The following is a 288,358-nucleotide window of genomic DNA, read 5'->3' on the forward strand; positions in this document are numbered from 1 at the left end:
AGAGGGTCACTTTTATGACAGATAATAACACTGAGTTCATTTTGGAAATCATTTTTTAAAAAAAATTTTTATTGTGCTTTAAGTGAAAGTTTACAAATCAAGTCAGTCTCTCATACAAAAACTTATATACACCTAGTTTTTTATATATACTCCTAGTTGCTCTCCCCCCAATGAGACAGCACATTCCTTCTCTCCACCCTGTTTCTGTGTCCATTCAGCCAGTTTCTGTCCCCCTCAGCCTTCACATCTCCCCTCCAGACAGGAGCTGCCCAGATGATCTCATGTATTTACTTGAGCCAACAAGCCCACTCCTCACCAGTGTCATTTTCTGTCTTGTAGTCCAGTCCATCCCTGTCTGAAGAGTTGGCTTCAAGAATGGTTCCTGTCTTGAGCTAACAGAAGGTCTGGGGACCATGACCTCTGGGGTTCCTCTGGTCTCAGTCAGACTATTATGTGTGGTCTTTTTACTAGAATTTGGGGTCTGCCTCAATCTGTTCTCCTGCTCCTTCAGGGATTCTCTGTTGTGCTCCATGTCATGGCAGCCATTAGTTGTAGCTGGGCACCATCCAGTTCTTCTGGCCTCAGGCTGGTGTAGTCTTTAATTTATGTGGCCCATTCTGACTCTTGGGCTCATACTTACCTTGTGTCTTTGGTGTTCTTCATTTGCTCCAGGTGGGTTGAGACCAATTGTTGCATCTTAGATGGCTGCTTGCTAGTACTTAAGACCCCAGACGCCACTCTACAAAATGGGATGCAGAATGTTTTCTCAATAGTTTTTATTATGACAATTGACCTAGATGTCCCCTGAAACCATGGTCCCCAAACCCCCGCCCCTGCTACTCTGGCCTTCGAAGCATTTGGTTTATTCAAGAAACTTCTTTGCTTTTGGTATAGTCCAGTTGTGCTAAAATCTACTGTATTGTGTTTTGTCCATCCCTTCACCTAAATTAGTTCCTCTCTACTATCTAAATAGCGAATCCCCCTCTCCCTTCCCCCTCTGGTAACCACCAAAGAATATTTTCTTCTGTCTTTAAACTATTTCTTGAGTTCTTAGTGGTCTCATGCAATATTTGTCCTTTTGCAACTGACTAATTTCACTCAGCATAATGCCTTCCAGTTTCCTCCATGTTATGAAACTTTTCACAGATTCATTGTTGATCTTTACTGATGCATAGTATTCCACTGTGTGAATATATCGCAATTTATTTATCCATTCATCCCTTTATAGGCACCTTGGTTGCTTCCATCTTTTTGCTATTCTAAACAGTGCTGCAATGAACATGGGTGTGCGTGCATATATCTGTTTGTGTAAAGGCTCTTACTTCTCTAGGATATATTCTGAGGAGTGGGATTGCTGGATCATATGGTAGTTCTATTTCTAGCTTTTGAAGGAAGTGCCAAACCGATTTCCAAAGTGGTTGTAACATTTTATATCCCCACCAGCAGTGTGAAAACGTTCCAGTCTCTCCACAACCTCTCCAACATTTATTATTCTGTGTTTTTTGGATTAATGTCAGCCTTTTTGGAGTGAGATGGAATCTCATTGTAGTTTTGATTTACATTTCTCTAATGACTAATGAATGTTTGAGCATTTCCTCATGTATCTGTTAGCTACCTGAATGTCTTCTTTATTGTAGTGTCAGTTCATATCCTTTGCCCAATTTTTAATTGGTTTATTTGTCTTTTTGTTGTTGAGTTTTTGCAGTAACATGTAGACTTCAGAGATCAGATGGTGATCAGAGGAGATGCCATAGCTAAAACCTTTTTCCCAGTCTGTAGGTAATCTTTTTGCTCTTTTGGTGAAGTCTTTGGATGAGCATAGGTTTTGAATTTTAGGAGCTCCCAGTTATCTAATTTCTGTTTTGCTGTTTTTGCAGTTCTAGTAATGTTTTGTACGCTGTTTATGCCATGCATTAGGGCTCCTAGTGTTGTTCCTATTTTTTCTTCCATGAACTTTATCATTTTAGATTTTATTTTTAGGCCATTAATCCATTTTGAGTTGGTTTTTTTGCATGGTGTGAGGTATGGGTCTTATTTCATTTTTTTGCAGATGGATATCCAGTTATGCCAACACCATTTATTAAAGAGACTGTGTTTTCCCCAATTAACAGACTTTGGGCCTTTGTCAAATATCTGTTGCTCATATGTGGATGGATTTATGTCTGGATTCTCAGTTCTGTTCCATCGGTCTATGTATCTGTTGTTGTACCAGTACCAGGCTGTTTTGACTACCATGGAGGTATAATACATTCTAAAGTCAGGTAGTGTGATACCCCTCACTTTGTTCTTCTTTTTCAGTAATGCTTTATTTATCCGGGGCCTCCTTCCTTTCCATATGAAGTTGGTGATTTGTTTCTCCATCTCATTAAAAAATGTTGCTGGAATTTGGGTTGGGATTGCATTTTAGCTATAGATCACTTTGGGCAGAACAGATACTTTTACAATGTTGAGTCTTCCTATCCACGAGCAAAGTATGTTTTTCCACTTATGGAGGTCTCTTTTGGCTTCTTGTTTTCTTTGTATAGGTCTTTTACATCTCTGGTTAGATTTATTCCTAAGTATGTACTTAGGGGCTATTGTAAATGGTATTGATTTGGTGATTTCCTCTTCATCACTCTCTTTGTTGTTGTGGAGGAATCCAACTGGTTTATGTATGTTTATCTTGTGTCCTGAAACTCTGCTGAACTCTTCTATTAGTTTCAGTAGTTTTCTTAAAGATTATTTAGGTTTTTCTGTGTATAAGATCATGTCATCTGCAAACAGAGGTATTTTTACTTCTTCTTTGCCAATTTGGATGTCCTTTATTTCTTTCTCTAACCTTATAGTTCAGGCTAGGACCTCCAGCACAATGTTGAATAACAGTGGTGACAAAGGGCATCCTTGTCTGGTCCCCAGTCTCAAAGGAAATGCTTTCGGGCTCTCTCCATTTAGAATGATGTTGGCTGTTGGCTTCGTATAAATGCTGTTTATAATGTTAAGGAATTTTCCTTCTTTTCCTATTTTACTGAGAGTTTTTATCATGAATGGGTGTTGGACTTTCTCAAATGCCTTTTCTTCATCAATTGATAAGGTCATGTGGTTCTTGTCTTTTGTTCTATTTACTTGATGGATTACACTGATTGTTTTTGTAATGTTGAAGCACCCCCTGCATAGCAGGTATGAATCCCTCTATGTGGTGGTGAATTATTTTTTTGATATGTTATTGGATTCTATCGGCTAGAATTTTGTTGAAGATTTTTGTGTCTAAGTTCCTGAGGGACATTGGCCTGTAATTTTCTTTTTTGGTGGAGTCTTTACCTGGTTTTGGTATCAGAGTTATGCTGGCTTCATAGAATGAGTTTGGGAGTGTTTCTTCCTTTTCTGTGTTCTGAAATACCTTTAGTTATAGTGGTGTTAACTCTTCTCTGAAAGTTTGGTAGAATTCTCCAGTGAAGTTGTCAGGGCCAGGGTTTTTCTTCATTGGGAGTTTTTTGATTATTGTTTCAATCTCTTCTTTTGTTACAGGTTTGTTTAGTTGTGCTCTCTCTGTGTTAGTTTAGGTAGGTAGTGTTTTCTAGAAATTTGTCCACTTCCTTTAGGTTTTCAAATTTGTTAGAGTATGACTTTTCATAATACTCTGTTATGATTCTTCTAATTTCAGTTGGGTCTGTTGTGATGTCACCCATGTCATTACTTATTCAGGTTATTTGCTTCGTCTCCTGTGTCTCTTGTTTTTCTTTTGTCGGTCTGGTCAATGGTTTGTCGATTTTGTTAATCTTTTCAAAGAACCAGCTTTTGGTCTTGTTAACTCTTTCAGTTGTTTTTCTGTTTTCTATTTCATTTAATTCTGCTTTTATTTTTATTATTTGCTTTCTTCTGGTGCCTGAAAGCTTCTTTTGTTGCTCTCTATTTGTTCAAGTTGTAGGGATAATTCTTTGATTTTGGCCTTTTCTTCTTTTTGTATGTGTGTATTTATCGAGATAAATTGACCTCTGAGCACTGTTTTCTCTATGTCCCAAAGGTTCTGATAGGAAGTGTTTTCATTCTCATTGGATTCTATGAATTTCTTTATTCCATCCTTGATGTCTTCTATAACCCAGTCAGTTTTGAGCATAAGCTCAGTTTCCAAGTGTCTGATTTCTTTTCCCTGCTTTTTCTGTTATTGGCTTCTACTTTTATGGCCTTATGGGCAGAGAAGATGCTTTGTAATATTTCAGTGTTTTGGATTCTGTTAAGGCTTGCTTTATGGCCTAATATGTGGTCTCTACTAGAGAATGTTCCATGTGAATTGGAAAAGAAAGTATACTTGGATGCCTTGGGTGGAATGTTCTATGTATGTCTATGAAGTCAAGTTGGTTAATTTAACGTTTAGGTCTTCCGTGTCTTTATTGAGCTTCTTTCTGGATGTTCTATCCTTCACTGAAAGTGGTGTGTTGAAGTCTCCTACTATTCTTGTGGAGCTGTCTATCTCACTTTTCAATGCTGTTAGAGTTTGTTTTATGTGTCCTGAAGCCCTGTCATTGGGTGCATAAATATTTAATATGTTAATATCCTCCTGGTATATTGTCCTTTAATCATTATATAGTGTCCTTCCTTATCCTTTGTGGTAGATTTAAGTTTGAAGTCTGTTTTGTCAGAAATTAGTACAGCCTCTCTTGCTCTTTTTTGATTGTTGTTTGCTTGATATATATTTTTCCACCCTTTGAATTTTAGTTTGTTTCTTTAAGGTGCATCTTTTGTAGGCAGCATATAGCCAGATGTTTTTTGTTTTTTTTTTTAAATACATCCTACAACTCTGTCTTTTTATTGGTGCATTTAGTCCATTTACATTCAGCTTGATTATAGATAGGTATGAGTTTAGTGCTGTCATTTTGATGCCTTTTTTTGTGTTGTTGACAGTTTCATTTTTCCTCTTAATTTTTTGTGCCAAGAAGGTTTTCCTTTTAAATTTTGTGTTCCTCTTTTTCATTGCGGTTGTATTTGTTTTTGCTGAGTCTTTACATTTATCTTGTTTTTTATTTTGAAGTGTAGGATTATTAGTCTTCTTTGTGGTTACCTTGGTATTTACCCCTATTTTTCTATGTTTAAACCTAGCTTGTATCTCCCTATATTGCCTTGATTTCCTTTCCATATGGAAGATCTATGCCTACTTTATTTAATGCCTCTTTATTGATTACTGTCATCTTTTACATAATGACATCACTGATTCTCTATTTTGAGAATTTTTTAGTTTTTTAATCTTGATTTATTTTTGTTATTTCCCTATCTGAGTTGATGCCTGGTTGCTCTGTTCTATGTTCTAGTGTTGGGTTGATATCTGATACTATTGATTTTCTAATCAGAGAATTCCCTTTAGTATTTCTTGTAGTTTTGATTTGGTTTTTGCAAATTCACTAAGCTTCTGTTTATCTGTAAATGTCTTAATTTCACCTTCATATTTGAGAGACAGTTTTGCTGGATATATGATTCTTGGCTGGCAATTTTTCTCCTTTAATGCCTTATATATGTCATCCCATTGCCTACTTGGCTGCATGGTTTCTGCTGAGTAATCTGCTGAGTAGTCTGAACTTATTGATTTTGCTTTGTAGGTGACATTTTGCTTATCTCTGGTTGTTCTTAAAATTTTCTCTTTATCTTTGGTTTTGGCAAGTTTGATGATAATATGTCTTGGTGACTTTCTTTTGGGATCTACCTTGTATGGGGTTTGATGAACATCTTGAATAGATGCCCTTTCACCTTTCACTATATCAGGGAAGTTTTCTACCAACAAACCTTCAACAATTCTCTCTGTATTCTCTGTTACACCTCCCTGTTCTGGTATTCCAATCACTCGCAAGCTATTCTTCTTGATAGAGTCCCACATGATTCTTAGGGTTTCTTCATTTAAAATTTTTTTTTGTCTGTTCTTTCCTCAAATATGTTGGTGCTAAGTGCCTTATCTTCAATCTCACCAATTCTGCATTCCAGTTCCTCAATTCTGCTCCTCTGACTTTCTACTGAGTTGTCTAATTCTGTAATTTTATTGTTAATCTTCTGAATTTCTGAATGTTGTCTCTCTATTGATTCTTGCAGTTTATTAAACTTTTTATTATGCTCTTGAATATTTTTTTAAATTTCTTCAACTGCTTAATCTGTGTTCTTTGGCTTTTTCTGTTTGTTGCCTGATCTCGTTCCTGAGGTCTTGAAGAGTTCTGTATATTAATCTTTTGTATTCTACATCTGGTAATTCCAGGAATACATCTTCATCTGGGAGAGTCCTTGATTCTCTGTTTTGGGAGTTTGTTGAAGTAATCATGGTCTGCTTCTGTATGTGATTTGATATCGACTGTTGTCTATGAGCCATGCATAAGTTATTGCACTAATTTATTTTATGTTTACTCACTGTGTTCTAGTTTATTGCTTTGTCTTGTTTTGATATAGCCAAATACACTACTATAGTGAGCTAACTTGGTTATTGGAATCGTTGAAGCGCTAATGTCCTTTTACCAGATGGCTAGAGCTGTTTTCAGGTGTATGAGCCTAGGAGTCCATTCACTATTCTTGTATAGATTCAGCTGAGGTATGGTGATAGTCAGTCACCTAGTGTATGGTGTAGGCTCTCACCTACTATCTTAGAGGAGCAGTGGTGATGGGTGTATGCACTGGTTTGTGGTAGTGGTAGGGGGTCACACTCTGTGGAAGGAAGGGGTCTGACAGCCCCACCCCAAGTGTCAGTGAGGAAGGAGCATCTCTGTTCTTTAGAGCACTCTGGTGGGCAGGCTCTGCAGCTGTGCCTTATGCACCCAATGCTTATACCTGTAAGGACTGGTAGGCACCACTATCCTTTGGAGGGTGGCTAGGTGGCCTGGATGGAGCCTCCAGTCCTCAGCCCCTACTGTGGGTAGGTGAAGGCCCTGTTTAATAGGCAGAGTGGTATCAGACCTCCAAAACCTGCCTCTGCACTGCACAGCTGAAACAGTTGCAGTTTGACCTCAAACAGATTTGCCCTTCCAATATAATAGCCACCTGGCTCCATGTAGGGGTAGGAGACAAAGCCTATGGATCACTCATGCCTGGACTGGAGCCGCTTCTGCTCTGAGCTTTCAAATTAGGGGAGTCGTGAGAATATTTTTCCCCTGTTTGTTAATTTGTTCCTTCTCCCAGGCCAGGAGAATGGCTCAGGAAGCACAGCAGGTTCTGTCTCAGGCCCAGAGAAATCAATTATTAATGAAGCTGATGGGGCAGAGGGGGGAGGGATCAGATAGATAGGAGAGAGTTCTTTCAAAAGAAGAAGCTATTAGATCTGTGTGGTAAATTAGACAAAATCACTTATCTCGTGTCTAGAGGACTGTTTTATCTCAGATCCCAGAGGCAAGTGTAGCCTGTGTGCCCTGGTTGAGTCCCCGCCGAGATTGCCCCAGGGGGTTAGGACTGCATCCCATGCTTGCCTTCTTCTGCTGAAGCAAGCTGTGACCTAAACTCCACAGCCAGTCCCCCCCTGCCAGCTATCATGTTAGGGAGTTGGGATGTTGGCACTTCAGTTGCCTTCTTTTGCTTAAGTAGCCACTTCCTAAAAGCCGCAGCCAGCCCCACTATAGACATGCTACAGGCTCAGAGATGTCCCACTCTGCTTGCCTTCTTTTGCTGAAGGTGCCATGTCTCAGAGGGCTACCATCAACCCCACTTCAGTTGTGCCAAAGAACAGCGCCAAGGAATCAGAGCTAAGGATCTGCGAGGGCTTGGCATCTCCTCGCTGCTTCTGTGCCGTCTCTCCTTTCCCCATTGCTCAGGCCAATTCCTTAATTTTGCCTTTGATGCTCAGGGTTTCTAGCTTGTCATATATATAATCGATTCACTTGTTTTTTGGGGGTCTTTGTTGTAAGAGGGATCAGAGGAAGCTTCTGGCTAGTTCACCATCTTGGCCCCCCAGGAATCATTTTTATTATTATTAAATAATTTCAGGCAATGCCAATCAGATCATTAGTTGCCATTAGTGCCAACTAATTCTAAGGCAGAAAACGTTTTTTTAAAGTGATAAAAACCACCAGGAAAAAATGCATTTAATAATTAGCTTTGAAAATACTGTTATGGCATTTCTCCTTGGGATGGATTTAGACATAGGATCTTCCTAGAAGCAATGAAATGATTATAGAATATTAGCTCCAATGTGAAATGTCATGATGTGGTTTATTTTGCTTCATTCTTCTTTACAGTTACAATATGCCATCCTTTCTGTGAACAACTACCTAATCAACCCCAGGCTGAAGAGAATTTGCCTTCCTCTGTGTATTAATATCAATGCTAATTCATGACATTATGTTTTACAATTTATGTGGAGCTCTCACCATATTACCTTTTTAACCTTAAAACCATTCTTTGAGGTAAACAATGTTACTATTTTCATTTTAAAAAGTGACTCAACCTGGCCAAGATTTTAGGGCTGAAAATGAAAGAACCAAGGCTTAAACCAGGTATCCTGAATCCAAATTCTAAGCTCTTTTGACTTTATTTCCTAGTACGTGCTTTCTTATTTCCTTACTTTTTACATAGCTCAGCTCCCAAACTGAACTGTAATTTACCATGGTATTTAGCAAATTACCCTGCACAGGGCTTTCCACTGTGGAGACATAGAAAGATCTGGGTTTTGAGTTTCACCTCTGCTACTTCTTTGCTGAGTTATGCTAGGCAAGTTATTTAATCTTTCTAAAACTTGGTTTCTTCATCTATAAAATGGTGACAAAAATGATGTCCACATTATAGGGCTCCAAGGAGAATTAAATGAAATAATCTCTGTAAAGTTCTTAGCAGAGCATTATTCTATGGTTTTGGTCCAGGCTAAGGCTTCCTAACTGGGGGCCAAGCCCTGCCTAGGTTTTTTGCTTTCTACTGACCAAGAATGACCAGGAGAGGCTCAGAGGTTCCACATGAACAGAGCTTTATTAGTGGCAGAAAGAAAGTCCCGTGATTGGGGACAGAGAGGGACCAGGCAACACTAGCCTCTGTTCCCAGAACAAAGGTTTTTCTGGGGCTTATATGGGTTTGGAGAGGATAATAGAGTAATGAATATTTAGTAGGTTTCTTTCAAGGGGCAGCTACTTCTTGAAAATAGCCATGTATGCTAAACTAGGTTGCACTCGCATCTGGAATCCAAGATGGAACCTGTAGCAAAGGCTCCTGACACTGGGGAACAGGACTTATTATGAAGTATCCCACCTGCACAGTCCTTTCCTTGATGCCAGTTTGATTCCTGTTGTGGGTACTTGCATCAAGAGGAAGTCATCTGTCAGTCACCTTATGGATGTCTACGCATTCTCCAGGGACCAGATTGGTTATTCCTTCTGAAAAACAACTCACAAGAAAGTACATTTTTCTTTCCTTGTTACACATTCCAGGATGTGGGTTTTGAGTCATTAGCCAAGCACATAATTTTTGTAAGTAAGTTGCAAGTAGCAGGTGTGGTAGAGTTCCTTGCCTAGGGGCTCAGTCCCTTTTTCTTCCCTATCTCAGTTTTATTATATTATACAATTTACAAGTGGTGAGGACTTGGACAAGATACTCAATCTTACTTTAGTTTCCTCATCAGTAAGAACATTGGGAAAATATTAAGTATCTTCCAGGAATATTACGAGGTTTTAATACAATAACAGTTGTGAAAGTGCCTGACACACAGTGTCTGGTAAATACTAAAAGAACTCGATATTTGTTCATTTCCAATCTACTTACTTTCCCTCTTTCTTCAAAGAGGCAATTAATAAATGTTTACTGGAATCCCCGTGAATCCTTTCATTCAGTGATTTTTATGACTATTTTTTAGTGGTTCTATACATGGCTTCATGTATAGAACCTCTTGGAAGCCCTATAATGCAGTTGTACGTTGTCAAATAGGGTCACTATGAGTCAGAATTGACTCTTTGGCAGTGGGTTTGGTTTTTGGATTTATACATGGCTGCAAGTGTTCGACATCAAGGTGACTTTGACAAACTATGCTAAAGCTCCAAGTGGAATAGAATGCAGTGTTCTCTCAGAGAAGCACATAAAGGAATTTGGTAACCTAGTTCAGAGTAATTGCCCAGTAAGTGGCTCCCTAGTGAAAGCCCCGCTGACAGCCAACAGGCCCACATGTGACTTGGAACACAGACACTAGATCTGTTAAAACAAAAAGGGGCTTGAAAGTGATTAGCTGTTGAGAAGCTCCATTAGAATTTGCATAAACAGATTAAATTTAAGAAGTTTTTTAAGTGCTGGTTCTCCATATTCAAGGCAGTGGATCCAAAGTGTCTACTGATGAAATAGTCACAGTGGCCTTTTGCAAATGAGTAGGAATATTTATGTCAATAATTAGGGTTTTCTTAATTTTACATTCTACTCCCATGCATTTTTTCATGTGGCTACCACTGCTTTCTTAGACTAGAATTTAATGTATGATGGTAAGCAATTTATTGCAAAATTATATTTGTAGTTATTTTAAGGTATTATTATTTCATAAATTTTTCACGTTCAAATATTTGACTAGCCTGAGGAACACGGTTTATGAATATATAGTTTTGCTACTTTAAATGTTGTTCAGTAGCTAAAAAATAAAAGCTAACACTGTGTTGCCTAAGAGTTAAAAGGGAACCTGTTTCTCAAAAGGTAGGATTAATTTGAAACGAACATTTACTTTGTATGTATCTCTTCTCATTAGTGTATGAGCAACAGTGGGAACAAAGATGTACCTCATCCATTTTCACTTTTCCAGTGCCAGGAACAGTGTCTGGAATAGAGTAGACATGTTTGCATATGCAATAGAGATGGTATGTATAAAGATAAATGCTGTGTTTCAAAAGTACTCGAATAGTTTGTTCTGTTAAGTGTTTTTAAGATAGAATCTCAAATTTTGTATCCTTCATTACTTTTCTTTTTTCAAGGGTTTCTGCCTCATTTCTGACTATGCCACTGATTCACAGGAACCTTCTCTGACAAGTGAAGGCTGCAGGTGAATTTCCCATTTGAAGAAAAGCCTGACGATCTACATCTGAAAATTAGCCAGTGAAAACCCTATGGATCAAAATGGTCCAGTCCCCAACAGATCATGGGGATGACACAGGACTGGGCAGCATTTCCTTCCATTGTGTGTGGGGTCCCCATGAGTTGAGGGCTGACCCAAAGGCAGCTAACAAGAACTACAACGTCTTATAAACTAGCACACATATAATAAACCCTGTAGTTTATACAAAGGAGACCTGATAGCACAATGGTTAAGTGCTCGACTGTTAGCCAAAGGGTCAGTGGTTTGAACCCATCAGCCACTCTGTGGGAGAAAAGACATGGCTATCTGCTGCTGTAAAGGTTACACCCTAGGAAAGCCTATGGGGCAGTTCTGCTCTGTCACATGGAGTTACTATGAGTCAGAATTGACTGGATGGCACACAACAACAACAACAACAGTTTATACAAAGACCTGTGTTGGGCAATGTAAGGCTACAGGAATGGTAAAATATCATCTCTGTTCTTAGGGAGTTAATCTAGTGGGAGAGAGTGATACACAGACAGCTAATTATATTACAAGGCAGAAAGAAAAAGTGCTGTGATTAAAGTATAAACAAAGTGCTGTGGCTGCAGATTGGAAGGAGTAATTAATTCTAACTGGGAGGATCAAGAGCAAGAAGGGAAAGAAGCTAATGTTTTTGGTGGTTTGCAGTGTTCCAAAGGCAGGAATGGTGCTTTTGCTCATGATCTAGGAGGAGGCTACATTTAAACTGAGCCATGGGGTGTTCAGTCTCTGGAGCCAAGTTGGGAAGCCTTGGGGTCAAAGCAAGGAGACCGTGGGAAGACATCTTTCTCCTGGCCCTAAGAGCAGGGGACTGGGACACGAAGCAGTCCCCAAGCCTCTACTTGAAATGGTTTGGTGGGAAATGGGATTGGTAAGGAAAACCTGGTTTCAGTTAAAGTGAGGAAGTGGAGGGAGGATTCTTAGCAAAGATTAAGAATGTTAGTAAGAATTGAGGCCAGTGGGTAGGGAGGGCAAACAAAAGGAAAAAGGGAGGCAGAATTAGAATAAAGGGGCCACCAGCATTTAGCTTTGTGAATATAAGTTCTGGGGGTGAGGAGAGAACAGGGATTGGGTATGGACTGGTGTGGTGACGCTCATGGGAGTTCAGAAGGGAGAATTATCCAGGGCTAAAGTTCCAAATGAAGCAAAGACCAGTATATGTATTAGTTTACTCCGTCTTCTGAGTGCCAGCCAGTTCCCACAGGAGAGGGGAGCAAGTGTCAGTTTGTTAGCCTTCTCTCCCGACTAAACTGCCAAGCCCTTAAGAGCATGGACTGTCTTCATCATTGCTACAGTCTGCATAAAGCCTAGACTCAAACTGGGCACTTGGTAGTCAAGGAATCATAATTGATTCATGGCAAGCAAGAAGATAAATTTCAGTGGAGTCAAGAGGCTAGTTATGGGTTTTACGGTGCTGCAGAAATTTAACCTGAAAAATAACCACACAGTTACAAAGAAGGTTAAAGCCATTTAAGACTTTATGATCAAGAATTATTCATAATGCTTTGATTTTACAGACAGAAAACTATGTCAATGGGTTAACTTTCGCAGTGATTTGTTAGCTGCTCGTTACACGATCCCGTTGGACTAATGGAGACTTTTAGAGGTGTACCTTTACGGAAGCTAAGTAGGCCAAGCAGCTTGACTGTCTGAAAATAATTAGAGCATGTTGCGTCGTCAGCCAGTGGGATACTTCCCCCTCCTGGAGCAGCTTCACGGAATGCTTATTCTACTTCCTCTTCCTTCTCTCATTAGTGTCTGTTACTGAACAAAGCCTGATTCTCCAAAATATCATTATAAAACATTTTGCAAACATTTATGGGGCTTGTCTATCTAAACTATTATTAACTTTCTAACTAGGATGGTAAGAAGACAAATTTTGTCCTCAGATAATAAAATGACTTAGGAGAATTTATTTTAGGGTTTAAAAATGTTTTCCTAACTTACATGAAGGGCTAAATCAGGAAAGGCAAATTTGTGGTAAATATGCCTCCCTCTTCCCTTCCGTGCCCGTGATATGTATCTCTAATTTATAATGCTATTCTTTTCCTCTGATTCTAGATAGAACTTCAGAATTCTTCTTAACACAACACTGTAAACAGCAAGAGGTTGCAATTGGCACAGAAGATGAACTAGGCTTCTACTAGGCTATAAATTCCTCAGTGGTAGGCTCCAGGTACAATTCAGGGCCTAACATATAATGGGTTCTTAATAAATGGATTTGGATGAAAGAATAGGTGAACAGATGTATGAGTGAATAGATGCATGAATGAAATTTCATTTTACTCTATATTGGTAGGATACTTGCTTCTCTCTCTTGTAGGGGACACACTGCATGTTACCATGTAGCTTGTGAACATCAGCTCATAGAATGTTAGAGCTGGAAGAGACCTTGGAGATTATCTAGTGCCAAGTCTTCAGCTTACAGAGTTGAAAATAAGGCTCAGAGAGAGGCTATGGTGCTGGCTGTGAAGCTCGGGAGCCATTCTGATATATTCCACCTCTTACTAAGGATGTGGCTTTTGACATTTTCTTTGCCTTCATCATCTGTACAATGAGGATAATGATAGTATCTGTCTCATTGGGTTGTTGTGAAGCTTAAACAAAATAATGAATGTAAAGTGCTTAGTGTAGTGCACATGATAAGTACTCAAAAAAATTTAACTTTTTTTCATTATTATTAGCTGAAACAGTGACAACATTGTAATTTTATCACAGAGTTTATCATATTAATGCTGCACCCCCCCCATGTTTTTAATAAGTTGAAAGCTTTATTAAACCACCATCAGTGGCTTGATCCCACCCAGAGGCACCTCAGATGACAGGCCTCGTGATCTGCTTCTGAAAGGTCACACCCTTGAAAACCCCATGGAGCTGGGGACACATGGGGTCACTATGACTCAGAATCAACTCAATAGCAATTAACAACAACAACAACATAAGGCAGACAGCCTGCAATTGTGGATGCTAAGATCACACTTACGTATGCAATACTGGGAGAAGACAACAACTGAATGAACCATACCCATTTTATGCACACAGAAACTAAGGCAAAAGAATATAAGAAAGGAATTCTTGTTAAATAAGAATAAAATATTTCCTGTGTGTAAAACATAAAAATTCCAGAATGCCATTCTGTTTCTGTGGCTAATCATATCATTTTATAATGCATACCATGATTCATAGAAAATATATTTATGAAAGTTGTCTTTAAGTAATACGGTAATGCAGTTTAATAAACAATAAATAGGCCAAATTGTCCTTTAAAAAAAAAAAAAAAGACCTCAACATTTACCATATATATTCAGAGCTTCAGTTCAGTCATTTGTTGGGGAAAGGAAGAAGGAAAAGTTTCAGCTGGGTTAATGTCGGTTGCCAGGAAACATACAAAGACACCAGGACTAGAGGAAGCAAACAACTCCACACTGCTGGGAAGGTGGCCATTAGAGGACAGCGCTTTGTTGGGAAGGAAACCTTGCAGCTGTGTCATCTCAGGCCTCCAGATGTGACAATGGAGTTTAAAGACAAGCAAGGTTAGCCAGAGAGTTTGAGAAGTTCATTTTCTAATGCATCTAAAATGAGGATTAGAAGCTGCCTTCTGTGTCAGTTGTTATAAACATGGGGGAAGCTTTACCCATGTTTAATCAAGCCAGGTTAAACAGTAAGTAAGGTGGGAGGTGTCTTTACATTATTCCACTGTGGATTTTGAAAAACAGACTGTGAAATTAAAGAAGCGTGGAGGTCCACGAGGGCTTTTATTTCCTCCACTCGACATTTTGCCTCCTAATTGTATGCCTTGAAATGTTTGCACTTTCATTTTGGAATTGTATGGTTAAATTGGGTTTCTTTCAAAGGCACCTGCTGAAGAAGAAGAAGAAAAAAAAAGCCACATAGAAATAGTTAAAGGCTGCTAAAAAGCAGTGAAACAACCATGAATTACCAGAATGCAACATTGGAGTTAAATGTGGGGTCACAGCCTGGGCCAAAGAACGCTCAGAGAGCAGAAGGTGGCACTGAACATGGAGACTATGGGCCAGCCCTGCTTGAAAACCAGCTCAGTGTGGGCGACTTTGTCAAAATACAGAGTGCATTTGAGGTAAGTGATAATATGATTTACTGTAGAGTTTGAGCTGTTTATGAAGGAGACTAGGATGAAAGAGAGAAAGAGTTTTTGTTTTGCTTTGTTTAATTGTGTATATCTAACGGTTCAAACAGGGAATTGCAAAGCATTGGTCAGGCCTGGATCTAACTATGTGCTTGGTAAATTTATTCCTCAGTTCTTTGGACCAAATTGTATTATTTAGATTGAAATTGGTGCTTTTGAATATCATTGCTATCAGTGAGGTATCATGGCAGTGGGGGTGTTGTTCTTAGCTGCAGTGAAGTTGCAACAATCTCATGGCAACCCCTGTCCCGCACCATCCCCATGATCGGTTGTGGATCTGATCTTGGAGCAAACTGTTGTGATCCAAGGGTTTTTGTTGGCTGATCTTTGGAAATAAATAGCCAGGCCTTTCTTCCATTATGGAGGTAGAACTCTGGAAATGCAAACACTGTATACACAGGTCCAGTTTGCAAAAATTCCATCCTGCCACACCCTCAGTGGCACACTCTCCAAAGCTGATTTTGGCCCTTCGATGTCCCAAGATCCTATGTGAGGGACCAGTCTCCCATTCTTTTTGTAAATATTGGGTCAATGCCAATAAAAACAAACTTTGAAGTTTTCATTTAAATTCCACATGAGAAATAAAACTTTAGGAATTTAACTATAAACAAATGTTCTCCTCTCAATCTTAATTAGCTTGAAATTCTGCAGCTATGCATAATGAACAGCACTCACTGACATGATTTTTAGTTTCACGTTGGGGTAGGAAGAAGTGCTCTTGATTGCTGTCGAGTTTGGGTAGACATGAGTCTCCATCCATTCTACTTCATTATGTTTGCTAAAATATGATCTCAGGGCTTCGAAAGCTCCTCTGGCGGTGCTTGGGAGTGTAAGTACTAATTTGAAACAGACATGCGATATTTTGGAACACCACCTCGAAATTAATAAAACATGTTGAAATCTAACAATTGCATTGGTGTGTGTGCAATTGGCACAAAATTTAATCCTCAACAGTCCAAAGGGGTGCTAACCACTGACAAACTCTGCTATTCCCTGTTTTGTATTATAAGCTAGGATTTATCGGTATTGATAAATTCATGTCCCAATAACATCAAATAAGTTTTATAACAGAATCTATCAGATTTAGCAGCAAGCATGCTCTGTCCTACACTTATTCATTTTAATCTTCATGTATTTGCTATTTATCCAACCCCATTTGTCTGAAACGCTTTCAGCGCTGCTCATGCCCAATGCACCAAATGAGTTTGGCATATTTGGATAGACATAGCAAACATTGGGACAGCTTGAGGACATTCAGAAAAACCTAACAGCAGATTATGACAGCTTTGACTCTGGAATGATGAGAAATGTGGCAGTTTTGTCCTGAATCTGAGTACACAAAGAATTAGAATGCTAAGGTCTGTCAGGGAGCCCACACTGTAAAGTAGATGTGTGAGACAGTACAACAGCTACAGCAGGTGGGTGGGGTGGCAGGGTGTCCTTTTCAAACTGCAAACTAGTCTTGAGTGAACTCAAGCGAAACTGGACAATTCAACCTCAGTTTTTTATTTTTCTTTTCACTTTAAGCATTTTGAAGACTGGATCACTTATTTTGAAATTATCCTTTGAAAAATCAGGTTCTGATGGTCCGAAGGGGAGAAGAGATTGCAATTCAGAGCTTGCATGAAAGTGAAAAATCTAATGACAGTTTTTAAACAATAAATTGGGCTTTTTCAGGTGTACGCCCAAGAAAATAAAGTCCACCCGTTTTTAACAGACTCGACAGACACAGAACTGTACAATCCAATGGCAAATGTGCAACCTGTACTAAAAATTAGGTCCCTGAGCCAACATGGTTTCCAAACACAGCATGGACTCTGAAAGAAGGATGATACACTAGATGGTTCAAATGGAGCCTAGTCCATCTGTCATGAGCATTGGGCCCGCAGGCCACAGGTGTAGATTGTTGTAAAAAAAAAAAATGCCTTCGGCAGTTGTCCTGCAATATAGAACTCCACAAGCAGTGAATTTGTGGCCCAATCACTAAATACATGTTCTTGGAAATGCCAAAATTCTGGCCCAGATACCTCTCTCTCTTCTTTTGGCTTTTTATGCAGATTGCTTATTCGGGGCTGAAGACTTGTCAGATATTAGGTGTCATCCATTGCCTTAAATAGCATTGGCAATGCTTAATTAAAAAATAATAAGTTGGGTCTTTGAATTGTTTTGTGAATGTTTCACATATATTTTTGAACGAAATATCACATATTGTATACAGCTTAGCCGTAGTATTTTAGCAATAAAGGAAGTAATACTTTCTTTCCTTATGTGATGGTATAAGTGAGCTAGAATCACTTAGTGTTTAAGAGCCAGGAGTCAGACTTCCTGGATTAGAATCCCAATTTTGCCACTTACAATGTGACTTTGCAAATCACTTAAGAAATAAGTGATTTACCTCAGTTTCCTTATTTCTAACATAGGGAGAATAGTGCCTACCTACGAGGTTGTTGTAAGGGTTAAATGAGGAATTATCTGGAAAGTACTGGAAAAGTGCCCTTGCACAGAGTAAGTGTTCAATTAACGTTCAATATTATTTGTGTTCAGTGAGTAGAGGTTGACCACTACCTCTAACCTTGTTTTGATTCTAATTCATGCATTTCCTAAAGGAAATTAAACTTCTAATAATGCTTGCTACTTTATTTCTACGTTTACTTCACTTATGGCAGGAAGTAGTAGCAACAAGAGTTGCAAAGAAGAGTCAAACAGCATCATCATCCCACTTCTTATTTCATATTTTTTAGCCTGAGAAAGATTTCAATTGGTATCTTAATCCTCTTTTTTTGGAACAAAGAAGTTACCTGGGTAGAAGGGCTAGAAAAGTAACTTATGGATCTCATTTTGTTTCAAGTGTCGGTGTCAAAAAGCCATATATGAGCCTGAAGGGAAACTTGTATTATGCATAGAATTATAAAGTGATTGTTACTCAAAATTTTTCTTTAGCACTTGCAACACTTAGAGAAATCACATGGTCTCTGGATATTTGTATTATTTTAATGCCAATAGTGTTTTGCATTTTCTTAGAAACTTCAAAAGTCAGCTAATGTGTGAAGAAGAGTGGCTGTGGTTTGCTAATTTCATAGGAATGGTGAGAAGGGAAATCCAAGGGAAATAGACTTTTGAGAAGGCCCCTATTGAGGCCTGATATATATTGAGTCTCTTTCAAGAGTCTGGCTATGTAGCTGTCTGAATATTTCCTTCTTTGAGTTCTCCATTGTTGACCTCTCCATGTCAGGCCATTTTGCTCTTTGACCCTGGATCTCCTGCTGCCTGTGTGAACGGGAACCGGAGTGTGCCTTGCCCCGCTGCACTCACTGGGCTGGGGCCTGAACTGCCTCTGTCAGTAAATGTGTCTCTTATCATCTCCTGGAGCATCTGTGTGATCTGTCGCAGGTTATGGGCCCAAGCTGGCCCTACCCTTTTCACTCTATTCTACCATTTCCTTGCCTAATTCCTGCTAAATCTTTAGATTCAACTAGACCTAAAAATGAAATCTCCTAAATCCTGCATGAAACATGAGGTATTTATGCTCAGAGTTTGAAGAGCTGAAACAGTCTTAGTTTGAGAAAGGACTGGTAGTAATCCTAGTAAGAAATGTTCCAGAGACTGTCTGTCCAGTGAGGGTTCTCAGAATAAACCTGTCTTGAAGGGTGCATGAAATTTAAACACAATGCACTAGTACTAATCTTATCTCAAAAGAACTGAGAAGTTCAGGAGGCAGTTTTGCCGGTCCTAAAACTGTGCTTGAGGGGTAACAAAATATTCAATCCACAGAATTCATGACAACCTCTCGTGATTTTCTTTAAAAAATTTCCAGGATGCCTGTAGGTGGACTCTAGAGCATGTCCAATGAATGATGCTTCCTTGCTCCAACAGGATGAAGCTGAGAGGTAGGCTACCCTGACAGGCACTAAGGAAATACGGAAGTCTAAATTCCGTACCTCCCTTTCTACCTTTCCTGCATTTGTCCTTCTTTCCCAGTTGTCCTTCTTTCCCAGCTTTTTTTTGCAATTCATAAGGACTCAGTCTTCTCTCAGCCTTTCATTGCCCCTTATTTCTTTGCTCGTAAGTTGCCTAAATGGACAGGTCTGCCTAGACGTGTCTCGTGTTTCAGAGCTATTCATATCTCTTACTTCTTCCTTGTCTACCCAGGCACTATCATCCCGAGCACATCAATACAATTAGCCATTTTTGTTTCATTCCCCGACCTTGGGAACTTTAGATTTTGCTTATCTCTGATAAAATATGAGACTGTCCATGAAGATATAGTTATTTATTTTCTTAGCTAAAACTGATAGTTCAAAACTCTGTATGCTATCCAATAACTTTCCAGATAAGAAAATATTTTTTAAGGTGTGGGCCGACTGCATAAAATATATAATAACTCAAATATGATAGAGGTTTGCTTCTTGCTCACATGAAGTTGAAAGCAAGTTTTCTAATTGGCGGGCACTCCAAAGAGAGAGGAGAGATTCAGGTACCCAGACTTCTTCCTTCCTGTACCTTCCAAGATTGCCTGTAGTAGAGGAGAGCATGAAGATACATACGGGGAATTTTTTTATGGGTTAGGCTCACATCTCTTTCACTAGAACTCAATCACATGGCTACACCTAACTGCATGGGAAGCTGTGAAGTGTAAATTAGCTGTGTGCCCGGGAAAACAATCTCACCTATGATTCCTCTAGAGTTTTGTTGTTGTTAGGTACCATCGAGTAGGTTCTGACTCTTCGCGACCCTATTTACGTAGAATAGAATGAAAGACTGCCCGGTCCTGTGCCATCCTCACAATTGTTGTTATGCTTGAGGCCATTGTTGCAGCCACTGTCAATCTATCTCGTTGAGGGTCTCCCTCTTTTTCTCTAACCCTCTTCTTTACCACAGGTTCTGATTATTAATGGATGCTTGTAGCTATTTCTTCTTACTTTGAGTCATGCTACATCAGCAAATGAAGGTCTCAAGACCTTGACTCCATCCATATCATTAAGGTCGACTCTGCTTAGAGGAGGCAGCCTTTCCTCAGTCATCTTTTGAATGCCTTCCAGTCTGAGGGGCTCATCTTCTGGCACTATATCAGGCAGTGTTCCGCTGGTATTCGTAAAATTTTCACTGGTTAATTCTTTTCAGAATTTTTTATTAATTCTTTTCAGAAGTAGGTCACCGAGTTCTTCTTCCTAGTCTGTCTTAGTCTGGTAGCTCAGCTGAAACCTGTCAGCCACTGGTGACCCTGCTGGTATTTGAATAACTGGCATAGCTTCCACCATCACAGCAACACGCGAGCTCTCACAGCATGACAAACTGACAGATGCATAGGGTTTAGAGTTTAGCGGTAGGAAAACTTTCATCTTGCCTACTGAGCCAGAATGCTTCATTTTGTAGATTAAGGAGAGCCATGTGCCTAATTGTGTATTGTGTTTTTCCTTAGGTGCTAGGAACTTCAAAGCTAAATTTAGTACTCAATTGATACAACTATTCTTAACTTAGTCTTTCTGGGACAATTGTCTGCTATTTTCATTTTGTGACTCTTGTTCTTTTATCTTTGCTTTAATGGTTCTATTGTTTATATACCTTCTGTTGTAATGAAACTAAAACTCTTTCTGGAAATATCAGTGGAGGTAAAAATGATGAATAAAAATTTAATTCCTTTCAAGTGTGGTGAGATTTCATGAAGCACTTTGGTAGACATCATGTTCTTTGATCTGCTTACCAGCATGAAAGCCAGGGAGGACAGACATTTTTACTTCCCCTTTACACATAAGGAGAATAAGGCTTAACAATATTTAATCGAATTCATTCATGGGGTAGAGCCAGGGCTCAGGAGTAGATTGTCCACTTCCCAGCCCATTGTATGACATGACTTCCAAGACCACACCGCAAACTCCCTTTGGGATGCTGCACTAAGGCAAAGGAATCCAATGGATAAAGACTTCATTAACAAAATGAGCATGTTAATAGCATGCAAGTTCTGTGCCCTGGTAACTGGGAGTTAGTGCATAATCAGCAACTAATCAACAACTTCTACAATCAAATCAGTATAGAGAAAGAGTTAAAGAGTAAAAGGAAAAGATAAAATTAACTTGTTGCTTTATTATTATTATTTCCTTTCTAAAGATTTTTTTTTTTTTTAAAGATATCTCAGTGGAGGCTTGTGAACAAGTAAACAGGTAAAGCTTAATCTATAACTCTTACATAGTGCAGAGCGCTTTCAGCAGTCACAGTCATTTCATCACCTGCTGAACGAAGGCAGCAGGTCAGAGCGTTACTCACCCCAATTCCCTTAGAGGAATTGAAAAATCTATTTTTGATGGCAGCAGAAAATCAGTAAAGCTCTGCTGGTCCCCCTCCTCAGCATTAAGGTAATAGCATGAAGACAAATTTGCATCTGGCAAAATTGGAGTTCTTTGATAGTTTTTGTCAGACTTGCTAGATTTCATGGGTTATGTTAGCTAACAATGTCAACAAGGAGATGAAGTCGGGTGTTAAGACAAATGAAAAATTCGTGTTCCAGGACGCTTCTGTCCTCATGCTGAATTTCATGACAAGTTCATGCCTTTTCCAATTTCTCTGTGTGCTTTTGTAAAAGGTGTTTATAAAAGTTAATCTGAATGGGAGAAGTTGATGAATAGTATTTTTGGTGAACACACGTTTTAACCTTGAATTTAGCCAGAACTGGCTCAGAGAAGGCATGCAAGAAGTCTGTTATAAAGGAGGAAGAATTTGAAAGAAAAAAAAAAGATGCCTCTTACTATTCATTTGCAGTGCAGCAACTTAGCCAGACCTGTAGTTCCAAGGTTCTGCCTCACACTTGCTCAAGTAGAAGTCCGTTGAGTCCTTCAGCCCCTCATCGTGTCTTACCACTATTGTATGGAGATGACTGTCATGAATTTCTGACTCTCTGGGCATCAACGGTCTTTACTGAGGACTATCAGGGACACCAAATTCTTCTATTCCTTCCCCTCCACATGTGCACATGTCCTTTCCTAATTCTCTCTTTACACCCAAGGCAAGGTTGTCATTCTGGTCTGGCCCCAGACCTACACTGTCCAATATGGTGGCATTGGGCCACTTGTGGCTAAACCCATTGCCATCGAGTCAATTCTAACTCATAGCAACACTATATGACAGAGTAGAATTGCCCCATAGGGCTTTCAAGGAGTAGCTGGTGGATTCGAACTGCCCAACTTTTGTTTAACAAACATAGTTCTTAACTATTGCACCACCAGGGCTCTTATTTAAGTACAGTTAAATAAAATTAGAACTTAATAAAATTACAAATACAGTTTTTTACAACATCGGCTACATTTCAAGTACTCAGTAACCACATCCAGCTCGTGGCAACTATATTGGACAGCACGGATTATAGAACATTTCTACCATTGCAGAAAGTTCTATTGGCTAGTGCTCCTTCACACCCTTCTCACTGTTTCCTATTGACTTGTTCCTCTTCCTCACTCTGGCCTCCTTTATATGCCCAGGGTTGTTCTCAGCCTCTCTACCCCCCTGGAAAAACCCCAGGCCACTAAGGCCTCATAGCGAAGAGGCCTCAGAGGGAGCAGGAAATATTTTCCCCTGCCACAGTTTAAGAAATGTTTCTCCAAATGTTTAGTTACTTCTCTAGGACTGTGAAGAGTGGGAATATCCATTCCTTCTAGGGGAGCTCCACCCTCCCAACCGTTCAGTGTGCACCCATGGTCTCAACAAGTTAGTCCATGATTATCTGACACTAGAACATCACATCGATGTGTTTCAGTCGTACTGGCCATATTTTAGTTACTTGAACACTTTAACAGGCTTCCTGTTTTAGGGCTGGCCAATTGCTGGTGCTTCAGCTTGGCCAGCTCCCACTTCCCCCACCAGTTTGCTGGTTAACTGCTGTTCATACTTCATGTTTAAACACCATTTCCTCAGGAAAGTCTTCATTCACCATCAAGATTGGATTAACACCTTACTTCTTACCCCTCATAGTTCCTGTACTTTCCCTTTGTTGCTCTCATCACAAAAGCTCCGGTTAAGTGTTGTTGTTCATTGCCATAGAGGCTCTGACTCATGGCAATCTTGTGTATAACAGAACAAAACATTGCCAAGTCTTGCATCATTTACATGGTCATTGGGATGTTTGAGTCTACTGTTGTGGCTAATATGTTAATCCATTTCAATGAGGGTTTCCTTCATTTTTTTGCTGACCATCTACTTTATCAAACATGATATTCTTTTTCAGCAATTGGTTTTTCCTGAGGACATGTCCAAATTAAGTGAGCTGAAGTCTCACCATTCTCACTTCTAAGGAGCATTCTGTTTGCATTTCTCCTAAGACTGATTTGTTCATTCTTCCAAGAGTCCATGGTATATTTAATACTGTTTGCCAGCACCACAATTTGAACACATCAATTCTTCTTCTGTCTTCCTTTTTTATTGTCTTTGGGTGGTGCAAATAGTTAACATGCTTAGCTGCTAACCAAAGAGTTGGAAGTTTGAGTCCATCCAGAGGCATCCCCAAAGAAAAGCCTACAGATCTACTTCTGAAGTATCAGCCACTGAAAACCCTATGGAGCACAGTTCTACTCTGACACACATGGAGTCTCCATGAGTTAGAATCGACATGACAGCCACTGGTCTGAAAGTGAAGTATGAATAGCAGTTAGCCAGGAAACTGGTGGAGGAGGTGGGAGCTGTCCATGCTGAGTTAAGTACAATCCCAGGTTTTGTTTAAAGCCAGGTAGAAGGGTCAGGCAGGCTATGAGAGAGAAGTCATCTTGGTGAGAGGATCTCAACATAGATCCGAGAGGGTGGAGACTATAGGTGCAAATGAGATATCTGGTGGAGAGAGCACAGAGTCTAAGACCAGGCTTTAGAGAAATTCTCCAAGGAGGTGGAGGAACAACTGAAATTGTTTCAGGAATTATAGAAGCAGGGTTATTTCCTGGAAAAAGAAGGAGAAGCAAACAAACAAAGACTAGCTAGCATTATGAAGTTCCATTCATTTTTATGATCTCTATTTATTTAATAGTCCCTTTTTTTATTATTATTAAAAGAATTAGAATACAGCAGATTTATTCTCATTTATACAAGTTATACATGAAGCTCCCTTTTACCATCTCCACCTCCAGCCACTGTGCTCTCTAGGGTAACTACTCTTAACGTTATATCCTTCCAGTATATTTTAAATTCATTTTCATATGAGTACATTTACATATCACATACAGCTTTGTTTTACATATGATATATTTACATATATTATCACAGTCTGTATTCAGAGGAAAGTATCAGAAAAATAGCCAATAATTATGTGAAAAGATACTCAAACACACTAGGAATTTGATTTGAAATTCTAATAAAAAAAGAAGACTTCCTTTTTCATTTATCAGATAGCCCAAGATGAAATGAATTAATAATATTCACTGTTGGCAAGATATCAGAGAAATGAGCACTAAGATTATAAATTGGAAAAGCTTTTTTGGAAGGCAATTTGTCAGTATATATCAAATAAAAACCTCTGTGTACCCTTTCAAACAGCAATTCCAGTTCTACACACTATCCTAAATGAAATCTGACATGTGCAGAAAAAAAGAACACACAAAATATTCACTGTAATATTGTCTATAAACTGGAATATGAAAACAACCCAAATGTTAATCAATAGCTAAAAGAATAAATAAATTTTGGTAAACTCATACTAAAAAAAAAAAAAAAGAATACGATAGACTTATATAAGATTGCCAAGATTTACTGTTGACTGAGAAAAAGAAAATCACAGAACAGTGCATAATTATATTCTAAAATGAAAAAATATGTGTTTATGTGTGTGTAGAAGTTTCAGTTATGGAAAAATACAGCTGAACTTGTAGCAGTGTAATTTACAGCGAATGGCGCTGGGGTACTTTATCTACACCATAATTCGGTGCCAAGATAATGTTCTTAAAATGCCACTATATCTCAACAACCTAAACACTATGTGGTGCTATTTTTAAATATGTAGCTGACAGTGCTGAATTTAAACAATGCTAAATTTAAAAGCAGTGCTTTTAATAGATACTTTGTCTTATTAAGCCATATTTCTTCACCACCTTCCTTCCATTGAGTTTTAGCATTGGGAAAGAGACCGTAAGAGAGCCATTCCATTGCCTTCATCTTACAGGTGACTAAACAATCCTCCCACCGCCATCAAGTCAATTCCAACTCATAGCGACCCTATAGGACAGAGTAGAGCTGCCCCCATAGAGTTTCCAAGGAGCACCTGGTGGATTTGAACTGCCAACCTTTTGGTTAGCAGCCCTAACTCTTAACCACTGCACCACCAGTGTTTCCTAGAGAAGAGTCCCTGTGAGTCTGAATCAACTCTATGGCAACAGGTTTGGGTTTTTTTTTTTTTTTTTGGTAAACAAACCTCCAGGAAGGAGAGATTTGCCAAGATGCATATGAGAAATTGTTGTCAGAGGCAAAGTTTAGCCCAAAGTGGTCTAATGTCCAGTTTCTGTTTTTCCGTCTACATTTCTGTCCTTTTAATGAACAACCCTGAATTTGCTCTACTGAGTGTATCTCTAATTTTCCAAAGTTATTTTACACATTGTTAGTCTATAATCTTGGCCATGTTCATTTCTCTGACCCTCTCCCCAAACATGCTATTATCAATAAAACAAATAAGCATCTCTTGTACAATATAGAAGAGGATATTAAGAGTGTAGGAATTCATTTACTCATTTTTACAAAGGATAGTTACTGAATGGCTACCCTGAGACAGTTGGAAATCACTTAGACTCAGGCCTGAGGGCAAGGAGGGGTATACTGACAAATTAACTCATATTTACTTTGTAATTGCTTGGTACTTTGAGAGGAGAACAGGGTGTGGAGGAAACATGTGTCTCATGGGGGAAGGGGTCTCCGGGAAGGCTTCCTGGAGGAAGTAACACCTAGGCTGCCATCTGAGGGAAAGGCATCATTCAGATGGTGAATGGAGGTTGGAGGAGTAGTGCTCCAGAGAAAGGAAACAAAGTGCAAAGTTTGGTTGGGTAGAAATAACTTGGGACATTCAGGCATTCGTTTGCAGGAATCAGAGAACTCATCTGCCAAGGGGGAAGGAATGAAAGATGAGGCTGGAGCATCAAACCAGAACTGTATTGTGAGCTATGTTAAAGAGACTGACATTTATACTGGGGGCTGTGGGGATTGAAATGTTGTAATCCTGGAGTGACATGATAAGATTGGCATTTTGGAAATGATCACTAAGTCTGTATTTTTAAGAATGCTTTTGGGGTGCAAGTGGGAGCAGGAAGGAAAGGAGTCAGGGAGACAGCTTAGGAGGCTGGTGCGATGATCTGCCAGTGCTGAGAGGCACACTATAGAGATTCAAGTGATATTCAGGAGCTAGGATGTACAGGACTTATTGACGGATTTGGTATAGGTCAGGGAACATGAGAGGAGGAATGAGTTTCACTTTTTTCCACTTAACTTTTTATTTTGAAAAATGTCAAATCTAAAAAGTTGAAGGTGAAGAGTATATTGAACACCCAAACACCTTCCATCTAGATTAACTGTTAACATTTTGTCGTATTTATTCTTTATATATACATGATTTTTTCTCAACCATTTAAAAGTAAGTTGCAGGCACCATGCTATTATCCCTACGTAGCTTAATATGTACCTCCTAGGAAGAAGGACATTCTTCTAGATAAGTACAATGCCATTATCACATACAGGAAATTTAAGTTTATATAGTACACTGTTTAATAAAATGTGCCTATTCCCAAGAAAGGTGATCCAACTGAATGCAGAAATTATCGAACAATATCATTAATATCACGCACAAGTAAAATTTTGCTGAAGATCATTCAAAGGTGGCTGTAGCAGTATATCAAAAGGGAACTGTCAGAAATTCAAGCCGGATTCAGAAGAGGATGTGGAAATACGGATATCATTGCTGATGTCAGATGGACCCTGGCTGAAAGCAGAGAATACCAGAAAGATGTTTACCGTGTTTTATTGACTATGAAAAAGCATTCAACTGTGTGGATCATAACAAATTATGGATACCATTGTGAAGAATGGGAATTCCAGAACACTAAATTGTGCTCATAAGGAACCTTTTCGTAGATCAAGAGGCAGTTGTTCAGGCAGAACAAGGGGATACTGATTGGTTTAAAGTCAGGAAAGGAGTGCGTCAGGGTTTTCTTTCACCATACCCATTCAATCTTTCACCATACCTATTCAATCTGTATGCTGAGCTGTTAATCCAAGAGGCTGGACTATATGAAGAAGAATGGGGCATCAGGATTGGAGAAAGACTCGTTAACAACCTGCGTTAGGCAGATGACACAACCTTGCTTGCTGAAAGTGAAGAGGACTTGAAGCACTTACTGATGAAGATCAAAGACCACAGCCTTCAGTATGGATTACACCTCAACATAAAGACACAAAAATCCTCACAACTGGGCCAATAAGCCACATCACAATAAACAGAGAAAAGATTGAAGTTGTCAAGGAATAAGCCACATCACAATAAACAGAGAAAAGATTGAAGTTGTCAAGGATTTCATTTTACTTGGATCCACAATCAACGGCCATGGAAGCAGCAGTCAAGAAATCAAAAGAAGCATTGCCCTGGGCAAATCTGCTGCAAAGGACCTCTTTAAAGTGTTGAAAAGCAAAGATGTCGCCTTGAAGACTAAGGTGTGCCTGACCCAATTCATGGTGTTTTCATTTTCATCATATGCATGTGAAAGCTGGACAATGAATAAGGAAGACCGAAGAAAAACTGACGCCTTTGAATTGTGGTGTTGGTGAAGAAAATTGAATATACCACGGACTGCCAAAAGAACGAATAAATCTGTCTTGGAAGAAGTACAACCAGAATGTTCCTTAGAAGCGAGGATGGTGAGGCTTCGTCTCACAAACTTTGGACATGTTGTCAGAAGGGATCAGTCCCTGGAGAAGGACATCATACTTGGTAAACAGGGAGCCAGTGAAAAGAAGAAAGACCCTCAATGAAATGGATTGACATAGTGGCTGCAACAATGGGCTCAAGTATAAAAGGATTGTGAGGATGACCCAGGACTGGGCAGTGTTTCATTCTGTTGTTCATAGGGTTGTTATTAGTTGGAACCACTTGACAACACCTAACAATAACAACAACACTTATCTCAATAATGTCTTTTTAGTTATTTAAAAAAAATTACAGATCCAATCCAGGATCACACATTAACTTCAATTGGCATGTCTCTTTAGTTTCCTTCAATCTAGAGGAGTTTCTTCGCTTTTTCTCATCTTTCATGACAGACATTTTTGAAGAGTCTATGTCAGCTGTTCAGAACTACCACTGTCTGGATTTTCTGACTGCCTCTTCACAATTGGATTCAGGTTTACCATATTTGGCAAGGGTATCGCATAAAGGGATGCTATGTCTTCACTCTTGCATAACTTCAGAAGGCACATCATCATGTCAGCTTGTCCCAGTATTGGGGATGCTATAAGTTGGATCCCTTGATTGAAGTGAGTCCACTAGAGTTATCCATTGTAAAGGTCCCTGGGGGATGATACTTATGAGTATCCTTTGACAAGCTTTCACCCATTGGTTTGATCATCAGTTGTTGATGTTTACCTGAAACAATTAATACATTGGCGGTTATAGATTGAGTTGTGTACCCACAAACAATGTGTGTCAACTTGGCTAGTCTATGATTCCCAGTATTGTGTGATTGTCCATTATTTTGTCATCTGATGTGATTTTCCTATGTGTTATAAATCCTACCTCTGTGGGATTAATTACGTTAATAAGACAGGACTCAATCTACAAGGTTAGGTTGAGTCTTAAATCAGTCTCTCTCTTTTTTTTTTTTTTATTAACAAAAGTCCCTACTTTATTCAGATTTCTTTAGTTTTTATCTAATGTCCTTTTTCTGTCCTAGGACCCTACCCAGGACCCCATGTCGTATTTGGTCATGTATTCTTAGATTCCTTTGGGCTACGGTGGTGTCTTAGTCATCTAGTGCTGCTATCACAGAAATACCACAGGTGGATGGCTATAACAGAGAAATTTATTCTCTCACAGTCTGTTGTTGCTGTTGTTGTTAGGTGCCATCAACTAGGTTCCAACTGGTAGCAACCCGACATACAACAGAACAAAACACTGCCTGGTCCTGCTTCATCCTCACAGTTGTTCTATGCTTGAGCTCATTGTTGTAGTCACTGTGTCAATTCATCTTGTTGAGGATCTTCCTCTTTTTTGCTGACCCTCTACTTTTTATTTTATTTTTTTTCTACTTTACCAAGCCTGATATCCTTCTCCCGGGACTGATCCCTCCTGACAATATGTCCAAAGTACATGAAATAAAGTCTCTCCATCCTTGCTTCTAAAGAACATTCTGGCTGTACTTCTTCCAAGACAAATTCGTTCCTTCTCTCTCAGTCTAGAAGGCTGGAAGTACAATTTCAGGGTGCCATCTCCAGGGAAAGGCTTTTTTTGTCTCTGTCATCTCTAGGGGAAGGTCGTTGTCATAAGCCCTTCACTGATCTAGGAGCTTCTCAGCGCAGGGACCCAGAGTTCAAAGGACACACTCTGCTCCTGGCTCTTCTTGCTTGGTGGTGATGAGCTCCTCCATCTTTCTGCTCCATTCTCTCTTTTATATCTCAAAAGAGATTGACTTAATATACAATATAATCTTACAGATTTGAGTCCTGCCTCATTAACATAACTGCCTCCAGTCCTGACTCATTAACATCATTAACACCACATCGGATGACAAAATGGTGGACAATCACATAATACTGGGAATCATGACCTAGCCAAGTTGACACATCTTTGGGAGGACACAGTTCAATCCATGACAGGTGGTTTCTCAGATTTTCCTTATTTTTAATGACCTTGACAGTTTTTAGGAGCAATGCTCAGTTATTTGTAGAATGTCCCTCAGTTGGGATGTATCTGATGGTTTTCTCATGATTAGACTGGGGTGATAGATTTTGGGGAGGAAGGCGGAGGTGAAGCGCTACCTGTCAAGGACACGTGCTACCATGATGTGTCACTGTTGGTGTGGCCTTAATCACAGGACTAAGGCAGCGTTTACCAGGTTTCTCCATTGTGAAGTTACTCTTTTTTTTTTTTAAATTTTTCTTGTGCTTTAAGTGAAAGTTTGCAAACCAAGTCAGTCTCTCACAAAAAAAATGTATATACACCTTCCTACATACTCCCAATTGCTCTCACCCTAATGAGACAACCCGCTCCCTCCCTCCACTCTCTCTTTTAGTGTCCATTTCCAGCTTCTAACCCCCTCTACTCTCTCATCTCCCCTCCAAGCAGCAGATGCCAACATAGTCTCAAGTGTCCACCTGATCCAAGAAGCTCACTCCTCACCAGCATCCCTCTCCATCCCATGGTCCAGCCCAATCCCTGTCTGAAGAGTTGGCTTTGGGAATGGTTCCTGTCCTGGGCCAACAGAAGGTCTGGGGGCAATGACCACCGGGGTTCTTCCAGTCTCAATCAGACCATTAAGTGTGGTCTTTTTATGAGAATTTGGGGTCTGCATCCCACTGCTCTACTGCTCCCTCAGGGATTCTCTGTTCTGTTCCCTGTCAGGGCAGTCATCAGTTGTAGCCGGGCACCATCTAGTTCTTCTGGTCTCAGGCTGATGTAGTCTCTGGTTTATGTGGCCCTTTCTGTCTCTTGGGCTCATAATTACCTTGTGTCCTTGGTGTTCTTCATTATCCTTTGTTCCAGGCGGGTTGAGACCAATTGATGCATCTTAGATGGCTGCTTGCTAGCGCTTAAGACCCCAGACGCCACTCTTCAAAGTGGGATGCAGAATGTTTTCTTAGTAGATTTTATTATGCCAATTGACTTAGTTGTCCCCTGAAACCATGGTCCCCAAACTCCCGCCCCTGCTACACTGGCCTTCGAAGCATTCAGTTTATTCAGGAAACTTCCTTGCTTTTGGCTTAGTCTAGTTGTGCTGACCTTGCTTGTACTGTGTGTTGTCTTTCCCGTCACCTAAAGTAATTCTTATCTACTATCTAACTAGTGAATACCCCTCTCCCACCCTCCCTCCCTTTCCCCTCTTGTAACCACCAAAGAATATTTTCTTCTCTGTTTAAACTATTTCATGAGTTCCTATAATAGTGGTCTTATACAATATTTGTCCTGTTGCAACTGACTAATTTTACTCATCATAATGCCTTCCAGATTCCTCTATGTTATGAATGTTTCACAGAGTAATTACTGTTTTTTATCCATGAGTAGTATTCCATTGTGCGAATATACCATAATTTATTTATCTATTCATCTGTGGATGGGCACCTCGGTTGCTTCCATCTTTTTGCTGTTGTAAACAGTGCTGCAATGAACATGGGTGTGCATATATCTGTTCATGTACCCACTGCCCACTACCACTGCTGCTGAGTCGATTCCTACTCACATATAAAGGCTCTTATTTCTCTAGGATATATTCCAAGGAGTGGGATTGCTGGATCGTATGGTAGTTCTATTTCTAGCTTTTTAAGGAAGCGCCAAATTGATTTCCAAAGGGGTTGTACCATTTGACATTCCCACCAGCAGTGTAGAAGTGTTCCAATCTCTCCACAGCCTCTCCAACATTTATTATTTTGTGTTTTTTGGATTAATGGCAACCATGTTGGAGTGAGATGGGATCTCATTGTAGTTTTGATTTGCATTTCTCTAATGGCTAATGGTCTTGAGCATTTCCTCATGTGTCAGCTACCTGAACATCTTCTTTAGTGAAGTGTCTATTCATCTTTTGCTCATTTTTTAATTGGGTTATTTGTCTTTTTGCAGATGAGTTTTTGCAGTATCATGTAGATTTTAGAGATCAGGCACTGATCAGAAATGTCATAGCTAAAAACTTTTTCCCAGTCTGTAGGTCATCTTCTTACTCTTTCGGTGATGTCTTTGGATGAGCATAGGTGTTTGATTTTTAGGAACTCTCATTTATCTAGTTTTTCTTCTGCATTGTTAGTAATGTTTTGTATACTGTTTATCCCAGGTATTAGGGCTCCTAATGCTGTCCCTATTTTCTCTTCCATGATCTTTATCATTTTAGATTTTATATTTAGGTCTTCGATCTATTTTGAGCTCATTTTTGTGCATGGGGTGAGGTAAGGGTCTTGTTTCATTTTTTTGCAGATGGGTATCTGGTTATGCCAGCACCATTTGTTAAAAAGACAGTCTTTTCCCCATTTAACTGCTTTGCGGCCTTTGTCAAATATCAACTGCTCATATGTGGATGGATTTTTGTCTGGATTCTCAATTCTGTTCCATTGGTCTATGTATCTGTTGTTGTACCAGTACCAGGCTGTTTTGACTACTGTGGTGGTGTAATAGGTTCTAAAATTAGGTAGAGTAAGGCCTCGCACTTTGTTCTTCTTTTTCAGTAATGCTTTACTTCTCTGGGGCCTCTTTTCCTTCCATATGAAGTTGGTGATTTGTTTCTCCATCTCATTAAAAAATGTCCTTGGAATTTTGATTGGAATTACATTAAATTTTAGATTGCTTTTGGTGGAGCAGACACTTTTATAATGTTAAGTCTTCCTATCCATGGGCAAGGTATATTTTTCCACTTATGTAGGTTTCTTGCAGAGGTGTTTTGTAGTTTTCTTTGTATAAGTCTTTTACAACTCTGGTAAGATTTATTCCTAAGTATTTTATCTTCTTGGGGGCTACTGTTAATGCCATTGATTTGGTGATTTCCTCCTTGATGTTCTTTTTGTTCGTGTAGAGGAATCCAACTGATTTTTGTGTGTTTATCTTGTATCCCAATACTCTGCTGAACTCTTCTATTAGTTTCGGTAATTTTCTTGAGGATTCTTTAGGGTTTTCTGTGTATAAGATTATGTCATCTGCAAATAGAGATACTTTTACTTCTTCCTTGCTAATCTGGATGCCCTTTATTTCTTTATCTAGCCTAATTGCTCTGGCTAGGACTTCCAGCACAACGTTGAATAAGAGTGGTGATAAAGGGCATCCTTGCCTGGTTCCTGATCTCAGAGGGAATGCTTTCAGGCTCTCTCCATTTAGGATGATGTTGTCTATTGGCTTTGTATAAATGTCCTTTATTATGTTGAGGAATTTCCCTTCTATTCCTATTTTGCTGAGAGTTTTTATCATGAATGGGTGTTGAACTTTGTCAAATGCCTTTTCTGCATCAGTTGATAAAATCATGTGATTCTTGTCTTTTGTTTTATTTATATGATGGATTACATTAATTGTTTTTCTAATGTTGAACCATCCCTGCATACCTGGTATGAATTCCCCTTTGTCGTGGTGAATTATTTTTTTGATATGTTGTTTTTGAATTCTATTGGCTAGAATTTTGTTGAGGATTTTTGCATCTAAGTTCATGAGGGATATAATTCTGTAACTTTCTTTTTTTGTCGTGTCTTTACCTGGTTTTGGTATCATGGACGTGCTGGCTTCATAGAATGAGTTTGGAAGTATTCCTTCCTTTCCTATGCTCAGAAATACCTTTAGTAGTAGTGGTGTTACCTCTTCTCTGAAAGTTTGGTAGAACTCTGCAGCGAAGCTGTCTAGGCCAGGGATTTTTTTTGTTGTTGAGAGTTTTTTTTTTATTACATTTGCAATCTCTTCTTTTGTTATGGGCCTATTAAGTTGTTCTACATCTGTTTGTGTTAGTTTAGGTAGGTAGTGTGTTTCCAGGAATTCATCCATTTCTTCTAGGTTCTCAAATTTGTTAGAGTACAATTTTTCATAGTAATCTGATATGATTCTTTTCATTTCAGTTGTGCCTGTTGTAATATCACCCATCTCATTTCTTATTTGGGTTATTTGCTTCCTTTCCTGTTTTTCTTTTGTCAGTTAGGCCAATGGTTTATCAATTTTGTTGATTTTTTTCAAAGAACCAGCTTTTGGTCTTGTTAATTCTTTCAATTGTTTTCCTGCTTTCTATTTTATTTAGTTCTGCTTTAATTTTTACTGTTCGTGTTCTTCTGGTTCCTGAGGGTTTCTTTTGTTGCTCCCTTTCTATTTGTTCAAGTTGTAGGGATAATTCTTTGATTTTGGCCCTTTCTTCTTTTTGTATGTGTGCATTTATTTGTATAAATTGACCTCTGAGCACTGTTTTCGCTGTGTCCCAAAGGTTCTGACAAGAAGTGTTTTCATTCTCATTGGATTCTATGAATATCTTTATTCCATCCTTAATGTCTTCTATAATCCAGTCTTTTTTGAACAGGGTATTGTTCAGTTTCCAAGTGTCTGATTTCTTTTCCCTGCTTTTCCTGTTATTGATTTCCACTTTTATGTTTTATGGCTTTATGGTCAGAGAATATGTTTTGTAATATTTCAATGTTCCAGATTCTGCTAAGGCTTGCTTTATGACCTAATATGTGGTCTATTCTAGAGAATGTTCCCTGTGCACTAGGAAAGAAAGTATAGTTGGTTGCTGTTGGGTGGAGTGTTCTGTACATGTCTACGAGGTCAAGTTGGTTGACTGTGGCATTTAGATCTTCTGTGTCTTTATTGAGCTTCTTTCTGTATGTCCTGTCCACCGAAAGTGGTGTGTTGAAGTCTCCTACTATTATTGTGGAGCTGTCTATCTCACTTTTCAATGCTGATAGAGTTTGTTTTATGTATCTTGCAGCCCTGTCATTGGGTGCATAAATATTTAATATGGTTATATCTTCTTGGTGTATTGTCCCTTTAATCATTATATAGTGTCCTTCCTTATCCTTTCTGATGGATTTAACTTTAAAGTCTATTTTGTCAGAAATTAATATTGCCACTCCTGCTCTTTTTTAATTGTTGTTTGCTTGATATATTTTTTTCCATCTTTTGAGTTTTAGTTTGTTTTTGTCTCTAAGTCTAAGGGGTGTCTCTTTTAGGCAGCATATAGATGGAACGTGTTTTTTAATCCATCCTGCCACTCTCTGTCTCTTTATTGGGGCATTTAGTCCATTTACATTCAGCGTAATTATGGATAGGTATATATTTAGTGCTATCATTTTGATGTCTTTTTTTGTGTGTTGTTGACAATTTCTTTTTCCCATTTCATTTTACGTGCTGAGTAGATTATCTTTGTATATTGTCCTTTCCTCATATTTTTTGTTGTTGATTTTGTTTCTGCTGTGTCTGTATTTTTTTCTGTATTTTATTTTGATGTGTAGGATAGTTCGTCTCCTTTGTGGTTACCTTATTATTTACCCCTATTTTTCTAAATTTAAACCTAACTTTTATGTATTTTTATCGCCTTGTCTTCCTCTCCATATGGAAATCTCTGACTAGATTTCTTAGTCCGTCTTTATTGTTTTAATGTTGTCTTCTTTTACATAGTAACATCGTTGTTTCCCTGTTTTGAGTTTTTTTTTTAATCTTGATTTATTTTTTTGATTTCCCTGTCTGTGCTGACTTCTGATAGCTTTGCCCAGTATTCTAGTCTTGGGTCGATACCTGATATTACTGATTTTCTAACCAAAGAACTCTGTTTAGTATTTCTTGTAGTTTTGGTTTGGTTTTTATGAATTCCTTAAACTTCTGTTTATCTGGAAATGCCCTAATTTCACCTTCATATTTGAGAGACAGTTTTGCTGGATACATGATTCTTGGCTGGCAATCTTTTTCCATCAATTTTTTAAAATAAGTCATCCTATTGCCTTCTTACCTGTGTGGTTCCTGCTGAGTAGTCCAAGCTTATTCTTATTGACTATCCTTTGTAGGTGACTTTTCATTTATCCCTAGCTGCTCCTAAAATTCTCTCTTTATCTTTGGTTTTGGAAAATTTGATTATAATATATCTTGGTGACTTGCTTTTAAAATCTACCTTATGTGGAGTTTGATGAGCATCTTGGATAGATATTTTCTCATCTTTCACGATATAATGGAAGTTTTCTGCCGATAAATTTTCGACAATTCTCTCTGTAGATTCTGTTATGCCTCCTTGTTCTGGTACTCCAGTCACTCGTAGGTTATTTCTCTTGATAGAGTCCCATATGATTCTTAAGGTTTCTTCATTTTTAAAATTTTTTTTATCTGATTTTCCCTCAAATATATTAGTGCCAAGTGCTTTATCTTCAAGTTCAGAAATTCTGCCCCTTTTTTTTACTCGCTCGCTTTCACTCCTCTGACTTTCTTTTGAGTTGTCTACTTCTGTAATTTTATTGTTAATCTTCTGAATTTCTGATTGCTGTCTATGGATTTTTCCAGCTTATTAAATTTTTCATTATGTTCCTGAAGAATCTTTTTAATTCCTTCAATTGCTTTATTTGTGTGTTCCTTGTCTTGTTCTGCATATTGCCTCATTTCCTTCCTGATGTCTTGAAGGGTTCTGTATATTAATCTTATGTATTCTGCGTCTGATAATTCCAGGAAGGCACTTTTACTAGAAGATCCCTTGACTCTTTGTTTTGAGAGCTTGTTGAGGCTATCATGGTCTGTTTCTTTATGTGACTTGATATTGACTGTTGTCTCCAAGCCATCTATAAGTTATTGTATTAGTGTATTTTATGTTTGCTTATTGTGTCATAGTTTCTTGTTTTGTTTTGTTTTGATGTGCCCAAATGGGTTGCTTGAGTAAGGTAGCTTGATTATTTTTTCCTTTGGAGCTATTACGTCTGTCCCCAGATGGCTAGAGCTGTTATCAGGTATATCAGTCTAGGAGTCCATTCACTTCTCTTGTATGAGTTCAGCTCAGGTGTCCAGGTAGCTGATCATCAAATGTGTTGTACAGGCTCTTTCCTACAGTCTTAGAGGGACAGGTGTAATTGGTGTCGGTACCGGTATCTGGTTGCAGCAGGGGGTCACACTCTGAACAAGGCAGGGGGCCGAGAATTGTCCCCCAGATGTCTCTGAGGAAAGCATGTCCCTGTTCTGTAGAGCATACGGGGGGGGGGTGGGTTCTGAAGATGGACCATGGGTACCCAGCATTTTTTTGTTGTAAGGACTGGGAAGTACCAGTTTTCCTTGGACCCCTGCCGTGGGTGGCTGGGTGATCCAAGTGGAGCCACCAGTGCTTAGGCCCCTGTTATGAGTAGGTGAGGACCTTGTTTAATAGGCAAAGCAATGTCAAACATCAAACACTCAACTCTTCGCCACATAGCTGAAACAGTTGTAGTCTGCCAACAAGGGCCTATTCTCCTGAAATAGGCCCACACAGGTCCATGAAGAGGGGAAAGGTACTCAAAGTTCACGGACCATTTATGCCTGGACAGGAGCCGCTTCTGTCCTGAGCTCCCCTGGTTAGTGGAGCTGGCAAATGATCTTTTCCTGCAATTGCAAATTTACCACTTTTCCAAGGCTGGGAGGGTGGCTCTAGGTGCTCAAAAGTCCTATCACAGGCCCAAGGAAGTCAGTCACTGAAGCTGGCTTCGGGAGCGGGCAGGGCGCAGTAAAATATATGCAAGTACTTAGCTTTTGCCGAGAGCACCATTCTTCTCTGGTTCTGGAGGTGTGAGTAGGCTGGGTGGCTGGCTGCTTCTCCCTGAGGAAACTGCAGCTGAACACTTGTACCTGCCACAGCTCCAGGGAGTGGTGCCTGAGGGCTCACAGCGATTCAGGTCCGGTAATTCCTCTCCGATTCTGAACGGTCTCTTCCTCCCCCTGCCCCTCAGTGCATTTTCTAAGCTTGCCTTTGGTGTTCAGGGCTCCTAGCTTGTCATAAATATACTCATTTCACTTGTTTTCTCGAGTCTTTTTTGCAAGAGGGCTTGCCAGAAGCATGTCTATTCTGCCTTCTTGGCTCTGTCTCCAAATCAGTCTCTTCTGAGATATAAAAGAAAGAAGTAAACGGGAAGACGTAGGGACCTCATAGCACCAAGAATGCAATGCTGGGATCACAGCGTGCCCTTTGGACCCGAGGTTCCTGTGCTTAGAAGCTCCTGAACTAGGGGAAGATTGATGACAAGGACCTTCCTCCAGATCTGACTAAGAAAGCCTTCCCCTGGAGCTGATGCCCTCAATTTGAACTCCTAGCCTACTAGACTGTGAGAGAATAAACTTTTGTTTTTTGAAGCCATCCATTTGTGGTATTTCTGTTATAGCAGTGCTAAACAGCTACGACAGTGATGGAAAATATGGTAATGTTAAAAATTCTACAGATGCTGATTTATTTTCAAGATGGCATTCAGCTGTAAGAAAGAGGCTTCTTTTTTCTCACCCCTTTTTCCTCTTTTTTGTATTTTCTACCTTATCTATTGAATTTTAATACATACACATGGATTCAGTTATTCTGTTCAATGTGTTATTGCCTATTACCATCATTCTTTCTGATACTCAGATTTGCCCAAATTCGGCTAGCGGGAGCCCCTTTAAACCCATTTCTGTGCTCTTTTGGCGTGTTTCTATTAGTCTTTTATAATTTCCTTGCTTCCTAACACAACATAATGTTCTTGCCCCAGGCCTGGAAAAGGCCATTTGTCTAAGGATTCTCAGTTCCTTTTACTGGAAAAAGATTTTTAGAAAAACAGGGTCTGGGTAGTAGTGTGTTCATTGCTATTGGAGTGTCATTCTTCCAGACCTTTTTAGTTGACAGTGCTAGAATATATATCAATAGCTATCTCTATACATACTAAATAATAAATTTATACTAATACCTCCATTTCAAATTCAATACCACAGGGTTCTTCCCCACTCACTGCCATTTCATACTTGTGTCATTTATATTTCCATTCTCTCACGTATTACATTTTTATTCCAGCAGCATCAATATATTCATTCATATGCTCTATTTTATAGTGCATATAAAATAACTTCAGAATTACTACATCAATACCACTGTAAGGAAAAAGTTAAGTTCAAGATTTCCTGCAGATTTTTTTTTTTGTCATTACTTTATATGAAGGATACATAGTTTGAGAATTGTGTTTAAAGTTTACTAGAATTAATTTCTTTTACTGTGCTTATATTATTAGCTTTTGCATAGATTAGGATGTACTTCATTTTAGAGTTTTTAAAATAATGCTTTAATTTCATTTTGTTGACTATATAAAACAGTTACCTAATTTAAAATTCAAAAGTATATAAAAAGGTATACTTGAAAAAGTTTTACTCTCATTTCTCTCCTTTTCTCCCTACCCCTCATCCTGTATAGGCAGCCATTTCCATTAGTTTCTGTTGTCTTTGGATTGTGACTGTCTTACCCTTGTTTGTATGCCTCTGTGTTTATGCTGCTCCTTATATCACTCCTGGTGACTCGATGGTTAAAGTTTGGCTGCAAACCAAATGGTTGGCAGTTCAAATCCACCGCCTGCTCATTTGAAGCCCTATGAGGCAGTTCTACTCTGTCCTATGGGGTCACTGTGAGTAGGAATTGACTGGTTGCAAAAGGTTTGGTTTTTGTTTGATCACACAGCAATGATTAGGTTTAGGACATACCTACACTAAGAAGATCTCATTAACATAACAAATAAAACTCTATTTGCAAGTAGGATTACATCCACATACAGAGAAATTATGATTCTAATGCATATTTTGGGGGGTGGGCACAATTCAATCCATAATAGCATACGATTGATAAACGTTCTCTTCCTTCTCGTAATCCTTGTCCTTTTTCTTATGAATTAGGATGAACTTCTCTACTAGGAATGAATAGTGAAATGATGAAGTTGAACTTTGAGGAAAGTGGAGAATAAGAGTAATAGTTTAGTAAGGTAACGTGGAAGGATTCCCAGTAGCATACAGGGACCTTTCGAGGTTGTGGATCACGTATTCTATTGTTGTGGCAGTATTCTGTCCATTTGTGCGATCTTTGAAGATCAACGTTCATCAATCAGCATGAGGGCACACATAGAGATGCTTCACCAGGGCTGATATTTTTGCCAGATACCTGGAATGAAAGGATGGTAGAATAAAGAAATGAGGATAATGACTAGAGGTTTGTTGAAGTGTTGGATCATTGGTTTGAGAAAGATGCAAAAACTGATAACTTGGAAACTTTCTGACATTTTAATCATTTCATGCTTACTTTGATGACTCAGCATTCACATGTAAAATATCAGTATATCATTATAAAGCTTTAGGGTTCTAAATGAATAGCTTTTATCAAAAAACAGTATGACATCATTTGGGTATATACATGCCAAACCCAAATCCATTGCTGTCAAGTTGGTTCTGACTCATAGCCAAACTACAGGACAGAGTAGAACTGTCCCATAGGGTTTCCAAGGGTCTAATTTTTATGGAAGCAGGCTGCCACATCCTTCTCCTGCAGAGTGGCTGGTGGTTTCGAATTGCTGACCTATCGCAGTGGTTAAGCAGCTGAGTGCTTAACCATTGTGCAACCAGGGCTTCTTTGGGTATATATATATATATATATATATATATATATATACACCAAGCCCATATTTTTCTGTTTTTTTTTTTTGATGTATGTGTTATCTTGGAGAGAATGAGAGGTTTTGTTGTAATCAATGTATTTGTGGTGTGGTGAAAAGAGATTAGGAATTGGAAATCCTCAGATCCTGGCCTGCCTCTGCCAACAGTGAACTCTGTGACATCAGAGAAGACTTTTTTTTTTTAATTTTCTGGGCCTCAGTTTCTTCCTTTGAAATGAAGAGTTTGGTGTATATTTGCTAATTTCTTTCCAACTTTAACATGCCATTATTTTATAACCCTATGAATGCATGAAAATCTTTGGCTCAATCTTACGGATTCCAACAAAGGGAAAGCAACTATTTTAAAAGTGTACGCTTATCTATATTATAGTGAAATTTCCAACTGAGGACCAGTGAAGCTCACTTGTCTTTTGGCTGTACCATTCCACCAGTCAGGTTCGTTCTCTGAGTTTCTAGCTTAGACAAAACAGATGATACCTGTAAATATCATCTCAGTTCTGGAGCAGGGAATTGAAGGCTTCCATAGACTGAGGGAAAAATTATAGGGACAATTGCATTTCTCAGGGATTATGAATTCCATTGCTTAAAAGATTGATTGATTGATTCCCTCCCCTCCCCAAATTTGCAGCTCCAATTCATTTCTAATTTACCAGCTGGATAGGAAATTTAACTGTTGAATTTTTGGTTTGGGAGAGCTTGGTCCCAAACCTTTAGTCTAGGGATTTCAAGGCCTGTGTCTTTGTGAGTCACAAAACTAACTCCATTTAAATTGGTGAACTCTTAAATTATTGATATCAGAGTATAAATGAAAATAAAAATCAACTTAAATCCAGTGAAACAGGGGAAAAAAAGAGTGATATGAACCTTGGCTGGCAGATTAGCCTCTCCTGTTCTGTTGCTCGGTCTCTTGTGAATGTTCTTTGGTAGGTGAAAATTGCAGGGGATGAGATAAAGTGATGCATCTGTTTTGAAATAACATATCTAATCTTCTGCTTCAGAAGATGCTTACAGAATTTGACAGAAAACCTTTATACATATTCATAACCCATATGCTTTGTAACCAAGGGAAATTGAGGCAGATATAGCAGAATGAAGCGTGAGAAAGCAGCATGTTAATTTTAAATTTAATTGTGAGATGAAGGAATGGATGTACTTTCATATTGTATACTCATTCAGCTGTCACAGAACATTACCCAAAAATCATGTCAAATATTTGACAGAAGAAGTATTATTTTTGGTGAAGTGTTTGATAAAACTAGCAGGTTCTGGAGAAAACAAGATTCTGAGGTCCTATTAGAAATGGTTTTTCATGTAGAGAGAAAGAAGCATTGCAGAATTCTAATGATCTGAGGTAAAAGCAAAAAGAAAGCTTTCAGACTAAGGAAAGGTTTATGGCTCATATAAAATTTCTGTTTAGGGAATGTTTTCAACATAGTTAAAGGCTAATTTCAGTTTACAATTAGGAAAAACAATAATTTGTGTAATACTTGTGGTCTTTTTACTTTTGGGGTCCTAGAACTATGCATTATTTATTGTGCCCTAGGCACTAAAGTCTAAGTATTTGAAGAGAATAAAACTTGTGGCTGCTAACCAAGAGGTCGGCAGTTAAAATCCGCCAGGCGCTCCTTAGAAACTCTATGGGGCAGTTCTACTCTGTCCTATAGGGTCGCTATGAGTTGGAATCGACTCGACGGCAGTGGTTTGGTTTGGTTTTGGTTTATCTTGCTTAAAACTGATGCCGAACACTTAGAACAGTGTTTGGCATGGAACAGGCACTTAATATTTATTGAATAAATGAATAGTTAAATTTAACACCTACTTTCATGCCGCCTTGTGTGGTGTTCATGCTCAATATGTATTTATTCATAAATAGCTCAGTGGATGGATTGATGGATGAATGGCCGAATGAATGAAAATATTTTTCCTTGTGGCTTACAACTCGCCCTTTGACATTAACCTTCGGAGTCTGGAAGCAAGTGCTTGCCAATGGATGAGGGCAGTGACCCTTGCATCAGTGACATTCATCACTGCCAGGCTTCGACAGAGGAAAGAGACAACAATACCAGGATTTGTGACAGTCAGATTGTGCTCTTTCCATAGTTTTAAACTGAGACTCGTAATCTTGTCTTGGGCAAATTCTTATTCACAGGGTAGGAGAAAAGAAGAAAGTTTTTTGTCCCTCATTCCATTATTAAATATTGCAATAGGAAAGAGTTAGGGAAGAACCAAACCACATAAACAGCATCTCTAAAGGTTGGCACATTTTTGAAAGCTAGAGTTAAGCGTCTGCTTTGAGGAATGCATTGCTCTTATTTTGCCAGCATGTATGAACTATGTTTTAGCAGCCAATTAGTAAACTTTAAGAAGAATAATCCCCCAGCTTGGGGAGGGTTTGGGTCTGGGCAATCTCACACTTTGCTGATGGGAATGTAAATTGGTTCAGCCTGGTAGATGAGGATTTGAAAAAATCAATCAAAAAACTTTAAGAATGCACAAATTCCCTAATTCAGCAATTCTGCTTCTAGGAAATTTCCCTCAGGAAATAATTAGACAACTGAGCAAAGATGTAGGTATAGGAATGTTTATTACAGGACTATTTATATAAGACTAACAAAGCATTGGGAACAATTGGTGAAAATTTTAATAATAGGAGACTATAAGTAATTGCATGTTCTCTCCATAGCATATTATTAGCCATTAAAAATGATGATAAAAACCAATATGTATTGTAATAGTATAGCCTCATGGTATGATGTAAACTGCAGCATACAAAAGATGTGTCTATCATGGCACCATTTGGTAAATAATACATGGTGATAGCTATTTCTGCCTAGAAAAAATATCTGAAGGGCTCATGGCATTAGCAATGATTTTAATTTTTGGTTTATCTGTATTTTATACTTTTCTATAAACCCATTGTCGTTGAGTCAATTCTGACTTATAGTGGAAAAGGCATGAATTATTTTGTGCAAAAATAAAAAATTTTTTAAAGTGTGTCAGCACACTAACAACTTGTTAATTGATAGCACATTATGCCTTTTTAATGACAGAAGGCTTTCAAGTTTCTTACAAGGGGTGTATGTTAGGAATTTTTCACTTAGGTTTAGCTCTCAGAGTGCATATAAGTTTTCAGTGAAATCTGAATATTACAAAACTCAGGGGCTGAGGGGATTTTACAGAATTTATGCTTTTTTTGAAAGACAGTTCACTAGAACTGATGGTAGCTGTAGAAAATGCTTTCGAGGCAAAAGAAAGTCATTTTTAGAATATTTTTTGAAAGGAATTTGAGAAGATAGGAAGCTTTGCCTATAGAGATAATCAACCAGACGTTCTGAGTACATTAGCTTTTTGGTTCTTGCAAGAACAATTGGAGGCAATTAATGGTTACTTTCTTATGTAATCATTCAAATGTTGTTGTCAGGTGCTTAGCGACTCCATGTGACAGTGTAGAACTGCCCCATAGGATTTTCTAGGCTGCAGTCTTTACGGAAGCAGATGCCCAGGTCTTTTCTTCTGTGGAGATGCTGGGTGGGAACCCCTAAAGTTTTGCTTAGCAGCAGAGCGCTTAACAGTTGCACCACCAGAGTCTCTATAGGTCAAATACACATGGTAAAATAAATCTGGGAAACCCTGGTTGCATAATGGTTAATGGATGAATGAGATTATGTTTTCTAATGGCTCATACATTTTTCACCTTTATTATAAGAGGCAGTCTTTCTTATAGGGGTGGTAGTGCCAATTTTTACCTCAAAAAGTCCAGACAGAGAATCTTAACTAATTGGAGTAAAGAATATATCTTTAATATTTGGTAGTTTTTATTTGGAAGGACTACATTCAAATTGGAACAAACTCTACTGGAAGGAAGGTTTTATTGAAGTCTTTGTAATTATGCTTGAAGTTAGTGAGAATTATTTTATGCTGTACGTTTTATAATGAAATAAAATTTCCTAAATTCATGTTTTCTTATCTATACTGAATGTATGTTAGTGAATTTAGCTTCGTGTGGATGTGGCTTCAGCAGCGATGGCTTACTTTTGAATGTTGTTGTTAGGTGCGGTCAAGTTGACTTTGACTCATAGCAACCCCATGCAACAGAGTAGAACTGCCCCATAGGGCTTCCTAGGCTATAATCTTAATGAGAGAAGATCTCCAGGTCTTTCCTCCTGCAGAGCCATTGGGTGGGTCTGAACTGCCAAGCTCTTGGTTAACAGCTGAGTGCTTACCTATTGCACAACATTCGAATAGAGTCATTTAATTTAAAGATGGCCTTTTGTACAAATTATCTTATTGTAGATCCACACAAACCCTGAGATGTTATGATTCAACTAAAGTCACACAAAGAGTATGTGGCAAATTTGGATATAAAAGCCAGATTCTAAATAAATTAGTACTAATTAAAAATATAAATATTGATTCATAAAAATATCAACAATAGAAAAATATGATGTATATCTAAATATGACTCAAAATTAAATCATTTTTTATTAATACTGAATTTAATACAGACTGAAAATTTGTAACAACTAAAACATGGTATGCAAATTCAATTTTAGCTTTTTTTCTGTGAAGTTACCCTTTGCCAAGAAGTTCAGGACAAGGACCTCTGGCTCAACTAATTTTCTCAGAGTAGTGCTAAAGCGGCTCAGGACAAGACGGAAACTCCAGTTAATCCCACTGATGTCAGGCCAGTGTTGTACATATGAAATGGCCTTGGTTTCTGGGAACAGGTAAACTTTACTCTCACCGGGCTTACTTAGGCCAGTTTTCCATTCGTGCCTCTGATGAAGAGCATATCAGTGTGCACAGTTGCTGTCACATTTTAAGCCCCAAGCTAGCATCTGCTATTATGATGGTAATGGTCTTAGAAGCTGAGGAATCCCAAATAATCCTGTTGGTAGAGGCCCCTACACACATTTTTCTGACCCCTCTGAGAAGTCTCTTGGAACTGCTCCATTAGCAACTAGTCATTCCTGATGTTGTTGTTGCTGTTAGGTGCCGTCAAGTTGGTTCAAACTCATAGGGACCCTATGTACAGCGCAACAAAACACTGCCCGGTCCTGCGCCGCTCTCACAATCGTTGTTTTGCTTGAGCCCATTGTTGTAGCCACTGTGCCAATCCATCTCTTGAGGGTCTTTCTCTTTCTCTACTTTACCAAGCATGAGTTCCTTCTCCAGGGACTGATCCAACCTGATAAGATGTCCAAAGTATCAGCCATTTCTGATAGGTAAGATCAATTTACTGAAATTAATAGTTGTGTATACCTCCAAAGCCCCTCCCACAAATTAATTTAGCTAAATCTTCAGAGAACAACCATTGTCTGTGTGATGGCTCAATCTGTAGTCCTTGTAGTCTTTAATCCTTTTAGCAGGAAATTAACATTTATTAAGTATAAATGTGCTATACACACATTAAATTATCCCATGTGCTATATGCACATTAACTTATCAGTTAATTTTTTTTTATTAACTTTTATTGAGCTTCAAGTGAACGTTTACAAATCAAGTCAGTCTGTCACATATAAGTTAATATACATCTTACTCCTTACTCCCACTTGCTCTCCCCCTAATGAGTCAGCCCTTCCAGTCTCTCCTTTTGTGACAATTTTGCCAGCTTCCAACTCTCTCTATCCTCCCATCCCCCCTCCAGACAGGAAATGCCAACACAGTCTCAAGTGTCCACCTGATATAATTAGCTCACTCTTCATCAGCATCTCTCTCCCACCCACTGTCCAGTCCCTTTCATGTCTGATGAATTGTCTTCGGGGATGGTTCCTGTCCTGGGCCAACAGAAGGTTTGGGGACCATGACCGCCGGGATTCCTCTAGTCTCTTCCAGACCATTAAGTATAGTCTTTTTATGAGAATTTGGGGTCTGCATCCCACTGATCTCCTGCTCCCTCAGGGGTTCTCTATTGTGCTCCCTGTGAGGGCAGTCATTGATTGTGGCCGGGCACCAACTAGTTCTTCTGGTCTCAGGATAATGTAGGTCTCTGGCTCATGTGGCCCTCTCTGTCTCTTGGGCTCCTAGTTGTCGTGTGACCTTGGTGTTCTTCATTCTCCTTTGCTCCAGGTGGGTTGAGACCAATTGATGCATCTTAGATGGCCGCTTGTTAGCTTTTAAGACCCCAGATGCCACATTTCAAAGTGGGATGCAGAATGTTTTCATAATAGAATTATTTTGCCAATTGACTTAGAAGTCCCCTTAAACCATGGTTCCCAAACCCCCGCCCTTGCTCCGTTGACCTTTGAAGTATTCAGTTTATCCCGGAAACTTCTTTGCTTTTGGTCCAGTCCAATTGAGCTGACCTTCCATGTATTGAGTGTTGTCCTTCCCTTCACCTAAAGCAGTTCTTTTCAGCTAATTAATCAGTAAAAAACCCTCTCCCTCCCTCCCTCCCCGCCTCGTAACCACAAAAGTATGTGTTCTTCTCAGTTTATACTATTTCTCAAGATCTTATAATAGTGGTCTTATACAATATTTGTCCTTTTGCCTCTGACTGATTTCGCTCAGCATAATGCCTTCCAGGTTCCTCCATGTTATGAAATGTTTGACAGATTCGTCACTGTTCTTTATCGATGCATAGTATTCCATTGTGTGAATATACCACAATTTATTTAACCATTCATCCATAGATGGACACCTTGGTTGCTTCCAGCTTTTTGCTATTGTAAACAGAGCTGCAATAAACATGGGTGTGCATATATCTGTTTGTGTGAAGGCTCTTCTATCTCTAGGGTATATTCCGAGGAGTGGGATTTCTGGGTTGTATGGTAGTTCTATTTCTAACTGTTTAAGATATCGCCAGATAGATTTCCAAAGTGGTTGTACCATTTTACATTCCCACCAGCAGTGTATAAGAGTTCCAATCTCTCCGCAGCCTCTCCAACATTGATTATTTTGTGTTTTTTGGATTAACGCCAGCCTTGTTGGAGTGAGATGGAATCTCATCGTAGTTTTAATCTGCATTTGTCTAATGGCTAATGATCGAGAGCATTTTCTCATGTATCTGTTAGCTACCTGAATATCTTCTTTAGTGAAGTGTGTGTTCATATCCTTTGCCCACTTCTTGATTGGGTTGTTTGTCTTTTTGTGGTTGAGTTTTGACAGAATCATGTAGATTTTAGAGATCAGGAGGTGGTCGGAGATGTCATAGCTGAAAATTCTTTCCCAGTCTGTAGGTGGTCTTTTTACCCTTTTGGTGAAGTCTTTAGATGAGCATAGGTGTTTGATTTGTAGGAGCTCCCAGTTACCTGGTTTCTCTTCGTCATTTTTGGTAATCTTTTGTATTCTGTTTATGCCTTGTATTAGGGCTCCTAATGTTGTCCCTATTTTTTCTTCCATGATCTTTATCGTTTTAGTCTTTATGTTTAGGTCTTTGATCCACTTGGAGTTAGTTTTTGTGCATGGTGTGAGGTATGGGTCCTGTTTCATTGTTTTGCAAATGGATATCCAGTTATGCCAGCACCATTTGTTAAAAAGACTGTCTTTTCCCAATTAACTTACACTGGGACTTGGTCAAATATCAGCTGCTCATACATGGATGGATTTATATCTGGGTTCTCAATTCTGTTCCATTGGTCTATTTGCCTGTTGTTGTACCAGTACCAGGCTGTTTTGACTACTGTGGCTGTATAATAGGTTCTGAAATCAGGTGGAGTGAGGCCTCCCACTTTCTTCTTCTTTTTCAGTAATGCTTTACTTATACAGGACTTCTTTCCCTTCCATATCAAGTTGGTGATTTGTTTCTCCATCACATTAAAAAATGAAATTGGAATTTGGATCGGAAGTGCATTGTATGTATAGATGGCTTTTGGTAGAATAGACATTTTTACTATGTTAAGTCTTCCTATCCATGAGCAAGGTATGTTTTTCCACTTAAGTATGTCCTTTTGAATTTCTTGTAGTAGAGCTTTGTAGTTTTCTTTGTATAGGTCTTTTACGTCCTTGGTAAGATTTATTCCTAAGTATTTTATCTTCTTGGGGGCTACTGTGAATGGTATTGATTTGGTTATTTCCTCTTCGGTGTTCTTTTTGTTGATGTAGAGGAATCCAAGTGATTTTTGTATGTTTATCTTATAACCTGAGACTCTGCCAAACTCTTCTATTAGTTTCAGTAGTTTTCTGGAGGATTCCTTAGGGTTTTCCGTGTATACGATCATGTCATCTGCAAATAGTGATAGCTTTACTTCCTCCTTGCCAATCTGGATACCCTTTATTTCTTTGTCTAGCCTAATTGCCCTGGCTAGGACTTCAAGTACGATGTTGAATAAGAGCAGTGATAAAGGGCATCCTTGTCTGGTTCCCGTTCTCAAGGGAAATGCTTTCAGGTTCTCTCCATTTAGAGTGATATTGGCTGTTGGCTTTAAGGGCATCCTTGTCTGGTTCCCGTTCTCAAGGGAAATGCTTTCAGGTTCTCTCCATTTAGAGTGATATTGGCTGTTGGCTTTGCATAGATGCCCTTTATTATGTTGAGGAATTTTCCTTCAATTCCTATTTTGGTGAGAGTTTTTGTCATAAATGGGTGTTGGACTTTGTCAAATGCCTTTTCTGCATCAATTGATAAGATCATGTGGTTTTTGTCTTTTGTTTTATTTATGTGGTGGATTACATTAATGGTTTTTCTGATATTAAACCAGCCTTGCATACCTGGTATAAATCCCACTTGATCAGGGTGAATTATTTTTTTGATATGTTGTTGGATTCTATTGGCTAGAATTTGGTTGAGGATTTTTGCACCTATGTTCATGAGGGATACAGGTCTATAATTTTCTTTTTTTGTAATGTCTTTACCTGGTTTTGGTATCAGGGAGATGGTGGCTTCATAGAATGAGTTGGGTAGTATTCCGTCATTTTCTATGCTTTGAAATACCTTTAGTAGTAGTGGTGTTAACTCTTCTCTGAAAGTTTGGTAGAACTCTGCAGTGAAGCCGTCCGGGCCAGGGCTTTTTTTGTTTGGAGTTTTTTGATTACCGTTTCAATCTCTTTTTTTGTTATGGGTCTATTTAGTTGTTCTACTTCTGAATGTGTTAGTTTAGATAGGTAGTGTTTTTCCAGGAATTCATCCATTTCTTCTGCTTTTGCAAATTTGTTAGAGTACAATTTTTCATAATAATCTAATATGATTCTTTTAATTTCATTTGGTTCTGTTGTGATGTGGTCCTTCTCGTTTCTTATTCGGGTTATTTGTTTCCTTTCCTGTATTTCTTTACAGGAAAGGAAACAAATATGGTTTACCAATTTTGTTAATTTTTTCAGAGAACCAGCTTTTGGCTTTGTTAATTCTTTCAATTGTTTTTCTGTTCTCTAATTCATTTAGTTCAGCTCTAATTTTTATTATTTGTTTTCTTCTGGTGCCTGATGAATTCTTTTGTTGCTCACTTTCTATTTGTTCAAGTTGTAGGGACAGTTCTCTGATTTTGGCTCTTTCTTCTTTTTGTATGTGTGCATTTATCGATATAAATTGGCCTCTGAGCACTGCTTTTGCTGTGTCCCAGAGGTTTTGATAGGAAGTATTTTCATTCTCGTTGCATTCTATGAATTTCCTTATTCCCTCCTTGATGTCTTCTATAACCCAGTCTTTTTTCAGGAGGGTATTGTTCATTTTCCAAGTATTTGACTTGTTTTCCCTAGTTTTTCTGTTATTGATTTCTAGTTTTATTGCCTTGTGGTCTGAGAAGATGCTTTGTAATATTTCGATGTTTTGGATTCTGCAAAGGTTTCTTTTATGACCTAATATGTGGTCTATTCTAGAGAATGTTCCATGTGCGCTAGAAAAAAAAGTATACTTTGTAGCAGTTGGGTGGAGAGTTCTGTATAAGTCAATGAGGTCAAGTTGGTTGATTGTTGTAATTAGGTCTTCCGTGTCTCTATTGAGCTTCTTACTGGATGTCCTGTCCTTCTCCAAAAGTGGTGTGTTGAAGTCTCCTACTATAATTGTGGAGGTGTCTATCTCACTTTTCAGTTCTGTTAAAATTTGATTTATGTATCTTGCAGCCCTGTCATTGGGTGCATAAATATTTAATATGGTTATGTCTTCCTGATCAATTGTCCCTTTTATCATTATGTAGTGTCCTTCTTTATCATTTGTGGTGGATTTAAGTCTAAAATCTATTTTGTCAGAAATTAATATTGCTACTCCTCTTCTTTTTTGCTTATTGTTTGCTTGATATATTTTTTTCCATCCTTTGAGTTTTAGTTTGTTTGTGTCTCTAAGTCTAAGGTGTGTCTCTTGTAGGCAGCATATAGACGGATCGTGTTTCTTTATCCAGTCCGTGACTCTCTCTCTTTATTGGTGCATTTAGTCCATTTACATTCAGCGTAATTATAGATAAATAAGTGTTTAGTGTTGTCATTTTGATGCCTTTTTACGTGTGTTGTTGACAATTTCATTTTTCCACATACTTTTTTCTGCTGAGACGTTTTTCTTAGTAAATTGTGAGATCCTCATTTTCGTAGTGTTTGACTTTATGTTTGTTGAGTCGTTATGTTTTTCTTGGCTTTTATCTTGAGTTATGGAGTTGTTATACCTCTTTGTGGTTACCTTATTATTTACCCCTATTTTTCTAAGTAAAAACCCAACTTGTATTGTTCTATATCGCCTTGTATCCCTCTCCATATGGCAGTTCTATGCCACCTGTATTTAGTCCCTCTTTTTGATTATTGTGATCTTTTACATATTGACTTCAGTGATTCCCAGTTATGAGCATTTTTTTTAATTAATCTTAATTTGTTTTTGTGATTTCCCTATTTGAGTTGATATCCGGATGTTCTGTTTTGTGACCTTGTGTTGTGCTGGTATCTGATATTATTGGTTTTCTGACCAAACAATATCCTTTAGTATTTCTTGGAGCTTTGGTTTGGTTTTTGCAAATTCTCTAAACTTGTGTTTGTCTGTAAATATCTTAATTTCGCCTTCATATTTCAGAGAGAGTTTTGCTGGATATATGATCCTTGGCTGGCAGTTTTTCTCCTTCAGTGCTCTGTATATGTCGTCCCATTTCCTTCTTGCCTGCATGGTTTCTGCTGAGCAGTCTGAACTTATTGATTCTCCCTTGAAGGAAACCTTTCTTTTCTCCCTGGCTGCTTTTAAATTTTTCTCTTTATCTTTGGTTTTGGCAAGTTTGATGATAATATGTCTTGGTGTTTTTCTTTTTGGATCAATCTTAAATGGGGTTCGATGAGCATCTTGGATAGATATCCTTTCGTCTTTCATGATGTCAGGGAAGTTTTCTGTCAGGAGTTCTTCAACTATTTTCTCTATGTTTTCTGTCCTCCCTCCCTGTTCTGGGACTCCAATCACACGCAAGTTTTCCTTCCTGGTAGAGTCCCACATGATTCTTAGGGTTTCTTCATTTTTTTTAATTCTTTTATCTGATTTTTTTTCAGCTATGTTGGTATTAATTCCCTGGTCCTCCAGATGTCCCAGTCTGCATTCTAAATGCTCGAGTCTGCTCCTCTGACTTCCTATTGCGTTTTCTAATTCTGTAATTTATTGTTAATCTTTTGGATTTCTACATGCTGTCTCTCTATGGATTCTTGCAACTTATTAATTTTTCCAGTATGTTCTTGAATAATCTTTTTGAGTTCTTCAACAGTTTTATCAGTGTGTTCCTTGGCTTTTTCTGCAGTTTGCCTTATTTCGTTTGTGATGTCTGGAAGCATTCTGTAAATTAGTTTTTTATATTCTGTATCTGATAATTCCAGGATTGTATCTTCATTTGGGAAAGATTTTGATTCTTTTGTTTGGGGGGTTGTAGGAGCTGTCATGGTCTGCTTCTTTATGTGGTTTGATATGGAATGCTGTCTCCGGGCCATCACTGGGAAACTAGTTTTTCCAGAAAATCTGCTAAAAAACAAACGCAGTCAGATCCCTATCAGAACTGCCTTTGGATTATAACCGCCACCTTGTTCCCTGTAAGGATGAAAGTCTGAGATTTGGATCATATATGCTTGGCTGTAGCTGGTTCTGTGTTTTTAGTCCAATTAGGGGGTGGATTTTTGGTCCCTGGGTTTTTTTTTTTTTTTTTTTGGTTCCTTCTCTCAGGCCGGAAGAGTGGGTTAGGAAAAGACCAAAAGGAAAAAAAAAAGGGGGTAAAGGCAAAGCCGCCGCAGAGCTGGAGCCGTTCTCCCTCTGGCTCAGGCAATTCCAATGTTAATGAAGCCGCCTGGGGAGGGTGGGGGAGGGGTCAGAGAGATAGGAGAGTAGCACCTCAGAATATAGCCAGATTTGCTTGTCTTGCTTGGGATGACTATTTTATCTGAGATTCCTGAGGGGCGTGTTGCCTATGTGTGCTGGCTGTGTGGAGATTGCCCCCTGGGATCTGGCCCACTGAAGCCGCGGTCAGATCCTCCGCTGCCAGTCCCACGCCCAGCGTCAAGGTTCCCCTGCTGGGACGGTGCACTCCTGACTCCAAAATCAGTCGCTGCCTCCTGGGGACTTCTCGTCCTGCCAGCTGCGTTGCCAAGCTGCCCCCGCAAACTGGCTGGGCCCCCTCCCGGGGTTAGTTCAGGGGAATGGAGCAGCTCCCCGTGCTTGTCCTGTGACAGCGCCCAGTCAAATGCCCAGCGGCATGATTCCCCAGCTGGGAAGCTGCTCTCCCAGCTCCAAGACCAGTCACTGCCTCCCGGGGACTTCTCCCACCAGCTGCATCGCCGCTCTGCCCGCATGAACCGGCTGGGTCCCCTCCCGGGGTGAGTTCAGTGGGGTAGGGCTGCGCCCCTTGTTTGCTCCATCAGCTCCCCTGGGCCCTGACCTAAACCGGGGCGCCAAGGTTACCTGACTGGGATGCTGGCTCCAGGCTCAGAAAACAGTTGCTGCCTCCCCGTATTTGTTCGTTTTCCGTCTCTAAATCTGTGTTTGTTGTTCAGGGTTCGTAGATTGTTATGTATGTAATCGATTCACTTGTTTTTCCGAGTCTTTGTTGCAAGAGCGATCCGAGGTAGCGTCTACCTAGTCTGCCATCTTGGCCCCGCCTCCTTATCAGTTAATTTTGATAACAGCCCTGAAATATAGGTTTTATTATTCCTATTTGGAGGTGAAATAACTGAGATTGTGGCTTAGCGTTACATCTACACTACCACACAATCTCTCTACCACAGTGTTCAATATGTATAGAGTGATGAATTAACTCTAGGGAAAATGGAAGTCCTGATAAAGTGAGAATTCATTTTGTGGTAAAAGCAATTGTCCTTTTAAGCTTGTGTACAAAATCACATACTTGAATTGTATATTTAACTAATTTATTCCAGCTGGCAAGTAATAGAATTAATAAATTCCATATTATCAAGGCATAATGCTTCTTGAAATGAGTTTGGATTTTTAAGTCAGGGCAAAACTCCAAAGTTTTAATAGAAGGTATAGCAAAAATATGGTTTTGTTCTCAAACTTAACCAGAAAAGATTATGAGTAAGCCATCAGTAATGGAACTGTCAGGCATATCATACAATTGCACTTTTTGGTCAAATTCCATAAATTGGGTAGATTCCTCATTTCTTCTGCCAGTAAATATTGGCATTATGAATGTGCAGAAAACTCTTTGCAGTTAATTGTTTAAATTACTATAAGAGAAGGAAATTTGCTATTAAGGTCTATTTGCAATCTCACGTTCTCGAATGTAAAAAATAATTTTTTTAAGTGCTGTTCAGTCAGAGCAGTTTCTTGTTCTTATGAAATAAAAAGAAAATACATTGAGATTCTATTCTAAAATGTTGTTTTATTAATGGGATGATAATATATAGAATAAGAAATTGATAGATGTCATGTCTGTAATAGTTTAAAAGAATATTGACTTAATTTTCAGAAACACTTTGCAGTTTTGGCTCAAGTGAAGAATATGTCTTTATATAAACTTAAAATCTGGGTCACTGAAAAATTTCCATCTATCTAATCATTTTAGACTAAAAATAGTTTAACAAAGATAAGAATGATGGGACTTCTGAGTAGTTCAAAGGCCTAGATATCAATTATTTCTTGGAAAGTTAATTAATTAAAAAGCAGGGCCTAACATCTATTAAGCATCTAACACAAATCCTTGCTTACGTGATACCTCAGTTCATCTTCATAACAATCTTCTTACTACTGATATTGCTATACCTGTTTTACAGATGGAGAAATCAAGACTCAGCGATACAGTAACTTGCCAATAGTTTCCACAACTATTGGTGGAGTCAAGATTAAATCTACATTTGCTTATCCTCCTCTACAGTTTTCTGCCTCTCATTGTGTACTGTCAGTCCTAACTCTTCACTCCAAGATAGTAGGAAAAGTTCATCTGTCATCATGAATCTCACTGAACTACACAGTTGATCAAAATAAGCTGTGGACTTACTTGATATATATGATTTTTGTATTGTGTAAACAACAGTAGATGACTTGACCTTGGATTAAAGTTTCAGTTGGTGTAATTTTATTGGCTGTGCCAAACCCTCTTTAGGCATCACCCATTTTCTATAAATCACTATATTATTTTCCATTTGGTGTTATAGCAAATTGCCACAAATCCAGTGGTTTAAAACAATACAAGTTTATTATCTTACAATTCTGGAGGTCAGAAGTCTGAAATGAGTCTCCCAGGGCTAAAATCCAGGCATGGCTGGGCCGTGTTACTTCTGGAGGCTCTAGGGGCAAATTTGCGTCCTTGCCTTTTTAGAGCTTCTAGAGGTCACCTGCATGTCTTTGCTTGTGGCCCTGTATCACTCTTTTTTTTTTTTTCTAAATATTTTTTTTTTATTGAACTTTAGATGAAGGTTTGCAAAACAAACTAGCTTCTCATCAAACAGTGCACACATTGTCGTATGACATTGGTTGGCAACCCCACCACATGTCAACAATCTCCCTTCCCACCCCTGGGTTCCGTGTTACCAGCTTTCCTGTTCCCTCCTGCCTTCCAGTCCCTGCCCCAGGGCTAGTGTGCCCCTTTAGTCATGTTTTGTTCCAGGGGCCTGTTCAAACTTTGACTGAAGAGTGAACCTCAGGAGTGGCCTTGTCACTGAGCTGTAAGGGTGTCTGGGGGCCATATGCTCAGGATTTCTCTAGTCTCTGTCAGGCAATTAAGGCTGGTCTTTCTTTTTGAGTTGGAATTTTCTTCTACATTTTTCTCCAGCTCTGTCCGGGACCCTCTACTGTGATCCCTGTCAGAGCAGTCAGTGGTAGCCAGGCACCATCTAGTTGTACTGGACTCAAGAACCACTCTTACTTCTGCTTCAGTTTTCATATCTTCTCTGACTCTGACTCTCCTGCCCCCCTCTTTCCCTTATAAGGACCCTTGTGATTACATTGGGCCCCCTTGACAATCCAGGATAATCTCCCGTCTCTGGATCTTTAATTTAATCACATTTTACCATTTTATCATACAAATCCATTGCTGTTGAGTTGATTCCAACTCATAGTAATGCTATAGGACAGAGTAGAAGTGCCCCATAAGGATTCCAAGGAGCAGCTGGTGGATTCAAACTGCAAACCTTCTGGTTAGCAGCCAAGCACCACCAGGGCTTTTTTTTACCATACAAGGTAACATATTCACAGGCTCTGAGTGTTATGATGTGGACTTCTTTGGGGAGGGGAGAACGTTATTCTGCTTTCTACAACCACCATGAAACTCACATTGTTCTTTTGTGCAATGGTCTCTAGGAGCCAGTTTGAGCCTCTCTGTGGCTTTTAAAGCATCTATGTCCTAATTTGAGGATTATTCTGCTTACTGGTGACAAAATTTGAGGATGTTGACATCTAGTACTGTCAATTTTCATTGCTACCCAGCCTCAATTCCCTTACACATAATGCTGATAGAGAGTAAAAGACATTTTTCTTTGCGTTTTGAAAGAGTTGCCAGTTACAGCCACCTTGGAGAGTAGCACAATGCTCTTGTGCATGTGCTTCTTTTATTGTTGTCTGATTTTTTATTCTTGTTTGAAGTCCCCAGAGCCAAGACAAACCATCTCTATGTCCAGAGAAGAGTTCGTGCAGAAGATGAAAGAGGTTATTGGTTGGGGCACAGAGAAAGAGTATCAGGAGCTCTTTGACAAAGTGGATGTGGCCCGAGATGGCTTCATTAATTGGGATAAGCTGACTTCATTTATGCTGTTAGCGCTCTATGAAAAAGACGAACGAGCAAAGGCAACCGTGGTTCCCCAGTGGAAGGCCCTTGAATTCCTTCCAGCGAAACACAAGGACATCATCCAAAAAGTAATTTTCTTAAAAAGCTCAAGCCGTTATCTGACTCTCAGTAAAGAAGGTTTATTAGGAATCTGGGGAGAGAATTTAAAGCTTCAAGAAACACTTCCTATCACTACAGATGTCACCAAGCTCAAACACCTGTGGGTGACAAGTCTGGTTTCTCTGGAAAACGTAAACAAGGTACAAAGTCTACACAAATATATTTACTGCTTGTAAAAGGAGATAAAATGATGGGGTGGGGCTCCTGATCAATACACAAGGTTAGCACTAGCAATAAAAGAGCACTGCGTCATTCTTTCTGTGCTTCTCGTCTGACCCAGAGGGAATGCAAGTAGAGCCAAGTGAGCTACTCAGTTTTCCAAGCTGTTCTTCTGGTGTCTTTAAATGACTCTGCTGATAATGACTCAGATCCTTGGCTCTGTCCCAAGCGTGGCCATGCTGCATTACTAGCTGATAAGACCTTTACTACTCTATAGTTTGCAGCAGGATCGTGAATCTGTATGCCGAGCTAAGAGGCTATAATAGTACATAGCATAGCTCGATGCAATGAAGGGACTCTATCTGATTCTGATCACTGCATTAATCAGGTTCTTAATTCTGATAGGTAGGGCCTACTCTGTTCAAATATTTTCATATAACTGTACCTTTTTTTTTTTTTTTTTTGTACCTATGAGAGCAATAACATACTGAAAGGAAAATAATTTTGGGGGGAAAGGTTGCAGTTTAAGAATCCTTATTGTTAAAATTTCATATTAGGCAGATGGTAAATTTTTGCTATGAAAAAATTTCAAACACATGCAAACCTCATTGCTGCCAACTCAATTCTGTCTCATAGTGACCCTATAGGACAGAGTAGAACTGCCACATAGGATTTCCACAGGGCAGCAGGTGGATTTGAGCTGCTGACCATTTGGTTTTGATATTATTCTTACTAAGTGTTTGTCTTATAGAGTTTTTCACAGTCTGGATTTTACAGATTGTGTGTACATGGGTTGTTTAACATGTTCCTTTGTTCCCTGTATTTCAGGTAAACGGTAGTCAAGTCTAAATCCTTGACCAAGTTCAAGTTTTTTTCGTTTTCTTTTGAATAGGTGGATTCTGTGTTCTTCAATCAGGAGGTTTAAAATACTTGGTTCTCTCTCATTTGAGGTGTTAGCATTTATAGCTGATTATTCCTAGATCCATTAATTCATTACGGGTTGCATGATGATGACACTGTAATTTCTTCATTCCTCTTCCTTTATAAAGTGGAATTGCTCTGTAAAAAGAAATGTCTCCTTCCTAAACATTTAATTATACTCAGGTACAAAGTATATTACAAGGGCAAGATGAATGTCAATTTATTTACCAGTTTTCAAAATAATGAGCTGGTAACTAATCTCCTCTAAAGATGAACCAAACCAAAACCAAACTCATTGCTGTCAAGCCAATGATGACTCATAGCAACCGTATACGACAGAGTAGTACTGCCCCATAGAGCTTCCAAGGAGCGGCTGTTGGATTTGAACTGCCAACCTTTTGGTTAGCAGCCAACAGTTTAACCACTGTGCCACAAGGGCTTCAAAAATGAATAGTGAGTGCTATTATTATTATTGTTATCATTACAAACTCATGGATTTAAACATATTTGATTTGTTTCAATCCGTTGAGTTATTATCCCATCCCCAAAATTGCCCCATGAAGTCGGCTTGAGTCTTTTTGACACAACCTTAATAGTCTTTGAAAGCTTCTTTTCTTCCTGGTATGACAAGATTTCCCAGGATTAGCTTGTGTATTTCCTAGGCCAGACCTAGAATCTGCCATTTCTCTAAAGAATGAACTTCTTTTTAGTGGGAAGTATTATGCTTTACTGGCTGAAACCGTAAATAATAATTATTATCATTAGCTTCATATGTGACACACCTTGCTCTATTAATCCTCCAAGTATCCCCATGAAGTAGATATTATTCCCAATTTAAAAATGAGGAGACTGGGCAAGGAGAAGTTGAATAATTTGCCCTGGATCACATAGAACGTAATCACTGGTGCCAGGATTTGTATACTGAGGCAGTTTGACTTAAGAATCTGTCCTTGAGAATTTTGGATCCTCCACAATGGCTGTTTATATCATTTCCAGTGCCTTCTTTTTTTTTTTTTTTTTTCTCGCTAAGGATTTGGTGCTAATGCTTAACTTGTATAGATAAGACAGTTGTCATCTTTTTTTTTAATTTTCATGTTTACTGTGCTGTTATTATCATGTGATATTTGTGGTGCTGTTCTGTAATGTTTGTGTTGCCTCTCTGTTTCTTCTTTGCAGGACTGAGGACTAAGTCTTAGCCATTCCATTGCACTTACTCAACATAGAATCTTAAGGAATGTTGCTGTTTTTTCTTTTTTCAAACAGCTTCATCGAGTATAGTTGACAAAATAAGATGCACATGTTTAAATCACTCAATTTGATGATTTTGATGCATGTATATATATATTAAAAAAAGCCACAATCAAGATAATAAATATATTCATCACCCTCAAAAGTTTCCTTGCGCCCTTTTGTAATCTCTTGCCCCGTCCCTCTCTTTATCCCTCCTCAGGCAACTGCTTTCCGTCACTGTAAACCAGTTTGTGTATTCTAGAACCACTTTTCTCCACAGAGTTTATATAGTTGGCATCATACAACATATACTCCTTTGTCTGGCTTCTTTAACTTAGCGTAATTATTTTGAGATTCAGTCATGTCGTTGGGTATATCAGTAGTTCATTTCCAAATTGCTATGCAGTATTTTATTTTTTTTTAATTTTATTGTATGGATATAGCACATCCTCAACAACACTTGGTACGATTATTTTCTACCTTAACTTTGTTTTATTTTGTCTTAATTTTAAACATTTTAACAAGAGTATATTGGTATCTTACTGTGGATTTAATTTGCATTTCACTAATGTCTTTTCACTGCTGACTTGCCACACCTATTTATCTCCTTTAGTATGATGTTCATTCAACTTTTTGTCTATTTTTTAATACATTCTGTACACAAATATTTATCAGATGGTTACTTTACAAATATTGTGTCCCAGTCAATGGCTTGTCTTTTCATTCTCCTGAGAGTGCCTTTCATAATTTCATTTTCAAATTGTTCATTGCGAGTATATAGAAATAATTTTTTTTTGGTATAATTGTCTTGTATAATGATCTGCTTTCTCCTCACTTAAGGAATTTATTAGTTTACTGTTTTTTTGTGCATTCATTAGCATTCTCTATATACAATATCATGGTATCTGTGAATAGAGATAATTTTACTTGTTCCTTTCTAATCAGGATGCCTTTTATTTCTTTTGCTTACATAATTACCCTGGCTAGAATCCCCAACACAATGTTGAATAGATGTGGCGAGAGCAGACCTCCTTGTCTTGTTCCTAACCTTAGGGTCAAAACATACAGCCTTGTGTTTTTTATCATGACAGGCATTGGATTTTGTCAATGCTTTTTTGCATTTATTGAGATGATCATACGATTTTTGTCTTTATTCTATTGATATGATGTATTACATTAATTGATTTTCAAATGTTGAATCAGTCTTTCAGTGCTGGAATAAATCCCAGGTGGTCATGTTATACAATTCTTTTTTATAAGTTGCTGGATTTGCTTTGCTAGTATTTGGTATGTCTTTTTGTTTGTTTTCATCCATCTCAAAGTATTTTCTAATTTCCCTTGAGATTTTTCCTTGACCCATTGGTTATTTTATTTGACCCGCTGGTTAAGTTCCATGTATTTGTGAATTTTCAAAATTTCCTTCTGTTATTGACGTATAATTTCATTCCATTGTGCTCAGAGAGCATAAGGATTCAATTATTTATTTAGTAAATAGGAAAATACGTTAAATGCATTTTATTAATACATTTATCAATTTATTAAGCAATTAAAATGATTGACTTAATTAATTACTTTAGTACTTTTGAATTTGTTGAAATTTGTTTTATCACCTAACATATGGTCTTTCCTGAGGAACGTTGCATGTGCACTTGAGAGGAAAGCGCATTCTGCTGTTGTCGGACAGAGTGTTCTATCTACACACGTCTCTTAAATCTAGGTTTGTAGCATGATTCAAACCTTCTATTTCCTTACTGATCTTCAGCCTAGTTTTTCTATTCATTATTGAGGATGGACTGTTGAAGTCCCCAGCTATTGTTGTTGAATTGTTTATTTCTCTTTTTAATTCTTTCAGTTTTGCTTCATGTATTTTGGGCTCTGTTGCTGGAAAAATGGCAAATCCTACATTATCAGTAATAACATTAAATATAAGTGGGTTTAACACTTGAATCAAAAGGCAGAGATTGGCAGAATTTTTTTTATAATTTCTATATTTTTATTGCTCTTCTCTCTTTGCTGAGACATTATATTCATACTTCCCTTATTTCTTTAGACATGATTTCCTTTAATTCTTTCAATCTATTTATAATATCTTAGTTAAAGTCTCCATTTAACAAATCCAATGTCTGTACTTCCTCAGATATTTTTTATTGAGAGAATCACTCCTCCCACCCCCCACACCCCAGTGTATGAGATATTTTCAGTGTCTTTGTATGTCTCATAATTTTTTGTTGAACACAGGACATTTGAAATAATATGTAGAAAATTTGGAATCAAATTCTTCCCCTCTCCAGGTGTTATTGGTGTTTATTTTTTTCATTTTCTAATACAACTGTTTAAACCCACTGCCGTTGAGTCGATTCTGACTCATAGCGACCCTACAGGACAGAGTAGAACTGCCCCATAGAGTTTCCAAGGAGCTCCTGGTGGATTTGAACTGTTTAGTGGTACAAAATTGCCTTTAAGTGTTACATTATTGGCATCCCACAACTTTGATATATTGTGGTTTCATTTTTGTTCATTAAATACTTTTTAGTTTCCCTTCTGCTTTCTTCTTTGACTCATGGGTTATTTAAAATTATGTTATTTAGTTTTCAAATATTTGGAGAGATAGTTCAGATATCTCACATTTATTGATTTCTAATTTAATTCTATTGTGGTCACAGATATGACTTGAATATTAAGTTTACTGAACTAGTTTTATGGTGTCTTTTTTAAAATTTGTTTTTCTTTTACTGTTTTTGTGTACACCATTAATACATAGATGCACCATGTGCAAATTTTTCAAATTGTTCTGACATATATAGTATAAAAAACTTACTCTTTCCCACTCCTACTCTTCTCTGCTAAGATAAACATTATTTTTGCATCTTTGTTTTGGTATCTATCCATACCCTTTTCTATACTTTGACATACTATGTATATAGATATACAGTTTACATGTAAATAGTATACACATATCTCAATTGTGTGCTTTTTTTTCCAGATAATTACCTTAGATATTTCTTATATACAGATATATGTATGTATATATTCAGTATTTTTATCCTTTATTTTACTTCATAAAATTTAACTATAGCAAATATTATAAAATAAGACTTGTCATGCATTTAATCATTTTCTAACATATTAACATACTAGGTGCTTCCATTTCTATTCTATGATCAACATTGATGAAATGCACATCCTTGTCATAAGTGCCTTTCATATTTTTGCACATATATGTGCATACTTATCAAGAATAAATATCTACACTTGGAATTATTAAGTCAAAGTGTATGCATTTTTTTTTTTAATTTTGAGAAATATACAAATAGAGTTCCAAAAAGTTTTAATGATTTTTTATGTGTGTTCCTTCCAAACTTTTGGTAAAACTAAATATTGTCAGTGTTTAAATTTTCTGTCAATATGATGTGTGAAATATGTCTTTATTATGCTAATATGCATTTCCTTCATCACTTACTATATTAAGCAGCTTTTTACATGGTAGTTAGCTATTTACACTTTCTGTGCATTGCCCGTCGTATTCTTTGTACATTTATTATTTGAACGTTTTAGTTTTCCCTGCTTATTAGAGTGAAGTCTTTATATAGCTAGATAATAACTGTCTGCCTATTACATATGTGGAGACTTTGTGGCACAGTGGCTAAAGAGCTTTGCTGCTAACCAGAAGGTCAGCAGTTCGAATCTGCCAGCTGCTCCTTGGAAACGCTATGGGGCAGTTCTACTCTGTGCTATAGGGTCTCTATGAGTTGGAACCAACTTGACAGCAATGGGTTTGGTTTGGTTTTGGTATTATATATGCATGTAATATTTTTGCCTTTTCATTACTGTTTTTTTAAGTCTGTGCATGATAACTTTTCCAAAAAAGATTTTTATGTTGTTAAATCATTTATTCTTTTTTATAGCTTCTAGGACTTGTCTGTTTAGGAAGGCAGTTTTTATCAGTTTATTTCTGTGAAAGCCTCTGCTTGCTTCAACATACTTTGTAAAGTTTCTGGTATGACTATGTATGATGTAGCTCTGTGTCTTTGTCTTTCCTAAATGATTTGCCTTCTAGTCTCCCATTGATGCAGTAGGTTGGTCGGTGTGTGGAGTGGTGATAGGAAAGAAAGTGTGTTCAAATGCATTTAATGGGAACGATTTCTTCTTGGCTAGAGCACAAAGTTAGGATAAAGCACATTTATGCCACTATGTTACACTTCTGCGATAATGTTAAGAGCCCTTAGAGAAAAGAGCTTTGGACATTACTGCGTAATTACTTCATGCCCTGTGTTGTGTGTGTTACCGTAACCTGCTTTTTTTTTTTTTTCAAGTAAGAGAGGGCTAAGTCTGCCACTAAGGCTGAGTTGGTGATAAGATTTGCATGTCCACTTTGCATATTGATTCCACTAAATCCATCAGAAATGCTGTCTAATTTTCTACTCTGCTACCTTAGATAGCGGTGGCTTTTACCAGTAAAGAGATTTGTTTCTATGATCTGCTGTCTAAAGAAGAATTTCCTTGTCAATACAAACTCCAAGGCCTGCAAGCAACACCAATTTGCATGGATTATTGGTATGACCCTCTCGATGCCAATGAATCAATTCTTTCTTTTGGGGACATAACTGGAAAGGTAAGTGAGAAAAGGATAAGATTGAACACTATGGATTTAATCATCAAACTGTAGCTCAAAATAGAAATTAAAATGCAATCACTGCAACCTTCTCATTGAGCTACATTACAGATTATAAGGTCACACACAGACACCGAAGAGATGGATTAGGTCACAATTTTTCTTCTTGCTTGTGAATACCAATTCTCATTGCAGTTTTCTTATATACATATAGCCTTAGTTTTTTTTAGTTTCTCATTTGGAAAAAAATAATTGCTAACATTTTTCACCATAAAATGCTTAATATATTAGATCACAATACTAATGCACTCTTCATAATAAATATTTAAACTTCTCTTTCATAACTCTTTCACATTAATTGGTCTGATTCTCATTCATAAGGCCTTGGGCTTTTCAGTACCAGTCTCCCACAGAATGATCATACCCTGTATCATGTAACAAACGGATAAATGCTTTAGAGAAAGCAGCACTGAAACCTAGACATTGGATACAATGATTTCTGTCTTTCTTTCAAATTCCATCCATACCTCTGGAAAATTATTATTTATTGAATGGCACTAAAAATCATCTGTGACCTCTGAAGTAGCCTAATTTGAACAATTTCCTTTCGTAATTGTGAAAGGTTTTCGTTTGTACTGTATTTGATGACCAGTGTATCTTAAAAGCAGTTAATAAGCTGCCCTTGGTAACTGTTTTACCAGACTTGTAGCTTTTTTTGTCTTTTACTATAACTGCCTGCATTTTTTAAATAATATTGAAGAAATTCCTAGTAAGCTAATGGCTATCGTTTTTAGTCAACAAAGAATTCTATTACAACAATTATGCTGCCCAAGATTGCTTTTCTTTTAATGATATCTTATTCACAGGTTCAAGCAATTTCTTTCACAGCAGCCTTGATATCCTTGTTTGAGCGGCCTCCTGGTGCTTGTGAAGATGAAGACACCACCATGACCATTGACTGGGCAGAAGTGCTCTCCGGATATCACAAATGTTGCTATACAGTACAGCACACACTTCATCATGGAGATTGGGTCAGGCAAGGTACTGAATTTGAATGGTAATGAATGAAAAAGGTCACCTTTGAAGTCTACATTTATATTCTTTGATGAAAATTTTTCACACAAAATGTTTAAGTCTAGCAACTGATGTTAATTAGTTCTCTGGAGGTTTGGGCTTGGACTTTACTATCCCCTGAACACTGGCAGGAATTATTTCTTTCTTTCTATGATTTATGCTTCATACAATTAATTCAGGTGACGTTTGCACTTAAGAAATCTCAAGAGACTGGGGAAAATTTTCACAGAATCCATTTAATGTCAACCCAGTTCTGATCCTAACTAATCTCCTCTAGTCATGTTCAGGGCTTCTTAGTAAAAGCATTCAGCAAGTTCCCCCCAAACCATTTCTTGTTTTCTTTACTCTGTCATGTGAAGTATATTAGTCTGACTTCCTTCAAAATGGAATCTTCTTAATTTTTTCTTCTTTTTTATTTTGCTTAGTGACTGAGTTCTTCTAATCAGTTCTCTGTGTGGTAGCATTGTGCTATAAAACAACATCTAAACAAAACCAGAACTTCAGTAAATACCTAGTCACTAATAATGGGTGGGTTAATTAGGGGTGTTGGTGGTTCAGTGGGAGAATTCTCACCTTCCTCATGTGCAGCCACCACCTGTCTGTTATTGGAGGCTTGCATGTTGCTATGATGGTGAACAGGTTTCAGTGGGCTCCCAGACTAAGACAGACTAGTAGGAAAGGCCTGGTGTTCTATGTCTGAAAATCAGCCATTGAAAATGCTATTGATCACAAATATTTGAACTGCAACTGTTCATGGAGGTGGCACAGGACTGGGTAGCATTTCTTTCTGTTATGCTTGGATTCACTATGAGTTGGCTAACTCAATGCCTGCTAACAATGAGTTACTAGTTTTAATATATGCCTGATTTTTACAAAATATATCTGACGGTTCAAGTCCAAATGTGCAATAACTGCAGTGATGTCTCCTTTGGTCCAGATTCTAAGGACCATAGTTATTTTTCTCACTTCTAAATTGCCACATTAAATAATGCTCACTGAAGAGAAAGGAAACAAAAAGAATGGTCAACCCCATTAACCATTATATTATAGGCCTACTCCTAACATACTTTGAAAAAGGGACACTCAAAATGGACCCAACCGTTGGCTTTTATGTTGGTTTTACCTTCTTGGGTTTCAGGAAGTTGGGATTAATTTTTAAATGCATCATCCACAAAAATAATATCTTATATGAAGAATTATAGGTTCTTCTTTTTTTCCAATATAGATTATATCATGTCTTTGATGTCTTTTATTCACCCTTTAATTCTGTTGTGATATTTTAATTGTGGAAACAGCAAAAGATGATATATTTCTGGTCATTTATTATGTGTTAAGTTTTTATACACTGAAATAAGAATCACAGTATTAAAAAATGAAAGGAACTGTTTTAGCTGCTTCCCAAAAGTATAATGTTTTGATACATAAACCAAAATCTGGACTATAGTAACAGAGTAATAGTTCTTCTTATCTACAGGTAGTAGATAGCAATTTCCAGAAGTTTAGTGTATTATTTGAATTTCATGATCTTATGCTGATATGAGTAAATGCAGAGAAATACTCAATAAAATGCTTTTTTTTTTAAAGGTTGGACTATAACAATTGAGATTTTATAGATGATATTTTTTTTTTGTAAGTATGTAAGATCTAAATACTCTCTTCATACTCAGGGAAAGAATAAAAAGTGTTTACTCTTCTAGACTACCATTTTATTAAATCTCTCAAATACCAACCCTACTGTTTGCCATAACAAAAAAATACCACTAGTGAGTGGCTTTAAAAAAAAAAAAAAAGTGAGTGGCTTTAAAGAACAGAAAATCATTGTCTCAAAGTTTTGGTGACTAAAAGTTCAAATCAGGACGTTGGCTCGCTGAGAGGGTCTTTCATTGTTGGTAGCTGTGGGCGTTTCTTGGCATTCCTTGGCTTGTAGATGAATCTTCACACAGCGTTTTCCTCTGTGTGTGTCTCTCTGTATCTACTTTCCCTTTTTATAAGGCACCACTAGGAAAAAAAAAAAAAAAAAACCACTAAAAAGGGATTAAATTTAGGATCCACCCTGCTCCAGTATGTCCTTATTAACACAACAAAAGAAAACCCCTATTTCTTAACAGGTTCACATTCACTGGCAACTAGGGGCTAGGACATCAACATATCTTTTGGGGGTACTCAATTCTACCCACAGTGCTTGCTATCTCCAGTCTATAGCTGAGGAAATTGAGATGGAGAAAGATGATGTAACCCGTAGATGAGCATCTCTCTCTTAAGTGACAGGACGAGATTTTTCTCTCAGTCAAAGTGAATTAATTGCTCATTATGTTTCTACCATATCATTCTAATTTGTGGTGCTCTCACCTAGTAACAAAAGAACATGAGAACTTAGCATAGTGCCAGCAGTAGAGAGTCATTTTATTAACCTTAGAAGTTCAACTTCAGAGTCGGGCATCTTTACCACTGCCAATTAGGAGTGGGTTTCAGAAAAGTTTTAGCTATATATTAGGGATTTGGGTTTGCTATATTACATGGATTACATATTTCTTAGCTCTTTGAAGCAAAATTCGTTGTAATCAAGTGAATAATCTTTGGAAGAATAACTGAATGAAATATAGGTGTTTAGCCTGTTGATTTAACCAAAGCCATCAATTGACTGGACTCATGTCAATCAATCAACAATTATTTACTGAACTTTTTTTTTAGAGCATTTTGAGGCTGTGGCTGAAGGATGAGTTATGGGCTCCACCCTCAAGAGAGTTAATACCTGAATAAGGATTAAAGACTAACATAATATATTAGAAAATTTTACTGTGGGACTGAAAATTAACTACTAAACCAAACCATATAGACAAGATTTTGAACTCTATAGTAGTTACCAAACAAAAAGATATGAGAAAAAACTTCAAATATGGGTGGTAGAACATGCAGGATGGATAGATGGAGTGAAAAAAGACTGTATGGGGAATATGAATAAAGGTAGACAAGCAGCCTTATGGAGAGGTGGACATGAATATATCACAGACTAAGTATTGAGAATATAAGAATTAATATGCTGAGTGGGAACATATGTTGGAGGATCTTGGCAACCAGGTCAAGTTCATATTTGATACAACATGAAACACTGAATATTTTTGAGGAGACTTAGACAGACCTGATGCAGACAGCTTTTAAGGAAGATTTATTCGGCAGCTCTGTCTAGCATGTGTTGGAAGAAGAAGAAACTGCAATCAGACCGGTCAGTTAAAAGGTTTCGATCATGTGAAAATAAAAATGATAAACAAAGGGTAGAAACAAGAAACCTTCAAAAGCAAGAATCGTCAAGATTTGGGGTCTGAAAATGAGGAATGAATGGACAACCTTAGAATGGCCTACAAAAACTTCAGCTTCTAAATAGGGAAAATTTCATTCACAAATCGCATAGCCCCTTTTGGGCCCATTGCTCAAACTCTTCCTACCCACCTCTTCAATTTATACCACCCCTGGGGGAATCTTTATTCTGAAGTACTTCAGATCCTGCCACCAAAGGAAGGTCTTTCTTCCCAGCATTGTTCTGGAAACGTCCCTCTTGTCTTGCTACCTCAGCTTATGTCAAGCTCCTCATTTTGCCTCTTCATTTATACACTTCAGGTGGACTCTTTGGTTGTATTTGAAAGGTTCTCGATTCTGGCCTTGTTCCTGGGTTCTTTAAATTCTTGCTTTCAGATGCTGCCCAACCCGTGAGCCAGTCCTACAAATTTTCATAACCACATCAAAATCTGTTTCTTGCCTAGCATTACCCTACCAATCCCCAAGTAAATCTGGATGCCTCACACCCAAATTATATTTATATATAAGCACAAAATTAAAACGTATTTAATAGGGCGGGCAATGTGATCTGCGTTCTCCCTCGTGCCCACTGTAACACACAGTGCACAGTTTTATGAGATTTTCTGTTTATCACTGATTTTAAATAATCTGGTTATAATATACTTTTGTTTGCCAGGGGTGTGTGTGTTTGTATGTGACTCAATGGTTTTGGCATGTCTAATAATTTTTTATTAGATGGTGGACATTGTGATATTTTGCTGTTCAGTGTCTGGATGCTGTTGTCTCCCTTGAAGGAGTTTTGGACTTCATTTTGGAAGGAATTTATGTTATTGGTGAATAAGTTTGATCTCTTTGAAGACTGTTTTTAAGCCTTGCTAAGGTATGTTCATAATAGTCATTACTCCACAATTCAACACTGTTTCTGAGGTATGACCTCTATGATGTCTGTATTAAATGTCCAAGTAACCTTCAAGGACTCTTCACTCTGGCTAATCAGAGACGGAGTGCTCTAACAATCTGAATGCTCCCTGTGAGAGCTCTGAGAATTTTTCCACTTACAGTATCCAAATTGTTCTTTGGGAAACCCTGGTGGTGTAGTGGTTAAATGCACCGGCTGCTAACCAAAGGGTCGGCATCTCAAATCCGCCAGGAGCTCCTTGCAAACGCTACGGGGCAGTTCTACTTTGTCCTATAGAGTCGCTATGAGTCGGAATCGACTCGACGGCACTGAGTTTGGGTTTTGTTTTTTAATTGTTCTTTGTAGGCAGTGCGGAGTTTTATTCTTTGCCTGCATGACCAGTACTCAACAATGACTCAAGGAGACAGTTATGCAGAGCTCTTTTTCCCTCTTTCAAGAACTTCTAGCTGCTTCGGCCACTCCAAACTCTAATCAACATCTCCTCAATTCAGAGAGGCTTTCAGACTCTGTGTGGATTATTCCTTATGTGTCCATAAATCGGACATTTTCTCCAAGATGAAAGCTGGGGTCCTTTTAGGGCTCACTTGATTTGTTTCTTTTCTTTCAGGGTTCACAGTTTTCATTGGCTAATGTCAAATGTTTGAAGATATTATTGCTATTATTTGCCTAGGTTTCTAGTTGTGTATGGTGGGAGATTAAATTCTGTTACTCCATCCTGGGTGGAAACAGAAATCTACTCTAATACTTTTAAATAGTGATTATGCAATAAGTACATTTTTTTTTTTTATCATCTAGCCTCTTTTCTCTGCTGATATCTTTAATTCACTTTAAAGATTCTCCACCTATTGTCATTATAGGAACTTCTTTGTGGCATTTACTCAGAAAATGTTTGTAAGCATCTACTGTAGCAGCCACAGTACTGAGTATTGGTTTGATCGAGTGAGGTTGTATTGATAAGTCTTAAGAAACATAACTTCTAATACGTGGGCTGAGGAGATTTTTTTAATAATTATTTTAATATTTATTTATTATCGTATTCACTCGGAAGCACACAAAACCCGGAAACCAGTTAGCAACATTTATTAAGTGCCCATTTGCACAAAGCATTGTGTATTAGGAGCTCAATATTACTGTACGGAACAATGAGAAATTTATTTACCAAAGGAGGCTGGAGTGACGGGATGTCATGTTGAGCTTTGTTCAGTGAATAAAATAATTACTCATGTATCTATTTTCTTTCTGAGAAGCTGAATTATGTTTAACACTGGGAGATGCCAAATAGTGAACTACCTGAACTCACTTAAAGAGTTAAATTATTTTCCTTTTTATTTGAAAAAATGATTTGTGTCTTAAATTAATAATCCCCATGAATTTACGCTATGGGATTTTTTGTTGTGATTGTGGAAAAAAGGCAGTTTTCAATTTGACTTTGAAGGTCTGAGGTAGTTGATTGAATGTTACTGAAAAATATTTCAAAAGAAAAAAGAGCTACCCAAAGAAAGCTTGCTAAGTATTTGTAGAATTATTATTATTATTTAAGAGAGCTTTTATGGTTAAAAAAAGGTGGTTGGGTAAGAAATATATGTTTATAAATAATGTTCAGTTCAATGAAGGGATGATGAGGAAAATGCAGTAGAAGAGAAGATTACTCAGGAAAAGCTAAACTATTACCTTTCAATATGATTTTCTGATCTTTCAAGTTTTAGGCACGTACCTCTGAAAGGGGTCCTGCTTTGGTCTAAGCTAATGAATGGGTGCTTTCTCCCAGATTTAGCAATAGAAATTGGAAGCTTAAAATACAAGTTTATTTTTTTAGCTCTTTCATTTCAACATGGGGAGAAGGGAAGAGAGCTAAAATAAGGGGAAAGGGAAAAAGAGAAAGGCAGGATATAGGCAAACATCAGATAAAGGGATTAGTAGTGATTATTGTCCCTGGTCTATAAGACTTATTCTCTCAGGAGCAAGCAACCAATGGCTGCTTTAATTCAATACTCTTTTTTCCCTAGCAACATGAATTGATATTCTTAAAACTCCTCAAGAACTATTTTTGCTGATTTTCTTTTCCGTGTCAGGAGGGAACATATAGTCGAGGAAAGAAAGAAATACACCAGCAAGTACGGTAATACATTTTCACTGGAGCTCTGGGTAAAATATCTGTAAAACTGAAATGTCAAAGGAAAAACTCAGTTTCAGACATCAGAGTATTAGCTTACTCCTTTAAGATAAGATTCAGCCTTCTTATTTAAAACTTTCAAGGAGAAAATGTTTTCATTTTGTCTGAGTGGTTCTGTGTCATATATTAATGGAAAAATAATTACATTCTGAAATGTTTGTGAAGTAAGTGTAGAGCTTTTGGACAATAGTGGAGAGACATAAATATAAATGTCTTGAGTCTCAGTGAATTTTCTTTCTTTGGGTGCCAAATAATTGCCTCCTCATGTAGACAATGTCATTGGAAACCATAGACTAGAAACACAGCTACTGAAAGACTGAGCAATAAATCACCAACAATAAAAACCATTAATTTTTTTATTATGTTGAAAGGTATTATTCCTTTTCTTGACTCTGCCTTGGAGGAGGTACAAAATAGTTTTAACTGATAACAAAATATTTTATTGCTGTGCTTATTAATGGAGATGTTTCAGAGAATTTAGACTGCAGACATTAGGTTACGTTTTCTTAGGGAGCCTTCACAATTGATAGGGATTAAGTTTGGAAGTACAGGTCCCTGGGTGGAGCAAGCAGTTTTCACGCAGTTACTAACCTAAGGTTAGCAGTATAAACCCATCTAGCAGTACTGTGGAAGACAAGCCTGGTGATCTGCTTCTGTAAAGATTACAACCAAGAAAGCCCTATGGAACAGTTCTGTTTTATAACAATAACACATGCAGTTGCCATGAGTTGGAATCAACTCCATGGCAACTTTTTTGTTTGTTTGTTTGTTTTTTGTTTGACGTTTGAGAGAGAAGTCAGATTTAGTGTTCTGCACCTGAATCCATCCCCCAGACACAAAGGCTATGCTCCACTGAGTTAGCTAGATCATTCCTGCCAATTCTCTCATCATCTTTGAAGCAGTTGAAATCAGCCGTGAGCCAGTCACCGAGGTTAGAAGAAGGAGGTCTCTTTCCTGCAGCTTGTTCTATAACAAGGTAGAAGGGTTAAGATTCATTTGCACATGAACATGGGTTGAACAGTATTTTGAAAAACCATTAAATTAATTGTATTATTACTTTTGAACGTGTTTAGCAATGCTGGATTAGAATCATTTTGATTTTGAAAAATGGAATAGATATGGTTAGTCTTTCTTAAATTTCAGCTTTTCCTCTTTGACACAGTTGTTGCTCAGAGTGTAGACAGCCCTATGGTGATCTCAGAGAATGGGTTTCCCACTTCAAAATAAGACATACACCTGAAAATAAACTCCTTCAAACAAGAGATTATCAAATAAAGTTGAAGGTAGGGTGTTTTTCTAAGTCATATGACCTATAAAGAAAAAGTCTGAAAAATGATCATAAGAATTCCTAGTCAGAAATGGCCCAATTTTATATCCTGCTACACCTCTAGCTGTTGGTGAATGATATAAAGTGGTCATATTCTGTCTTATGCTAAGTGCATTTAATAGCATTATTTACTTAGTTTTTGGGTAACACTTTTCATTTTCAAATTACTTCTCCCACATTAACTAATTGCTGTTACACTGGGTCATTTTTACAGCACACATGAGGACAAGGACCGATTGCAGGTCCCCTTAATGCCCCTTTTTATGACTATGTGGCAAGGGAGAAGAGTTGAAAGTTAGGATCTTAATGGCCAGATATGATCAAGAAGTCTTATTTTTTGCCCTCAAAATATTACCCAAAAGTAAAAAAATATTTTCCTCTACAAACCCTCAAACTCACTGAGAATATTAAAAACAAATCATTGAATTTACCAGTTCATCCCATTCCTAGCTTGATATTTTAAAAACTTTTGCATCGTAATCTATCATTTCCTTTCCTCTGTTCAAGAAGTGAGAAAAATTTTTTATTTATCAGACAATTTGATTTTAAGGAAATGGCTCTCTTCTCACCTTTTACTCAGGTGTTTTCAGGGGCTTTGAAAGTCTACAATTTAATCAGAAACTAGTTATATCTGGGATTAGAAATAAAGTGTGAATTGTTGAGCCTCCAAAATTTAACATTGCAGGCCCATAAATGTCACTTGATAACCTGCAGATTCAAATCTTACAGCAATACTTCGAATACCAGAGCAGATGCACTTCTTATGTCTTTCTTTATGTCCTCAAAACTGAAGATGATATTTGGACATAATGTGGGAACACATGACAAGGTAGTTTTCTGAGCAGAAATACTTAATTTTGATGGTACTATAATTACATTACGGGACTTCTATGGATTTGAAGATGTAATTATCGTGTTGTGTTGTGTACTTTAAATCTTTTAATATTGCTTCACTGAGTCAAACTACAATACCCCCTTGCATTTTCTGTAAGCAAAGGGAATATTTTCAGAGGGGATGTTACCTGAATGAGAACACTTGCCATCAGATTCTATACTGTCGGTACGTTTGTAAAGCAGATGAGCAGGGGCCACTTGGCACCTGAAATTAATTGCTCCCTAAAGAGGCTCAGGGGGCACTGGTGGTTCCCTGGTAGAATTCTTGCTTGCCATGCAGGAGACCTGGTGGTGCAGTGGTTAAGAGCTTGGCTGCTAAACAGAAGGTTGGCAGTTTGAATCCACCAGCTGCTCCTTGGAAACCCTATGGGGCAGTTCTACTCTGTTTTATAGGATCACTATGAGTCCCAATAGACTTGATGGCAACGTGTTTGGTTTTTTTGTTTGTTTGTTTATGCTGGATTTGACTCCCAGCCAATGCACCTCACGTGCAGCTATCATCCATCTGTCATTGGGGGCTTGCATGTTGCTGTAATGCTGAACAGGTTTCAGGGACGCTTCCAGACTAAGATGGACTAGGAAGAAAGGCCTCGCAATCTATTTCTTAAAATCAGCCAATATTTTGTTTTGTTGTGCTTGAGGTCTCCATGAGCTGGGGACTGACTTGACAGCAGTGAACAAAAACGACAACAGTGAATCTCAAGGGACTCCCCCTTATAGGAACTAATTACTTTTTGGGTCGCTGCCTTTTTTGTTTTTATTTCCTTTGTTTTTTATTTAAAGAAGGAAAGGCAGTACATGAGAGAAAAAGTTGGAGAGCGAGCAAGGAGGATATGAATATTGTCCCCAGGAAGATTAGTGGCAATAGGAAAGTGAGAGATCAGGAAAGGGAAGACTCAAGAGGAATTAGGGGTTTGGTCTGGGATAGAGGGTATAGAGGCAGAAATGTAATTAGCAGCAGAAAGAACACTAGATCTGGACCTGGCATACACATAGCAGTGTGGCTTAGTAGAAAAGAAGGATGGAATAATCCAAAAAGCAGAGCTCACAGCCAAACAGTACTTGGTTCAATTTCATCTGTACTTCTAATAAGCTGCATACCCTTGGGCAAGTTGGCTTTCTGTTTATTTCTTCATCAGTAAATTTGTGATAATCCATTCTCTGAAGGTTATTATAGCATGAGAGCACCCAGCAAAATGCCTGGCACATGGGAGAGATTCAAAAAATTATCCCAATAATTATTGTAAGTAATCAATAAATTGAGGCAAGGGTACCCAGCTTCCAGGCAGAGCAGAGAAGTGGACTACTTCTGTCTTTGGCAGTGCTTCTGTGTTACACAGCACATATCACAGTGAATTATTCTGTGTGTTTTGTGAGGCATTTCTACTTTGATTCCGTTTCTGAAAGTCTCCTTTGCATTTTAGACCAGACTTTTCATCCTTTGGAAATTGTGTCCTGGCAATGTCTGGGAGAACTGCAACATCAAAGGAGAGTTAAACTCTTTTACAAGAACTTTGAAGCTAAAAAGAAGAGCCCATAGTGGTCGTTGATTAACACAAGGGGTGTACATTATTAGTAATAGAAATTTGAAGAATCACTTGAGAAAGCAGGTGGAGAAAAATGTTGTAAGAGTTACCCAACCCAAGATAACCCTGTAGAATGAGATTCATCACTTGAGTTCTTCAGACCTATCTTGGGTGGGCTTCATAAGTGCAAAAGGGGAGGTAACAAAAATTATGATATTTTATACAAAAATTTGTGAACATGAACATCTTTATGATGGAGATGTTCTATAGCTTTCATCAGATTCCCAAAGAGGTGTTTGACCTTGCGGATGTTAAGATCTACTGATTAATTCTCTAGAGTCTGAGATGATGGCAGTACTCTGCAAAGAGTGTATTCTGTTGTCTCGCTACTCGAAGTGTGGTCCTAGGAGAGCATCAGCAGCATCACTTGGGGGTTTGTTAGAAATATGGAATCTCAGGACCCACCCCAGGCCTACTGAATCAGAATCTGCATTTTAACCAGATCGCTAGGTGATTCGTGTGCTTATGAAAATTTGAGAACTTCTTTCTAGCGGTCAGAGATCTGGTGGCACAGTGGTTAAGAGCTTGGCTGCTAACAAAAGGTTGGCAGTTCAAATCCATCAGCGGCTCCTTGGAAACCCTATGGGGCAGCTCTGCTCCATCCTGTAGGGTACCTACGAGTTGGAATTGACTCCACGGCAACGGTTTGATTTTGGTTTTGTTTCCAGTCATCAAGGGTTCAGGCGTTGTATTCTGAATTTGGCTCTGCTAGCTACTTTTTTTTTTTTTTTTTTTTTAATCTACTTACGTCCTGAGCTTGAGAAAATTACTGAATGTTGCTGTGCCTTTGTTTTCTTATCTGTAAAACAGGGAGAATTATAATGCATACCTCATGGGGTTATAATGTGAAATAATGAGGAATTACATGTAAAGTGCTTAGAAGAATGGCTCTCACAGAGTAAGCTCTCAATTGCGTTAGTTGTTCTTATTATGACGATTGTCGCTGCTGAAGCTTGGAAGGAAGGGAAGTTGAGAGAGAATAGTGTAACCACACTTGGTTCTGCTTAGGAAAAGAGGAAAAGAAACTACTAAAGTTTGCTTGGGGCACACTGATGTTCATGTAACAAGGTGGGAATGTGTTTGAATACATGTCCTGGTGACTTCTTTGGCTTAAGCCATAAGTGGTGGTAAGCTTCTGTCTTAGTTATCTAGTGCTCTATAACAGAAATACCACAAGTGGATGGCTTTAACAAAGAGAAGCTTATTGTCTCCCAGTCCAGTAGGCTAGAAGTCCAAATTCAGGGTGCTAGTTCCAGGGGAAGGCTTTTTCTCTCTGTCAGCTCTGGAGGAAGGTCCTTGTCATCAGTCTTCCCTTGGCCTGGGAGCATCTCAGTGCAGGAACCTCAAGTCCAAAGGATGCACTCTTCTCCTGGCGCTGCTTTCTTGGTGGTATGACGTTCCCCCATATCTCTCTGCTTGCTTCTTTCTTTTATATTTCAAAGAGATTGGCTTAAGAGACTATCTCAACAATGTATATCTTATATATATCATCAATATAATTGCCACTAATCGATCTTATTTCATCATAGTGGTAGGATTTACAACACATGGGGAAATCACATAAAATGGTGGACAGCCACACGATACTGGGACTCATCGTCCAGCTAAGTTGACAGATATTTTTGGGGGACACAGTTCAATCCATGACAGCTTCTTAGCTCCTTTCAGGTCCTATCACAGACAGAGTTAATGACAGCATTTCTTTGCACAGTATTTTTTTTCTGTTCTATCTATTCATGGAAAGAAAAATACTGACTAATAATGAGGAATTGTGAGAATCACAAAACTTTTATCTGCTTCAGTTCCTTACTTGCACATTGTTCACCTCCTTGATTGTCAGGAACTGATTTGAGGCTCTTAAAAAACAAAAAACCAAACCTGTTGCCATCGAGTTGATTGTGACTTATAGTGACCCTAAAGGATAGAGTAGAACTGCCCCATAGGGTTTCTAAGGAGCAGCTGGTAGATTCAAACTGCCAACTTTTGGTTAGCAGCTGTAGCTCTTAACCACTGGGCTACCAGTGCTTCTTGGGGCTCTTAGTACTACTTCAAATGATAAATGCATCCATGATATACTAGCATACTGAAGGTCTGTTGCAATATGTGGATTTTTAATATTGCATGGTGTACAACATTAAACTATACTGAACTCTGAAGTAAAGATGCTTGGGCTCAAGTGGTGAGTTTGACAAACATCAATTGCTGAAACTGGTCAAATAATTAAACCTGCACAACTCTCTTTATCTGTAAGATAAAGGAGTATATTAGCTCTCTGTCAGGTCCGAATTCTGCACAGGTGTTTTGTCACCACTTTTCATCTATAGAATTCTAACCTTTTGTCAAGACTCCTCATATATCTTCTAATCCCAGAAGCCCACACTGGTTTCTTTTTTCTTTGAACTTCTATCATACTTTCTGTACCATTCAATCTATCACTTTATTCTGTGCTGCATTTTTCTCTAATTGTTTGCTGTACATGTATTTTCTTCCACTTTGGGGCCATATGATTAAGATCCAGTGCTGTGTCCATTTCTTCCCCTATTACGCTCATCACAGCACAGGACACATAGTAGATGCACAATAAAGCTTTGAAGATTGCTATGTTTTGAGAGAGGATATTTATAAAAGACATATTGGATAGTCTCAGTCTTACTAATTTAGTTTTAAATAGGTCATGTTAAGCTACATACTTCATAGTGAGATAGATATGAAATATGCTAAATCACGCTATTCACAAAATTCCAGTATCTGCTCTTCAGTAAATAAATCCCAGTTGCTTTTAGAAGCAATCTAATGGACCAGAGGAAAAGGTATGTATTGAGCTCTCCTTCCGCCTCTCAGAATTGCCTTATTTTAGTAATTATTTAGGATGATTTTTTTTAAAGTAACTTAAGTCCTTTCACCAAAATAGGAAAACTGCATAATTTTTTTTATTGTGCTTTAGATGAAGGTTTACAGAGTGAATTAGGTTCTCATTAAACAATGTACATATTGTTCTGTGACATTGGCAGCCAACCCTGCAATGTGTCAACACTCTCCCCTTCTTCACCTTGGGTACTCCATTTCCATTCGTCCAGCTTTCCTGTCCCCTCCTGCCTTCTCATCCATACCCCTTGGCTGGTGTGCCCATTTAGTCTCATATTTATGGTTGAGCTACATGTATTATTGTTTGTTTTATGGGCTTATCTAATCTTTGGCTGAAGGGTAACCTCATGAGTAACTTCAGTACTGAGTTCAAAGGGTGGCTGGCGGCCATACTCTTGGGGTTTCTCCAGTCTCTGTCAGACCAATAGCTCTGGTCTTTTTTTGTGAATTTGAATTTTGTTCTACATTTTCTCCAGCTCTGTCTGGAATCCTCTATTTTGATCCCTGTCAGAGCAGTTGGTGGTGGTAGCTGGGTACCATTTAGTTGTGCTGGACTCAGTCTGGTGGAGGCTGTGGTAGTTGTAGTCCATTAGTCCTTTGGACTCATCTTTCCTTGTGTCTTTGGTTTTCTTCATTCTCCCTTACTCCAGATGGGGTGGGACCAGTGGAGTATCTTAGATGGCTGCTCATAAGCTTTTAAGACCCCAGATGCTGCTCACCAAAGCAGGACGTAGAATATTTTCTTTGTAAACTATGTTATGCCAGTTGAGCTTGATGTTCCCCGAGACCATGGTCCCCAGCCCTCAGCCCAGTAATTCAGTCCCTCAGGGAGTGTGGATATATCTATGAAGCTTGTATGACTTTTCCTTGGTCAAGTTGTGCTGGCTTCCCCAGTATTGTGTACTGTCATCAAAGTTACCACTTACCTATTGTCTAGTTAATGTTTTTCCTTCCCTTGTATCCAACAATAAAGATTGTTTCTGTGTGTAAACCTTTTCTCCAGTTTTTATAATAGTGGTCTCATACAGTATTTGTTCTTTTGTGATTGACTTATTTCACTTAGCATAATGCCCTCCAGATTCATCTATGTCATGACATGTTTCAGAGATTCATAATTGTTCTTTATCGTTGCATAGTATTCCATTGTGTGTATATACCACAGTTTGGTTCTCCATTCATCTGTTGATGGACACTTAGGTTTCAAACTCTGTTTTACTCTGTACTGAAGGATGCTTTATTTTCACTGGGTAAATTTTCTACTTTTTTTTTTTTTTTAAAGAACTCACAAGTACTTTTCTACAGAGGTGCCTGTTACAAACTGTTTTTATGCTGTTTTCAAGTTAACTATTAACCAGTTAGCTTGCAATTGCCATCACAATCAGTAATACAAATAATTTGATGCTGGTTTGGAGAGAGAAATAAAAGCATCATAAAGGGACAGAGGACATGAGACTCCTGTGTCAAAGGAAAAGGAGTTCATTACTCACATCACAATAAATAGCATGAGTATCAGCACGTTTGTGCCTGTTCCCCCTGCCCCCAAGTCCCACAGAGGCAAGGTAGATGGGCCCAGATGGACACCTGCACATACTATGAGTTGCATTACAGGAGATGAACTTTCCATTTAGGGAACCTGGATTTTTGTAGTGGGCAGAAAACATGCCTGTCATTTACTCCAGAGAAAGACATTATCTTTATTATCCAGGGCAGTAAGCACACTTGCCTTTTGCTCGAAAGTGAAACACTATCTCTGTGTTCCAAGGCTGTCTACTATGCAAGCCTTCTTGAAAAGATATTCTGCAACAAAGAGCAGTCAGTGCTTAGCTTCACAAGAAGTGCAGAAATGCTAGACTTTCATTGAAAGTGGAAGAGTGCCCCCCTTGACTTTATACAATAGGCAGGTCGAAACTATGTCTAAGAGCTATCCTATTAAAGCAACTTTTCTTAAGCTCTACAAAGCTGCAACATCCCTCTGTGCGGGAGGCAAGACATCAAATGAGAAATTGTTCAACTGTGGGGCACAAATCCTTGTCTGATTAACACGTAAAAGGGAACTTTCACTAACCATGGAGGGAAGAGCTGTTTGAAGTTGGTAAAAAGAGCAGCTATGGCAACTTACTATGGGGGGCTGTGAGTCTGACAGGAATGGAAAAATCCTCCTGACCAAAGGCAGCAGGACTGTTACCTTCACTTGGGAAGAGGGACTTTGCTAGACAATACCTGGTACTGGGCCGTGGGGGAAGGTAGGAGCAGTCACTTTGACCTGAGTCTCTAGCAGCTTTTGTGACGCTTGGCAGGGAGTTGAGTCCTGGCCATCCCGGTCTGAAACATTCTAGACCAGTCAGTATTTTAATAAACCATGGTTCAGGCATGAGCTGGACCTTTGGGGGCCAACAGATGGCAGGAAAGCTCCTGTTTGCCCGTACGAGGCCCAAGAGGAAGAACCCAGGAATTTGGCCAATTACTCATCTCACATCTCCAAGACCCCATATGACTATTGTGATTAAAAATGTTCCCTGCCATGTGTTCCAATTAAAAAAAATTAGAGGTATCCCTAGAGTGGGAGAAAAGTCTGAATGCAAACTTTTCTGTAAATTCTCACTGTAGGGTTTTTTGGTGGAAGGTGGAGGAAGGAGTTAGTGAGGCATTTCTAAGGGCTGGGTTGTATCATAACCTGAGTTCGATTTTTCACTTTACCTGTTAAAACAGCTCTGTTTTGCTAATATCTTGTAAGAAATCAGCTAACATTTGTTTTCCTCTTTTTAATTTTCTATCAGTTGCTTATGATGCATCTTTAGATGCTATCGTTTCCAGTACAACCAGCAATACAAATACCGTGGTGCTGGCTTGGAGAGAGAAATCAAAACATCTTAAAATGACATCCTTCAGCATTGCCCAGGGCATTCATGCTTTTGATTACCACTCTCGGCTCAATTTACTTGGTATGTGAAATAAATCATGATAACTATGAGGGCCTCGTACATAGTCTGGGATGCACATTCGTATGCAAGGAACCTCTCCACCTTGTTGCTTTATTGCTAGAGAGAGCAACTCAAGCAGCTCACATTTCATTACCTGAGATTGTCTGAAAATGATGCATGACGATGTGTGGTGTTTGTGAATTATTTGGGGGTAAAAATATGTGAAAGTGACCCAATGCTTTCATAAGCCTCTTTATTAGAATTGGTGGGGGGTATAAAATAATACAGAGAAGGAAGACAGTTTGTGCAGCATCTGCCATCCTGCCATCTTCCTAACACCACCAAATGCTCAACCCAAACCAATACATCATTTTTATTGCTAACACGCACACCCACACACATACGCACACACGTTCACTCACACACAAACAAGTGAGAGCTGCAAAATGTAGAATGTTTTTCAAATCACTGTTCAGAATATAACCGCTAACGTTTTTTGAAAAATTTTAGGTTATCTCAACTTTAGTTTACTAAAGGGGAGTTATTTTGCTAGAAAAGAGTATATTTTAATTGGGGGAATATAAAGATTTGTTAGCATTAACTGCTTAAATGAAATATTTAGGCATTTTGAAAACTGATAAAATGGCATATGTGATAGTTTTCAGCATTATGAAAAGTGGAGTTGTAGATGTATTATTGAAAATTTAATAGGGTAGATACAGAGAACATACATAGCCTACAGAATGGGTCATATTCACTCTCATTCAATAACTGTCATTCATGTACACAGTATTGATATCAGCTAGGGGGCTGGCTCCCTGAAATTCCCAACAATAGTAGCTGGTGATCATGGTAAAGGATGCCTTAACATGGACTCAGGAATATGCCAACATGAAACTTTCAAGGAGCATTGTAAATTTATTAGAGAGAGCTTGGAGAGGTTGGTGAACTGAGTTGGCAAGAACCCAAATATTAACCATTTCATTGATTGATTAATTCTTTCAATCCCTGCATATCCAGTGGTACTTTGTATCTATTATAGTGCTGGAAAATAAGAGTGAATAAGCTCAGCTCCACAGTCTGCCTCCAAATAAGGAACAACAAAGAGTGCTATACTGAATGTCTACAAACTTGAAAAAGCTCTATACCCTCTGCTCTTGAAATGCTCTATGAATATAACCAAATCCTGTTTGAAAATACTTTATACTCTCAATAAAGCTGGTCAAAAGTATGTTTTTGCTGCTTGCTGTCTCGTGAATACTTGATTATGTATTGTTTTTTTATATTTTTAAATTAACCTGGGAACTGTAAATATTCTTTTAGTTCTTTCTTTCTCCTGGCATAATGTTGACACTGTCCACACTCCCTGGCTGTATAGGTTACAGGGGGGAAACAAAAGAACCAGGAAGGCAGATTCTGTCCCTCCTAGGTAGGCTGCTGTTGCCTTCTCAATATGACTGTAGTTTTTCTTTCACCTCATGCATAACTCATCCTCCGTGCTCCCTCCATTATAAACATTTCCATTGACAGACACATCCTTGCTAGCCTGGGCTACTTGGACATTGCCGAAAGACTTCTCTTTCTTCAAGACAGGGTACATTAATTTTCACCAGAAGACATTTATCAATCTACAGATAGATGATAAACTAATTTTAAAAACAAAATGTAGTTGGTTACTCATGTTATTAAAGACTTTTTTTCTTTCTAATTCTCACTAGCAACTGCTGGCATTAACAATAAAGTTTGCCTTTGGAATCCTTACGTTGTCTCTAAGCCAGTTGGTGTCCTTTGGGGTCATTCTGCCAGTGTAATAGCTGTCCAGTTCTTTGCTGAAAGAAAACAACTTTTCAGCTTCTCCAAAGATAAAGTAAGTAATGTTGCACCTTTAATTTATTTAGTTCTGCCTCCCTACCTCCTACTTAGAGCTGCAATAGGTCCTGAATTTCTCTGAAAGGTGGTGTATATTTTAAAAATATACTAGGTAATTACTGTGTCTCTGGAAATATATATTTGGGAAAGGTATTGATTGAGGGGTACTTTACAATAGTCCTGGTAAATGAACAAAAATATTTCATTAAAACAGTTTTTTCAAACCATGTGTTCTTGAATTTGATTATTATTATTGTGTATTCTATATGTCACACCTTATTAGTTTCTAAAGTTTTCACTAACTCAGTAGAAAAAAAAATGGAGATGGGAATGAGGAAAGGTTGTTTTGGTATGATATTGAATAGGCATAGGCCGTTAGCTACTGTTGCTTTGATATTGAAGAGGCTTAGTTAATTAGAAATCAGAGTTAATCTGAAGAATACCAAGAGCATTAAGATCATTTAAACGAAGTACTATCAGTCCATTTCTATTTGATGGTATTGATATGGTAACAAGGACATCGTACTTGGGCCTGATAGACCAGGTTGAACCCTGACCACATTACATCTTACTTATGTTCACTTAGACACATTTATTTTTTTGCGCTTTGGGTGCAAGTTTACAGAGCATATTTGTTTCTCCTTAAACAGTTAATACACAAATTTTTTTGTGACATTGGTTGCCAACTCTGCTATATGTTGACACTCTCCCCTTTTCCACCCCAGTTTCCCTGTTTCCATTCATACAGTTTTCCCGTCCATTCCTGCCTTCTCGTCTTTGCTTTTGGGCTGGTGTAAACATTTAGTCTCGTGTACATGATTGAACTATGAATCACGTTCCTCATGTTTGTTATTGTTTGCCCTATAGACCTGTCTAATCTTTGGCTAAAGGGTGAGCCTTGGGAGTGACTTCAGTACTGAGTTAAAATGGCATCCGGGGGGGCGGAGCCAAGATGGCGGACTAGGCAGACGCTACCTCGGATCCCTCTTACAACAAAGACACGGAAAAACAAGTGAATCGATCACATACATAACAATCTACGAACCCTGAATAACAAACACAGATTTAGAGACAGAGAACGAACTAATACAGGGAAGCAGCGACTGTTTTCAGAGCCTGGAGCCAGCGTACCAGTCAGGTACGGCACAAGCACAGAGAGCTGCTCCACCCCCTTGAACTAACCCCAGGAGGGGGACCAGCCGGTTCCGCAGGCGGCGTGGGACGCAGCCGGTAGAAGAAGTCCCCGGGACGCAGTGACTGGTCTTGGAACGGGGAGAGCAGCATCCCAGCCAGGGAACCATCCCGCTGGGATTTGGACTGGACGCAGTTTCCCAGTGATGGCTCGGAGACAACAATCCATATCAAACCACTTAAAGAAGCAGACCATGACAGCTTCTCCAACCCCCCAAACAAAAGAATCAAAATCTTTCCCAAATGAAGATACAATCCTGGAATTATCAGATACAGAATATAAAAAACGAATTTACAGAATGCTTCAAGACATCACAAACGAAATAAGGCAAACTGCAGAAAAAGCCAAGGAACACACAGATAAAACTGTTGAAGAACTCAAAAAGATTATTCAAGAACATAGTGGAAAAATTAAAAAGTTGCAAGAATCCATAGAGAGACAGCATGTAGAAATCCAAAAGATTAACAATAAAATTACAGAATTAGACAATGCAATAGGAAGTCAGAGGAGCAGACTCGAGCAATTAGAATGCAGACTGGGACATCTGGAGGACCAGGGAATCAACACCAACATAGCTGAAAAAAAATCAGATAAAAGAATTAAAAAAAATGAAGAAACCCTAAGAATCATGTGGGACTCTATCGAGAAGGATAACTTGCGAGTGATTGGAGTCCCAGAACAGGGAGGGGGGACAGGAAACACAGAGAAAATAGTTGGAGAACTCCTGACAGAAAACTTCCCTGACATCATGAAAGACAAAAGGATATCTATCCAAGATGCTCATCGAACCCCATTTAAGATTCATCCAAAAAGAAAAACACCAAGACATATTATCATCAAACTTGCCAAAACCAAAGATAAAGAGAAAATTTTAAAAGCAGCCAGGGAGAAAAGAAAGGTTTCCTTCAAGGGAGAATCAATAAGAATAAGTTCAGACTACTCGGCAGAAACCATGCAGGCAAGAAGGGAATGGGACGACATATACAGAACACTGAAGGAGAAAAACTGCCAGCCAAGGATCATATATCCAGCAAAACTCTCTCTGAAATATGAAGGCGAAATTAAGATATTTACAGACAAACACAAGTTTAGAGAATTTGCAAAAACCAAACCAAAGCTACAAGAAATACTAAAGGATATTATTTGGTCAGAGAACCAATAATACCAGATATCAGCACAACACAAGGTCACAGAGCAGAGCATCCTGATGTCAACTCAGATAGGGAAATCACAAAAACAAACAAATTAAGATTAATTAAAAAAAAATACACGTAACAGGGAATCATGGAAGTCAACAGGTAAAAGATCACAACAATCAAAAAGAGGGACTAAATACAGGAGGCATTGAACTGCCATATGGAGAGTGATACAAGGTGATATAGAACAATACAAGTTAGGTTTTTACTTAGAAAAATAGGGGTAAATAATAACGTAACCACAAAAAGGTATAACAACTCTATAACTCAAGATAAAAGCCAAGAAAAACATAACGACTCAACTAACATAAAGCCAAACACTATGAAAATGATGATCTCACAATTTACTAAGAAAAACGCCTCAGCACAAAAAAGTATGTGGAAAAATGAAATTGTCAACAACACACATAAAAAGACATCAAAATGACAGCACTAAAAACTTATTTATCTATAATTACGCTGAATGTAAATGGACTAAATGCACCAATAAAGAGACAGAGCGTCACAGACTGGATAAAGAAACACGATCCATCTATATACTGCCTACAAGAGACACACCTTAGACTTAGAGACACAAACAAACTAAAACTCAAAGGATGGAAAAAAATATATCAAGCAAACAATAAGCAAAAAAGAAGAGGAGTAGCAATATTAATTTCTGACAAAATAGACTTTAGACTTAAGTCCACCACAAAGGATAAAGAAGGACACTATATTATGATAAAAGGGACAATTGATCAGGAAGACATAACCATATTAAATATTTATGCACCCAATGACAGGGCTGCAAGATACATAAATCAAATTTTAACAGAATTGAAAAGTGAGATAGATACCTCCACAATTATAGTAGGAGACTTCAACACACCACTTTCGGAGAAGTACAGGACATCCAGTAAGAAACTCAATAGAGACACGGAAGATCTAATTACAACAATCAACCAACTTGACCTCATTGACTTATACAGAACTCTCCACCCAACGGCTGCAAAGTATACTTTTTTTTCTAGTGCACATGGAACATTCTCTAGAATAGACCACATATTAGGTCATAAAACAAACCTTTGCAGAGTCCAAAACATCGAAATATTACAAAGCATCTTCTCAGACCACAAGGCAATAAAACTAGAGATCAATAACAGAAAAACTAGGGAAAAGAAATCAAATACTTGGAAAATGAACAATACCCTCCTGAAAAAAAGACTGGGTTATAGAAGACATCAAGGAGGGAATAACGAAATTCTTAGAAAGCAATGAGAATGAAAATACTTCCTATCAAAACCTCTGGGACACAGCAAAAGCAGTGCTCAGAGGCCAATTTATATCAATAAACGCACACATACAAAAAGAAGAAAGAGCCAAAAGCAGAGAACTGTCCCTACAACTTGAACAAATAGAAAGTGAGCAACAAAAGAATCCATCAGGCACCAGCAGAAAACAAATAATAAAAATTAGAGCTGAACTAAATGAATTAGAGAACAGAAAAACAATTGAAAGAATTAACAAAGCCAAAAGCTGGTTCTTTGAAAAAATTAACAAAATTGATAAACCATTGGCTGGACTGACTAAAGAAATATAGGAAAGGAAACAAATAACCCGAATAAGAAACGAGAAGGACCACATCACAACAGAACCAAATGAAATTAAAAGAATCATTTCAGATTATTATGAAAAATTGTACTCTAACAAATTTGAAAACCTAGAAGAAATGGATGAATTCCTGGAAAAACACTACCTACCTAAACTAACACATTCAGAAGTAGAACAACTAAATAGACCCATAACAAAAAAAGAGATTGAAACAGTAACCAAAAAACTCCCAAGAAAAAAAAGCCCCGGCCCGGACAGCTTCACTGCAGAGTTCTACCAAACTTTCAGAGAAGAGTTAACACCACTACTTCTGAAGGTATTCCAAAGCATAGAAAATGACGGAATACTACCCAACTCATTCTATGAAGCCACCATCTCCCTGATACCAAAACCAGGTAAAGACATTACAAAAAAAGAGAATTATAGACCTATATCCCTCATGAACATTGATGCAAAAATCCTCAACAAAATTCTAGCCAATAGAATCCAACAACACATCAAAAAAATAATTCACCCTGATCAAGTGGGATTTATACCAGGTATGCAAGGCTGGTTTAATATCAGAAAAACCATTAATGTAATCCATCACACAAATAAAACAAAAGACAAAAACCACATGATCTTATCAATTGATGCAGAAAAGGCATTTGACAAAGTCCAACACCCATTTATGATAAAAACTCTTACCAAAATAGGAATTGAAGGAAAATTCCTCAACATAATAAAGGGCATCTATGCAAAGCCAACAGCCAATATCACTCTAAATGGAGAGAACCTGAAAGCATTTCCCTTGAGAACGGGAACCAGACAAGGATGCCCTTTATCACCGCTCTTATTCAACATCGTGCTAGAAGTCCTAGCCAGGGCAATTAGACTAGACAAAGAAATAAAAGGTATCCGGATTGGCAAGGAAGAAGTAAAGTTATCACTATTTGCAGATGACATGATTATATACACAGAAAACCCTAAGGAATCCTCCAGAAAACTACTGAAACTAATAGAAGAGTTTGGCAGAGTCTCAGGTTATAAAATAAACATACAAAAATCACTTGGATTCCTCTACATCAACAAAAAGAACACCGAAGAGGAAATAACCAAATCAATACCATTCACAGTAGCCCCCAAGAAGATAAGATATTTAGGAATAAATCTTACCAAGGATGTAAAAGACCTATACAACGAAAACTACAAAGCTCTACTACAAGAAATTCAAAAGGACATACTTAAGTGGAAAAACATACCTTGCTCATGGATAGGAAGACTTAACATAGTAAAAATGTCTATTCTACCAAAAGCCATCTATACATTTAACGCATTTCCGATCCAAATTCCAATGTCATATTTTAAGGGGATAGAGAAACAAATCACCAACTTCATATGGAAGGGAAAGAAGCCCCGGATAAGCAAAGCACTACTGAAAAAGAAGAAGAAAGTGGGAGGCCTCACTTTACCTGATTTCAGAACCTATTATACAGCCACAGTAGTCAAAACAGCCTGGTACTGGTACAACAACAGGCACATAGACCAATGGAACAGAATTGAGAACCCAGACATAGATCCATCCACGTATGAGCAGCTGATATTTGACAAAGGACCAGTGTCAATTAATTGGGGAAAAGAAAGCCTTTTTAACAAATGGTGCTGGCATAACTGGATATTCATTTGCAAAAAAATGAAACAGGACCCATACCTCACACCATGCACAAAAACTAACTCCAAGTGGATCAAAGACCTAAACATAAAGACTAAAACGATAAAGATCATGGAAGAAAAAATTGGGACAACCCTAGGAGCCCTAATACAAGGCATAAACAGAATACAAAACATTACCAAAAATGATGAAGAGAAACCCGATAACTGGGAGCTCCTAAAAATCAAACACCTATGCTCATCTAAAGACTTCACCAAAAGAGTAAAAAGACCACCTACAGACTGGGAAAGAATTTTCAGCTATGACATCTCCGACCAGCTCCTGATCTCTAAAATCTACATCATTCTGTCAAAACTCAACCACAAAAAGACAAACAACCTAATCAAAAATTGGGCAAAGGATATGAACACACATTTCACTAAAGAAGATATTCAGGCAGCCAACAGATACATGAGAAAATGCTCACGATCATTAGTCGTTAGAGAAATGCAAATTAAAACTATGATGAGATTCCATCTCACACCAGCAAGGCTGGCATTAATCCAAAAAATACAAAATAATAAATGTTGGAAAGGCTGTGGAGAGATTGGAACTCTCATACACTGCTGGTGGGAATGTAAAATGGTACAACCACTTTGGAAATCTACCTGGCGTTATCTTGAACAGTTAGAACTACCATACAACCCAGAAATCCCACTCCTCGGAATATACCCTAGAGATACAAGAGCCTTCATACAAACAGATATATGTACACCCATGTTTATTGCAGCTCTGTTTACAATAGCAAAAAGTTGGAAGCAACCAAGGTGTCCATCAACGGATGAATGGGTAAATAAATTGTGGTATATTCACACAATGGAATACTACGCACCAATAAAGAACAGTGACGAATCTGTGAAACATTTCATAACATGGAGGAACCTGGAAGGCATTATGCTGAGAGAAATTAGTCAGAGGCAAAAGGACAAATATTGTATAAGACCACTATTATAAGATCTTGAGTAATAGTAAACCTGAGAAGAACACATACTTTTGTGGTTACGAGGGGGGGAGGGTGGGAGAGGGTTTTTTATTGATTAATCAGTAGATAAGAAATGCTTTAGGTGAAGGGAAAGACAATACTCAATACATGGAAGGTCAGCTCAATTGGACTGGACCAAAAGCAAAGAAGTTTCCGGGATAAAATGAATGCTTCAAAGGTCAGAGGAGCGGGGGCGGGGGTCTGGGGAACATGGTTTGAGGGGACTTGTAAGTCAATTGGCAAAATAATTCTATTATGAAATCATTCTGCATCCCACTTTGAAATGTGGCGTCTGGGGTCTTAAATGCTAACAAGCGGCCATCTAAGATGCATCAATTGGTCTCAACCCACCTGGAGCAAAGGAAAATGAAGAACACCAAGGCCACACGACAACTAAGAGCCCAAGAGACAGAAAGGGCCACATGAACCAGAGACCTACATCATCCTGAGACCAGAAGAACTAGTTGGTGCCCGGCCACAATCGATGACTGCCCTGACAGGGAGCACAGCAGAGGACCCCTGAGAGAGCAGGAGATCAGTGCGATACAGACCCCAAATTCTCATAAAAAGACCAAACTTGATGGTCTGACTGAGACTAGAGGAATCCCGGCGGCCATGGTCCCCAGACCTTCTGTTGGCACAGAACAGGAACCACCCCCGAAGACAACTCATCAGACATGAAAGGGACTGGTCAGCGGGTGGGAGAGAGACGCTGATGAAGAGTGAGCTAATTATATCAGGTGGACACTTGAGATTGTGTTGGCAACTCTTGCCTGGAGGGGGGATGGGAGGATAGAGAGAGAGAGAAGCTGGCAAAATTGTCACGAAAGGAGAGACTGAAAGGGCTGACTCAAGAAGGGGAGAGCAAGTGGGAGTAGGGAGTGAGATGTATGTAAACTTATATGTGACAGACTGATTGGATTTGTAAACGTTCACTTGAAGCTTAATAAAAGTTAATAAAAAAAAGAAAAAAAAATGCAAAAAAAAAAAAAAAAAAATGGCATCCAGGGGCCATACTCTTGGGATTTTTCCACTCTTTGTCAGAACAGAAAGTCTGGTCTTTTTTTTTCTTTTTTGAGAATTTCTATTTTGTTGTACATTTTTCTCCGGCTCTGTCCAGGACCCTCTATTAGTCCTTCAGAATAATCTTTCCCTTGTGCCTTGGGTTTTCTTCATTCTCCTTTGCTCTAGCTGAATAGGACCAGTAGGTGTATCTTAGATGGCCACTTGCAGGCTTTTAAAACCCCAGGTGCCGCTCACCACAGTCAGATGTAGAACATTTTCTTTGCAAGCTATGTTATGCCAATTGAGCTAGATGTCCCCTGAGACCATCGTCCCCACCCCTCAGCTTAGTAGTTTGGTCCCTAGGGGAGTTTGGATGTGTCTGTGAAGCTTGTATGACTTTGCCTTGGCCAAGTTTTGTGCTGACTTCACCAGTATTGTGTACTGTCTTACCCTTCACCAAAGTTACATCTGCTATCTAGTTAATATTTTTCTCTCCCCGTCCTTCTCCTCCCTCATAACCATTAAAGATTTTTTCTTTCTGTGCGTAAATCTTTTCTTGAGTTTTTATAATAGTGGTCTTATACAGTATTTGTCCTTTTGTGATTGACTTATTTCCCTTAGCATACTGCCCTCCATATTCAATTGCATTGTGAGATGTTCTTTCATCATGCTCTTTATCATTGCATAGAATCCCATTGTGTGTGTGCTCCATAGTTTTTTTTATCCAGTCATCTGTTGAAGGACACTTAGATTGTTTCCAGCTTTTTGCTACTGTGAATAATGCTGCAGTGAAAATGGGTGTGCCTATGTCTATTCATGTGATGACTCTTATTTCTCTAGGATATATTCCTAAGAGTGAATTGCTGGATTGTATGGTATTTCTATTTCTAGCTTTTTAAGGATGTGCCATATCGTTTTCCAAAATAGTTGCACTGTTTTATGTTCCCACCAGCAGTGCGTGAGAGTTCCAATACTCCCGCAACCTCTCCAACATTTGTTATATTCTGTTTTTTTGATTCGTGCCGGTAATGTCAGGGTGAGATGGTATCTCATAGTAGTTTTGATTTGCATTTATCTAATGACTAGTGATCACGAGCATTTCCTTACATGTCTCTTTGCCATCTGAGTGTGTTCTTTGGTGAAGTGTCTGTTCATATCCTTTGCACATTTTTTAACTGGATTATTTGCTTCTTGTTGTAGAGGTGTTGGATTTTCCTGGGAATTTTAGAGATTAGATCTTTGTGAGATATGTCATAGCCGAATTTTCTTTCCCAGACTGTAGGTTCTCTTTTTACTCTTTCAGTGAAGTCTTTTGATGAACATAAATGTTTAATTTTTAGAAGATCCCAGTTGTCTAACTTACCCTCTGGTGTTTGTATATCGTTAGTTATGGTATATATCCTATTTATGCTGTATATTAGGGCCTCTAGCATTGACCCTCTTTTTTCTTCCATGATCTTTATACTTTGGGTTTTATATTCAGGTCTTTGATCCATTTTGAGTCAGTTTTTGTGTATGGTGTGAGGTATGGGCTCTGTTTCATTTTTTACAGAGGGACATCTAGTTTCACTAGCACCATTTGTTAAAAAGACTGTCTTTGCTCCATTTAATAGACTTTGGACATTTTTCAAAGATCAGGTGACTGTAGGTAGATGGATTTACATTTGGCTTCCCAATTCTATCCCATTGGTCAAGGTGTCTGTCGTTGTACCAGTACCAGGCCATTTTGAGTATCATAGCTGTATAGTAGGTTCTGAAGTCAGGTAGTGTGAGGCCTCCTACTTTGTTCTTCTCCAGTAACGCTTGCTTATCTGGGGCCTCTTTTCTTTGCATATAAACTTGATGATTAGTTTTTCCATTTGTTAAAGAATGCTGTTGGTATTTGGATCAGGATTGCATTGTATTTGTAGATTACTTTGGGTAGAATTGACATTTTCACAATGTTTAGTCTACCTATCCCTGAGCATGGTCTCTTTTACCATTCATGTATGTCTTTTCTGGTTTCTTGAAGTAGTTTTTTGTAGTGTTCTTTGTATAGGTCTCTTATGTCCCTGGTTGGATTTATTCCTTTCTGTTTTATTTTTTAAGGGACTATTATAAATGGTATTGCTTTCCTGATTTCCTTTTTGTAGTTCTCTCTTTTTTAATCTATAACTTTGCTGTATTATTTATTTATTTTTATTGTGTTTTAGATGAAGGTTTACAGAGCAAATTAGTTTCTTGTAGTTCTCTTTATTGGTGTATAGGACTCTAACTGATTTTTGTATGGTTATCTCGTATCTAGCTAGTCTGCTGAATCTTTCTATTATTTCCAGTAGTTTTCTTGTGGAGTCTTTAGGGTTCTCTATGTATAGTATCACATCATCCATGAATAGGGATAGTTTTACTTCTTCCATGTGCACTAGAAAAGAATGCTTTTCTTCCCCATTCATTTAGTGCTTCAGCCATACCAAACTATTGACTGTTCCCATCACGCTGCCCCATAGCTTTGCATTATGGCCTTCTTTTTGCCTTCAATTCCATCTCCTACATGATCAATTAACAAATGCCTGTTTATCCACCAGGTCTCAGTTTTTTTTGTTTTTTAGTTTTTCATGCTCACCTAGGTATTTCTCTGCACACATGTTGTACCTTGTGTGTCCCTCTTTTGAGCATGTATTATTTTCTAACTGTTGCTTTATCTTTTCAGCTTGTATCATTGGTTTTATTGCAATACTTGGTACCTTGTAGTGTTGGTTCAATGATTATTTATTGGCAGCTCAAAGTGAATACACATTACTGCAAAATTTTGGATCATTGGTAGTCCAGAGAAAGGCAGTTTTACAAATGTATAAAGTACCAAAGAAGAATTCAGAGTGAAACCTTTTATGATACCCTAGTTAGATTTAGTGTTTCTGTTTTTTTAGCCCTTTGTTATTTATCAGAGTCTGACTTGGATCCTAGATACATCATATCTTTTACTAGATTTTGAGTGCTTGAAGGCAAGGCTTATTTGCTGAATTCATCTTTGTGTCTTCCAGCACCTAGCACATATTAATGTACATTAAACACATACTGAATATAATGCATGAAATAGTATAACTATCAAGTAAATGATAGGATTCATGAGATTAGGGACTGTCTTTCTTGGATCCTGCCATACTCATTAAAAAAAACAAACGCATCGCCATTAAGTTGATTCCTGTTCAGAGTGACATTATGTGTTACGGAGTTGAAGTTTTCCATGGGGTTTTCTTGGCTGTAATCTTTATGGAAGCAGATCACCAGGGCCTTATTCCATGGTGATGCTGAGTGGGTTTGAACTGCCAGCCTTTAGTTTAGTACTTGTCTTAGGCTGGGTTCTCTAGAGAAGCAAAACCAGTAAAGCATAGAAAGATATATAGGGAGAGATTTATATCAAGGAAATGGCTCACATGATTGTAGAGGTTAGAAAGTCACAAGTCTGTGAGTCAGACTGGAGGCTTTTCCTGGCTTATAGGCTGTGGAGACCAATAAATCCCAAGATCTGAGCTCAAGTCCCCAAAACTGGAGGTCAGGTGAACAGGAGCTAGGTGCAGGATCCAGAGTGAGCAGAGGCCCATGAGCTTTGCCAGAAAGGCCACTTATATTGGATGCAGGCCACAGCCCCAAAGAAACTCCCTCTCAACTGACTGGCTTCTCACGGCAGATTCCATCATGGAGGTGATCACATTATGTCAGATCTCCTCATGGAGGTGATTGCATCATTATACTACTGCCAAACTATGTCATAACTCCAAACTCCTGAGAATAATGGCCAGCCAAGTTGACACACAACCTTAATGATCACCGTAGTCAAGCACAGACTGCACCACCCAGGGACCTCTACCATAACCACAGTAGGTCCTTAATAAATCTTCATTAAATGACTGAATCTTTATCAGACATAAATATGAAACAAATATCAGAGGCTTATCATAAGAGTCCCATGAAAAGTTTTATAATTTTAAAAGCAAGTGAAAAAATATCCTTCAAGTCAGAATTGGTTGTATACAGCTATTATCAGTGTTAAGACTACCTGGCCTCTTCCAAAAGCAGTTTTATCTGTTTTTGTTCTGAATTCCAAAACTTTACATTATAATAAAGCTTGCCATGCTGTCTTTCAAGTTAGTCTAAATCCATCTCACTTTTATAAATGCGTGATCTCAGTCTTTATGTCTTCACAAAAACAACAGACTTCTGCTATCAGGTTAAGTCTTCCCTTTATTGCCATAAAATTCTTTTGATATTATCTAGGGCTGGGGCTAAGTTAGAGAACAGGGAAAATGTTAGTTTTTCAAAGAGCCTTTGATCGAACCATGTTTTGGCCAATGAGTTGCTGAGTTAGAGGATTTGCAAACAAAAGCAATTTAGATTTTAGTAATTTCCTCCAAAAATTATCTGAAATTCCAGTTATTTTTTTGAAAGACTGTGATATTGTCACTTTTCAGTGATGATTAAACAATGAATGTATACCTATAGAATTTGGTATCATACTAAATAGTCCAACTGCATTTTGCTTTGGACTCCTGTACCATTTCTCTTAAGAACGCAGTCACTGGTGGCAAGGCACTGCTGGGAACAAGTGACTTTGTCATTTGAAGGAGGAACCACCATGGGGAGTAAAAGGATTTTCAAAGCCTAGGGGCAGTCTCTCAGCTGGAGGTTAACAGTCCAACCAGTGAGTTTGAATTGACTTCTCTTGCTTCTAACTCTTCTCTTCTGGGTTACTAATTCTGATTTAGCCATCAGAATCAGATAAGTGTTTCTAACTTAATCCTTATTTGTTTGAGATTCTGATTTTTCCCAGAACCTGGCTTTTATATTGTACATCCACGACTGGTAAGGAAAATACGAAATCAGATTTTGTGTTGGTTACTACATCTTACCTGTTTTTTTTTTTTATTTCCTTTTTCCTTTTCCTTACCTTCTCTCATCTACTTCCATCTGCCTACCTAGAAGCAAAGTATTTCATTTTGTTTAAATTACACAAGTAATTTGATTAATGCAGTCATAAAAATTACAAGTATAGAGGAGCATATAGAGAAAAAGTGAATAACCCTCTTGCTTATGTCCTCATCTAATCACATTGCTGTCCCAAGAAATATTTATTATTAACATTTGACGTACATCTTCTCATACTGTTTTGTTACATATTTAAAGTATTATATGTTAATATAATATGTTATTATAAGTAACATCCTGTGTGTGTACAACTACAAAAAACAACTACAGGGTAGTACTTATTAATTTTTATGAAAATGGAATCACATTCTACGTATTTTCCTCCAACTTGCTTTTCCCTAAACAATATCTCTGGGAGATACTTCTACGTGAGGATACATACACGTGTCTTTTTACCTGCTACATAGTAATTCATGGTATGTTGTTGTTAGGTGCCATTGAATCAGTTTTGACTCATAGCGATGCTATGTACATCCGAACAAACCACTGCCTGGTACTGCACCATCCTCACAATCTTTGCTATGTTTGAGCCCGTTGTTGCAGCCACACTGTCAATCCATCTCATTGAGGGTCTTCCTCTTTTTTGCTGACCCTCTGCTTTACCAAGCATGGTGTCCTTCTCCAGGAATTGGTCCCTCCTGACAACATGTCCAAAGTACATGAGACAAAGCCTCACCATCCTCACTTCTACAGAGCATTATGGCTGTACTACTTCCAAGACAGATTTGTTTGTTTTTCTGGCAGTCCACAGTATACTCAATATCCTTTGCCAACACCATAATTCAAAGGCATCAGTTCTTTTTTGGTCTTCCTTATTCATTGTCCAGCTTTCACATGCATACGAGGTGATCGAAAATACCATTGCTTGGGTCAGGTACACCTTAGTCCTCAAAGTGACGTCTTTGCTTTGCAACACTTCGAAAAGAGGTCTTTTGCAGCTGATTTGCTCAATGCAATACATTGTTCTATTTCTTTACTGTTGCTTCCATGGGTATTGAATTGGTATTCTGTCAATTCTTGGAGGGTTGTTTTTTGCCAGTCCCTTCATTGTAGCTTGGATTTCTTCTTTCACTACCATCAAGAGATCATATGCTACCCCCTGAAGTGGTTGAATGTTGACCAGTTCTTTTGATGCTTCCTGTGTCATTCAATATTTTGTCCATAGAATCCTTCAGTATTGCAACTTGAGACTTGAACTTTTTCTTCATTTATTTCAGCTTGAGAAATGCCAAGCACGTTCTTCCCTTTTGTTTTCTAAGTCCCGCTCTTTGTACATTTCATTACAATACTTTACCTTCTCAAGCTGTCTGTTGAAACCTTCTGTTCGGCTCTTTTACATGATCGTTTCTTCTGCTCATTTTAGCTACTCTAGGTCCAAGAGCAAGTTTCAGAGTCCCTTCTGACATCCATTTTGCTCCTTTCTTTTTTTCCTGTCTTTTTAAATTTGTGGTATGGATGACCATAATTTGTGTATTAAATCACCTACTGATTCAAAGAGATATTGTTTCTAATTTTTACTATTATAAACCAACTATGATAAATACATCCACATACACACACACACATCTCTGAGTTCTCATAAGAGAGTTTCTTCAAATAACTCATAAAAATGATGCTGTTGGTTCAACAGTCATGCATTTTTTAACAGCATTTTCATAAATATTTCCTGTTCTGAATTCAGAAATGTTGTATCATTTGGTACACTCATTAAAGGTGTATAAAGATAGCTGTTTCTCCACATTCTTATTAACAATGGATACAAAAATATGCTCTCTTTTTTGGTTAATCTCATGCACAAAAAATTAGTGTGGTGATTTCAAAATAATATTCCTTAGGCATTTTCATATTCTGTTTTTTGTACATTACCTGATCATGACCTTTATCTTTATTTTTATACTGGATTCCTTTTCTTATTGATTTGTAGTAGTTTGAAAAATCGCTTAGTTATCCTTTGTTTAGTATATACATTGCAAATATTTTACCCTTTTCTGGCATACATCTGTTAACTTTGTTTATGTAATTTTTCTCATTTGAAAGTTTCTAATCTTTATGAAGTTGAGTCTATAAAATGATTTTCTTTATGATTCTGGATTTTGGGTTTATTTTAGGAATGTCTTTGCCACCTCACATTTATAAAAATATTTTCTGCTGATTTTTTTCTATTGCCGATTTTAATGTTTTTTTCTTGCATTTCGCTTTGCAGTTTATTTTTGTGTAAAGTGTTTTGTTTGTGTGTTTTACAAATAGATATCCAAGATCATTTTTCAATAATTAGCTTCTGCCGTTGGTTTGAAATGGCACTGTTAACATAAACTAAATTACTATACATACATGAATTTGTTTCTATGACCTTTTATTTTTTCTACTAATCTACTTGTCTTTTCCTGCACTAACATACCACTGTTTAACCATCAAAGCTATAGTGTATGTTCTGGTATCTGCTAAGGTAATTCTATTGGACAAATCTGCTGCAAAAGACCTCTTTCAAGCGTTAAAAAGTAAAGATGTCACTTTGAGGACGAGGGCACACCTGGCCAAAGCCATGGCATTTTCAATCACCTCATATGCATGCAAAGCTGGACAATGAATAAAGACCAAAGAAGGATTGATGCCTTTGAATTATGGTGTTGTCGAAGAATATTGAATATACTGTGAAGTGCCAGAAGAACAAATAAATCTGTCTTGGAAGAAGTACAGCCAGAATGCTCCTTAGAATCGAACATAATGAGACTTCATCTCACATACAGGAGGTATCAGTCCCTAGAGAAGGACATCATGCTTGGTAAAGTACAGGGTCAGGAGAAAAGAGGAAGACTCTCAATGAGATGGGTTGACACAGTGACTGCAACAATGAGCTCAAACATAGCAAAAATTGTGAGGATGGCGCAGGACCAGACAGTGTTTCTTTCTGTTGTACATAGTGTCCCTATGAGTCATAACTGACTTGATGGCACCCAACAACAACAACAACAAGACAATTCCTACTCACTGTTTTTCTTTTTCTTTTTTTAATTATCCCCTGCCATTTTATCCTTCCAGGTAAATTTCAGAATCCATAGTCTTATTGCATGAAAAACTCTATTACTATTTAGATTGAGGTTTCATTGGATTTGAGAATATTTGACATCTTTAAAATATTGAGAAATCAAATCTCATATTTCCCAGTTTATTCATTCTTTTAGTTGTTTTTCAGAAAAATTTCATGCACAGGTTTTTTTTTTTTTTTTCACATTCCTTACTCGGGTTTTTCTTCATATTTTAAGAGACATCCTTACTGTATTTCTGATTTAGTAGGGATGTTTCTAATTGAGGTGTGCTCACTGTCTATGTAACTCATAAAATGAATTTTTTTTTTTTCCTAAAACATTTTGTTTAACTGCCTGGTAATTTTGGGTAGTTTTTTTTTTTTTTCTGGTTACCTGCTTATTTGGAGGATTCTGCCTTTTGGCTCTTTAATTTCATACTTAATTATTTTATATTCTTGTCTATTAATTAGAATACCTGGAATCTTTGGTGATCTAAATCTGATATTTGCGATTTTGCTCATTTCCCCTCATGGTGACTTGTTTTCTTTTATATTTGGTTATCTTTTATTATTACCTCATAGTTTGCTTTGTTTAATCTGTAGGTGTTCTGAGTAACTAAACTGCCTTTCCTCCAGAGAGGATTTATGTTTGTCTCTGCAAGGGGAGGTGAGGAAAACTACTGTCCTAAGGTTACTATATTCTCCATCTCAATTGTTTAGTTTAACCTAAGAGTCTCCCTTTAAACTTTAAACCAAAAATATTCCCTGAAGTCTTCTTAAAACCAAACAATAGTCTAGCTTAACTGGTAAAAAATATTTTCCTTGAGCATTATGCTCTTTTAAGAACTACCTGTAGGGGAGCCCTGGTGGCACAGTAGTTAATAGCTGGGTTCTAGCCAAATGGTTGGCAGTTCGAATCCACTCCTTTGAAACTCCATGGGGCAGTTCTACTCTGCCCTATGGGGTTGCTATGAGTCTAGAATCTCCTTGATGGCAGTGGGTTTGTTTTTTTTTTGTTATATGGGATCAAAGTGACAACAGCAACTTGAAAGATTAGATAGGACCCTTAGGGGGCAGTAACATTACCCATACGGTGAGAATGGTTGTACAACTTGAAGAATGTAATCAATGTCTTTGAATTGTACATGAAGAAATGGTTGAATTGGTGTATATTTTGCTGTGTATATCCTTAAAACAACAACAAAATAAGTAAAAAAATAAAAATAATAGAAAGAGTCTCGCTTTAATGCCCATACATTGCTGCTGGACCTATTCTTATATTCCTGCTTATAGTCCCTTACTCGACAGCACTGAGTTTTTTTTTTTTTTTTTCAGTCCCTTCATTTGTTTTGCTGGTCACTGCCCCTGTTTTAAGTTTATTTTTTTCTCTTTTTCCTTTTGGAAACTTGCAGATTGTCTCTATTCTCTAAAAACCTAGCAAGATGCCCCCCCAAAAAGAAAAAAATACAAACCCATTGCGGTCAAGTCGATTCCGACTTTTAGAGACTCTATAAGACAGAGTAGAACTGCCCCATAGGGTTTGCAAGGAGTGGCTGGTAGATCTGAACTGCTCACCTTTTGGTTGGTAGCTGAGCTCTTAACTATGTTTTATTCAGAGTTGTACTTCTTTGAAGGAGTCCTTGGGTGACATAAATAGTTAAGGGCTCAGCTGCTAACCAGAAGGTTGTCAATTCAAATCCACTCAGAGGCACCCTGGAAAAAAGGCCTGGTGATCTATTTATGAAATGATCACAGCCATTGAAAAACCTATGGAGCACAGTTCTACTTGTGAGTCAAAATCGACTTGATGGCAATGAATTTTTTTTGTTTGTTTTGTTCCTTGAAGCAGAAGGCCCCTCTACAAAAACCTGGCCTACAATGTTACTAGAACAAGAGTTCCCTCATTCTGTGTTTTTTATTTGCTTCTTTCAAAACTATATTAGTATAAATATTAAACTAGTATAAAATTTTAAAAAATTAAGATGTTTAAATTTACTTTGTGTATTAATAGAAGAACTGTGATTTTTTGAGATGAAACATTAGAAAACCTTTTTTAAAGACTGGGGAAAATTTTGTCATGATTTTCAATGTTATATGAATAATGATAATGGCAAAAAAAATCAATTGAATTGAAATTGAAAATTTTCTCAAAATGATCTTTGGTCAGATAAAAAGAAAGTACGTGAAATAAAATGTTAATATCAGCTGAAGTTATTGCCAAATTCAAACTGTGAAATCAATGAGATTTCTGCAGAACAACTCATAGTGCTTGGAAGTGTTTCAACTTCTTCAAGACCAATGACAGAAACAGTAACGGAAAAGAAACTGGAGTCTTAGAGCTGCGTGTCTTCTCTCATTTCTGTTTAAAAGGGTTGGAAATAAAATTTAAAAAATGAAGGAATAGTTATACAAATAATTAGATAAATAGCAGAAAAGGAGATTTTTAAACTGAGACCAATGTTTTGACTTTAGACCTGGAAATAAATGGCAACCATCTTTCTTAAAGGAAAAACTGTTGTATGACTTAAGATTAAAAACATTAGCTGGGACTTTCAGTAAGATATTTTTGCTAGCATATATCATGTCAAACAAAATTATCTTTAGGTATTTACTGATTATGGTTTTGTGGGTTAATGAAAGACTTAACTTCTGCCTAAATAGACTTATTAACACATAAAGGTGTATTCAGGAGAGTCAGTGCCTTCAGTTTCTGTTATCCTGTTATCTGCAAGTAGGCAATCCATTTTTGGATTATCCCTGGAGAGCAACTCTACTGCTTTCCCCAAAATGTCCTAATGATACTCACACACACACGCACGCACACACACATACACTCTCTCCCTCTCACTTTTTTTTTTCTTATTTTCGTTTTATATCTATTCCCTACAAGGTGGCAGGAATTAGTAGTAAACATGCGTTGAAACCCAGCAAGTCTCATTTCAATAATTAAAGTAATTCTGAGTCTGTTGTTACTTCTCTATCAATTCTCTGTCAGTTCTCAGTTTTACAGTGGTACAAATGGTTAACACACTTAGCTGATAACTGGAAGGTTGGAAGTTCGAGACCACCCAGAGGCCCTTCAGGAGAAAGGACTGATGGTCTACTTCTGGAAAATCAGTCACTGAAAACTCTATAGAGCACGTTTCACTCTGGCACACACGAGTTGGAACTGACTTGACGGCAACTGGGTTTTTTTGTTATGATTCTTTAGACCGTTAGTAGGAAATTATGAATTTATGTACTTTTCTCCTAACTACTTTGAATTTAACTCTGACATGTTGGAAATAAGGGAATAATTTCAATTCGGTTTTACCAAATGCACTGAAGACAGATTTTCCACCCATTCACTCATCCATCCATTTATGCATCCACCTATCCATGAAGTTTTCCATTAGAAATGGAATATTTGTGATACAAAATAAAGGAAACAATCTTTAGTTTTATTTTACCTCTCTGAAATGATTCTGACTAGGAGCAGGGAAAAAGTCTTTAGTAAAGCTAGATTGAAAACCTGGTGATTTTCTGCATTATTTTTGTTTAATTTTCACAATATCCCTTCTTAAATTTGTTTGAATTGTTATTTTGGAATGTTTAGATAATGAATTGAGGAATTTCACTATGTTCTAGATAGAAAAGACAGAACTTCAGAGCTGGCAGAGACCCCCTCAACAGAAAGCTGAGGAAAGGGAACGGTAAAATTAAATGCCTAAGTTGACAAACATGGGTTGTTTTAAAACTAGAGCCAAGGTGTCCAAAGTCGCAATTCACTGGTTTCTGGTTCTAGTTCATAATAATAATACAATATTTGGTTATAATCTTGCATTATTAAAAGGTTAGCAGTTGAAAGAAAATTAAAAAATTAGAAAAAAATGTCAATACTATCCTGTGAAATGGTAAATTTTGTCTTGATACGAAATCAAAAGCTGAGGTGCTTACTCTTGTTAACATACAAATGAAAATGGAATAGAGACCCCCCTACAATGACAACTGAAACTTGACTTAGTAAGTGTGAATTTGGACAGACATACAACTTCTCATATATCATGATATAAACAGAAAACACTACAGTTTAGGTGAAAATTTGTGGAAAACATAAATAAAAAAGAATTGGTTGTAATTTTTAAGCTTGTCAATTTACTTATTTTTCCTTCTAAGAATAAAGAAGACATTTCTAGGATCTCTGGAATGAAAATTGATATTAAATACACTCCTTTCTGAACTGTGGCCTAATTCTGTCCCTGAAGAATACAAAAGAAGGGGAAAGTCCAGGGTTCCCAAATAATAACTAGATATTTACCTTACATTTATCAAAGAACTTGATTAATAAAACTGAATTAATGTGAGATATTTTTCATAATTAAAAGGATAAAGACTGATTAGGAAAGTAGGGGAGTAGATTTATTTACTTTGAAGACAAAGTCTGTGATATTTCTAATTAAGCAGAAAGATTTCTTGTTCAAGAAAATTAAACGCTGACCTCTAAACCAAGAGAAGTAGAGCAAGTAAGGTAGCCTACGAGAGAAATATCTGGGAATTTTTTCTTTTTAATACTAATATTTGAGCACCTTTACTCTCAGAGATTCTGATCCAATTGGCCTTAAGAAAAAAGCTGAAGCATGGAGAATTTCTGAAGGCCCAATAGGGGTTTCTTAACCCCAGGTTAGGGACCACTGATATAGAATATGGTGGTATGGGAAAAATTGAAAAACTTATGAGAGGTCACATACCATCACATACTTTCTAGATGCATGCTGGAACAATGCTTTAATGCACTGATGACAATATAACAATGCCATTGCTTTAATTCTCAGCAGAGAGTAAAAATCAAGAATTAAAGATGGAAGGTAGACTTAGTGGGATTATTAATTGAGAAATTTTGGGGTTCTAAGCAGAAGAAGTAAAAACAGAACAACAAAATTTAGATTTAAATACATTCTGATAAAATATTTCTAGTTTTACTTTTAAGCAGAAGTAGTAAAAACAGAACAACAAAATTTAGATTTAAATACATTCTGATAAAACATTTCTAGTTTTACTTGTCAACAGCAAGAAGTAACCTGTGGTAGACTAGTAAGGCAGCGGTTCGTCTATTTTTAATTTTTCATTTAATTTATGTGATTAAATGTCAATGAAATATTAAAACCAACATAAATTACTTGAGCAGTGCAAAGGAAAATGATTCTGGGCAAATTATAGTCCATTAATACTGCTGAGTTATTATTAACCCACACTCAACTATGCCGCAGATTGTTGTTCTGACCTGAAGTTAGTTTCTCCTTCTTAAAGGGTGGTCCATGCTGAACAAGACAAGCTTTTGAATAATGAAGGTATGACTATCATAGGTAATAAGAGAGTTTGAGAATGCTCTACAAAACCCAGTGCCATCGAGTCAATTCTAGATATGTCTAATCTTATGGCTTTAATGTTCAACATAACAGTTTACCAATTCTATTTAAATTTAGAAAGCACTGAAATATATTCACATCTCTTGCTTATTGTAGAATTTATGTGTTCGAGAATAAACATTTTCTGGAGAACTGCTAGTACCTTTTAAATTGAAAATAGTTTAGTCATCATTAAGAACCAGAATGAGTTCCTTTAGTAAAAAAATTCTTGCCAAGAATACCTACTAATTTATCGTATATACATATATGATGATATATATATGGAGCCCTGGTGGCAAAGTGGTTAAGAGCTCAGGCTGCTAGCCAAAAGGTCGGCAGTTCAAATCCACCAGCCACTCCTTGGAAACCTATGGGGCAGCTCTACTCTGTCCTAATAGGGTCGGTATGAGTTGGAATTGGTGGCACACAACAACAACTATATACACATGTATATATATTCTTTGGGTTAGAAGTATTAGCAATGCTGTTTATCTGATAGGATTATCTAATTTAGTTGAAATTTATTAAAATGGTTGATAGATGGAGAGGTTACATCAAGTGCAATTATTTCTGCAAGACATTTTAAAAAGTCTCATGAAATGGCATTTTGGGTTATAGGAGATTTGCAGGTGGGTGAATAACCATGTAGAAATGAGGCAGGTTTTTGTTGGGAAGCCATATCCTTGAACCTGTCCTATGCAATCTTTTCTTCAATAAGCGGAGTGAAGACATGAGTTGCTAGGTAAGTCACAACTTTCAACAAATTTAAAAAAGTATTTAATGTGCATTCACTGTGTCTCATGGCACATGTGGACGAATCAGGGAGAAATGGTCAAATGCAATTGAATGAGGATTCAATATATCCACATTGAAACTCTGAATGAAGACTAGTGTTATGGATTGAATTGTGCCCCCCAACAACGTGTGTCCACTTGGCTAGGCTATGATTCCCAGTATTGTGTGGTTGTCTACCATTTTATGATCCAATGTGATTATCTTATATGTTGTAAATCCTAACTCCTGTGATGTTAATGAGGCAAGATTAAAGGCAGTTATGTTAATGAGGCAGGACTCAATCTACAGGATTTGGTTGTATCTTCAGTCAATCTCTTTTGAGATATACAAGAAGTGAGCAGAGAGAGAGAGAGAGATCTCCTGCCACCAAGAATGAAGAACCAGGAGGGGAGCATGTTCTTTGGACCCAGGGTCCTTGCCTGAGAAACTCCTAGACCAGGGGAGGATTGATAACAAGGACCTTCCCTCAGAGCCTACAGACAGAGAAAGCCTTCCCATGGAGCTGGCACCCTGAATTTGAACCTCTAGCCTTCTAGGCTGTAAGAGAATAAATTTCTGTTTGTTAAAGCTGTCCACTTGTGGTATTTCTCTTACAGCAGCACTAGATAACCAAGAAAACTAGGAAGAAAATAATGCAAGAATTTTCAATAAAATTCCGAGTCTTAGCTTAAAGAATCAGATTTTGAAGGTAGAATGGAAGAGATCTGGCTTGATCCTTTGTTCATGGAAATAAGATCTAAGGTTTTGTTTGATCAGGACCTCAAGGTGAGAGAAAAGCATTACAGAGTGGCTTAATAGGCTGCTTTAAGCATCTGTAATGGTGGTCAGAGCACACCTGAAGTGTTGGCTCAATTCTGGACAATTTACTTAAAACAGGTCCTTGAGAGCCCTAATATGCTCTTGTTACATAGTGGGGAGTCACAGAATACTATCTTAAGCTGATGGTCCAATAACTAATTTGTAAGTATATTATTTAACATTGTGATAACCAACAGGGGTGAAAAATTATTAGATTGGGAGGAATGGGGAAAAAGGAGAAAAGGAGCATAAGTAACTACTTTTTTTTTCAGAGGACAGAGTCAATAGATATATGATAAGTGTACACAGAAATACATACATATATATATGTATATATATATAATTGTATTATTTAGTATTATGGAGAAAACCATAACCTAGGAAGAGTTACAGGAAACTGTCTCCAAGAAGTGATCTTGGGGGTTGAGAAGAATGAGTTAGAAAAAAAAAAAAACCCTTTGGTACTATTTAATGTTAAATCTTTATATATACAAAGGTTCCTGGGTGGTACATACTGTTTGTGCTGAACTACTAATACGAAATTTGGAAACAAAGAGGAAGGATTGGTAGTTGGAAAATAAAGCCTTCGTGATAGAAACAATGCCAGAGATCGAATGATAGAATTTTGCAAGACCAATGACTTCTTCATTGCAAATACCTTCTTTCACCAACATAAATGGCGACTATGCACATGGACCTCGTCAGAAGGAACACACAGGAATCGAATTGACTACATCTGTGGAAAGAGACAATGGAAAGCTCAATATCAGCCAGAATAAGGCCAGGGGCCGACTGTTGAACAAACCATCAATTGCTCATATGCAAGTTCAAGCTGAAACTGAAAAAAATCAGAGCAAGTCCATGAGAGCCAAAGTATGAACTTGAGTATATCCCACCTGAATTTAGAGACCATCTCAAGAATAGATTTGATGCATTGAACACTAGTAACCGAAGACCAGACGAGTTGTGGAATGACATCAAGAACATCATACATGAAGAAAGCAAGAGGTCATTGAAAAGACAGGAAAGAAAGAAAAGACTAAGATGGATGTCAGAGGAGACTCTGAAACTTGCTCATGAATGTCAAGCAGCTAAAACAGAAGGAAGAACTGATGCAATAAAAGAACTGAACAGAAGATTTCAAAGGGTGGCTCGAGAAGACAAAGTAAAGTTTTATAATGACATTGTGCAAAGAACTGGAGATAGAAAACCAAAAGGGAAGAACACGCTCGGCCTTTCTCAAGCTGAAAGAACTGAAGAAAAAATTCAAGCCTCGAGTTGCAATAGTGAAGGATTCTATGGGGAAAATATTAAATGACGCAGGAAGCATCAAAAGAAGAGAGAAGGAATACACAGAGTCATTATACCAAAAAGAATTAATCAATGTTCAACCATTTCAAGAGGCAGCATATGATCAGGAACCAATGGTACTGAAAGAAGAAGCCTAAGCTGCTCTGAAGGCATTGGCAAAAAACAAGGCTCCAGGAATTGATAGAATATCAATTGAGATGTTTCAACAAACGGATGCAGTGCTGGAGGTGCTCACTCATCTATGCCAAGAAATATGGAAGACAGCTTCCTGGCCAACTGAGTGTAAGAGATCCATATTTATGCCTATTCCCAAGAAAGGCGATCCAACCAAATGCAGAAATTATAGAACAATATCGTTAATATCACACGCAAGCAAAATTTTGCTGAAGATCTTTCAAAACTGGCTGTAGCAGTATATCGACATGGAACTGCCAGAAATTCAGGCCGGTTTCAGAAGAAGGTGTGGAACCGGGGATATCACCACTGATGTCAAATGGATCCTGGCTGAAAGCAGAGACTACCAGAAGGATGTTTACCTGCGTTTTATTGACTATGCAAAGGCATTCAACTGTGTGGATCATAACAAATTATGGATAACATTGTGAAGAATGGGCATTCCAGAACACTTAATTGTGCTCATGAGGAACCTTTACGTAGATCAAGAGGCAGTTATTCGGACAGAACATGGGGATGCTGTTTGGTTTAAAGTCAGAAAAGTTGTGTGTTAGGGCTGTATCCTTTCACTATACCTATTCAATCTGTATGCTGAGCAAATAATCTGAGAAGCTGGGTTACATGAAGAAGAATGGGGCATCAGGATTGGAGAAAGACTCATTAACAACCTGCGTTATGCAGATGACACAACTTTGTTTGCTGAAAATGAAAAGGACTTGAAGCACTTACTAACGAAGATTAAAGATCACAGCCTTCAGTATGGACTGCAACATAAGGAAACAAAAATCCTCACAACTGGACCAATGAGCAACGTCATGATAAACGGAGAAAAGATTGAAGTTGTCGAGGATTTCATTTTACTTGGATCCACTATTAACATCCATGGAAACAGCAGTCAAGAGATCAAACGACCCATAGCTTGGGTAAATCTGCTGCAAAGGACCTCTTTAAAGTGTTGAAAAGCAAAGATATCACCTTGAAGACTAGGGTGTGCCTGACCCAAGCCATGGTATTTTCAATCGCATCATATGTATGTGAAAGCTGCACAGTGAATAAGGAAGACCGAAGAAGAACTGACGCTTTTGAATTGTGGTGTTGGCAAAGAATATTGAAAACACCACCGACTGCCAAAAGAATGAACAAATCTGTCTTGGAAGAAGTACAACCAGAATGCTCCTTAGAAGCAAGGATAGCGAGACTGCATCTTACATGCTTTGAACATGTTGTCAGGAGGGATCCATCCCTGGAGAAGGACATCACGCTTGGCAGAGTACAGGGTCAGCAGAAAAGAGGAGGACGCTCAACAATGTGGATTGACACAGTGGCTACAACAATAAGCTCAAGCATAACAAGGATTGTAAGGATGGCACAGGACTGGGCAGTGTTTCTTTCTGTTGTGCATAGGGTCACTATGAGTCAGAATCCACTCGATGGCACCTAAAAACAAGAACACTGATCAAAAGTTTGAGGGTTCAAATCCACCTAAAGTCGCCCCAGAAGAAAGGCCTGGTAATCTACTTCCATAAGATCACAGCCATTGAAAACCCTATGGCATGTAGTTTTACCCTAAAACACATGGGGTCAACTCTAAGGAAAACAGGTTTGTTTTTTTAATTATGGTTTTTAAAAGTAAACTAGGTCTGGATGGCCTAGTTTCTTTCCTGGAGAGAAAGTGGAAACAATGACAAAGTGAACGATATCAAGAGCCATACGTGATGGAGTGGAATCTGAAAACTGCTATCACGGCAGTTGAGGGAACTGGGATCGTTTACCCTGGAGAAAAGAAATTTAACAAGAGGCTTATGTAGATGTGGGAAAAGCGTAGGATAAAATCCAAAGATAGAAGAGGATGTCTTTGAGCATCTTTTATAATTACTGTAGGAATTCCTGTCCTTGGATTTTGGGGATCTGTAGATGTGCATGAGGCGGCTGTGTCTATGAAACCAAAACAATTCTATGTAAAATTGTGTGCACATATGGGTATTTGCACTGGGCTGCGGGTCTGGGTGGGAACAAGTAGACCCATCATTTTCAACAGATTTTTCTTCCAAAGGAATTCCTGACATAAAACAGGTTAAAAGAACTATTCAACTACAGCGTCACCTACCTTACGGGGTAATGATCCCTCATTTAAACAGAGGCATCTCTTACAGATAATTTAAAAATAATTCTCACATTGGATAGATTAGTTTATGTGAAAAATACCTTTTCTGCTCTTAGCTTCTAACATTTATACCATGAAAAAATAATAAAATATAATTAATAATAGGAACATTTATTGTACATTTATTACATGCTGGTTATTATGCTAAGCACTTGACATGGTCTCTCTCATTTAATCCTCACAATGTCTGGATGACATAGGTAGATTTTAAGGTACTTGCTGGAGGTCCCCTGCTGGTAAGGGGCTATCTTAGCTAGTGCTGCTATAACAGAAATATTACAAATGGGTGCCTTTGTTATTGTTATTAGGTGCTGTCGGTTTGGTTTTGACTCATAGAGACCCTATGTAAAACAGAATGAAACACTGGCCACTCCTGCCTTGTCCTCACAGTTTTTGTTATGTTTGAGCCCAATGTTGCAGCCACTGTGTCAGTCCATCTCATTGAGGGTCTTCCTCTTTTTCACTGACCCTCTACTTTACCAAGCATAAAATCCTTCTCCAGGGACTGGTCCATCCTGAAAATAAGTCCAAGGTATATGAAACAAAGTCTCTTCATCCTTGCTTCTAAGGAGCATTCTGGCTGTACTTCTTCCAAGACAGATTTTTCTGGCAGTCAATGGTATATTCAGTATTATTTTCCAACACAGTAATTCAAATGCATCAATTCTTTTTTCGGTCTTCCTTATTCATTGTTCAGTTTTCACACGCATATGAAGTAATTGAAGATACTTAGTCCTTAAAGTGACATCTTTGTTTTTTAACACTGGCATGAGGTCTTTTGCAGCAGATTTGCCCAATACAATAGGTCTATTGCCATGTCTATTGTTACTGCAATTAATTACCACAAACCTATGGCTTAAAACAAGGTTTAAAGTCCAACATAGGTCTCACTGGGGTAAAATAAAGGTTTGACAAAGCTGCATTCCTTTTCTAGAGGCTCTGGTGGAAAACCTGTCTCCTTGCCTTTTCGAGCTTCTAGTGACTCCCAGCATTCCTTGTTCCATGGCACCCTTCCTCCATCTTCAAAACGTGCAGCTGGGGTAGAGTCCTTTTCACATCACAACCCTTTGATATCCTTTCCTATCTCCCTCTTCCACTTTAAAGACCCTTGTAATTATTTTGGACCAGCCTAAATAATCCAGAATAATCTTTTCCTCTCGAGGTCCTTAATTTAATTGCATCTGCAAAACCTCTTTGCCGTGTAATGTAACATATTCACAGGTTCCAAGGATTAGGACGTGGATATCTTTGGGGGTCCATTATGCGTTGTACCACAGACACCTGCTAAGTGCTAGGCACCATTCCCTGGTAAGATAAAACACAATCCCTTTCCTAAAGTTGCTTACAATTTAGGAGGTATTTAAGCAGATATTTAAAATGCAAAATAATACATGCTATGACGGAAGTTTTGCCAGCTATAGCAATGTAGGAGAAACAACTCTCTGCCTCAGATCAAGGGTGAGATAGAAAAATTTATGCCTGAAAATCAGAATTATTCTCAACGTAATCACACGGCTTTATCACTTCTCATCCAGGTTTTGAGACTCTGGGATATTCAACACCAGCTCTCCATCCAAAGGATAGCTTGTTCTTTCCCCAAAAGCCAGGACTTTAGATGCCTTTTCCACTTTGATGAAGCTCATGGACGCCTTTTCATCTCATTTAATAACCAGCTTGCTTTGTTGGCAATGAAAACTGAAGCCAGCAAGAAGGTGAAAAGCCACGAGAAAGCAGTCACTTGTGTTCTCTACAGTTCGGTCTGGAAGCAGGTAACAATACTCTTTTGGCACTCTCCTGGCACACCCCACATCCTGTGTCACCAGAGGCTCATTTTGTTAATTCAATCTAAGGTACAATTGAAGACAAATACCGAAAAAAAAAAAAAAAGTGGGAAAGAAATGACTTACTAGCCAGGTGCTTTTCTGCAATAATGTATGTTCAGGTGGGTTTGAAAACTGATTTCATTTTCAAGCAGTGCTGATAGAGTTATAATGAATTACAATATTCCAGCTAAAACAAACAAAATGTGCAATGTAACTGAACTTAGCTTTGTTACCAGCTAGTTTGGGTCTCAATGGCAAATGCAAGTGAACCTGGCTGTAAAATTCTCTGTTATGAACACCATCCTCCTGTGTCCCTGTGGAAAGTTCTGAAATATGCATGGAACATAATTAGCAGAGATCCATTTTGCCGGCATATTTTACACCAGTGGCTCACAGTGGCAGCCTGGAATGTATTCATAATAAAATGATTCAGTTAAATGTGATGCCACTTGGTATGCAGCTCGAGTGTTGTTTGTCTCCCTACCACTTTAATGACGCTCTGCAGCCCTTGCTTATGGGAGCGCTACCTGCATCTCAATGAAGAAGCATGGCTTCTCTGAAGCAGAAATGCTGTGCAGACCACAGCCCTTCTAGGAGACAGGGAGGTCCAGCAAGAGAGGCTGTAGGAGTGTGGCGTGGGGCAGCCTGTGGGGATCATCGGGGGAGTGGGCACCATCAGAGGTTAGTCTGCTGCAAAGATCACCTCAGGCCTGATAGTAACAGCTCAGTGGGAGCCAAATAGAAAGCAAGTATCCAGCTTGTGGTCAGTTAAACAATAATTCCAACCCATTCTTTCTTTTCCCTTCTACAGAAGCTTCTGCATTCACGTAGAAATAAGGAGCTCAGATTCTGTGCCAGGGGTGGAGAGCCCCTTTGTTCTTAATGAGCAGTGTGTCATGTCACCACTTCAAACACTCTGTTTTCTGGTTATTCTCAGAGATAAAAAATCCTTCACAAAACAATCCACTTTGCATTCCATCTGTGGGAAACATTCCCTCGTAAATGTTTTACTGAACTTTATGAAGGCAACCAGCTAGTTCGGCTCCCTGGTGGCTGCTGAGAGATGGGTACATTTCCAGGAGAACATTTTGCTAATTGAGATCTGCAAAGTTAAAAAGCTCTGCCTTGTGCTTAGCTGCTAAGATTCTATGTCTCCTGGCCATAAGATGAGCAATAATTCCACGAGGAATTCAGGAAATGGGACACAAAGAAAGTCTGGAATCCTCCTTTGGGGTTATGAAGATAAAGCTAAAGTAATGAAAATATATTTAAGTTATAGGTAACAATAGAATATTCCCATATGGTACGTGATATAGGAAGAATCGCTGTACAATTGAGTTGGGTATTCACACTTATACTTATTGTTGCTAATAGCATAAATAATTAAAAGTATGAATGTATCTAAAGTCCATAGAACTGTACATCACATACATAAGTCTTTCCTAAGTATTAACTGCCAAGCTGTGGAGAAACACTTTAACATTGCATTACATTTATAATTATAAAATCATACTACAGAAAAGTAAAAGAAAAATAACATCACCCACAGTTCCACCAGCCAGAGATAATTTTATCATTTCAAAGTAATTAGACAAAGCAAACAAAACAGTTTTGAACAATGACCAGGTGCCAGGAACGGGGAATTCAAAGATTAGTAAACTTATTAATAAGTTTCTTCCCTCCAGTAGTACAGGAGAATATGAGCTCCCTATTTTAAGGGCAGAGTCCAGGTTCTAGAAATTCCCAGTGCTCATTGCAGGGCACAGAGAAGTTGCTCAGTACATGAATGGTGGAGTGAAAGAAGGGGAGACAGGCCCACTGTTGTTGTTGTATGCTGTCTATTGGATTCCAACTCACAGTGACCCTGTAAGATATGGTAGAACTGCTCTATAGGATTTCCTAGGCTGAAATCTTTGTGAGAACAGGTCACCAGGTCTTTTCTCTTGCAGAGCAGCTGGTGGGTTTGAACTACCAGCCTTTCAGTCAGCAGCTGAGTGCTTAACTACTGACCCACCAGGGCTCAGGAAATAGTGGAATAAGATGAAATAAAGTCGAGGTAAAATAAAAGTGTTTTCTATGGGAAATGATTAATTCTGCCTGGGGCTAGTGTGGGTGACATTTCAGAGTAACCTGGAAAGATGGAGTGGGAATCCCCAGAAAGGAGCAGATAGAAGATGAGCAAATACAAGGAGGTCTGAACACTCACAGTGTATTTAGGAGAAGAGTGTTCATTTTGGTGTAGCTAGTTTGTGGAATACTTAGCAAATATTGTGGGAGTTGAGGTAATACATGGAGCCTAGAGCCAGACGGTAAAGGTTATTGACATGTACCACAGTCTGGACTTAGAAAAATAAAGCATAGAATTATAATGGCAGTTCTTAAAGTGTGATCTGGGAACCCTGGGAGACCTAGGTCATTCAGGGATCAAACTATTTTCATTATAATACTAGGTCATTGTTTGCCTTCTCTAATGAGTGTACAGTGGAGTTCTCTAGAGGCTACTACATGATGTGTGATAATATTGTTGCTCTGATCACTAATAGAAAGTGTGCTTGTATATTCTTGTTTTAGTAATTTCTCAGTTTTAATTTATAATATAAAAAGCTGGAAAAAAAACCCATTGCCGTTGAGTCGATTCCAACTCATAGCTACCCTATAGGACGGAGTAGAACCGCCCCATAGAGTTTCAAAGGAGCATCTCATGGATTCAAACTGACAACCTTTTGGTTAGTAGCTGTAGCTCTTAACCACTAGGCCACCAGGGTTTCCAGTTTATAATATAGTAAATATTTATATATTTACACTCAAATTACTGAAGAACCCAAATAGCTTTCATTTATGTGGGCTGTATAATTTATAATATAGTAAATATTTATATATCTAATCTACATAAATGAAAGCTATTTGAGTACTTCAATAATTTATGTGGGTTATATATATAATTTATAATATAGTAAATATTTATATATATAACCCACATAAATGCAAGATATTTATGTTCTTCAATAATTTGAGTGTAAAAAGATCCTGAGACCAAAAGATCTGTGTGGAAATAGACAAAAAACAGAAGCTGTAGCAAGGAAGTCAGCCACCATCACCTGCATTTGGCAGAGATTCAAAAGCAGGCAGAAGAGTGGAAAAGTTTTATAAAGGAAAAAGGGAAGACTTAGGAATGTCCTGAGTGAAGAGTTTGGCATGGAGAAGCTGGAGGTGGGCTAGCTAGAAGCGGGCATCCTGAGTGATTGGTTACTAATTCTAACTTATGGTGACCCCAAGTATTGCAGAATAGAACTGTACTCCATAGGGTTTTTAAGGCTGTGACCTTTTGGAAGCAGACCACCAGGCCTCTCTTCTGAAGTGTCTCTGGGTGGGTTCAAACTGCCAACCTTTCAGTTAGTAACTGAGGGCTTAAGCATTAGTGTCACCCAGGGAGGGGAGCATATTTTATTTTCTCTGGTTGATTCTAAGTTGGAAAACAGGACAAAAAATTAAAGAAGTTGTCATTTATTAATCAAATCTAGGCCATTTGGGGCTCTTTGTTATAGAGATTGTTGTTTGACTTCTTGGGCCATTGTTTGGTTGTAGATAGTGGTTTGACTTCCTGGGCTGGATGCTGCAGGTTGTGGGTCAGAGTTCCATTTTTAAGTATTGTCTGACCATTGTCCATCTGTTCCTGCAGTCTCCAAGGTGGGTTGGAGAGGCTGGGGTTTGGATGTTGGACAGGTTATTGAATTTTTCAATGTACTGACTTGTAAAACTGTGTTTTGGGGAGAAGGTGGGAATAATAACGATAACATCTACCTCTCCAGCGTTGTCTTGCTAGGGCTGGCCTCTTGAATACAGCCCTCTGCCTGCCACAGCCAGACCTAGGAAACTTCTCCCAGCTCTCCCACACTTCTTCAGTTGAATGTTGCTGCTTTGTGATGCCTCCTTTTCTTTTGAAATTCTTGGTATCCCTTAGTTTTTATTTTAAGCTGGTGTCGTGTGAAAACAAATGTTAGTGAGAACTAGAGAGGGGGGCACCCTCGGTTTGGGCTTGTCCCTAGCTTGCACCTCCTCAGTAATGCTCTTTGAGGTGAAGAAGTTGTTGATCCTCCTCCTACTTTCCTTAGCCACAGGAGTCATTCTTAAAAGATTTGGCTTCAAAGCTCAGCTCCAGTCCTCTCAGCTGCCTGCAGTCTCAGGAACCTCTCCAGCCACACTGGTCTCTCCCTTCTCTGAGCATCAGTCAGCTTTCTAGTTGTTTTCCCAGTTAGGCATTTAATTAAACTCTTACTTTTCTCTCCTCCTATATTTTTGGTATAAGGGAAAGATCCTTGTCTTCCATTTTCACATCTTCCCACAGCTCCTAACACTCTTCTGAGCACAAAGCGAATGCTCAACTGCTCAGTTTAGTCAATTACTGCCATTTCTCATTCCCAGTGCCATAGCAACCCATGCTTTTTCAGTTGGCTCTTGCTCTTAGGTTATCTGGCTTGGTGTCTTTCTTGAAGATTTTCCCTTTGTCTGAATTTAATGGATGTCTGCACTTTTGTTTTTGTCCTTCAAACACGTTGCCTACATTTCATTATCATTGCTGTTTGGACTTCATGGGGACCTAACCTAATCCCTTTATAAAGCAATGCAGCACATTTCTGTGACTGTTCTTTATCTCCCTGCCTTTTGGTACCCTCACATCCTAATCTAAGAAATTGGCGTTAAGCCATGCCAAGCCTTTTAGAAGGAACCACAGGCTTTTTTTCACCTGGCAAACTTGCCCTCACAGCTAGCGGCAGAACAAGCTGAGGCTGGATGAGGGAGTCCCTGGAATGCACACTTTAAAAGTATTAAAGTAACTCAAGGATCCTGAAGGCAGTTCTAATGAACTCTTTTTGCATTGAGCTCTTAAATGCAGCTCTTCTTAAACACCCATGAATGTTAGGAAACTTTAAAAAGTTATTTCTACGTTTCAGAAAAACTGGAATAGATAAAATTGCTGAATTACTACTGTGGTCCTCATTTTCATAACAAAAGTTTTCATGTTTTTCTAAGGTGGGTAACATTTCAGTTTGCCTTGCATCTTGGACACGTTTATAGTCAAGCTAGACATTTAGGTTCATCAAATTTTGACAGACTAAATTATAATCACTAGTTCTTTGGGTTTTAGTTGTATTATTGAAATAACTTTATTAGTTCCTTAAAATGTTACATATAAAACATCATATGCTCATTGCAAGAAATTAAAACAATGCTGCAAAGCTCCAATCAGGAACTAAATATTGCTGAAATTTCATCAGGATGTTCTTAACATCTCTCTGTACATAGACTGGCTTACATAAATATGGTTCTGTAACTTACCATTTATTGAAATGTATTTCCTTGTACCTCAGTGTAGACCTACTTTACCATTTTTAAAAGGCTACACAATGCCTCATGGCATGTATTTATAAAAATTTACTGATCATTTCAGTTGATGGCTATTCACATTCATGACTTTATCTTTTTAGGGTAAATTCTTAGGAATGGACTTCTAGGTTAAGGGGTATACATATTAGATCATTTGATATAGATTTCCAGATTCCCTCCCAGAATCTTACATTTTAGCCAACCTCTAAGTGTAACTGTTGATCACATACATGGTTACATAAAAAGACATTCAGAGATTGGCTGCCTGGCTTCCTCCAGCAGGACTCCTGCAGTCTGTGGTGGGGTTCTCATGATTCAGCATGGCAAGTCAGCTGTACAAATTTGAAGATGGGACCTTCTCACGTCACCCAGAATTGTGCTGTTTCTTGAGCATCAACTCACACTATCACAGAAAATACCAAATCATTCATTAAAAACGGGGGCAAGGTATAATCTCGTGATAGCGCATCTCCTTTCCTCTTTTCTGCATACCACTCTTAATGGAACCGAGGTGTTGAAGAATTCAGAAACTCAATTGGTACTTCCCTTGACAATTATAGAATCTGAGCAAAGGGAAGTGGACAGGCTGGAGGGAAATTTACCTCCAGTTTTTTATTATTTATTTTTATTTTTTTTACAAGACAGCATTCCTCTATGCTGTTGTTAGGTCCAGTCAACTCAGTTCTGAATCTTAGTGACCCTGTGTTCAACAGAAGGAAACACTGCCTGGCCCTGTGCCATTCTCACAATTATTGTTATGTTTTAGTCCATTGTTACAGCCACTATGTCGATTTATCTCATTGAGGCTTTTCCTCTCTTTTGTTGATCCTTTACCAAGTCTGATGTCCTCCAGGAACTGGTCCTTCTTTTTTTTTTCCTGTCAACTTTTTTTTTTTTTTTTTAATTTCTATTGTGCTTTAAGTGAAAGTTTACAAATCAAGTCAGACTCTCATACAAAAATTTATATACACCTTGCTATATACTCCTAATTGCTCTCCCCCTAATGAGACAACATACTCTTTCCCTCCACTCTCTCTTTTCACATCCATTCGGCCAGCTTCTGACCCCCTCTACCCTCTCATCTCCTCTTCAGACAGGAGATGCCAACATAGTCTCATGTGTCTACTTGATCCAAAAAGCTCATTCTTCACCAGTATCATTGTCTATCCCATAGTCCAGTCCAATCCCTGTCTGAAGAGTTGGCTTTGGGAATGGTTCCTATCTTGGGCTAACAGAAGGTGTGGGGACCTTGACATCCGGGGTCATTCTAGTCTCAGTCAGACCATTAAGTCTGGTCTTTTTATGAGAATCTGGGGCCTGCATCCCACTGCTCTCCTGCTCCCTCAGGGGTTCCCTGTCAGGACAGTCATCAGTTGTAGCCGGGCACCATCTAGTTCTTCTGGTCTCAGGTTAATGTAGTCTCTGCTTTATGTGGCCCTTTCTGCCCGTTGGGCTCATAATTACCTTGTGTCTTTGGTGTTCTTCATTCTATCTTGCTTCAGGTGGGTTGAAACCAATTGATGCATCTTAGATGGCTGCTTGTTAGTGTTTAAGACCCCAGATGCCATTCTCTAAAGTGGAATGCAGAATGTTTTCTTAATAGATTTTATTATGACAGTTGACTTAGATGTCCTCTGAAACCGCGGTCCCCGAACCCCTGCCCCTGCAACTCTGGCCTTCGAAGAGTTCCGTTTATTCAGGAAACTCCTTTGCTTTTGGTTTAGTCCAGTTGTGCTGACCTCTCCTGTATTGTGTGTTGTCTTTCCCTTCACCTAAAATAGTTCTTATCTACTCTCTAATTAGTGAAAATCCCTCTGCCTCCCTCCTTCCCTCCCTCCCCCTTCTTGTAACCATCAAAAAATATTCTCTTCTCTGGAACTGGTCCCTCTTGATAACCTGTCCAAAGTATGTGAGATGAAGTCTCGTCATCCTTGCTTCTAAGGAACATTCTGGTTGTACTTCTTCTAAGACAGATTTGTTCATTCTTCTGGCAGCCCATGGTATATTCAATATTCTTTGCCAACACAGTAATTCAAATATATCAATTCTTATTTGGTCTTCCTTATTCATTGTCTAGCTTTTGAGTGCATGTAAGGTGATTGAAAACACCATGGCTTGGGTCAGGTGCATCTTAGCCCTCAAAGTGACATCCTTGCTTTTAACATTTTAAAGAGTTCTTTTGCAGCAGATTTGCCCAATGCAATATTGTTTGATTTCTTGACTGCTTCTTCTGTGGGCTTTGATTTTGGATCCAAATGAAATGAAATCCTTGACAAGTTCAATATTTTCTTTGTTTATCATGATGTTGCTTATTGGGCCAGTTGCAAGGATTTTTGTTTTCTTTATGTTGAGGTATAATCCATACTGAAGGCTGTGGTTTTGATCTTCATCAGCAAGTGCTTCAAGTCCTCTGATTCAAGTTCTCTTTACTTCCAGGAAGCAAGGCTGTGTCATCTGTATGTCATAGGTTGTTAAAGAGTCTTCCTCCAATCCTGATGCTTCATTCTTCTTCATATAGATCAGCTTCTTGTATTATTTGCTCAGCATATGGATTGAAATTGATGAATACAATGCCATTCCTCTTCATTTGGTCATTCCCAGCTGTCATGAATTGAATTGTGTCCCCTAAAAATATGTGTCAACTTGGTTAGGTCATGATTCCCAGTATTGTGTGGTTGTCCCCCATTTTGTGATGATGTAATTTTCCTATGTGTTGTAAATCCTAAATCTCTGCCTGTGGTTAATGAAGGAAGATTCGATTATGTTAAGGGGGATTAGGGTGGGATGTAACACCCTTGCTTAGGTTGCATCCCTGATCCAATGTAAGGGGAGTTTCCTTGGGGTGTGACCTGTACCACCTTTTATCTTACAAGAGATAAAAAGAGAAGGAAGCGAGCACAGAATGGGAGACCTGATACCACCAGGAAAGCAGTGCCAGGAGCAGAGCGTGTCCTTTGTACCAGGGGTTCCTGAGAGGAGAAGCTCCTAGTCCAGGGAAAGATTGAGGACAAGGACCTTCCTCCAGAGCCAACAGAGAAAGTCTTCCCCTGGAGCTGATGCCCTGAATTTGGACTTCTAGCCTACTAGACTGTGAGAGAATAAACTTCTGTTTGCTGAAACCATCCACTTGTGTTATATTTCTTACAGTAGCACTAGATGACTCAGATGCTGGCGTAGTAGACCATATAATTAACTGATCCAAAATGGCCAATATCAGTCCATTTCAGTTCGCTAATGCCTAGGATATCGATCTTTATGCTTTCCATTTAAATTTTGATAACTTCTAATTTTCCTAGATTCATTCTTGGTACAGTCCATGTTCTAATTGTTAATGGATGTTTGCAGCTGTTTCTTCACATATTGGGTAGTCTCATGTCAGCAAATGAAGATCCTGGAAGATTGACTTCATCTACATCATTAAGGCTGACTCTACTTTGAGGAGGCAGCTCTTCCCCAGTCATATTTCGAGTGCCTTCCAATCTGAGGGGCTCATCTTCCAGCTCTATATCGGACAATGTTCTGCTGCTATTCAAAGGTTTTCCCTTGCCAATTTTTTTTTAGAAGTAGACTGCCAGGTCCTTGTTCCTAGTCTGTCTTAATCTGGAAGCTCTGCTGAAATCTGTTCACCGTGGGGAATTCTGCTGGTATTTGAAATACAGTGGTGTAGCTTCCAACATCACAGCAACACCCAAACCACCACATATGACAAACTGGCAGACAAGTTGTGGATTCCTCTGTGGTGCTTGTATTTAAGCCAAAATCAATGATTTTCTCTTTTGAACAGAACTGGATGAGTACTAGTGAAAACTTTTTGTTTGCTTGCCCTATTGCTTAGTTCTGAGTTATATCTGGTTTTCTGTTAACAATGGATTTTCTTTACTGGCTATCCAAAAACTCTTATTGGTTACATGCCAGTCCTGAGACTGTGTTCTCCAGGCACCTTATGGAGAAATGGGAAATACCCTTGTCTTATGGTTTACACCAATACACACATGCACACACACCCCCTTTGTTTATTTAAATGCGATTAATTTGGAAAGAATAATACACTCACAGGCTATAAAATTCAATAGTACAAAAAGCTGTATGGTAAAAATATTCTTTTATTCCTTATTCCTGGGTGGAGCAAGCAGTTAAGCACTCAACTATTAGTCAAGAGGTTGGTGGTTCAAATTCTCCAGAGGTGCCAGGGAAGACAAGCCTGATGATCTGCTTCTGAAAGGTCACAGCCTTGAAAACCCTGTGGATCAGTCCTACTCTGTGCACATGGGGTCACCACGAGTTGGAATCGACTCGATGGCAACTAACAAGTTCTAATTTAGTTCCCTGAAAACAACTAGATTTATGAGTTCCACGACTACTCTTTTAGGCTATTCTATTCTTATATATATACATATATAGATGCACATATATATCCAAAAAACCAAAACCCATTGCCACGGAGTTGATTCTGACACATAGTAATCCTGTAAGACAGAGTAGAACTGCCCCATAGGGTTTCCAAGAAGCTGCTGATGGATTTGAACTGCTGACCTTTTGGTTAGTAGCTGAGGTCTTAACCACTGCACCACCAGGGCTCCACACACACACATATGCATATTCTATTAAATGCTTTTTACACAAATGGTAGCATAATATATGAATAGACACAGTGTTCTATACTTTGCTTTTTCACCTAACAATACAGTGTAAAGATGATTTTATCTCATTACCTAGAGTATCCTCATTCTTTTTTACAGCTGCATAGTATTCCATTATGTAGATATATCTTACCTTACCCATTGCTGTTGAGTTGATTCTAACTCATAGCAACCCACCAAAAGGTTGACATTTCAAACTTACGAGGTGCTCTGAGGGAGAAAGATGTTGCAGTCTGCTTCTGTTAAGATTTACAACCTTGGAAACCCTATAAGGGAGCTCCACTCTGTCTTACAGGGTTTCTGTGAATTATATGGGCATACTGAACTTTATTTAACCAGTTTCTTACAGGTATTTTGGTGCAAACAGTTAACCATGTAGGCTGCTAACCTAGAGGTTGGAGTTTTGAATCCACCCAGAGGTGCCTTGTAAGAAAGGTATTGCCATCTATTTCCGAAAAATCAGCCACTGAAAACTCTATGAAGCACAGTTCTACTCCGACATGATGTTGCCGTGAGTCACAGTCGACTTAATGGCAACTGTGTTTAAAAATTTTTTTTTATGGGCATTTAGGTTGATCCTTATATTTTTCTGTTACAAACAATGTAGCAGTTTTTGACCTTGCTCAAAGAACTTTTAGCGCTGGTGACAAAGTATTTTCTTTGTAGGATAAATTTCAAAGCTGAAATTGTTGGGTCAGAGAGTATTTGCATTGGTAATTTTGATAGATATTGCCTAATACTCTCCATAAAAGACACTAAATCCAACAGAGTGTAGGAGAGGGTCTTTTCCCCAGGCTCTCTCATTACCACAGTCTCAACTATTTTTGGAAGTAGATTCTTAAAAACTTTTTCTAAACTGAGGCAGGTGGTAAGGTTTTAGAGTCAGGGAATTCCCAGTGCTTTACTGTGAGCAAGTCATTGAATTTTTCTAAGCTTCAGCTTTCTTCTCTATAAAATGGGTATTATAGTGCTTACCTTGTAAGACTCCTGTAAAGGACAGGGAATATTGTATATAAAAACACACAGCACAAAGCAGTTGTAGCTAAAGAAGAACCAAATAAATATTAGCAAAAAAAGGGAGGGGTGATATTTTTATGACTGCCTCCCAGGAATTTTTTGAATCCCTGTACATTGACTGCAGCCCTGGTGGCAGAGTGGTTAAGAGCTTGGCTGCTAACTACTAAAAGTTTGGCAGTTTGAATCCACGAGCTGCTCCTTGGAAACCCTATGGAGCAGTTCTGCTCTGTCCTATAGGGTCGTTACAAGTTGGAATCGACTCAACAGCAACGGGTTTGGTTGTTTGAGTTTTGGTACACTGACCACATGCAGCCATGGCCTGTGGCTCCCCAATCTCACTCACACTGCTTGTCTCATTGGCCTTCTTCCTGTTCATTCCTTGAACATGCCAAAGACACTCCCACCTCAGGGCCTTTGCATTGCTATTTTCTTTGCCTGGAGTGCTCTTCACCCAGATATCTGCATGGCTTACTCCATCTCCCTTAGGTCTTGCCAAATGATTCTTCAGTGAGGCCTTCCCAACTTTGCAACCACTCCTAAACTCTCTGCCCCTTCCTCAGTTTTTTTTCCTCCATAACACTCAATGATCACCATACACACACACACACACACAGAGATATATATGGAAACCCTGGTGGTTAAGAGCTATGGCAGTTCAAATCCACCAGGTGCTCCTTGGAAACTCTATGGGACAGTTCTACTCTGTCCCATAAGGTTGCTATGAATTGGAATCGACTCAATGGCAAGGAGTTTTATATATGTGTGTGTATATATATATATATATATGTATATATAAAATTTTTTTATTTTTGCTAAGGGAAGACTTTTTCACTTCTATATCACCAGTGCCTGGAATCAGTGTCTTGCATGTTGTAGGTGTTCAATAAATATATGTGGAATGAATATAAGAAATTAATTTGGAGGAATGAATTACAAATTAATTGAAGAAGAGAAGGAATCTGATAAGCAAGTTTGTCAATGGAGGATGGCTGACTTAAAATATTTGAATCCTTTTGTGTGTATCAGTACTCTGAGATCTTATTATTCCCCTCATTTTCCTACTTACTGAGGCATAACTTCTAGAGATTTGATACAAAATGGAAATAAATAACCTGCGTATATTATGGGATCATAAACAGCACTGGCCAAAATAAAACAAAATAATAAACAGCAATTATATCAAATAGCCTGAGCTCTTGATAGCCAGCAATATCTACCACTGCTATTTTTGATTCCTGATCTTGCTTAGGACTAGAGATGCATATAAATGACAACTAAAATGCCTACCATTGTTGGAGCAGCAAGAAGACAATTAGGTGACACGGATATAGCTTCACATCTCTTAGAATTGTCTGATTGGCTGTGACAGCTTCAGATGAAAGACAAAATGGACCTATATATTCCTAAACAGGTATTAGCTCAGGTACATAGCATGGAGCGTGCTCCCGTCAGAACGATGATCTGCTTATGAGCCCATTTGCACTGCAGTGCAGTTATTACGGCAGTGCCGTTTCTGCTCTGCAGACTGTCAGGGCCCTGTCCTCATCTGCCGAAGTCTAGCTTCCTAAGAGGCGGCCAGCAACGAAGTGAAAACTTAAAGGGATTTGGTAACATCAAAATGTATCACGCAAATGTGATGCCAATACTTATTCTTGGGCTTTATTACTGAAAAAAACAGCTCGCTAAAAATAAAGTCCCCACAATCCTGTAGTCAAGTCACTTCCTGCATCTGCCAAGTGATACTAAATCTAATCTTGGAAAAGCCTTTTCACTTGCATATTCTTGACATATTCCAATCTTGTCATGGTGAGAGTAGATTGTGTTTATGTTGGTTGTGCCTTTGTAACATAGTCAGCCCTTGTTTTTGAACACATTGCTTTCCTGAAGACTGTACCTTAGGATATATTGCCACTAAATGAAACCTTGCTGGCTAGACACCGTTGCCATCACTGATACAGATTTCATGAGAAGCTGTTTAATGACCAGAGAAAGTTGATAGAAACTGATGAATAGGTATTTTGAGACTCAGGTGGGCAGAGGAGGGAGAGTGTTAAGTAACAAAAAGTGAACTTTAATTTCTGATCAAACATCCACTTTAGATAAATGGTGGAACAGGTGCTTAGATGCTTTGTAACGTGGGTGATGCCAGCCTCAGAACAGGTAAGCAAGTCCCGTCTTCAAACACAGCCTTGATTTATTTTGATCTTGTTTTTATAGGGAGTGTTCACCTTTTGTACTGAAAATGCCTAGTATATAGTAGGTGCTCCATAAATGCTTTTCAAATTGAAACCATGAAATCCTTTACAATCTTTAACCTTTTCATGATGGACCAGTCACATTTTTTTTAACTCATGTTCAGAAACTTATATGTTTTTATGGCTTTGTCTTTAAGGAATATAACCCAAATTCCTAAGCAATTATGTGAGAAATTCACTAGTATGATGTATTTTGAAATTTCAGTATACATCCAAAAACCTGGTTTCTAAAATTTTAACTGTCTAGATTTACTGTAATGGTTAGAAGAAAGTAAGATTCTAAAACTTTTTCTTTAGTTGCTTTGGATATGCAAATTGACAGCCCAAATAATGAAAGCAGGCAAATAAAGCTTAGAGTAATAATAGGAGTTAACTTTTATGGCTTATTTTTTCTAGGCCTCACACTGTGCTAAGTGCTTTACAGATAACTTATTTAAACCTCATAGCAACAGTTCAGGGTAGTTACTATGATTCTGTCTGATTTACAGGTGAGGAAATTGATGCTTAGAGAGGTTAAGTAATACGTCCAAGTTTAGCTCACTGGTTAGTGAGGCAGCTGACATTCAAACACAGGCATTCCAGCTCCAGACCGAATGCTCTTAACCATTATGCATATTGCATGAACAAAGTCAAATAGAAACACGAGTCAGGTACACGGAATAATAACGAAAGTGTTGTTGTTAGGTGCTGCCAAGTTAGTTCCGACTCATGGTGACGCTATCTATGTACAATAGAACGAAACACTGCCCAGCCCTTCACCTCCTCACAATCGTTGTTATGCTTGAGCCCATTGTGGCAGCCACTGTGTCAATCCATCTCATTGAGGGTCTTCCTCTTTTTTGGTGACCCTCTACTTTACCAAACGTGATGTCCTTCTCCAGGGACTGGTCCCCCGCAATAACATGTTCAATGTGTGAGAGATGAAGTCTTGCCATCCTTGCTTCTAATGAGCATTCTGGCTGAACTTCTTAATTAAAGTGTTAGGTCATATTATTTCAAAGATCCAGGTTTTTGGGGAAAAATAAATTGTTTAACAATGGTAATTAAATTTTTAAGGTACCCTGCCCTGAGAGAAATCGTATAGCATAAATATAGTTTTACATCATTTAGGAACTTGTCTGACTCAAGACTGTAACCTCAGGAAAAAAAGGGCTAAAGGTAATATCATGCTTATAAGTAGTTCTTTGCTGAGAAGTATATGTGCTAAATGGTAGCCTTTTATTTAATCCCTTCCCTTCTATCTCCCTAACTATTGCCAAAGGGGCCCTGGTGGTGCAGCGATTAAGAGCTTGGCTGCTGACCAAAAGATTGGAAATTTGAATCCACCAGCCCCTCCTTGAAAACCCTGTGGGGCAGTTCTACTCTGTCCTATAAGGTGGCTATAAGTCAGTCATTTTTTTTTAACTATTGCCATAATTTAACACCTGTTACCTAGACTGTCATAGCAGCCTCCAAATGGTATTTCCTCACCAGTTTGTTTGCCACACTCTTGCCAGAGAGATCTTTACACACACACACCCCACACACTCATACACACAGACACACTATGATATAAGGTTTCTCCTTATTAAGAACAATAGGATTGTTCTCAATCTTATTTTGGGTTATATACCCCATTGATCATCAGTGAAAACTATGGAATCTCTCCTAGTAGGATACACGTTATACACACCACTTAATATTTTTTGGCATTTTTTTAAAAGGGTTTTCAAAAATTTGTCTCATCACCTTATATCCTATGATTTATGCCATCAAATACTCTGTACTCTGGGTCCATTAAAAAACCAAAAACTAAACCCATTGCTGACTAGTCGGTTCTGACTCATAGTGACCCTATAGCACAAAGTAGAACTTCCCCATAGGATTTCCATGGAGTGGCTGGTGGATTTGAACTGCTGACCTTTTGGTTAGCAGCCAAGCTCTACTGTACCACCAGGGCTCCAGCTTCATTAAACTTCTTATTTCTCACGCTTGGAATGTTCTCGAGGTCCTCTTCTCTTCTTAGCTATCTTTTAATTGGCTGAAGTCTTATGCTGGAATAAAGGAAGAGCTTATGATGTAGCTGTCACAGACAGCCCAGGATTCAAACCTACTTATACAAGCTTGAGAATATTACTTAGCTGATTAGAATTTCTATTTCATCACCCATAAAATGAGGGTGGTAACATATTTATTTTATGGAGTTTTTATAAAGATCAAATGAATGTAAAGTGCAGAGTACTCAGCAAATACACGTTTCTATCTTCAGTCAAGATGTCACCTTGAGGACTAAGTTGCACATGACACAAGCAATGGTATTTTAATTGCCTCATATGCATGCAAAAGATGGATAATGGATAAGGAATACCGAAGAAGAATTGACACATTTGAATTATGGTGTTGGCAAAGAATATTGAATATACCATAGACTGCCAGAAGAACAAACACATGCGTCTTGGAAGAAGTACAGCCAGGATGCTTCTTAGAAGAGAAGATGGCGAGACTTTGTCTCATGTACTTTGGACATGTTATCAGTAGAGACCAGTCCTTGGGGGACATCATGCTTGGTAAAGCAGAGGAAGGCCCTCAATGAGAGGGACTGACACAGTGGCCGCTACAATGGGCTCAAACATAGCAAAGATTGTGAGGACGGTACAGGAATAGGCAGTGTTTTGTTCTGTTGTACATAGCATCGCTATGTACAACACTGAGTCGCTATGTAAAATACAGGGTTGTTCTAAGTTCAAGTGACTCGATGGCACCTAACAACAACAATAATCTTCAAACCCAGATCAGTTACCCCTTTCTTTGTGATTCCTGACAACACCTCACCCCTCACCACCCCCCCCACCCCAGCTAGTTGATTTCAGGTTTTCTGTCTGTTCTCCCACAGCACCCAGGGAAATTGCTTCTAAAATTGTAGCATTGCTTAACATTTATCTGTCTCTTTTCTGTTTCTCAAACTAGACCGGTAGTTCTTAACCCAGGCTGTACATTCAAATGAAGCTCTTAAGAAAATACCCTGCTTGGCCCAATTATATCAGACTCTGGTCTGGTAGACAGTGAGGCTTTTAAAGTTCCCCAGATGATTTTAATACACAGGCCTACACCGTAGGGTTTTGAGGGCAGGGGTTCATTTGTGAAGCCCCACTGCCATCACGCAGCCTAGCACAGAGTAAGCGTTCAGCAAGTGCCAGTAGATGGAAGGAGTAGCGTGATGGCCAACTTGCCACATCTTCTCAATACGCATCTGATAAACTTCAACCCGTTTGCTTATGAAAATGTGACATTCAGATTTAACACCTGCTTAGTAAATTTACATTCGTACAATGGTATCTACTGCCTGAACAGATAAATGCTTTTAAGTTTTCTCAAAATCTAGATACTGTCTCAGTGACTTCCTATCTACACATTTACGTGTTTAGTTTTTTTGTTGGTGTCGTTTTCTTTTCATTCTTTTGAGTCTCAAAGTCCTATTAGCTAGGAGGTTTTAACCTATAAATCTGTTGAAGGATGCCCAAAAAACTAAAGCAGAAATTAGCAGCCTACTTTCTATTATAAGATTTCTTATTGTCAGACTGCTGTATATAACCCTATCGCTTCTAGCATTTGTTTGTTGCCTTCCTCTCGAAGTATCTATGCAGGTTTTTATTTAACCTTCCTGTGTTCTTTGTTGTTCAGTGACCCACAGATAATTGTGCCTAGCTGTAAAAATATACTCAGTACCTTGAAAGAAGAAAAAGCAAGGGGCTAATGGAATTAAAAGTAATAGCTCCAGCAATTTGTTGAAATTAACTTTTTCCCATTATGCCTGGTATTGCTTCTTTCCTGAATGCTAAAAAGAAGCTGATTTTATATATATATGCTTAAAATGTTTCTTTTCATATGATGAGTAGTGTCAGAACACTATGCCTAGGAAAATAAGCTTTCTTACCTAAATGAGAAAGATTTATCAGTTTATTTTCAGTAGGATTCCATTTCAGGATAGTCTCTACAGACCAAGCTGAAGGGTGGGTAAGGTAAACTGGTTCCTATCTTGACTGATAAGGAGGATCATGACTTCATTACCTTAGCTCTGGCCTAGAAATTGAAATGTTTTCAGCTTAACAAAAAGAAAGAAAATACATTATTAACATGTCTCTAACTGTTGGGGGATCTCAGCAGTGGAAACGCACAGGTTACATATATTTTATTGCAATAAAAGTGGTCTATCCTGGACAATATTACCATATTTAATTTCTGTACAATATTATTTTCTTTTAGGTAATCAGCTCTGATACTGGGTCTACTGTTTCCTTCTGGATGATAGACACTGGGCAGAAAATCAAACAGTTTACTGGTTGCCATGGCGATGCAGAAATCAGCACTATGGCCCTAGATGCAAATGAGACACGGCTTTTGACTGGCAGCACAGATGGGACTGTAAAGGTGCGAACACAGTGATGCTTTTCTATGCAGATACGAGGGGGCTGAAATATTGCGTGAGGAGACAGAGCTCTAGCTGTACTTGGTTTTGCCTTTTTGGGCTTACAAGAAGAGAGCTAAATAACCCAAACTATCTGATAAGAAAGCTGTTAGGAAAATAAGCCTCTTTGGAAAAATGAATACATGATTTTTCCGAATAAAGTATTTAGAATAAAAACATAACTTGGCTTACTTCTTTCAAAAAACGTTTTCCTGAGTACTGGATAAAAAACTACTTTGAAGAATAGGAGGCCTGAATATTTCTCATGTGTGTCATCTAACATCTCTAAGTTTTCTTCTTCTTAGTTCATAAAATGAGAAGTCAGGGCCACTAAGTAAATATTTAAAAATGGCATAAATGCAAATTTTTCAGAAAATGAGCATTTTGTATTCAACCTGGTTTGTAGTTTGCACTTGTGTAAGAAGTGAAGACAGTGAAGAAGGCAAGTAAAAACACAAAAATCATAATCTTATTTATTATCCACCTTAACATGGGGGGGGTTGCCATGAGTTGGGAGCTAACAAGAACAACCTAAAACTATGTTTCTAGTGTTCTTATTTTGTAACTGTTATTGATTTCTTCTCAAAGAAAGGTGCTATTTTAGTTTACAAAAGTGATAAAATGTTCATGCAAAGGAAGGTACTTGCTATCTGAAATGATGCCCATCTCTGTTCCTGGAGCCTTGAGAGTGATGATTGGATTGGATTTGGCTTGTGACCTTGATTGGAGATGGCTTGTGACCTTGAAGCAAGATAAGGCAATTTCCAGATAAGCACTGAGTGGTTCTCAAACCTCTGTCACAACTGGGGTCAGAAGGGTAGTAGAGGTACCTTCCATGGTGGGGTGTGTGATGCATTCAGGCAGGCTGCAGGGGAGGGTCATTGAAAGCTATCTGGACAGGTAGGTAGAACATCCTAGAAATTGGCAGCTGTCAGAGTGAGGGAGGTGCTATGGTAGATTGCAGAGAGAACCTCCAGAAATCAGCAGAGCTTGGCCTCTGAGAAGGTTAATGGAATGAAGTATGGACTTGGAACTTGGGTTTAAGTGAAATAATCTAGTTCATGAGAAAACAGCAAGATGAATGAAGGTTCTGGGAGAGCCCAATTCCAATAGTTAAGGTGGAATAAAGCAAGAATAACTGGAGATGCAGAATTAGACGGTGGCTTCAGGGAGAACCAGTACCCCATTTAGCAGGCCTGTGGTGTGAGACTTGACTAAACAATGATGGACTGGATTAGCACGCTTCTCTTTACTCATATTTCCAAAAATAACTGATTCCAGGGCAGGGCACAACCTGTAGATGCTTGTTAAAATGGTCCCAGCTAATGGAATTGGTGGGATCTGTGCACAGTCAGATCTTTATTTGTGGGTATTATTTTAGGTGGACTTCCTAGAGCCAGGTATAAAAGAGAACAAAGTGATATGAGTAAAGAGTGTGTGTGCTCCTCAATGTCTCAGCTTAAGCCTTGGCATCTTAAAGTTAATGTGAAGTTAGTAGTATAATCACTGCTTTTGAAGGTGCATTTGTCTTTATCACAACAGCACAAGATTCGGAAATCTGTACCTTCTCCTCAGGACACAAAATCAGGGTTGAGCTGCTCCGGCCATATTCTATGAAGAAACAAGAATGAACGACATTTTCCAATCTCATTTATATTTTAAAATCCAAAATCAGTACTTAAGTAATCAAAGACTTAAAGTTATTGCCCTATTTATCACGGTTTTGAAGGATCTGTTTTTAAATGAATGGTTTTGAATTGTTAATATAAGCATACAATGCAAATTTTGAAAGATAAAAAGGTAAGAGTGAAAAAACTCTCTCCCATCCCTTTCCTGGCTCCTTCCTGGAGGATATTACTGTTACTGGTTTCTTGTGCATCGTTCTAGAGATGACTTTGAGAATCATTTATTTTTCAAAGGCAGCTGTTCTGAATTTTGCTTTTTTTTTGTCTTGGATTTTTCTGTCTTGGGCTTTGATTCATATCGGTGAATATAATAATAATAACCACAACAAGAAGAATAATGCTAAACCAAAACCCAGTGCCATCGAGTCGATGCCGACTCATGACTAACTTTTATTGCATGCTTGCTGTGTGCCATGCACTCACTGTTCTAAGCACTTTACGTGTACACACACAAGCACACACATCCATAAGGCTGGTATTATTATTATCCTGAAGAAGTCAAGCAACTTGCTCAAGTTTCCATAGCTGCTTGAGTTCTGACAGAATCTAGAAATGTGGAGATGACTTATTCTTCTTAATGGCTGCATTATATTCTACTTTATAGATATTCCATAATCTTCTTGCTCAGTCCCTCCTTAATGACCATTTTACATTGATTCAAACCTTTAGCTTTTATAAATAACGCTCAAGAATATCCTTGAATATATGTCATGTCATGTATATGAGTGTACCGGTGGGGTGATTTTCTAGAAGTTGAATTTTTGAGTCAAAGCACATATGCATTTTTGATTTGATAGATAAGGCCGATTTGCCTTCCATGAATGATGCACCAACAACATTTAGTGTAGTAGGATTTCGTTTTAAGTGTTAGTGTTCTAATGATGTCTCTCTCAGAGTAGACACATCAGACTTAAGGACTCACCCCACTGCCTGAGAAGGTAAACTAAAACTGCTCGTGTCTTCTGCACGACTGGGTCTGGCACCCACTAGCAACAGAAGGTTTTGTAGGTAGAAGATAGGAAAGCTAGTACATGATGACTAGGCTTCAGGCCCTGTTAATAGACGCTGAATCCTCCGATCATCCCTGAGAAGTTAGACTCCTGTGTCACAAATGAGGAACTGGAAATATATGGAGATTAAGTAAGCAATGTAGTGCCACACAATGAGAAAAAGAATTAGGACTTCGATAGGCTCCAAAAGGTTGCTTTTTTCGTGAGTTTATATTACCTCACCCTTAGAAATATGAATTTACTTATAGCCTTTGAATCAATGATTATTTTAAGTGACTGAGAGATTCCCAAGCAGAGTAATAAATATAATGGTTAAATATAAATGGTAAGAGGATTTTCTTTAATCAGTACATAGCTTAAATGAATCAATCTTAGTCCAGAATGTAAACACAAAGGTTTAAAACAATCCTATTACATGGTGTTTTCTATCATTGAATGTTCTACCTCAAAAGCAATTTTAATTATTTTTCTTAAAGATATGGGACTTCAATGGATATTGTCACCACACACTAAATGTTGGGCAAGACGGAGCTGTGGATATTTCACAGATCCTGGTTCTTAAGAAGACTGTACTGGTTACTGGCTGGGAAAGGTATGTTATGCTTCACACAAAACCGTAGTCAATTTTTTTTTTTTTTAATTTGAATCAAAATCTGAAAGAAAAAGAACATAGAAATAAATCTTGACTGATTCTGAGTTATTAATTGGCTGGTGACCTAGTGAAGTGAAACTTTAGTTGAAATTGACTGAATGCTAGGTGAACAGAGTATTATAAGATCTCATAGCTTGAGGGGCTTTGAGAAGCACTATAGGGTTGTCACCGCAAATTGCGGGTTAGAGCCACCTGCCGCAAAGCCAACACTGAGACAGGAGGAGGTAAGCAGTAAGAAGGATTTATTGAATACTGGTATTCAAAAGACAGAGGGGGTTAAATTTCTCCCAAATTCTCTCTGCCCTAAGGGTTGATGGGAGGGTTTTATACAGGAAAGATCACAGTTACCTAAAGTTTTGAACACGTAGTCCACAGATGGTCTTATACATCACAAAACAACTACAAAAACTCTTTATTAAACTAAAGATAAACGTGTCAGGCACCTTGGACTCTAATCAGTATATTTATAAAGGGCTGAAAAACTCTCATAAGAATCTCTCGGCTGGTGGGGCTGTTTTGCCAAGTCCACTGTGGCCGAGATAGGGAGCAAGAAAGAAAACCTTCTTGTCGGTTTGCAGGCTGAAGGCCATTTCTCAAGAGAACAAAGAAAGGAGAAGAGACACCAAGGCCACAGGAGCTGAGATAGCTCCACACCCCTTTGGAAGAGACTAGTGCAGCTGGTGCAATTAAAAAAATGTTTAAAGATTACTTAGAGCATCATTATGGTGTTAGTCATGTCAACCTCTCAATCGTCTATTTCGAATAGGAGAAAATATGTTGTAAGGTATTAGGGTGTTTGTTATGTTTAAGAGCAGAACAGGCTGCTCAGCTATATTTTGAACAGAGCCTTTTCTATGGCATTGTATAAGCACTAGAAAAATTAAAGTGTGATATGTTTTCAAAATATATTGTTTATAAATTGAACAGTTCACAAAAATCTATATTTCCAAGACTAGAGATTAATCACAGCTTATACAGCTATATTAAAACAAATGAGAAAATATATTCTCCCTAATATTAAAACACTGAAGAAAAAGCATTTTCACTACTTTAGGGTTTCCTCCTGGGTTTGGGGATTTGTCTTTTTCTTTATCCACTCCGTATAGAGATGTAATACCACTTCCTGAATGTTACCTCCAAAAGTCTCCCAAATTTTATTGCCAATAAACTCTTCCTGTGCACATTACATTCCCCCAGCTGTAAAGGAAACTCATTCCTTCTTCTTTTGTTACTGATTTTAAACCACAGCACAGGAAGGAAATAGCCCACTGACTTCTGTGCTAGCGCCTCCTTCGTGTCAGTGCAGAGAAGAGCCTTTCACAGCCTACTTACTGGTCTCAAGGAGTTAATCTTTCATTTCATTAAAAGGAAAATCACTTCACCCTTCTTTTTCCTGAAAGAACCAAGAGATCATAAACAGGGCCTTTTCTATGGCATTGTATAAGCACTAGAAAAATTAAAGTGTGATATGTTTTCAAAATATATTGTTTATAAATTGAACAGTTCACAAAAATATATCTCTAATAGGCAATTTGCCTGACCTTATTTACTTTTTTTTTTTTGTATTTACTATAAAATTATGATCTTACTGGTTTGAAAAAAAAGGTTTGAAGCTAGGATTAAATCAGATTTTATATCTCAAAAACTAGCAGCATGCTTGGGAGTTTTTTATCAATCATAGAAAAGGCTTTTCTTCTAATGCTTTTTTCAAATACGTATATACAAACTAACAGTGCCACATGCAGCTTAGTTTTCAGGGAAAGTTTGACTAAAAGGAAAGAAAGTACTGTATGAATTAGTCTACTTGTTAATAAGAATTAGTTCTATCATCCTCGCCTTTGAAAGACAAGGCTTCTTCACATCCCTGGGAGCAATCATGATCCATTAGCAACTCATAACAACTCCAACAGTCTATGGTGTAATGATCTCTATAATTAGGCTGTGGCAATGAATAAGTTTAATTTTCCAATATCATAGCAGGGTAGATTTGTAGTACCCAGCTGATCCAATTTAAATTTTGAACATAACAGAGAAGAATTTTAAAAATTTAAAAAATTACTCAGTGTAACTCAAAAGTTGGAGACACCATTTTCTTAATTAGATATTTAGATATAATTTAGTTTAAGTATAATTTAGAAATTAGCATAAAAATATGATTTTTTGATTGTTTAAAGGGGAAATTTAAAAGATTAGATGTATAGAGTCATCTAAAAATATTTTAAAGGAGCATCTGATTTTCTATGTCAGTGGGTGGTTACTTTCTATAAATCTTGAGGAGGAAGTTTTGGAAAGACTGGAATGAGAATAAGAGAAATTATTGCTCCTCCCATCCTCTTCCATCTTTTCCATCTTCTACGTGTTTGTCAGGACTTGAAGCCATTAGTTGGAATTGAAATTTGAATTAATACATTCTCAGATATATTATTTTACTTTTATATTGGTGAATTTAAAAACTAAATTTCCTAAGTCAGAGACTTTATGCTAGGGTAAGTTTTGCAAGATCCAATACAGAGTTCTTTTTACCAAGTGGCGTTTAACAAAAAGATATCAGGGCAGGGTGGGAGGAAAGTTGGGGAAGGAGAGACCATTAAGCCAACTCCTTAATAGTTCAATGATTAGGGAAGAAATAGCTGGAAGATTCAAAGTCAGCTTATTACTCTTTCTTTAAAACCCAGAGGGAGGCTTCGTTAAGTGGTAGCTTTAACTTCAGGCTCTATCTACATGAAGAGATTGGTTTGATAATTTTGTCCAGGTTGGAACAGAATTTACATGTATTGAATGAAGTACTAAATCTAACATCTGATTTATTTTTTATTAGAAAGAGCTGATATTTAGAGTGCTGTGTAGCATTAGGTACTTTACATACACTAATTTAATCCTTACCTTCATCTTGGACGGTAGGTAATATTTTACCGATACTTTAAATGTCTGCCTTCAGCTCTTATCTCTCTTCAAAGCTTACTTATCCATTTACTTGCTAGAGCTGTCTGACTGTAATTCCAAATTTAGTATGTTTTAAACAGAATTCATTATTTACTTCCATCTCCCAAACCTGCTTCATCTCTTAGATTCAGAGCCTGAGTTAACAGACAGGAAGCCAGACATCCACCTCAGCTGTCCTTTCTCATCCACCTTCAGAACCAAATAGTCACTAAGTCTTATCTGTTTTAGTTCCTAAAAATTTCTAACCCTGTTCTCACTGCAACTACAACTGTATTATTCGGAGCAGCATTTCTACCTGGATGAATGTCACAGCCCCCTAATTTGTCCTTTCCTCCAGTCATGTCCAGTCCTCACCCCTGACATAGATTCTGCACACTGTAGCTATGATGACTTTCCTCTATAATGCATATTTCTCTATGTCACTTCTTTGCTTAAAATTTTTCAAGAGTGTTTTCAAAATAAATCTAGGCTCCACTGGCCTGGACCTATTCTCTAGTTTCATTTTCACTCATTCTTGTGTAGAGTTCTAAACTCTGTCAATAGCAACCTGCTCATAGGGTGTTGCCATATAAACGATACCGTTTCACACACTCATGCCTTTCCCATTTCCCTTACCTAGAAATCCCTTTCAACACTTATTTTTCATCTGGGTGACATTTATTCCTATTTCAAGACTCATTCACATATCTCTTCCACCAGTATGTCGCCCTTAACTCCCAGGATGGAATTTGTCCCCTCTTTTTGTCTTTGTGCTCTCTAACATCCTGTGCTTAGCAATACACACACACACACCTGATGCTTATCAGATGCTCAATGATATTTGTCGAATGGCTTAATTAATGTTTGTTGAATAGACAGGGAAACTGAGCATTAGAGAGATTAATTACCCATGGTCACACACCTAGTAAGAGACCAGCAGAATAGATATTCAAATCTATTCTCTCTTCGCAATAAACCAGAAAGCTAAGAATACCAACCCTATTTTACAAGGGAGGAAGCTGAGGATTGGAGAGGTCGGGTAGCCTGGCCGCAGTTTCCAAGCTAGTAGGCTGCTCAGTAAGTATTCTGTGCCAAAGTTCATACTTTTCCCACCACTCCTGAGGGGACTGGTTACAAATGGAGTTATTAGATGATGGGAGGGCAACAATATTTTTTTAACAAACAATTTCACTTGGGTGAGTTGGTTATTTCCATCAAAATGAATGCACCAGTTATACTCATATGAAGAAACATACAATAAAAACAAATTATCGACTTAATAATGCCTGAAAGAATTTTGCATTTTCTTTTTCCCATTTCCTTCCCACAAATATTTCTAAACTGCAACTAGATGAAGAGCTCTGAATTAAGAACTGCGGTAGACTGAATGTGAATGGTCATGATCTTGCTCTACGGGCATCACGTTCTACTTGGGGAGGTCAACATGGGAAATCCAGGATTTGATAAATGCTATTATAAAATGATGGTCCTAAGTAAAGCCTGAATAAGGGTGCCTGTGTTGGCTATTTAGGGTTAGGGTCATTCATGTTTAGAGAATATTTCTGTTACAAAAGGAGAATCCCAAATTAAGAACTGTTAATTGCTATTGACTCAGTTTCAGCTCATGGTGACCCCATAGGGTTTTCAAGGCTGTGACTTTTTGGAAGCAGGTTGCTAGGCCTGTCTTCCGAGGCTTCTCTGGGTCGGTTCAAGCTGCCAGCCTTTCTGCCAATTTAGTGTTTAACCAAGGAGCCCTGATGATGCAGTGGTTAAGCACTTGGCTGCTAACCAAAAGGTCAGCAGTTTGAACTCACCAGCCGCTCTGTGGGAGAGAGATGTGGCAGTCTACTTCTGTAAAGATCTGCAGCCTTGGAAGTTCTATGGGGCAGTTCTACTCTGTCCTATAGGGTCTCTACAAGTTGGAATTTATTCAACGGCAATGAGTTAGGTTAATTCCTAGTGCTTATGCATTTGTGCCATCCAGAGACTCCTGTGAATTGACATAGGGTCTATTAAGAAAATACCTTGTTCAATGAGCTAATGTAAATAGATGTTCAGTTGAGGCAAAAGTTCGGCCATATTTACACTGGTAAAATTAAGTGCATAGTTGATCAGTATCTTCGTACTTGCTCAAAGGGCATACCTATGGCATCCCATATGTATGTTCTTGTTATTATGTGCCAGCAAGTCTATTTTGACTCATGACAACCCCATGTGACAGAGTAGAACTGTTCCATAGGGTTTCCTAGGCTGTAATCTTTACTGATGCAGATCACCAGGTCTTTCTCTTGCACAGCGGCTGGTGGGTTCCAACTGCTATCCTTTTGCTTAGCAGCCGAGTGCTTAACCACTATACCACCAAAAAAAAAAAAAAAAAAATTTTTTCCATACCACCAGGGCTCCTTAAATAGTTGCAGGTATAATTGATTTTTAAAAGTATTTTTTAAGTGAAATGAGATTAGGGATTTGAAGTTCCTCAGGAATATAACATCTATTACAAGATACTAAATTGTCAATAATTGCCTTACTAAGGGAATTTAATCCTAGATAACTCAGTTGGTTTCTATTATTAGGATAAGAATTGGAATAGAAATTTCCAAACTTGTGACTTACTGTAGAACAACCGTGTTGAAGATCAAGTTGGTCAGGAATGAAATTCACAGATAATCCTCACCACTAATTTTGTGATAGTTTCATTGCTCAAAAACTGACTCCACAAATTTTAGGAAAAAGAAGATAGGAAAAAGAATAAAAATAAACTGATTATATCTAACTCATTGCCTGCCTTTAGGATACTCCTTTTAAGCCTAAAACACAATGAATCCAGCAAGAATAGGTATTGACCTGTGCTGTTTGGACTAACAACATATGAATAACTAACCCTTGAGGGAGGAAATAGTTGATTGTATTCTCTCCATGATAATTTCTACATGATAAGTTTTGGTCAAAAAGTTATTTTTAGCTCATTCATCCTAGAAGAGAGCCCCTCCAACTTTATAGGTAAACAATTATTATTCTCACATCATCTAAAGTCTGAGTTAGAGATGTGATCATCTTCCCAAGATGACACAATGACTCAGTAGGAGTGCTTTCAGGATTGCAAATGCGAGGTGTGGAATAGAAAAATGATCTAATAAACTCATTCAATGTCAGAGAGAACAAGTCTCTCACACTTCAAAAATGGTCTTAAAACTGGCTCATTCTATACCTTAATTTTTCTCTTGGCAAGAGTGTGAATTAAAAAAAAAAAAAAACTTACCCTTGAAATGGATAAAATAAGAAATACAGTTTGGATTCTCAAGGTATTTTAAGGATAACTGTCATTTAAAATGGAAGTCTCACATTAGGTTTTAAGGGAAATGTGGCAATTAATTAGTTTATCAATATTTTGACACAGAAGGTCAAATATCAGAAGGGCTACTTTTTACACCACCTTATGAAAAGCATTTTTTGCCTTTGGGTGGTACCCCTGAATCTATCTAGTTAATATGTGCATCTTGGTGAAAAGACATTTGACATTGAATCTTGACTGAGAGATAATAGGAGAGATGTAGGATTGCCGTCTTTCATTTCCTGACCACCCTATCCTCTCCATCCCCAAAGGGTAACCTCTTCAATCAAATCTTACAACAGATAAAGAGAAAATTTTAAATATACACATATAAAGTTATTATGAGATTAAACTGCAATTTCAGAACTGCAAGCTACCATATTTATAGTATCTTATGGTACTTTTCATATTAATGTTATTATTAACATTGATATTAAAACTATCAATTAATTAAAAAATAGAATAATTCATACACTGACTCACCAAATTTTTGTTAAATGCCTATTATGTTCTAGGTACTATTCTAGGCACTGGAGATGCAGAAAGGACAAAAAAACAAAGTTCCTGCTCCCACTGAACTTACCTATAGTAGGAGACATAGAAAGTAAACAAATAAATACCATACAAGCCAATGTCACATAATGATAAATGTTATAAAGAAAAGTAACGTACGATGAGGGATGAGACTAAAGAAAGTCTTTTTGGTTAGGGTGGTCAGGGAAGGCTTACTTGAGGAAGTCATATTTGATCAGATAATTTTACATTCATTCATTTGACCAATATTTATTGAACATCCAGTATGTGTAGACCACGATGCTTGCTACTATGGGGTTATAGAATAAGGCAAGATCCCTGGTTTTTAAGAACTTACCATCAAGCAGACAGGCTGTGACAATAGAACATTAAGTATCACAGGAAAAATGTGATGTAAGAGGTCAGAAGAAAGAAATATTTCTTTTAACTCTAGGTATTAAGGAAGTCTACCAGAGCAAGATGGGCCTGGAAAAATGGGTGTGTGGATAGGCAGATGTGAGTCTGTGTGTGAAAGAAAATTCATAGAGGGATGGAGGAGCTCACCATGACTGAAAACAAAGTGGCCAGAAATGTCAGGGAGCTTAGAAAGTAATAAGAATATTGTTTGGGCTGGAAAAGAAAGTATACTTCCAAAGGTTAGCCTCTGAATACCTATAGCATCACATAACAACTCCTGCAAGCAAGTTATTTATTTGAAATCTTGTATTTTATCTATAAAATGAAGGTGGATTTTTCATTGTACTGTACTAATTCATCTTTGCTTATTTGAATATAAAACATTTTCCCCCCAAACTCTTTGAGTAAAATTAACACTTAGGATGGTACACCGTATTTACCCTGTGGCCTTAAGTATTCCAAGTCAAATATTTAGTTCGGTGTGCATATCTTGGCTTGAAAATCAAGGGTGGGAGAATAACAAGAAATAATTTTTAAAAAGTAGATGTATTATTGGGCCCATATACTATCCAATACTGAAAACAGGCCCAAGAATTGGAAATGCAGGAAATGGACAAGTAGTAAATGCTTTTTGAATAGGGCATTGTCCTTATCTTTGATCATGCTGTTCCCTCTGTCTAAAGAGTGTCTTTCTCTTCCATATCCTACCCATCCTTTATGGTACAGCTCAAATATTTCCCTTTCCATTCAGCCTTATATGATTTCTACACGTGGACTTTTCTAACAATTGATTAGTACTTCCTTCGTACTGACTACTGTTACCTTGTATTTTAATCATTTCATGCTCATGTCTTCTGCAGCACTAGGAACAGAACTTCTACATAGAAAACAAGATGCTTATAGAATGAATGCATGGTCAAGGCCACAGAATGGAATGATTAATCTAGTGTAGAATGAAGGATGTCTAGTGTAGACAGGAGGCAATGAAATTGGTTGGGAGGATGTTACCATTGTTCAACCATGAGGTAGTGTCTTAGTTATCTAGTGCTGCTATAGCAGAAATACCACAAATGGATGGCTTTAACAAACAGAAATTTATTCTGTCACAGTTTAGGAGAATTCAGGGCACCAGCTCTAGGGGAAGGCTTTCTTTCTCTGTCACCTTTGAGAGAAATTCCTTGTTTTCTTTCCACATCTGTGGGCTTGGCATCCCTTGAGACCTCCATGTGTCTTGGCCTCAGTCTTCCGCTGGGTCTAGGAGGTTCTCAGTGCAGGGAACCTGGGTCCAAAGGATGCACTCCACTCCTGGCTCTTCTTTCTTGGTAGTACTGAGGTCCCCCTCACTCTGCTCACTTCTCTCTCCTTTTATCTCTTGTAAGATAAAACATAATGCAGGCCACATCCCAGGGAAACTCCCTTTACATCATGGCTGTGACCTAAACCTCATTAACATGACCTAATCCTGCCTCTTTAACATAATGGACACCTCGCTCCCAAACTGGACCATAAACATAGGTGCTGGAATTTACAACATATCACAAAATGGAGAATAACCATGCAATACTTGGAATCATGGCTTAGCCAAGTTGACGTGTATTTTGGGGGGACACAATTCCATCCATGACAGGTAATAACCACTGAACCAGAAAACTTGTATTAGCGGTTTAAAATAAGGGAGCAGAGAATGTACAACATATTGCAGAGGTCGTATTTGATTTGACTGGGACATATAAAGACAACTGGGAGGCTAGAACATTGGCCTATTCACCGAATTATGGAATTCAGGATGGAGCTCTGATATGGAGGGAAGATGACAAATTTAGATTTTTCACATGTTAAGATCTATTGCTGATGGAAGCATTATGTGAAACTGTCAACTAGCAAGTGAAATTGTACAACACTGGAAAAGGCTGTGGATGAAGATAAATTTAGAGCCATTTGTATGGAAGTGAGAGATTGGATCTCATGGCCACATATGGGACCTCTGAGTGAATGAGTTTGAGTAGAAATACAGAAGTGGAGGAATAACAATAGGAAATGTCCATGATTAAAAGAATGAGAGAAAGAAGGAGCAGGGAAGATAGAGAATAGGAAATGAGAGATCAGGGAGGCAGGAAGAGAATCAGGACATTCTGTAAACAAAAAAAGAGTTTCAAAAAGGAGGAAAGAGCCAGTTTCCTCAGAGGCTGAGGAGAAGTAACAGTGGTAAAGACCTTTGAAGAGGTGAGGATAGAAGCAAAACTGCAAGGAGTGAAGAGAGAATGAGGATGAAGATACCAAAGTCGTGGTTACATATTATTCATTTGAGGTTTGCATAGCTTTAGAATGAGGGAGAGGCTTAGCATAGGCCGGTAACCAGAGCTCAAATCATAGTGAGAACAAGGTGGTATTGTTGCCTGCAGGAATTTCATTCTCTGCCCATTCTGTCCTGTCACCAAATTGACCATGACTTCCCCAAGATACTAGCCTTTTAAAAATTATTCTTTCTTTTTGAAATGTACCTGTTCTGTGTCCCATTCCTTTGGAGCATCACGTTCCAAGTGTGTTCCAATAAATGGTAGATCTGCAAGATGTTGTCTGAGAAAGGACTGGGAAAAGGTCAAGAAAGACTGGGAAATGCTACAGGGAACATTATATGTTAAATGTCCTAAGAAGTTCTGATGAAAAGAAACCTATTTTAGAACCATAAAACTCTCAGTGGTTCTGTGGTACCCATATAAGGAAACTTTGCTTTAGAGTCTTTGTAATAGATAACTAATCAGATAAATTAATACACATTTGGTGTTAATGGTTTTGAAGGGGTGATTAACCTTCTGATGTTAAATATTCATAAGTTACCATAGAATTCAATGAGATAATGCAAAAGAAATTCAGTGTGGGAATATTAGGTATTATGGATGGCAGGTAGGGATAAAATTGTGGTCTTTCAGACATCTCAAATCACACCATCCAAGTGAATGATGGCTATTCAATATCTGTATCACTCTTGGAGCAATAGCTAAGTCCTATATCCTTTTTATTAGGGCTATTACTGTGTTTCGACCCCAGAACTTCAATCAATTTTTCATCCAGCCTGAAGAATGGAAAGGAGGAGTAGAGCACCATGATGACATCTTATGTGCTGCATTTTTACCTCCACAAACTCTGGTTACAGGTCAATTGAATATTTGCTTGATAACCAGTGCTGAAAGTTTGGACTCACTCAAACACAAACAAGCAAACTAACAAAAAGCCTTTTATCACTGCAAAATGAATAGGTTCTTGAAGAGACAGGTTTTGCACTTAAAGCTACTCTTGGTCCTTATTTCTGTGGGGATGCATTAGTGATTATGACCATCAGCTCAAGAGCCTGGCTACCTGACTTCAGAGCCTGGTTCTACCACTTGCCACTGCATGATATCGAGCAAGTTATTTCAACTCTAAATCTCTTCCTTTGGATAATTATGATATGTCTATATCTTGGTTTATAGTGAAGCTACATAAAATCTGTGTAAAATCTTCATAGTGCTTGGCATGTAGTGAGCTCATCAGTAAATATTAGCTTTTATTTTTATTGTTGCTTTTTCCAGGAGCAGCATTGGGACGTTGTGCAGTAATAATACTTCTGTGGCACTCAAGCTGTTTTGTCATGGGAGCATATTAACCCTTTGGCATAATTTAGCCTAAGTGCTGTTGGTTAGTAAGGAGCCCTGGTGGTTCAGTGGTTAAGTGCTCAACTGCTAACCAAAAGGTCAGAGATTCGAACCCACCAGGCACATTGGAGGAGAAAGACGTGGCTGTCTGCTTCCGTCAAGAGAGATTTACAGCCTTGGAAACCCTGTGGAACAGTTCTACTTTGGTCTATAGGAGCACTATGAGTCAGAATCGACTTGACGGCAATAGGTTTGGTTTTGGTTTTGGATTAATGTTGGTTAAAGACCTGACTTACAAAATGTCTACAAATTCAAGCTCTTAAAAGAGTGTACAGAACTGCCCCATAAGGTTTCCAAGGAGCACCTGGTGGATTCAAACTGCCAACCTTTGGTTAGCAACTATAGCTCTTAACCACTATGCCACCAGGATTTCCACAGACTTGCTTAGATGTGACATATTAAAGAAGATAAGAAAACATTGTATCATTTCCAGTCAAATAAAGCAATTTTTAAAGACGGGTTACTCCATGAGATTATCAAATCCATGTTCTGACAGTCGAATTTTTTTTGTAGAACCAAAAATGTCTTCAATTAAGAGTAATGAAAACTTACAGGAAAAGAGCCAAGATATCTATGAACTATGAATTGGTACAATACGAGGTTTACTCATCTACCCACATTTAAAATTCCACTGTCTTCAGGACTTTTTTTTTTTTTTTTCAGGACTTACTTGATTACCTTCTGATAGGTCCACTCTGTATTGAGTTTGCTTTTGTACCTTTATAGGTACTGGAAGTCCACCTCTGCAGACAGTATCAAGTAATGAAATGTGATGGAAACAGTGAAGTATAAGTCTTCGTGGTGTTATTGTGAAAGTGTCATAAAATATTATTGCAGTGTTGTGGTTGTAGATTTTACTGTATCTTACCCATCCTTCCACTTGGATGGTGAGTCGGTATTGGTGAATAGAATATCTCTTCATTTATTTGCATCCCATCAGTCGTATGTGAAAACGTTTGGTCAGGCACCTTGCAAGTAAACCATTTGAAAATTCTAGAAGATGGACACCTCCTTGGACAGATGAAATCTATCCTCTTGGCCAAGCTGTGAGTTACATAGGTTGATCTTTCCAGGACGATCCACAGAGCTACAGAGTTTAGCATGTGTTTCTCTCTTTTCTCTCCAACTTCCAAGAAAAACACCATCTGTGCATCACCCAAACTCAGCTCTTCTCTTCTGCTCTTCAGTTGATATGAACTCTCTGCTCAGTGGGTAGCTATCTTACTGAGCTGCTAAGAGCAGCAGTCTGGACACTCATTGCTCCTCCCCAGGTCAGGCTTGGCCAGACTTAGTCTCACTCCTTGGACTTTTCTCTGTCTCTGTGGGGAGCAGTAGCGAAGGACTTTCTGCTGGAAAAATTTTGGAATTAGAAAAAGCAATATTCAATAAAAAATATAGGAGGGAGGTAATGAGGAGAACACACACACAAACATACCCACACTCACACACACAGATTTGTGGGGAACAGAAACCCTTGGCTTGATCTAGGAGGACCTGAATTACTTGTCCTCACTCAATAATAAAAAGTAATGATAATAATATTATTAACTTTTTCAGTACTAATATACTAGGCACTATTCTAAAAAAAGAAAAAAAAATTTTTTTTTTTTGTACTCTTCAATCCTCACAAGCAACACTATGAGATACATACAGTTTTAACTCAGTTTTATAGATGAGGAAATTGAGGTAACAAGTAGAGTTAAATAAATTGCCTAAGGTGACACAGCTTGTAGATGGAATAACCAGGACTCAAACTCAAGCTGTTTAACTCCAAAGCCTTTACTCTGAATGTCTTACTATGATAAAATAAAATAGTATAACAGGTATTTCTACCATACCAACTGTACAGGTACGTTGTGAAGATCAAATGAGATATTGTGTGTGAAAGCCATTTTAAGCTGTGAAGTTTAATAAACATATTTAAAAAAACCCAGTATTAACTATCATTATTTATTCATGTCTCCAAAAATATATTGAGATAACAACTTCGAAATACTGTTGCTTATATTTTGTCTTTAATTTTCTGGCAATTTATCTTCTCCATGCTGCTTTATGTAGGAAGTTACGATGGAGAAATCGTTCTGTGGAACAATAGCACAGAAAATGCTCACCACGTCCTTCACCCTGATTACCAGAGGCTGCTAAAATCAAAATTGGGTGAGTGCAAGTTTGAAACTAAAATGATGTGGCTGAGTCAAGCCACAGTAGACCTTGTTGTTTATGCACGTATCTGATGAAGCTTGCTTTTAAATTATAGATGATTGGCTATAAGCACAAGGGATTAGTGATATCACAGTCTTGTCAAAGTGACTAAAAAGAACCTTGAGATTTACTTGGCTTAGCAAATTCTCCATGGTGTGCCATTTCTTCTCTTTATGTCACATCAGCATTTCTGAATTACTGACATCAGGGAGCAGGACTTTCACTTTTATCCAGTTTAGTTTTTGCCAATAAACCTTGCCAAGCTGCCTTTGACTGAACCTTGGGTACTCCTTGGTAGGAAAACGGGAACACACTCATTTAATAGGCTGCTCAGGTTCAATCTAGAGCTTGTATTAAATATTATGCCACCTGGAAATCTTAAATTATTCCTTGCTTTAGAAACCTGTAAGAACCATTAGACAGAGGTATATTTTATGGGAGTTAAGCAGAGCACATCAATATTTTATACTTAAGCAAAACGTCTTGACAATTGCCTTTCATGTTTTACTTTAGTTTCAGGTAGGCTTTTCCTTAGACTAATTTATTTGGGTAATGAATATGTCATTCTTCATGGCCCAGTGAGATTCTGCTGTCTCAATTGCATAAACTCACAGAGGCTGGACTGGACCTTAGGAAAGGACTGATCCTCAGATACAACTTCTCCTGGAAAGCTGAGGAGGTAATGTGTAAAGAGGAAGAAAACCAACTTCAGAGATGTAGGGATTGCATGGCTGCAGACACAAAGCTCTGACCTGCTTTGTGAACAAAGAGCCAACCATTAACCATTAGGGTTCATTAAACCTGCCATAGCATGGGGTCACACGGGGTCGTCAATTGACTTGACGGCAACTAACAACGACAAATCTTCCATAGAGAGGGTGGAATTCTGCCTCTTCCTTTACACTGGCCTTCAGGAGAGTACCATCTTGCTCTGGAGCAAACCTAATTGTGGCTACCATTAAATACACAGAAAAATAGATAAGAGGGAAAAGTAGATAATGTTAAATTTCTAAAACACACAAAGAGACATTCTATAGATTTCTTGCTTCCAAATTTTGGAAAATAACTCTTCAGAGATTTTTTTTGCATAACTATGTAAATACTACTCATGGGCTCCACGATGGCTCTTCCTAGTGTTCATTAGTGTGGCCTGGAGATGATGTCTTTAGATAATTGAAAACAGGAATGTCCTCTCCAGGGTAACTCACTAACAAATAGTATTGCTAGAAACTGATCATTTTAATACATTTAAATCGTCATAACATCTCATGCTCATTAAAATATTTGTAGGATTAATATTAATGATTAATAAGCTGAAATGCCATGATATTAGAATTACACTTGTTTTGAGCACATCAGGAGTTCTAAGATGTTAACAGTGAGTCAAAATGAAGTTCCTATTAATTCATATCATGGGAAATCATGTGAACGGAATACGCAAAATGAAAATGAAATCAAACCATCCTTCAGGTTGTGGTTGAGGAAATGAATGAAATACTACAGAGGCTTGATGGATGTTGTTGATTGAAAATCTATTATGAAACTTAATGGAGTCATCCAAGACAGTGATGGAGGCAGACTTGCTGTTTTTAATAGGCAATAGTTTGAAAAGCAGATGTTTCTCTTCATTAAGATACTTAGCTTTGTTTCCCTCACAGACACAGAGCCTCATAAGCTTCTCAGTGCTGGCAGGAGCAGGCCCACCACCCCCATCGCAGACCAGGCCAACCTTGGAGCTTACTCCTCTGAGATTGATACTGAGGGCAATAATGCTGTTATGAGGCTTTGCTTCCTTGAAGCGAGAACAAAAATTGCAGTAACAGGTGAAATATATATTTATATTTTGATTATAGACTGCTTTGATGTAGTGTAAAATAGTGGAAAAGGGAGCAACAAAGAAAGTTCAATATATTTCTATTTAGGTCTTGTAGAGTTTGTCATAACATCTACCTAACAGTTAGTACTGGGTCATGGGAGGCCAAGGCCAGAGGTTGGGGTTGAGTAGATGGGGCAAGGATAGGAGTCAGACTAAATTTTACTACCAGTTTGTACAATGCTGCATATGTGAAGATTAAAAAAAAACAAAAATCAACCAAAAACCAACCCCTTGCCATTGAGTTGATTTTGACCCTATAGAGCAGAGTAGAACTGCCCCATAGGGTTTCCCAGGCTATAATCTTTATGGAAGCAGATTGCTGCATCTTTCTCCCAAAGAGTGGCTGGTGGGTTTGAACTGCCCACCTTTTGGTTAGAAGCTGAGTGTTTAACCGCCATGCCAGAAACCTGGCAAACTATTGACATGGGCAGCATTGAGCTGGTGTCCTAGCCATGGCATACATAGGTTTTCAGCGGGGCAGGGGCACAGAGAGAAATGTACTCTTATATACAAGGCAGAAGAGTCTGAGACTGATGGTTCAGGCATCTGGTATCAAATGGGCAGAGAGAAAATAATGGGGGAGCTTAGAGATGGAGCAATAGCATACTTTGAGATAACTGCTGATCCCAGGACAAGAGTTACCTGCTCTCTGGCTTGATACCTCTGTGTGTGTGTGTGTGTGTGTGTGTGTGTGTATACTTTCCAGAAAAAGTCAGGGTCCTGGTTAGATCTTCTGCTGAGGTATATGGTAACATTGGTGCTGCTGTATGATTGATTGCAGTTACTTGATATTATATAGATAAAATAAGCAGTTGCTTAATTCCCTCTTTGTTTTCAACGACTGCCTTAGCATTGTGTTGATTTAGCGTGCATCTTCGCAGAATAAAAATCTGCTTTTGAGAATAATACATATTTTTTGAGCTTTCATCTAAAATAACTGCATTTGAGAAGTCTTTTAAAAAACATTTGGAATCTAGTCATGTATATGAGTTACATGCTTGAAAAAATAAACGAACATATCTAAACCGTGTTTTGATAGTCACTCATATCTATTTTTCTGATGGAAAATATGCATTATTTCCATATAAACATTTTGAACATTAAGAACCAATAAATGTATATACCACCATAGAGTTTTAGAAACATTGTGGAATATTTAGATAGACTTTGAAATGGTTAGATCTTAAAACTTTCTATTTTCTGGAACTCATCTATTTTCACAATTATGCCAGAATTGCTCTCATTTTCTGGACACTAATTCTTCTTAATTATCAGTATTCCCAAATCGTTTCCACTGAATCGTCTATATGCCATTGTTTCTACCTTAAATAGACATGATTGTTAATTGGCAGTACATTTGTGAAGTGAACTAGAAGTCATCTACAGATTTAACAAATAATAATAATAACTTTGTGCAGAATAATAATTTAGGTAAAATACTCTACAAAGCATATAAAAATTGAGAATGAAAAGCTTAGTTCTAGACCTATGAACAAATGAAAAGGGGTTCCATATGACTTAAAATGAATTCTTGATAAAAAAATTAAAAACAAGGTAGCAGATCGAACTCTAAGTTTGCTGCTATATAGAGAAATAAAAACCAATAGCCAGGCTGGTATAACTACATATATGTATCTAACTCTATGCAAGAGATATTTCACTTCTTTGGTGTATGCATCCAGTGGGTTATTAAAGACATTGGGTTTTATGTAACCAGAGTATTATTGGAATGTTGAAATTAATGTTTAATAATTTTATTTGAGGAATCTAATGAATTCCATCTAATTTTATAAATTATCTGAATAATGAATGAAGGAAAGGGAATGAAACTAAATTCAATGGAACATTTTCCATTTCCTATGTTATTTAATACACACCACAACCCAGTGGTGTTATCATAGGGTTATCTCCATTTTATATTTGAAAGAATTAAAATGGCTGACTGTCTTGAGAATTGATTCTGGGAATGCCCGCCTCTTCAATGCCTATACATTTTCCTTGGGGCAAGATACTGAAGATGTTGCTTCTTGTATTTGTTACAGTTGTCTAATTAGATTTTTCATTTACATGTTAGAAGGAGCTAACCTTGTATCATGTGGAGGATCTGGTTATGTCAGATTTTGGGATACATTTAAGAAACAACTTCTGGCTGAATTTGTGGCTCATAGTGGAGTTGGATCCATTATTATGTCTATTGATAAATTGAATCGATACCTTGTCACAGGAGATCTTGATGGATGGTTGAAAATCTGGAATATAGAGGTAAATAGAAATTTTCTCACATAATCTTTGTTATTTTTTATTGCCTTTTTTGCAGATAACTATTAGGAAGGTCATGTCTGTCTTCTGAATAAAAGGAGAAATGTTCAGCTTGAATATTTTAAAGAAAACATTCACATGTAATGACAAGAGACATAAATAATTTATGGGGAAAAACAAACAGATTTATCTCAATATTGAAAATCTTCTGTTAATATATAATCAAGTCAATTGCCCAATTTAGGAATGCAATATCCTCAGTAAGGCACTATAGCATTGTTTGAGCATACATTAATAAGATATATCTTATTTGAAATAAGACTGTAAACATACCTTTAATGAATATGGGCTTTTCATCTGACATTTTATCCTGAGTTGAAGTTTTTTGTGTCACTGATTATTAGCTTAATTTTCTAATAATATTATAAAACTATATAATATGTGACTGACTATATATGGTTACAGAAGCCCTGGTGGTATTAGCAGTTCAGCACTCAGCTGCTAAACATAACAGCTGCTCCTCAGGAGAAAGATGAGGTAGACTGCTTCTGTAAAGATTACAGCCTTGGAAGCCCTGCACAACAGTTTTGCTCTGTTCTAGAGGGTCTCTGTGAGTCAAAATTGACTCGATGACAATGAGTTTTTTTTTTTTAATATACGGTTAAGTTCATTGCAATCAAATAATTGCCTTTACTATATATATATTTTTCAGTCTCCTCCCCTTTCTTTTCACTCTGGAGCCAGTGAAATTGGTTAGAATTTTTTTTTTCTTACTTTTGATAGATTTTTACCTCTGTTATCATGAACTTTTCTTTTGCATTTGAATCACAGTATATTGTTCCCAAATGTAACCTTTTCTCATTTCCTTCTCAGACTCTAAAAAATAAAAAACAAGTGCTATACCCCAGTAAGTATTTAATATTTGGATTTCTTCTACAATCCTGGCATTTTTCATCATTCAGGAGTACTGCCTTAATTCCAGTAAGAACAAAGTCACGCAGCCCCCTACTCTGATCAGATCTTTCCAACCCCATGAAGACCGGATAATTTGCCTAGAGATGTGTGAGCTGGGTGGCCGATGGCTGATCATTTCCTCCTCTGCAGATTGCAGCATTTCTGTGACTGATGTTTGCGGTTCTCCTGTTGGGATTTTTGGTCAGGTAGGAATAGTGCTTCTTTTTTTTTTTTTTTTTTTTTCTAGTATTTACTTGACATTTAGTATCAACTTGGGTTGATTTCCATTTGAATCTTGTCTACTGTTCAATGTTTGTTAGTCATTAAATGAACATTTCTGAACAGGTTCCATTTCTGAATCTGTAGCTCCAGGTATCTCTTATCCCTTGTGCCATTAGCCATAGCTGTTCCATCAAGTGGAGGACACCAGAGACGTGTAAAGATGGTGGCTCTGTGCAGCTCAAAATATTATAGGACTTCTAAGAAAAAGAAATTAATTCCTGCAGTTTCAATATTTACTAAAATTACAATGTGGATAAAATTACCGTGTTATTAAACAAATATTCAACTAGGAATGCAAAGTAATAATCAAGCTAATAAACAAATATAGAAAATTTTATAAAAACCAAACCTTCCTACTTATCAGGTCTACCCCTGCCAAAACAATAGCTAACATTTGCTGACTTTTTTCTGTGTGCCTGGAACCCTGTTCTAAGGTCTTTACATGGATTATTTAATCATCACAATTGCCCCATGAGTGAGGAACTCTTATTATTCCCATTTTACAAATGAGAAAACAGAGGCAGAGAGCATTTGGGTAAATTGAGCTCTCAGAAGCTAATAAATGGTAGAGTTTAGTTTTTAACTCAGGCTAGCTCACTTTAGAACTTCTGCTTTTAACTCCTGTTGCTCATAAGGCTAAGCGCTGATTTACACCTGCCCACGGAATAAAATGGATGTGGGGAGCATTGAAGAAAAGAAATATTCATTGTCTTACATTTCTATTCTTCCTTCCTTTTGTTTTCATGGAAATGTTACCCCTGTTACCTTTGTGCTTTTGGAGACAAAATGTGTCTGATCATTTTCAGCAAGCACTGTTCCATACATAGTGCTATAAAGTTAAGACTAAGACTGAAGCCACAATTTCTCTCTGGGCAGCTGGCTTGGTTCTATTCACTAGGCTCAGGTACCACTCATCCTGTGACAACACAACTTTTAGTGTTGGGAGACAAGGTCTGTTGTTGCTGAATTTGTGAAGTCACTCTGATAATGTCAACCTGTATTGAAAGAATCCTATACATCCCTTCAAATTGTATAGAATGCATGGTGGAGGATAGAAAACAGATAAAACATTGAGGGAAGGGAGTCCACATTTGGCTGGGCAACACTTGTGTCTCAGTACAAGACTCAAACGCTTCTTCAGTCACTTCTATAAAAATAAGCCAAGTGCTAGACTTTGTCAGGAAAAACAGCAGCTCAGTGGGAAATCAAATGGTGTGTGGGTACATGTTGGTGGGCGAGACAGGGTGAGGCGAGGCTAGCATTCTGACCAAAAAAAGAGCTAGAAGGCTGCTTCTGGCCGTTGAAGAAGCTGGTGCAATGCTGACATTGCTACAATGCAACAAGAACTCTGGTGAGATGAAGTGGAGGTTTGAATGACAAGTAAAGAAACAAAGTGTCATCAAGTAGGTGGTGCCTGGAGTATAATAAGTCCATGACAAGGCGTTAAAGTAAGAAATAAGACCACTCTAGGTGCAGATGTCATGTAAACTATGCCCATCTGACACAATGCAAGGTTAAATTTTATTTTAATTATAAATAGTTTTGGTAAAATTGTTCATTTTTATGCTTTTGATGAATCTAGGAAAACTGAAGGTTGTCAAAAATGAAATGGAATACATAAAGATTGATATCGTAGACATTATCAAGCTGAAATGGACTGGTATTGACCCATTTTGAATCAAACAATCATATGGTCTACTCTGCCAGGAAGGAAAATTGGAGAGGAATGACCTCTTGTTTACCATCAAAAAGAACTTTGCAAGATCTATCCTGAAGTACAATGCTGTCAGTGATAGGATAAATATCCATATACCTATAAGGAAGGCCAGTTAATATGAATATTATTAAGATTTATGCACCACCCACTAAGCCCAAAGATGAAGAAATTGAAGATTTTTACCAGATTTTGTAGTCTGAAATTGATCAGACATGCAATCAAGATGCATTGATAATTACTAGTGATTGGAAAGTGAAAGTTGTAAACAAAGAAGAAGGACCAGTAGTTAGAAAACGTGGCCTTGGTGATAGAAACAATGCTGGAGATTGCATGTTAGAAATTTTCAAAGCAAAGGCTTCTTCATTACAAGTACCATTTTTGAACAACATAAACAGCAGACAGAATACACAAGAATCAAATTGACTACATCTGTGGAAAGAGATGATGGAGAAGTTCAATATCATCAGTCAGAACAATGCCAGGGGCCAGCTGTGGAACAGATCATCAGTTGCTCATACACAAGTTCAAGTTGAAGCTAAAGAAAATTAAAACAGGTCCATGAGAGCCAAAGTATGACCTTGGGTATATACCACCTGAATTTAGAAACCATCTCAAGAATAGATTTGACGCATTAAACACTAACGACTGAAGATCAGACGAGTTGTGCAAGGACATCATACATGAAGAAAGCAAAAAGTTCTTTAAAAAACAGGAAAGAAAGAAAATGAATGTCAGAAGAGACTCAAATTTGTCCTTGAATGCACAGTAGCTAAAGCGAACAGGAGAAATGATGAAGTAAAAGAGCTGAACAGAAGATTTCAAAAGGCAGCTCAAGAAGACAAAGTAAAGTATTATAATGAAATGTGCAAAGACCTGAAATTATTAAACCAAAAGGGAAGAACACTCTTGGGATTCCTCAGGCTGAAAGAACTAAAGAGAAAATTCAAGTCTGGAGTTGCAATATTGAAGGATTCTATGGGCGAAGTATTTGAATGACACAGAAAACATCAAAAGAAGATGGAAGGAATACACAGAGTCAATGTACCAAAAATAATTGGTCAACGTTCAACCACTTCAGGAGGTAGCATATTATCAAGAACCAATGGCACCGAAGGAAGAAATTCAAGTAGCACTGAAGGCATTGGCGAAAAACGAGGCTCCGGGAATTGATGGAATGCCAACTGAGATATTTCAACAAATGATGCAATGCTGGAAGTGTTTACTTGTCTATGCCAAGAAATCTAGGAGACAGCTACCTGGCCAACCGACTAGGATAGACCCATATTTGTGCCATTTGAAAGAACGGTGATCCAACAGAATGCAGAAATTATTGAACAATATCATTAATATCACACACAAGTAAAATTTTGCTGAAGAAAATTTTAAAAAATTGTTGCAGCAATATGTTAACAGGGAATTGCCAAAAATTCAAGCCAGATTCAGAAGAGGACGTGGAACGAGGGATATCATTACTGATGTCAGATAGATCTTGGCTGAAAGCAGAGAATACCAGGAAGATGTTTACCTGTGTTTTATTGACTGCAAAGGTATTGAACTGTGTGGATCATAACAAATTCTGGATAACCTTGCGAAAAATGGAAATTCCAGGACACTTAATTTTGCTGATAAGGAACCTGTGCATAGAATAAGGAGATGCTGCATGGCTTAAAATCAGTAAAGGTGTGCATCAGGGTTGTATCCTTTCACCATACTTACTCAATATGTATGCTGAGCAGATAATTTGAGAAGATGGATTATATGAAGAACACTACATCAGGATTGGAAGAAGACTCATTAACAACCTGTGATATAACATAACCTGCTTGCTCAAAGCAAAGAGGCCTGGTGAAGATCACAGACTACAGCCTTCAGTATGGATTATACCTCAACCTAAAGAAAACAAAACTCCTCACAACTGGACCAATTAAGCAATATCATGATAAACAGAGGAAAGATTAAAGTTGTCAAGGATTTCATTTTTCTTGATCCACAATCAATGCTCATGGAAGCAGCAGTCAAGAAATAAAATGACATACTGCATTGTGCAAATCTGCTGCAAAAGATCTCTTTAAAGTGTTAAGAAGCAAAGGTGTCAACTTGAGGACTAAGATGTTCCTGAACCAAGCTGTGGTATTTTCAATCACTTCATATTCATGTGAAAGCTGGACAATGGCTAAGGAAGGCCAAAGAATTGATGCCTTTGAATTATGGCGTTGGTGAAGGATATTGAATATACCACGGACTGCCAGAAGAAGGAACATCAAATCTATCTTGGAAGAAGTACAGCCAGGATGCTCCTTAGAAGCAAGAATGGCGAGACTTCATCTCACATACTTTGGACGTGTTATCAGAAGGGACCAGTTCGTAGAGAAGGACATCATGCTCAGTAAAGTAGAGGGTCAACAAAAAAGAGGGAACTCTCAAGGAAATGGATTGACACTGCGACTACAATAATGAGCTCAGACATAGCAATTATGGTGAGGATGGCACAGCACTGAGCACTATTTTGTTTTGTTGTACTTAGGGTCGCTATGAGTCGGAAACAACTCAACAGCACCTAGCAACAGCCTGCTTTTGGTATTTTTCATTAGTTATTTTTGTAACATCTCTCTCTCTTTGAAGGAGTTCATCCCCAAAAAGCTGGCATGAAAATAGTTTTTTTTTCCCTTCTTTCTAAAAAAAAAAAAGATCCACCAGAGTTAGATTTACAAACTGGGCAAAGCTGGGGACAGCTGGGTTTTCTAGTCCCTTCTGTTGAACTTTTTTTTTTTAAGTACTCATTTTTTTTTTTATCAAGCTGTCTTAAGTATGGATATGAGACAAAGTGAGAGAAAGAGAGAGAGAGCACAGGGAGGAGGGAAGGGTACAGGAGAGACGATAATAAATTATCAGACAGCTGAAAACAGCAGCGGCGAACGTCCTCCTCATGGTGTGTAAGAAGTGGCACTCTTTTACAGAAAGACCAGCAAGTTATAAGAAACAGACATACATAGATAAGACAGGGAAGGGGCCCAATGAGTAAATATAATGAGGACCAGAATGAGCTTTATTGAACAAATTTGATTTGTACCTTAGTACAAATTTGTATTTTGCACACCTGCCCTATATTTGAATGATACATTTGACTTATAGTCTAAAAAAACAGGGAAAAAAGAATAATCAGGATAAAAAGCAGTAATGTACTATAATTTCCTAAATTCACCTAATTTTCCAGTTGCATGTAGTCTGATAAAGTATTTAAAATTTAATGTAATGTGATTCCATTATTTTATGAAAGAAGTTTTATTTAAAAGAACCATGAAGCACTTTTATAACATAGCTATTGATCTTAGGTTGGGTTTCTAGTTGGATTTTTAAAAGTAAGTGGTGTCGTGTGTCTATTTCTAGAGTTAGAAAAATAGGAATGGGGTTGATTTATCCAGAGACACACATTTTTCCAGAAAACTGTCAGATGCTTGTTGGACAAAAAGAAATTAGATGAAACCTGCTCTATCTGGCCCCTCCTCAAGCACTAACGACTGTTGTGTTGGGTGGCATTTGTGTCCTGGCATCTCCACTCATCCTCGTCTAATTGGTATGATGGCCAGTGCCTTTATGCTTATTTACCCAGTTTTTAAAATTTGATTTAGTTGACTACATTTAAACATCGAGTGGTTTTATAAAAAGATCCAGATTTCTGTCTTCTCTTGAAAAAGAACATATGCTATTCCCATGTAGTATGTAGTATATATGGCCCTCTTTATATTAAATAGGTTCTCTCCAGTTCACTGCAGTTCCCACTTTTTCCTCTTAAATGTCAACTCTGTTGCTGAATTTCATTTGCTGTTTGTCATCTTATATGAAGCCTGATTCACTCGTCTACACTATCTGTCTGGCCCTGTAGGCATTTTACTTTGCAAACTCTGATGAAAAGTCTGCTCAGTTTGTAGGCCAGTTAAATATCCTCGGAATGTCCAAAGTTAATATCACACAGGCTATGTTCTCAGGCCTCAATGGCTCAAGTGTTAAGTGCTCAGCTGCTATCTGAAAAGCCAGCAGTTCAAACCCACCAGCTGCTTCATGGGAGAAAAGACCTGGCTACATGTTCTTGTAAACAATTCAGCCTAGAAAACCCTATGGGAAAGTTCTATCTGTCCTATGGGGTCAGAATGCATCAGAATTGATTCCACAGCACACAATAACAACGAAATGTCCTCAGGTGCATTCCCGTGTGCCAGTGTGAATTGATACAAGGAAATGGGCTCTGTATTCAAAATATAAACTAGATTATCAATGGTGAGCTGTTGTTAGATGGATGCATATTAAGAGTTGTAGCCAAGATATGTGAAAACAATCATATAACATATATTTTCTGGAAAAAATTCTCAATATTTGGACTGACTTTTTTTTTTTATATAACTTTTATTAAGCTTCAAGTGAACGTTTACAAATCCAATCAGTCTGTCACATATAAGTTTACATACATCTCACTCCCTACTCCCACTTGCTCTCTCCCTCTTGAGTCAGCCCTTTCAGTCTCTCCTTTCTTGACAATTTTGCCGGCTTCCCTCTCTCTCTATCCTCCCATCCCCCCTCCAGACAAGAGTTGCCAACACACTCTCAAGTGTCCACCTGATATAATTAGTTCACTCTTTATCAGCATCTCTCTCCCCCCCGCTGAGCAGTCCCTTTCATGTCTGATGAGTTGTCTTCGGGGATGGTTCCTGTCCTGTGCCAACAGAAGGTCTGGGGACCATGGCCTCCGGGATTCCTCTAGTCTCAGTCAGTCCATTAAGTTTGGTCTTTTTATGAGAATTTGGGGTCTGTATCCCACAGATCTCCTGCTCCCTCAGGGGTCCTCTGCTGTGCTCCCTGTCAGGGCAGTCATCGATTGTGGCCGGGCACCAACTAGTTCTTCTGGTCTCAGGATGATGTAGGTCTCTGGTTCATGTGGCCCTTTCTGTCTCTTGGGCTCTTAGTTGTCCTGTGGCCTTGGTGTTCTTCATTCTCCTTTGCTCCAGGTGGGTTGAGACCAATTGATGCATCTTAGATGGCCGCTTGTTAGCATTTAAGACCCCAGACGCCACATTTCAAAGTGGGATGCAGAATGATTTCATAATAGAATTATTTTGCCAATTGACTTAGAAGTCCCCGCAAACCATGTTCCCCAGACCCCCGCGCTTGCTCCGCTGACCTTTGAAGCATTCATTTTATCCCGGAAACTTCTCTGCTTTTGGTCCAGTCCAATTGAGCTGACCTTCCATGTATTGAGTGTTGTCTTTCCCTTCACCTAAAGCATTTCTTATCTACTGATTAATCAATAAAAAAACCCTCTCCCACCCTCCATCCCTCCCCCCCTCGTAACCACAAAAGTATGTGTTCTTCTCAGGTTTACTATTTCTCAAGATCTTATAATAGTGGTCTTATACAATATTTGTCCTTTTGCCTCTGACTAATTTCTCTCAGCATAATGCCTTCCAGGTTCCTCCATGTTATGAAATGTTTGACAGATTCGTCACTGTTCTTTATCGATGCGTAGTATTCCATTCTGTGAATATACCACAATTTATTTACCCATTCATCCGCTGATGGACACCTTGGTTGCTTCCAACTTTTTGCTATTGTAAACAGAGCTGCAATAAACATGGGTGTGCATATATCTGTTTGTATGAAGGCTCTTGTATCTCTAGGGTATATTCCCAGGAGTGGGATTTCTGGGTTGTATGGTAGTTCTATTTCTAACTGTTTAAGATAACGCCAGATAGATTTCCAAAGTGGTTGTACCATTTTACATTCCCACCAGCAGTGTATGAGAGTTCCAATCTCTCCGCAGCCTCTCCATCATTTATTATTTTGTGTTTTTTGGATTAATGCCAGCCTTGCTGGTGTGAGATGGAATCTCATCCTAGTTTTAATTTGCATTTCTCTAATGGCTAATGATCGAGAGCATTTTCTCATGTATCTGTTGGCTGCCTGAATATCTTCTTTAGTGAAATGTGTGTTCATCTCCTTTGCCCACTTCTTGATTGGGTTGTTTGTCTTTTTGTGGTTGAGTTTTGACAGAATCATGTAGATTTTAGAGATCAGGTGCTGGTCGGAGATGTCATAGCTGAAAATTCTTTCCCAATCTGTAGGTGGTCTTTTTACTCTTTTGGAGAAGTCTTTAGATGACCATAGGTGTTTGATTTTTAGGAGCTCCCAGTTATCGGGTTTCTCTTCATCATTATTGGTAATGTTTTGTATTCTGTTTATGCCTTGTATTAGGGCTCCTAGGGTTCTCCCAATTTTTTCTTCCATGATCTTTATCGTTTTAGTCTTTATGTTTAGGTCTTTGATCCACTTGGAGTTAGTTTTTGTGCATGATGTGAGGTATGGGTCCTGTTTCATTTTTTTGCAAATGGATATCCAGTTATGCCAGCACCATTTGTTAAAAAGGCTATCTTTTCCCCAATTAATTGACACTGGTCCTTTGTCAAATATCAGCTGCTCATACGTGGATTGGATCTATGTCTGGGTTCTCAATTCTGTTCCATTGGTCTATGTGCCTGTTGTTGTACCAGTACCAGGCTGTTTTGACTACTGTGGCTGTATAATAGGTTCTGAAGTCAGGTAAAGTGAGGCCTCCCACTTTCTTCTTCTTTTTCAGTAGTGCTTTGCTTATCCGGGGCTTCTTTCCCTTCCATATGAAATTGGTGATTTGTTTCTCTATCCCCTTAAAATATGACATTGGAATTTGGATCGGAAGTGCGTTAAATGTATAGATAGCTTTTGGTAGAATAGACATTTTTACTATGTTAAGTCTTCCTATCCATGAGCAGGGTATGTTTTTCCACTTAAGTATGTCCTTTTGAATTTCTTGTAGTAGAGCTTTGTAGTTTTCTTTGTATAGGTCTTTTACATCCTTGGTAAGATTTATTCCTAAGTATCTTATCTTCTTGGGGGCTACTGTGAATGGTATTGATTTGGTTATTTCCTCTTCGGTGTTCTTTTTGTTGATGTAGAGGAATCCAAGTGATTTTTGTATGTTTATTTTATAACCTGAGACTCTGCCAAACTCTTCTATTAGTTTCAGTAGTTTTCTGGAGGATTCCTTAGGGTTTTCTGTGTATATAATCATGTCATCTGCAAATAGTGATAACTTTACTTCTTCCTTGCCAATCCGGATACCTTTTATTTCTTTGTCTAGCCTAATTGCCCTGGCTAGGACTTCCAGCACGATGTTGAATAAGAGCGGTGATAAAGGGCATCCTTGTCTGGTTCCCGTTCTCAAGGGAAATGCTTTCAGGTTCTCTCCATTTAGAGTGATGTTGGCTGTTGGCTTTGCATAGATGCCCTTTATTATGTTGAGGAATTTTCCTTCAATTCCTATTTTGGTAAGAGTTTTTATCATAAATGGGTGTTGGACTTTGTCAAATGCCTTTTCTGCATCAATTGATAAGATCATGTGGTTTTTGTCTTTTGTTTTATTTATGTGATGGATTACATTAATGGTTTTTCTGGTATTAAACCAGCCTTGCATACCTGATATAAATCCCACTTGATCAGGGTGAATTATTTGTTTGATATGTTGTTGGATTCTATTGGCTAGAATTTTGTTGAGGATTTTTGCATCAATGTTCATGAGGGATATAGGTCTATAATTTTCTTTTTTTGTAATGTCTTTACCTGGTTTTGGTATCAGGGAGATGGTGGCTTCATAGAATGAGTTGGGTCGTATTCCGTCATTTTCTATGCTTTGGAATACCTTCAGAAGTAGTGGTGTTAACACTTCTCTGAAAGTTTGGTAGAACTCTGCAGTGAAGCCGTCCGGGCCAGGGCTTTTTTTTCTTGGGAGTTTTTTGATTACCGTTTCAATCTCTTTTTTTGTTATGGGTCTATTTAGTTGTCCTACTTCTGAATGTGTTAGTTTAGGTAGGTAGTGTTTTTCCAGGAATTCATCCATTTCTTCTAGGTTTTCAAATTTGTTAGAGTACAATTTTTCATAATAATCTGAAATGATTCTTTTAATTTCATTTGGTTCTGTTGTGATGTGGTCCTTCTCCTTTCTGATTCGGGTTATTTGTTTCCTTTCCTGTATTTCTTTAGTCAGTCTAGCCAATGGTTTATCAATTTTGTTAATTTTTTCAAAGAACCAGCTTTTGGCTTTGTTAATTCTTTCAATTGTTTTTTTGTTCTCTAATTCATTTAGTTCAGCTCTAATTTTTATTATTTGTTTTCTTCTGGTGCCTGATGGATTCTTTTGTTGCTCACTTTCTATTTGTTCAAGTTGTAGGGACAGTTCTCTGCTTTTGGCTCTTTCTTCTTTTTGTATGTGTGCATTTATTGATATAAATGGGCCTCTGAGCACTGCTTTTGCTGTGTCCCAGAGGTTTTGATAGGAAGTATTTTCATTCTCGTTGCTTTCTATGAATTTCCTTATTCCCTCCTTGATGTCTTCTATAACCCAGTCTTTTTTCAGGAGGGTATTGTTCAGTTTCCAAGTATTTGATTTCTTTTCCCTAGTTTTTCTGTTATTGATCTCTAGTTTTATTGCCTTGTGGTCTGAGAAGATGCTTTGTAATATTTCGATGTTTTGGACTCTGCAAAGGTTTGTTTTATGACCTAATATGTGGTCTATTCTAGAGAATGTTCCATGTGCGCTAGAAAAAAAAGTATACTTTGCAGCAGTTGGGTGGAGAGTTCTGTATAAGTCAATGAGGTCAAGTTGGTTGATTGTTGTAATTACATCTTCCGAGTCTCTATTGAGCTTCTTACTGGATGTCCTGTCCTTCTCCGAAAGTGGTGTGTTGAAGTCTCCTACTATAATTGTGGAGGTATCTATCTCACTTTTCAATTCTGTTAAAATTTGATTTATGTATCTTGCAGCCCTGTCATTGGGTGCATAAATATTTAATATGGTTATGTCTTCCTGATCAATTGTCCCTTTTATCATTATATAGTGTCCTTCTTTATCCTTTGTGGTGGATTTAAGTCTAAAGTCTATTTTGTCAGAAATTAATATTGCTACTCCTCTTCTTTTTTGCTTATTGTTTGCTTGATATACTTTTTTCCATCCTTTGAGTTTTAGTTTGTTTGTGTCTCTAAGTCTAAGGTGTGTCTCTTGTAGGCAGTATATAGATGGATCGTGTTTCTTTATCCAGTCTGTGACTCTCTGTCTCTTTATTGGTGCATTTAGTCCATTTAGATTCAGCGTAATTATAGATAAAAAAGTGTTTAGTGTTGTCATTTTGATGCCTTTTTATGTGTGTTGTTGACAATTTCATTTTTCCACATACTTTTTTGTGCTGAGGCGTTTTTCTTAATAAATTGTGAGATCCTCATTTTCATAGTGTTTGACTTTATGCTAGTTGAGTCGTTAGTTTTTCTTGGCTTTTATCTTGAGTTATAGAGTTGATATACCTTTTTGTGGTTACCTTATTATTTACCCCTATTTTTCTAAGTAAAAACCTAACTTGTATTGTTCTATATCGCCTTGTATCACTCTCCATATGGCAGTTCAATGCCTCCTGTATTTAGTCCCTCTTTTTGATTATTGTGATCTTTTACCTATTGACTTCCATGATTCCCTGTTGTGTGTATTTTTTAAAAATTAATCTTAATTTGTTTGTTTTTGTGATTTCCCTATTTGAGTTGATATCAGGTTGTTCTGTTTTGTGACCTTGTGTTGTGTTGATATCTGATATTATTGGTTCTCTGACCAAACAATATCCTTTAGTATTTCTTGTAGCTTTGGTTTGGTTTTTGCAAATTCTCTAAACTTGTGTTTGTCTGTAAATATCTTAATTTCGCCTTCATATTTCAGAGAGAGTTTTGCTGGATATATGATCCTTGGCTGGCAGTTTTTCTCCTTCAGTGCTCTGTATATGTCGTCCCATTCCCTTCTTGCCTGCATGGTTTCTGCCGAGTAGTCTGAACTTATTCTTATTGATTCTCCCTTGAAGGAAACCTTTCTTTTCTTCCTGGCTGCTTTCAAAATTTTCTGTTTATCTTTGGTTTTGGTGAGTTTGATGATAATATGTCTTGGTGTTTTTCTTTTTGGATCAATCTTAAATGGGGTTCGATGAGCATCTTGGATAGATATCCTTTCGTCTTTCATGATGTCAGGGAAGTTTTCTGTCAGGAGTTCTTCAATTATTTTCTCTGTGTTTTCTGTCCCCCTCCCAGTTCTGGGACTCCAATCACCCGCAGGTTATCCTTCTTGATAGAGTCCCACATAATTCTTAGGGTTTCTTCATTTTTTTAAATTCTTTTATCTGATTTTTTTTCAGCTATTTTGGTATTGATTCCCTGGTCCTCCAGATGTCCCAGTCTGCATTCTAATTCCTCGAGCCTGCTCCTCTGACTTCCTATTGCGTTGTCTAATTCTGTAATTTTATTGTTAATCTTTTGGACTTCTACATGTTGTCTTTCTATGGATTCTTGCAACTTATTAATTTTTCCACTACGTTCTTGAATAATCTTTTTGAGTTCTTCAACAGTTTTATCCGTGTGTTCCTTGGCTTTTTCTGCAGTTATCCTAATTTCATTTGTGATATCTTTAAGCATTCTGTAAATTAGTTTTTTATATTCTGTATCTGATAATTCCAGGATTGTATCTTCATTTGGGAAAGATTTTGATTCTTTTGTTTGGGGGGTTGGAGAAGCTGTCATGGTCTGCTTCTTTAAGTGGTTTGATATGGATTGTTGTCTCCGAGCCATCACTGGGAAACTAGTTTTTCCAGAAAATCCGCTAAAAAAAAATGCAGTCAGATCCCTATCAGAGTTCTCCCTCTGGCTCAGGCTATTCGGATGTTAATGAAGCCGCCTGGGGAGGGTGGGGGAGGGAACAGAGAGATAGGAGAGTAGCACCTCAGAATATAGCCAGAGTTGCTTGTCTTGCTTGGAATGACTATTATACCTGAGATTCCCGTGGGTGCGTCACCTATGTGTGCTGGCTGTGTGGAGATTGCCCCCGGGGGGTCTGGTCCGCTGGAGTCACGGTCAGATCTTCTGCTTCCAGCCCCACGCCCAGCGTCAAGGTTCCCCTACTGGGACGGTGCACTCTCGACTCCAAAATCAGTCGCTGCCCCCCGGGGACTTCTCGTCCCTCCAGCCGCGTGGCCGTGCCGCCTCCGCGAGCCAGTTGGGCCGCCTCCCGGGGTTAGTTCGGATGGGTGGAGCAGCTCCCCGTGCTTGTGCCATGACCGAGTGTCCCGGCTGGGACGCTGATCTCCCCGCTCCAATACCAGTCGCTGCCTCCCGGGGACTTCTGTCCCACGCTGCCCGCGCGACCCGGCTGGGCCCCTTCCCGGGGTTAGTTCAGGGGGGTGGCCCAGCTCTCCGTGTTTATGCCGTACCTGCGTCCAGTCCAAATCCCGGCGGGACGGTTGCCCGGCTGGGACACTGCTCTTCCTGCTCCGAGACCAGTCACTGCCTCCCGGAGACTTCTCCTACCGGCTGCATCCCACGCCACCCGCGGAACCGGCTGGTCCCCCTCCCGGGGTTAGTTCGGGGCGGTGGAGCAGCTCTCTGTGCTCGTGCCGTACCTGACTGGTACGCTGGCTCCAGGCTCTGGAAACAATCGCTGCTTCCCCGTATTAGTTCGTTCTCCGTCTCTAAATCTGTGTTTGTTGTTCAGGGTTCCTAGATTGTTATGTATGTGATCGATTCACTTGTTTTTCCGTGTCTTTGTTGTAAGAGGGATCCGAGGTAGCATCTGCCTAGTCTGCCATCTTGGCTCCGCCTCCCCACTCACAGCTTGGACTGACTTTTGAAGGTGAATGTTTCTTTTTGATTTTAGGAGGTGAGATGCAAAGAAAGTATTTGTAGGAAAAATTAACTCTGCCAATTTTTCAACATACTTTTTTTTTTTTTTTTGTAAATATACACCTTAACATTCAGGATTCTAAAGTGAAATGGCAAATTTTTTGAGGTAGTACAGTGTTACCTCTCCAGGCAGTTTTTCAGTCTTTCTTACGTCTCTTAACACTCTACATTTATTAAAGTTCAATGTATATATCCCAGAAAGGCAGAAGGTCTTTGAGGCCAGGAACCATGTCTTATTCTTTTCTTGCGTCCTCAGGATCTCAACTATTTTAAGACTAAAAGAAGTAGGCACTCAATGAGTATTTGATAAAAAATAAAATAGATCTCTCTGTTTTTTTCAGGCAAAGCACTGGCAAATAGAAGATTGTATTTCCCTTCCAAAAAGAGATACGAACTTAATGGAAAGTGAAATTCAAGAGAAAAGCATAAGGACAATTCCTTTACTTTCTAAGGAAGAATTATGTTTAGGCCCAACAGAACATTCTCTACACGATAAGAAAAACAAAGATGACTCAACATACAAGTAAGTAATTTTAAATATTACTCAGATGTCAACTGGAGTTTTCCTAGTCTATGAGATTAAGATTGTCCCAAACTACCTTCTGTGCTCTGTGAAATGTCCAGACTGCTCATTTAAGAATTATTGAACTAACTGAATCAGCTTTTCAGGTTCATCTGTCACTTCTCCCTGGAACATGTCCAGGAATCCTATGTAGAAAACATACAAGCTCAATAAAGTTGTCAGCTGTAAAAAGTCCTTTGTGGATTCCATCTAATACTGAAATTACAGGCATTTCTCTTTAAGAAAATATGGTTCTGTCAAAAGGGGGAAATGTGGAACAGATTTTCAAATTTCTATGAAATCCAGTCTCACTGGACCCTTTGAGCCTGGAAGAATCACTGAATCTATTGCCCTGAGATAATCTTTAAACCTTGAACCAAAATTATCCTTTGAAGTCATGTTTCCCCAAACAACATTTTAGCTCAATTAGTAAAAAATTTTTACCTTGAGAATTGAGCTCTTTTAAAGAATTACCTATATGAGATAAAATTGTCAATAGTACCTTTAGAGTATGGATGAGAAGTTTAGGGAAAAGTGAGTCTAAGTTAACTGGGGGGGTGAAACAAGTTGGGTCCCATTAAAAACCCATTGCCATTGAGTCAGTTCTGACTCATAAAGTTCGGTAGAGATAGCGAAAGTGATGACTCAACAAGAAGAATGCAACCAATGTCACTGAATTATACATGTAGAAATTGTTAAATGGGTGTATGTTTTGCTGTGTATATATTTTCACCAAAAATATGATAAAAAAGAAAATAAGATATGTGTTCTGAAAAATGTGCCTTTTTACCTAATAAGTAAACTAAAGAGAGAATCACACCAGTGCTTGTGCATATGAAAAAAAAAAAAAAAAAGTAAAATAAAATAAATAAGTGAAAGAATTTAGAAAGAGGAAAAGAGGAAAAGACACATTTGATGTATGTGTATGCAGGCAGGGGTATGTTAAGACGGAAGGGGAAAATCCAGTAAAAAAAGATGGAAAAACAGAAAAAAGGCAATGGGAAATGGAAGAAGCAGAACAAAGGAACAACTTAAATGATTTAAAAATATGTTCTTAACTCCCAAGATTGTTTTTTTTTTTTCAGGATAAAATCTTGGTAAACATTATCTTGTGGCATATATATAACACTGAGTTTCTATAGTGCTTAAGGTATTTTATAATCTTATGTGTGAGAAGTAGGTAGGTGGTAAAAAGTTCTCTTCATTTTAAGTACTGGGGACATGAAGATAAATGTAGAATTTAAGATAGTAATAGGAAGTCCTAATGCTAAGTTAACAGCTGATACAGAGAAATAGGTTTATTTTTTTCTTTAGATTCTGAAAACAATCATACTACCACTAGAAAAAGAAACGATAAAATAATTGAATGGATAAAATAAGGAATAAAAACCACAGTGAACATTCATTTTTCTTAATTTATAGCAATATTTGGTTTCTGAACTCACATAATTATTCTAATGTAGAAAAATTGTAATGAGACTAATAATTTAGACAACATAATGTTAGAACACTTCTTTATTACAAGAATAATACATATTCATTACGGAAAAATTCCAAAGTACAAAAAAAAGAAAGGAGAAAAATATGAAAAGAAATCATCTGTAGCAAAATTGTTGCTAACATTTAGGCATTTTACTCTCCAGGCCTTGTTCTGGGGATACTTACAAATATACAAATCCAAATTTTATAAAAATGGGGACTTACATAATACATAGCCTTTTTCTTAATTAAACAAATATACATCAAACACATTTCCATACTAATCAATACGAGTGTCCAAAGGTGTCAACATTTGTAGCGGCTCCCTAGGAAGTCATTGTGTTACCTGATCTGGGTGTGTGCCCTGGAGCAGTCCAGCCAATGAAACATACTCCAAGTCAGAAAGAGTGAGAAAGTTTATTAAGGAATCCACTTGACGGCACTGGGTTTGGGATACATCACCAGGGACCCAGCAGCAACGCAGGCTGTCTCTATGGAGTCCCAAAGAGCAATTTTACATTAGAGCTTGTATAGAATCTTACAAGGGTTATAAGTGTCTTCGTAGTCCCCTGCCAAATATTTCTTTATTAGGCTAAAGATATACATACCTGATACCTGGGCTCCAACTTTGCTGTGGGGGATTGTATGCCACAGGTAGTCTGGACAGAACAAAAGGTTATTTGCCTCAGTTTTAAAACAAAGAACGAAGTCATTAACTTTTGGTCAAAACAAAGTCATTAACAGAGGTATGTGAAGGAGGTAGGCAGAGGAAGAAAAACTTGTAGGTTTATCCTGGCCTTAGTTATGTTACTGGGTCACTGGGTCACTGGGTCAGTTATGTTAAGCTCTCAGTTACCCATTTTGAAAAAGGAGAAAACATGCTGCGGGGTATTGGGGTCAGAACTGTGTGACTCTTTAACCAATTCTCTTCTTTTCAAACATTTAGACTATTTACAAATTTTAGTGGGCAAAAGATTTCTTTAAATATCTTTACATGCACTTGTCAGAGTAGCTGACTGAATTCATCATTAGAATAAATTATCTGAAATGTAATTGCTAAGTCAAAAGCTTTAAAGGCCTTTGGGTCCTGTGCTTTTAAATTGCTGCCCTGAAGTAAGGAACCAGGGGGCACTCCTGCAAACAGAATATGAAAACAGCTGCTTTCCTGACTCTCAGCAAACACTGGATGTTGTCATTGTCTTAAAACCATTGATTTAAACTGTATTTTTAAACTGTGAAAGTGAACATTTTTCCACGTTTGTTAACGTTGGTATTTCCCAGTGAACTGCATAATAATGACAAGGAAGTTGAGAGGTATTGGAGGTCTACCAGGCTAAATTCTGCAGCATTCTTAAGAGAAATGCATTCCAGCCTCTTGAATATTTCTAAGTGACAATTCACTCACTGTCTTACAGATAGCATTCTTTGTTATTGAACCATTCTTTAGTATTGTTTGTTGTCAGGTGCCAGTCAAGTTGATTCCAACTCAAAGCAAAGGAAATACTGCACTGTCCTGCACCATCCTCACAACGCTTTATTATAGGATAGCCTAATGTTAGTCAAAATCTGTTCATTTATAAAACTCTCACTTATTGAGCTTCCTTACTATACAGTAACAAAGAGCAAGTCTACTGTCCTTGCTGTTATTTGACACATTTCCTTTTGGCTACCATTAAAAAAATAATTATGGGGAAAGGGTTAATTATTAGAAAACAGAATGAGAGTATCAGATTGGAAATGAAAAAGAAATTTCTGTTAGTTTGCAAGTAAGATTATATGAGGCTAAAGACAATTCCAGGTTAACGGCTCCAATGCTTCTTAGACATGTGAAATCATGATGTTATAAATTCTATACTACTGTTAAGAGGGAGGAAATATTTAATATTATTTATATGTCATTGATTACCTAATTATTCTGCCAGTAGATTTTATGTGAGAAATTAAATTATAAAATTGATGGATAGTTATGAGAAAAAAATCCACAAAACATTAAAATCTCATTTTAAATTAGGCCTAATATGATGTAAAACACTTGGAGGTTTGACAATCTACTTTCACCAACAATCTGTGCCAGTAACTATCCTATGTCCGTGTATGACAAAATGAAATCAAATGGAAGTCTACTCAACTTTTAAGTCATAAAATTTAAGTCTTAAAAGTACCAGTGGGGCAAATTATTATGTTTGGGAGTTCCACAACTCCTTTCTTTTTGTCGTATCAAAAAGTAACTCCTAGTTCCTAGGAATATTAGAACTTGCTCTAGTAGGTCGTTGAAACACCCTGTTTTGAGTGAAAAGTAATGTCTTTTGCTTACTTAAAGTAATAGTAACCAACACTTATTGTGCTCTTACCATATTTTATGAACTATTCTAAGGACTTTATTAACTCATTTAATTCTCACTACAGCAGCCCTAGGACATCCAAAAACCCAGTGCTGTCATAGCTAGTACTATCATTCCTATTTCATGGGTAAGGAAACTGAGGCAGAGAGGTGTTAAGTCACTTGAGCAGGTCAACAAGAGGTGAACCTGGGATCCAAACTCTGACTCCAGTGTCAGTACAGGTTTCTACTACTCTCTACTGCCTGCCCAATAGGCTAGTGTCGTGTGAAAGTATTGAAAAGTAATTGGTGGGACTTCCGGCCAACATGGCACCAGAGACAGGAGCACCACACTGTCCCTTCATAGTAAAGGCCTGAAAAACTAAATAAAACAGAGACAAATGTCATTCCTGGAACCAGAAGTGTCAAATGAAGAGATAAAGAACTCAGCCAAACACTGAATGGAATAAGAAACTGACAGAGGACAGACAGGAGAGATACGTGCAGAGATCCCTTATCAACTAAAGAAGCACAGAATCACCATCTTGGATGCCTGTCAGGGAATGGCGGACAGGGAGCTCAGGAAAGCAGCTCCACGGATCTCCCAGCAGGAGACAGAGCACCCAGTAACCAGCGATACATGCTTTCCCATGCCCCAACCTCTCTCTGCTGCTCTACCTCTGAGCTTCCTGGCTGCCTGCAGTGGCTTGCCTGGCTGGGAAGTGCAGCATCTGTGCCACTTGGATTTGTTCCACCCACATTGCGGATCGATGGACAAGGAGTACGGGGAATCAGCTTCACAAGGTTCCCAGCAGGAGACAGAGCACCGGGTAATGAGTGATCTGTGCTTTCCTAGCCCCCACCCTCTCCCGCCTTCAGCCTCCTCTGCTTCCTGCCAGCTGCAGCCTCTTTGCCGGTAGGCAACTGCTTCCGCCCTGGGCTGCTTGGATTTGCCCTGCCCACTCCGGCTGGGTCCTTGAGCTGATGTTGCTTCTTTCCATTTCTTTTGATTTCTTCCATGTCTCCCACTATCTCCCCCTCCATTCTCTCGAACAACTGGCTCTGTGTGCCATCTTTGCTTCTTCTTAAAAGTCTGTGAAGTCCCACTCTACTGGGGGACCACTCTCCCAGCCTGCGATACCAAGCTGATGGGATCCCTGGGGCTTTTTTTTTTTTTTTCTTTTTTCCGCTTTCCTCCATATTGTTTGTTTCTTTGTTTTCTTTCTCTTTTCATGCTTGGGAGCCCCTTCTAGCCAGGCTGCACTGCGCGGCTTAGGAGCCACTCCCCTAATCTGCACAGCCATGTAGGTGGGGTCCCTGGGAGAGTTTCTTCCTTCCTTCCTTCCTTTCTTTTCTTTCTTCCTTCCTTTCTTTCTTTCTCTCTCTCTCTCCCCCTTTCTCCTTCCTTCCTTCCTTCCTTCCTTCCTTCCTTCCTTCCTTCCTTCCTTCCTTCCTTCCTTCCTTCCTTCCTTCCTTCCTTCCTTCCTTCCTTCCTTCCTTCCTTCCTCCCTCCCTCCCTCCCTCCCTCCCTCCCTCCCTCCCTTCCTTTCTTTCTCTCTCTCTCTTTCTTTCTTTTTCTTTCTCTCTTTCTCTCTCTCCTTCCTTCCTTCCTCCCTTCCTTCCTTCCTTTCTTTCTCTCTTTCTCTATCTTTTTTCTCTCTTTCCCTTTCTGTCTTTCTTCATTTCTTAGTTCTCATTTATCTATACTTACCTTCATTTCCTGTCTCCTGAATACCTGGAGCTGTGTGACATCTATACCCTCTCTGGCCAGGCTATGCTATCCAGCTGGGAGCTACTTCCCTCTTCTTTGTGGCTGCACAAGTGGGACCCCTGGGGGCTTTTTTCCTTTTTTTTTCCAAATTTTTATCTAGTTATTTTTTTCTTTTTCCTGTTTTCTTTCTTTTTTCCTTTTCTCCATTTCTCATCTCTCCACTCCAACGGCAACCTCTCTTAGCACTTTTTTCACTTTTTTTTTTTGACTCCTATTTTTCTCTCCTTTTTTCTATACCCATTTTAGCACCACACATCACAACCTCCCCCTTCTTTCCTGCCTACCTGCACCGTGCACTGAACATCACACCCCCAAGCAGTACAGGTATGGCATACCAGAAGCTGCCCAGCACTGATTACTGGCCTGCCCTGTCAGCCGTACTATGTGCCACAAAAAACCCATCCCAGCACCTCCCCTTCAGCTGGACCTGCCCTACTGTATCATAGCTGAGTGACTGGCCCCGCCCATTGACAAGGAGGTGAAATGTATTGTGACTACAGATGAGCAAACAACCAAGAATGCAGAGCCTGCCTGCTCAGACATAACCAAATAAAAAACCAGGATGAAACAAACAAAAATACATCAAGAAATGAGGAAAATAACTACTGAATGTCCTGAAGACAGTAGGCAATATCAAAACATACATAAAAAAAGGAGAGAATGGTTCCAGTAGGGATCCAAAATAAAACACCAGATGACTTTCCAGAAGAAGAAAAGACACTAGAACTACCTGACAGGGAATTCAAATCCCTAATATTCAGAACTACCAAGAGTTGAAGCAAAAAGCAGAGAAAAATGAGGAAAAAAATACGAATTTATAGAAAAGGCAGACAAATTCATGGAAAATACAGACCGAAAAGTGGAGGAATTCAGGGAAATAATACAGGAACAAAATGCCAAAATAAATTCACAACTAGAAATCATACAAAAACAATTAGAAATCCAAAAGGTAAACAAGATTTGTCATAGAAAGGCTGAGGAGCAAGTTTGAAATGATAGAAGACAGGATCAGTGAAATTGAAGGCAAACACTTGGATACAACTCTGAGGAAAAATCAGAAAAAAGAATGAAGAAAAATGAGGAAATCCTGAGAATTATGCAAGATACAATCAAAAGCAAAAATTTGCACGTGATCAGAGTTCCAGAACAGAGAAAGAAAACAGAAAACACAGACAGGCTCATTGAAGAACTGATGACAGAAAACTTCCCTAATGTCATGAATGATGAAAAGCTGACCATCCAAGAAGCTCAACGAACCCCACATAGGATAGACCCCAAAAGAAAAACACCAAGTATTATCATCATCACACTCACTAAAACTGAAGATGAAGAAAAAATCCTGAAAGCAGCTCAAGGAAAACAAGAAGTCACATACAGGGGAGAAACAATAAGACTAAGCTCTGATTATTTGGCAGAAACCATGCAAGGAAGATGGCAAGGGGATGACATACATAAAACCTTAAAAAAATTGCCAACGAAGAATAATATATCCTGCAGAACTTTCATTCAAATATGATGATGAAATAAGGATATTTCCAGATAAACAGAAATTAAGGTAATGTGTAAAAACCAAACCAAAACTACAAGAATCATTAAAGGGAGTCCTTTGGTCTGAGAACAAACAACATGAGACCACAGCCTGAATCTAGGATGCAAGATTGTAACAGTCAGATACCAACGTAGGAAATGAACTCTCAGGGACTATTCAAAGCCAAAAGAATTGCAACAGGGAACCAGAGAGTTTAATCTGTAAATGACAACAATGTCAGAATGATAAAAGAGGGAATAAATGGTATAGGTATAGAACTTTCTACTGGAAAGGAAGGTAAGGTGACACCAAGTAATAAGAGACTGGTTCAAACCTAGGAAGATAAGGGCAAATTTCAAGGTAACCACAAAGAAAGTTAAGAAACCTACTCATCAAAATAAAGAAGAAAAACATACTCTCAATAAAAAAAAAAAAAAAAAGAAAGAAACCCACAAACAAAAGGAACTCAGCACAGGAGAGGAAGGGGAAAAAAGAAAATATTAGCACCATACACACAAAAAAAAGTATAAAATGGCAACCACAAACACACCTGTCAAAAATTACACTGAATGTAAATGGCCTAAATGAACCCATAAAGACACAGAGAGTGACAGAATGGATTAAAAAAACAGGATCCATCAATATGCTGTCTACAAGAGACACACCTCAGAAACAAAGATGTAAATTCATTAAAAATCAAAGGATGGAAAAAATACATATATCAAGCAAATAACTACCCAAAAAGAGCAGGAGTGGCAATGCTAATCTCAGATAAAATAATCTTTAAAACAAAATCTAATAGGACTGGGGAAGATGGCGGACTAGGTAGACGCTACCTCGGATCCCTCTTGCAACAAAGAATCAGAAAAACAAGTGAATCGATCACGTACATAACAATCTACGAACCCTGAACAACAAACACAGATTTAGAGACGGAAAACGAACAAATACAGGGAAGCAGCGATTGTTTTCAGAGCCTGGAGCCAGAGTACCAGTAAGGTAACTTTTGGCAACCGATTTAGGGCAGAGCCCAGGGGAGCTGACAGCGCAAACAAGGGGCCCACCTCTACCCCCCCGAACTCACCCCTGGAGGGGGCCCAGCCGGTTCGCGCGGGCGGGTGGCGACGCAGCCGGTGGGAGAAGTCCCCGAGAGGCAGTGACTGGTCTTGGAGCGGGGAGAGCAGCGTCCCAGCTGGGACACGTGGTCACGGCACAAGCACGGTGAGCTGCTCCACTCACCTGAACTAACACTGGGAGGGGGCCCAGCCAGTTCGCGAGAGTGGCACGGCGACGCGGCTGGCGGGAAGAGAAGTCCGCGGGAGGCAGCCACTGATTTTGGAGTCAAGAGTGCACCGTCCCAGCAGGGGAACCTTGACGCTGGGTGCGGGGCTGGCAGTGGAGGATCTGACCGTGACTTCAGCGGGCCAGACCCCCGGGGGCAATCTCCACACAGCCAGCACACATATGTGACACACCCCACGGGAATCTCAGATATAATAGTCATTCCAAGCAAGACAAGCAACCCTGGCTATATTCTGAGGTGCTACTCTCCTATCTCTCTGATCCCTCCCCCACCCTCCCCAGGCGGCTTCATTAACATCCGAATTGCCTCTGGCTCCGCGGCGGCTTTGCTTTCCCCCCTTTTTTTTTTCTTTTGGTCTTTTCCTAACCCACTCTTTCGGCCTGAGAGAAGGAACAACAACAACAATAATAATAAAAAAAAAAACCAGGGACCAAAAATCCACCCCTAATTGGATATACGATCCAAACCTCAGACTTTCATCCTTACAGGGAACAAGGTGGCAGTTATAATCCAAAGGCAATTCTGATAGGGATCTGACTGCATTTTTTTAAGCGGATTTTCTGGAAAAATTAGGTTCCCAGTGATGGCTCGGAGACAGCAGTCCATATCAAACCACATAAAGAAGCAGACCATGACAGCTTCTCCAACCCCCCAAACAAAAGAACCAAAATCTTTCCCAAAGAAAGATACAATCCTGGAATTATCAGATACAGAATATAAAAAACTAATTTACAGAATGCTTCAAGACATCACAAACGAAATAAGGCAAACTGCAGAAAAAGCCAAGGAACACACTGATAAAACTGTTGAAGAACTCAAAAAGATTATTCAAGAACACAGTGGAAAAATTAATAAGTTGCAAGAATCCATAAAGAGACAGCATGTAGAAATCCAAAAGATTAACAATAAATTACAGAATTAGACAACACAATAGGAAGTCAGAGGAGCAGACTCGAGCAATTAGAATGCAGACTGGGACATCTGGAGGACCAGGGAATCAACACCAACATAGCTGAAAAAAAATCAGATAAAAGAATTAAAAAAAATGAAGAAACCCTAAGAATCATGTGGGACTCTATCGAGAAGGCTAACTTGCGAGTGATTGGAGTCCCAGAACAGGGAGGGGGGACAGAAAACACAGAGAAAATAGTTGAAGAACTCCTGACAGAAAACTTCCCTGACATCATGAAAGACGAAAGGATATCTATCCAAGATGCTCATCGAACCCCATTTAAGATTGATCCAAAAAGAAAAACACCAAGACATATTATCATCAAACTCGCCGAAACCAAATATAAACAGAAAATTTTGAAAGCAGCCAGGGAGAAAAGAAAGGTTTCCTTCAACGGAGAATCAATAAGTTCAGACTACTCAGCAGAAACCATGCAGGCAAGAAGGGAATGGGACGACATATACAGAGCACTGAAGGAGAAAAACTGCCAGCCAAGGATCATATATCCAGCAAAACTCTCTCCGAAATATGAAGGCGAAATTAAGATATTTACAGACAAACACAAGTTTAGAGAATTTGCAAAAACCAAACCAAAGCTCCAAGAAATACTAAAGGATATTGTTTGGTCAGAAAACCAATAATATCAGATACCAGCACAACACAAGGTCACAAAACAGAACATCCTGATATCAACTCAAAGAGGGAAATCACAAAAACAAATTAAGATTAATTAAAAAAAAAAATACACGTAACAGGGAATCATGGAAGTCAATAGGGAAAAGATCACAATAATCAAAAAGAGGGACTAAACACAGGAGGCATAGAACTGCCATATGGAGAGTGATACAAGGCGATATAGAACAATACAAGTTAGGTTTTTACTTAGAAAAATAGGGGTAAATAATAAGGTAACCACAAAAAGGTATAACAACTCCATAACTCAAGATAAAAGCCAAGAAAAACATAACGACTCAACAAACATAAAGTCAAATACTACGAAAATGAGGATCTCACAATTTACTAAGAAAAACGTCTCAGCACAAAAAAGTAAGTGGAAAAATGAAATTGTCAACAACACACATAAAAAGGCATCAAAATGACAACACTAAACACTTATTTATCTATAATTACGCTGAATGTAAATGGACTAAATGCACCAATAAAGAGACAGAGAGTCACGGACTGGATAAAGAAACACGATCCGTCTATATGCTGCCTACAAGAGACACACCTTAGACTTAGAGACACAAACCAACTAAAACTCAAAGGATGGAAAAAAATATATCAAGCAAACAATAAGCAAAAAAGAAGAGGAGTAGCAATATTAATTTCTGACAAAATAGACTTTAGACTTAAATCCACCACAAAGGATAAAGAAGGACACTATATAATGATAAAAGGGACAATTGATCAGGAAGACATAACCATATTAAATATTTATGCACCCAATGACAGGGCTGCAAGATACATAAATCAAATTTTAACAGAATTGAAAAGTGAGATAGACACCACCACAATTATAGTAGGAGACTTCAACACACCACTTTCGGAGAAGGACAGGACATCCAGTAAGAAGCTCAATAGAGACACGGAAGACCTAATTACAACAATCAACCAACTTGACCTCATTGACTTATACAGAACTCTCCACCCAACTGCTGCAAAATATACTTTTTTTTCTAGCGCACATGGAACATTCTCTAGAATAGACCACATATTAGGTCATAAAACAAACCTTTGCAGAGTCCAAAACATCGAAATATTACAGAGCATCTTCTCAGACCACAAGTCAATAAAACTAGAAATCAATAACAGAAAAACTAGGGAAAACAAGTCAAATACTTGGAAACTGAACAATGCCCTCCTGAAAAAAGACTGGGTTATAGAAGACATCAAGGAGGGAATAAGGAAATTCATAGAATGCAACGAGAATGAAAATACTTCCTATCAAAACCTCTGGGACACAGCAAAAGCAGTGCTCAGAGGCCAATTTATATCGATAAATGCACACATACAAAAAGAAGAGCCAAAATCAGAGAACTGTCCTTACAACTTGAACAAATAGAAAGTGAGCAACAAAAGAATCCATCAGGCACCAGAAGAAAACAAATAATAAAAATTAGAGCTGAACTAAATGAATTAGAGAACAGAAAAACAATTGAAAGAATTAACAAAGCCAAAAGCTGGTTCTTTGAAAAAATTAACAAAATTGATAAACCATTGACTAGACTGACTAAAGAAATACAGGAAAGGAAACAAATAACCCGAATCAGAAAGGAGAAGAACCACATCACAACAGAACCAAATGAAATTAAAAGAATCATTTCAGATTATTATGAAAAATTGTACTCTAACAAATTTGAAAACCTAGAAGAAATGGATGAATTCCTGGAAAATCACTACCTACCTAAATTAACACATGCAGAAGTAGAACAACTAAATAGACCCATAACAAAAAAAGAGATTGAAATGGTAATCAAAAAACTCCCAACAAAAGAAAGCCCTGGCCCGGACGGCTTCACTGCAGAGTTCTACCAAACTTTCAGAGAAGAGTTAACACCACTACTACTAAAGGTATTTCAAAGCATAGAAAATAACGGAATACTACCCAACTCATTCTATGAAGCCACCAACTCCCTGATACCAAAACCAGGTAAAGACATTCCAAAAAAAGAAAATTACAGACCTATATCCCTCATGAACATAGATGCAAAAATCCTCAACAAAATTCTAGCCAATAGAATTCAACAACACATCAAAAAAATAATTCACCCTGATCAAGTGGGATTTATACCAGGTATGCAAGCTGGTTTAATATCAGAAAAACCATTAATGTAATCCATCACATAAATAAAACAAAAGACAAAAACCACATGATCTTATCAATTGATGCAGAAAAGGCATTTGACAAAGTCCAACACCCATTTATGATAAAAACTCTTACCAAAATAGGAATTGAAGGAAAATTCCTCAACATAATAAAGGGCATCTATGCAAAGCCAACAGCCAATATCACTCTAAATGGAGAGAACCTGAAAGCATTTCCCTTGAGAACGGGAACCAGACAAGGATGCCCTTTATCACCACTCTTATTCAACATCGTGCTAGAAGTCCTAGCCAGGGCAATTAGGCTAGACAAAGAAATAAAGGGTATCCGGATTGGCAAGGAGGAAGTAAAATTATCTCTATTTGCAGATGACATGATTATATACACAGAAAACCCTAAGGAATCCTCCAGAAAACTACTGAAACTAATAGAAGAGTTTGGCAGAGTCTTAGGTTATAAAATAAACATACAAAAATCACTTGGATTCCTCTACATCAACAAAAAGAACACCGAAGAGGAAATAACCAAATCAATACCATTCACAGTAGCCCCCAGGAAGATAAAATACTTAGGAATAAATCTTACCAAGGATGTAAAAGACCTATACAAAGAAAACTACAAAGCTCTACTACAAGAAATTCAAAAGGACATACTTAATTGGAAAAACATAACTTGCTCATGGATAGGAAGACTTAACATAGTAAAAATGTCTATTCTACCAAAAGCCATCTATACATATAACGCACTTCCGATCTAAATTCCAATGTCATATTTTAAGGGGATAGAGAAACAAATCACCAATTTCATATGGAAGGGAAAGAAGCCCCGGATAAGCAAAGCATTACTGAAAAAGAAGTAGAAAGTGGGAGGCCTCACTCTACCTGATTTTAGGAACTATCATACAGCCACAGTTGTCAAAACAGCCTGGTACTGGTACAACAGGCACATAGACCAATGGAATAGTATTGAGAACCCAGATATAAATCCATCCATATATGAGCAGCTGATATTTGACAAAGGCCCAGTGTCAGTTAATTGGGGAAAAGATGGTCTTTTTAACAAATGGTGCTGGCATAACTGGATATCCATTTGCAAAAAAATGAAACAGGACCCATACCTCACACCATGCACAAAAACTAACTCCAAGTGGATCAAAGACCTAAACATAAAGACTAAAACGATAAAGATCATGGAAGAAAAAATTGGGAGAACCCTAGGAGCCCTAATACAAGGCATAAACAGAATACAAAACATTACCAAAAATGATGAAGAGAAACCCGATAACTGGGAGCTCCTAAAAATCGAACACCTATGCTCATCTAAAGACTTCACCAAACGAGTAAAAAGACCACCTACAGACTGGGAAAGAATTTTCAGCCATGACATCTCCGACCAGCACCTGATCTCTAAAATCTACATGATTCTTTCAAAACTCAACCACAAAAGGACAAACAACCCAATCAAGAAGTGGGCAAAGGATATGAACACACACTTCACTAAAGAAGATATTCAGGCAGCTAACAGACACATGAGAAAATGCTCTCGATCATTAGCCATTAGAGAAATGCAAATTAAAACTACGATGAGATTTCATCTCACACCAACAAGGCTGGCATTAATCCAAAAAATACAAAATAATAAATGTTGGAGAGGCTGCGGAGAGATTGGAACTCTTATACACCGCTGGTGGGAATGTAAAATGGTACAACCACTTTGGAAATCTATCTGGCATTATCTTAAACAGTTAGAAGTAGAACTACCATACAACCCAGAAATCCCACTCCTCGGAATGTACCCTAGAGAAACAAGAGCCTTCACACAAACAGATATATGCACACCCATGTTTATTGCAGCTCTGTTTACAATAGCAAAAAGTTGGAAGCAACCAAGGTGTCCATCAATGGATGAATGGGTAAATAAATTGTGGTATATTCACACAATGAAATACTACGCATCGATAAAGAACAGTGACGAATCTGTGAAACATTTCATAACATGGAGGAACCTGGAAGGCATTATGCTGAGCGAAATGAGTCAGAGGCAAAAGGACAAATATTGTATAAGACCACTATTATAAGATCTTGAGAAATAGTAAAAACTGAGAAGAACACATACTTTTGTGGTTACGAGGGAGAGAGGGAGGGAGAGGGTTTTTTACTGATTAATTAGTAGATAAGAACTGCTTTAGGTGAAGGGAAGGACAATACTCAATACATGGAAGGTCAGCTCAATTGGACTGGACCAAAAGCAAAGAAGTTTCCGGAATAAAATGAATGCTTCAAAGGTCAGCGGAGCAAGGGCAGGGGTCTGGGGAACATGGTTTGAGGGGACTTCTAAGTCAATTGGCAAAATAATTGTATTATGAAAACATTCTGCATCCCACTTTGAAATGTGGCGTCTGGGGTCTTAAATGCTAACAAGCGACCATCTAAGATGCATCAATTGGTCTCAACCCACCTGGATCAAAGGAAAATGAGGAACACCAAGGTCACACAACAACTAAGAGCCCAAGAGACAGAAAGGGCCACATGAACCAGAGACCTACATCATCCTGAGACCAGAAGAACTAGTTGGTGCCCGGCCACAATCGATGACTCCCCTGACAGGGAGCACAACAGAGAACTCCAGAGGGAGCAGGAGATCAGTGGGATACAGACCCCAAATTCTCATAAAAAGACCATGCTTAATGGTCTGACTGAGACTAGAGGAATCCCGGTGGCCATGGTCCCCAGACCTTCTGTTGGCACAGGACAGGAACCATCCCCGAAGACAACTCATCAGACATGAAAGCACTGGTCAGTGGGTGGGAGAGAGATGCTGATGAAGAGTGAACTAATTATATCAGGTGGACACTTGAGATTGTGTTGGCATTGCTTGTCTGATGGGGGGATGGGAGGATAGAGAGAGAGAGAAGCTGGAAAATTGTCACAAAAGGAGAGACTGAAAGGGCTGACTCATTAGGGGGAGAGCAAGTGGGAGTACGGAGTAAGATGTATGTAAACTTATATGTGACAGACTGATTGGATTTGTAAACATTCACTTGAAGCTCAATAGAAGTTAAAAAAAAAAAAAAAATTCTACCCTAAAAGACATAGAAGGATACTATATAATGATTAAAGGGATGATCCATCATGAAGATTTAACGATAATAAACATCTACACATCCAATGACAGAGCTCCAAAACACATAAAACAAACTCTAACATCACTGAAAAGAGAAATTGACAGTTCAACAATAATAGTAGGAGACTTCAACACAACACTCTTGGTAAAGGACAGAACATCTAGAAAGAAACTCAGCAAAGATACAGAAGAGTTAAAGCACACAATCAGCCAACTTGACCTCATAGTCATATATAGAACACTCTACCCAACAGCTGCAAAGTACACATTCTTTTCCAATGCACATGGAACATTCTCCAGAATAGACCACATCTTAGGTCACAGAGCAACCCTCAACAAAATCCAAAACATTGAGATAATACAAAGTATCTTCTCTGACCACAATGCCACCAAAGTAGAAATTAACAACAGGAAGAGTAAGGAAAAAAAATCGATTGCATGGAAACTGAATAACACCCTGCTTAAAAACCACTGGGTAATAGAAGAAATCAGAGATGGAATAAAAAAATTCCTAGAATCAAACCAGAATGAAAGCACATCGTATGAAAACCTTTGGGACACTGCGAAGTCAGTTCTCAGAGGTCAATTTATAGCAGTAGATGCACACATCAAAAAAGAAGAGAAAATCAGAACATAGAAAAGGAACCAATACTTCCAAATTCATTCTACGAAGCCAGCATAACCCTGATACCAAAACTAGGCAAAAAAAAAAAAAAAAACCCAAACCTGTTGCCGTCGAGTCAATTCCGACCCATAGTGACACTATAGGACAGAGTAGAACTTCCCCCATAAAGTTTCCAAGGAGCGCCTGGAGGATTCGAACTGCTGACCCTTTGGTTAGCAGCCATAGCACTTTGCCACTCTGCCACCAGGGTGTCCAAACCAGGCAAAGACACCACAAAAAAAGAAAATTAAAGACCAATATCTCTCATGAATATAGATGCAAAAATTCTTAACAAAATTTTAGCCAATAGAATTCAGGACCATATCAAAAAAATAATACACTGCAACCAAGTAGGATTCATACCATGTTTGCAAGGAAGATTCAACATTATGAAATCAATCAATATACTCCACCACGTAAATAAGAGGAAAGAAAAGAGTCACATGTTATCTCAATCGACACAGAAAAGGCATTTGACAAAGTCTAACACCCATTCCTGATACAAACTCTCAATAAAATATATATAGAAGGAAATTTTCTCAACATAATAAAGGGCATCTATGTTTTTTTAATGCAAAACCAACGGCCAACGTCATTCTTAATGGAGAGAGGCTGAAAACATTCCCCTTGGAAACCCTATGGGGCATTTCTACTCTGTTTATATGAATTGAAATTGACTAATTGACTAGATGGCAGTAGGTTTGATGTTTTTTTTTAATCACTTTTCCCAGGAACTTCTGCCTTTTTCCAGTTCCCTCTATTTTTCATATTGCCAGTCTCCCAAGTGAGAGGCATCTGTATAAAGGAAGCAATAAGATGGCTTTTGGATGTGAGGTCAATTGACAAGCCTAGTGTGTGTAGAGCTGCTGTTTGTCTTGGAGTGTCACCAACCTTGGAGCCACATTTCCTAGGCAGCCATCTTAGTGGCACAATTTATTGTGGTTCTCAGAAGTTGTCCTTTTATCGTCTCCTTGCTTCTCTCCCTACATGACTAAAATTCTTCGGTGGGAATGAGTCAAATCTTTGTCTTATACAAAAGATACTTGATTTAAATACAGTTTGGTGAGACAGCCAGAAAGCAAATGGTCCAAAAGTAGGGAAGAGTATCCTCAAAATAGGGCCCAATGAGGCAGAATTCAGGGTCTTTCAGGAAAAATCAGGATTTGGTGTTACCAGTGAAAAGAAGAAATTCCCTACTTCTAGGCCTCCCTCAATCTTTTGCACCCAAGTTTATATCAACAATACTTTTTTGAGGGGGGAAAAAATGGTTTTCTTACACCAAAATCTGCAACTCCACACTTTGAGTGCCCACCACCAATATATTATGGTTACAGACTCCCTCACTTTCTTAAAACGACTTTCTAAGGACCCCATCATTCTTGTTTCCAAAGCCTGAGTGACTAAATAATATGTTCTTATACAAAGAAGAAGGTATATTGTGAGGGGGCCATTCCAGCATAATATGGGGAGAAAACTGTACACCTGCCCTAAATCTTTTGGATGGCAAAGCTTTCAAAAAAAAAAAAGAATCTATAATTCCAAATAATTTATGTAAATATAATCCCTCTCAAGGAGGTGGAGGTTAACTCCTCCTCAGTCTCCTTAAGTGTTGGCTGTAATTGTTAACTTGCTTCCAGAGTAGAGTATGGACAGGAGGGGAAAAGTTAACCTTAAAAAGGAGAAGTTGGCAAACATACCCCAGCCTGGTGATCAAAGTTAACATCATCAGCACTAAAAATGGTTGATAGCATGTGATGTAACCTTGATAGGATGAGATGCAAATGGTACTTTACGTTTGTTGTCTCCCTCCCAACAACCCATAACCCTAATTTAACCATAAGAAAAATATCAGACAAACCAAATTGTAAAACTCTCCACAAAATACCTTATTCCTTAAAACTGTCAAGGTTTTAGCCTTGAGAAACAAGGAAAGCCTAAGAAATTTTCACAGACCAGAGGAGGCTGAGGAGACATGACAACTAAATGTAACGTAGTATCCTGGATGGGCTTCTGGTACAGAAAAAGGACATTAGGGAAAAAAAAAAACAAAAACAAAAAAACTAGTGAAATTCAAATAAAATATGGAGTTTAGTTAATAGTAATATGCCAATATTGTAACAATATTCATTTTTTAGTTATTACAAATGATGAAGTAAGTTGTCAGTAATAAGGAAACCTATGTGAAGGGTATATGAGAACTTGGTGTACTCTCTTTACAACTTTTCTGTAAATCTAAAACTATTCTAAAATTTTAAAAAGTTTATTTAAATATAAAAAATGAATAGATAAATAAAACAAAATAAGAGAGATGCATAGATAAATTCACTTGCACTGATATTTTGTATTCTTTCTCTATCGATATTTTAGGTTCAGTTAAAATAGAGTGGAGAAGAAGGAAGTGAAAAGTTAACATTGATTGAATACTGTTGTTTATTAGGCACTTCACTGAACTTTCATCCATGTTACCTCTTTTAAAACCACAACAAAAATCCCATTTTGTTGAGGAGGAAACTGAGGCCTACAGTTTAAGAAACATCTGCAGGTCCTACAGCTAGCTACTAAGTACTTAGCAGAAGTTGGATAAAAATAAGGGGTTGGAGGACTGGAAACAATGAAGAGTTAGGGGGTGCAAAAAAAGGAGGCAGAAGTGGGAGGGTAGGCCAAGATCAAGATCCCCATGGCATGCCATGATTTTACTGAAGATTGGGGTGGTTTTCTTGTCTGGTATAGCCAAGAGACTAATAATGATTTTTGGCAACACAATTTGCAGCTGTTAAGGATAAAATCTGTGACAGTGAATGTTGAATGAATTTAAGACCATTTTCTGGTTCCTGGAATTAAATACAGCTAATGATTTCTTTTTTTTTTTTTTTTTTTAATGATTTTACTCCCCATGTTTTATTGACAAAAAACATTTTCTGTGGATTCAAGCTAATCTAAATTTTTCTTATAGAATTACATCATAAGCTTAAAAAAAAAAACTGAAATTGTTTGCATGTTGGATACCATAAATGAAGACCTAAGACTAATTTTGTATAAATAGGTTTTGACACATAACACTGATGCTACTTGTGGGTTATTTCCTAACCCACATAATTTATACACAAGGAAAGAATAGTGCATATACGTTTCTGTGAAGTTTTCTTCTGTATAGATTGTTCTCTGGCCTTCCAGTTGTTATGGGGACAGGGATTATGCTAAACCAGGCTCTTGGCCTCTCTGGCTCTTTTAGCCTCTCTGGGTCTCATCCTTTTTTATTGATCTGGCTAGCGAGCATTTCATTCAAAGGTATGTCTTGATTAGTGTAAAAAATGTCACTACTTATGTCCACAGGAATAGAAATTTTTTTGTCAAAGTAAGATATATACTCATAGCCAGAAAGTGCCTGTCATCCTTTGTGGTTGATATTTTACTCCATCATGCATTATTTTTTTCCAGTGGCAGAGCATCAGAAGATATAAATTTAGGTATGAAATATAAAGGAAGAAATACCCACAGGAAAAAAACACATAAACTTTATGATGTTCTACAAAAAACATCCAGTAAGTAATCATTACTGATATATATATATTTTTTTTATTATTATATAAATTAGTGTGATTAAGACAAAGAACTATTTTATCTGCCAGGAATGATCCTATTCTTTAAACCTAAAGGCAAGGTCACATGATCTCCATTTTACAAAGGAGTAAAGTGAGGTTCTGGCTGCCAGGGCAGAAGTATAAGATCTAAATCATAAAGCATGTAAAGCACCTACTGTACTTCTGAAAACACAGTTGGCAGCAGAATGTTAATTCTTTCACCTAAGTACTTAAGATATGAAGATGAAATAAAACTATGTTTTGCCTTCAGAAAGCCCAAAGCTACAATGTCTTAATCTAGTTTTTGTCTGACCTGAAAAGAATTGTGAAAAAAGTAATTGAAACAAGGGAATTGTTATCATATTGAATCATATTATTTAGAAATGTAGGTGAAAATCATTCTAGAAGCTCCATCATATAATGAGAGTATTTCACTTACTACAAATCTTTTTTCAACTTATGTCTCTGGAGAAGCAGCACTCCCATATGGCAGATATGTTGATTTTAGAATTTCTGATGAAACTTGGTTGTCAAAAGGTGTGGAATTATTTGCTAACATTCAATAGGGTTTTTGTCAGGCTTAAATGAGATATTGTATGTAAAGTACTTTGAACAATGCCTGGCATATTGTAGAAATCCCATACAATTTTCTTATAACATTATTGTTATTATTACTATTGCTTACCTTGGAGCACAACCTTTGGAGTAAAGCATACTTGTGTTTAAGGCCATATTCTGCCATTTACCAGCTATGTAAACTCTGGCAATTTACTAAAGCATCCTGAGCCTTAGTTTCTTCATCTGTCAGGTGGGCATAATGATAGCTTACAGATTGTGAAGATTTCTTCTTTGACTGACATAGCACATTAGTTTTCAAACTGTGGCCCCTGTCCTAGCAGCATCAGCATCACCTGGAGCTTGTTAGACATGTAAATGATGGGACCCCACCTCACCCTACTAAATCAGAACCCAGGTTTTAACAAGCCTTCCAAGTAATTCTGAAACCTAAAGCCTGAGAACCACTGACAGACCAAAAACCAAAAAGCAAATCCGTTGCTGTTGAGTCAATGCTGACTCATAGTGACTGTATAGGACAGAGTAGAACTGCCCCATAGGGTTTCCAAGGAGCAGCTGGTGGATTTGAACTGCTGACCTTTTGGTTTGGAGCCAAGCTCTTAACCACTGTGCCACCACTGACATCCAAAAAAAACAAAACCAAACTCAGTGCTGTCGAGTTGATTCCGACTCATACGACCCTATAGGACAGAGTAGAACTGCCCCATAGAGTTTCCAAGGAGCGCCTGGTGGATTTGAACTGCCGACCCTTTGGTTAGCAGCTGTAACACTTAACCACTATGCCACCAGGATTTCCACTGCTGACCTAACATGTGACTATTCCTTAGCAGATGCTGAATGTATATTAATTTCCTTTTCCTAGGTAGTGAGGCCTTTGGGATGACAAAAACATAGCACCTACTTTCACAGAGCTAACAATCAAACTAACACAAAATCACACCTTGAATTAAGCTTTCATAAATTTCTATTCCACTATGCACTTATCATGTGAAGCAAAAAGAAAACATTTTCATGTTTTCCAAGACTTTGCTTTTAAAGACATAATTAAAATAGCTTCCCATCATCCCATTGTGTGCATAATAAATGCAATGATAACACATCTCTGGTTTACATTTTAGCAAAATTAAAAAGTACCTGAAAATTCAAAAATTTAGGTGCTTTGTTAAACATCTAAAAAAAAAAAAGATTCCATTTCACAAAGGCTACAATTTGTTTTGCAGATAAAAGAGAAACTGGAACTTTCCAAAACTGCAGCATACTCACGTTTGAGTGAAAATAGCAAAAGAATACCATATAAAAAATAAATGATTGGGAAGCTTTGAGTTCTTTTTGGTTTCTTTGAATAAAAAAGACCATGGGTTTATCGTGAACAGCTGTGTTTATAGGGTTTGCTGATCATTGCAGCTGTGCCAGCTGAGTAACAGGAAGATTACATTTTAAAAAGCTAGCTTTGCTTGGAAATGTGCTACTTTCTTCTGAGGAATTAATGGTATTGTACTTTTCTCCCATCTTCACCTAAAACCTGTTGTTGTAAAGGCTCATTTAGGTCATTGAGCATTGGAGCCCTGAAAGAGCTGCCGGAAGTGAGTAAGCCTACTTTTCTTCTAGACCCTGAGAAGTACTTTCTGGAAGAGCCACAAGAGGAATATCCCAAAATTCCAGAGCTTCCACCACTTTCTGAAAGTAAGATTTCAGCCATCATGTATCTTCATTATCTCTCCCCATGAAACTCAACCAGTTTAAAAAATCAAGTAGAATAACATGACAGTAACACATGCTTGCCTTGTAGGGTGCAGTGAACTGAAGTGTGGCATGGCTGGTAAGATTTATAGCTCAGCTGCTGATCTGTGCTTTCAGAAAGGACAGCCAACAGGCTGGAATACATGAAGGGAATATTTTTATTTTCTAAAGTCAGAAGGCCATGAACGTATATCATGAATCAGCCATGGATGAGAACCCCTCCTCCCCAATAACCTTAATTTTCAAAAGTGATATCAGAGAAAGAAACATCAAAAGACCTCTTTAGCACAGAATCTCTGACAATCTGGTTTTGTTCTTTTCATGTGAAACACTATAAATAGAGGCTACTCAAAGTGCATTGTCTTGGAGGCTTCCGGCTGCGTTGCTAGGCTAATATGATGATAGGACAAGAAAGCTTAATTTAGACAATATGAATGAATTATCTCTGAAGATTTGGAAAGAAGATTGCAAAAGGGATGATTTGTTTTTCAGACTGTTAAAGAATTCTGAGTTTCTGAGAATTTGGAGAATAATTTCTGGACAAAAATCCAACCTGTAAAGAGGAGCCCTATGGGAGCACTAGGCAGCACAACCTGCTTCTCAGTGAAGCCTGCAGAAAGCATATGGACGCTGCAGGGAAACTCATTTCAAATAATTAATGAAAAGTTCAAGTTTTCAACTTGTAATATCCAAAAGATCAGAACTACACTTGAGCCATCTGAGATCTATCGTTTCTAATCTTTTCAAATCCTCTGAGAAGGCAGTTCCGCCTCATCCTTGAGAAACAAAAACCCTTTGCAGTAGGGAGGTGTTTCCTTATGTCCATACTGGCAGAGGTTTAAGCCTTCTCTTTGCCAGGTCCCCTATGGAGTGGGAGAACAGCTGGTCGATGCCTTTTTTTTTTGGAGTTCCACTTATAAGCAAGGTACAGCTGTCATGCTTCATCCTGATAATTTCCAGTCTGATTATTATCAGCTTGCTTTACCTTTCCTCAGAGGTTCTTATTTTCTAAATGTATTATCTTTTAAGGGTCATATCTTTTAACAATGTGAAGTCATAAACTTTAGGGCTCTAAATAGCCCTTAAAGCATCAGATCAGGCTTTCAGTCTATCATCATATTGTTTTTCACCAGGATGATTCATCTCCAAGAATGAGTATGAAGGATAGCTATTTTGTCCTTGTGAGTCTCAGACAGAGGAGAATCTGAGGGCAGGGGGTAGATAGCAAACAACCAGAGAGCCAAGGCAGAGTTGTAAAGATAATTTAGACGTAGGACATGCACACAGGAGGAAACCAAGACAGCAAGAAGTCAGAATTGAGGTAAGTTAAATAGGTGTCAGGGAGTATGTAGAAGCTGGAGAATAAGGGAGTGGGAGAGAGACAGGTAAACAGTGAGAGCAGCTAACGACTCCCTTCAGCCATGAGAGCCCCGGCTCCTGTGAAATTTTTTCATATTTTGCCCTTTCTTTATATTTCACTAACCTGCCTCTTCTGCTGGTGAAAATATTTCCTTCTATTAGAAGTCTCATTAATGTGTGAGAAAGATAGATGCAAATCATTGGTGATAACAGATTCTATGACATATGACACCACAGACGAGTTTCTGTGAAAGTACCAAGGAAGAAGTCAGATTAATCTTGGCTGGGGTTTAGGAAAGAATTTGCAGAATGAAGGTCACATCCGAGCTGAGACTTAAAAGATGAGTGGGAGTTCAAAGGATGAGGGAGGGCAAAAGGCAGTCAAGGTTGAGGGGAGAATGTGTGGAAATGCACAGCTGATGAAGAAGGGGCAGAAGTCAAAGTGATTCTGAGTTGGCTGCAATGGGTGACTTCAGATGGTGAGATGTTAACTGAGTTAGACACACATTAGTGGAGGTAGAATGTAATGACTTGGGTTTGTAATGTTTTGAGTTTGAGGTACTGGTGTGCCATTTGGAAATAAAAGTCTGGAGGATGGAAGGAGATTGTAACATACTCTGTACGATATTATAGAGTCTTTGACTAGCAAATACTGAAATAATGTTTGCTCATTTATATATTCAGCCTTTCCTAAGGTAGCTGTTGAATATCTTCTCTGCGCTGCCCCTGTGGTGTATGCCAAAGACATAGAGAGAACACGCAGAAGCTCAGCCTTCAAAGATCTTGAAGTCTAGTTGGGGAAATCAGCAAATAAGGAAACAATTGTATTTTACAAGAAGGGCTATGATGGAGAAAAGCCTTGGATATTGTGGGAGCATATGGAGATTCAGAGTTTGTTTTTCAGGGAAACTAGATTGAACCTGAGCTGTATATTTAAAGTCAAATTGATATTATCAAGGTAAGAAAAGAGGGGAATAATATTTCTGACAAAGGAGCAGCATATGTAAATGTAAGGTTGTATGAATAACATGGGAACTATAAGTAGTTTCAAATGGCTGAGTTCTAGAGAGAACATGATGAGAAGTAAGGCTAAATAGGTAGATGGGGGTCAGATCATGAAGTGCCTTGTGTCCTATGCCAAAAGGCTTGGTGTTTATTTTTATCAGAAATGTGGAGCCATTGAAACACTTTAACCAACTAATCTGAATCATTCCATTTTATCTCCTCTATTAGTTCTTCAGTTTTTATATCTCTTTGTATTATTGTTTTAATGATTAGAGATTACAATACTCTTTCCTAGGTTCTTTATTCCTTCTTTGATACTAGGCTTCCATCTGGGACCATTTTCCTTAAGTAAGAAAAACTTCTTGCAGTATTTCTTATAATGTGTGGTTGCTGGCAAACAATTTTCTCAGCTCTTATATGTCTAAAAAATAGTTATTTAATTTTGATTTAGAAGGATATTTCCACTGGGAACAAGACTCTAGATGGCAGTATTTTTTTCTTGCAGCACTTTTAAAAAAATACATAATGTCCCCTTATTTCTTTACTTCTAAAATCCCAATTGAAATTTATTCTGTAATATTATTGATACTTTTTTGAGTGTAATATCTTTTTTATGGCTGCTTTAAGATTTTTGTTTTTATCTTTGGTTTTTAGCAGTTTTACTATGATGGGTCTAAGTATGATTTTCTGTGTATTTATACTGTTTGAGGTTCAGAGGAACTCTTGAATGCATCCTTCTTCAAAGACCTGACAATCTGCGTCTGTAAAGACTACAAACAAGAAAGCCCTATGGGGCGTTTCTACTCTGTCATATAGGGTCACTGTCAGTTGGAATTGACTCGATGGCACCCAAAAACAATAACATATTTTCAAATATTTTTTTCCTGTTTCCTCTCCTTCTGGGATTCCAATTATACATATGTTAGACAGTTGATGATGTCATGAATGTTTCTTAGGCTTTTCTCTCATTTCTCCCCCACCCCCGAATTTCAGTTTGTATATTTTATATTGACTTGTCTTCCAGTTCGCTGATCCTGTATTCTATTGGTTTGCTCTTAAACCCATCTAATGAGCTTCTAATTTCAAATTTTTATTTTTTTTCAATTCTAGAATACCATTTGAATCTATTTTATATAGATTCTAATTATCAGTTGAAATTCCCCATATTTTTATCCATTTTATCCAGCTTTTCTCTCTGTCTTATTTAACATATTTATAATAGTAGTTTTAAAGTCTTGGTTTGCTAATACTAATATCTAGATTACCCTTGAGTCTTCTTCTAATGTCTATATTTTCCTCTTTGTTATTGGTCACATTTTGCTGCTTCTTTGCAAAATTTTTTTTTTTAATTTTATGACAGAAATTGTGTACAAAATATTTACGGACACTAAAATTAATATTTTCTTCCATAGACAGTTCATACTTTCTTTAGTTTCGCAGACAGGGTGAGGGGCTGATCATCTTGATCCAATTAGGAACTTATCAGTGTCAGTGCTGGGATGCAACTTTAGTGAGAATAAGTCTGCTTCTGACTTCAAGTATCTGTTTGTTATAGCCCTCTACATTTAGTGGGATATTGTCTCCTAGGCACTGCAAGACTGCAGGAAACTTTATCCTGCATTTTCAGTCCAGCCTACAGTCTTTTATGTCACCCCAGCATTCAGCAAATATTCACTGGAACTTTTCTAAATTCTGATACATCACAACAACCCATATAGCCATCAAAAGCTCTACTGATATTGCTTTCCCCTAGAAGAATATGTCTACCTATGATAAGCGTGGCATAGTGGTTAAGTGCTACGGCTGCTAACCAAAGGGTCAGCAGTTCGAATCCACCAGGTGCTCCTTGGAAACTCTATGGGGCAATTCTACTCTGTCCTATAGGGTCACTATGAGTCGGAATTGACTCGATGGCACTGGGTTACTGGTTTTATGATAAGCCACTTTTTCAGCAAAACCAAGACATATTAAATCCCCAGAGGGAATATTTGTCAGTATCAGCTCATCTAGAAGGGCTCTACTTTCCCTGGAATTTTAGTTAATTTGATCTTTTTTTTTTGACATATCTGCTTTTTTTCCCTCTATCTGTTGTAATACAAATGCTGAACTACTATTTATTAAATCCTACCCACAAACATAATTCCTATTGAAATGTTTAAAATCAGGAAGTGTCATGACCAGATTTGTTTTTTAGAAAGATTTCTGGAAACTGTGTGGTGGACACATTGTAATGAAGCTAGATTGAAGGCAGCATATTATATGTAATAGTATGAACTTGGTGTTTGCAATTGCCCAGTTGCTTCTGATTCCTAACTTTGGCTTCTTCTAGTTGTGTTTAAGAAGTCTTTCAGTAGCACTAATGGTTAAGTGGTTGGCTACTCACTGAAAGATGTTTACCTGTGTTTACTGACTATGCAAAGGCATTTAACTGCGTGGATCATAACAAATCATGGGTAATACTGTGAAGAATGAGAATTCCAGAACACTTAATTGTGCTCATGAGGAACCTGTATGTAGATCAAGAAGCAGTCATTCAAACAGAGCAAGGGGATACTGTGTGGTTCAAGTTCAGGAAAGGTGTGTGTCTGGGTTGTATCATTTCACCATACTTATTCAATCTGTATGCTGGGCAAATAATCCAAGAAGCTGAACTATATAAAGAGAATGTGGCACAAAGATTGGAGGAAGACTCATTAAGAACCTCCATTATGCACATGACATAACCTTGCTTACTGAAAGTGAAGAGGACTTAAAGCACTTACTGAAGAAGATCAAAGACTACAACTTTCAATATAAAGAAAACAAAAACCCTCACAACTGGAGGGATAAGTAACATCACGATAAATGGAGAAAAGATCAGAGTTGTCAAGGATTTCATTTTACTGGGATCCACAGTCAATGCCCATGGAAACAGCAGTCAAGAAATCAAGTGCATTGCAATGGGCAAATCTGCTGCAAAATACCTCTTAAAAGTGTTAAAAAGTGAAGATGTACCTGGAAGACTAAGTCGTGGCAACAGTATTTTCAATCACCTTATATGCATGCGAAAGCAGGGTAATGAATAAAGAAGAAAGAAGAAGCCTCAGAATTAAGGTGTTGGTGAAGAATATTGAATATATCATGGACATGGACTGCCAAAAGAATGAACAAATCTATCTTGGAAGAAGTACAGCCAGAATGCTCCTTAGAAGCAAGGATGGCAAGACTAAGTCTTCCATACTTGGGGCATGTTATTAGGAGTGAACAGTCCCTGGAGAAGGACAGGAAGACCCTCAGCAAAAAGGATTGACACGGTGGCTGCAACAATAGGTTCAAGCATAATAACGATTGTGAGAGTGACGCAGGACTGGGCAGTGTTTTGCCCATTGTACATAGGGCCGCTATGAGTTGGAATCGACTCAAAGGCACCTGAAGACAACAACTAATTGAAAAGTTGGTGGTTTGAATCCACCCAAAGGTGCCTTGGAAGAAAGGCCTGAAAATTTGCTTCTGAAAGATTGCAGCCATTGAAAATCCTATGCAGCATAGCTCTACTCTGACACAGATGGGATCGCTCTGGGTTGGAATCATCTTGACAGCAAATGTTTTTTGTTTTTTTTTTAATTGTTTATATATAGATAAATTACCTAACCTCCTAATTCTCAGTTTTCTCATCTGTAAAATGGAAGTAATGATACCTGCCTCTTCAAGTTGCGTGGGTTAGTTATAGCACAATAACAAGCACACAGTAAACATTCATTACATTCTAACTATTATTGTTTTGAAGGCAAGGAAATCTTAGAAAGGAAGTAACTAATTTGGGAAATGTTAAGGAGGTAGAATTTTACGGAATTTTGTACCTTGGTTAGAGGTGGAGACATGGATGACTATCACGTTTCTAGCATAGATAGCTATGTCAAAGAAGGGAACTATCATTGAGAAAAAAGATACAAGGGAAGTAGGTAGTTTAGAGTTAGGAAATAAGATCAGATTTTAGGATATGATGAGAAGGAGGTGCCTGTAGGACACCTACTTTGAGAAACCAACATTTTTCCAAGAAACGGGCTATAGTAGGAATGAAAGAGAAAGAGTGGTAACTAAAGAATAGCTAGTGTCAAGATGGGTTATTTTTTAATTAATTGTATTTTTTAGTTCATTTTTTCCTCTGATTTTAGACGTAATATATGAGCATTGTAGAAAATTGGCTAGTAGGAAGTAAAGAGAACTCTAAATAATATAGGAATACCAGATACAAGGCACATCTACTACCTCTAGGCCTTAGATAGTATCCAAGGAAGAGACTCACTCAGCCTAGGGCTGAGACTTTGTTGGAGAGGGCTTATCTGTGTCTCACTAGATAGCAAAATTGCAGAGATGAAGCTCCAGTAGAACTTGCTGGAAGTCTGTCCTCCAGGGTGCCAGGGGAAGCTATCCACAGAGAAGTGTTGCACCTTGGAACTCACTGCAAAACTGTTCACAGGGAGGAGTCATGCTGGTGTCCCACTTCTTGCCTTCTGGGGTATTAGGAAAAACCATGCCGGATGCAGTTTCTCACAGGGGGGCACCCTAACAGGGGAAGCTGCTGGGCTCTGGAGAAGCCACAGCTGCATTGTAGGACTCCGGGGCCGGAGAACCCACTTATGCTTCAGGAACTTGGTACTGGAGAAGCCATGCTATCTATAGGAGCCTAGTGCTGGAGAAGTTGCACTCCAGGAGCCTGGTGAGAAGAGCACACTGGAAAAGGAAAAGAAACCCATTTTCCTCCAATGTCTGTCCAGTGCCTTCTAGTGACCAATCTCAAAAACAAGCTAAAAAAGAAATATTTACAGGACCCCAACCCATTTTCAGAGCCCTGGTGGTCCAGTGGTTAAGAGCTTGGCTGCTAACCAAAAGGTCAGCAGTCTGAATCCACCAACCGTTCCTTGGAAACCCTATGGGGCAGTTCTACCCTGTCCTATCGGGTCACTGTGAGTCAAAATCGACTTAAAGACAATGTTTTTTTAATCCATTATCACAGAGCAGACAATGACGAGTAGATTTGGAGTTGGGAGGCAACAAATTGATGAGTGGCATATATATTTTTTTCTTTTTGTGTGTGTGCTTTTTAAATGAAAGTTTATAATTCAAGTCAGTTTCTCATATAAAAAATTATACTCACATTGTTATGTGACTCTAGTTGCTCTCCCTACAATATGACAGCAAACTCCTCCTCTCTACCCTGTATTTCCCATGTCCATTCAACCAGCTTCTGTCCCCTTCTGCCTTCTCATCTCGCCTCCTGGCAAGAGCTGCCCATTTAGTCCCATTTTTTTTTTTTTTTTTTTTTATCTACTTGAGCCAAGAAGCACAATCTTCAGCAGTATCATTTCATGTCTTATAGTCCAGTCTACTCTTTGTCTGAAGAGTTGGCTTCACAAATGTTTTTAGTTCTGGGCTAACAGAGATTCCAGGGGCCATGTCCTCTGGGGTCCCTCCAGTCTCAGTCAGACCATCAAGTCTGGTCTTTACTAGAATTTGAGTTCTGCACCCCACTTTTCTCCTGTTCCTTCAGGGACTCTGTTGTGTTCCCTGTCAGGGCAGTCATTGGTGGTAGCTGGGCACCATCTAGTTCTTCTGGTCTCAGGCTGATGGAACCTCTGGTTGATGTGGCCCTTTCTGTCTTTTGGGCTTATATTTTCCTTATGTCTTTGGTGTTCTTTGTTCTCCTTTGCTCCAGGGAGGTTGGGACAAACTGATGCATCTTACATGGCTGCTTGCTAGCTTTTAAGACTCCAAACATCACTCATCAAAGTGGATGCAGAGCATTTTCTTAATAAGCTTTGTTATCCCAGTTGACCTAGGTGTGCCCTGAAACCATGATTCCCAGACCCCCAGCCCTGCTACTCTGTCCCTCAAAATGTTTGGTTGTATTCAGGAAACTTCTTAGCTTTTGGTTTAGTCCAGTTGTGCTGACTTCCCGTATTGTGTGTTGTCCTTCCCTTCACCTAAAATAACTCTTGTCTACTAACTAGTGGCACTGGGCACTGGGTTACTATCTAGTTAGTGAATACCCCTGTTTTTCTCTCCCCACCCTTGTAACTATCAAATAATGTTTTCTTCTGTGTTTAAACCTTTTCTTGAGTTCTTATAATAGTGGTCTCATACAATATTTGTCCCTTTGTGACTGACTAATTTCACTCAGCATAACGCTTTCCAGATTCATCCATGTTTCATAGATTCATTATTGTTCTTTATCATTGCATAGTGTTCAATTGTGTGAATATAGCATAATTTGTTTACCCATTCATCTGTTCACGGACACCTAGATTGTTTCCATCTTTTTGCTTCTGTGAACAGTGCTGCGATGAACATGGGTGTGCATATATCTAATTGTGTGAGGGCTCTGTATTCCAAGGAGTAGGATTGCTGGATCATATAGTAGTTCTATTTCTAGCTTTTTAAGGAAGCTACAAATCGATTTCCAAAGTGGTTGTACCATTTTACATTCCCACCAGCAGTGTGTAAGTGTTCCAGTCTCTCCACAACCTCTCCCACATTTATTATTTTGTGTTTTTGGGGTTAATTCTAGCCTCGTTTGGGTGAGATGGTATCTCATTGTAGTTTTGATTTGCATTTCTCTAATGGCTAACGATCATGAGCATTTCCTCATGTATCTGTTAGCCACCTGAATGTCTTCTTTGGTAAAGTGCCTGTTCATATCCTTTGCCCATTTTTTGATTGGGTTATTTGTCTTTTCGTTGTTGAGGTTTTGTAGTACTGTTTAGATTTTAGAGATTAGACGCTGATTGGATTTGTTGTAGCCAATTTTTTTTTTTTTTTATTCCCAGTCTGTATGTCATCTTTTTACTCTTTCGGTGAAATCTTTGGATGAGCCTAAATGTTTGATTTTTAGGAGCTCCCAGTTATCTAATTTCTTTTCTGGTGTTTGTGCATTGTTAGTAATGTTTTGTGTTTTGTTTATGCCAGGTAAGAGGGCTCCTAGCATTGTCCCTATTTTTTTTTCCCATGATCTTTATTATTTTAGATTTTATATTTAGGTCTTTGATCCATTTTGAGTTAGTTTTTGTGGATGGTGTGAGGTATGGGTCTTGTTTCATTTTTTTGCAGATGGATATTCAGTTATGACAATACCATTTGTTAAAGAGACTGTCTTTTTCCCAATTAATGGACTTTGGGTTTTTTTCAAATATGAGCTGCTGATGGGTGGATGAACTTATGTCTGGATTCTCAATTCTGTTCCATTGGTCTATGTATCTGTTGTTTTACCAGTACCAGTCTTTTTTGACTATTATGGTGATATACTAGGTTCTAAAATCAGCTAGTGTGAGGCCTCCCACTTTGTTCTTCTTTTTCAGTAATGCTTTACTTATCCAGGGTCTCTTCCCTTTCCATATGAAGTTGATGATTTGTTTCTCCATCTCATTAAAAATGCCATTGGAATTTGGATCAGGATTGCATTGTATCTATAGATCACTTTGGGTAGAATTGACATTTTCACAACACAGAGTCTTCCTATCCATGAGCAAGGTATGTTTTTCCACTTACGTAGGTCTCTTTTTTGTTTCTTCCAGTAGTGTTTTGTAGTTTTCTTTGTATAGGCCTTTTCCATCCCCAGTTAGATTTATTCCTAAGTATTTTATCTTCTTGGGAGCTATTTTAAATGGTATTGATTTGGTGATTTCCTCTTTGATGTTGTCTTTGTTAGTGTAGAGGAATCCCACTGTTTTTTGTATGTTTATTTTGTATCCTGATACATTGCCGAACTCTTCTATTAGTTCCAGTAGTTTTCTTGCAGATTTTTTAGGACTTTCTGTGTATAGGATCGTATCATCTGCAAATAGAGATACTTTTACTACTTCCTTACCAATTTGGATGCCTTTTATTTCTTTTTCCAGCCTAATTGCTCTGGCTAGGGCCTCTAGCACAATGTTGAATAAGAGTGGTGATAAACGGCATCCTTGCCTGTTTCCGTTCTCAAGGGGAATGTGTTCATACTCTTTCTGTTCAGGATGATGTTGGCTATTGGCTTTGTATAAATATCCTTTATTATGTTGAGGAATTTCCCTTCTATTTCTATGTGAAGACTGGCATATTTTACCCTTTTCTTTTTTCCTGCCTGTAAGTGAAATTTCCTTACTTCTAATGAATTTGTATTATTTTTTCACCTTTTAGAATAACATCATCCCTATTAAGCTTTAAGGTGGTAATGGTTTTCTTCTGAGGAAATTGTCATTCATAAAGGGAATAAAGCTTAGAAGACTCAAAGGAATAAAGCTATGAAGTCAAAACTGTACCAAATGCTAGCTATGTGACAGTCAATTAAAGTCCCTGTGCCTTGTTTTCTTTAACTGAAAATAGGCTTTATATTAGTTTCTATCCTCATATGGTTGCTGTGAATATTAAGTGAGGTAATACATGTGAAGCACTGAACACAGTGACTGCCACCTAGTAAAAGTTCAACACATTTTATTAATTCATAGTATTTTGTTATTATTCAACTGAGCAGTTCTATTAGATAAAAAAAAAATTTTTTTTAGATAGGAATTATTATTAGCCCTATTTTCTATATGAAGAATCTGTGGCATGTTGTTGTTAGGTTCCATCAAGTCAGTTCTAACCAACAGCGACCCTATGAACAACAGCAAAACTAAATGCTGCTGGGTCCTGTGCCATTATCAATTATTGCTGTGTTTGAGCCCATCATTGCACCCATTGTATCAGTTCATCTCACTGAGGGTCATCCTCTTTTTCCTGACCCTCTAATGTCCTTCTCCAGGAACTGGTCCCTCCTGATAACATGTCCAAAGTACATGAGACAAAGTTTTGACATCCTCACTTCTAAGAAGCACTCTGGCATAGAGAGTTTAAATAACTTACCTGGGTCATGTAGCTAATAAGGAAGAGGTGGAGTGTAGCTGTTGCTATGAGTCAGAATCGACCCGACGGCACTGGGTCACTGGATTAGAGTGTAGCTGAGAACTGGAAGACTGACTTTGGTGTCCATGTCATTAATATTTCTAGATGAGCCCTCCCCTGTTCAAATCATTTTCAAATCACATTTCCAAAGCAGCCTATTCTTGTACTTACTGATAACACCAGCTTTTTACAATAATTGGCCTATTGTTTATCACTTTCATTTTTAGCTATTCATCTCCTTTTCAGGACTATGCTACTAAATTTAAAAATCTGTATTGTAAAAAAACAGTTTAAAAAAATCGCAATTACTAATATATTTCCCATTCTAGCAACGTTACAGAGAATACCTTAAGTCTTTGCACAGCATTTTAAGTGCATTCCTGAGTCTCTGTAATTACAGTACACAAAAGGTTATTTGGCAATTATAAGATGAGAGGCATTTTGCAAGGTTTCCTTTCAATGTTCTAAACCATCACTTTGGAACTTAGGACAGTTTTCAAACAGTTCATAATCCCCAAGTGACTTTTTAGTCTTACCTTTTACTGGGTTTTTAATGTCTTTTTGTCTTCTCTTTCAACTTGAAACATCTTTCACACTCTCCCTTTGGCTTCCAAGCTGTTCCCAATGGGTTCTCAAACAGCTCAAAACCCCTCTTTGATATGCCTCATTCAAAAACCTGAAAACTACTTAGAACTGGCTCTGGGTCAGGTTTGCCAATAAAATTTCCCAGAGCTCATTCACATTGTATCTGTAAAATCTTTAAAACTTCCAGTGTAGAGAAAATGCTGCATTAGTGGCTGTTTTTGCTATTGTTGTTAGGTGCTATAAAGTATGTTCCAACTCATAGTGGCCCTGTATACAACATTGGTGATACGTCCTGAGAATTGTTTGTTGTTGTTTCTTTCTCAGTCAAAGGCAAATGCACTGGACAACTAAAAAGGTTATTTTATTCAGACTGTTACATAGGGAGAATATTCATTAAAGAAGAACATTTCAAAGAAAAGGAAAGGGGTCTGAACTTTCATAGAAGCAGGTAAACAAGGGAGCCATCCCAAGTCTTCGGAGATTCCTGAGAAAGGATGAAAGAGTGGAATGAGCCCTCGTGATTAGCCGTTCCCAGAACATAGGAGGCTGGGGGATTTCTTAACCACCTCTGCTTTCCAAGAGTGCAAGACTCAAGTAAAATTCACCATTGTCAGCCCCCCGACCCCATTTTGTTCAAGATGAATATCATTCATTGCCCTACAACCTAGAGGAAATCGTAAACCTCCTGGGTGTCTCGAGATTCTTACTGGTATTTCAAAACCAGTTGTACCATATGTTGACAGGTGTTAAAGGCAAGTGTTTTAGGATTCTGGGAGAAAGAAACAGCTCCAAGGCAACCGAGAACCTGGTTAGGGATCTCAGCAGTCAAGCTTTAGTTCTCAGTGATGGTGGGAGGAGGCAGAAGGGAGAAAAACTGGAAAAGGAATTTTGAATGTTGTAACTAGATATTGTAGGAAACTAGAAGAATTGAAAATTTGATAAAGGCTGACAATTTGTGCAAGATAACAGGTTCCAGTACAATTTACAGATAAGTACTAGAACTGTTTTTCCACAGAGGAGAAAGAAATCAATTAAAACACTACCAGACAAGACAGAGTTTGACTACCCATCAGTAACCTGCAATTTACAAAGAGGGGCAAAATAGCTCATAAACAATGAACTTAGCCAGAATCTGACAATCTTGGAGGGTGTGCTAAAGATAAGGTATGGTTTTCCATTAAAACACAAAACTTCTCTCTGTAGCTCTTAAAATGTATGTGTAAAATATATATGTAAGATTTTAGTAAAGCCTAGTTTAGTTTATCTTTGATTTAGAATATAGCCTGAAATCTATGTACCAGTACAAAAAAAAAAAAAAAGGATCATTGATATTATGTAAAAATTCTTAGAAGAATAATTATAAAACAGAAAAAAAAGTTCATAAATATTTTATGGAAAATGAGAGATGCTACACCTGGTTCACCCGAAAAGATTTTAGATAGCTGAAGATTCATAATGAGCACAAAACTTAGAGACATTTTAGAAGTAGAAATCCTTCCTATTCTTTTATACCTTTGTTTACATGGTAGCACCAAATGACCCTGAAAGTTACACATACATACACATACACCCCCAAAAGGTGGCATCTACAAAACAGAAGTCATTAATATGTGAAATACATTTTTTAGAAAAGTTCAACAGGTCCAAAATACCACCATTTAAGAGTCATAAATAAAATAAAATAAAACAAACCTGTTGCCATGGAGTTGATTTTGACTCATAGGGACCTCATGTTTTACAGAGTAGAACTGTGCTCCATAGAGTTTTCTTTCCTGGAATCTGGTTTTCTTGGCTATGATCTTTATGGAAGCAGGTGGCCATACCCTTCTTCTGTGGTGCCACTGTGTGGGTTAGGACTGCCAACCTTTCCGATAGTAGCTGAGCGCAAACTGCATGCACCACCCAGGGACCTTTTAAGAGTCATATGAGACTATTAAAGTATTTTGCTCAGTCTTTACTATTCACTGTCACCAACCTGTTGCCTTTGTCATCAGACTACTAGCTGATTGGTAGCTGAAATTGAATGACAGGTTGGCAATACTGATCTGGATTCCAGATCTAGGAATTAGAACGTTGACATCAAAATGTGGGTCAGTAGATACTAGTGTGGGCATCACCTAGGAGCTTGTTAGAAATGCACCATTTCAGGCCTACCCCACACCTGTTGTTATTAGCTGCAGTGGAGTTGGTCCCCAACTCGTGGTGACCCCATGCACAATGGAACAAAATGCTGCTTGGTCCTTCACCATCCCCATGGTCAGTTGAGTCTCAGACTATTATAATTCACAGAGTTTTCATCAAAAGTAGATTGCCAGCCCTTTCTTCTCAGTCCATCGTAGTCTGGAAGCCTCACTGAAACCTGTTCAGCATCACAGCAACATGCAAGCCTCCAGTAATAGATGGGTGCTGGTTGCACATGAGGTGCATTGGTTGGGACTTGAAGAGGGGTCCCCTGCATGCAAGGTGAAAATTTTACCATTTAACCACCCCTGCCCCTCACCCCACACCTACTCACTCAGAATCTGCATTTTAACAAGATCGTTAGATGATTCTTATGCACCTTAAGGTTTGATAAGCACTTGTTCAGAGTATTCAGAACACAAGGGAGGATGAGAACGAGAGGGAAGGTTTTCGGAACACCGTCCAATCACGGGCTAACCACAGCTGGTCATTACAGTGCTGTGTTTACAATGCCAATTCCTTTCTTGCCAGGATGCCTTAGTGAGGTTTGCTGCTATTGTTCATCTGATACTGTTAGTTGCCAATCAGGGTGCAAAGGAAGGATCAGAAGAAAAAATATTAACCAACTCTGCTGTATTAAAATCATGGAATCTTTTTATTTTAGTGAATGTGCTTTGGATAGCTTCATGACCACCACTTTCATCACTTTTAAAACACCTTTTTAATTATCATTACAGCATACCTGTCTGGCAGCCACCCATAAAGTGATGTTTAAATGTCACGTTTCCCAGGCAGCAAATAATGAATGTAAATGGTTACCAATAACACTAGGTATTGCTTTTTAAGAGCTAAGTTGGGCTTGTGATAAGGGGTATGATGGATATATGACATGGAAAAAATACCTTTCTATCATTGTAGGTAGCCCTAGTGGCACAAACAGTTAAGCACTCAGCTGCTAACTGAAAGGTTGGTGGTTTGACCCCACCCATTGGCTCTGTGCAGGAAAGACTTGGCGATCTACTTCCATAAATATTACAACCAAGAAAACCCTATGGGACAGTTCTACGTTGTCACATAGGATCACTATGAGTCAGAATCCACTCAATGGTGACAAACAACATCACCATTATAGAGCCCTTAGGTCTCTGGAATGCAGTAATTACAAGGCAGGAGGGATCAATGTGTCCCTTGGCATACGTGGAGGTTCCTTCATGCATTTGTTTGTTCATTCAATGAGCATATTCTTTGAGTGCTTTCTATGTACCAGACACCATTTTAAGTGCTAGGGATATATGATGAACAAAGGCAGACAAGATCTTTGCTCTCAGTGAATTTATTACCTAGGGAGACAATAAATAAGTAAATAAAAGAACAAGATAAGTCTAGACAGTGATATTAACAAGAACTTTGAAGAAAATAAATCAAGATAATGTGATGGGGCATGACTAGGGAGAGAACCCACAAAGGTCTCTATGACATTTGAGCTGAATCCCCCCAAAAAGAAGGATGGAGCCCCCAAAAGATTTTGGGACAGAATGTTCCAAAGAAAGGGAACAGAAGTGTAAGGTCACTGAGGTGGGAACAAGGTTGAGATGTTCCAGGGACAGAAAGAAGGTCAGTGTTACTGAAGTGAGTGAGGAAACTGTTAAGAGATGAGGTTGCAGGGGCCAGGGGTGAGATCACATGGGGTCATGTAGCCTTGGCAAGGAATTTGGCTTTTTTCTAAGTGTGAAGGAAGTACTTGGTGGGTTTCAAGAATGGATGTGACTCATGAGTCCATTTAAAATGGCCGTTACTAACCCTTCTGGGAGAACAGCTATCCAAGATTCTAAGTTTGTTATGGGGCCTGGAAGGCAAGAATTTAGAAATTCCTCAGGTAGCACTTTTGTGGGTACTTGAAGATGCTTCAAGAAAAGCTGGATATTTAAATAAACATACTTTTTTTTTTTTTTTACAAGGAATGTCTCACAGGCTCTCGCCCAGACCCCAGAAATTTCATCAAACCAGTTTTGTTGTCCTAATAACACTTACCTTTGCAATTTTTCTCTGGTGAAGAGTATACTTCATAGCAAGTATATGAGTCAGGGTTGGACCACGCAAAAAGGACCAGCAGGAGCATATATTAAAATATGTATTGCAAGGGTCCACAGGCTGTCAGGGAGGAGCTCAAGCAGGTGGAATTCCACAGGCACAGGTAGAAGTTGGTGTCCATAAATGGAATTTCTTCCCTCAGAGAAGCCTCAGCCCTGATTTGAAGGCCTTCTAATTATTAAACCACCACTTATTTGTCTGTCAGTTTGTCTTACTGTGTTGGCTTGTGTGCTGCTGTGATGCTGGAAACTATGCCATCGGTATTTCAAATACCAGCAGCGTCGCCCATGGTGGACAAGTTTCAGCAGAGCTTCCAGATTAAGACAGACTAGGAAGAAGGACCTGGTGGTCTACTTCTGGAAAAAAAAAAAAAAATTGGCCAGTGAAAACCTCATGAGTAACAGCAGAACATTGTCTAATATAAAAAAAAATATATATATAGTGCCAGAAAATGAGCCCTTCAAGATTGGAAGGTGCTCAAAACACAACTGAGAAAAAGCTGACTCCTGAAAGTAGAGTTAACCTTAATAACATGGATGGAGTCATTTGCTGATGTGGCTCAAGAAAAAGTGAGAAGAAACGACTGTAAACATCCATTAATTATAGGACCGTTAAATGTATGAAGTATGTATCTAGGAAAATCAGAAGTTGTCAAAAATGAAATGGAATGCATCAACATCGATCTCAGCTTTCCTGGCTCTTGTTTCTTAATGGTATGACATTCCTATGTCTCTCTGCTTGCTTTTCTCTTTTGTATCTCCACAGAGATTGACTTAAGACACAACCTAATCTTGTAGATTGAGTCCTGCCTCATTAACGTAACTGCCTCTACTTCCACCTCAAGAACATCGAAGAGGTAGAATTTACAACACAAAGGAAAATCCATCAGATGGCAAAATGGTGGACAGTTACACAATACTGGGAATCATGGCCTAGCCAAATTGACAGATATTTTAGGGGGACACAATTCAATCTATGACACCAAAAAGTCATCACAGCAAGGTTAAAGACATTCTCTAATAATCTTTGAAAGTTTAATAAATGGTTAATGATTCCTTTCATGTTTCATAATCAACTGCAGGCTCACTCACATCATCATATAAAAACACTATGCCATTGACTTGGAGATTTTGTTACTATGCCTAGTTAGAGAAATTGATTACCATTTTTTATTTAGAAGGTGTTAGGTTAATGACATTATTTTTGCCACATAAGTGAGATTAACAATGAAGCCAAAGAAGATTAAATTTTATGGCCCCTCATCTACAAGGGCTCCTGTGAGTATTAGAAGTGGGAAGTGTAGAATATTCTAGGTGAGGTAGGGAAGCCAAGTTGCAAACACACGTAAGCATTTTGGGTACATTTCCTAAAAAGAATCTCAGAAGAAAAGGATCAGCTCCCCAAGGCTCTGATAATTTATTGAGATTTATTTTCACATTTGATAAAATAGTCACCTTTATAACTAATTTTATATTTGTAATTTTATATTCTTTTTTTAAAAGAGAGCTCCCAAAATTTTAAGCTTCGGGTCCAGGAAACAGGTGCCACCCCTGCATATGAACTTTTTATCACTTGTTTTTTAAATCAATAAAATGAACTATCCAAACAAGATCTTTCTCAAGCTCTTATCGGAGCCTATCATTTAGTTATTGGTTTAATTGTCTTGAAACTCAGTCAGTCATGATGAAAATTCCTCATCTAGTTTAGAAACAAATCTCAATAAAACAATTTGTTTCAAAAGTAACATTCTGGCTTCTACCGTCTATTATTGGGAGAGTGCTGAGGCATTTTGATTTCCTCATGATTCTGAAGTTCTAATCTGTAGTCATATGGAATAGGACCAACTGCTAATGTACAGAACTACTGCTGGTATTAGGCAAATGGGAAGTGTTGTTTTTTGTTTGTAGCTTTGGTTATAGAGCTGATTCCAGGTTTATTCATTTTGGTCTTATTGCAAAAATACAGAATACATTCACAGGATTCAAAAGGTAGAACATATCAAAGTTATTCTCTAAGAGGTTTCCCTCTCTCCTATATCCCGCATCTGCCTAAGTCCCCACTCTCACCCATGTCTGGTAACCACTCCTGCTAGTTTTACTGTATCCTGTCAGAGTTTCTATATGCATTTATGATTTTAGATTGTGGCCTTTCTTTTGGTTTTCATTTGCCTAGTATACATTTCCCACCATTTTATTTCAAATTTTATGAATTATTTTATTTTAGATGTGTGCTGGCTCTTTCGATCCAATTAAAAACTCATTTTTTAGATGAGAAAATTTGAGCATATTTAAATTTAACAATATTTTAGATATATTTGGTTTTATAGCATGCTACTTTATGCTACTTTTCTGTTTACATATTTTTTTCAAGTTTTCACCATGTGCTCTGTTTTTTTTTTCCCTCTAGTTTTTTGTTTGGGAGGGTATGTTGTAATCATAACCAAACCAAAAAACCCCAAAGCAGTTGTCATCGAGTTGATTCTGATTCATGGTAACACCATGTGTTACAGAGTAGAACTGCCCCTTAGAGTTTTCAAGGCTGTATCCTTTTGGGAACAGAGTGCTAAGTCTATCTTCTGAGGTGCCTCTGTGTGAGTTCGAACCACAACGTTGCAGTTAGTTGTTCAGCACAAACCATTTATGCCAACCAGGTTCTCCGATTTTAATCATAGGTTCCTATTATTCCCCTAGTCCTTTATTTCTTTAGGACAGTAACTTTTAGATGCATGCTATGAGTGATGACAAAATCAGTGTGTTTCCTCAGTCCCCTTCCCCTCTTCCACCACACAATGTTATGCAACATTACGATCTTTCTTTGTGCATTTATTTTGCTAAATTTGCTTGTACTGTGGTGACTTGTCAGTTTTTTTTTTTTAAGTTGTGCTTTAAGTGAAAGTTTACAGCTCAATTTCTCATCCAAAAATTTATACACATTTTGTTTTGTGACATTGGTTGCAATCCCCACAATATGATGGCATGCTCCCCTTTCCTGGCTTCCCTGTGTCCATTCATCCAGTTCCTGTCCCTTCCTGCCTCCTCATCTTGCTTTTGGACAGGAGTTGCCCATTTGTTCTCATACATTTGATTGAACTAAGAAGTACGTTCCTCACGTGTGTTATTTTTTGTTTTTTAGGCCTGTCTATGTGTGAAAAGTGAGCTTCAAAATTGTTTCAGTTCTGGGTTAGCAGAGTGTTCAGGGGCCGTAGTTTTGGGGGTTCCTCCAGTCTGTGTCAGACCAGAAAATGTGGCCTTTTTTTCATGAACTTGTACTGTGTTCTACATTTTTCTCTTGCTCTGTCTGGAACTCTCTGTTGTGATTCCTATCAGAGTGATCCTTGCTGGTAGCCAGGCACAATCTAGTTCTTCTGGTCTTATGCTGGTCAAGTCTCTGGTTCATATGGTTCTTTAGTCCTTTGGACTAATATTTTCCTTGTGTCTTTGGTTTTATTCATTCTCCGTTGTTCCGGATGGGATGGGACCAATAGATGGCTGCTCGCAAACTTTTAAGACCCCAGAAACTACTCACCAAAGTGAGGTGTAGAACATCTCATGAAGTATGTTATGCCAATTGACCTACTTGTCCCCAGAGACTGTGATCCATAGGCCCTAGTCCCAGCTACTCAGTCCCTCAAAGTGTTTGGATTGTTTAGGAAACTTCTATACTTTTGCTTTGGTCCAGTTATGCTGACTTCCCCTACATTTTGTGTTGCTCTTTTCCTTCACTGAAGTTGACACTTGTCTACTACCTAATTAGTGATTTTCCCTCTTTCTTCCTCCCTACCCTCAAAGAATACTTTTTTTTCTGTGTGTAAACCTTTTCTTGAGTTCTTATAGTAGTGGTCTCATACAATATTTTTCCTTCTGTGACTGACTTATTTCACTCAGCATAATGCCCTCCAGATTCATCCACATTGCAAGATGTTTTATGGATTCATCGGTGTTCTTTATTGTTGCAAAGTATTTCTTTTTTTTTGATGTTTTAATAAATTTTTTTTTTTGGAGGTGGGAGTAAAAGTTATTTGCATCTAGCCCGCCATTTACTATTTAAAATTTATGTCTCCGTGCTGTCTGCGTTTCAAGGTTAGCTCAAACTTGCTGTAGGGACTTATTTAAATGTAAAATATTAGATGATAGCACTGTTAACACACCAAGGGAAATAAAACTCTATCAACCTGTTGTGGCAGATATGGTTACATGCAACAATGCCAAAGTGTGCATATATCTAAATGAAATTCCAGGGTCTGCTGAGATTATTTTAGGTTTTATTATGAGACGTCTACACTAAAACCAAGTATTGTTTTATTCCTTTCTTTAGACCAGGAATTTATGTGTTGTTGTTGTTGTTGTTAGGTGCCGTCAAGTCGGTTCCAACTCATAGCGACCCTATGCGCAACAAAACGAAACACTGCCCTGTCCTGAGCCATCCTTACAATTGTTGTTATGCTTGAGCTCATTGTTGCAGCCACTGTGTCAATCCACCTCGTTGAGAGTCTCCTCTTTTCTGCTGACCCTGTACTCTGCCAAGCATGATGTCCTTCTCCAGAGACTGATCCCTCCTGACAACATCTCCAAAGTATGTAAGGTGCAGTCTCAACATCCTTGCTTCTAAGGAGCATTCTGGTTGTACTTCTTTCAAGACAGATTTGTTCACTCTTTTGGTGGTATATTCAATATTCTTCACCAACACCACAATTCAAAGGTGTCAACTCTTCTTGGGTCTTCCTTACTCATTGTCCAGCTTTCACATGCATATGATGCAATTGAAAATACCATGGCTTGGGCCAGGTGCACCTTAGTCTTCAGGGTGACATATTTGCTCTTCAACACTTTGAAGAGGTCCTTTGCAGCAGATTTGCCCAACAAAATGCCTCTTTTGATTTCTTGACTGCTGCTTCCATGGCTGTTGATTGTGGACCCAAGTAAAATGAAATCCTTGACAACTTCAATCTTTTCTCCATTTATCATGATGTTGCTCCTTGGTCCAGTTGTGAGGATTTTTGTTTTCTTTATGTTGAGATGCAGTCCATACTGAAGGCTGTGGTCTTTGATCTTCATCAGTAAGTACTTCAAGTCCTCTTCACTTTCAACAAGCAAGGTTCTGTCATCTGCATAACACAGGTTGTTAACGAGTCTTCTTCCAATCTTGATGCCCCCTTCTTCTTCATATAGTCCAGCTTCTCAGATTATTTTTTCAGCATATAGATTAAATAGGTTTCGGGTGAAAGAATACAACCCTGACGCACACCTTTCCTGACTTTAAACCAATCAGTATCCCCTTCTGCTGTCCGAACAACTGCCTCTTGATCTATGTAAAGGTTCCTCATAAGCACAATTAAGTGTTCTGGAATTCCCATTCTTCACAATGTTATCCATAGTTTGTTATGACCCACACAGTCAAATGGCTTTGCATAGTCAATACAACACAGGTAAACATCCTTCTGGTATTCTCTGCTTTCAGCCAGGATCCACCTGACATCAGCAATGATATCCCTGGTTCCACGTCCTCTTCTTAAACCAGCCTGAATTTCTGGCAGTTCCCTGTCAATATGCTGCTGCAGCCAGTTTTGAATGATCTTCAACAAAATTTTGCTTGTGTGTGATATTAATGATATTGTTCTATAGTTTCCACATTCGGTTGCATCACTTTTCTTGGGAATAGGCATAAATGTGGATCTCTTCCAGTCAGTTGGCCAGGAAGCTGCCTTCCATATTTCCTGGCATAAACGAGTGAGCACCTCCAGTGCTGCATCTGTTTGTTGAAACATCTCAATTGATCTTTTGTCAATTCCTGGAGCCTTGTTTTTCACCAATGCCTTCAGAGTAGCTTGGGCTTCTTCCTTCAGTACCATCGGTTCCTGATCATACGCCACCTCTTGAAATGGTTGAATATTGACTAATTCTTTTTGGTATAATGACTCTGTGTATTCTTTCCATCTTCTTTTGATGCTTCCTGTGTCGTTTGATATTTTCCCCATAGAATCCTTCACTATTGCACCTAAGGCTTGAACTTTTCTTCAGTTCTTTCAGCTTGAGAAACGACAGGTGTGTTCTTCCCTTTTGGTTTTCCATCTCCAGCTGTTTGCACGTGTCATTATAATACTTTACTATGTCTTCTCGAGTGGCCCTTTGAAATCTTCTGTCCAGTTCTTTTACTTCATCAATTCTTCCTTTTGCTTTAGCTGCTTGACGCTCAAGAGCAAGTTTCAGAGTCTCCTCTGACATCCATCTTGGTCTTTTCGTTTTTTCCTGTCTTTTCAGTGACCTCTTGGTCCTCTTCACGGGTGATGTCCTTGATGTGATTCCACAACTTGTCTGATCTTTGGTTACTAGTGTTCAAAGCGTTAAATCTATTCTTCAGATGGTCTCTAAATTCAGGTGGGATATACTTAATGTCACATTTCGGCTCTCGTGGACTTGCTCTAATTTTATTCAGTTTCAGCTTGAACTTGCATATGAGCAATTGATGGTCTGTTCCACAGTCGGCCCCTGGCCTTGTTCTGATTGTTGATACTGAGCTTTTCTATCATCTCTTTCTACAGATGTAGTCAATTTGATTTCTGTGTGTTCCATCTGGCAAGGTCCATGTGTATAGTTGCCGTTTATGTTGGTGAAAGGAGGTATTTGCAATGAAGAAGTCGTTGGTCTTGCAAAATTCTGTCATTCAATCTCTGGCATAGCTTCTATCACCAAAGCCGTATTTTCCAACTACTGATCCTTCTTATTTGTTTCCAACTTTTGCATTACAATTGCCAGTAATTATTAATGCATCTTTATTGCATGTTCGATCAATTTCAGACTGCAGCAGGTGATAAAAATCTTCTGTTTCTTCATCTTTGGCCTTAGTGGTTGGTGCATAAATTTGAATAATAATCATATTAATGGGTGGGTCTTCCTTGTAGGCGTATGGATATTATCCTATCACTGACAGTGTTGTACTTTAGGATTGATCTTGAAATGTTCTTTTTAACAATGAATGCAACACCATTCCTCTTTGAGTTGTCATTCCCAGCATAGTAGACTGTATGATTGTCCGATTCAAATGGCCAATACCAGTCCATTTCAGCCTACTAATGCCTAGGATTATGTGTTCCATTTCATTTTTGACAGTTTCCAATTTTCATAGATTCATACCCCACAGTGCAACAAAGTGACAGACTTGGGGTGGCATTTACATAGACTATTAAAAAAAAAGGAATTGTCTGAGATTGAAAAAAAAATTTTAGGTTTTCTTTTGCTAACTGGTCATCTGCTAAAAATGATATGCAGTAAGATCTATAATACAATGAGTGTTTAAGAAAACCAAAAAATGAACAAATAAAGCAATCTTTTAAACTTTTCATGTTTGTTTTCACTTCTTAGAATCTGAATCTTTGATGATACAGTAAAGCCTTAGAAATGAAGAGACAGACATATATGTCTAGCTATGAAAACATGCCAAGTTTTCAGGAAATTCAAAATAATTTAAAAACTGCTCATCTACGTCTTGGGCCACAGCTTGCTTGCATTTCCTTCAACTTTAAAGTCTATTTTGTCAGAAATTAATATTGCCACTCCTGCTCTTTTTTGATTGTTGTTTGCTCGATATACTTCTTTCCAACCTTTGAGTTTTAGTTTGTGTCTCTAAGTCTAAGGTGTGTCTCTTGTAGGCAGCATATAGACGGATCACATTTTTTAATCCATTCTGCCATTCTATCTGTTTTATTGGTGCATTTATTCCATTTACATTCATCATAATTTTGGATCGGTATGAGTTTAGTGCTGTCATTTTGATGTCTTTTTTGTGTGTTGTTGACAGTTTCTTTTTCCCCACTTAATTTTTTGTGCTGAGTAGATTATGTTTATATATTGTCTTTTCCTCTTATTCATTGTTGTTGATTTTGTTTTGGCTGAGCCTCTATTTTTTTCTTGTATTTTATTTTAATGAGTATGATTGTCTCCTTTGCTGTTTCCTTAATATTTACCCCTATTTTTCGAAGTTTCAACCTAACTTTTCTTTCTTTATATTGCCTTTTCTTCCTGTCCATATGTAAGATCTATGACTACATTTCTTAGTCTGTCTTTATTATTTTAATATTGTCTCCTTTTACAGAACATCACTGCTTCCCTGTTTTGAGCATTTTTTTTTTTAAATCTTGGTTTATTTTTGTTATCTCCCTCTCTAGGTTGACATCTAATTGCTCTGTCCAGCATTTCAGTCTTGGATAGATACCTGATATTATTGATTTTCTAACCAAAGAATTCCCTTTAGTATTTCTTGTAGTTTTTGGTTTGGTTTTTACGAATTCCCTAAACTTCTGTTTATCTGGAAATGTCCTAATTTCATCTTCATATCTGAGAGACAGTTTTGCTGGATATATGATTCTTGGCTGGCAATTTTTTTCTTCAATTGCTTTATATATGTCATCCCATTGCCTTGCTGTCTGCATGGTTTCTGCTGGATAGTCTGAGCTTATCCTTATTGACTCTCCTTTGTAGGTGATTTGTCGTTTATCCCTAGCTGCTCTTAAAATTCTCTCTTTATCTTTGGTTTTGGCAAGTTTGATATAATATGTCTTGGTGACTTTCTTTTAAAATCTACCTTATGTGGAGTTAAATGAGCATCTTGGATAGATAGCTTCTCATCTTTCATGATATAAGAGAAGTTTTCTGCCAACAAATCTTCAACAATTCTCTCTGCATTTTCTGTTATACCTCCCTGTTCTGGTACTCCAATCACTCATAGGTTATTTCTCTTGATAGAGTCCCACATGTTTCTTAAGGCTTCTTCATTTTTTTAAATTTTTATCTGATTTTTCTTCAAATATATTAGTACCAAGTGCTTTATCTTCAAGCCCCACAATTCTGCCTTCCACTTGCTCATTTCTTCTCCTCTGGCTTTCTGTTGAGCTGTCTAATCTGTAATTTTATTGTTAATCTTCTGGATTTCTGATTGCTGTCTCTCTATGCATTCTTGCAGCTTAAGTTTTTCATTATGTTCTTGAAGAATCTTTTTAATTTCTTCAAATTCTTTATCCATGTGTTCCTTGGTTTGTTCTGCATATTGCCTGACCTCATTCCTGATGTCTTGAAGAGTTCTCTATATTAATCTTTTGTATTCTGCGTCTGGTAATTCCAGGAAGGCACCTTCATCCAGAAGATCCCTTGATTCCTTGTTTTGAGAGCTTGTTGAACCAATCGTGGTCTGTTTCTTTATTTGGTTTGATATTGTCTGTTGTCTCTGAGCCATCTATAAGTTATATTAGTTTATTTTATGTTTGCTTACTGTATCCTAGCTTCTTGCTTTGTTTTGTTTTGATATGCCCAAATGGGTTGCTTGAGTGTGCTAGCTTGATTATGTTTGCCTTTGTGCTCTGATGTCCTGTCACCAGATGGCTAGAGCTGTTATCAGGTATATGAGCTTATGAGTCCATTCATTTTTCTTGTGTGGATTCAGCTCAGGTGTTCATGTAGCTGGTCATCAAGTGTGTGATACAGGCTCTGTCCTGCAGTCTTAAGGGGGCAGGGGTATTGGGTGTAGGTACTGGTATCTGGTTGCAGTGGGGGGTCATGCTTTAAACAAGGCAGGGGGCTGAGAACTGTCCCCCCAAGTGTCTCTGAGGAAAGTGCGCCCCTGTTCCCTAAAGCATACAGGTGGGTGGGTTCTGCAGACTGACCATGGGCATCCAATGCTTTTGGTTGTAAGGACCGGGAGGTGCCAGTTATCCTTGGATCCCTGTTGTGGGTGGCTGGGTGACCTGAGCGGAGCCACCAGTCCTTAGGCCCCTGATGTGGGTAGGTGAGGACCCTGTTTATTAGGCAAAGCGGTGTCACATATCAAGCACCCACCTCTCCACCGCACAGCTGAAAGGGTTGCAGTCTGCCTATTCTTCAAATAGGCCCACACAGGCCCAGGCAGGGGGGAAAGGTATTTAAAGTCCACAGACAATTTATGCCTGGATAGGAGCTGCTTCTGTCCTGAGCTTCCCAGGTTAGTGGAGCTGGCAAATTATCTTTTCCCCCAGCTGTGAATTTATTCCTTCCCCAAGGCCGGGAGGAGGCTCAAGGCACACAAATGTCCCTATCTTAGGCCCGGAGAAATCAAAAGCCACTGAAGCTGGCCCTGTGGTGGGGAGTGCAGTAAAATATACACAAATACTTAACTTTTGCTGAGAGTGCCGTTCTTCTCTGGTTCTGGAGGTTTGAGTAGGCTGTGCAGCTGGCTGCTTCTCCCTGAGGAAACTGCAACCGAACACTACTACCAGCCTGCCGCAGCCACTCCCAGGAATGGTGCCTGACAGGTCCCAGAGATTCAGGTCTGGTAACTCCTCTCCGGTTCTGAACTGTCTCTCCCTCCGCATGCCGCTCAGCCCGCTTTCTAACTTTGCCTTTGATGTTCACGGTTCTTAGCTTGTCATAAATATAATTGTTTTACTTGATTTTTCAGGTCTTTATTGTAAGAAGAATCACTGGAAATATCTGGCTATTTTGCCATCTTGGCCCCACCTCCTAGTATTTCATTTTGTCTACGTACCATAATTTATTTATCATTTCATCTGTTGATGGGCATTTAAGTTGTTTCCATCTCTTTGCTATTGTCAATAATAATGCAATAAACATGGGTGTGCATATGTCTATTCATGTGATGGCTCTTATTTGTCTTGGGTATATTCCTAGGAGTGGGATTGCTGGATCGTATGGTATTTTTATCTCTAGCTTTTTAACGTAGCACCATATCATTGTCCATAGTGGTTATACCGTTATACATTCCTACCAGCATTGCATAAGAGTTCCCATCTCCCTGCAACCTCTCCAACATTTGTTATTTTGTGTTTTTTTTTGATTAGTGCCAGTATTGTCATGGTGGGATGGTATCTCAATGTAGTTTTCATTTACATTTCTCTAATGGCTAATGATCGTGAGCATTTCCTCATGTGCCTGTTAGTTATATCTTCTTTGTGAAGTATCTGCTCATATCCTGTGCCTGTTTTTTAATTAGACTATTTGCCTTTTTGTTGTTGAGATGTTGCCGTATCTTGCAGATTTCATAGATTATCCCTTGTCAGATATGTTGTAGCCAGAAATTTTTACCAAATCTGTGGGGGCTCTTTTTACTATTTTGGTGAAGTCTTCTGATAAGTATAAATGTTTAATTTTTAGGAGCTTCCAGGGACCTTTATGTTGAAGTGCAAACCATACTGAAGGCTGTGGTCTTTGATCTTCATTAGTAAGTGCTTCAAGTCCTCTTCACTTTCAGCAAGGAAGGTTGTGCCATCTGCGTAAAAGAGGTTGTTTATGAGTCTTCCTCCAATCCTGATGCCCTGTTCTTCACATAGTCCAGCTTCTCGTATTATTTGCTCAGCATACAGATTTAATAGGTATGGTGAAAGAATACAATCCTGACACACTTCTTTCCTGGCTTTAAACCAATCAGTATCCCCTTGTTCTGTCCAAACGACTGCCTCTTGATCTATGTACGGTTTCTCTTCTGGTGTTTGTGCATTGTTAGTTCTGGTTTGTAAACCTATTTATGCCATGTATTAGGGCCCCTGGTGTTATCTCTATTTTTTCTTCCTGATCTTTACCATTTTAGATTTTATATTTAGGTCTTTGATCCATTCTGAGTTAGTTTTTGTGTATGGTGTGAGGTCCTTTTTCATTTTTTTAAAGATGGACATTCAGTTATTCCAGTACCATTTGTTAAGGAAACTGTCTTTTCCCCATTTAATGAACTTTGGCCCTTTGCCAAATACGGATTCTCATAGAAGGATGGATTTATATCTGGGTTCCCAATTTCTGTTCCATTTTGTCTGTTGGTGGGTCAGTACCAGGCTATTTTGACTACTGTGGCTGTAAAATAAGTCCTAAAAGCAGGTAGCGTGAGGTCTCCCACTTTGTTCTTCAGTAATGCTTTATTTGTCCAGGGCCTCTTCCTTTTCCATATGAAGTTGGTGATTTTTTTCTCCATTTGGTTAAAGAATGCTGTTGGCTTTTGAATCGGGATTGCATTGTATCTGTAGATTGCTTTGGGTAGAATTGACATTTTCACAATGTTGAGTTTTCCTATCCACGAGCATGGTATGTTTTTCCACTTATCTAGGCCTCTTTTGGTTTCTTGCAGTAGTGTCTTGTAGTTTTCTTTGTATAGGTCTTTTATGTCCTGGGTTAGATTTGTTCCTAAATACTTTATCTCCTTGGGGGTATTGTAAATGGTATTGATTTGGTGGTTTCCTTTCAGAAGTTTTCTTTGGTGGCAAATAGGAATCCTGATTTTTGTAAGTTAATATTGTCTTGTTACTTTGCTAAAATTTTCTCTTAGTTCCAATAGCTTTCTTGTGGGTTCTTTGGAGTTTTCTGCATATAAGATCATATCATCTGTGAATAGGAATAGTTTTACCTCTTCCTTACCAATTGAGATGCCTTTTATTTCTTTTTGCCCTATTGCCCTAGCTAGGACTTCCAGCACAATGTTGAAAAAGAGTGGCGATAAAGGGTATCCTTGTCTGTTTCCCATTCTCGAGGGGAATGCTTTTAGTCTCCTTTTAGAAAGATGTTGGCTGTTGGCTTTGTATAAATGTCATTTATTATGTTAAGGAATTTCCCTTGTATTCCTACTTTGCTGAGAGTTTTTATCAGGAATGGGTGTTGGGCTTTGTCAAATGGTTTTTCTGTGTTGATTGATGTGATCAATTGGTTTTTTTCTTTTATTTATGTGGTGGACTGCGTTGATTGATTTTCTAATGTTGGACCACCCCTGCATACCTGGTATGAATCCTGCTTGCTCATGAGGTATTATTTATTTTTTTTGTTATGGTGTTGAATTCTATTGGCTAGAATTTTATTGAGAATTTTTGCTTCTATGTTCATGAGGGATGTTGGTCTGAAGTTTTCTTTTTTTTTTTTTTGTGGTGTCTTCGCCTATAGGATCACCATGAGTTGGAATTGACTTGATAGCAATGAGTTTAATGGGTAGCCTGGCTTTGGTATCAGGGTTATGCTGGCTTTATAGAATGAGTTCAGGAGTATTCCTTCCTTTTCTATGGTCTGAAATAGCTTGAGTAGTATTGGTGTTAGCTGTTACTTGAAAGTTGGGTAGAATTCTCCGGTGAAGCCGTCCGAGCCAGTGGTTTTTTTTGTTTGGAGGCTTTTTTTTTTTTTAATTACCTCTTTATTTTCTTCTTTTGTTATGGATCTGTTTAGTTTTTCTACCTCAGTTTGTGTTAGTTTAGGTATGTAGTATGTTTCTTGAAATTTGTCTGTTTCCTTTAGGTTTTCAAATTTGTTGAAGTACAGCTTTTCATAGTATTCTGTTATGATCCTTTCTATTTCAGTTGGGTCTGTTGTGGTATCACCTGTCTCATTTCTTATTTGGGTTATTTGCTTCCTCTCCTGTTTTTCTTTTTTCAGGTTTGTCAAATACTGGTTTGTCACTTTTGTTGATCTTTTCAGAGAACCAGCTTTTGGTCTTGTTGACTCTTTTAATTATTTTTCTATTCTCTATTATTTATTATTATTTTCTCTATTATTCTTTATTATTTCTTTTCTTCTGGTGCCTGGGTGCTTCTTTTACTGCTCTGCATAAAAAAAATTTTTTTTCTTTTTATTTGTTCAAGTTGTAGGATTAATGTTTTGATTTTGACCCTTTTTTCTTTTTTGATGAGTGCACTTAATGCTATAAATTCACCTCTAAGCACTGCTTTTGCTGTGTCCTAAATGTTTTGGCAAAATGTGCTTTCATTCTCATTTTGGTTCTATGAATTTTTGTAGTCCATCCTTGATTTCTTCTATTATCCAGTAGTTTTTAAGCAAGGTATTGTTCAGTTTCCATATTTTTTTCCCTCGCTGTTTGTGTTATTGATTTCTACTTTTTATAGCATCATTATCAGAGAAGATACTTTGTATTATTTTGATGGTTTGGATTTTGTTAAGGCTTTCTTTGTGACCTAAAATATGGCCTATTCTGGAGAATGTTCCATGTGCGTTGGAAAAGAATGTATACTTGGCTGCTGTTGGGTGGAATGTTCCGTATATGTCTATGAGGGTGAGTTGGTTGATTGTGGCATTTAGATCTTCTGATATTTATTGAGTTTCTTTCCAGATATTCTGTCCTTCACCAGAAATGGTGTGTTGGAGCCTTCTAATATTATTGTGGAACTGTCTATTTCTCTTTTCAGCACTGTCAGAGTTTGTTTTATGCATATTGGAGACCTGTCATTGGGTATGTATATATTTATTATGCTTATGTTCTCAAGGTATGGTTTAGTGACCCTTTAATCATTAGGTAGTGTCCTTCCTTTATGGTGGATTTTGCTTTAAAACCTATTTAATTGGAGATTGCCACTCCTCGTCTTTTTTGGTTGCTGTTTACTTGATATTTTTTTTCCCATTCTTTGAGTTTTAGTTTGTTTATGCCTTTGTGTCTAAGGTGTGTCTCTTGTAGACAACATATAGATGGGTTGTGTTGTTTTATCCATTTTACCATTCTCTTTCTCTTTACTGATGCATTTAAGCCATTTACGTTCAGTGAAATTATTGATGAGTTTACTGCTGTCATTTTGATTTTTTTTTTTTTTTTTTGCACTGTTGACGGTTTCTTTGTTCCATTTAATTTTCTGTGCTGAGTTCTTTTTGTTTATGTATTTTCTTTGCAGCTCTTTCATTATTGTTGATTTTGTGTTTGCTGAGTCTTTACGTTTTTCTTTTTTTTTTATTTTGACGGGTAGGTTTGTTAGCTTCCTTTATGGTTACCTTGAAATTTACCTTTATTTTTATAAATTTAAACCAGTCTTTTATTTCCTGATATTGCCTTTATTTCTTTCCATATGGAAGTTCTAGGACTACATGGTTTATTCCTTTTATTTTTTTGATGTTGTTGTCATTTACATATTGACGTCTCTGGTTCCCTATATTCAGTCTTTTAGCTTTGATTTGTTTTGTGAATTCCCTATCTGGGTTGATAACTGGTTGATCTGCCCTATGTCCCATTCTTGGATTGTGTCTGATGGTTCTCTAACTGGAGGATTCCTTTTAATATTTCTCGTAATTTTGGTCTGTTTTACAAATTCCCTTAACTTCTGTTAATCTGGAAATGACCCAATTTCACCATTGTGTTTGAGAGACAATTTTTCTGGACAATTCTTCACTGGCAATTTTTTCCTTCAGGGCTTTATATATGTCATCCCATTGCCTTCTTGCCTGCATGGTTTCTATTGAGTAACCTGAGCTTAGTCTTATTGGTTCTTCATTGTAGGTGACTTTTCATTTATCCCTTGCCACTCTCAGGATTCTTTTTTTGTTTTTGGTTTTGAAAAATTTGATTATGATATACCTTGGTGACTTTCTTTTGAGGTCTATCCTATATGGGGTTTGTTGATCTTGATAGATATCTTCTCATCTTTCATGAGAAGATATTAGGGAAGTTTTCTGCCAGCCATTCTTCAACACTTCTTTTTGTGTTTTCCGTTATGCTCCCCATTCTGGTGCTGTGCTTACTCACAGGTTTTTCCTTTTGTTAGTACCCCACATAATTCTTAGGCTTTCTTCATTTTTTTTCATTCCTCAGACAAATTGATGTCAAGGGATCTATTTTCAATCTCACTAATTCTGACTTCCATTGTCACAATTTTGCTCCTGTGACCTACTACTGAGTTGTTTAATTCTGAAATTTTGTTGTTAATCTTTTGGATTTCTAGCTGCTGTCTCTGTATGGTTTCTAACAGTCTATTTATTTTGTATTTTTGTTCTTTTATGGTTTTCCTGAATTCTTCTATTGTTTTGTTTGTGTGTTCCTTGGTTTGGCCTGAGTTTTGCCTGACCTCCTTTCTGATCTCTTGCAAAGCTCCGTATATTTGTCTTTTGAATTCTTTATCAGGTATTTCCATTGCCTTATCTTCCTCCAGAAGATTTTTCAGTTCTTTATTTTGGTTGCTGGCTGGAGCCGTCCTGTCCTGCATCTTTATATGATTTGATATTACTCTTGTCTCTGAGGCATCAGAAAGTAATTATATTTATTTATTGCATTTTTTTTTTTTTTTACTCTGTCCTGTATTTTCATTTTGTTTTGTTTTGATATGTCCCAGTAGACTGGGTGTGTGTGCCACTCTGGCTGTTGATGCCATTGAAGCTCTTGCCTTCTGTCATAAGTGGTCAGAGAGACTACTAAGTATGTAAGCGCAGGAGTCTGTTCACTGCTCTTGCAGTTCAGTCATTTGAGCGCAGGCGTCTGCATTGTCAGTCACTGAGTGTATGGTGTGGAGACTGTCACCTACAGTCTTAGGTGGTCAGGGCTGCATGGGGGTGTTTGGAGCAAACACAGGTCTCTGGTTGCAGTGGGGGGCTATGTGTGAGGCAAGGCAGGATGCTGTTGGTTTCCACTGGGTCCCTGAATGGAGGGTGTGTTCCTGTCCACTACAGTGAGTAGTGAAGGGATGGTAGTGCAGCCGGTTTTTGGTTGCCCAGTGCCATTGGCTGGAGGGATTGAGAGGCATCACTAATTCTCAGGCTCCTGTCATGGGTGGCTAAATGGAATGTGGTACCATCAGCCTTCACGCCCCTGGTGTGGGTGGTTGAGGTCTCTTCTTAGGGGGTGGGGCAGTGTCGGATATACAAATCTGCAGCTGTCACTTGGCTACTGCTGGTGAAAATGGGTTTCAAGTGGATGCTCTGCCTATTTTGTGCTAATGAGGGGGTGCAGTGTTCAATGCCTGCAAGGCACTGGGGCAGGGGTGAAGAGGGGGCGTGAAGGGCACTGCAAATGTGTGGACCCCCTATGTCAGTGGCTTGGTGAAAGGGCAGGTGCCTGTGTACCTGCCATGAGTGCCTGGCTTAGGAGGCACGGTGTCGTCCAATGCTGGGACTGGTGTCCGAGTGAGGTGCGGAATGGGTGAGGGATAGGGGATTCTCCTTGGCTGTGGAGCTCTGGTGGGGGAGGATCTATGGTGTCAGCACATGCAGTGGGTTAGGAGCTTGCACTGAACTTTTGCAGATCTGACGTCACTCCTGTTTGTTCTGGAGGTGCGTTCAGATTCATTGCTGCTTGACTGCACCAGATGGGGTGGGTTTCACCTTAGGATGTTGCTGCTTGCTTCAACCTGTGTGTGCTGTGTAGAATCAGGTAGTACAACGCTGGTGATCCCACTATCCGCAGTTCCCCATTTCCTCTGTTTTTGAATTATCCCTCCTTCCACCTGCCACTCGGCTGGATTCTTTAGCTTTGTCTTTGATGATTAGCATTCCTAGATTGTCATATATACTTTATTCACTTATTTTTTCCGGTCTGGATGACATAAAGCATTTGGCTGTTCTACCATCTTGGCCTGGCCTCTCCTAATTGTCAGTTTTAAGTGATATCTTTTGTCTCTTAGCTGTTACTGATTTATCAGAAATGAACCTTCTTTCTCCCTTCCCTTCCCTTCCCTTCCCTTCCCTTCCCTTCCCTTCCCTTCCCTTCCCTTCCCTTCCCTTCCCTTCCCTTCCCTTCCCTTCCCTTCCCTTCCCTTCCCTTCCCTTCCCTTCCCTTCCCTTCCCTTCCCTTCCCTTCCCTTCCCTTCCCTTCCCTTCCCTTCCCTTCCCTTCCCTTCCCTTCCCTTCCCTTCCCTTCCCTTCCCTTCCCTTCCCTTCCCTTCCCTTCCCTTCCCTTCCCTTCCCTTCCCTTCCCTTCCCTTCCCTTCCCTTCCCTTCCCTTCCCTTCCCTTCCCTTCCCTTCCCTTCCCTTCCCTTCCCTTCCCTTCCCTTCCCTTCCCTTCCCTTCCCTTCCCTTCCCTTCCCTTCCCTTCCCTTCCCTTCCCTTCCCTTCCCTTCCCTTCCCTTCCCTTCCCTTCCCTTCCCTTCCCTTCCCTTCCCTTCCCTTCCCTTCCCTTCCCTTCCCTTCCCTTCCCTTCCCTTCCCTTCCCTTCCCTTCCCTTCCCTTCCCTTCCCTTCCCTTCCCTTCCCTTCCCTTCCCTTCCCTATTTTTATCATATATTTCTACACCGTCAGGCACATGGTAGTTAGCTTCTATTCTGTTATCCTAAACTCCACATTGTTTTCATCTTAGTTCTACATTTAAATATATTCAGTGCTGTCCACAATATTTTTTCCAAATTTTCCTCAGTTATTTCTCAGTTTATCTACTAATAATTTCCTCAAAAAGGACTCTTGGGAACAGAGTCCCTGAATTCTCTAGATGTTGAAAACTATTTGTACTTTTAAGGTTTTAGGGACAGTTTAGATTATATAATGTCATCAATTCACATGTTCTTTTTAAAATTATCTTGTAGGTGTTGTTCTGCTGTTACTGATCACTGCTATCTAATGCAAAATAGATATTTTTCTCCTTTTTAAGTGACTTGGTCATTTTGTCTGGCTGCCAGATGATTCTCTCCTTATCTTTAAAAACTAATAACTTTACTAGGATATACCTTAGTTTTGCCTATCCTGAGTCAAATATCCCCGTGTACAGAGTGTGTCCCTTCAGTATGTAAGTATTTTTTTATTTGAGAAAAGCTATATTAAATGATAGTTTTAAAATTTGTTCTGCTTTAGTTTTCTTTCTTGAGGATTCACTATAATTATATTTTGTTGGATATATTTTTTGTCTGTCTTCAATATCTATCATTTTCCATTCTCATTCTCTTTTTTAAAATTTTCATCTTATTAAATTGCTTTTCTCATTTCTATACTCTTATGTTTCCTACTGTGTTATCATATAGTCTATTCCCTTTTCATGATATTTTTCTCTATTTCTCCTGAGTTCTGTCAGCTCACATTTCATCACTTCTTGTCTTGTCTCCATCTCTTCCCTGAGTTCTTTCACTTCTTCTGCTTTGTGATCTGTTGTCACAGAGGTAACTGTTTTTGTAAGATTTTAAATTTCTTTTACAGCCAAATGCTTAGTAACAATATTTATCTGCCAGTGGCAACATTTTTTCTGGTGGTGATCCATGTATTGATTAGTTTTGCTGCTCTTTTCTGTTGTTTGTTTTTTTGGCTTATAGTATCTCTGTGTCCACACTGTACAAGTTCATTTGTTTCCTCTTTTGAATTAATTACTATTAATGATATGTTTATGCCTATTCCCAAAAAAGGTGATCCAAGCGAATGCAGAAATTATTGAACAATATCATTAATATCGCACGCAAGCAAAATTTTGCTGAAGATCATTCAAAAGCAGGTGCAGCAGTATATAGACAGGGAACTGCCAGAAATTCAGGCTGGATTCAGAAGAGGACGTGGAACCAGGGATATCATTGCTGATGTCAGATGGATCCTGGCTGAAAGCGGAGAATATCAGAAGGATGTTTATTTATGTTTTATCAACTACACAAAGGCACTTCACTGTGTGGATCATAACAAATCATGGATAGCATTGCAAAGAATTGGAATTCTAGAACACTTAATTGTGCTCATGAGGAACCTTCACATAGATCAAGAGGCAATTGTTTGGACAGAACAAGGGGTTACTGAGTGGTTTAATGTCAGGAAAGGTGTACGTCAGGGTTGTATTCTTTCACCATATCTGTTCAATCTGTATGCTGAGCAAATAATCTGAGAAGCTGGACTATATGAAGAAGAAGGGGGCATCAAGATTGGAGGAAGACTCACTAACAACCTGCATTATGCAGATGACACAACTTGCTTGCTGAAAGTGAAGAAGACTTGAAGCACTTACTGATGATGAAGATCAAAGACCACAGCCTTCAGTATGGATTATACCTCAATATAAAGAAAACATAAATCCTCACAACTGGACCAATGAGCAACATCATGATGAACAGAGAAAAGATTAAAGTTGTCAAGGATTTCGTTTTACTTGGATCCACAATCAACAGCCATGGAACCAGCTGTCAAGAAATCAAAAGACAGCATTGCATTAGGCAAATCTGCTGCAAAGGACCTCTTTAAAGTACTGAAAAGCGAAGATGTCACTTTGAAGACTAAGGTGTTATTGACCCAAGCCATGGTATTTTCCAATTGCATCATACGCATGTGAAAGCTGGGCAATGAATAAGGAAGACCAAAGAAGAATTGATGCCTTTGAATTGTGATGTTGGTGAAGAATATTGAATATACCACGGACTGCCAAAAAGAACGAACAAATCTGTCTTGGAAGAAGTACAACCAGAATGCTCCTTAGAAGCAAGGATGGTGAGGCTGCATCTTACATACTTTGAACATGTTGTCAGGAGGGATCCGTCCCTGGAGAAGGACATCACGCTTGGTAAAGTACAGGGTCAGCGGAAAAGAGGAAAACCCTCAATGAGGTGGATTGACACAGTGGCTGCGACAATGGGCTCAAGCATAACAATGATTGTAAGGATGGTGCAGGACCTGCAGTGTTTCATTCTGTTGTGCCTAGGGTAGCTATGAGTTGAAACTGACCCGACGGCACCTAACAACAACAACGATGATGTGTTGTTTTTTCTTAAACCTGAAACTTGCAGTAGGTCTCTGGGTAGGAGCTTGGGATGGGGAATCAGGGTGGCCTTCAATCTTTAACAACCCGCAGGGCAGACTGTTTTTGTAAAATTGGCTCATATATTTGATAATTTATGTAGCCCAGCTTCATCTGTTTCTATGAGCTAAATCAAGCAGAAAGAGCTTGTGCTTCCAGCTTTGTTCACCGTATACTGAGGGTGAGCCCTTCACCTTCAGTAAGTGTCTTTTTGCCAGAACTTTCTGAGATGCTGCTACCCTTCTTACCGCTCTATATACTTACCATTTTTCCTATGTAATGTTGCCCAATCTCAGCTGTTTGACTGCCTTTCTTAATATTTTGTAGGCTGCTGATTACATCTATCTTGGAGATTTGCTGAATATGAAATTTATTTGCAGGGTTATTCCCTACCCCCCCTTATTCCTGACTGTTTTTATATATTTTCCGCTAGAAAAAGTGGAAAGATGTGGACTTATGCACATTATAATGGGAGTGGAAAACACGTTTTTTTTCCCTAACACAAATTTACAAAGGTGCCACTGAACTGGAAGTTGCTCAGCTTTTACTTAAGTTTCCTTTTTTCACATTCCTTGGGATGGCTTTTAAGATCCTCCTCAGTCCAGCTCCAACCTCTCGTTCCACTTTACTTGCCTATATATATCTTATGTTTCTCTTAAATTGTTCTATTCAGAGTTATCTGAATAGTGGCTCTTGTTTTTCCATACTTTTATTCACTTTGTTCCTCAACTTGACATTTTTTTTCCCTCCACCAATCTTTCCCCCACCTCCAAGGTCCTTCTTATCATTTAAAATCCTATCTGGATCTCAAGGACTTTCTTGAAAGGCCACTCAACAGCTTTCTCAAGTAAGCCTAATTCTTAAAGCTTTTCTTCTGATCCCTGCACATTCTAACTTATCTGTTTGTATAAGCACAATTCACATTTGTTCATGTTCTCTTGAATATGATATTTTGGTTATTTGGCTACTGGTCCCTCTCTCTACCAGTTGAAAGAGAGCCTGTGACTTAGTCATGTCTTTGTCTTATTTATGCCTGAGCACAGAACATTATGCATAATATACATTCAGTAAACATTTGTTGAAATGAAATGAAAAAATTAAGCAGAAGGCCAAAATTATTTTCTTGAATGCAGGGCACAATTTCCCCCTACTTCTCATTGATGCGCAATATAACCACTCATGGGAGAAATTTGGTCTTTTTTTTTTTTTTTTTTGTCTGAATCCAGAGATCTCTGCAGATCAAGTAGCCTATGAAGAAGTGATTGCAGATGCACTTGGTTAGTCACGCAGACAGTCAGACTGTGTTTTGATTATTTTAATACAGAATAATTTTCTCTTGGCTTTTTATGAATTCTCAATAGCTGTTAAGTAGATTAAAAAATAAAAACTCAAAGTTCTTTAGTGCTCTACTCTCAGATGGTATTTCTCTGTCATGATATAAGTGAGTTAATAAAACAGATTCTATTAAAATTTAATTTATAAATTTAAATCGAAGTTAAAGGAATGGCAGAATCTTAGAGAAAATTTCCCCAAATGCACACTTGTTTGTAGAAATATACAAATTTTTAGGTAATGTAAAACTTAAGAATTTTTACCCATCATCTGATTTAACTGGGTCTCTTATCAGATATAATTTACATGCCATTTTCTTCATCATTTTGTAGCTTTGAAAGCTGTATTTGATGAGAAAAACCTGTTTCCCAAAGAAATTCTGGATCGTGAACGAAGAGCCAAGCAATTACGTCAGGAAATAAGTAGTGAAGTGAAGATAAAAAGAAATAAGAAGCAATTATAATTGAAAGAAAAATAAGTATTTCATTGTCACATAAAAATGCAAAAAAAAAAAATCAATAGTTCTGCCTCTATTTTTTACTTTATATTTGAACTTTAGGAATTAGTTTTCAGATAATATTTTATGCTGTCTTTATCCATACCTTTCACTTCCCTATATTTTTAATGAAAGAAAGATCTGATTAAAGAGAGGGCAGAATCAACCAGTATAATCTATTTTCAAATGTTTTCAAATAAAAAAATTATAATTCAAAACAAAGTGTTCTAAGCAGTTTTATTCCTGGTGGCTTCTATAGCAAAACAGTTTTCATTTGATTTTCATTGTAAAACTTGCAGTGAAATTTTTTAATCTACAAACTTGAATATGAAAACCGTTCCCATTTATTTACACTTTGAGGTTTTTAAAAAAACATTTAATGGTAAAATCAGCAATTAGAGCTTGTTTTATTAATATTATTAACTCATATCTATTCTTTGATGTACTTATTGGGAAATTACTGGATATAGTCTCCCTCTATACTTTGTTATACTGTACTTTAAAATTGAGTGGCGTGGGACAACCAAAGAGAAAATAGCATTGAAACAAAAGATCAAAGGGTTTGAGATTACATAAAAGACTCCTTCTAAGTGGACGATCAAGTAGGAAACATTTAACTCTTAAAAACTACTGCCCTCATTTTTGACCCATTTTCTTCATAAACAACACCATTTCTCCAGGCAACCAATATTCTTAAGCTGTGATATTTTTGCATCCTGTAGAAAATAATTAACAATTAATTCATATAACCTGAGTTAGTTACTTTATATTTGCATGCTAAAGAGTTCTTTCAAGAATATTTTTGTCTTAAGAATGTAACAACACATGCTAGTTGCACTTGCAGATAGAAAAGAATTAACAATATATGGGGGACTATTCTGTCTAGAGATTGAGAAAGTTCATCTTATTTGAACCTCCTGATAATGGTATGAGATAAATAAGACTGCATCTATTTTAAAGTGAAAATCTGAGATTTGGATCTGTTAGCAAATCGAGATTAGAGCCCAGGTCTGTTTTATTCCAAAAACCATGGATTTTGCCTTTCACTATTCTGTTTATTTTCTTATTTGTGTAATTCAATGAAATGGATTCTAACAATAGAATTTCTGACATTCGGCGGGGGGGAAGATTGGTTTTGTGGCAAGGGTGGAGGAAAATGTTTTCAGAGGACAGCTGCCTAGCCCATCTACATTTAAGTTCATCTTCAGTCAGGCATTGTGACTTCTATGCCTGTTGCTTTTCCTTCTCACTGAATGACACTCACATATGAGAAAGTAACAAGAAAAAAAAAATTTGAAAGAATAAATCGACAACAGCTAGAGAATGCCACCACAGTGATAAAGGCCCTAGAAACAATGTTTAAGAGGAACAAGTAAAAGAATGGGGAGGTTTGGTGCAAAAAAAGAATTGATGGGAGATTCTAATTATCCTCAAATATTTCAATGCTATGACAAAGAAAAGGAATAGAAATAGAAGACAGTTCCTAAGAATAGCTTCCTAATAACTGTTAAAGCATGAAAAGGCTTTTCACTTCCCTTCTCATCTTTGCAGGAAACCCTGGTGGCGTAGTGGTTAAGTGCTACAGCTGCTAACCAAAGGGTTGGCAGTTCGAATCCACCAGGTGCTCCTTGGAAACTCTATGGGGAAGTTCTACTCTGTCCTATAGGGTTGCTATGAGTTGGAATCAACTTGATGGCATTGGGTTTGTTTTTTTTGTTTGTTTGTTTCCAATCTTTGCTTTCCATTCTGGGGCGGAGCAGTGGCAGCAGGCCAGCAGCATGCCAGTGATGAGGAGAGGAGGTGCTGAGTAAAGCATACCAGAGATGTGCCTCTGGTAACCAAAAGTACTGTGGGGCGGGGGGGGGGTGGGGGGCAGTTAATAGAGGCAGACAGTGTTAGAGGGTGGGAAGGCAGAGGGGGTGAGTGGAGGAGATGGGTGGCACGGTTGGGACAGTGGTTACACTAAGCAAATAAGTATTAACTAAGTAAATGAAGATTTTAATAAATATATTGAGGATAAGGAGAGCCTGATCTCTTGCTGTTAGAAAAAAAAAGAAAAACTCAGATTTAAGACTGGAATTGGAGATATAAGTATGACCTAACTCATGGTTTTTGATAGATAGAGATATGTGTGTGTGTGTGTGTGTACGTATACATAGAATTCTTAGCTCTTTCTACTGAGAGTATTGAACCAGTATTAATTTCTTGATTGGAAAGGTTGTGTGATGGTTCATGTGGTGAAAAGTTAACAATTGGGGAAAAATTAGGAGCAGGTAGAGGTAGGTTTTTTTTTTTTGTTGTTGTTGTTTTTACTATACTGGCAAATTTATTTAGTTTTGAATGTATTTCAAAGTCAACTTTTTAAACAAAAATAAAAAGGTTTGCCTTGGGGCAAAGGATTTTTTTTTTTTTTTTTGGGGCAAAGGATTACTTGAGATGTTCAAACAGAGGCAGAGTAACTCTCTCATAACTTTCCCACAGAATTCTTGCACTGGGTGGGAGTTTTTATTGGACAATCCATCATTTCAAACTCAGAGCCTATGATTTATAAATCACAGATTGATGACAGCACAGAGGAGTGAGATATGAGCCACATTCTCAGAAATTTAAAGGAATATCAAGATGTTAAAGCGGTGTAAAATGGCTACCAAATATTTTGCAAAGACTCATCCATACATCCATCCAATATTTATTACAAACGTATGCAAGGGACTGATTCTTTGTTTTGTTTTTTATATAATTTTATTTATTTTGTTGTTTCTGTTGAGAATATACACAGCAAAACACACCAATCCAGCAGTTTGTACATGCGCCATCTAACGACATTATTTACAGTCTGCGAGTTGTGCAACCATTCTCACCCTCCTTTTTAAAGTTGTTTCTCTTCCATTAACATAAATTCACTGCCCCTCTAAGGTTCCTATCTAACTTTTGGTGTTACTGTTGTCACTTTGACCCCATATAGATAGGTAGACTTTTTGACTAGCTAAGCTATACTATTATTTGGTTTTCAGAAGACTTCAGGGGATATTTGGTTTAAGGTTTAAAGATTATCTCAGGACAATAGTTTCAGGGATTCATCAGACCTTCCTGGCCCCAGAAAGTCTGGAGTCCATGAGCATTTTAAATTCTGTTCTGCATTTTTCCCCTTTCGATGAGGATTTTTCTATGGAATCTTTGATCAAAATGTTCAGTAATGGTATCTGGGCACCATTCAGTTTTTCTGGTCTCATGCAAAAAGGAGGCAGCTGTTAATGCAAACAATTAGTCACACATTCCATCTACTTCTCTTGTTCCTTACTCTTGTTCCTCTGTTGTTCCAGACAAATACAGACCAATAATTCTGCCTTGGATGGCCACTTGCAAGTTTTTCAGACCCAGGCACTACACATCAAACTGGGAGGTAGAACAGAAGCACTAATAATGTTATTAGGCCAATTAACTGGGATGCCCTATGAAACCATGACCCTAAACTTCCAAACCAAGAAACCAAATCCCAAGAGGTTTTTGGCTGTACATAAGCAGCCTCAGCAACTACTCTTTTTTTTTTTTTGCTTTTCACAGGTGTACAAATTTTTGGCAGCAATTACAATAATCAGCTGTACTACCTTACACTTAGTCAATACAATATTTCCATGACCTTTAACCCCCTTTTCCCTCTCTCCCCCGCCCCTGGTAAATAGTAATAAACTTTGACCTCTATCCCCACCCCATTTGCCTTTTCTTGTCTTTTTATGTAAGTGAGGTTATAAAATATTTGTCCTTTTGTGATTAACTTACTTCATTCAGCATAACGTCTTCCAGCTCCATACATATTGTAGCATGTATCTAGGCTTCATTTCTCCAACAGGCTGAGTATTATTCCATTGTATGTATGTACCACATTTTGTTTATCTATTCATCTGTTGATGGGCATTTAGGTTGTTTCCATCTTTTAGCTATTGTGAATAGTGCTGCAGTGAACACTGGTGTACAAGTCTCTGTTTGAGTCTCTGCTTTCAAGTCTTTGGGTATATACCTAGAAGTGGGATTGCTGGATCATATGGTAATTTTATTTTTAGTTTTTTTAGGAACTGCCACACTGTTTTGCACAATGGCTGTATCATTTTGCATTCCCACCAGCAATGGGTAAGGGTTCCTACTTCCCCACATGCTCACCAACATTTTGTATTTGTATTATTATTTTTTTAATCTTAGCCATCCTAACGGAGCGAAATGGCATCTCTTTTGGTTTTGATTTGCAGTTCTCAGATGGCTAATGATGCTGAACATCTTTTCATGAGTTTGGTGGCCATTTGAATGCTCTTTTTGGTGAAACGCCTATTCAAATCCTTTGCCTATTTTATGATTGGCTTATTTGTCTTTTTTGTTGTTAATTTGTTGAAGTTTTTAATATATATTTTGATTATTAGATTCTTGTTGGATATATGGTTTCCAAATATATTTGTGTTAGTTATCTAGTGCTGCTGTAACAGAAATACCACAAGTGTATGGCTTTAATAAAGAGAAACTTATTCTCTCCCATCTAGGAGGCTAAGAATTCAGTGTGCCGGTTCCAGGGGGAGGGTTTCTCTTTCTGTTTGCTCTTGGGGAAGGTCCTCACCATCAATCTTCCCTGGTCTCAGCACAGGGACCCCAGGCCCAAAGAATGCACTATTCTCCTGGATCTTGTTCCTTGGTGGTATAAGGTTCCTATGTCTCTCTGCTCAAGTCTCTCTTGTTTATCTCAAAAGAGATTGATTTAAGACACAATCTAATCTTATAGACTGAGTCCTGCTTCATTAACATAACTGCTGCTAATCCTATCTCATTAACAACATACCAAAAAAACTGTTGCCATCAAATCAATTCCAATTCATAATGACCCTATAGGGCAGAGTAGAACTGCCCTATAGAGTTTCCAGGGAGTGCCTGGTGGATTTAAACTGCCAACTTTTCGGTTAACAGTGGTTAGCTTTTAACCACTATGCCACCAGGGTTTCCTTAGAGGTAGCATTTACAGCACATAGGAAAATCATGTCAGATCACAAAATGGTGGACAATTACACATGACCTAGCCAAGTTGTCACACATTTTCTGGGGACACAACTCAATCCATAACAATATTCTCCCAGTCAGTACCTTGTCTTATCACTTTTTTTGCCAAAGTCTTTTGATGAGCAAAAGTTTTTAATTTTTATGAGGCTCCATTTATTCATTTTGTCTCTCATCGTTTGTGCATTTGTTTTTACATTAGATAGTCCATTATTGAAAGCTAGGCCTGACAGAGTTGGTCCTGCTTTTTCTTCTAAGATTTTTGTTTGTACCTTTAGGTCCTTAATCCATTTTGAATTTGTTTTTGTGTGTGGTGTAAGGCACAGATCCTGTTTTTTTTTTTTTTTTTTTGCATGTGGAAATCCAGTTTTCACAGCACCATTATTGAAGAGACTCTTCTTTCCCCATTGAGTAGACTCAGCACCCCTGTCAAAAATCAGTTGGCCTTAGATGCATGGGCTTATTTCTGGACTCTTAATTCTATCCCATTGACCTATGTGTCTATTGTAACATAAATACCACACTGTTTTGATTACTGCAGCTGTATAGTATGTTTTAAAATCAGGAAGTGTGAGCCCTCCTACTTTGATGTTCTCTTTCAACATCGGTTTAGCTATTCAAGGCCTCTTGTCATTCCATACAAAATTGAGGATTGTTTTTTCTATTTCTGTGAGAAGGATGTTGGAATTTTGATTGAGATTGCCTTGGATTTAGAGATCACTTTGGGTAGTATTGACATCCTAACAATACAGAGTCTTCCAACTATGAACATGGAACATCTTTCCATTCATTTAAGACTTTTTTAAATCTCTTTCAGCAGTGTTTTATAGTTTTTATTGTATAAGTCTTTCGTATCCCTGTTTAGATTTGTTCCTAGGGATTTTATTTCTTAGATGCTATTGAAAAGGGAATTGTTTCCCTAATTTCTCTTTCAGGTTTCTCATTGCTGGTGTATAGAAACACAACTGATTTTTGTTGACCTTGTACCCTGAAACTTTGCTAAATTCCTCTCTTAGCTCTAGAAATTTTCTTGTGGACTCTTTGGAATTTTCTATGTATAAAATCATATCATCCATGAATAGAGATAATTTTACTTCTTCTTTTCCAATCTGGATACACATTATTTCTTTTTCTTGTTTTATTACTCTGGCTAGGACTTCTAATACAATATTGAATAGAAGTGGTGAGAGCAGACACCTTGTCTTGTTCTCAGTTTCAAGGGGGAAAGTTTGCAGTCTTTCTCCATTAAGTGTAATGTTGGCTGTTGGCTTTTCATACATGGCCCGAATCATATTGAGGAATTTTCCTTCTATTCCAGTGTTCTTTGGGGTTTTCACAAAGAAAGGGTGTTGGATTTGATCAAATACTTTTTCTGCATCCGTAGAAATGGTCATGTGATTCTTTTTCTTTGTTCTATTGATGTGATGTATTACGTTGATCAATTTTCTAATGTTGATCCATTCTTGCATTCCTGGAATAAAGCCCACTTGGCCATGGTGTTTGACTTTTTTATTATGCTGTTGGATTCTGTTGGCTAGTATTTTGTTGAGGGCGAAATAGACATCAGGGATTCAAGTATAAATAACATATGCTTCTCCTGCTCTTAGCTTTCTAATATGAAGGCAGATAAAAAGCAATGGTTTATTAAGCAAACATTGAATAAGCCCACTAATTTTTCTGCTATAATTTTAAAATTCTTCCACTGGACGTATTTTACTTTTTGCCTTTGGAGATAACTTCATTTGAAATTACTTTGAAATAGACTGGTTCTTCTCTCTATAACCCTTGAGAGACAATGAATAAAGGGAAAATGTGATTGGAATTTATTAATTTATACAAAAAGAGTTTGTTGAACATCTTCTATGTGTGCAAGGGTGCTATGCTGTGGGTAACTCTTGCTCCAACCTTAATTAACTTCGGGCCTCTTGTGAAAGAAATGAAGGGGCATCATATTACAAGTATATTTAATGAGAATAAATCTTTTAAAGATGTGAGTCTCTTTGTAAGCTAATGGTTTCTAATAATTTGGAACAAAGGAAGAGAAATAAAAAAATAACTCTTATGTCTTATGCTTCTTTTGTACCTTACAGCACCTAATTGTGTTAGGCATGGAGCAGGGTGTTACAGCATCTAATTGTGTTAGGTATGGAGCAGGGCCTGTTAACAGAACTGAAGACATTATAAGTGGTTCCTGAAGTTAACGTTTGGATTCAATTATTTAAAATCTATTTTTCTGTAGTGAAAGGAACTTGTCACATTAAAATAAAATGTGCATGGACATCCATCTACAAAAAAATGAAACAAGACCCATACATCACACCATGCACAAAAACTAACTCAAAGTGAATCAAAGACATAAATATAAAATCTAAAATGATAAAGATTATGGAAGAAAAAATAGGGACAACACTAGGAGCCCTAGTACATGGCATAAACAGTATACAAAACATTACTAACAAGGCACAAACACCAGAAGAGAAACTGGATAACTGGGAGCTCCTATAAATCAAATACCTATGCTCTTCCAAAGACTTCACTGAAAGAGTAAAAAGGTTACCTACAGACTGGGAAAAAATTTTTAGATATGACATTTCTGGTCAGTGGCTGATCTCTAAAATCTGCATGATACTGCAAAAACTCAACTGCAAAAAGGCTAATAACCCAATTAAAAAATGGGCAAAGGATATGAACAGACACGTCATTAAAGAAGACATTCTGGTAACTAATAGGTACATGAGGAAATGCTCACGATCATTAGCCATTAGAGAAATGCAAATCAAAACTACAATGAGATTCCATCTCCAACGAGGCTGACATTAATCCAAAAAACACAAAACAATTAATGTTGGCGAGGTTGTGGAGAGACTGGAACACTTATACACTGCTGGTGGGAATGTAAAATGGTACAACCACTTTGGAAATCAATTTGGTGCTTCCTTAAAAAGCTAGAAATAGAACTACCATACAATCCAGCGCTCCTACTCCTTGGAATATATCCTAGAGAAATAAGAGCCTTTACACAAACAGATATATGCACACCCATGTTCATTGCAGCACTGTTTACAATATCAAAAATATGGAAGCAACCAAGGTACCCATCAATGGATGAATGGATAAATAAATTATGGTATATTCACACAATGGAATACTATGCATCAATAAAGAACAATGATGAATCCATGAAACATTTCATAACATGGAGGAATCTGGGAGGCATTACACTGAGTGAAATTAGTCAATTGCAAAAGGACAAATATTGTGTGAGACCACTATTATAAGAACTTGAGAAGTAGTTTAAACAGAGAAGAAAATATTATTTGATGGTTACAAAAGTGGGGGGGGGTGGGAGAGGGGTATTCACTAATTAGATAACAGATAAAAACTATTTTAGGTGAAGGGAAAAACAACATATAATACATAGAGGTCAACACAACTGGACTAAACCAAAAGCAAAGAAGTTTCTTGAATAAACTGAATGCTTCGAAGGCCAGCGTAGCAGGGGCGGGAGTTTGGGGACCATGGTTTCAGGGGATACCTAGGTCAATTGGCATAATGAAATCTATTAAGAAAACAGTCTGCATCCCACTTTGGAGAGCAACGTCTGGGGTCTTAAATGCTAGCAAGTGGCCATATAAGGTGCATCAATTGGTCTCAACCCACCTGGAGCAAAGGAGAATGGACACCAAAGACACAAGGTAATTATGAGCCCAAGAGACAGAAAGAGTCACGTAAATGAGAGACTATATCAGCCTGAGACCAGAAGAACTAGATGGTGCCTGGCTGCAACTGATGACTGCCCTGACAGGGAACACAGCAGAGAACCCCTGAAGGGGCAGGAGAGCAGTGGGATGCAGGCCTGAAATTCTCATAAAAAGACCAGACTTAATGATCTGACTGAGACTAGAAAGGCCCCGGAGGTCATGGTCTCCAGGCTTCTGTTAGCCCAAAACAGGAATCATTCCCAAAGCCAACTCTTCAAACAGGGATTGGACTGGACTATGGGAAAGGTGAGGAGTGAGCTTCTTAGATCAAGTAGGCATATGAGACTATGTGGGCAGTTCTTGTCTGGATTGGAGATGAGAGGGTAGAGGGTGTCAGAAGCTGGCCGAAAGGATATGAAAATAGAGTGGAAAGAAGGAGTGTGCTGTCTTATTAGGGGGAGAGCAACTAGGAGTATATAGCAAGGTATATATAAATTTTTGTATGAGAGACTGACTTGATTTGTAAACTTCTACTTAAAGCACAATAAAAATTTAAAAAAAAAAAAAAAAGAAGAAGCTTGTGAGCAGCCATCTAAGATACAACTATTGGTTTCTTCTCATCTGGAGCAAAGGAGAGTGAAGAAAACCAAAGGACTAATGGACCACATGAACCACAGCCTACTAGACCCTAAGATCGGAAGAACTAGTTGGTGCCTGCCTACCCCTACCAACTGCTCTGACTGGGACCACAACAGAGGGTCCTGGACAGAGTGGGAGAAAAATGTAGAACAAGAATCAAATTCACAAAAAAGGCCAGACCTATTGGTCTGACAGAGACTGGAGGAACCCCCAAGACTATGGACCTAAGACACTCTTCTGACCTAGAACTGACGCCTTTCCTGGGGACCACATTTCAGCCAAACAATACACAGGCCCATAAAATAAACAATAACACCGGAGAGGAATGTGTTCCTCAGAACAGTCAATTATACAAGATCGAGAGGACATCATTTGCCCAAAAGCAAAAATGAGAAGGCAGGAAGGGGTAGAAAAATGGGACGGAAGGAAACCGGGAACCCAGGGCAGAAATGGGGAGAAAGCTGACACACTGAAGGGAACGCAACCAGTGTCATGGAACACTTTATGTACAAACTATCGAATGGGAAACTAATTTGCTCTCTAAACTTTCACCTAAAGCACAATAAAAAATTTTTTAAAAACCCAAAAACAAAACAAAGGAAGATCAGTGCTGGGAAAAAAAAATGACAATTATTTTCAATAATCTTACACCTTATTAGTGATTGTAGATTTACACTAGATATAATTTAGCCTGTTTTCTTTTCAGAACATTTTTCTCTTCTCACTCAAAATATATGAAGCAAGTTGACAGAGAAAAATTACCTGAAATTAATCCATGCTCAAATAGAAGAATGAAATTTTAAATCCTTTGTTAGAGTATTTCTTGAGTTACAGTATGTCTTGTATATTTTTAAAGTTTGAAACTAAGTACATTTTTGCTTTCAAAAAAACTATAAAATGACTAAAAAGGTGATGAAGTTATAACTGACGTCTTGCTAGTATTCTAGTACAGATTCCCAGGTTTATTCTTTGCAGTGGAGTAGTGATGGTGCTCAAGAGATTTATACCAAGACACTTAACTCTCACTAGTGAATAATTTTTTTCCTGATGCTCTAGGGACAAACCAGAGTTGTAGAAGGAGCAGAATTGTAAAAGTATTTAAAAGGTTTGCAGTAATAGTCTATGGATAATTGTAGTATCTTTATTATCTATCAAAAGAGCTTTAATCAGAGAGGAGGGACTCATGACCATGGCTTCTTACTCCCTGAGAGACAGGAAATTGAACATTCTGCTTGAACTGCTCTACTACAAGGTCCTTACAGAACAACTTCATTAAATGATCTTAATAAGACAGAGTGGCTGTCTCTGTCATGGGAAGAAAAGTAATGGCCCTTTCTTGGATAAATCACGTTATGATCTGAGCAATATATAGACATAATAATATGGTAGCCAAGGGTACTCGTGATGGATATTTGCTAGTGTCACTACATGGGGAGAAAAGTATTGATTGAGTGATAGTCTTGGACATTCAGGATTATTATTTACATATTGAAGAAAGGAACAAGAATTGTTGTTGTCTTCTTGTATTTCACAACTCTGTTTTGGGAAAATAATCTGTTAAGGTAAAACTGGAATAGAATTTGCTTATGTTTGAGTAAACGTTAATAGAATCAATCCCATGATCTGGAAAACATTTGGAGATGGCTAGATGGGCAATTACGTATTTCAGTAAATTAGGAAATTATGCCTGTAATAGTCATCAGGATTCTCAGGCATCTCGTTAGCTGTTACAGCTCTATTAGGGCATGGAAAGAGGTTAACTAGGTCCTTGAAAACATTTTTAAATAGATGCTTTAAGGGGCCTGGGTGGGCAAGTGGCTTGTTATCAGCTGCTAACCTAAAGGTTTGCGGTTCAAACCCAGTCAGCGGCTCCGTGAATAAAGTCTTGGCAAACTTCTTCCATAAAGATTTCAGCCATGAAAACTCTATGGAGCAGTCTACTTTTTAACACATGAGGCTGCTATGTTTGTGGGCTGACATGACAGCAGCCAAGAGCAACAACAACAACAAAAATCAGAAATTATATTACATTTGATGATCAATAATGACATATGTATTTAATTGCAACTCAACCAAATTTGCCAGTTCTCTTCTAAAAGGCCACTGCTGAATAGTACAATGTGTTTAATATCTTATTGCCATAGAGGTGATTGATTTGAACTGTATGAGATCAAAACCTATTCAATTATGAGTCCATTTTTTATTAATGACCTTTTTGTAGAGAAAATCATGTAGAACTTTTAAAGCATAGAAAAATAACACCAATATTTACTATCAAATTACCTATGTTTACTAGTGTTATACAGATGTAATTTGGTAAATCAATAATCTCAATCTGTTTTTTCCTTAACATAAAGAATATATTGCTTCAATATTTAAACTTTTTCCTAAGGATTCAAGTGGGCCTTGTAGTCACAGAAAACTCCTCCGGCTATTGTAAAATTTGATGGATTGTTGAGAACTCCGTAAATGCAGCAGTAATTTGTCTCTGCATTCTGGACTTGATTTTGTTTTATTCTTTTCTCATAGGCATTCTAAATATTTATAGGGGGGTGCTGGTAATCTGCTGTGGAAGTCCTGTGAAAAACAAAAAGAACTGATTACCAGCAAATTTACAACCTCTTGCACTTTCTTCCAAATTCTGTTTCTTCTTATTATAAAAGAAGTAGAATAATGGATGAAATAATAATAGAAATTTAATGATTTTTAAAAATTCTGTCATTATTTTATCTCTCAGTTTCTTCATATTTCAACATTGATCATTAACCTGATCATGTTAGCCTTTTTATATAAATGTAGTGAACACCTGTTGTTGTTTCAGAGGAATTAATCAAGCATCCTTCATGATAAATAGAGCTGGCCTTGCTGATTAGGAGTTCCAGGTACTCGTGTTTTCCAGCAAGCACATTTTAGTTGTAACGTTACTGCATCAGAAACCAATTTTAGGTAAGTTCCTTAAAACTAAATGGCATTTGAGTGAAGTATGTATGCAATAACATTGATTGTGAATGTTTAGTAGAGTTGAGAAATGACATTTCAATTCACTTTGGTGCAACATTTATTTAAAAATTTCAAAGTAATGCATTAATTTTAGCCTTAAAGGATATTACTATAAATTAGAAGGTCAAATTCTTATGGGACTATTCACTGGGCTGTTTAATTCACCAGTACTGCTGAGATAGGATCCAAAGCCCAAGGAGGTAAGTGAATTTTTAAAGCAAATTATTTATGTGAGGTTGTAATTTATTAAGTACCTAGGATGCTCAAAGAATATAAATTTTAGTTATTAAGATTGGTGATAATAATGAGAGGAAAACTGATGCCCAGATTTTACTAAAAGGGAAAATTATAACCTTAATAAATTGTTAATTGTTCTAATATAAACCAAGTAGATAAAGATAAAGCTAATGAATTGTCATTTGATGTCTTAAATGTACTAATAACATTTTGACTACTTACATATCTACAAATAGATATTTTGGCGAGAAATTTTCTGAGAAATTCAATATATCAGAACATAATGATGTGCAGAAATTTATTTTGCACATAAATCTCTTCTTATTCACTGGCTTTTACTGTTAAGGCACTGCCACTCGCTACCTTACGTACTAATTCATTCCTCAACAAAATATTTGCTAGATGGTATATATCTTTTTTATATATTTATATATGCAGTTTACTAACACAATTTCTAACAATTGCTTGGGATTGCATTCTGAGGTTTTCTTCCTTTATAAAATATATATCTAAACAAATAAAGTATTTTTTTTTTACATATATTAGAAAAGATTTTGAAATATTTAGAGAACAAGTCCACAGAGAATATTTGACTTAGTAATCTCTCTATATAATAGTGATTCTTAATGGCCCTTAACCCATTGGTGAGCTATGGCAGCTGTCCTAATGGCTGGCAAATGATCTAGAAATATCTTTATTTCTTTATGGCTAACAATACATTCTTCTGGAGGCTTTAATCTTTACTTCAATCAACTATATTTTCTAGTAACATACTAAATGAATTAAGATTCTTAGAATGGATTATTTATAAGGAGGTCTGGTACTGCAGTAGTTAAGAGCTCAGCTGCTAACCAAAAAGCCAGCAGTTCAAATCCACTAGCCACTACTTGGAAACTCAGTGGGGCAGCTCTACTCTGTTCTATAGGGTTGGAATTGCCTCAACAGCAACAGATTTTCAAGGGTTTTATTATTTGTGGACTAAAATTAGTGTTACTAAAATCTGTGGGGTGTTTGGAGTCAGTATTCTACTAACGAGTTTATGGTAAATTGCAACATTCATTTAGTGGAAGATATCAGATGGTTGCATTTCCTGCAATTTTTGTGGAGAGCATTTTAATAGGATGTCTTTAGTGTTGTTATAAATCGGTTATGGTTTTCAATTGTTGCTAGTTTTGTGTTTGGTAATTTACTTGTCAAATTCTGATTTGATTTTTTTGCTACTTGCTTTATTTTTTCTTATTGCTATGATGTTTACATTTGAATGTCATTTCGTTTCTTTACAATTTTTGCCAGTGTTTTTTTTTTTTTCTCATACTGTCTTTGGAAAAGTATGCCATAGACCTTGGAGTATCTTTCCCTAGAGAAGTGGGATCTCATAAAGTCTGGGAATCACTGCTGTAAAAAAATTAGTCAGATTACATATTTGATTTATAATACACTACCTTCCTAATATTCTAGATCCAAAAACACAATAAAGTGTATTCATTTTTAATCAGTTTTCTCTTTTTGATCCATAAACCATTTTATTAAATAGCCTGGACAGAGGGTTCCTTTGTTATTACAGTTAAAGATACTCAGTTTAAAGTCATGAGAAGGGATAGGAAAAAGAATCATATAGCTATTCAGAGGTAATATTGCCATTATAGGATTTCAGAATTATAATTTCTCCTTTGATTTTGTTTAGAAAACTGCAAATATATTTTGTACTGGTTCTTGAAGTAACATAAAAACTCCCATCCTAAAAGATGGTGTATAGTCAGAAAACTGACATTGCATGCTCTTGTCGCAGTTAGTTCTAACAAGATAGAACGTTCTAATAAGATAGGAAGGTTTCTGTTGAGCTTGAGTATGTTAAACTCTGATTATTTTGAAATGTAATACATTGTGATTTAAAGAATGCACAGAAGTCAGATGGATATGATCTTGTTGTGGAGTCTCTTGTTGGCATTCTCTGGAAGTCAAGCCTCAAGACCCTTGGCTCAAAGAAATACTGAATTTGCAGTGGATCTTTATCAAGCCATTTGTTTATCTCACAAGAACAACGTTATATTTTCCCCCTTTGGGACAACCTTGGCTCTTGGAATGGTACAACTGGGAGCGAGAGGAAAAGCACAACATCAGATAAGACAAATTTTAAAACTTCGGGAAAACTCAACTGGTGAGATTGTTTCATATGATTATTTATTCTAGATAATATATGACAATTTATTTTTAAAGCACTAGAGAGAAGGTTAGGGTCATACAGAACTTTAATAAATGAAACATTTATGAAAAGTACAAAATTATGATAAAATGGAGAATTATAAATAATTTTCTTTCATTTATAATTGTTTCCTAATGAAAATGTTATCATAGAAAAAATATATGAAGAAATTGTGTTTTCTCTACAGATATAAAATTGTGAATATGTTTGTATATTTTCTTCTGGCTTTTTTTTTTGGTCAGTTTTAGTTTTAATTAACTGAGGTTATATCATTTCTGTGTGTCTACATACAGAGAGAGGCCTGGTCATCTACTTCTGAAAGATCAGCCATCGAAAATCCTATGGAGCAGTTTTACTCTGACACATATGGGGTCACCATGAGTCAGGATAGACTTGATGGCAACTGGTTTGGTTTATAGACACGCACACATGCACACGTGTAGATATATATACCAAAAAATCAAACCAAATCCACGGCCCTTGAGTTAATTCCAACTCATAGTGACCCTACAAGACAGGGTAGAACTGACCCATAGAGTTTCCAAGGAGCACCTGGTGGATTCGAACTGCCAACCTTTTGGCTAGCAGGAGTAGCACTTAACCACTATGCCACCAGGGTTTCCAGACATATAAATATACATATAGAGATACACACGTATATACTCTTCCATTATCACTTATGTTGTGATCATTTCCCCTTATCAGGCAACTTCTTCAAAACGTAAGTTTAATTGTTGCATTTTATTACTTCTTATGACAATACCATTACTACTTAACCCTTCTTATTAAGTAGGTTGTTTCCAACATTTCCCTTACAAAAATAGTGCTATAGTAAGCACCCTCACTCAGAAAACCTTGTGTGCATCTCTCATTATTTCCTTAGCTTTTTTCCATTAGTTTTCCAATTAAAATTAAACTTTTACCTTTAAATGAGACCAAGACAAAAACATTAGTTTAATGTATTTTAAAAGCTTATTTGGCGTTAAAAGAAAACTGGGATAAAAAAGAACACTTAAATAACTGTGCAGGCTTTGGGGTGTGCACGTGTGTGCGTGCGTGCATGTGTGTATGTGTGTCCGTGCGTGTGTGCGTGTGTGTCATTGTTTTGGAGTTTCCCAAAGGCCTAGGTGGGTTCTATGTAGCGGCTGTATTGCTGGGTATCCCATTTGAAGGAGTAGGCCCATCCTTTGCCCTCAATTTCCATAATGGTCTTAAATTATAAACTTTTCACCAGTGTGAAATAATGTGCCCTAAACATCACATCCAGATCTTTGATTAGGGAATTTAGTCCGTGTAATTTCTGTATGTTTGTCTTAGCTCATAGTAGCCATATTTAGGAATTTGTTTTCCTGAAAATACTATTTACAAGGTTTTATTTGCGTCCTTGGAAATAAAGCCAGTTTTGTACAGAAAAGAAAATTTAGTTGGTGATAGTCAAGTTAATTACAAGAGTTTTCCTTTGTGAATAATGTAAAATGAGGCCACTGCATTCCAAATTTAGTCTTGATTTTTTAATATTAATTTTAGTAAATCCTATTACCCAATTCCAGAAACATTTAAATCACATAAAACTGCTTTGAAAAGAAATAAAACATTTATAAAAATATGTAAAGTTACTTCCATGACCAACTAGCAAAATTAGAGCTTCTGAAATCTAAATTATTTTAAATTGATACAGCTTATAAAAAATACAGAAGTATTAATTCTGAATTGTGGGCATGGTAATCATAATAATAATAATGACGATGAAAATATCGAACATATGTATAGTATATAGTGTACGAGGCACTATTTTCTACACTTGATATATGTTATCTCATTTAATACTTACAATTACCCTGTGAGGCTGATATAGCCCCACTATGTAGATGAGGAAACCAAGGCAAAGAAAGGTTAACTAATTTACCCAGGACTGATATTAAATAATTCAATTGAGGGTATATACAATACGAGCAATTATGAAAAAATTTATATTTTCTTTGGTAGAGTATATACGGAGAATTAAACATTAACATCTTCATACATATAACAAAATCTGCAAAGCTAGTTTTGTATTATGCCTTGCTAACAGAGGGAGAGAAACACAGATGAAAGATAACTGCAAAAAGAAAAAACAAGCCAGTCAAAAAAGGGAGAAAAAAAAATTCTGGAGAGAATAAAAGAGCAGGGAAAAGGAAAGAATAATGGAAGAGAAGAGACTAAGTTTTAGAAGGGGGCAAGTCAACTGCAAGGAGATGGATAAAAGGCACAAGGGGCCTGGAGAAAGGAAGAGGGGAAGCAAGTTAAGGGTAGTAAAAAGGATAGGATGGGAAAAAGCAATTATACTGATCTTGTCTTTAATCACAAAATTTATATTTTGTTCATCATGGATTTTTATATGTTTAAATTTTTTTTAAATATTAGAATATTATTTATCTTGAATGCTGAGCTTGTTGACACTCCCTGAAACTTTGTCTGAGGCAAGTGTCTCATTGACCCTCCTTAGTCCTGGCCCTGCCTTCATCACCCCACTGATCATCAAAAGGTACTTTCTGTTCAGTCAGTCTCTATTTTATATTTCCTGCTATTAATCCCCTGGTCCTGCCCCACTGCTGCATGTTAACACCTGGTTTACTCTATGGGGGTCTGTGGATGTACATACAACTCCTGCCATCCCAACACCACTGGGGCTTTCAATTTCTGCAATTCTCTTCTTTGCTGTCATTGTCAAAACATCTGCTCAGAATTCACCTTCTCCACTTTGCTGACACTCTTTTTGCCCCCTGAAAATATTGCTTACTGAGCAAAGGCTGAGTTGAAGGTGCTTCTTTTTTCCGAGAAGGTTATGGAAAAGGACTGGGCAGAAATTTCTGTCCTAGCTCTGCACTGAATAACCTTGTGATTTGATACTAGCTACCTCACCTCTCAAATTACTTCCTCTCTCTGTGCCTCAGATTATTGTTGTTGTTGTTAGATGCCCTTGAGTGAGTTCAGACTCATAGCAACCCTATGCACAACAGAAAGAAACACTGCCTGGTCCTAAGCCATCCTTACAATCGTTGTTATGCTTAAGCCTATTGTTGCAGCCACTGTGTCAATCCACCTCTTTTCCGCTGACCCTGTACTCTGCCAAGCGTGATGTCCTTCTCCAGGGACTGATCCCTCCTGACAACTTGTCCAAAGTATATAAGACACAGTCTCGCCATCCTTGCCTCTAAGGACCATTCTAGCTGTACTCCTAAGACAGATTTGTTCATTCTTTTGGCAGTCCATGGTATATTCAATATTCTTTGCCACCACCACAATTCAAAGGCGTCACTTCTTTTTCGGTCTTCCTTATTCATTGTCCAGCTTTCACATGCATATGATGTGATTGAAAATGCCATGGCTTGGGTCAGGCGCACCTTAGTCTTCAAGGTGACATCTTTGCTCTTCAACACTTTAAAGAGGTCCTTTGCAGCAGATTTGTCCAATGCAATGCGTCTTTTGGTTTCTTGACTGCTGCTTCCATGGCTGTTGGTTGTGGATCCAAGTTAAATGAAATCGTCAACTTCAATCTTTTCTCCGTTTATCGTGATGTTGCTCATTGGTCCAGTTGTGAGGATTTTTGTTTTCTTTATGTTGAGGTGCAATCCACACTGAAGGCTGTGGTCTTTGATCTTCATTAGTAAGTGCTTCAAGTCCTCTTCACTTTCAGCAAGTAGGGTTGTGTCTTCTACATAACGCAGATTGTTAATGAGTCTTCCTCCAATCCTGATGCCCTGTTCTTCTTCATATAGTCCAGCTTCTTATATTATTTGCTTAGCATACAGACTGAATAGGTATGGTGAAAGAATACAACCCTGACGCACGCCTTTCCTGACTTTAAACCAATCAGTATCCCCTTGTTCTGTCCAAACAACTGCCTCTTGATCTATGTAAAGGTTCCTCATGAGCCCAATCAAGTGTTCTGGAATTCCAATTCTTTCCAATGTTATCCATAACTTGTTATGATCCACACAGTTGAATGCCTTTGCAGAGTCAATAAATCACAGGTAAACATCCTTCTGGTATTCTCTGCTTTCAGCCAGTGTCCATGTGCCATCAGCAATGATATCCCTGGTCCCACATCCTCTTCTGAAACCTACCTGAACTTCTGGCAGTTCTCTGTTGATATTCTGCTGCAGCCGTTTTAGAATATCTTCAGTTAAATTTTGCTTGCATGTGATATTAATGATATTGTTCTATAATTTCCACATTTGGTTGGAATACCTTTCTTTGGAGTAGGTGTAAATATGGATCTCTTCCAGTCAGTTGGCCAGGAAGCTGTCTTCCACATTTCTTGGCATAATGAGTGAGCACCTCCAGCAGTGCGTCTGTTTGTTGAAACATCTCAATTGATGTTCCATCAATTCCTGAAGCCCTGTTTTTCACAAATGCCTTCAGAGCAGCTTGGACTTCTTCCTTCAGTACCATTGGTTCCTGATCATATGTACCTCTTGAAATGGTTGAACATCAACTAATTCTTTTTGGTATGACTCTGTGTATTCCTCCCATCTCCTTTTGATGCTTCCTGCGTCATTTAATATTTTCCCCATAGAATCCTTCACTATTGCAACTTGAGGCTTGAATTTTTTCTTCAGTTCTTTCAGCTTGATAAACGCCGAACGTGTTCTTCCCTTTTGGTTTTCCCTCTCCAGCTCTTTGCACATGTCATTATAATACTTTACTATGTCTTCTCGAGTGGCCCTTTGAAATCTTCTGTTCAGTTCTTTTACTTTATCAATTCTTCCTTTTGCTTTATCTGCTCGACGTTCGAAAGCAAGTTTCAGAGTCTCCTCTGGCATTCATCTTGGTCTTTTCTTTCTTTCCTGTCTTTTCAGTGACCTCTTGCTTTCTTCATGGATGATGTCCTTGATGTCATTCCACAGCTTGTCTGGTCTTTGGTTACTAGTGTTCAAAGCATTAAATCTATTTTTCAGATGGTCTCTAAATTCAGGTGGGATATACTCAAGGTCATATTTTGGCTCTCGTGGGCTTGCTCTGATTTTCTTCAGTTTCAGCTTCAACTTGCATATGAGCAATTGATGGTCTGTTCCACAGTTGGCCCCTGGCCTTGTTCTGACTGATGATATTGAGCTTTCCACAGATGTAGTCAATTTGATTTCTGTGTGTTTCATCTGGTGAGGTCTATGTGTATAGTCACTGTTTATGTTGGTGAAAGAAGGTATTTGCAATGAAGAAGTCATTGGTCTTGCAAAATTCTATCATTCAATCTCTGGCATCGTTTCTATCACCAAGGCCATATTTTCCAACTACTGATCCTTCTTCTTTGTTTTCAACTTTTGCATTCCAATCACCAGTAATTATCAATGCATCTTGACTGCATGTTCGATCAATTTCAGACTGCAGCAGCTGATGAAAATCTGCTATTTCTTCATCTTTGGCCCTAGTGGTTGGTGCATAAATTTGAATAATAGTCATATTAACTGGTCTTCCTTGTAGGCAAATGCGTATTATCCTATCACTGACAGCATTGTACTTCAGGATAGATCTTGAAAAGTTCTTTTTGATGATGAATGCAACACCATTCCTCTTTGAGTTGTCATTCCCAGCATAGTAGACGATATGATTGTCCAATTCAAAATGGCCAATACCATGTAGCTCACTAATGCCTAGGATATGGATGTTTATGCATTGCATTTCATTTTTGACGATTTCCAGTCTTCCTAGTTTCATACTTCATACATTCTGGGTTCTGATTATTAATGGATGTTTGCAGCTGTTTCTTCTCATTTTGAGTCGTGCCACATCAGCAAATGAAGGTCCCGAAAGCTTTACTCCAACCATGTCATTAAGCTTGACTCTACTTTGAGGAGTCAGCTCTTTCCCAGTCATCTTTTGAGTGCCTTCCAACCTGGGGGGCTCATCTTCCAGCACTGTATCAGACAATGTTCTGCTGCTATTCATAAGGTTTTCACTGGCTCATGCTTTTCAGAAGTAGGCTGCCGGGTCCTTCTTCCTAATCTGTCTTAGTCTGGAAGCTCAGCTGAAACCTGTCCTCCATGGGTGACCCTGCTGGTATCTGAATACCGGTGGCATAGCTTCCAGCATCACAGCAACATGCAAGCCCCCACAGTATGACAAAACTGACAGTCATGTAAGGGGCGCCTCAGATTACTCACCATAAAAAGAGGGGTGTGGATGAGATTATTTATATGGACCTTTTGGCTAAACCAATCTATAGTTCTATGACTCCTTTTGTTTTTTGTTTTCAATTAGTCACATTGCACACGTGACTGGCCTTTGGGCTCTTAATAGCAGGAAAAGTAAACATATACTTAAATTTAGGATATTTTCTGTAGGGCTGGTATAATCAAACAACAGTTACATTTACCCAATACGGGTTCTCCATGGCCCTATTTTAGGAAAGAAAATAACTTATTCTCATTGCTTCTTATGAACCATGCATATTTATTCTTTTTGACCTGTGCTAAAAGAGGTTGTTTATCTGTAAATTAAATCAAATTTATAAGTCAGATAACTTTATATTCTCCTCCAACCTTGTGCTACTTGGTGACATTTTTTTCATTGACTTCTGAGCCCGGTGATTTATCAAACAGCAGCTGACTGTCACACAGTCTTAGAGCTTAAGTACATGACATAAATCTGTTTGCTTTGACAAATGAGTTGGAACTGTTTTGACTCTTTCTTTTTTCCCCCATTCCTTTAAAGATGTTCAGAAATTATGAATTCCTGAAAATTGATTTGAAATTCTGCCACCTCATTTCTGACCTTAATTAGTTCTTTGAGAAAAGCTTTTGTATCTTTACTAGGAGTCTCCTCTATAGCCTCCCAGTTATTGAGATATTCCTTTGGGGTTTCAAATGGCCACAAAGATTTACATCTGAAATCAATGCATAAAAAAGTAAAATAAATAAACTTTCTTCTCTTCCTTATGTAGGGAAAGCCAGGGTTGTAAAGAATTACTGAAATTCTTTGGATTCAATCATATAGAAGTAAGGTTTTGTATCTAAAAATATTCTATGTCCGTGTCTACATCCCAGTAAATGGAGAAACATAGAGTTAGAAGTACAATGGAATATACCTTGCAGAATTTCCTTTATGGTCGTGCAGGTTGTATACTGAGGAAGAGCACCAGACAAAGGAGACGAGTGGGGACTGAAATGCAGTCTCCACTCACCTGGGCAAGATGTGAGATCATAAGTCTGCAGACCTTGGGAGAGGGAGCCTGTTCTTATCTGTACGATAACACTCGATAGGCTGACGGTGGCTCTGCTAGCTCTGTATTAAATATAGCATACACACATAGACACACACACACACACACACACCCCTTATTTCCAATAGCTATCTAGTAGTGAGTTCCTTTATGTTACAATTTTTTTTTAACCTTTTGAGCATCTTCCAATAATGAACCATTTGTTTTTAAGTTATGAAAGTGCCCTGGTGGTACAATAGTTAAGTACTCAGCTACTAACCAGAAGGTTGGCTTTTGAATCCGCCCAGTAGCTCTGGGGGAGAAATACCTGGCAATCTGCTCCTGTAAAGATTATAGTCAGGGAAACCCTATGGGGAAGTTTTACTCTGTCACATGGGGTCACTCTGAGTCGGGGTCACTCTGAGTCAGAGTCAACCTGACCTTTGATGGCACCCAACAACAACAACTGAAAATATAATGAAGGACCTGAAAGAACCTATTATTTGAAATAAAATTAGACTCGACTGAGTTCTAGGATTAAGCCAAAAAGGAATGAAATTATCCGTAACCTTTGGTAATGTAAAGAAACCTACTGAGCAAACTATCAGTAAAATTCTCTCATAAGCTTGTGCAGCCTCGTGACAACACTGTGGTCAGAATAACTGAACGATAAATAATTGGCCAAGAGTGTTTCTTTCAGTTGACTCTGACAGACTCATTTAGCTAGTGGTTTAGTTGGAATGGTTAAGATTTTTATTGTTAATGTAGACAGCCAAAGTATATAGATTAATGAACCTGAAGAAATAGACAATTCTGATTCTTACACATCTGTAGAGGTGATTATAGGGGTTACCTGGTAAATTTCAAAACTTGGAAAGATGTAGTTGCTCATAAGACAGCAATTCTTTCTCAAACTGAAATAAAAGTAATATTGAAAAGGATTGCTCATCATGATCTCTATAAAACCCTCATCAGCATACATTAGCATTCCCCTTTGATAAATGTGATATGTACATATTATATGAAGAATGAGATTCTGAACATGAATTTCCAACAATCAAAAATGAGCTAAAACTTGACTATAAAGTGGGAGTGTCCTTCAACCTGTATGAATGTGTATTTTTGCTTTGACAAATTTCAAAATTTACACAGACATTCTTTCTTCCTATATAAATGTTGGTTTCTCCAGAAAATGCATTTTTCTGCAGAAGATAAATGCTTAAAATATTTATAACTTAGAAAGGATCATTATACCTAAGGGTGCAAAAATGATGATATGAATAAGAGCATTTAGATAGCAAAACTGAAAAGCTTTTGTTTTTATGCTGTTCAATACGTCAGTATACATTATAATTATTTTTTAGGAGAAGAATTTTCCATGCTGAAATCATTTTTCTCTGCCATCTTGGAGAAAAAACAAGAATTTACATTTAATCTTGCCAATGCCCTCTACCTTCAAGAAGGATTCACTGTGAAAGAAGAGTATCTCCATAGCAACAAGGAATTTTTTCAGAGTGCTATAAAATTGCTGGATTTTCAGGATGCAAAGGCTTGTGCAGAAACAATAAGTACTTGGGTAGAAAGCAAAACAGATGGTAAAGTTTCCCATTCATTGTTTGCGTGGTTTTTAATATCTTGAAGTAAAGAATAACTATTTTCCTACTAAACTATGGATCAGAGTAATCAAATCTCCTATGTCATTTCACTGTTATTCAAATTAATCCTAAGTCATAAAACTGAGAGTTTTTTTAAGCTGCTTTGAAAAGTATACAAATTTCTTTTTCTTTTTTGGAGTGACACCTTTTTTTTTTTTTTTAATTCCTAATGGAAGAATTTTAAATAATAATTTTTCTTCAAGCATAGGTTTTTGTAGGTATGACAGCAGGATTAATGCCTTTGACCAGGTAGAAGTTAGACCTGTCAATCCCAGATGCCTTCTTTCCCACATATTCTGTAAATAACTAACACATCTTTGTTGAATGTGTTAATATTTAATAATGAATGTTGATAGTCCTATCATAAACATGGTAATCTAAATTTAACCTAAATGCAAACTGACAAATATTCCAAAGGGACTACAGAATGACATTGTAGAAAGAGTACAAGCTTAAAACCACACAGATCTAAGTTCAAATAATAACAAGTTATAAACTATGTCCCATTTAAAATGAGGATACTATTAAAATATATCAGGCCCATTGGAAGGTTTAATAACAATGCACGTGAAATGACAAGCGCATAGTAGGCTCTCAGCTAACCGTAGTTTGATTCTTTGTTCATTCAACTACAACAAATGTGGTCATGTAAGAAAGTACTGTATTCTTTAAGGGTAGCCTTAGGTGGGGAAGCATAAGCTAGGAAATGTGAGGTGAGCGTGGTGAGCAGTGTTCACAGGAAAATTCTATCGGCAGGACACACTGAAGACAGCTCGATGGCACCCGTGATAACTTCGATATATTTTTGGGGCATTGAGATAGGAGATTAGTGGTTTGCACGAGGAAAACCATACTAGCATTCTTGTCCCTTTTCAATGGTCTGAGGCTACTACAGCCACAAAAGTGCTAAGTTTGGGTCTACTATTGACTTGCTAATTGTGACTGACTTATTGAAGAATCCTGAAAGCCTGAATAATACTAATAAGCAGGAAGAGATACTTTGTTTTTATTCTTCTCAAAAGATGATTGACGCAAATGTTTTCACTAAAGAGAGTCCATTACTAAGGTGACCATATGTCCAAGTTTGCCTAAAACAGTCTCCTTTTGCACCTGTTTCTTAGTGAAATGGTTAATAGTGCTCCCCTTTACTCTCAAAATTGCCAAATTTAAACGATAAATCATGCAATCACTCTGTCCATTACTGATCTGCAAAAGGAATTTCTTCTTTAATTTGATTTAAAGCAATTCTGCTGAACCACTATTGCTTATTTCTTTCTGCCTCCTGTTCCACTCACTTCACAGGAAAAATTAAAGACATGTTTTCAGGGGAAGAGTTTGGCCCTCTGACTAGACTTGTCCTGGTGAATGCTCTTTATTTCAAGGGAGATTGGAAACAAAAATTCAGAAAAGAAGACACACAACTGATGAACTTCACTAAGAAAGATGGTTCTGCAGTCAAGATTCCAATGATGAAGGCTCTTCTGAGAACAAAATACGGTACTGCGAGAAACCATACTCCAAAAGCATGGCTTTGGGAATTGCCAGTTATATGTAATATTTTATTTTCTCTGTTCCAGGTTATTTTTCTGAGTCTTCTATGAACTACCAGGTTTTGGAATTACCTTATAAAGGTAATGAATTTAGTTTAATCATCATACTTCCTGCAGAAAATGTGAACATAGAGGAAGTGGAAAAACTAATTACTGCTCATCAAATCCTGAAATGGCTCTCTGAAATCCACGAAGAGGAAGTAGAAGTAAGCCTCCCTAGGTCAGTAATGTAATTTCATTATTCTGGTTCTTTTGTTTCCATTTATAGAGGGAGGAATTTGCATAGCCAGCTGAAAGGTAACAAATGCTTGAGAAGGCTATTGACACAAATGAAAAGAAAAACTCCTATGGAGATGTCACCCCGTTCACTGGCTACAAAGGCAGGTCTAGCCTGTGACAGCATTGCTTTGTCATGAGGAGGATGACTTGAAGTGCTAATTTTCCCTGAAGGGATGAAGAACCATAAATTCTGAAAACTAGACTGCTGGGATTAAAAATAATTATTAACTTTGTATTACAAAAACTTATCTCGCCTTTTTTTCTGATTGGAATTTGAAATATTTATCTTTCATTATGTCTAAAAGGAGCCCAGGTGGTTAACTGCTCAGCTGCTAACTACAAGGTTGGTGGTTTGAACTTACCAGCTGCTCTGCAGCACAAAGATGTGGCAGTCTGCCTCTGTAAACATTCCGTCCTTAGAAACCCCATGGGGCAGTTCTATTCCGTCCTATAGGTCACTATGAGTCGAGATCAATGGGATGGTAAGGAGTCTGGGTTTTGGTATTATGTCTAAGGAAAACAAAAGCCACGCACGAAACACAATTAAAAGACAATGCCAAATCACCTTTGGCAGATGGTGCTCTAACAGTCACTGAGTTACAAATCAAGTCCTTTGGTCAATTTTACGAAGTTAAAACAAAATGGAAATTGCAAAGGCATGTCTCAGGAAACAATAATTATAAACAGGATTGTCTTCATATTATACTTCTAGGAGACAGGAGTATTATGTGCCCAAATAATTCATAGTCCACCTGAACTTTTAAAAAGAGTCAGATGTCTAATAGGTTTTACTCTGTCCTTTTGTTTCTAAATTTCTCTTCAAACTCATCAATGTCTACAGGTGTTGTGTTCCCCTTGTTCCTGACCCATAACGTCTTACACCTTTTGGCTTTCACCTCCTTTTCTACATAGCCAGAATCTAGTCATTAGTCATTCAATCATACTCTCACAGACACTTTTAATGATTTTGTCTTCTTATCTTTGACCATTTCCTAATGGTCTTCCCAACCATCCTCAAATCTGGGTCCAGTCAAAAAGCCTCTCCTGCGTGACTGCTGATTTGATGGAGCAAAACCTCAGAAAGCAGTCACTTCTGGCTTTACTAAAGTTGGAGCTTGGAGATCCTTGTTTATATCTAGAGAATTTTCTAATCCCCCACACCACATCAAACTTCTATCCTCCATCCTCTGTTGCTGTGGTTAAGTGCGCAAGCACAGCAGAATAAAATACTGCCCAGTCCTGCACCACTCTCACAAACATTATTTTGTTTGAGCCCATTGTTGGAAACACTGTATCAATCCATCATTGAGGGCCTTTCTCCCTTTCCCTGACAGTCTACTTTACCAAGCATGATGTCCTTCTCCAGGGATAGGCAGTCCCTCCTAATAACATGTCCAAAATACATGAGAAGTCTCTCCATACTCGCTTCTAAAGAGCATTCTGGCTGTATTTCTTCCATGGTATGTTCAATAATCTTCACCAACATCATAATTCAAAGGCATCAATTCTTTTCTGGTCTTCCTTATTCTTTGTCCAGCTTTTGCATGCATATGAGGTGATTGAAAGTACCATGGCTTGGGCAGGCATGCCTTAGTCCTTAAAGTGAATTCTTTGCTATTTAACACTTTGAAGAAGTCTTATTTGCCCAGTGCAATATTTCATTTGATTTCTTGACTGCAGCTTCCATGGGCATTGCTTGTGGATCCAAGTAAAATGAAATCTTTGACAACTCTGTTTATCATGTTATTGGTCTAGATGTGAGAATTTTTGTTTTCTTTATGTTGAGGTGCAATTTATACTGAAGGCTGTAGTCTTTCATCTTCATCAGTAAGTGCTTCAAGTCCTTTTCCTTTTCAGTAAGCAAGGTTGTGTCATCTGCATATTGCAGGTGGTTAATGAGTCTTCCTCCAATCTTAATGCCACATTCGTCAGCAACACTATAGTATGTGCTAAATGAGTATAGTTGAATTAAATTACATAAATATATTCAAGAAAGTGATTCTCTATTCTTTCCCTTTATCTAATTTTAAATATCTCAGAAATTAGAATTGAACTTTCCAGTCAGTCTTGAATTCATTCCCTGTAAGAGTCCTGATGAAGCCATCCCTTTTTCCCATACACGCACCGTAATGAAAAATAGAACCTTAGCCATTTGCTGGGAAATTTCTCTCTAGGGACAGAAAGGTGAAATGTGCTTTGTATTCACAAGACTGAAGATTTTGTTATCAATATTTCAATTACATTAATACATTACATTTAAAATGTATTTGGTTTTTACCGAAAAGATGAATCCTCTGTTTTCTTAAAGGAATGATTTGCTTGGTTTTTTTATGCTTATTAACAAGTTCAGCCCATTATGCACATTTATCGAATTAAGTTTCCTGAGCACCAAAATGACAAATTGAAAGTTTTGAAATACATTTTCCCTGAAATGAAAATTTTCCTCACACTAAAATAAAAACCAAACCTGTTGCTGTAGAGTAAACTCCGACTCATAGTGGCCCTGTAGGAAAGAGTAGAACTGCCTCCTAGGATTTCCAAGGAGTTGCTGGTGGATTCAAACTACTGACCTTTTGCTTAAACAGCCTGAGCTCTTAACCACTGTACCACCAGAGCTCTCATCAAAATAAGACCAATTTAGAACATGTGTTTAGTACAGAAGGGAGAAATATACAGGCTCAATAAATGCTTTTGGGTGGACTGACAGTTTTATATTTTATTATTCAATGCTATGGTTCTTCTATATCTTAATCAATACACAATGTTTTTCAAAGTGATAATTGAAGATTTTGGTAAAATTGGAAGTCTAATGAACTATACTAAATTCTCTTTATTGTAAAATGAAATAAAAGCCTCTTTGGTAGCAAAGTTTAATAAATTTAAGAGTTAGAAAAATTAATAAGAATGTACACAAGGCACAGTAGGAAGAAGCATGTGACTATTTAGATGGCTATTTATATTGTAGTTATTTAAAAAACACTTCTCCTTCCCCACTTCCATATGTGCCTAGTTTAGAATCAAGACCAATACAACACAGTGTAGTCTAAAAATACTGGGTGTTTTCTAGTGTTTATGGCAATGGGTTTTTTATTATCTGTAAGGTACTAGATGTAAGAAGAGACTTTGAAGCTTGCTCTTGAATGTAGGGTAGCTAAACTGAACAGAAGAAATGATGAAGTAAAAGAGTTGAACAGAAGATTTCAACGAGCAGCTCAAGAAGACAAAATAAAGTATTATAATGAAATGTGCAAAGACCTGAAGTTAGAAAACCAAAATGGAAGGACATGCTCAGCATTTCTTATGCTGAAAGAAATGAAGAAAAAATTCAAGCCTCGGATTGTAATATTGAAGGATTCTGGCGGGGGGGGGGGGGCGGGGGGTGGACATTGAACAATACAGGAAGCATCAAAAGAAGATGGAATAAACAGTCACTTTACCAAAAAGAGTTGGTTCAACCATTTCAGTAGGTCTCATATGATCAAGAAACAATGGTACTGAACAAAGAAGTCAAGCTGCACTGAAGGCATTGGTAAAAAACAAGGGTCCAGGAACTGACAGAATATCAATTGAGATTTTTCAACAAAAGGATGCAGTGCTCACTCATCTATGTAAAAGATTTTGGAAGACAGTTACCTGGCCCACCAACTGGAAGAGTTCCATATTTGTGCCCATGCCAAAGAAAGGAATGGATTCAACAGAATGAGGAAATTATTGAACAATATCATTAATATCACACGCAAGTAAAATATTACTGAAGATCATTCAAAAGCAGTTTCAGCAGTGCATTAACAGGGATCTTCCAGAAATTCAATCTGGATTCAGAAAAGGACATGGAATGAAGGATATCATTGATGTTGTTAGATGGATCTTGGCTGTGGAACCTGTACATAGATCAAGAGGCAGTTGTTCCAACAGAACAAGGGGCTACTGCAAGATTTAAAGTCAGAAAAGCTGTGTCTGGGTTGTATCCTTTTGCTATACTGATTAAATCTGTATGCTGAGGAAATAATCCAAGAAACTGGACTATATGAAGAAGAACGGGGAATTAGGATTGGAGGAAGGCTCATTAACAACCTGTGATATGCAGATAACACAACCTTGCTTGTAGAAAGCAAAGAGGACTTGAAGCACTTACTGATGAAGGTCAAAGACTACAGCTTTCAGTATAGATTGTATCTCAACATAAAGAAAACAAAAATCCCCACAAATGGACCCATAAGCAACATCCTGATAAATGAAGAAAATATTTAAGTTGTCAAGAATTTCATTTTACTTGTATCTACAATCAATTCCCATGGGAGCCGCAGTTAGGAAGTCAAAGGATGTATTGTATTGGGCAAATCTGCTGCAAAAAACCTCTTTAAAATGTTAAAAAGCACAGATGTCACTTTGAAGACTAAGGTGCACCTGACCTAAGCCATGGTATTTTAATCACCTCATATGCATTCAAAAACTGGACAGTGAATAAAGAAGACCAGAGAAAAATTGACACCTTTGAATTATCCTGTTGACGAAGAATATTTAATATACCATGGACTGCCAGAAGAATGAACAAATCTGTCTTGAAAGAAGTACAGCCAGAGTGCTCCTTAGAAGAGAGTATAGTGAGACTTTTTCTCACCTTGTGTGGACATATTTTTTTTACTGTGGACATATTATCAGGAGGGACCAGTCCCTGGAGAAGGACGCCATGCTGGTTGAGTAGAAGGTCAGTGAAAGAGAGGAAGACCTTCAATGACATGGACTGACACAGTGGCTGCAACAGTGGGCTCAAGCAAAACAAAGATTGTGAAGATGGTGCAGGTTCAAGCACTGCTTTGGTCTGTTGTACTAGGGTCACTATTAGTCAGAACACACTCTATGGTACCTAGCAGCAACAACAACAAGATATTAGACATCTGATTTTGGACACTATTCTGCAATTGAATATCAGCTAAAATAATCACATTACTTTGTCTAAAGGTAAAATGGGATCCTATAAATAGTAGTAAAATTTCATTAGGTTGAAGAGTCTAACACACACTACGCACCAGATTCATAGCTGTATGAGTAATGTTCCTGAGAATGTATTTTATGATTATTCATATAGGCAAAAGTGATACTTTAATGCATGTTAATAAGGTAAATAAGAAGTGATATTCACCTGTATAGCACTTTTAACTTTATAAAGCATTTAGAATTTTTATTTTAATACTAAAAGCTGTGGTTGTATGGTTTGTTGGTTATATCCCACATTTCGTAGATAAGAAAATTGAGATGTACAATGGGCAAATTGCCTTTCAATAAGTAGTGAAAGACGGGATTAGCTCTCAAGTCTATTGGCTCAAAGCCTTTAAGTCTTGATTATATTACTATTTATTAGCAAATTCATCTCCTTTTTAAAAGTGGAGATTGACTGGGACCTACTCTGAACAAGGAGTTGGAAAAGATGCAAAGTGCTAGACATGATACCTATTGTTAGGGTGGTTATAAGATGGAGTGGTAGAAGATTTCCTTAAAAAATTTACTAACCATATATAGCAATGTATAGTGAGTAGAGGAGGTTTATGAGGAGTCAGAGAGGAAGCAAGGAAGGAAGGAGGGAGGGAAGGAGGAAAGAAAGGAAGGAAGGAAGGCAAAATGGAAAGAAGGAAGGAAAAATGGAAAGAAGGAAGGAAAAATAGAAAAAAGGAAGAAAAAACGGAAAGGAGGAAGAAAAAATGGAAAGAAGGAAGAAAAAAACGAAAGAAGGGAGAAAGGAAGAGTGGAGAGGGAGCACCATAAACTGGAATTGTAAACAAAGGCTAACATGGATGATCAAGGTCTTGAGCTGGGCTTTAGAAGAAGAATCAAGATTGAGAAATCCCTTACGGATTACTGAAAATTTTCAAGTTGAATACCGTAATAATTAAGGCAGTGTTTTAGAAAATATAGAGGTCCCTGGGTGGCTCAAATGTTTAAGGACTTGACTACTAACTGAAAAGTTGGTGGTTTGAACCCACCCAGAGGAGCCTAGGCAGAAAGGCCTAGCAATCAGCTTTTGAAAAGTCACAGCGTTGAAAACCCTATGGAGCAGTCCTACTCTGAAACACATGGGGTCACCATGAGTCAGAATCAATTTGAGAGCAACAGGTTTGGTGAGAAAGATATGTCTGGCAGTCACAATGCCTTTGTTCATGTTGAGTGACTTGTCTGAAACACTTCCTTGTCTCCACTTTTTTGGATAACCCCTACCCTCATTACCGTCGAATCAATTCCGACTCATAGCAACCCTGTAAGACAGAGTGGAGCTGTCCCATAGGGTTTCCTAGGCTGTAATCTTTATGGAAGCAGGCTGCCACATCTTTCTCCCATGGAGCAGCTGGTGGGTTCAAGCCGCCTACTTTTCAGTTAGCAGCCAAGGGCTTAACCACTGAACTACTAGGGCTCCCGGATAACCCCTATTGGTCCTTAACGCTACATTTGGATTTCAGAGAGCTTTCAGATTTCTTTATGCAAAATCCCACAAACATATTCTCTTCTCCCAGCTGGGAAATTCTCCTAGTACCTTGAACTTATTTCTGCATAGTAACTGTGCTAAAATTATTTGTTTGTCTTCCTGACTAGACTTTAAATTACTTGAGTTCAAGAGCTACGCATTTCCTCTCTGTGACCCAACACAAAGCATGCATCTGAAAAATAGTATATGCTCAATGTTTGTTGCTTCAAATTGAATAGTAGCTATGGATGATGTTCTTGGATGTGTTATAGAGGGAAAGCCCAAAAGACTAGTTAGGAAACCATTGCGACAATTCAGACGCTCAAAGTGATGCGTGTTTAGAAAGAGCAGCTTCACTGGAAATATAATGAAATGGTGGAGTAGGAAGACATTTATTAGAGTATGTGACTAGACATGTGTTAAGAAGGAAAAGAAGAAATAGATTGCCTTTAAATTCTAAAGTTGGCTTACTAGGAAAATAAGGACTGTGATTTCTTGTTTATTTGTAGCAGTTCTTAACTGAGCACCATAGACTTCTGGAGAGTTCAGAGGTAGACTTTAATAAGCCTGTGAAGCCCCCTGAAATTATTTGCATACTATTTATGCATACATGATCATTGTTTTTATACTTTATACTTGTCATTGGATTTTCAGAGGTTTGTGTCTTTAAATTTGTTAAGAGCTATTTTTCTATTCAAATGTGTCATAATACCTTATTTAAACTATAGGCATAGCCTTTCTGAATGGAATCATTCTTTAAAGATATTGACTGATGTGACATCAAAAATGTCGTTGTTGTTAGGTGCCATCGAGCCAGTTCCAACTCATAGCGACCCTAAGCACAACATGAGGAAACACTGCCCGGTCCTGCGCCATCCTTACAATCGTTGTTATGCTTGAGCCCGTTGTTGCAGCCACAGTGTCAATCCACCTCATTAAGGGTCTTCCTCTTTTCCACTGACCTTGTACTTTGCCAAGCACAATGTCCTTCTACAGCACTGATCCCTCCTGACAATATGTCCAAAGTATGTAAGACACTGTCTTTGCCATCCTTGCTTCTAAAGAGCATTCTGGCTGTCCTTCTTCTAAGACAGATTTGTTCGTTCTTTTGGCAGTCCATGGTATATTCAATATTCTTCACCAACACCACAATTCAAAGGCGTCAATTCCTCTTTGGTCGTCCTTATTCATTGTCCAGCTTTCACATGCATATGATGCTATTGAAAATACCATGGCTTGGGTCAGGCGCACCTTAGTCTTCAAGGTGACATCTTTGCTCTTCAACACGTTGAAGAGGTCCTTTGCAGCAGATTTACCCAATGCAATGCATGTCTTGATCTCTTGACTGCTGCTTCCATGGCTGTTGGTTCTGGATCCAAGTTAAATGAAATCCTTGACAGCTTCAGTCTTTTCTCCGTTTATCATGATGTTGCTTATTGGTCCAGTTGTGAGGATTTTTGTTTTCTTTATGCTGAGGTGCAATCCATACTGAAGGCTGTGGTCTTTGATCTTCTTTAGTAAGTGCTTCAAGCCCTTTTCACGTTCAGCAAGCAAGGTTGTGTCATCTGCATAACGCACATTGTTAATGAGTCTTCCTCCAATCCTGACACCCCGTTCTTCTTCATATAGTCCAGCTTCTTGTATTATTTGCTCAGCGTACAGACTGAATAGGTATGGTGAAAGAATATAACCCTGACGCACACCTTTCCTGACTTTAAACCAATCAGTATCCCCTTGTTCTGTCCAAACAACTGCCTCCTGATCTATGTAAAGATTCCTCATGAGCACAATTAAGTGTTCTGGAATTCCAATTCCTTGCAGTGTTATTCATAATTTGTTATGATCCACACAGTCGAATGCTTTGCATAGTCAATTAATCACAGGTAAACATCCTTCTGGTATTCTCTGCTTTCAGCCAGGATCCATTTGACATCAGCGGTGATATCCCCGGTTCCATGTCCTCTTCGGAAACTAGCCTGAATTTCTGGCAGTTCCCTGTCAATATACTGCTGCAGCCATTTTTGAATGATCTTTAGCAAAATTTTGCTTGCCTGTGATTTTAATGATGTTGTTCTATAATTTCCACATTCAGTTGGATCACCTTTCTTAGGAATAGTCATAAATATGGATCTCTTCCAATCAGTTGGCCAGGAAGCCGTCCTCCATATTTCTTGGCATAATGAGTGAGCACTTCCAGTGCTGCATCTGTTTGTTGAAACATCTCAGTTGATATTCCATCAATTCCTGGAGCCTTGTTTTTTGCCAATGCCTTCAGAGCAGCTTGAACTTCTTCCTTCAGTACCATCGGTTCCTGATCATATGCTACCTCTAAAAATAGTTAACATCAACTAATTCTTTTTGGTATAATGAGTCTGTGTATTCCTTCCCTCTTCTTTTGATGGTTCCTCCGTTGTTTCATATTTTCCCCACAGAATCCTTCACTATTGCAACTCGAGGCTTGAATTTTTTCTTCAGTTCTTTCAGCTTGAGAAATGCCGAGCGTGTTCTTCCCTTTTGGTTTTCCGTCTCCAGGTCTTTGCACATGTCTCGAGCCGCCCTTTGAAATCTTCTGTTCAGTTCGACATCACAATATCAACATTTGGTGAGAGACATCACTGTATCTCTTACCAAATGTTGAAACCAGATCATGGAAAATAAATCATAATGTTTAAGACCAAGAGCTGTTCCACTTTCTTACTGTATAATATTAAGCAAATTACCTTATTTGTCTAATTTTTTTTTGCTGGCTAGCGGGACGATGATAATACATACCTTTGGGGTTGTTGTGATGATTTCACAAGAAAATGCTTATAAAATGGGTAGTATTCAATTAATTTTGTTTATTAGTAATGTGATAGAAACAAGTTTTTATATTCAGGTAAGTTGCAAACAGTGAAATACCTTGCCTATGGTCACACAGCTAATAAGTGACAAAGCCAAAACTGCAGGAGGTTAACCAGGAGTCAAAAAGCACGTGCAATGCGGGGCAGGCATGAGAGAGAACATGTGTGCCTGGGTTCATGGAGGTAATGAGAAGGCAGAGATGGCAGACAGCAAGGGGCTATGTAGGTTCTGGAGAAAGGAGTTCAGAAAGAGCAAAAGGTCAGCGATGGCATGAACACCAAGAATACAGATCTGGAGCAGCAGCACCAAGGAGAAGTTCAAAAGAAATAACACCACCTACCCTAGGGAATTTTTTTTTTTTTTTACCCTAGGGAATAGTGGCTAAGAGCTATGGCTGCTAACAAAAAGGTCAGCAGTTCAAATCTATCAGGTGCTCCTTGGAAGCTCTATAGGGCAGTTCTACCCTGTCCTATATGGTCCCTATGAGCGGAATCTACAGCAACGGGTTTGGTTTTTTTGGTTTACCCTAGAAGGGAAATGTCATATTCTTGCTGGGCTAAATATTATCCCAGGACTTGGCCAACCTTGGATCTGTAAGTGGGTGAATGTGAGCTCTATACGGGTGAGGGAAAGTGAACCTGGGGAAAATGAGGCTGGACACGAGAATAGACATGTCATGACCAGCTGCAGTAGTGATTACAAAATGTTCATGTCCTTTAAGCTCTAGGACACTGATACAAACTGGAGTCTCAAATTTACATTGAATAGTAACCGGATATGTTTTGTATGTGATGAAAAGTGTTTTAAATTTAGCATGTAGTGCCCATGAAGGAAATAGAGCATTTCTTACACAGATACATGCACACACATACACACACACACTCACACACATACCATGAGGTAATTACTTGGAATGTTACCGAAAGTAACTATGTACCCACGTAGCAGCCCAGGTTCACTACGATCAAGGATTGTGTTATATTTTATCCTTGCAAGAAATCCTAAGATTTCCAAGGGTAGTTCAAAGCCCACTGAATCCAAACTGGGATTTCAGATATTAAGGATAGGAATTTAAAGGAAGGCCCATCCGAGACTTGTTTTAGTTAAACAGGAGCCCTTATGCCAGGAGAAGGAAGGGACAAGACCAATGCATGGTGACATCTTGAGGCCAGGAGTGGGTCCATCTTAAAACAGAAATTCTAGATTGTTTTCCTTCATTTTCTGCAGCTTTTACCTCTGTGAGATTATGCATGACGGTTACACTTGGGAGTAAACTGCTGTCTTTTAAGCAAATAGGTAATTGGCATAGGCTAAGGCATTCATTTATGATTACCTTGTTGCTAAGTGTCTAATCAGCCTTTTTGCTGCTCATCCTTTTACCCTTGGCTGATTTTCTTTCAACAATTTTAAAGGAGTTTAAGGAAAAGGTGAAATGAACTTCCATTGTGACAAACGCGAGGGCTCACAAAATTTGGAAGAGGTACATACTTCTCTCCGAATATTGATTGGGATCATGTTTTGGAATAGGGGGAGGTGGGAGTGAGCACATGAACTTTAGCTTCAAATGCACCTGAGTTTAAATCTCAGGTCTGGCACCTACCTTGACCCTGAGTATGGAAATCAAACTTCTTGAGCCTTTACTTTCTTGTATATAAATGAGAATAATAATGCCAGCTTCCCGGGGCCTTTGTGAAGATTAAAAACTAAAATCTATATTAAATTCCTAACACATGCAAGTGCTAATTCACGCCTGGCTGTTCATGGTCCCAACAATTATTGATAATTAGAAATTGGCTGCAGATTGCACTTTTATTAAATGGCTGAATGTGTTTCTATTGTTGTAGGTTTCATTGGACTATATTGTGAGTTAAATGACCCTGGTGATAATTAGACATCATTAGAAGTTGTAATAAGTCTTGCAGTATTCTTGTCATTACCCTAAAATTATTGGTCTATTATACTAAAAATAGCCAACTTATAGGTGGATTAGAACATTTGTCCTTCACCTTTTAGAGGCCTGTACTCCACTCAGCTTAAAAAAAAATATGGTGACAATAAAACAGGAAAAAAAAAAATCTCAAAACCCCTTTTCTGCATATTATTTCTTAGTAGGACGTTCGTTAGGAGGAAGAAAGTTAAAAACAGCTGGCATGAATAAGCTGTTTTCTTTATCAGTAGATTTTAATGTGCATTTCACACCCATTTCAACTTGGAGAGGACTCTAAATGAATTAACATAAGAGTTTACCAAAAAATAATTGAGGCCTAGTAAAATTCTGCCACAGCATGTTCATTGTTTTGAAGAATTATAATTAAAAAGCTTGTTTAGTATTTGACAATTAAAATAATGATCTAATTAGACTGATTGCCCAAGCTCATTTCTAGTCCCAGGTATGGGCCTACCTATTAGATAAACAAGGCTCCTGAGCTTGAGCACAAGTATGTGTTTCCAAACCTGGCTGCACAGGGGCAAATGACTATCAGGGCATACACAGAGCTGCCTTGGCAGGAGTTGCCCAGGAATTTTGCTTTTTTTAGCAAATATACATGACTTCCTGCTTAAGGACTTTTCTTTCATAAACAAAGTTTCTGACCAGTTTTAAAATGAAAATTGATGCTTTAAAAGATTTTTTTTTAAGCATCAATTTTCATTTTAAGCATGTATAAAATCCATTAAGCACTACCAGCTTCTTCTTTTTCTTTTTGTTTAAATGGGAAAGTGAGGTTCAGTGGTAGCTGTTAATTTGGAATCATAGAAGATCAGTGCCTGAGGGAATCTCTGAGAGCCTCTGGTTAAATTCCCTCCTCACAAGTGAGGCAAATAAGACCACACATGTTAGCTGAATGCTGGAGTCCTGATTTATGGACTGAAGGCACTAGTCAAAGCCTTCCCCCCAACTCCCACCATTTCTTTTACTCTTTTATTGGGATTATTGGGAAGCCATTGGGTGTGTCCATAAACTGAAGGAAGCCACATCAACTGTAACAACTCAAGCAGAGTGGACGAGATGGATGATAGGTTATTAACACCTCTCTCTAGCTCAGTAGCCGACAATCTTTTCCAGGGACTGTTGGCTCCTACTGTTCTCTCATAGTACCTTGGATGTCTGCCAGGAGACATGTTTGATGGTGCGAAGAACTTGAATATATAGAGTTGCTGGAGGGAATGTCTAAATTTCTTAGGAAGGAACCAAGAAGTTGAAAGCTTAGAACTTTCACTCTGTTCTGTTTGGTAAATGATATTTCTCCCACCCCCTCTTCCCACTAATCATTTATCTGGGAAACAAGTTATTAGCAACCCAGAAAAAATAAGTGGCCCTGGAAGAAAATGGTATGAAATGTGAGAAAATGTAATTGTGATAATGAAATAAAAGATTTCTCAGTATAATTTCTTCCAAATCATCTTACGAAAAGTATTTTGGTAGCAAACATGCACAGTGTTTAATACTTTCCTTCTTTATTTTTTTTTAAAAAACAGATTTAAAATAGAACAAAAATTAGACTTCAAAGAAGCTTTGTATTCTTTGAACCTAACTGAGATATTTAGCAGTGGCTCTGACCTTTCTGGAATAACAGGTAATATGTAAATAATTCTTATATTATCAAGTCAATATGTTTTCTTAGTGGACTGTGTTAACTGTCTGGTCTTAAAACTGAAAGCATTCAGCCACAGACAGCACATATGGTGAATAGATGCCATAGTCATGTTGAAGCTGTCTGTAAACATGCACTCTACTTTGCATTTAAGTAGCTTTGTTTAATGAAAGTCAAAAAGCATTTTAGAATGTTAGATAAGCCTTTTAGCCATGCTTGTAATGAAATCATGTAGGTAAAAGTATTATACGGGCTTTTGGTTTGGCCCTGTTTGGATTTCTTTATCTGAATAAAGGAAATTACAACTTTGAGGCTCTCATCTAAGCAAAGCTAATAAAACTATTATAGACCAATTCACAAATGCTAATTCAGTAATATTAAAGCCCTTGAAACAGGCACCTACAAGCTGCTGGATGATGAACGTGATCTAGAAACTGTAACGCTACAGATTGCAGATTTCGCAACACAGGCCTTTGGACTGACAATAGTTCTGAGAAGATGGAGATCATATGCTAACTAGCACCTGGGAGAACGCACATGGTTAAAGATTCTCACTTGCACAACAAAGCCGAAGACAGCCTTTTAATTCTTCTTGTCTTGGCAGTACCCACTAGTTCAAAAATAACAAACTAAAGAGAAAAATTGTGTAAAGAAGGCCAATTTGTCCCAAGTTACTTCACTTTTTTTATATTCAGCCTTCTGTTTTATATAAAGAGCTTGTCTGTCTAATGGGATTTTGTATCATAACATGGAAGTACTGTGGAAATATTTTGGTTATTCTTATATGAATACATGGGAATTAGGAGAGGTATTGATTAATTTATTCACTCATCAATTATGTGGGTAAGTAAATAGAATAAATTAGCTTTCCTCGAGGAGGGGTAGGAGGTGGATGGGGTATACAGGTGTCATGATGTTCATATCACCTTCACACATGATTCTGGTACTTGTTCTCACACTGACAGAGAGATATGACTTCTTTGACAATATTAAATACCAGTACATGACACTAAGTGTGCCCTGGGATGCAGCCAGCTCACCAACCTGAAATAAAGCAAACCATTTTTCAAACACTTCTTTCTCTTAAACCTCTTTCTGGCCATAGGAAGCTTGGTAGATACACCTCAGGCATTTTGAACAGCCACTCACTCTGAAAATTCTTTGCAATTTGTGACTTCTATAAACTCTCCAAAAATGCTTCATAAAAGAATTTGTGCAAGATATAACCCCAGGTAAAGAAGACTAAATACCCAGCATTTTCTGTTCTTTCCCTCCTGCATTCCTGATTTGAATTGTTTTAACTACTTTGGTTTTGTCTATTGCCTGGGTTCTTCTTGCTACAGCCAAGGCTTACACTGTAACTGGTCATTAGAACATACTTGTCATTTGTGCAGCAAGGTTACTGTGGACCAATCAACACCATTCCTCTGGGATGTCCACATGAACGAGACACTTGGTTATGTAATTCACCGGCTTTGAATGAATTTTTGATGGAGTTACTTTGGGGCCTTTGAAATGAACATTGGAATTCTAACTCTGTTGCCACTTCTTGTTTCACCTTTAGTAAAATACTTAGACATTCTGAGACTCGAATTTCACATCTGCTAAGTGGGATAATATATCCTATTGAGAGGATGGCACGTGACTGGGCAATATTTTGTTTTGTTATACGTGGGGTCTTATGAGTCAGAGATGACGCGAAGTCACCTAACAGCAACATATCTTAGTTGCTTTGTGGGGGGAATACATAAAAGAGTGTATGTAAATCACCTAGCTTGACAGGCAGCTGGCACACAGTAAATGTTCAGTTCTCCTCTCGATCTTTCTTGAAGGGGATTTAGTTTTCAGTAGGTGGTCAGAGCTGGTTCCTCTTTACTAAGGTATTTCTTCATGGATAGTTGTAAGTGCAGGACTGCCTGAATCACATCATTTTTCTCTCTCAAGTGCTCCTTTTCTCTTCAAGATTCAAGACCCATCTTCCTCTCTTCCACCCTTCTGAACTCTGAGGAACACTGTTAGATCTATCTGGTCTTGTCACAGCAGGGATGGCCGACAGGTTCTGAACTCATGGTTTCACTTCCCCTTCTTGAGGAGACTATCTTTGCAGATCAGAAGAATTTTGCACACGCATCAATTCCACCAAGGGGAGAGGAGGGACATTCTCTCTCAGCTTGTATCCACAGCAGAACAAAAGGTTGTAAAACACCCGCTTACACTGAGAAATTTAACAGGTTCTAAAGCATAACTTTGAAGTGGTTTTGTAACAGATGACACAAAACCTCTTTAGACTTACATAGCCTTACCATCTTGAAAGAAAGTAAATTTTGTTTTAAACTCAGGTCAAAACTGAATACGGAGTTTAAAAGGCAAGTTGCCTTTGTGGTTGAACACACAGGGTGGGCTTAATTCAGATCTAAAGAGCCGTTTTCATCATGTTGGTAGACCCAGGCTCAGGGTGGTAAACCCTCTGTTTATTCAGATATTTAGCAGGATTCCTGATTTGAGGCTTATACCCTTCCATCTTTATCTTTTATGCCAGATCTAGCCTATATCATCTCTTTAAGAGCTAAGCCTAGGCCACCTTTATCTCTAACAAACTGACTAACTTGGAAAGAGTTAGTTTTATTTTATTTTTTTGGTCACTTGAAAATGTAATTAAACCATGGCTTAGTAGGCAATGGCTCTGGATTTTAACCACTAAATACACTTTCACATTTTTCACCAGATTCATCTGAGGTGTATGTTTCCCAAGTCATGCAAAAAAATTTCTTGGAGATAAATGAAGATGGCAGTGAGGCTGCAACATCCACTGGTAGGATAAATAATATCCCAACCAACTGGAAGAAAAGATTAGAGGAAACTGAACATTATGGTGCTGGTTGTTTTCCAGTATTCTGATCTCCTTTTCCCTTCTGTTTCACGCACTGCAGGATGAAAAAAGAAAACTATTCTATGAGTAGTTTATACACCTCCGCAACCACAGTGTTATGTGAAAGAGATGGAAAGAGATTTGATTAAGTATTGAGGCCTATCTACCGATATTTACTCATTTGCAAATGGGTTACCTATCAATTAGTAGAATGAGACCTAAACCAATGTGGAAAAAACTTCAGGGTCTAATATTAAATCATTATTGTTTAGGAATCTTCACTCTTAAGTAATTGTATTATTTTCATTCTTCCATTAAGCCAAGTTAATTCTCACTTTTCTAATTTGATTCATGTTGTTATCTCTGTGGCAGTGGTGCTCAACCCTAACTGCACATTAAAATCACCTGGAGAAAAAAGCTTCTAAAAATTCTGTGCCCTGGCCACACCCCGAAATAATCAAATCGGTATCTCTGGGGTTGAGGTTCTAGTATTTTCTTAAGTTTCTCGAGTGATTCCAATATGTATCCAAGGCATCCAAGGTTGAAAACCACTGCTGTACAGTGTGGCTTGTAGCTTTCTCAACTACCCTTGAAGTGCTTAAACCAGCAGCATCAGCTTCAGTTAGAACTTGTTAGAAATGCAGAATCTCAGGCCCAACCCAGGACCTACTAAACCAAAATCTACATTTTCCAAGATCCCCAGGTGATTTGCATGCACATTAAAGTTTGAGAACCACTCTTCTATGCTACAGTTCCTTGACTGGATGGCATTTTTAATAGAATCTATGCTGTACATAACCCTAGTGGTGTAGTGGTTAAGAACTACAGCTGCTAACAAAAAGGTCAGCAGTTTGAATCCACCAGGTGCTCCTTGGAAGCCCTATGGGGCAGTTCTACTCTGTCTGATAGGGTCACTATGAGTCGGAATAGACTCGACAGCAATGGGTTTGAGTATTGGTTTCGATGCTGCACATAAGTATTTAATACTCGAAAATTCATTGGAGAAATGTCTTAAAATCAACTAGAAGTAGAAAAGCAACTTTAATAAATCCCTCATAAATTTATTTTAGTTCCTCACACTACTTGGATTTTAACTGATATTTAAAGGAAATGTATCATTTAAAATGTCTTGTTGTTAAACGTCTATACATTTATATCCACATCAATTTCTTGATTAATTTGTAATAGTGTGTCATGTCAATGGGCTTTGACTTCTGTATGGACACACTGTGCTTCTGCTACCTTTCCATCATCTCCTGAAGGACTTTGCATCACTGTACTCAAAGAACGTTGATCGGAGGGAATGGGTTATTTCAATCCTTGGAGAAATCAAAAGGTTGTATTTGGATGAGGTTGCTGGCCTGTGCACACAATTTTTTCAGCTCTTCTTATGTAGAACTAGAAGAGTCCTTATAGATGAGTGTCAGGTCCTTTCATTTTATTTGTGAAGAAACAGGCCCAGCAATGTGGAGAGGTTTGACCAAGGTCAGACTCTGAATTGATGGTAAAAATGGAATTGGGAGAGTGTCCCCTGACTTCAAGTTTACAGCACCCTTCTCTATAGTCTGTTTCTTCTCCCTGTTAGTGTGGAGTTTTCTAGGAGGCTGTTACAATCACTAAGGGGAGACAGGTAGGATTGGCAGTAACATTGATATAGTACCTCAAACAGAAAGTTCAGAATTGTCAGTTTATGAATTTTGACTTTCAGGGATATATGCTCAGGAACAACAGAAAACTGCAAGTGTTCACTGCAAATAAGAGTACAAGGCCTGGCCTTATATATAGCTGTTGACTTTGTTCTAATTTATCGCAATTCAGACATAAGCCAATATTCACTCGTAATTTGGGTAGCATAACCCTGACATTCTGGGTAGGAGAGTGCCTAAGGATATTTTTGATCATTTTTCAATTTCGATCACACATATTGGATTTTTTAATTATCTTTCCTTTAGTCTGAAAATAATGGTACAAAATCATTGCCTTATTGGTAAAGAAAACATCTTAGTTGAGAGTAGAAATATTTAACCTAGAAAGAGAAAAAATCCAACCATTTAAATTTTCCTACTCTAAATACTGACAAATGCTACAAAGGTATGATATAAAATTATCATAGTAAATAATTTTTAAGTCGGGAAATCTCTGCTTGTAGCCTCAAAATAAAAATCATGGGCACATTCACAGAACAAATCCTAAAAGCTCTGAGCTCACAAAACAATTTTGGAAAAGCAAATAAAAAATGAATTTAATCCCAAATGTGATTACCACAAGCCTGAAGAATAGAAATAAGGTGCAAATATACCTGGATAGGAATTAAGAGTTGAAAACTTTCTAAGAATAAATCATATAATGTAAATAAAAAGTGAGCAGAAAATTACTGCTTAAAGAATGAAATTTTTCAACTACTCCACTAAATTGAATATAGTATCTGGCTTTCTTCTTCATTGAGCATAAATGTGAAGTTAGAATTATTCCATGAATGAGCCAATATTTATTCTTCTGCTCTTTGACTTTTAAATTTCTCTGTAGTTAGAAAATGGTTATTTTTACACGTGTTAACTGCTCAAACAATGTGACCTTTCCTGCCTACAGAAAGTACTATGGATATATTTTCTTTACTGATCTTTTAATATGAGCATCTAAATAACTATTATCTCTATTTTGTAGGCATACATGTCCCCGTGATCATGAGTCTGGCTACAAAACAATTTATAGCAAATCGTCCATTTCTGTTTCTTATGAAGAACAACCGAACAGGTACCTTTACTGCGAATTCCTTGGGGGAAACTGCTTAAATTAATGTAAACCTGTTGTGAGCTGCTAATTGAAACCTACGTATCTGAAATCATTTATTCTTTCAACTGGTATTTGCTGGTGCCTACTTTGTGGGTAGGTATTGAATTTCAAGAGATAACCCAAAAAACCAAAAGCCGTAGCCATTGAATCAATTCTGACTCATAGCAACCCTATAGAGCAGAGTAGAACTGCCTCGTGGAGTTTCCAAAGCTGTAATCTTTACGGAAGCAGACTGCTACATCTTTCTCCTGTGGGGCAGCTGGTGGGTTCAAACTGCTGACCTTTTGATTAGCAGCTAAGTGCTTTAACCACTGCACCACTGGGGCTCCATCAAAAGATAAAAGGACCTAAAATAGGGCAGAGGTAATAATACCAGCCACCCAATTATTATATGTTCTAGTCATTTTCTATACCTGTCTGTAAAGCTAATATCATCCAAATAGGTTAGTCAGATATTTGACTAATAAAGACAAGAAGCTCAGAGAGAGTATATGGGTTTGCCCAAGGTTGTACAATCTGAAACAGGCGGAATGGAAATTGAACCCAACTTTGTCTCTGAAGTTAACTCTTTCTATGATGCCACAACAGGAGTGGAAATGGGGAGTTGAGGATAGAGTTGTGTAAGATTTGGAAGGTAGAATGAAGACTTAATTAGTGACTGAATATAGGGTCTCAGAGAGAGGGAGGGGTCAAACATAATTTCCAATTCGGGCAATTGGTGAAAGATGATGTGGTTAGCTACAGAAGAGGCAGTGTATTGAATTGGAACTTGATACAATGTCAACACATGCCAATCCAGATAATTTGGGTGGATGCTTCAGTACTTTCTCTTGCAGAAATGAGAAGCCAGGTATGTGGATATAGTAGAGAAGCTTTCTTTATGTCTATACTTAAAACAAAAAAACCAAACCCAGTGCCGTTGAGTCGATTCCGACTCATAGTGACCCTATAGGACAGAGTAGAACTGCCCCATAGAGTTTCCAAGGAGCACCCTGGCAGATTCGAACTGCCAACCCTTTGGTTAGCAGCTGTAGCACTTAACTACTACACCACCAGGGTTTCCATGTCTGTACTTAACACCCACTGCCTTCGAGTATGTCTATACATAGGATCTCTTCAAAATTCATCATGCCCATTGAGAGTTATAACCCACAGGAGAGCAGAAATCATATCTTATGCATTTCTATATCTAACCCAGTATTTGGCAAAGTGCCTTGCATATAATATCTATACCCCTAGAGATTGAGAGTATGGACTTGTTTGTCAGACCTGGGATCAAGTTCCGGCTCAATTAACTCAATTAATAGTTGTTAGACAAGTTACCTATCCTTTCTAAGCCACATTTCTCCCAACTCCTATTTGAACACAGTATTAGTACTCATCTAATAAAGTTAAGTAAAATGATATATTAAGCCTGTAACATTGTGCCTAGTAAAGGTTCAATATTAATTAATCAATAAATACAAATGAGTAAATGACTAAATAAACTAAGGAAGGAAAACTGAAGTTTCCCTGTACAACTGGTTCACATGGACAAAAACCATAGCTGAACTCAGAATCTGAATGTGTTTACTGATATTCATGGCCTTCTGAATATATACCAGTCTCTATTTCTAAGCTCCAGGAAACTAATGCTGGGTGACTTTTCTACAAATTATATCTGGAAACAAGAGAAGAGCTTTAGAATTGCTGAGGTTGCATTAACACAACTTCTATTCCTGCAGTGAATATGTCATTGTTAAAATATTTTCTGATCTTTGCATCTTTAACCTTTGGGTAGCTTTAATTTCTTAAAATTAGTATAATTATTGAGTAGGGAGAACAGAAAGAAATGTGGTTGCCTTGGGCATCAATGCACAAGGAAATAATGGCAGTTAGAATAATTACGTTTGACTCTTGTTATATAATAGCTATCAGTAAAACAGCATTGAGAACTCGAAACCCAAAATAAGCCACTTATTTATTTATATGTGATAATGCTTAAAGATCAGACCTTAACGACAATTTCTACTGCTTTATGCTCTTTATTATAACAAGAGTTGAAACTAGGGCGAATTCCTTAAAGTATTGTTTTAAATGAATGGCCACTCATTTATCAGGGGCTGTGAATTGTTGCCATATAAAATGGAGAATAGGCCATTATCTTAGGACAATACACATTCAGTGATTTATTTTTTTCTCTCACAAATGAACTCAAGAAATCATTGAGATTAACAGACACCGTGACTTAGCATAGCTACAGCGGGCTATAAAATGCTCAATGGTTTGCATAAAATATATCCATTTGATAATTTCTAAAGTAGGAGAATGAACTATTTTAGGTTTAGTACAATCAATTTTTAATCTAGATTTAAATTTTTATTTAGACCAAAACAATTCTATTGTGCAAAATCTATACATTATTTGAATTTTACTATCTGGGAAATTTTATATTGCTGTAGAATTATCTAAAAACTAAAGCTCTTACTAAGTCAAACCTCCAGAGCAATGAAGAACTGTTTTTCTTTCCTTTATGGTGATAGCATAAATCACATTTATAAACCTTCAGAAGAAAATTGTGAAAGATGCTATTTGAAATGCAGCATTTCTGAGAAAGCAGTGAATCATAATGTTGAAACTGACAGTGCTGTACACAAAGTAAAAACAAAATTGTGTTTGGGACTCTTTGAGTTCCTGGACTTAGGGGAGAAACAAGAACTGCAGGGTATTTATTAAGAAAAATTTTTTCTAGGCCATTAGCTTGAGTTATGCCACTGTATTTTAATATTGGGAGGTAAAAGTTGTTTCCATCTGACAGAAACTTTAATAAATGTATTTGTTAAATGTTAGGGATACCTTCTGTAAGAAGGGGGCATGAAAAGAAAAATGAAAACAATAATACTCTCTGCTTCAGGCTGTCTCTAACTCTTATTGCTATTATGCCAAGGGAGATTCACTAATCCTCTCAGTAGTGAGTAAATTGGTGACTAAGGGAAGACTTGATCTGAAATGTGGCTCTCCTCGGTCAAGAAAAAGACACAATGGGCTTTTGCGTAATGCCCTGTACACTTCTAAAAAAAATGTTTAAAATTCTAAATTGTTGTATTAAATGTTGAAGTTAGTTATCTATAAAAGTTAACTTAAAAATTTACCTAACAATTCTGATAAGCATTTTAATGTCTTAAAATTATGAAGACACAAGAATCAGTGCTCATTTCTATCATGACTAAATAAAATATTCAACTCTTATCTATCTTTAAACTAGTGATATTTGTTTTTCTTTATCCCGGAATTATTTTGAGATCTTGAGACAAGGCATTATTTATAATTATTCATAAAAGAGAAGGAAAAAAGAAACCTGCTGGAAATTACATCCATTTGTGTTATTGCCTCTTCTAAGAGGGTGTCTGTTTTTGAAACTGAACAATAAAGAGTTAATGAAAAAGGGCTCTCCCACTGTTTTTTCAAACACATTTAAATATAATTTTCATTAGCCTTAAAATTATGTAAAATTTATTTTTTCACTTTTGAAATTAACCTTTATTTCATCGGAGTGTTAAGCATTTAAATCAAGGCAACACTTGACATTGATTCAGTCAGGCCACTTCCCTCATCTCGGTTGAAAAGAAAGGTGAATGGATTTTGTCAGGTCATTTATTTCTGTTTTGTCCTCTAGTTCTTGGTTCCTTTTCACTTGCAAACACAAAATGACTGGAAACAGGTGTTTGCCTTTAGGACGTATACTATATCACCTTGGTGAGGATTTGAAAATGCTAATGATATGAAAATATTTTCTTTAGCAGTAAGCTTTGATTCAGAGCTGAAGGAGGAGCGCTAGGGAGCTGCGCTTTTAACCCTGCGAGCTTATATTACATGCGTAAAAAGATGACTGCTAATGCTTTAAATTTAAAACACTGCCATGTTCATCACCGTATTATTATGCTATGCTTATTATGCTATGTTTGCCTGGCTGAGTCTCTATATTTAGAAGAACACTTCTCTGCCACTGTATCTTTGCTTTCCTGTATGAAAAACAGAACTAATGCATTTTCCATGAAGAGCTGTTGTAGATGTTAACTTACTTCATAAATTACCAGAAAATGATTAATAATAATATAATTATACTTTTAACACAAAGAAGGTTTTGCTATTAGGTATTGCCTATTTATCTTATAGAGGAAAAAAAAGACTAACTGATTTGTTAAAATATTAAGAAAAACTAATTATTGTCAGGTTTTTTCCTCCAGAAAATCCTGTGTGTGTTTTTTTTTTTTTTTCCTAGAATCAATTTTATTTATGGGAAGAGTGACAAATCCTGACACACAAAAGATGAAAGGAAGAGATTTAGATTCTCTCTGAGTGAAAACTACAGCCTCGTAATAGAAGCCGATTCCTGGAAAATAGCAAATAGGCAGAATATATGAAAATATTTTCTATATGTCTTTTTCTTTCAGTTTTAAACAGCGTCTGTATTAATCTGTATTAATATAAAAAATTAATGAATAAATGAAATTAGACAGCTATTTGTTTCTTTTCTTTGTCTATGCTTTATAAGCCTCTATGAATCAAAAGTAGCAAGCTTATATATTACTATTAATATTTTAGAACAATCCTGTCTTAATATTCCTGAATGACTCCTGAAAAGAACTTTTTTTTTTTAGTATCTTCTGAGCTACCAGACTTCCAGACACATGCATTATTAGGTGGAAAAAAAAATATGATTTTATTGCACCAAAACCTCTAAAAAGATCACAGTGCTGCGTGGAAGTAGAAGTCTTTATTTCCCTGGCTATACATTTTCTAGCATAGCAGAATATAGCAGTATTACCCAGACCATGAGAAAGTAAGGTGGAGAGAGAGTGGGTGTGGGACATGCTTCTCTGAGTGCCACTTGACACACAGACCCAAGGTCTTTGACAGAGATGAGCTTCGAATAACTCTCTGATCTTACCTTAATATTTGCCCTGCTTCAAAACCTTTTGAAACTCGTCAGTGTTTTTCCTTCTGATTTCTGCTTTAAGTATGGGAAAAAAAGGTAGAAATGCTGAGACTTTTATAAAGCTTTCCTTTTATTTTCATGTGAGCCCAGTTAGTGGCTGATTCAGGGACTGACCTTCCACAATTTCACATCAGTGACTAAGGAAGTGTTAGAGGCAAGATTGTAGTCTATAAGGCTTAAATGCAGACCCCTTCCTCTGAGTACTCTGAGATACCAGATCTAAATATCCAAAATAATACTACAATACAATAAGACTTGTTGTAACATGTTTCACATTTTTTCCATTTGAGGCTAATGGCATAAAGTGTCTTTTTTGTTTCTTTGCTTGTGAGGGCAAAGCTTGTCAGAGGGCTGAATGATAGTAGCTACCCACTGATGAGCCCAATAGGCACTGAAGTAAGGACTACAGTATCTCAGTTAAATGTATTGAAAATCCTTTAAGATTATCCCCACTCCTGATGAAGAAACTGAGGCTCAAAGAAATAATAAAAATTAGTCAAGGACACACTACAAATAAATACGAATCCCAGTCTATCTGAGCCAGAAAACTGTAACCTTAATCTGAGTTATGCTTCCTTCTACTTACGTCCTTTAATGTAATACAGATCTTTCCCTGAAACATTGTGTTGTTTATTCTCCAAAAGGTTCTTAGGTGGCACAAACGGTTTGCGTTCAACTGCTAATCTAAAGGTTGGGTGTTCAACACCCGGTGGTACCACAAAAGAAAAGCCCTGGTGATCTGCTTTCCTTAAGATTACAGCCAAAAAAACCTTCTGGAACAATTTTACTCTGTAGCACATGGGGTTGCCATGAGTTGGAATCTGCTCGATAGTAACTAACAACAGTCTCCAAAGTCTAGGTACACATCCACAGCAAAATCTAGAGCAATACTGAGGGCATAATGAAGATGAAGACAACTTTTAGAGTAATTATGATTGCTTAAAACCATACACAATTCAGAGCCATGTACGTTTTCCTACACTGTCAACTTGAGCTTACTTTGATGTTATTGGTAGGTGCCATGGAATCTGTTCCCACTCTTAGTGACCCTATGTACAATAAAATGGAACACCGCCAGATCCTGTGCCATCCTCGCAAGCGTAGCTATGTTTAAGCCCATTGTTGCAGCCACTGTGTCAATCTATCTCATGGAGGGTCCCTCTTTTTCCCTGACCCTCTACTTAGATATACCACAGTAAATGCTAATCCATATGTTAGTGATATATCACAAATTTTGGTATAAATTTCTAGCTCTTCCTCACTATGGAACTGGTTTAAATATATGCTTCTTCAATTCAGGAAGAAGAGAATAATAAACTCAGTTTAGAGGACAGAAATTTTGTTTGGGTCTGGACCAGATTCCTGCTTTCCTTGTATTACCTGACTTCTGATCCTCTTCCATGTGTCTCATGTCAGTCTGCTCTAGGGATTCATTCATTTCACAAATATTAATTGCATTTCCACCGTGTTTTAGGCACTGTTCTAAGAACCTAGGATATATATGTGATATACCAAGGACATATCTGCCTTTATGGGGCAGAAGCAAAATAAACCAGTGAACAAATACAAAAACAAAATAATTTCAAATGATGTTAAATGATGCCATTAATAAAACAGGATGCGGAAATAAGGGAGTTTTATTAAAATGAAATAATCTCATAAGGTGACTCCTCAGGTTTCACTTTAAGTAAAGGCTTTTTAAATGTTTTCCTAATGTATTTGCTTCTCTTCAACAAGATTTACTAAACGTCTGCCTTGGGTTCCTCACTATGGGGTGTCGTTTAGCATTCTTCCAAAATTTTGACTGTTTCTCTTCTCTGATTTTGCGCTCTGCATTCAGTCAGTGTTATATGGCTAATAATAGAGAGGTTAAACTCCTTGTGGAAGAGAGAGTAACCTTCTGATGCGGGTTCAAGCTGACACATTCCCACTCCCTCCTCCCCCCAAAACGTAGTTGCCAAGTCACTTCCAAGATTAGAACCTTTATTCATTCTTACTTGCAGTTAACTCAGGAGTTATTATAATTCCATACCACAAAGGCTACAAGAGTCTGAAATATATTTATAAAACATATATCTATGTAATAAAATAAACATAAATAATTGTTTTGCCAAGCTGTGTGAAATCTTCAGTATTCACAACAGTATTCATAATTATGTGGATAAAAGTATTTTGAAGTTAATACCCCTCAGGAAAGTCTAAAACATCATCTATTTTTACACAAATAACGTGTGTCTTCTACGTTTGTTTGCCAACTGCTCTCTTTCCCTGCGAAGTATTTGTGTACGTACCACAGAGGGTGCTGTTGACAAACATAGAAGGCATAAAAATATGATACATATTGCATTCTTTTTTCTTTCTCAAGGCAGAAGTGTCATTAAAGTAGTGGTATTTCTTTTGAAAATTTTGGAATTGGATTTTATTGATTCCACGTAGTTATAACTCATGGCATATTTTAGAAGACTCTACTGGTCAGTAAGACCAAGGAGGTCAAGTGGTCTGAGACAATGAATTATTTCTTTTTATTTTGATGATGTTTGTAAATTTCTCATGAATTGGATAACAAAGATCTGAAACTCTGAAAGATACAGATAAAAAATTTAGGCAGGTTTCATAAGAAGCCAGAGCTTTGGACCTGTGGAAAAAATGTATGGCCTCAGACCACTGAGACACCCTCTACAAGGGCCTGTTTATCTGAGAGTGGATCAGTGGATCACCCCATGCCTTCAGTGGAAAAGTGGGCTAATTTCAATTCGTTTGCTTGCCAGATAACATTTTTCCAGGCTCTTTTCTCTTCTTTTTCTGCTCCTTATGTAATAATCTCAAAATCTGAGGTCTGAAATACAAGAGGTCAAAAATCAGTTTCTTCCTCTTTTTGATGCCTCCAGTGACCACCCTGACAGCATACTATAAGGGAAACAAAAGAAGAGGTGTTTTTCACTGTCTCACATTGTAATTTTTGGCTGATCACCTCAATTCTCTGGAACTTTAATGTCTTCTGAAGGGCTGGACGAAGCCTATTGAAAGTCTTTATTCCAAAGTTTTATATTTCTAAACCTTGGGCTTCTCAACAAAGACACATCTTGATTGAAGGAGAATATCTTTTGAGTCATTATTGTTTATGAGCAGTGTTCTTTTCACAAAGGAAATAAATTCCAGAATGCAGTCTTCACTCTAATCTTGGTTCATAAACATTATCCTTAATTATCTATTTTGTTTTTATAGGTGTGAGATTTAATTTTTAAAAACAGAACACCTACAAAAAAAATTTTTTATTGTGGCAGAGACCCCTATCTGCCCAATAAATATTTTCAACTATGGTTTCTCTAGGGTAGAGCTGTTGCTAGACAGTTTCTGCCTAGTGAAGGACTTTATTTCACCACCCTTGCATTTATCTAAATTAGTTCTCATGGAATTTGAGTGATTTGAGTATGTCATTATAAATGCAAATGAGCAGGAAACAGGTGCACCTCTCTAAATCATTTTTTCTTCCATATCAGCTTGATGCTAATTCTCTAGGTAAATCTGGAAGCCATATTTAGAAGATGACAGAGGCTCTGGGTTCCTCGATGACTGTGTGTCACAGAGTCCCTCTGTGACCTAGGTTAAAGCTAACTAGGAATACATATTTGCATTGGACTCTGAAGTGAGCAAGAGTTATGTATTTATTGAAATTTGAGAGAATGTTTGTGACAACAGTTGGTGTTAATTTGGTACATTTAATGGGGGTGCTTCTGTAATAAAAATTCAAAATTTGTTGCATAATTTGAACTTGGACAGAAAGGAAACACAGACATAAAAGGCTTAAAGACAAGGGAGTTTTGTTAAGCTATGAAAAATATTCAGTAAAATTGTTCTTTGTGCGTAATGATTCAGTATCCAGTCAGAGACTGCTACATTAATGTCTTCTCTAAACTTGGTAGAAAACTACCTTAGTCAGGGTTCTCTAGAGGACAGAATTAGTGATATATATATATATGTATATATATAAACCCAAAACCTGTTGCTGTCGATTCCTACTCACAGTGACCCTATAGGACACAGTAGAATAGTCCCTTTGGTTTCCAAGCAGTGCCTGGTGGATTTGAACTGCTGACCTTTTGGTTAGCAGCTGTAGCTTTTAACTATTATGACACCGTGGTTATATATATATATATATATATATATATATATACGTAGTTTTTAAAGACAATGTTCTACATGCTACTTTGGTGAATAGTGTCTGGGTTCTTAAAAGTTTGTGAGGAGCCATCTAAGACACAACCATCATTCTCTTCTAGTCCGGAGCAAAGGAGAGGGAAAAAACTAAAGACCCAAGGGAGCAATTAGTCCAAAGGGCTAATGGACCACATGAGCTATGGCCTACACATCCCTGAGACCAGAAGAACTGGATGATGCCCAGCTGTCATTGCTGACAGCTCTAACTGGGATTACAGTAGAGGGTTCCAGACAGAGCAGGAAAAGAATGTAGAACAACTGATGAAATTCACAAAAAAGATCAGACTTACTGACCTCACAGACACTGGAAAACTCCTGCCAGTATGGCCCCTGGACACCTAAGACTTGAAGAGACTCCCAAATTTCACCTTTCAGCCAAAGTTTAGACAGGCCTATAAGACAAACAATAATACATATGGGCAAGGTGCTTCTTAGATCAATCAAGTATAAGAGACCAATTGGCAACACCTGCCCAAGAACAAAGACAAGAAGGATGAAAAGGACAGGAAAACTGGATGAATGGACACACAAGCCTGAGGTGGAAAGGGAAAGGTGGAGAGTGCTGAGACAATGCCAGATTGCAACCAATGCCATGAAATAATTTATACACATAAAGTTTTGAATGAGAAATTAATTTGCTCTGCTAAGTCGCAATAAATAAATAAATAAAATAGTGTGTTTAATGCTCCGCAGAAAATTACAAAAGAAAAGTTGGTCTGAGGAAGTCCCCAACAGGAAGCAACAGATTTTCTTTGGGGTTACATATGTATAACCCTTTGCTGTATTCTATCCTGACTCATAGTGACCCTACAGGACAGAGCAGAACTGCCTCATAGGGTTTCAAAGAAGCAGCTGATGGGTTTGAACTGTCGACCCATCAGCCAAGATGTTAACCACTGCATCACCAGAGCTCCTATATACATATCAAAAAAATTAAACCTGTTGCTGTCGGGTGATTCCAACTCATCTTGACCGTATAGAACAGAGTAGGACTGCCCCATAGAGTTTCCAAAGAGCAGCTGATGGATTTGAACTGCTAACCTTTTGGTTAGCAGCCAAGTTCTTAACCACTGCACCACCAGGGCTCCCCTATATACACATATTAGATTTTAATTATTACCTTTATCATGACTTGTATCATATTAATCACATTCTTGTATCCACAAAAATATGCAAAGCAAAAATTACTACTTCTGAAAGGTCACAACCTTGAAAACCCTATCAAGCAGTTCTGCTCTGCACACATGGGGTCACCAGCAGTTGGCGCCAAACAACAGCAACTAACAACAACGAGATAGAGATCTTGCTGTCTCGGTAATGTATGTGCCTTGTTTTATATAGTCCTCACATCTCTGCTATACCTTTTATAAAATGAGGAAATTGATGTTCCAAAAGTGCTCTAGGACACATAGCTAGTAAATGGTAGAATTAATTGGTATTCGAACTCTGGTTCTCTGACCTCTTCCTCACAAAACCACTAATTCTCACACTTTAGTGTGAATCATAATCACCTGGAGGACTTTTTAAAACAGATTTCTGGGCCCCACCTACAGTTTCTGATTCTGAAAATCTGGGGTAAGGCCTAAACATTTGTGTTAACAAGTTTGCAGGTGATAGTGATGCCGCTTCTCTTCTGTAATAGCGTCTTTGCTACACTGGGAATGATCTCATAATCAATGAAAGAGAAAAAGCATGTCACCAGGATACAAAATTCAATGGAGAAAGATGACATTAAAAATCCAAATGAAAGAAGGTGAACAAATTATCCCATGAAGAATAAAGCACTACTCATAAGCCAGAATTCAAAGTCCTTTGTGATTTAAGCCCACATTTCTAGACCTTTACTAATCTATTCTTGGTTATCTAGCACACTCCAATCCCCCCCCTTGAGTGGCTGTTTAAGCTGCTTCCTCTTGTCAGAAATGCCTTTCTCTCTCCTGGAAAATCTGTCAAAGTTCGGCTTTTGCTTTAAGGCCTAGTTCAAATAATTTGTCTCCTGAAAAATCATCCAAGGTGCTCTCAATCTTTATTTATCTTCTTTTCCCATCATAATAGCTCTTTGTTTGAGCTGCTCATATCACAGTGAGCCCCAGGATAAATTATGTATTTGTTAGCGGTACTATAATGGGACCTTATTCATCTTTGTTTCCCATAGGGCCTAGAATTCTACAGAATCCTACCAGTAGGTCAGTGACGGCCCACAGAAATGAAGTAAATAAAGAACTTTGTTAGAGTTACCAGTTCAGGTACATGATCGCCTTATTAGACTGCACCAAGGACCAAAGCTGTAGACAGTTATACAAGATAGGGTGTGTTTCAAATGTAACAGTGGCTCAAAAAACAGTGAATTGAAGTGACAGAAGTTTGCTTCTCTGTCAAGTAAAAGAAGTCTGAAGGTAGTTTTTCCACACTTAACAGGACTCAATCACCTTCGATAACTCTAACCCTAAGATGTTCTTATTTTCATCATGTGAGATGGCTGCTGGAGCTCCAGCTTTCAAATCAAATCCACATTCTGTGAAGCAAGACAGAAGCAGGAGGGGTAAAGGGAACACATGTTCCCTTTAAGGAATTTCAAAAAGTCCCACACAAATTTTCCCCTTAGTCATACTACCACTCCTAGCTTAGTGGGCTAGGTAACCTAATAAGCTGAAAATAATGAAAGTTTAATTAACTTGAGAAAGAAGGCAAGAATGGGTATTTGGTAAGCAATATGCAAATAATCTTTGCCACAATATTCAAATTCATACTTTACTAAAGGTAAGAATAGAAGAAACTTTCCAATATTCTTCACAAGGTATAACCACGAGAAAGATTTTTCTGTCTCAAACTTGGGACATCATATGCTATGATATGTTTTAAATTCTACTTTAGGTTTATGTTTCCTTGATTTAAGTTAATGTTCCACCTATTGGTCAGTAATTTAAGGAATGTTTAGAGAATTATAATCTAATGTTTTTGGTTCTTCTTCAACAAAACCAAATGCTATCTTTTGCATAGTACAATTTTTCAGGATGCACTTACCCTCAATATCATTTATTAACCACCCCTCCAGCTTAACTGTCATAAAGAGAAAATCAATATCTCTCAAAGAGTTTTATCCCTCAACAAGAGACAATGCTTTACAAAATTGGTGAACATTATAAGTGCCAGCAGCCACAAAGGAAGACATTCAGGTAGCGAACACACATGATGAAATACTCACATGATCATTAGCCATTACAGAAATGCAATCAAAACTACAGTGAGATAACATCTCACCCCGACGTAACTGGCACTAATCAAAAAACCAGAAAGTAACAAATGTTGGAGACATTGCAGCAAGACTGAAACCCTTATGCACTGCTTGTGGGAATGTGAAATGGTACAACCGCTCTGGAAAATGATATGGTGCCTCCTTAAAGAGATAGAAATTGAAATACCATCAATCAAGCAATCCTACTCCTGGAAATATATCCTAGAGAAATAAAAGTCATCACACAAATATACGTATGTATATCTATGTTCATTGCGGTGTTATTCACAATAGCAAAAAATGGAAACATCCTAAGTGCCCACAACAGATGCATGGATAAGCAAATTACGGTACATACACAAAATGGAATATTATACAATGATAAAGAACACTGATGAATCCTTGAAACATCTCACAACGTGGATGAATCTGGAGGGCATCATGCTGAGTGAAATAAATCAATCCAAAAGGACAAATATTGTATAAGACCACTATTATAAAAACCCAACAAAAGGTTTACACACAGAAAAGAACAATTTTTGGTGGTTACAATGGAGGGAAAGCACAGAGAGGGGAAATCACTAACTAGATAGTAGACAAGTGTTAACTTTGGAGAAGGAAAAGACGACAGACAATATAGGGGACGTCAGCATAACTTGACAAAGAAGCTCCATTGAAACACCTTGAGGGACTGAGTTACTAGGGCTGAGGTCTGGGGACCAGGGTCTTGGGAAACATCTAGGTCAATTGGCATAACATAGTTCATAAAGAAAATGTTCTACATCCTACTTTGTTATCAGCATCTAGGGCCTTAAAAGCTTGCAAGTGGCCATTGAAGACACATCTTTTTGTCCCATTAAGGAGCAAAGGAGAATGAAAAAACCAAAGACAAGAAAAATATTAGTCCAAAGGACAAATAGACCACACGAACCACAGCCTCCACCAGCCTGAGCCCAGAAGAACTATATGGTGTCCAGCTACCACCACCGACTGCTCTGATAGGGATCCCAAGGAGGGCCCCAGACAGAGTGGGTCAAAAATGTAGAACAAAATTCAAATTGACAAAAAAAAAAAAACACAGGACTTACTGGTCTGACAGAAACTGGAGGAACTCCCAAGACTATGGCCCCCAGACACTCTGCCAATTCGGAACTGAAACCACTCCCGAAGTCCACTTTTCAGCCAAAATTAGACAGGCCTATGAAACAAGCAATAACACAAGTGAAGAACATGCTTCTTATTTCAATTAAGTATACGAGACCAAATAGGCAACATCTTCTCAAAAGCAAAGATGAGAAGGTGGGAGGGAACAGGAAAAGTGGATAAATGGACATGGATTACCAGGGTGGAAAGGGAAAGAGGGAGAGTGCTGACACATCATGGAGATTGCAGCTAATGTGTATAAAATTTTTGAATGAAAAACTAATATGTGCTGTAAACTTTCACCTAAAACACAATAAAATTAAAAAAAAATAAAATCACAATTATGATTAAAAAAAAAACAAAGTGCCAGAAGGTACTTGTTAAAATGTATACCTCTCGCTCTCCTTTCCCCAGATATTATGATATAGGGGATCTGGCATAGGGCAATGGCTATTCATTTTAGGCAGTACCACCAAGTGATTTTGTGTTTGTTGTCAAAAGACCTTTATTGGGGAAATATTGTTGAAAGGCTCAAATGTCAAATTAAGAAGTTTCTGATAAATTCAGGTCATTCAGTACATTTGTTACATAACTATGTTTAAGTATATATCCACCCATTTTTATGTTTGGTGTATTAAGATAGCGTATAGTGGATTGTAGTAATGCTTGCTTTAAATGCCTATCATATTTCTATTCCTTGTCTGGTGAAAAGACCCCCTCCCACTAGGCACAAGGCCTGGCCAATCATAGTAGTCTCAGTTACCTAGTATTGCAATAACAAAACTACTACAAATAAGTGGCTTTAAAGAACAGAAATTTATTTTCCCACAGTTCTAGATACTAGAAGTCCAAATTCAGGGCAAAGGCTCTAGGAGAAGGTCGTTTTTTGACTCTTTCAGCTTCTAGTAGCTGCCTGAAACCCTTGGCATTTTGTGGCTTGCCCTTATCTTCACATGGCATGTGAAGTGTCTATTCTGCTTTTTATAAAACTTCACTCAGAAGAGATTAGGTTTAGGACCCTGCTTGCTCCAGTAAGAGCTCATTAATATGTTGTCATTGTTGTTGTTAGATGCTGTGGAGTCGGTTCTGACTCATAGCGACCCTAGGTATCACAGAAGAAACACTGCCAGGTTCCGCGCCATCTCACAATCATTGTTATGCTGGAGCTCATTATTGTAGCCACTGTGTCAATCCATCTCTTTGAGGGTCTTCTTTTTGTCTGCTGACTCTCTATTTTACCAAGCATGATGTCCTTCTCCCGGGACTGATCCCTTCTGACAACATGCCCAAAGTATGTAAGATGCAGTCTCGCCATCCTTGCTTCTAAGGAGCATTCTGGTTGTACTTCTACCAAGACAGATTTGTTCTTTCTTTTTACAGTCCATGGTATATTCAATATTCTTCACCAACACCATAATTCTTCTTCGTTATTCCTTATTCATTGTCTAGCTTTCACATGCATATGATGCAATTGAAAATACCATGGTTGGGTCAGGCGCACCTTAGTCTTCAAGGTGACATCTTTGCTTATCAACAATTTAAAGAGGTCCTTTGCAGCAGATTTGCCCAATGCAATGCCTCATTTCATTCTTGGCTGCTGCCTCCGTGTTGATTGTGGATCCAAGTAAAATCAAATCCTTGATAACTTCCATCTTTTCTCCATTTAAGATGATGCAGTTTATTGGTCCAGTTGTGAGGATTTTTTTTTATGTTGAGGTGCAATCCATACTGAAGACTGTGGTCTTTGATCTTCATCAGTAAGTGCTTCAAGTCGCCTTCACTTTCAGCAAGCAAGGTTGTGTCATCTGCATAATGCACGTTGTTAATGAGTCTTCCTCAAATCCCGATGCCCTTTTCTTCTTCATATAATCCAGCTTCTTGTATTATTTGCTCAGCATACAGATTGAATAGGTACCGTGAAAGGATAAAACCCTGACATATACCTTTCCTGACTTTAAACCACTCATTAACCCTTTGTTCTGTCCAAACAACTGCCTCTTGATCCATGTACAGGTTCCTCATGAGAACAATTAAGTGTTCTGGAATTCCCATTCTTAGCAATGTTATCCGTAATTTGTTATGATCCACACAGTCGAATGCCTTTGCATAGTCAATAAAACACAGGTAAACATCCTTCTGGTATTCTCAGCTTTCAGTCAGGATCCATCTGACATCAGTAATGATATTCCTGGTTCCACGTCCTCTTCTGCATCTGGCCTGAATTTTTGGCAGTTCCCTGTTGAAATACTGCTGCGGCTGCTTTTGAATGATCTTCAGCAAAATTTTGCTTGCATATGTTATTAATGATATTGTTTGATAATTCCCACATTTGGTTGGATCACCCTTCTTGGGAACAGACATAAATATGGATCTCTTCCAGTAGTTGGCCAGTTAGCTGTCTTCCAAATTTCTTGGCATAGACTAGTGAGCACTTCCAGTGTTGCGTCCTTTTGTTGAAACGTCTCAGTTGATATTCTGTCAACTCCTGGGGCTTCGTTCTTTGCCAATGCCTTCAGTGCAGCTTGGACTTCTTCCTTCAGTACCTCTTATTGTACCTCTTGAAATGTTTGAACATCAACTAATTCTTTTTGGAATAGTGACTCTGTGTATTCTTTCCATCTTCTTTTGATGCTTCCTGCATCGTTTAAAATTTTCCCCATAGAATCCTTCACTATTGCAACTCAAGGCTTGAATTTTTTCTTCAGTTCTTTCAGCTTGAGAAATGCTGAGCGTGTTCTTCCCTTTTGGTTTTCTATCTCCTGCTCTTTGCACATGTCATTATAATACTTCGTCTTCTCCAGCTGCCCTTTGAAATCTTCTGTTCAGTTCTTTTACTTCATCATTTCTTCCTTTTGCTTTAGCTGTTCGAGGTTCAAGAGCAAGTTTCAGAGTCTCTTCTGACATCCATCTTTGTCCCTTCTTTCTTTCCTGTGTTTTCAATGACCTCTTGCTTTCTTCATGGATGATGTCCTTGATGTCATTCCACAACTCGTCTGGTCTTCGGTCATTAGTATTCAAAGCATGAAATCTATTCTCGATATGGTTTTTAAATTCAGGTGGGATATACTCAAGGTCGTATTTGGTTCTCGTGGACTTGTTCTGATTTTCTTCAGTTTCAACTTGAACTTGCATATGATATATGACAGTAAATCCCTATCCCAAACAGGGTCATATACAGGTGTAGGGGTTAGGACTTCGAAATAACTTTTTTGAGAACACAGTTCAATCTGTAACAATAGTATATGATTCTCGGAACACTGTGGTTCATTCAGGAGTAAATAAGTAATCTGAGCATGGTAAATCAAACACCTTCTTTGGGATTGCTATGTAGACATTGAAGGAGACATGATCTCACTCCTCTGATATTGCAGAATGATCATTTTCCTGCAGGGCCTACCTGCAGAATAAAGCTAAGCAGAGATGTGAGATGGAGAAAAATCTTGGTTGCATGGATGTGCTGGTTTCAATCCCTGAGAACTTTTTCTGCACATGTCCTTTAATTTTTTGAGACATCATTAGTATTCTTTTCAGGCAAGAGGCTATAATTTTCCTTACATACAGTTTGATAATTTTTGATCATTAGTTTTTCAATTGTTTTTTCTTTCCCCATATCTTCTGGACTTCAATTACATGTATGATAGACCACATAATACTGCACCACAGGACACCATAGCTTTTGTTTATTTTTTTCTTTGTGCATTGATTTGGGTAGTTTCTGTTGTAATGTCTTCAAGTTCATTGATCTTTTCTTCTGTAGGGCCTAATCTTTGATTCCATCCAGTTAAACTTCCATTTTAGATATTGTATTTTTTAGCTTTAGAAGTTGTATTTTTTTAAATATATTCTGTTTCTTTCCAGAATTTTTTCGTGTTTTTCTTTAAATCCTGGAACATATTTATAATAATTATCTTAAGCTGTCTGTTAAATCTGTCATCACTGTCATTTCAAGGTCTGCTTCTCTATTGACTGATTTTTCTTTCAGTTATGGATTACATTTTTTGCCTCTTTGCATGTATAGCAATTTTGATTGAGTGCTGGACACTGTTATTGTTATTATTGTGTCATTGAGTTTCTGGATTTTGTTGCTTGCTTTCAAAAACTGCTAGGTTTTGTTTCAGAAGTGAGTAAATTTATTTTCAGATCAACTTGGTTTTTTTCGAAGCCAAAGACAGAAAATTTATCTATATACAGACAGTGACAACATAAAAAGGGGGAATATTATTTTTGTTTAAAAGGATCAACTGTTGATAGGACTTCTGGCAACTGCTGACATATTCCTTTACCTGTTGATTGTTAAGGTCAATATAAATCGTTATTTACTGAGTTTCATATCTATATTGTTTCAACGTGTCTCCATGTTGGCGTACTATTTCCTTCCAACATAGTCTCCTGTTGAAACCAACCCAAACCAAACGCAGTGCAGTCGAGTCAATTCCGACTCATAGCGACCCTATAGGGCAGAGTAGAACCACCCCATAGAGTTTACAAGGAGCGCCTGGTGGATTCGAACTGCCGACCCTTTGGTTAGCAGCCGTAACACTTAACCACTATGCCACCAGGGTTTCCCCATGTTGAAAGGAAATAGCAAAAATTCAGAATCAACAGGAGAAATGTATATGCTTATTCTTCCTCAGTGTCCTGTGCAGTGGTGCAGAGAAATCCAGGCTGCATCTTTCTGAAGTTGCTTTCTCTACTCTTAACATCACCTTAGAGAGCTGTGCATGTCCATAGTAGAAAAAGAACAAGGACATAACTTGAGATATCATTGTAAATATTGAATTAGGCATACAGGTAGAATATGATCCGACAAGTTCTACTCTGGCGCATTTTCAAAAGATTTAAAGAGAGGAAATTTTTATTTGATCAAATTGAATAAAGGTTATTGAAGGAGGATAATTTGGAGGTTGGGGTATTTGAGCTTTTTCAAGTATACTAAGTCATAGTATACATTCTCCTCTTAGATGTTTGTAAAACTTTCTACAGAATTTTGTAATTTGATCATGACTAGATTTTATTATACCAAAAGTTAGGATAAAAAAAGAAAAGTCATAAAAATAATAGAAGTCTAAAATGAATACTATAAAAAGAGACCAATTCTATGTGGGAGGAATCAAAGGAAAAAGTAATGCTAATCATCTAAGACATTTAACTAAAGTCAATGATTAAGTTATTCCTTATGTCTACAGGATGATGAAAAGTTAATAAACTGGTCCACTATGTGGACTTACATATAGACTTTATCAGAGTCAATTTAAATTTCACCAATGTATTTAGTGCATTAGCAAATTTAAAACAGAATGTGATTTCCCCATCAGAAATTAGTGGTATTAAAAAATATGTCTATTTGGTCAATTCAGTTAAAAGTCTCAACAAAAAAGAATTTTTTGCTGTTAAGTCATTTAATTTTATATTTTAAATTACTAAGTTGATGTGATTGTCTAGTGTACAGTAGCAGTCCTCAAAGGGTGGTCTGAGGACCCAAGCAGTACCTGAGGATCAGTGAGGTCAAACTATTTTTATAATAATTTTAGGAAGTTATTTGCCCTTTTCAACTTCATTCTATCCTAAACACACAGTGGGGTTTCCATAGGCGCCATGATATGTGATTGAAACAGACTGTATGAAGAGGCAAATATTAGACTCCAGCTGTCTCCTATTAAACAAGATATTAAAGAATATAAAAAATGTAAAGAAATACTACTTTTTTCAATGATATTTTTGTTTTATAGAACATAGTTACTTTTCCATAAAAATATGTTATTTACATTAATACATAGGATTTATTATTGCTATTTTTAAATGAGATAATATAAATATTTTTTTAATTGCTGTTTTGATTTCTTTTAAAAAACACATTATTGTGCATTTTAAAAAAAATTATACTTAGTTTACTGAACAAACTAGCTTCTCATTAAACAGTTAATACACATATTGTTTTATGGCATTGGTTAACAACACCACAATATGTCAACACTCCCTTCTCAAACTTGGGTTCCCTATTGCCATCTTTCCTGTCCCTTCCTGCCTTCTAGCACTTGCCCCTGGGCTGATGTGCCCCTTTACTCTTGTTTTATGGGCCTGTCTAATATTTGGCTGAAGGGTGAACCTCAGGAGTGACTTCAATACTGAGCTAAAAGGGTGTCCGGGGGCCATACTCTTGGATTTTCTCCAGTCTCTGTCAGGCCAGTAAGTCTGGTCTTTTTTTGTGTGAGTTAGAATTTTGTGCTACATTTTTCTCCAGCTCTCTCTGGGCCCGTCTATTTTGACCCCTGTCAGAGCAGTCAGTGGTGGTAGCCAGACACAACCTTGTTGTACTGGACTCAGTCTGGTGGAGGCTGTAACAGTTGTGGCCCATTAGTTCTTT

General features: G+C 37.9%; 2 protein-coding genes across 3 annotated transcripts; both read left to right on the forward strand.

Moving 5' to 3' along the window:
• Positions 1–14,407: 14,407 nt before the first annotated feature.
• WDR49 (WD repeat domain 49) lies at positions 14,408–224,456 on the forward strand. The gene is made up of 19 exons (XM_049867101.1): positions 14,408–15,086; positions 56,338–56,778; positions 63,384–63,560; positions 64,427–64,601; positions 80,470–80,634; positions 82,332–82,480; positions 110,286–110,519; positions 128,113–128,277; positions 131,486–131,601; positions 141,868–141,998; positions 144,595–144,693; positions 146,397–146,561; positions 148,689–148,876; positions 149,836–150,033; positions 163,952–164,133; positions 183,578–183,681; positions 185,833–185,979; positions 224,223–224,343; positions 224,450–224,456. Exons 1-19 carry the CDS (start codon positions 14,922–14,924, stop codon positions 224,454–224,456), a joined length of 3,129 nt encoding a protein of 1,042 aa, XP_049723058.1. The 5' UTR covers positions 14,408–14,921.
• A 12,148-nt stretch (positions 224,457–236,604) lies between these two features.
• Positions 236,605–272,859, forward strand: SERPINI2 (serpin family I member 2). 2 transcript variants are annotated; one of them, XM_049867318.1, is made up of 9 exons: positions 236,605–236,706; positions 238,893–239,155; positions 247,745–247,975; positions 249,338–249,532; positions 249,613–249,805; positions 262,643–262,740; positions 265,484–265,570; positions 268,292–268,381; positions 272,682–272,859. In XM_049867318.1, exons 2-9 carry the CDS (start codon positions 238,894–238,896, stop codon positions 272,756–272,758), a joined length of 1,233 nt encoding a protein of 410 aa, XP_049723275.1. In that variant the 5' UTR covers positions 236,605–236,706; position 238,893; the 3' UTR covers positions 272,759–272,859. The 2 variants fall into 2 exon arrangements, with proteins under 2 accessions (XP_049723275.1, XP_049723276.1); XM_049867319.1 differs by lacking the exon at positions 236,605–236,706 and having other exon boundaries at positions 238,751–239,155.
• The last annotated feature ends 15,499 nt before the right edge of the window (positions 272,860–288,358 follow it).

The sequence above is a fragment of the Elephas maximus genome, chromosome 23 (genome assembly GCF_024166365.1).
Source record: "Elephas maximus indicus isolate mEleMax1 chromosome 23, mEleMax1 primary haplotype, whole genome shotgun sequence".
NCBI classification, from domain to species: Eukaryota; Metazoa; Chordata; class Mammalia; order Proboscidea; family Elephantidae; genus Elephas; species Elephas maximus.

Coding starts and splice junctions, on each gene's coding strand:
- WDR49 (XM_049867101.1), top strand. CDS start 14,922: ATGAATTACCAGAATGCAACATTGGAGTTAAATGTGGGGTCACAGCCT. Junction 15,087..56,337: donor AAATACAGAGTGCATTTGAG/GTAAGTGATAAT, acceptor TCTTGTTTGAAG/TCCCCAGAGCCAAGACAAAC. Junction 144,694..146,396: donor GCTGCTAAAATCAAAATTGG/GTGAGTGCAAGT, acceptor TTTCCCTCACAG/ACACAGAGCCTCATAAGCTT.
- SERPINI2 (XM_049867318.1), top strand. CDS start 238,894: ATGCACAGAAGTCAGATGGATATGATCTTGTTGTGGAGTCTCTTGTTG. Junction 247,976..249,337: donor GGTAGAAAGCAAAACAGATG/GTAAAGTTTCCC, acceptor CTCACTTCACAG/GAAAAATTAAAGACATGTTT. Junction 249,533..249,612: donor TCTTCTGAGAACAAAATACG/GTACTGCGAGAA, acceptor TCTCTGTTCCAG/GTTATTTTTCTGAGTCTTCT.